Source organism: Symphalangus syndactylus, chromosome 13, assembly GCF_028878055.3.
Source record: "Symphalangus syndactylus isolate Jambi chromosome 13, NHGRI_mSymSyn1-v2.1_pri, whole genome shotgun sequence".
NCBI classification, from domain to species: Eukaryota; Metazoa; Chordata; class Mammalia; order Primates; family Hylobatidae; genus Symphalangus; species Symphalangus syndactylus.
In genome coordinates this window covers 70,545,247-70,821,348 of record NC_072435.2, presented here as the reverse complement: position 1 = coordinate 70,821,348, position 276,102 = coordinate 70,545,247, and the positions used below count along the sequence as shown (strand labels likewise).

Sequence of the window (276,102 nt, the reverse complement as noted above, 5' to 3'; positions counted from 1 at the left end):
ATCCAGGTCTCATAGGCAACTTTTTGATCAATGTAGTGACAATAAACAAAGAGACCTTTCTCCAGTTTGAAGTGGTAACCATGTCTAAGGCCTGCTTCTCATCTTCTTCTGGGTCTCTGTGATCTAGACTGAGTTTTGAATGCAACAACAAGAAAAATGAAACCCCACGAGCAAGCAAAATCAGTGGTGTTTTGTGGTTGCTTGCGTAATCCCTGTTATACACGTACAACTCCCAAGAATGAGCAATGTTATCTTGGTCTTGAAACGATTTAATATTTTTTCTCTAATTTCCTGAAAATAATCAGCAAAAGGGAAAGTCTGCTGTCACAGAGATAATTTTTGTGTTATTGTGCAGACCAGGTTAGCTCCTTACAGCTACAACTCTAAAACTTTTCAATTCACACTACATGTTTGCACCAAAAGTCCAGAGAAGTGGTTTGCCACAGAACAGGAACATTTACGTGGAAGCAAATGTAAGCCTGCACTTCTTAGAAGGCTTTGAACTTTGCTATGACTTTTTCTGCTTCTTAACCCAAGTCTTCATCATGATCTCTTTGATAATTATGCATGTGTGTTAAGACAGAGAGATTGGTTTTTAGTGCTCATCACTCGTGGTAGCATTTTAAAAGATTTTTAACTTTCTTTTTAATTCTTCTCTGTATCATTTAATTTTTTTACAGCAAGAACATGCTGTCTTTCACAGTAATAAAATAAACTGCAATTATTTTGGAGAGTGATGGGATCTTTAAAATCATGCACAAATTCACACATATACATTGCCTGATAAACCCATGCATAGATAAAAGACTAAAGGAATATCCACAATTTCAGTATTGTGGGTAATACTGCATAATGGACTATGTCTCTCTATCCCAGCAAGTTTTACTCAAGTGTCTTATAAAAAGCAACAGTTTGTGTAGCTAGAGATAATCATTTATATTATGTGGAAAAATCTCAACCTTGCTATACTGTTCTAAATATATCCATTTATATACATGATGAGCTTTTTTATTTCTTGGGGAGAAATGATACAGAATTTTCTATAATCCCACACTTTCTGATTAGATTCCATAAACATTTAGGATCCAAAACCTCTAGCCACCTATTCTACTGGGGCTATGTGTTGGGTGTGGGGATGGACAAAGAGAAAGGATTCAGAAAGAGGGAGGAGCTATATTTATTAAGCAAACACAACACTGTCATATTGTTGTGTGATGATACTTTAATTTGGTATAAATTAGTTTTACATATGTGACAATGTACAAGTTAACTATAGTCCATATTCTAGAAGCAGTTAATTAGTGCTGAAGTACTCTAATCAGGTATCCACACTCCAAAGGTGATGGTAACACTTCAGATATGGTTATGGAAATTGATAACTGAGAGTTTGTTAATTAGAACAGGGCATGTTAGAGAATCATGTTCTCTGGCAAAATGAGTAATTTTCATGGTGAATGGCTTGTAGGGAGATTGAACACAGCCTCCTGCTATTGCATGAATGAAGTATAAAGAAGCAGACATCCTCAGATCTCTATTACTGCTGGTGTAGTGTTCAAGGGAATTGCCACCTCACCTCACAAGAGGTTCCCATTTCCTGCCTTGACTTCAAGGCTGCTAGTCTTAACTTTAGAATGTCTGTTTAGTGAGCTTACCATTGGAGCGTCGAAGAGTAGAGAGCAGGAATGTAGCTGGGCGCGGTGGCTCACGCTTGTAATCCCAGCACTTTGGGAGGCCGAGGCAGGCGGATCACGAGGTCAGGAGATCGAGACCACGGTGAAACCCCATCTCTACTAAAAACACAAAAAATTAGCCGGGCGTGGTGGCGGGCGCCTGTAGTCCCAGCTACTTGGGAGGCTGAGGCAGGAGAATGGCGTGAACCCGGGAGGCGGAGCTTGCAGTGAGACGAGATCGCGCCACTGCACTCCAGCCTGGGTGGCAGAGCGAGACGCTGTCTCAAAAAAAAAAAAAAAAAAAAAAAAAGAGAGCAGGAATGTTTTTGTAATTGTTTGCTAATGAATGTTAAGACATTTAGCAAAATTTGTCCAAGACTTACTTTCATAATAGCATACTATCAGGTATTGGGTTTGTAAGGGAGGGGAACATAGCCTTTGCATAACTCAGCTCTAACCGCAAAAGGCTTCAATATTTATCAAAAGAACCTGACATTTGAGGCCATGTTAGCTTAGGTCAGTTGGCAGCAGTGATGACAAGCACCAAGCCTTTTCAAATTCATTATCTCACTATGCTCTCATAATAATCTTGTGACATATATATGTGGGTGTATATATGTATGTGTATACACATAATTATTCCTATTTACAGATGAAAATATTGGGACATAAAGAGGATAAATAACTAGACCAGAGGAATGACACTAGTAAGATGTTAACTTAAGGTCTCATTACAAATCTTGTCTGTAGTTGTTAAAAGCACAAGTTCAGTAGACTGTCTGGGTTCAAATCAAATACTCTGTACTAGGTGTATGAATGGGCATTTTGTCTTTCTGTCCTTTAGTTTCCTTATCTGTAAAATAGTAATGATAATATTATCTCCTTCGTTGGATTGATAAATTTAAATAAGTTATTTCTAAAAACAGATTAGGTAGTACCTGACACAGGGTAAGTACTATATATACCAGCTATTATTATTATTTCTTTTCCTTTATTACTCTAGGTATGCATAAGTGCATTCCATACTGACAGGGTTTGGCTGTGTCACCACCCAAATCTCATCTTGGATTGTAGCTCCCATAATTTCTGCATGCTGTGGGAAGGACCCTGTGGGAGAGAACTGAATCGTGGGGGGCGGTTTCCCCCATACTTTTGTCATGGTAGTGAATAAGTCTCATGAGATCTGATGGTGTTATAAGGGGTTTCCCTGTTTGCTTGGCTCTCATTCTCTTGCCTGCTGCTATGTAAGACATGCCTTTCACTTTCTGCCATGTTTGTGAGGCCTCCCCAACCACGTGGAACTGTGAGTCCATTAAACCTCCTTTTCTTTTTTCTTTTTTTTTTTGAGACGGAGTCTCCTTCTGTCACCAGGCTGGCACGATCTCAGCTCACTGCAACCTCCGTCTCCTGGGTTCAAGTGATTCCCCTGCCTCAGCCTCCCAAGTAGCTGGGACTACAGGCACACGCCACCACACCCAGCTAATTTTTTTGTATTTTTAGTGGAGATGGGGTTTCACTATGTTGGCCAGGATGGTCTCCATCTCTTGACCACGTGATCCGCCTGCCTCCCAAAGTGCTGGGATTACAGGTGTGAGCCACCGCGCCCAGCCCTTTTCTTTATAAATTACCTAGTCTTGGGTATGTCTTTATCAGCAGGATGAAAATGGACTAATACACATACATACAGTTGAGGCTATGTTTAACCTAGAACGCTTTCATATTTATAGCATTACATTTTGATAAGAGAATAAAATCAAGTTAGGAAAAAATATATCTTGACACTAAGTATTATTGCTATAGATCAATAATGGATTTTTGATACAAACTATTCAGAATGGTGTTAAATTTGTTTCTTGACAGGTTCTTTACCTTGTGACTTTTTATACACTGCATTTGGTATTCATTTGAATAGTCTAAATAACTTGTTTTCCTAATATTAGAAATAGGTGTATTTAATGACCCATAAATGTTTTATAATTAGTTTTTAAACAGTTTTAGATATTCAGATGAAAAATGTTGGGCAAATGCCACTTCTTAGTCAAAGTTAATTCTTACACAATGACACTGGAGCAGAGCAATGCTCCTACTAAATATACTCATTTCTTCTAAAATAATGTACAAAACAGTAATATTGGCTTTTTTAGTTATTAGATTGCAACAATTTTATGTTGTATGTTTGGACATTTTTAGCTTTATTATGTATTCCCTTTCTCTACCCAACAAAGGATCATTTTAAAAAATAATTGCCTTTTAAAAATATATAGCTTTGTAAAATTAATTTTTTACTTTAACATGTTTTGTCTAGCTTGGATGATTTTGGGTTATATGCAGTTCTCAGGACTAGGTTAATTATATTTGTATATTCAAGCATAACTATAGCTACATTGAATTCTTCTGGTTGCCAAGGATTCTGCTATGTGATATTTCCTTTCAATTTCTCAGATGTAAGAGAAGAAATAATCTATTCTTTTGTACTCTTACTACTTTTCTTTTCTCAATCCCTTTCATTAGTGATAATATATACTACAACAAGATCTTTCTTCCCCAAATGGAACCAACTGTGTCAGATTAGGATAGTAATACATACCTCATTGATTTTGCCTACAACTGCCTAATATAGGACCTCAACGCCTTGTAAAATCATCCACAAAAGGTTGTCTGAGGGTTTCTTTTGCATTAACTGGTGAAGAAGTCCATTTCCACCAAGAGCTTATGCTACTTTTCCAGACATTTGTCTTTTCTCTTGTGTGGCCACGGTTCCATGGGTTTCTATTAGGGGTGCCTCAAGAAGTCAGTCCACAGGGTCAGCCCCAAAGCAGTGCTCCATGCTCAGATGCCCTTTAGTTTTTACTTACATCTTACCTGATTGCCTATCTACAGAATTTGGATTAGGAGATAAATTCGAGTGATGGTATCCATGCTGTTCAGAATCTTCCTTCTCTGTCAAGGGCTAAAGAATTTTCTATTGGGTAAATTTCAGCACAACTTTCTTCCTAGGAGGCTCCTTCATTTACATGAAAATAGGACTTTGATTAGGCAAGCCCAGATATGCCCAAAATTGTACCCAGCAGGAAATCCCTGCCCACTATCCCACTAGTTGCCAGCTATTATGCAAGGCATTTTCCATATTTCTATCTCCAGCCTTGAGCTCACCTCATGCACTCAACTGCTACCTGTCACGTCTGCCCCAAGATCTTCCTTATCTCAGTACATTGTCACCAAAATATCTTCCAAATTCTCAAGTCTAAATCTTAGGATTATTCCTGCATTTTCTTTCTCTCACTCCTCAAAAGTAGGCAATTAGTAAATCCTACTATGTCTATCTTTGAAATGTATCTAGAATTCGACTATTTCTCATCACTCCACCTTCTACCAACCTGGCTTTTACTTCTTGCCTGGATTATTACAATGGCTTCTAAGTACTGTCCTTGCTGCCTTCCTTGCCCATTACATATATTCTCGTCTGGCAGTCAGAATTATCCTCTTAACAATATAAGTCAGCTATGTCACTCCTCTGCTTGGAGCTCTCTAAGAATTTGATCTGGAGATGAGCAACATGAAGAAACAGACTCTGCATGAAGCTTCTATTTTTGACAGATAGCAACAGACACGTACAGCTTTTGGGGGTTGCAGTTTAAGAGGTGGTAGTTTTCTAGAAGAGCAAGGTAGCCAGAAGTTTTAGAAAAGTTCTGTTGCTGGAATTTATTACTCAATAGCATCAACGGTGATGATTTTCTTTACAGCAGACTTGGTGGGCATTGCCCTAGGAAGCTTAGCCTAGAGACTGTTCTCAGCCCCCTTAATCATTCTGTCAGCTACCTAATTTCTTTTAATAAATATCATTTCCACTTTAGTGGCTTCTTTTCTTTGCAACGAAGAATCCTGACTTTTTGAGGATAAAGGAAACAAAAATTATCAATACATTTCAGAAGACTCCCTCTCAACATTTTCATGTGCCTCTATCAATCTTTTATACATATTCTCATATATATATTTAAAATATGTAATACACATATAGAGATTTTGTTTGTTGATCAAGGGCATAATTTCATGCAATTCTGTATCTTGCTTTCTGTATTTATTATTTCATAAGCATGTTTTTGGTTATTACAATTTTTCATAAACATTTTAAGGACTATACGATGTTTTTGCAAATGAATGCATAATTTACATAACACATTGTTGAATATTCAGATCTGTTTCAATTATTCCTTATTATAATAATGCTGTGCATAGCATATCTTTATATATTCTTTATTTAGTAAGATTGATTCTTAGAATTAGAATTAGTGAATAGGATATGAGTGTTTTAAAGATTTCAAATGTAAAGTATCCAGTTACTCTCTTGGAACTTGCACTAATTTATACTTTCATCATCAGCATATGGGCATGGAGACCATATATTAAACATAGGAACTATATGTACACATGTATCTGGCTGTACATATTATTAAAGAGAACCACAGCCAGACACTAAAGTGGTAAAGATACATTTTATTTTAAAAAATTGCAAAAAGGAAAAAAAGGCCTTAGTATAGAATTGGGCTCAATTCTGAGTACAATAAAGACACCTGGAGATTTATAGCCAAGGAGCAGAGTCTGGATGGAAAAATCACTAAGAAGAGACATCAAGGATGAGAGGATTCTTGTTAAACTGATCTAACAGGGTTCTTGCCGCGGTCAGGCCAGGATGATCAGAAAAGAATGGGAAATATTTCCTCTAAATTGACTTAACAGGATTCTTGCTTAAACCAGGCTATGCAGGTCTGGGAATGATGAGGGCCAAGATCAAGCCCCAGTCGAGAAGAGGGCTTAGAGGAGCATGACTGAAGTCTGGTCAAAGAAGGCATGTTGTTAATTCATATATTTAAGTACTCCTATTTTCTCTCCCTTTGCATGCTAGATTTTACTTTATCACTTCCTTACTTTAGCTGCCCTTGAGGCAGTCTCTCAAAAAAGGAAGCTGCGGTGGAACTTCTGCTTTTTTCTTTGACTGATGGTGCTATAAAAAGAGAGTGAGCCACCAGACCTAATTTATAAGCACTGCTGGGATCTATGCTGCTCATACTTAAACAGAGAAGTCACTTCTAAAAATATGGATTTAAAGATAATATGAAGATGAGAATTGAGTAATATGAACTTCTAAACTCTTAAACATTGTTATACTTGTCTTTAAATATTTTTTAAAACTTTCTTTAGCATAGATATATAGCAATGAGCCTTCATCTTCTGCCCTATAGCTTCGACCCTGCCCAAGATTGGGGAAGCCTAATAGTTACATACTGGACTATTCTACTTACAGAGAGTAGCTATCTTCTGCCAGTTCACTGTGTCCCGTGACCATCGGCCTGATACTTTTCATGGCACACTAGAGTCTGGCATGTTCTCAGTTCAAGTTTACTTCGTTATGATCCTGAAATGTATGTATTATATAGCTACATGTTTGATGAGGAAGCTGAGAGTCAGAGTTAAGTAATTTTCTCAAGTTTACACTGTTAGTAAGTGAAAGAAGTGAATTAAACCCAGGAGATATATCTAATGTTAAATGACAATTTAATGGGTGCAGCGCACCAACATGGCGCATGTATACATATGTAACTAACCTGCACGTTGTGCACATGTACCCTAAAACTTAAAGCATAATAAAAAAAATGCATATCCTAGCAAGAAAAAAGAAAAAAAAACCCAGGCAGTCTCTCTTCTTTATAACAATGGCTCTCTTGGCATGCATTTGAATGTCCACACCATAACAACCAATCAGTGCTTTTAATCAGCTCTCCCCAGTGTTTCTGGGACATAGTCAAAATTTGAGAACCACTATTTTGTGCCATGCTGCTTCTCTTTGCCCTTCTGACATCCTATCCCTGGTAAAGTACTTGGCTAAAGGCATTCATTCACTCTCATTCACTGTATCTTGGGATGTTGGGACCAAATAGCTCCCAGTTTTCCAATGCTGACATTGCTATATAGTGTTCCCTCAGTAACATTTGAGATATCTGACATTCATTTACATCAGTTCTACTCATACCATCTTCATCCTCAGACCTCTTCTATAACCCCTGAGGTCTTGAGCCTTGGTCTGTAGTCTTTATCTGCATTTGAATGTCTAACACTCTGCCCACAAACTTCTTTAACCAATTCTATTCCAGCAATGTTAACAAATCTTCCATACAGACATACCCTGGGCCTTACCAAGTAGAATTGCTCTATCCCCCAATTCCTGTCCTTTGGCCACAAGAGTCTCCCTTCTACTTCTTAAGCTCTTCACTGTCCCTGCTGCTAAATCTTTTCTCCATATGTATGGTGACTTTCAGGCTTCTCATTATCTTATTCTCTCAGCCCAGCATCCCCAGTCCCAAGCTGTCTTTATATATTTAGCCTGGAAGCCAATAATCAAAAATCACAAGCATGTTCACACAAGAATCTTCAGTAATCTTAGGATCTTCCTATGAGCTAACTTAGCCAATCCTTGATAAAAAAATTTTGTTTTAGTTTAAGTAAAACTACAGAAAATAGAAAAACTATGCGGTGGTCATCATCAGTTTGTTGTTGCTCAGCAACATTTTAAATCAGATCTTCTTATTTTGAGCAGTGGTTGATACAAACACTTTGCAATCCTCAGGCCACCTGCCCACCCTGGAGACCCTGTCTCTTGTAGTTCAGGTTTATTAAACTTCTCAGCAGACACAAAATGCCAGGTTCTTCGGTTACTCAGTGTTTCTGTTCCTTTTGACTGGAATGCCATTTGATTACTTATTTCTCTATCAAACTCCGGCTTATCCTTCAAGGCCCAACTCAAACGTTACGCTTTCTATGTTGTATTTTCTGACTCCCATAAGAATTACCTTTCCTCTTTGTTCCCTTATTTCTTTCTCACACATGTCTTTCTTTTCCACCAAATTGTGAGGCAGTGGTTGTTGTCATTATATTACGTTTTGGTCTTTCCCTCTGTCTTAGTAGACTGGGTGGTTTAAACAACATAATTTATTTCTGACTATTTTGGAGGCTGGGAAGTTCCATACAACCATCTGGGTGATGGCTAATTCAGTTCCAAATGGGGGCCCTGTTCCTGGCTTGTAGATGGTCAACTTCTCGCTGTGTACTCACATGGCAGAGCAACTGAGCTCTAGTCTCTTCCTCTTCTTATAAGGACACTAATGTCATATAGGGGCTCCACCCTCATGACCTCATCTGAACCTAATTACCTCTCAAAGGTCCAACCTTAGGGATTAAGGTTTCAACGTAGGAATTTTTAGAAAGACACAAACATTGAGTTCATAACACCCGCTAATATAGAATCCCTACCTCAAATCATGTTAAGAAAAGTACTTGAATATTGAATAAGATGTGCTCTAGAGATGAGCCACTTGTAAGAGCTCAATCCTTAAATCTGTGCTATCAGGGCTGGGCACGGTGGCTCATTCCTGTAATCCCAGCACTTTGGGAGGCCAAGGTGAGAGAATCTCTTGAGCCCAGGAGTTCAAGACCAGCCTAGGCAATATAGTGAGAACCCATCTCTACAAAAAAAAAAAAAAAATTTTTTTTAATTAGCTGGGTGTGGTGGCATGTGCCTGTAGTCCCGGCGACTTGGAAGGCTGAGGCGGGAGGATCACTTGAGCCCCAGAGGCAGAGGTTGCAGTGAGCTGAGATCACACCACTGCACTCCAGCCTGGGTGACACAGCAAGACCTTGTCCCTAAATAAATAAATACATACATCTGTGCTATCTCATACTAGAGCTACTAGTCACATGGGGTTACTGAGCAGTTGAAATGTGGCTAGTCTAAATTGAGATGTGCTCTACATGCAAAATATACTTCAGATTTTAAAGACTTAGTATGAAACAAATAATGTAAAATATCTCCTTAATAGTTTTTATATTGATTTTAAGTTGAAATATTTTGGATACATTAGATTAAATAATAAAATTAGAATTAACTTTACTTGCTTCTTTTTACCTTTTTAACGTAGCTAAAAGAAAATGTGAAATAAAATGTGTGGCTTATGTTTCTATTATACAGTGCTGTTTTAAATAAAAAATCCATAATGCTCAGTATAGATATAGTGATTAATACAAAAGTATAGGCTGAAAGAGCTTAGGAATATTTCTAAATGGGAACGTGGTGTATAAATTTATATTAAAAATATTCTGTTTTTATAATGCTCCAAACTATCTGGTAAATTCAAGTTTCTTGTCAATATGAGATTATAATTAAAAAGTAGGTGATACAGGAACAGAAAACCAAATACCGCATGTTCTTACTCATAAATGCGAGTTGAACAATGAGAACACGTGGACACAGGGAGGGGAACATCATACATCAGGGCCTGTCAGAGGGTGGGATGTAAGGGGAGGGAGAGCATTAGGACAAATACCTAATGTATGCAGGGCTTAAAACATAGAATTTGATGGGTTGATAGGTGCAGCAAACCACCATGGCACATGTATACCTATGTAACAAACCTGCACTTTCTGTACATGTATCCCACAACTTAAATAAAAAGAAAAAAAGTAGGTGATAATGCCACCATGCCCCATTATCAGGAGACTCTATAAAATTCTGTACTGACATATACATTTATAACAATTAAAATATGGCATCCTCATTTTCCAAGTATTCACATTCAAGTCACCACCCGTACAAGGTGGCATAGGGCAACAAAAGTAGTCATAACATACACACAAATTTACTAACAAACTTATACAATTACTTTCTATGTAATTACAATTAATGCTAATGGGAAGAGTCAACATCTTTGTAGGTTTCTTATTAATTGTACAGTGCTATTAATGTCCAAAAATACAAGGCAAATGTGATATAATAAATAAATTGCAAAAAGACATCACAATTCTCGCAAGAGATTCAGGATCTTAGAAATTCTAAACCTGTTGACAAATAGCTGACTAGAATTAAACCAATTAACATTTGAAGGAGAGCAAACAAAATAGTAACTCCATTAGCCTTGAAAAGAGAATAATTTAGGCCAGGTGCAGTGGCTCACGCTTGTAATCCCAGCACTTTGGGAGGCCGAGCCAGGGGGATCATGAGGTCAGGAGATCGAGACCATCCTGGCTAACATGGTCAAACCCTGTCTCTACTAAAAATACAAAAAATTAGGCAGGTATGGTGGTGCGCACCTATAGTCCCAGCTACTAGGGAGGCTGAGGCAGGAGAATCACTTGAACCCAGGAAGTGGAGGTCACAGTGAGCCGAGATAGCGCCATTGCACTCCAGCCTGGCAACAGAGCGAGACTCCATCTCAAAAAAAATAATAATAATAATTTAAATGTCAAATGATGGTAAGAGTTCTTTGGAAAATTGATGAAGATCTCCGATACACACTTTTTAATGACTTTCTTTATTTGAAAATCAACTGTGAAGTGAAAAACGCTGTTCTGTGTTACCACATAATTTTGCTAAAAATAATGCTGACCTCCCCAATCAATACTCATTTTATTTTTTCCCTAAAAATTAATCCATAGTTGCAGATGTTAGTTAAGCATTTGTTAAATATGAGAGAAAAATGAACCCAGTTTCTAAATTTTTATTTTATTTCTTGCAGTGATGTCTCACTGTTGCTCACGCTAGTCTTGAACTCCTAGGCTCCAGCAATCCTCCCACCTCAGCCTCCCAAAGTGTTGGGATTATGGGCATGAGCCACTGTGTCCAACCATTTTTATTTTTTAAAAAATTAGGCCAGGCGCGGTGGCTCACGCTTGTAATCCCAGCACTTTGGGAGGCCGAGGCGGGCGGATCACGAGGTCAGGAGATCGAGACCACGGTGAAACCCCGTCTCTACTAAAAATACAAAAAAAAAAAAAAAATTAGCCAGGCGTGGTGGCGGGCGCCTGTAGTCCCAGCTACTCGGAGAGGCTGAGGCAGGAGAATGGCGTGAACCCAGGAGGCGGAGCTTGCAGTGAGCTGAGATCACGCCACTGCACTCCAGCCTGGGTGACAGAGCAAGACTCTGTCTCAAAAAAAATAAAAATAAAAATAATAATAATAATAATAATAATTTCTCCCACATTTTATTTTCAATTTCTTGTCCCCGTTTAAAGTATATTTGCTTTGTTAATCTTGCTAGCAGTCTATCAATCTTTTTATTCTTTCAAAGAGTCAACTTTTGGTTTCATCGATCCTTTGTATGGATTTTGGGGTCTCAATTTCATTACTTCTTCTGCTAGTTTTGGGGTTTTAGCGCTTATTTTTCTAGTTTCTCTAAGTGCAATGTTAAATTGTTCATTTGAGATCTTTCTAGCTGTTTGACATAGGCATTTAGTGATATAAACTTTCCTCTTAACGTGTTTTTGCTACATCCCAGAGATTGTGGTATATTGTGTCTCTGTTTACTTATTTCAAAGAATTTTATTTCTGCCTTAATTTTGTGGTTTACTCAAAAGTCATTTAGGAGCAAGTTGTTTCATTTTCATGTAATTGTGTAGTTTTGAGTGACCTTCTTGGTACTGAGCGATCTTCTTGGTATTGATTTCTAATTTTATTCTACTGTGATTTGAGAGTATGATTAGTATAATTTTGATTTTTTGGAATTTATTGAGACCTTTTTTTATGGCCAAGCATATGGTCAATCTCAGAGTATGTTCTGTGTGCAGATAAAAAGATCGTATGTTTTGTGGCAGATGGGTGGAGGATTTGGTCGGTGTCTATTCAGTCCAGTTGGTTAAATGTTGAATTTAAGTCCAGAATTTGTTAGTTCTCCACCTTCATGATTTGTCTAATGCTGTCAGTGGGATGTTGAAATCCCCCAGTATTATTGTGTAGCTGTTAAAATCTTTTTGTAAGTCCAGAAGCACTTGTTTTATGATTCTGGGTGCTCCAATTAATTTTGGGTTTGAATATATTTAGGATAGTTAAATCTTTTTGTTGAACTGAACCCTTTATCATTATGTAATGCTCTTCTCCTTTTTTACTGTTGTTGATTTAAAGTCTGTTTTAGCTGATATAAAAATAGCAACCCCTCCTCTGTTTTGTTTTCTGTTTGTGTAATAAATCTTTCTCTATCCCTTTACTTTGAGCCTGTGAGTGCTGTTACGTGTGAGATGGATCTCTTGAAGACACCAGTGGATGGGTGAATGAGTCTTGTTTTTTTCATCCAACTTGCCACTCTTTGCCCTTTAAGCGGAGCATTTAGAAGGTTTACATTCAAAGTTAATATTGATATGTAAGGCTTCGAAAGTATTGTGAAGTTGTTAGCTGATTGCTTTGTGGTCTCTTGTGTGGTTGCTTTATAGGGTCTTAGGGCTATGTACTTAAGTGTGTTTTTGTGGTAGCAGATATCATTCTTTTGTTTTCCTGTTTAGAACTCCCTTAAGGATCCCTTGTCAGGGAGGGGCCAACATGGCTGAATAGAAACAGCTCCAGTCTGCAGCTCCCAGCTAGACCAATGCAGAAGGCAGGTGGATTTCTGTATTTCCAACTGAGGTAACCAGTTTATCTCATTGGGACTAGTTAGGCAGTGGGTGCAACCCACGTAGAGCAAGCAGAAGCAGGGTGGGGCATTGCTTCACCTGGGAAGTGCAAGAAGCCAGGGCCCTCCCTCCCCTAGCCAAGGGAAGCCATGAGGGACTGTGCTACCCAGCCCAGTACTATGTTTTTCCCAAGTTTTTTGAAATCTACAGATCAGGCGATTCCCTCCTATGCCTACACCACCAGGGCCCTGGGTTTCAAGCACAAAACTGGGCAGCTGTTTGGGCAGGCACCAAGCTAGCTGCAGAAGTTATTTTTGTACCCTAGTGGTGCCTGGGAACCCCAGCGAGACAGAACCATATGCTCTCCTGGAAATGGGGATGAAGCCAGGAAGCCAAGAGGTCTCGCTCAGCGGGTCCCACTCCCACAGAGCCCAGCAAGCCAAGAATCACTGGCTTGAAATTCTCACTGCCAGCACAGCAGTATGGAGTAGACCTGGGAGGATCGAGCTTGGTGGTAGGAGGGGCATCTACTATTACCAAAGCTTTAGTAGGCAGTTTTCCCCTGACAGTGCTAAGTAGACTGGGAGGTGTGGACTGGGTGGAATTCACCACAGTGCAGCAAAGTGGCTGTGGCCAGACTGCTTCTCTAGATTATTCCTCATTGGGCAGGGCATCTCTGAAGGAAAGGCAGCAGTCCCAGTCATGGGCTTACCGATGAAACTCTCATCTCCCTGAGACAGAGCACCAGTGCAGAGGGGCGGCTGTGGGCACAGCTTCAGTGGACTCAATCTCTGCTGCCTGCTGGCTCTGAAGACAGCAGCTGATTCCAACAAGGAGGATTCTTCCAGCACAGTGCACCAGCTCTGCTAAGGAACAGACTGCCCCCTCAAGTGGGTCCCTGACCCCCGTGCCTCCTGACTGGGAGAGACCTCCCAACAGGGGTTGACAGACATTTCATACAGGAGAGCCCCTGGCTGGCATCAGGCTGCTACCCCACTGGGAAAAGCTTCTAGATGAAAGAGCAGGCAGCAATCTTTGCTGTTTTGCAGCCTCCACTGGTGATACCCACATGAATAGGGTCTGGAGTGGACCTCCAGCAAACTGCAGCAGACATGCAGAAGAGAGGCCTGACTGTTAGAAGAAAAGCTAACAAACAGAAAGCATAACATCAATATCAATAAAAAAGACCCCCACACAGAAACCCCATCCAAAGATCATCATCCTCAAAGATCAAAGGTAGATAAATCCACAAAGATGAGGAAAAAACAGTGAAAAATGCTGAAAATTCCAAAAATCAGAATGCCTCTTCTTATCCAAATGATTGCAACTCCTCTCCAGCAAGGGCACAAAACTAGATGCAGAATGAGACTGATGAATTGAAAGAAGTAGGCTTCAGAAGGTGGGTAATAACAAACTCTTCTGAGCTAAAGAAGCATGTTCTAACCCAATGCAAGGAAGCTAAGAACCTTGATAAAATGTTACAGGAACTGCTAACTAGAATAACCAGTTTAGAAAGGAACATAAATGACCTGACGGAGCTGAAAAACACAGCATGAGAACTTCGTGAAGCATACACAAGTATCAACAGTTGAATTGATCAAGCAGAAGAAAGGCTATTAGAGATTGAAGATCACCTTACTGAAATAAGGCATGAAGACAAGATTAGACAAAAAAAAATGAAAAGAAATGAACAAAGCCTCCAAGAAATATGGGACTATGTGAAAAGACCAAACCTACAATTGATTGGTGTACTGGAAAGTGACAGGGAGCATGGAAGCAAGTTGGAAAACACACTTCAGGATATTATCCAGGAGAACTTCCTGAGCCTAGCAAGACAGACCAACACTCAAATTCAGGAAATACAGAGCACACCACTAAGATACTCCTCAAGAAGAGCAACCCCAACACACATAATCATCAGATTCTCCAAGGTGGAAACGAAGAGAAAAATGTTAAGAGCAGCCAGAGAGAAAGGTGAGGTCACCTACAAAGAGAAGCCCATCAGACTAACAGTGATTTTCTCTGCAGAAGCCCTACAAGCCAGAAAAGAGTGCGGCCAATATTCAACATTCTTAAAGAAAAGAATTTTCAACCCAGAATTTCATATCCAGCCAAACTAAGCTTCATAAGTGAAGGAGAAATAAAATCCTTTCCAGACAGGCAAATGCTGTGAGATTTTGTCACCACCAGGCCTGCCATACAAGAGCTCCTGAAGGAAGCACTAAATATGGGAAAAACCAAGGAAAAACCAGTACCATCCACTGCAAAAATATACCAAAATATAAAGGATCAATGACACTATGAAGAAACTGCATCAACTAATGAGCAAAATAACCAGCTAGCATCATAATGACAGGATCAAATTCACACATAATATTAACCTTAAATGTAAATGGGCTAAATGCCCAACTAAAAGACAAAGATCTGAGAAATTGGATAAAGAGTCAAGACCCATCAGTGTGCTGTATTCAGGAGACCCATCTCACATGCAAAGACACACACAGGCTCAAAATAAAGGGATGGAGGAATATTTACCAAGCAAATGGAAAACAGAACAAAACAGGGTTGCAATCCTTGTCTCTGATAATACAGACTTTAAACCAACAAAGATAAAAAAAGGCAAGGTCATTACACAATGGTAAAGAGATCAATGCAACAAGAAGAGCTAACTATGCTAAATATATATGCACCCAACAAGGAGCACCCAGATTCAAAAAACAAGTTCTTAGAGACATACAAAAAGATATACTCCCACACAATAATAGTGGGAGACTTTAACACCCAGCTGTCAATATTAGACAGATCAACAAGACAGAAAACTAACAAAGATACCCAGAAAGTGAACTCAGCTCTGGATCAAGTGGACCTGATAGATATCTGCAGAACTCTCCACCCTAAAACAACAGAATATATTCTTCTCAGTGCCACATGGCACTTACTCTGAAATTGACCACATAACTGGAAGTAAAACACCCCTCAGCAAATGCAAAAGAACAGAAATCATAGCAGTCTCTCAGACCATAGTGCAATCAAATTAGAACTCAGGATTAATAACCTCACTAAAAACCACACAACTACATGGAAATTGAACAACCTGCTCCTGAATGATTACTTGGTAAATAACGAAATTAAGGCAGAAATAATGAAGTTATTTGAAACCAATGAAAACAAAGAGACAACATACCAGAATCTATGGGACATAGAAAAGCAGCGTTAAGAGGGAAATTTATAGCACTATATGTCCCCATCAGAAAGCTGAAAAGCTCTGAAATCAACACCCTCACATCACAATCAAAAGAACTAAAGAAGCAAGAGCAAACAAATTCAAAAGCTAGCAAAAGACAAGAAGTAACTAAGATCAGAGCAGAACTGAAGGAGACAGAGACACAAAAACCCATCAAAAACAAAATCAGTACATCCAGGAGCTGTTTTTATGAAAAGATTAACAAAATAGACCACTAGCCAGACTAATGAAGGTAAGAGAGAATCAAATAGACACAATAAAAAATGATAAAGGGAATATCACCACTGATCCCACAGAAATACAAACTACCATTGGAGTGTACTATAAAGACCTCTACACAAATAAACTAGAAAATCTAGAAGAAGCTGATAAATTCCTGGACACACACACCCTCCCAAGACTAAACCAGGAAGAAGTCAAATCCCTGAATAGACTAATAACAAGTTCTGAAATTGAGGCAGTAATTAATAGCCTACTAACCAAAAAAAAAAGAAGAAGAAAGAAAAAAAGCCCAGGACTAGACAGATCCACAGCTGAATTCTATGAGAGGTACAAAGAGTAGCTGGTACCATTGCTTCTGAAACTATTCCAAACAATACAAAAAGAGGGAATCCTCCCTAACTCATTTGATGAGGCCAGCATCATCCTGATTCCAAAACCTGGCAGGGACACAACAAAAAAAAGAAACTTTCAGACAAATATCCTTGATGAACATTGATGTGAAAATCCTCAATAAGATACTGGAAAATTGAATCCAGCAGCACATCAATAAGCTTATCCACCATGATCAAGTGGGCTTCATCCTTGGGATGCAAGGCTGGTTTAACATATGCAAATCAATAAATGTAATCCATCACATAAACAGAACCAATGACAAAAACCACATGATTATCTCAAAACATGCAGAAAAGGCCTTTGATAAAATTCAACACCCCTTCATGCTAAAAACTCTCAGTAAGCTAGGTATTGACGGAACATATCTCAAAATAATAAGAGCTATTTATGACAAACCCAAAGCCAATATCATACTGAATGGACAAAAACTGGAAGCATTCCCTTTGAAAACTGACACAAGACAAGGATGCCCTCTCTCACCACTCCTATTCAACATAGTATTGGAATTTCTGGCCAGGGCAGTCAGGCAAGAGAAAGAAATAAAGCATATTCAAATAGGAAGAGAAGAAGTCAAATTGTCTCTGTTTGCAGATGACATGATTGTATATTAAGAAAACTCCATTGTCTCAGCCCCAAAACTTCTTAAGCTTATAAGCAACTTCAGCAAAGTCTCAGGATACAAAATCAATGTGCAAAAATCACAAGCATTCCTATACATCAATAATAGACAAGCAGAGAGCCAAATCATGAGTGATCTCCCATTGACAATTGCTACAAAGAGAATAAAACACCTAGGAATACAACTTACAAGAGATGAGAAGGACCTCTTCAAGGAGAACCACAAACAGCTGCTCAAGGAAATAAGAGAAGACACAAATGGAAAACAATTCCATGATCACAGATAGCAAGAATCAATATTATGAAAATGGCCATATTGCCCAGAGCAATTTGTAGATTCAATGCTATTCTCATCAAGCTACAACTGACTTTCCTTGCAGAATTAGAAAAACACTACTTTAAATTTCATACGGAACCAAAAAGTGCCCATATAGCCAAGGCAACCCTAAGCAAAAAGAACAAAGCTGGAGGCATCATTCTACCTGACCTCAAACTATACTGCAGGGCTACAGTAACCAAAACAGCATGGTACTGGTACAAAAACAGATATATAGACAAATGGAACAGAAAAGAAACCTTGGAAATAACACCACACATCTACACCATCTAATCTTCAACAAACCTGACAGAAACAAGCAATGGGGAAAGGATTCCCTATTTAATAAATGGTGCTGGGAAAACTGGCTATCCATATGGAGAAAACAGGAACTGGAGCCCTTCCTTACACTTCATGAAAAAATTAACCTAACATAGATTAAAAACTTAAATGTAAAACCTAAAATCATAAACACCCTAGAAAAAAATCTAGGCAATACCATTCAGGATATAGGCATGGGCAAAGACTTCATGACTAAAACACCAAAAGCAATGGCAGCAAAAGCCAAAATTGACAAATGGGATCTAATTAAATTTAAGAGCTTCTGCACAGTAAAATAAACTATCAGAGTGAACAGGCAACCTACAGAATGGGAGAAAATGTTTGCAATCTATCCATCTGACAAAGGTCTAACAAGGAACTTAAACAAATTTACAAGAAAAAGACACCCCTGGGGGTGGAGCCAAGATGGCCGAGTAGGAACAGCTCCAGTCTGCAGCTCCCAGTATGAGCGACACAGAAGACGGGTAATTTCTGCATTTCCAACTGAGGTACCAAATTCATCTCACTGGGGAGTGCCGGACAGTGGGTGCAGGACAGTGGGTGCAGTGCATCGTATGTGAGCTGAACCAGGGAGAGGCATCACCTCACCCAGGAAGTGCAAGGGGTCAGGGAATTCCCTTTCCTAGTTAAAGAAAGGGGAGACAGATGGCACCTGGAAAATTGGGTCACTCCCACCCTAATATTGCACTTTTCCAGCTGGCTTAACAAACAGCACACCAAGAGATTATATCCTGCACCTGGCTAAGAGGGTCGTACGCCCACGGAGTCTCGCTCATTGCTAGCACAGCAGTCTGAGATCAAACTGCAAGGCAGCAGCGAGGCTTGGGGAGGGGCACCCGCCATTGCTCAGGCTTGAGTAGGTAAACAAAGCAGCCGGGAAGCTCGAACTGGGTGGAGCCCACCACAGCTCAAGGAGGCCTGCCTGCCTCTGTAGGCTCCACCTCTGGAGGCAGGGCACAGACAAACAAAAGACAGCAATAACCTCTGCAGACTTAAATGTCCCTGTCTAACAGCTTTGAAGAGAGTAGTGGTTCTCCTAGCACACAGCTTGAGATCTGAGAACAGGCAGACTGCCTCCTCAAGTGGGTCTCTGACCCCCGAGTAGCCTAACTGGGAGGCACCCCCCAGTAGGGGCGGACTGACACCTCACACAGCTGGGTACCCCTCTGAGACAAAACTTCCAGAGGAACGATCAGGCAGCAGCATTTGCAGTTCACCAATATCTGCTGTTCTGCAGCCACCACTGCTGATACCCAGGTAAACAGGGTCTGGAGTGGACCTCCAGTAAACTCCAACAGACCTGCAGCGGAGGGTCCCAACTGTTAGAAGGAAAACTGACAAATAGAAGGGACATCCACACCAAAAACCCATCTGTACGTCCCCATCATCAAAGAACCAAAGTAGATAAAACCACAAAGATGGGGGAAAAACAGAGCAGAAAAATTAGAAACTCTAAAAACCAGAGCACCTCTCCTCCTCCAAAGGAACGCAGCTCCTCACCAGCAATGGAACAAAGCTGGACAGAGAATGACTTTGACGAGTTGAGAGAGGAAGGCTTCAGAAGATCAAACTACTCTGAGCTAAAGGAAGAAGTTTGAACCCATGGCAAAGAAGTTAAAAACTTTGAAAAAAAAATTCAACGAATGGATAACTAGAATAACCAATGCAGAGAAGTCCTTAAAAGCCCTGATGGAGCTGAAAACCATGGCATGAGAACTACGTGACGAATGCACAAGCCTCAGTAACCGATGCGATCAACTGAAAGAAAGGGTATCAGCGATGGAAGACGAAATGAATGAAATGAAGCGTGAAGAGAAGTTTAGAGAAAAAAGAATAAAAAGAAATGAGCAAATCCTCCAAGAAATATGGGAATATGTGAAAAGACCAAATCTACGTTTGATTGGTGTACCTGAAAGTGACACGGAGAATGGAACCAAGTTGGAAAACACTCTGCAGTATAGTATCCAGGAGAACTTCCCCAATCTACCAAGGCAGGCCAACATTCAAATTCAGGAAATACAGAGAACGCCACAAAGATACTCCTCGAGAAGAGCAACTCCAAGACACATAATTGTCAGATTCACCAAAGTTGAAATGAAGGAAAAAATGTTAAGGGCAGCCAGAGAGCAAGGTCGGGTTACACACAAAGGGAAGCCTATCAAACTAACAGCTGATCTCTTCACAGAAACTCTACAAGCCAGAAAAGAGTGGGATCAATATTCAATATTCTTAAAAGAATTTTCAACCCAGAATTTCATATCCAGCCAAACTAAGCTTCATAAGTGAAGGAGAAATAAAATCCTTTACAGACAAGCAAATGCTGAGAGATTTTGTCACCACAGGCCTGCCCTAAAAGAGCTCCTGAAGGAAGCACTAAACATGGAAAGGAACAACCAGAACCAGTCACTGCAAAAACATGCCAAATCGTAAAGACCATCAAGGCTAGGAAGAAACTGCATCAACTAATGAGCAAAATAACCAGCTAACATCATAATGACAGGATCAAGTTCACACATAACAATACTAACCTTAAATGTAAATGGGCTAAATGCTCCAATTAAAAGGCACAGACTGGCAAATTGGATAAAGAGTCAAGACCCATCAGTGTGCTGTATTTAGGAAACCCATCTCATGGGCAGAGACACACATAGGCTCAAAATAAAGGGATGGAGGAAGATCTACCAAACAAATGGAAAACAAAAAAAGGCAGGGGTTGCAATCCTAGTCTCAGATAAAACAGACTTTAAGCCAACAAAGATCAAAAGAGACAAAGAAGGCCATTACATAATGGTAAAGGGATCAATTCGACAAGAAGAACTAACTGTCCTAAATATATGTGCACCCAATACAGGAGCACCCATATTCATAAAACAAATCCTTAGTGACTTAGAAAGAGACTTAGACTCCCACACAATAATAATGGGAGATTTAAAAATCTCACAGTAAACATTAGACAGATCAACGAGACAGAAAGTTAACAAGGATAGCCAGGAATTGAACTCAGCTCTGCACAAAGTGGACCTAATAGACATCTACAGAACTCTCCACCCCAAATCAATAGAATATACATTCTTTTCAGCACCACACCACACCTATTCCAAAATTGACCACATAGTTGGAAGTAAAGCACTCCTCAGCAAATGTAAAAGAACAGAAATTCTAACAAACTGTCTCTCAGACCACAGTGCAATCAAACTAGAACTCAGATTAAGAAACTCACTCAAAACCGCTCAACTACATGGAAACTGAACAACCTGCTCCTGAATGACTACTGGGTACATAACGAAATGAAGGCAGAAATAAAGATGTTCTTTGAAACCAACGAGAACAAAGACACAACATACCAGAATCTCTGGGACACATTCAAAGCAGTGTGTACAGGGAAATTTACAGCACTAAATGCCCACAAGAGAAAGCAGGAAAGATCTAAAATTGACACCCTAACATCACAATTAAAAGAACTAGAGAAGCAAGAGCAAACACATTCAAAAGCTAGCAGAAGGCAAGAAATAACTATGATCAGAGCAGAACTGAAGGAAATAGAGACACAAAAAAACCCTTCAAAAAAATCAATGAATCCAGGAGCTGGTTTTTTGAAAAGATCAACAAAATTGATAGACCACTAGCAAGACTAATAAAGAAGAAAAGAGAGAAGAATCAAATAGACACAATAAAAAATGATAAAAGGGATATCACCACCGATCCCACAGAAATACAAAATACCATCAGAGAATACTATGAACACCTCTACACAAACAAACTAGAGAACCTAGAAGAAATGGATGAATTCCTTGACACATACACCCTCCCAAGACTAAACCAGGAAGAAATTGAATATCTGAATAGACCAATAACAGGCTCTGAAATTGAGGCAATAATTAATAGCTTACCAACCAAAAAAAGTCCAGGACCAGATGGATTCACAGCCGAATTCTACCAGAGGTACAAGGAGGAACTGGTACCATTCTTTCTGAAACTATTCCAATCAATAGAAAAAGAGGGAATCCTCCCTAACTCATTTTATGAGGCCAGCATCATCCTGATACCAAAGCCTGGCAAAGACACAACAAAAAAAGAGAAGTTTAGACCAATATCCTCGATGAACATTGATGCAAAAATCCTCAATAAAATACTGGCAAACTGAATCCAGCAACATATGAAAAAGCTAATCCACCATGATCAAGTGGGCTTCATCCCTGGGATGCATGGTTGGTTCAACATACGCAAATCAATAAACATAATCCAGCATATAAACAGAACCAAAGACAAAAACCACATGATTATCTCAATAGATGCAGAAAAGGCCTTTGAAAAAATTCAACAACCTTCATGCTAAAAGCTCTCAATAAATTAGGTATTGATGAGACGTTATCTCAAAATAATAAGAGCTATCTATGACAAACCCACAGCCAATATCATACTGAATGGACAAAAACTGGAAGCATTCCCTTAGAAAACTGGCACAAGACAGGGATGCCCTCTCTCACCATTCCTATTCAACATTGTGTTGGCAGTTCTGGCCAGGGCAGTCAGGCAGGAGAAGGAAATAAAGGGTATTCAATTAGGAAAAGAGGAAGTCAAATTGTCCCTGTTTGTAGATGACATGATTGTATATCTAGAAAACCCCATCATCTCAGCCCAAAATCTCCTTAAGCTGATAAGCAACTTCAGCAAAGTCTTAGGATACAAAATCAATGTGCAAAAATCACAAGCATTCTTATACACCAATAACAGACAAACAGAGAGCCAAATCATGAGTGAACTCCCATTCACAATTGCTTCAAAGAGAATAAAACACCTAGGAATCCAACTTACAAGGGATGTGAAGGACCTCTTCAAGGAGAACTACAAACCACTGCTCAATGAAATAAAAGAGGATACATACAAATGGAAGAATATTCCATGCTCATGGGTAGGAAGAATCAATATCGTGAAAATCGCCATACTCCCCAAGGTAATTTATAGATTCAATGCCATCCCCATCAAGCTACCAATGACTTTCTTCACAGAATTGGAAAAAACTACTTTAAAGTTCATATGGAACCAAAAAAGAGCCTGCATTGCCAAGTCAATCCTAAGCCAAAAGAACAAAGCTGGAGGCATCACGCTACCTGACTTCAAACTATACTACAAGTCTACAGTAACCAAAACAGCATGGTACTGGTACCAAAACAGAGATATAGACCAATGCAACAGAACAGAGCCCTCAGAAATAATGCCACATATCTACAACTATCTGATCTTTGACAAACCTGACAAAAACAAGCAATGGGGAATGGATTCCCTATTTAATACATGGTGCTGGGACAATTGGCTAGCCATATGTAGAAAGCTGCAACTGGATCCCTTCCTTACACCTTATACAAAAATTAATTCAAGATGGATTAAAGACTTACATGTTAGACTTAAAACCATAAAAACCCTAGAAGAAAACCTAGGCAATACCATTCAGGACATAGGCATGGGCAAGGACTTCATGTCTAAAACACCAAAAGCAATGGCAACAAAAGCCAAAATTGACAAATGGGATCTAATTAAACTAAAGAGCTTCTGCACAGCAAAAGAAACCACCATCAGAGTGAACAGGCAACCTACAGAATGGGAGAAAATTTTTACAATCTACCCTTCTGACAAAGGGCTAATATCCAGAATCTACAATGAACTCAAACAAATTTACAAGAAAAAAACAAACAACCCCATCAAAAAGTGGGCAAACGATATGAACAGACACTTCTCAAAAGAAGACATTTATGCATCCAAAAGACACATGAAAAAATGCTCATCATCTCTGGCCATCAGAGAAATGCAAATCAAAACCACAATGAGATGCCATCTCACACCAGCTAGAATGGCGATCATTAAAAAGTCAGGAAACAACAGGTGCTGGAGAGGATGTGCAGAAATAGGAACACTTTTACACTGTTGGTGGGACTGTAAACTAGTTCAACCGTTGTGGAAGTCAGTGTGGTGATTCCTCAGGGATCTAGAACTAGAAATACCATTTGACCTAGCCATCCCATTACTGGGTATATACCCAAAGGATTATAAATCATGCTGCTAAAAAGACACATGCATACATATGTTTACTGTGGCACTGTTCACAATAGCAAAGACTTGGAACCAAGCCAAATGTCCACCAATGATAGACTGGATTAAGAAAATGTGGCACATATACACCATGGAATACTATGCAGCCATAAAGAATGATGAGTTCATGTCCTTTGTAGGTTCATGGATGAAGCTGGAAACCATTCTAAGCAAACTATCACAAGGACAGAAAACCAAACACCGCATGTTCTCACTCATAGGTGGGAATTGAACAATGAGAACACATGGACACAGGAAGGGGAACATCACACACCGGGGACTGTTGTGGGGTGGGGGGAGGGGGGAGGGATAGCATTGGGAGATATACCTAATGCTAAATGATGAGTTAATGGGTGCTGCACACCAACATGGCACATGGATACATATGTAACAAACCTGCACATTGTGCACATGTACCCTAAAACTTAAAGTATAATAAAAATATACCCCATCAAAAAGTGGGCAAAGGATATGAACAGACACTTCTCAAAAGAAGATATTTATGTGGCAAACAAACATATGGAAAAAAAGCTCATCATCACTGGTCATTAGAGAAATGCAAATCAAAACCACAATGAGATACCATCTCATGCCAGTTAGAATGGAGATCATTAAAGAGTCAGGAAACAATAGATACTGGACAGGGTGTGGAGAAAGAAACACTTTTCCACTGTTGGTGGGAGTGTAAATCAGTTCAACTATTGTGGAAGACAGTGCGGTATTCCTCAAGGATCTAGAACCAGAAATACTATTTAACCCAGCAATCCCATTACTGGGTATATACCCAAAGGATTATAAATCATTCTACCATAAAGACACATGCACACATATGTTTACTGCAGCACTATTTACAATAGCAAAGACTTGGAACCAACCCAAATGCCCATCAATGATAGACTGGATAAAGAAAATATGGCACATATACACCATGGAATGCCATGCAGCCATAAAAAAGAATGAGTTCATTTCCTTTTCAGGTACATGGATGAAGCTGGAAGCCATATTCTTCAGCAAACTAACACAGGAACAGAAAACCGAACACCACATGCTCTCATTTATAAGTGGAGTTGAACAATGAGAACATATGGACACGGGGAGGGGAACACCACACACCGGGGCCTGTCCTGGGGTCAGGGGAAGGGGAGGGAGAGCATTAGGACAAATATCTAATGCATGCGGGGCTTAAAACCTAGATGATAGGTTGATAGGTACAGTAAATGACCATGTCACATGTATTGCTATGTAACAAACCTGCATGTTCTACACATGTATCCCAGAACTTAAAGTAAAAAAAAATAAAACGATCTCTTGTGAGGTTGGTTTAGTAACAAATTCCCTTTATGGTTGTTTGTTCGGAAAAGACTTCATTTCTCCTTTATGTATGAAGCTTAGTTTGGTGGAATATGAAATTCTTGATTGGAATTTCTTTTAAGAATGCTGAAAATAGGCTCCCAAATCTCCTCTGGCTTGTAAGTCTGAGAAGTATATTAGCTTGATGGGGTTTGCTTTGTAAATAATCTGACCTTTTCCTCTAGCTGCCTTTGAGATTTTTTTCTTCAACATTGATCTTGGACAATATGGTGACATATGCCTTGGTGATGTTCATTTTGTATAGTATCTCACAGGTGTTCTCTGGATATCTTGTATCTGGATGTCTGCCTCTCTAGCAAGACTAAGAAAGCTTTGTTGAATTATTCTCTGAGACATGTTTTCCAGTTTGTTTACTTTTTCTCCTTTCTCAGGAATGCTAATAATTCATAGGTTTGGCAGCTTTACATAATCCCATATTTCTTGAAGTCTTTGTTCATTTTTAAAAATTCTTTTTTCTGTATTTCTGTCTGACTAGATTAGTTTGAAAGACTGGTCTTCAAGCTCTAAAATTCTTTCATCTGCTTGGTCTAGTCTATTGATAAAGCCTTTCATTTTACTTTGAAATTCCTTAAGTTAGTTTTTCAATTCTGGAAGCTCTGATTGATTTCTGTATAAAGATGTTTATCTCTTCCTTCATTTCCTGTAATGCTTTCAAAGCTCCTCTGTGGTGATTTTTAACCTTGCCTTGAATCTTGTTGAACTTCCTTGCAATCTATGATTTCAATTCTTTATCTGTAATGTCTGAGTTTCCATTTTAATTAGAGACCACTGCAGAAGAGCTAGTGTGATACTTTGGTGGTACCACTCCGTTCAGATTTTTCTTCATGCCAGAATTCTTGCACTGAGTCCTTCACATCTGAAGATGGTGGCACTTCTAATTTTCATAATTCTTTTCATGTGGGTAGGATTTATTTTTGTTTCTTTCCCTATAATTTTTTTCCTTTTCCTTCCCCTCACCCTTGGGGGTGTGACTGTAGAGAATGTTGGATAGGGTGTTTTGGCTTTGCTTCTACAGCTGTATGCACTTTTGCCAGCAGGTTTTATATTAGGCTTTGTGGTTTAAGATTCAAGCCAGTAGATAGCATTCATGGGTAAGAGCTGGCTGCAGCCAATGTAGCTGGGTATATACATGATCATTGTTTACCGGGAGAAACTCTTTGTTGCCTCAGGCAATAGGCTGATCGGCAGAGTATAGAGTGGTCTGAGCTCCCTGCTTAGTGTCTGGAAGTGGGGAAAGATGGGTGGTGCCCGAATGGGAAGGCCTGCCTACAGCTTCCCCAATGGCAGGCGCAAGAACCAGTGCTGAGGGAGAACCCAGGGAGCAGCCACCAAGCACTTAGAGGTATCTCTAGGCGTGGAGCTGGGAAACCTCCTTGGCCCGAAGTTCTCTGTACCAGGAGGGGGTTGCAGCCTAAACTCCTAATCTCAGAGAGTGGGTCCTCCAGAGGCCTGGAGATATGCTTGGATGTGGTGTGTAGAGGGCCCTACTGCACCATAACCTCTTCACAGGAAGAACAGGGTGGCTCACCAGGCAGAATGGCTATTATTAAAAAGTGAAAACATATGCTAGTGAGGCTGTGGAGAAAAGGGAACACTTAATACATTCTTCAGCCACTGTGGAAAGCAGTTTGGTGATTTCTCAAAGAACTTAGAACTATGATTTCACCCAGCAATCCCATTACTGGATATATATCCAAAGGAAAGTAAATCATTCTGCAAGAAAAGATACATGCACTAGTATGTTAATCACAGCACTGTTCACAATAGCAGAAACATAGAATCGACCTAGGTGCCCATCAATGGTAGATTGGGTAAAGAAAATATAGTATGTATACATCACAGAATACTATGCAGCTATAAAAAAAGAATGAAATCACATCCTTTGAAGCAACATGGATGCAGCTGGAAGCTATTATCCTAAGTGAATTAACATAGGAACAGAAAACCAAATACCACATGTTCTCACCTGTCAGTGGGAGCTAAGCATTGGGTACACATGGATATAAAGATGGGAACAATAGACACTGGGGAATACTAGAGTGGGGAAGAAAGAGAGAAGGGTGATGATTGAAAAAACTACCTATTGAGTGCTATTCTCACTACTTGGATGACAGGATCATTCATACCCTAAATCTCAGCATCACACAATACACTCATGAAACAAACCTGCACATATACCCCTTGAATCTAAAAGTTGAAGTTATTTTTAAAAAGTATATTTGCTTTAAACAGTCCTCTTCTGATACTAATTATCCTAAGATAATTATGATGGCTAAATTTTTAAAATTATTATAAATTCCAATAGGATATTCTTTCTTATTGTGGGAAGTCAGGGAACCTGAATGGAGGGACCAGCTGAAACCACAGCAGAATAGCATAAATTGTGAAGATTTCATGGACATTTGTTAGTTCCCCAAATTAATACTTTTATAATTTCTTACATCTGTCTTTACTGCAATCTCTGAACATAAATTGTGAAGATTTCATGGACATTTATCACTTCCCCTATCAATACTCTTATAATTTCCTATGCCTGTCTTTAATCTCTTAATCCCATCATCTTTGCAAGCTGAGGATGTATGTAACCTCAGGACCCTGTGATGATTGTGTTATCTGCACAAATTGTAAAGCATGTGTGTTTGAACAATATGAAATCTGGGCACCTTGAAAAGAACAGGATAACAGCAATTTTCAGGGAACAAGGGAGATAACCATAAAGTCTGACTGCCTGCAGGCCAGGCAGAACAGAGCCATATTTCTCTTCTTCCAGAAAGCGAATAGGAGAAATATCACTGAATTCTTTTCTCAGCAAGTAATAACCCCGGGAAAACGAATGCATTCCCAGGAAGAGGTCTCTAAAATGGCCGCTCTGGGAGTGTCTGTCTTATGCAATTGTAGATAAAGGATGAAATACGCCGTGGTCTCCTGCAGCACCCCCAGGCTTGTTAGGATTGGGAAATTCCAGCCTGGCAAAATTCTAGTCAGACCAGTTGTCTGTTCTGGAACCCTGTTTCCTGTTAAGATGTTTATCAATGATAATGTGTGCCCAGCGGGACATGGACCTTCATCAGTAATTCTAGTTTCACCCTGGCCTTGTGATCTCGCTCTGCCTCTCTGCCCCTGTGATATTTTATTGCCTTTGAAGCCTGTGATCTCTGTGACCTACTCCCTATTCGTACACCACTCCCATTTTGAAATCCATAATAAAAACTTGCTGGTTTTGCAGCTCAGGGGCATCACAGAACCTGCCGACATGTGTTGTCACCCCCGGAGACCCAGCTGTAAAATTTCTTTCTTTTGTACTCTCTTTGTTTCTCAGACCAGCTGACACTTAGGGAAAATAGAAAAGAACCTACCTCAAAATATTGGGGGCTGGTTCCCATGATACTTTCTAAATAAACATGCAGAAATAAATAAAATTAATAGGTTAATGCTGGTATGTATGAAGTACTTACATGATTTTGAATAGTACTGCTAGATTTAATCATTCATGAGTTAAACTTGTTAGGCATCTAAATTTGTCAGGCATCTGAATGTTTATATTACAGGCGGGGAATACATGATGTAAATAGTTGAAGAGATAATATAGGCCATATAGTGTGATAACATTGTATTAATGTTTATATTATCCAGCTAGCTATACATTTTTAGCTTAATTTCACACTTCTGAGAAACAATATTTTGAAGTTGCTCAACTCAAAGGAAATGGTGGTTTCAATAGCAGTTTTGCTGTTTCCTTTGAACATTTTGATTGCCAATTTTTTTCCTGTTTTCTTTTTGCAGTTTCTTTGCTAAAATAGCTTTTAAAAATGTCCTGTCATCAGTGACTCCAATGACAGCTTTTTTTACATACTGAGAAAATTATTCAATTTTTAAAATTATACATACATATATTCAAATAAAAATAAATTGTAAGAAAATAATGTTTTAAAAAGTGTAATCCATTACCATTGCTATGAGTAAAATACTATTGTTTATCTCTGACCTAGAGGTCTTGTATTTTCTTTCCTTGAAAGTGTTACTAACTTGTTAGCTTGCAATTGTGATAAAATCTTAGATCCTTTACAATTCTTAACATGAGGCTATTCAGAATTGTTCTTTATTGTCATGTTTGTTTTCAAAATTCATTCAAGAATTTGTCCATTTCATCTAAATTGTTGAATTTATTAACAAAGTTATTCACCTTCTTATTCTTTAAATTTCTCTTGCACTTCTAGTGGTATCCCTTGTTTTATTCCTGATATTGGTAATTTTTGTTTTTTTCTGTTTTTCTCTTGATCACTCTTACTAGGTGTTACTGCTTTTATTAACGCAATGTAGGTAGACTCAGACAGGATTCCTTGGCACTGCCAGTTGCAAGGAGACTTAAAAATTTAGGTAAAAGTCAATGCTAGGAAAGCTGAACCAGAGAGAGAGGAAGGATTAAGAAACATTCAGCCAGATCAGAAACCAAACATGAAATTTACCAACAGGAAGTGTCTGAGGTCATTTGAGATCTAAAATTAAAGTCAGCAAAGACAAAGTCAAACACAATCACACATGGGAAAAGGTAAGTTGCTACTGATAGTCCTTTTTGTGAGGAAAATATCTGTCACTGATGAAATAATAATTTACAACTTCATTAATAGGTGTGGAGATGTAGTCATATTAGATTTAAAACAAAACAAAAAACAAAAATAGGACTAAAATATATACTACTTATATTAAAAAGATGTTATCTGCTTCTGTTGCACTTCTAAGATATGCCAATATTTAATCATTTATAAACATGATTCACTTTCAAAAGCTTGCATAAGGAGTAGGATTTTTGTTTCTTTCCCTATAATTTTTTTCCTTTTTCCTTTCCCTCACCCTAGGGGGTGTGACTGTAGAGAATGTTGGATAGGATGTTTTGGCTCTGCTTCTACAGCTCTATGCACTTTTGTCAGCAGGTTTTATATTAGGCTTTGTGGTTTAAGCTACAATCCAGTAGATAGCATTTATGGGTAGGAGCTGGCTGCAGCCAACGTAGCCGGGTATATACATGATCATTGTTTACCGGGAGAAACTGTTGCCTCAGGCAATAGGCTGATCGGCAGAGTGCACAGTGGTCTGAGCTCCCTGCTTAGGGTCTGGAAGTGGGGAAAGATGGGCGGGGCCAGAATGGGAAGGCCTGCCTACAGCTTCCCCACTATCAGGCACAAGAACCAGTGTGAAAAGCAACAAGCTGTTTCGAGTTCCACTGTTTTGAGGTTGCTTTCCAAGGGAGAAACCAAACATGAGAGAACATATATTAGTTGCACAAAAACTCATCTACAATAACTTAATTGCTATAGAGTATAACGTCTCTAAAATAAAAAGAAGTCCAAATGGGGACAGGAGCAACCCAGGGAGGGCTCAGTATCAATGTAATGTCAACAGTATTTCAAGCTTTTTCTATACTCCTGCTTCATCATCCTCAGCCTCAGGCCATTCCACTCATACTTTTTATCTCGTAGTCACAAGATAGCTGTTCTGCCTACAGCTTCACCTCTACACGGTAGCATGAAGAAGACAGAGGGAAGGGCTGGTGCCTATATCAGAGTGGTGATACAATGGGGATAGCTAGTTTCTGCTTTGTGTGGGAGGCAAAAAAAATTAAGTTACTTTAAGGGAAGTTATTCAGAGAGATATCAGCATCCCACCCAAGGCACCTATTATAGATTGAGTTGTATCCTTCCAAAAGATATGTTGAAGTCCTAACCCCTTGTACTTCAGAATGATATTTGTAAATAGGGTCCTTGCACGTGTAGTCAAGTTAAGATGAGGTCATTAGGATGGACCCAAATCCAATATGACTAGTGTCCTTATAAGAGAAATACAGACACAGAGGAAAAAATGCCATGTGAAGACACACAAACACGCAGAAGGAAGACAATCATGAGAAGATAGAGGCAGAGATTGGAGTTATGCTGTCACAATCCAAGTAATTCCTGGGGCTAAAAGAAGCTGGAAGAGTCAAGAAAGTGTCTTCTTTTAGAGGCTTTGGAGGGAGCATGGTCCAGTCAACACCTTGATTTCAGACTTCTAGCCTCCAGAAGTGAGGGAGAATACATTTCTGATGTTAGCCACCCAGTTTGTAACCCTAGGAAACTAATACAGCATCTAATCCAGATTTTGCTGGTAATTCCTGAGTACCTTAACTTGAGAGGACAGCAGTATAATGGAATCTGCTTAGAGAAAGATTTTCTTTGGGATCATCTTGGGAGGGTAACAAAACAAGCATTACTATACCTCTGTAAAGGAATCACAGTAGAAATAGTGAATCCAGGTAGTTTGCATCCAGGTATTGAGGTTTTAGTACAAGACAAAGTTTTTAAATCATTATATTTACAAAAATACTACTCTTCTTTCTCTTAAGTTATGTAAACAGTTCAATAGATGTCATACTAGAGCTGTAATTATAATCTACTTTTTAAAGGAAGAATGATTATTTAATAAATGTTATCTGCTTGAGAAAATAGATTTTCATAGCTTTAAAAATTAGAATAAATTTAGAATTAAAGGTAGAGAGTAACATGTACACAGATGCCCCTGACATTGAATGATCTATTAACTGATAGCATTAAGATTTACATCGTATTATATATAAATTATAAAATTGTTAAGGACTCAAATATATACATATTAGTACATTATTTATTTGTAATTCAGGAATGTATCATGAACAAGAGAGAAAAGAGTAAGGAGGATATAGAAGGCGGCCTCAAGAAAGAAAGAAAAAAATAGTGAAAGAAAAGAAGCAGCTGAGCAGCAGAGGAAAAATAGTGTCTTACAGAGGAAAGCAATTAAGAGACAAGCGACAATACATAAATTGAATGAATATGGAGCCAATTTCATGAATTAGAACGTTGCATTGAAAAGTGTCAATTTTCACTAACTTATATTAACCTAAAAGGAAGAAGCTGAGGCAAAATTAATATAAGCAGAGCATTTGAGCCAAGGCTGAGGACTGCAACCTGGGAGCATAGATTCAATGGCTCTGAATACACACTCCAATTAGCAGCAGCTGCAAGTGGATTTTTAAAGGCAAAAAAAGGGGCCGGGGAGTGGGCTAATACAAAGTTATTTGTCAAGAATTCTCATAGGTTTACAGAAATAACATTGATTAGTGATTGGCTATACATTGTTAAGCCATGGGGTGTGGGTTATGGTGTCCAGTGTGGCATTATTAGTTTAATTTATAGGCAATAGCAAGTAGTTTCAATAGATGAATACGTAGCTCAAAATGGGGAAGTAGGACCTGATTGCTGTCTCATTTTAATGTCTCTCTGGGCCCAGTAATTTGAAAGGGCTCACATTCCTCAGATAAAAGTACTTTTCTTTCCTCAAATATAAATTGAATATGATCCCAATTATAAAAACCCTAAGTAAAAGTACTGAATGAAAGACTTCTGGTTTGTGATTCTGCATGTAGGGAGTTTGGACATCACAACTCCATCCTACCAAGTAAAAAGGTCAACACACTGAAAAATTAGCAACTCTGGCTGGGAGCGGTGGCTCATGCCTGTAAACCCAGCACTGTGGGAGGCCGAGGCGGATGGATCGCCTGACGTCAGGAGTTCGAGACCAGCCCGGCCAGTATGGTGAAACCCTGTCTGTACTAAAAATACAAAAATTAGCTGGGCATGATAGCAGGCGCATGTAATCCTAGCTACTCAGGAAGCCGAGGCAGGAGAATCGCCTGAACCTGGGAGGTGGAGGTTGCAGTGAGCCGAGATCGTGCCATTGCACTCCAACCCGGAAAACAGGGAGAGACTCTGTCTCAAAAAAAAAAAAAAAAAAAAAAAAAAAAAGAAAGAAAAATTAACAACTCCTTTTGGATACTTAAGTGAGGTGAGGACACAGGGCAAACTGTTGCCTTCAATATTAGAGAGACAGACAGGCAAATAAAGAGAGTCATGACTTACCAGAGCTGACTCATGAGCAGGGGCTGCTGCAGAAACCAGTGCCAGCATAGGAAAACCTGAACTGTAATTGATGAGTTGCTGGAGGTTCAATGTAGACAAGTCTGAGGGTTAAAAACTCCAAGGGAACCCCAAACTTCTGTGAATTTTACCTCTAGGAACTCGACAAGGTCCTCACAGAAAAAAAATTACCTTGTGCTTCTGGCAGGGGGAAGGAGAAAGCAACCATTTTGAAATACTCCAGAGTACTCTGTTCTTAACAAGGTCTGCTCTCAGCAGAAGCTATTTAAGCAGAGCCTAACCTGCAGGAGTTTTATACAAGCCTAATTGGCTTGGAGGAAAGGAAATACTGAACTCCATATTAGAGAAGGGAAATACTCAACTTCAGCCCACTCTAGCCATCTTGTCTCACCTAAGGAGAGAGGGGAAACTGAGGAGCACTTGTACACTTTACAGTCTAGGGACACTGGCTCACTGAAAGACTGAGGCCTAATGTTTGGATTATAGGACAATTTTCCTCCCTTCACACCTTAGCACCACATTACTAAATAATAACTATTTACAGCGTTTCCTTTTTACCTAGTACATCATGTATGTCTGTCAATAAAAAATTACAAGACATACTAAAAAGCCAACAAATAATAATAATAATTTGAAGAAATAGAGCACTCATCAGAACCAGGCATAGCAGGGATGTAGGAATTATAAGCTCAGGAATTTAAAACAGCAATAATTAATATGGTAAGTGTTCTAATGGGAAAAGTAGACAGCATGCAAGACTGATGGCAATGGATCCAGAGAGATGAAAATCCTAAGAAAGAATTAAAAAGATACTAGAGATAAAAGATGCCAGAATAGAAATGAAGAATGCCTTTGATAGGCTCTTTTTTTTTTTTTTTTTTTTTTTTTTTTTTTTTTTGAGACGGAGTCTCGCTCTGTCGCCCAGGCTGGAGTGCAGTGGCGCAATCTCGGCTCACTGCAAGCTCCGCCTCCTGGGTTCATGCCATTCTCCTGCCTCAGCCTCTCCAAGTAGCTGGGACTACAGGCGCCCGCCACCACGCCCGGCTAATTTTTTGTATTTTTAGTAGAGACGGGGTTTCACCGTGGTCTCGATCCCCTGACCTCGTGATCCGCCCGCCTCGGCCTCCCAAAGTGCTGGGATTACAAGCGTGAGCCACCGCGCCCGGCGATAGGCTCTTTAGGAGACTAGACACAGCTGAGGAAAGAATCACTTGCCTTGATTTTTACAGATTTATCAACAGAAATTTCCAAAACTGAAAAGCAAAGAGAACAAAGATTGTAAAAAATAGGAAACAATATCCAAAAACTGATCACAAATGGTGCAAATATGTATAAGGGGGATACCAAAAAGAAAATAAAAAGAAGTAGAAAAAACATTTGAAACAATAATGACTGAGAATTTCCCCAAATTATTATCAGATACCAGATCACAGATCCAGGAAACTCAGAGAACACCAAGGAGGATAAATGTCAAACAAAACAAAAAGCAAAACCCTACACTGGCATATTATTTCAAACTATAGAAAATCATAGGTAAAGAAAAAACCCTGAAATAAGCCAGAATTCAAAAACACTTTGCCTATAGAGGAACAAAGAATTACATCTGATTTCTCCTCAGAAATCATGCAAGCAAGAAGAGAGTAGAGTGGAATATTGAAGGTGCTGGGAGGAAAAATGACAAACTAGAATTCTGTACCCCATGAAATATTCCTTCAAAAGGGAAGGAGAAATAAAACCTTTCTGAAACAAAGGTTGAGAAAATTTGTTGCCAGTATACTTGCCTCGCAAGAAATGTTAAAAGGAGATCTTCAGAGAGAAGGACAATAATATAATTTAGGCCAGAAACTCAGATCTTCACAAAGAAAGGAAGATCATCAAAGAAGGAAAAAGTGAAGATAAAACAAAAACTTGTATGTTTCTTATTATTAATTGATCTAACAGATAACGGTTCGTTCAAATAATAATAGCAGCAATGTACTTGATTATGTATGTTTATGTACATGTCTTATGTGTGTATACTATATATGCTTATATATAAGTGAAATGGATGACAATAATGATACAAGGGATAAGAAACAGAAATTAGGATTATTTTGTTATCAGAAAGCACTCACATTACCTGTGAAGTGGCAAACTATTTTAAAGTGGACTTGGATTAGTTGCAAATGTATACTGCAAACTCCAGGGTAACCATGTAAAAAAGTAAAAAGAAAATTATATATTTTCTTTTTAAATATATAATTTTAATATATTCATTTTAAATATATAATTTAAAATGAAATTAGAATTTAAAAATGAAATTAGAATTTAAAATATGATTTTTCTAAGCAGAATGGGAAAATACACTAATCATAATAATTTTACTGGTAGAAGAATGAATAAATTGGCTTCTTTTAGGAGCTCAGGCACTCATTCGTTCTAGCTCTCTTACTCTACCTCTAGCAAGAATACTGATCTTGATTTATCATTTTTCATTGCATTGAGTGGGCCATGTTGTTTGGGTACGGCACTCAAAGAGACTAAAAAGTCTTAACAAACATAGATGTGCTCTTTTCTCTATTTTCTTCCATGCCTGGAGGCAGCTCCTTCTGCATTTTATAACACTTCCCCTGTTACCCACATAGGATAGGCCTGTGATTGATATATATCTGCTGAATTCCTTTGCTTCTGTTTTCTCTGGTGCTGGCAGGTATGGGTTTCATTTCTACTCAGTGGTAGGCTCTGAGAGCCAGGTTGAGGTAGTAGGGTGAGAGAATGCACAGGCCATAGATGGACATGGCTTAAGCAAGCTCATTGTGGTTCTTTAGTGGGATTTGGGGATAAAGCCCTTGCTAACAGTAAACAATTACTTTGTCTTCCATAATTCTCATGCAGCCAGGGAGTGGGTGTTGAGGGGAGGGAGGAGATATGATATTTCTTGGTTAACGGCATCTCAGTATAATCCATTTCTTATGACAAACTTAACTAAGTAGATCAATGGAATAAAATTAAAGGTCTAGAAAAAATGCAAGTGTTTATAATAATTTAATATATGGAACATTTTACCAAACTGTATTCTTTTGAAAAAAATAGATACGTGAGAAAGTCCTCAATGATAAAAAAGCACAAAAACTTCTGCATATTCCACACAGTTTAACTGTACCCAATTCTTATTTGGCATCTCAAAGGCTCTGAGAATTCCTGTAGTACATAGGAAAGATCACTTTAACTTTGTTTAATTCAGCATTTTCCAGTGCTGAAATTTCAAATTCAAAATTATATTTGACCACAATTGTGAGTTTTTTTTGGCTCTGGTATGTGCCCAAACATATTTGAGTGATTAATTGGTTATTCACAAAGTGAGGTCGGGACTGTTGTCTATTAACCTTGGAAAAATTACAGTGGCACACTGCTGCAGTTAACTGTGGTGAAGTATAGTGTTCCTGTGTCTGGAATGTTTTGCTATCCATCTGCTCTCTGTAGCCATGGTTTGGCTTCAATTATGGTGCCCTAGTCCTCCATCTCCAGGTGTTAAAATGGGCACAGATTCCAGATTGGGCCAATCAAAGTATTTTTTGATCTTTCTCTGCATTCTTTGAGGATAGTGATTGATTCAGGAATTAGAACATGGTCTAAGATAAGTCAATTTGAGACGTTCCTAGGAATTTTGGGCTGAAGCTAATAAGACACACCACAGTCTCTCCTTTGTGAGATGTAAGGGATAGGCCTAGGATACTGACAGCTATCTTTCCTGCTATATAGAGAGATTCTAAACAGCATCATAGGCAAATATTAAGGCAAATGGCAAACTAGGGAGAGATATTGCAACCCATGTAACATAGCATGATTAGCATCCCTAAATATATGTAGTCTTACATGTCAATAATAAATTGACAAAAATACCAACTGAAGAATGGCCAAAGAATTTGTATAGGCAAACAATAAAAGAAATTCAAAGCGTTAAAAAATGTCCTACCTCACTAGCATTAAAAATGTAAATTAAAATATGCAGATGGCATTTGTAGTCGGTCAGATTGACAGAATAAAATTAATGATTGCAGTTTCATTCATAGATGTTAGGAGCTATTAACATTTCCAAAAGATTACTGTGGCAAAACAAATCAAATGCCTTCAATATTTTTATACCCCACCATCCCAATTTCAATAATTTATCCTAAAGAAATAACCGGACAAGAGCTCAGATATGTGTTTATATGGCAGGGCTTAATCTCAAAGTTTTAATCTAATTATTTCTCCCCTTTCTCTTTCATGTATACTCCAAGAGATATTTTTGTGCCCCTAACTCATACCAAAGACTGAAAGAAATCACTAACCTAGCTGTCAGATGTGAGCAGGACTGGTCCCTAGGTACTTTTACTTTTGTAGGCCATTTCTGCCATAAAAAGTATTAAAAATTATATTTTATAATTGTGTTAGTATAAAGACAAATACAGTCCAGGCTGGATTCATCCTTATGTTCATTATTATTCCATTCATTTTCTTTTCTTATTTTAAAGAAATGAAAATTAGAACATTGTTGTGTGTCCCTCAAAGTATCATTGGTCCTAGGCCCTTGCCTACTGTACCTACCAGACAAATGAGCCCTGGATATAAGCCCTGGGCTTTGGGAGAGAACAGCCAGAGTGGCAACCAAAAACAAAAGGAGATGGAGTCAGGGTTCTCCAGAAAGGCAGAACCAGTAGAATATATACACAGAGAGATGTGTGAGAGGGGATTTATTAGAGGAATTGGCTCATGCAATTATGGAGGCTGAGAAGTCCCCAGATAGACCATCTGCAAAGATGGAGACGCAGGGAAGCTGATGGTGTAACTCTCAGTCTGAGGTCAAAGGCTGGAGAAATCTGGAGAGCTGCTCCAGGAGCTGGAAAACATGAAATTCTGATTTCCAAGGGCAGGAGAAGAAGGATGTCTCAGCTCCAGGACACACACACACACACACACACACACACACACAGAGACAGATAATTTACCTTTCTTCTGCCTTGAGAGGGGATCTTCCCCACTCAGTACCCCAATTCACACCCCAGTTTCCTCTGGAAACACCCTCACAGACACAACCAGAAACAATGCTTTACCAGCTCCCTTAATACAGTCAAGTTGATACATAAAATTAACCATGACTTGGAGGAAGTTCTCGAGAAGACCAGTGAGCATAGTAGAAGGGCCTCAGAGAACCCGCTTTCTCTGTGTTTTTCTCATCCTATCAACTGGTAACTTATAGAAAACTTACAAATCAACAGTGCTGGACTTTATTATCTTGTCTTTATGAAACTTATGTGGAGACAGTGGCATAAAAAGAGAACAACCTCGCACATGTCCATTGAGTTAGAACTGAATGGAAGTAGTGGAAAATCTCCTTTTGAGCAGAAAGGTTGACAAGCACACTATTTATGTAGTGTGGCAGAAAGAACATGAACTTCAAATAAAATGAGGCAAATTATTTATAGAGCACTCATATAGTAGAAAGTTTCTGCAATCATTAAAAAAGGATTTAGATACATCTTATTAATATGAAACAAGGATACATAATATAACGAGACAGGTCACAACTAAAGTGTTGTGTTGGCAAGCCTATTCACACCAGTGGGAAGACAAGATAGGCCTGAGAACAATTCCTCTGGCGTATATCCCACTCTAGAGGTCATTAGCGGCTTGTCATGTCACCGTTTTTGCCAAACTGGGTTCAGATTTGTGCTCCCTTAAATTGTGATCCCAGTGTCTTTAGCCATTGTCTAACAATGGGCATCCGATTATGTAATGCCTAGTATTAGTAATGGTTCTTCTGTTTAGCTAAAAGGATTAGTTGTCTATAATGGACTCAAACATTTCTCAGTTTAGCTTGTCCATATTCACAAAGCCTCTGTGTCTTCTCATTCTTGGTCAGGATCCAGAAACAGAAACTCTTCATAGGCTCTCATTTTACTGCTTTTTCTTTATTATATCTCTGATCCATAAAAACCAGTTATCTTTTTAATTCTGGTTCATGGTTTCCAAATCAATTATCTTTGCACTATGTTATGATAAGACTATAATTTTCATATAGGATTTAGAGGCCACCTGCAAAAGCAATGTCATTTTGCTTATGCACAAAATACAGTCATTAACGTAGAATGAGCCACTTTTTAGATCCTTTCCATTGTATTTAGGAACTTGGTGTATATTTCCATACCTCAAAATAATAGATTCTGAAACATGGCAACTGTTTTGCATTATGGCTGGCTGTTCTGTCAAGTAAATTTTCCCTTGGGTTCTTAGGGAGAAATACACAATAATGATTAAATAGCCTACTCTTCCCACTTCTATTTCCAAATTGCAACCGTCTCATTAGGAATTGGCCACATCCACGATGCTCATTCTATTATTGCTCATACACTGTATGAGCATACAGGATAGCCTTTGTCCAAGTCCATGGTAACAGACTCAAAATGGCTGGATCACTGCTAGCACCTTCTCTTCAGATCCTTTTTTAAGAGTACGGACATATGAAGTAAGAATGCTAAGAGCACATTCACTTGTTCTCTACTATTCTTTAAAGTGCTGGAATAAGGTTGCCTGATTCTCCTACCACTTATCTTTTTCTCTATCTGCATCTTTCCTTATGTATGTTTGCCCTATCAGAGGAGCCAGCCTGGAACAATACTCCAAATACTGAGAAGCAAATATGGCATGACCAAGCTCTCTCCTCAATTTATTCCAAACCTACATTTAAAGCATTTACTAAGTATGTCATCTGTGAAGATTTCCTTCTGCTGGCATCTCCCTTAGCCTTTTTTTTTCTTTTCTTTAATTTTATTATTATTATACTTTAAGTTTTAGGGTACATGTGCACAATGTGCAGGTTTGTTACATATGTATCCATGTGCCATGTTGGTGTGCTGCACCCATTAACTCGTCATTTAGCATTAGGTATATCTCCTAATGCTGTCCCTCCCCCCTCCCCCCACCCCACAACAGTCCCCGAAGTGTGATGTTCCCCTTCCTGTGTCCATGAGTTCTCATTGTTCAATTCCCACCTATGAGTGAGAACATGTGGTGTTTGGTTTTTTGTCCTTGTGATAGTTTACTGAGAATGATGATTTCCAGTTTCATCCATGTCCCTACAAAGGACATGAACTCATCATTTTTTATGGCTGCACAGTATTCCATGGTGTATATGTGCCACATTTTCTTAATCCAGTCTATCATTGTTGGACATTTGGGTAGGTTCCAAGTCTTTGCTATTGTGAATAGTGCTGCAATAAACATACGTGTGCATGTGTCTTTATAGCAGCATGATTTATAATCCTTTGGGTATATACCCAGGAATGGGATGGCTGTGTCAAATGGTATTTCTAGTTCTAGATCCCTGAGGAATTGCCACACTGACTTCCACAATGGTTGAACTAGTTTACAGTCCCACCAACAGTGTAAAAGTGTTCCTATTTCTCCACATCCTCTCCAGCACCTGTTGTTTCCTGACTTTTTAATGATCGCCATTCTAACTGGTGTGAGATGGCATCTCATTGTGGTTTTGATTTGCATTTCTCTGATGACCAGAGATGATGAGCATTTTTTCATGTGTTTTTTGGCTGCATAAATATCTTCTTTTGAGAAGTGTCTGTTCATGTCCTTCACCCACTTTTTGATGGGGTTGTTTGCTTTTTCTTGTAAATTTGTTTGAGTTCATTGTAGATTCTGGATATTAGCCCTTTGTCAGATGAGTAGGTTGTGAAAATTTTCTCCTATTTTGTAGGTTGCCTGTTCACTCTGATGGTAGTTTCTTTTGCTGTGCAGAAGCTCTTTAGTTTAGATCCCATTTGTCAATTTTGGCTTTTGTTACCATTGCTTTTGGTGTTTTAGACATGAAGTCCTTGCTCATGCCTATGTCCTGAGTGGTATTGCCTAGGTTTTCTTCTAGGGTTTTTCTGGTTTTAGGTCTAACATGTAAGTCTTTAATCCATCTTGAATTGATTTTTGTATAAAGTGTAAGGAAGGGATCCAGTTTCAGCTTTCTACATATGGCTAGCCAATTTTCCCAGCACCATGTATTAAATAGGGAATCCTTCCCCCATTGCTTGTTTTTGTCAGGTTTGTCAAAGATCAGATAGTTGTAGATATGCGGCATTATTTCTGAGGGCTCTGTTCTGTTCCATTGATCTATATCTCTGTTTTGGTACCAGTACCATGCTGTTTTGGTTACTGTAGACTTGTAGTGTAGTTTGAAGTCAGGTAGCGTGATGCCTCCAGCTTTGTTTTTTTTGGCTTCGGATTGACTTGGCAATGCAGGCTCTTTTTTGGTTCCATATGAACTTTAAAGTAGTTTTTTCCAATTCTGTGAAGAAAGTCATTGGTAGCTTGATGGGGATGGCATTGAATCTATAAATTACATTGGGCAGTATGGCCATTTTCACGATATTGATTCTTTCTACCCATGAGCATGGAATGTTCTTCCATTTGTTTGTATCCTCTTTTATTTCATTGAGCAGTGGTTTGTAGTTCTCCGTGAAGAGGTCCTTCATGTTCCTTGTAAGTTGGATTCCTAGGTACTTTATTCTCTTTGAAGCAATTGTGAATGGGAGTTCATTCATGATTTGGCTCTCTGTTTGTCTGTTATTGCTGTATAAGAATGCTTGTGATTTTTGTACATTGATTTTGTATACTGAGACTTTGCTGAAGTTGCTTATCAGCTTAAGGAGATTTTGGGCTGAGACAATGGGGTTTTCTAGATATACAATCATGTCATCTGCAAACAGGGACAATTTGACTTCCTCTTTTCCTATTTGAATACCCTTTATTTCCTTCTTCCTAATTGCCCTGGCCAGAACTTCCAACACTATGTTGAATAGGAGTGGTGAGAGAGGGCATCCCTTTCTTGTGCCCGTTTTCAAAGGGAATGCTTCCAGGTGTTGCCCATTCAGTATGATATTGGCTGTGGGTTTGTCATAGATAGCTCTTATTATTTTGAGATATGTCCCATCAATACCTAATTTATTGAGAGTTTTTAGCATGAAGCCTTGTTGAATTTCGTCAAAGGCCTTTTCTGCATCTATTGAGATAATCATGTGGTTTTTGTCTTTGGTTCTGTTTATATGCTGGATTACATTTTTTGATTTTGTATGTTGAACCAGCCTTGCATCCCAGGGATGAAGCCCACTTGATCATGGTGGATAAGCTTTTTGATGTGCTGCTAGATTCAGTTGGCCAGTATTTTATTGAGGATATTTGCATCAATGTTCATCAAGGATATTGGTCTAAAATTCTCTTTTTTGGTTGTGTCTCTGCCCGGCTTTGGTATCAGGATGATGCTGGCCTCATAAAATGAGTTAGGGAGGATTCCCTCTTTTTCTATTGATTGGCACAGTTTCAGAAGGAGTAGTACCAGCTCCTCCTTGTACCTCTGGTAGAATTCGGCTGTGAATCCATCTGGTCCTGGACTCTTTTTGGTTGGTAAGCTATTGATTATTGCCACAATTTCAGAGCCTGTTATTGGTCTATTCAGGGATTCAACTTCTTCATGGTTTAGTCTTGGGAGGGTGTATGTGTCGAGGAATTCATCCATTTCTTCTAGATTTTCTAGTTTATTTGCGTAGAGGTGTTTGTAGTATTCTCTGATGGTAGTTTGTATTTCTGTGGGATCAGTGGTGGTATCCTGTTTATCATTTTTTATTGCGTCTATTTGATTCTTCTCTCTTTTCTTCTGTATTAGTCTTGCTAGCGGTCTATTGATTTTGTTGATCTTTTCAAAAAACCAGCTCCTGGATTCACTAATATTTTGAAGGGTTTTTTGTGTCTCTATTTCCTTCAGTTCTGCTCTGGTTTTAGTTATTTCTTGCCTTCTGCTCACTTTTGAATGTGTTTGCTCTTGCTTTTCTAGTTCTTTTAATTGTGATGTTAGTGTGTCATTTTTGGATCTTTCCTGCTTTCTTTTGTGGTCATTTAGTGCTATAAATTTCCCTCTACACACTGCTTTGAATGTGTCCCAGAGATTCTGGTATGTTGTGTCTTTGTTCTCGTTGGTTTCAAAGAACATCTTTATTTCTGCCTTCATTTTGTTGTGTACTCAGTAGTCATTCAGGAGCAGGTTGTTCAGTTTCCATGTAGTTGAGCAGTTTTGAGTGAGTTTCTTAATCCTGAGTTCTAGTTTGATCGCACTGTGGTCTGAGAGACAGTTTGTTAGAATTTCTGTTCTTTTACATTTGCTGAGGAGAGCTTTACTTCCAACTATGTGGTCAATTTTTGAATAGGTGTGGTGTGGTGCTGAAAAAAATGTATATTCTATTGATTTGGGGTGGAGAGTTCTGTAGATGTCTATTAGGTCCACTTTGTGCAGAGCTGAGTTCAATTCCTGGATATCCTTGTTAACTTTCTGTCTCGTTGATCTGTCTAATGTTGACAGTGGGGTGTTTAAGTCTCCCGTTATTATTGTGTGGGAGTCTAAGTTTCATTGTAGGTCACTAAGGACTTGCTTTATGAATCTGGGTGCTCCTGTATTGGGTGCATATATATTTAGGATAGTTAGCTCTTCTTGTTGAATTGATCCCTTTACCATTATGTAATGGCCTTCTTTGTCTCTTTTGATCTTTGTTGGTTTAAAGTCTGTTTTATCAGAGAGTAGGATTGCAACCCCTGCCTTTTTTTCGTTTTCCATTTGCTTGATAGATCTTCCTCCATCCCTTTATTTTGAGCCTATATGTGTCTCTGCTCGTGAGATGGGTTTCCTGAATACAGCACACTGATGGGTCTTGACTCTTTATCCAATTTGCCAGTCTGATCACTGATACCCTTTCTTCCAGTTGATCGCATTGGCTCCTGAGGCTTCTGCATTCTTCACGTAGTTCTCACACCTTGGCTTTCAGCTCCATCAGCTCCTTTACAGACTTCTCTTCATTGGTTATTCTAGTTATCCATTCATCTAATTTTTTTCACAGTTTTTAACTTCTTTGCCATTGGTTTGAATTTCTTCCTGTAGCTCGGAGTAGTTTGATCATCGAAGCCTTCTTCTCTCAACTCGTCAAAGTCATTCTCCTTCCAGCTTTGTTCCATTGCTGGTGAGGAGCTGCATTCCTTTGGAGGAGGAGAGGTGCTCTGCTTTTCAGAGTTTCCAGTTTTTCTGCTCTGTTTTCTCCCTATCTTTGTGGTTTTATCTACTTTTGATCTTTGATGATGGTGTCATACAGAAGGGTTTTTGGTGTGGATGTCCTTTCTGTTTGTTAGTTTTCCTTCTAACAGACAGGACCCTCAGCTGCAGGTCTGTTGGAGTTTGCTAGAGGTCCACTCCAGGCCCTGTTTGCCTGGGTATCAGCAGCGGTGGCTGCAGAACAGCAGTGGCTGTAGAACATCGGATCTTGGTGAACCACAAATGCCGTTGTCTGATCGTTCCTCTGGAAGTTTTGTCTCAGAGGAGTACCCGGCCATGTGAGGTGTCAGTCTGCCCCTACTGGGGAGTGCCTCCCAGTTAGGCTGCTCGGGGGTCAGGGACCCACTTGAGGAGGCAGTCTGTCTGTTCTCAGATCTCCAGCTGCATGCTGGGAGAACCACTACTCTCTTTAAAGCTGTTAGACAGGGACATTTAAGTCTGCAGAGGTTACTGTTGTCTTTTTGTTTGTCTGTACCCTGCCCCCAGAGGTGGAGCCTACAGAGGCAGGCAGGCCTCCTTGAGCTGAGGTAGGCTCCACCCAGTTCGAGCTTCCTGGCTGCTTTGTTTACCTAAGCAAGCCTCAGCAGTCGTGGCACCCCTCCCCCAGCCTCGCTGCCACCTTGCAGTTTGATCTCAGACTGCTGTGCTAGCAATCAGTGAGACTCTGTTGGCGTAGGACCCTCTGAGCCAGGTGCGGGATATAATCTCCTGGTGTGCCATTTTTTTAAGCCCATTGGAAAAGTGCAGTATTAGGGTGGGAGTGACCCAATTTTGCAGGTGCTGTCTATCACCCCTTTCTTTGACTAGGAAAGGGAACTCCCTGACCCCTTGCACTTCCCAAGTGAGGCAATGCCTTGCCCTGCTTCAGTTTGTGCATGGTGTGCTGCACCCACTGTTCTGCGCCTCCTGTCTGGCACTCCCTAATGTGATGAACCCGGTACCTCAGATGGAAATGCAGAAATCACCTGCTTTCTGTGTTGCTCACGCTGGGAGCTGTAGACCAGAGCTCTTCCTATTTGGCCATCTTGGCTCCACCCCCCATCTCCCTTAGTCTTAAGAGGCAATTTATTGATGAAATTGTAGCAATAACATTTGTATAGCAAGTCACATATTATAAGAATTTTAATGTTTCTAACTAGGAGACATATAACAAACTCTGCTTTTAAAATAATAAGGACCAGAGCAGAAATTATTTTAAATATTACTTGGCTAATCATGATATAAGTTACACTTTTCATCTCTACCACCTCATTGCCAAGTCTATCTATTAGACAGTTCAACTGGTGAGCCAACTATATTGCCCTTCAATGTGAATTTTGTAGCACATAGTTTTAATATGGAATATTACTCCTTAATGCTCTGCCACCCCAAATATTATCTAGTAATAGCTTAAATTACTCATTTTAATATTCATTTATTCCACTACTTTGTGGTGAGTATGAATTATTGAGAAAATCACTTCAGATTAATTTCCTGGTCCTTTCTCTCCTATTCTGTTTGTAATATAAAATTTTATTCCCTGATCTGTTGATATCTAAGTCTGGGTCTGTATTTGTGGACACTCTGGTTTTCTAGCATTTTGTGTCCTTGTTAAGGCCTCAGCATTAAAGTCAAAACTAGAAAAAAATGTCAATATTAGAGGAAACCTAGTTAAAACTTGTTGGTCTTATGGGTGTTGGGCCATTTAACCTTTTGATCTGTTTATTGACTAATACATAAATATCTTTGGCTATTTACAAGCTGGACAATTCCAAGAAACAAGAGCCTTCCTGGAAATGCATCCATTGATACTTAGCTTACTGCCCTATGCACAATCATTTCAGACACTTAACATTGCCAAAGCTTTCATAAATAAATGTATCTTGTAGTCTCCATCACTCTTTTTTTTTTTTTTTTTTTTTTTTGAGACAGAGTCTCACTCTGTCGCCCAGGCTGGAGTGCAGTGGTGCAATCTCGGCTCACTCCAAGTTCCACCTCCCAAGTTCATACCATTCTCCTGCCTCAGCCTCCCAAGTAGCTGGGACTACAGGTGCCCACCACCATGCCCAGCTAATTTTTGTATTTTTAGTAGAGATGGTGTTTCACCATGTTAGCCAGGATGGTCTCAATCTCCTGACCTCATGATCCACCTGCTTCGGCCTCCCAAAGTGCTGGGATTACAGGCGTGAGCCACCGTGCCTGGCGTCTCTGTCACTCTTACTTTCTACCTCTGAATGTGACAGAAGGGCATTGATATGATCACTATTTATTTTAAATTAAAGACTCATGGCTTTTTTTTTTAATCCAGCATCCTAATGATTGGTATTTTTATGTCTGATTCACTGTGCCTCACTTGCCAAAACAAATAGTTAGAACATTAGTCATTGACTGAGTTATTATATAAATAGATACCCGTAATATTAGATATCAATGTATGTATGTATCTATCTCATCCATTTATCTCAATGGGAGTTTATGCCAGCCACACTGGATATAATTCTGTCAATTTTGCTGATATACTCCATTTTTTACTAGAAATTTTCTGTTAGTTGGCATTCTTTCAAATACAAATCTCTATTAATCAAGCATTGTCATCCATAAGCCAAGCTCCATGTTTTTTTTTTTCCTTTTATGAATTAAGTGTCTCATACAGTGCTGTACAAGCTTTCAATGTTAGAGGTAAGTCATTTCATGGGGACAGTCTTGTCCGTAGGGAGGTGACTTCCATTGTTCATAGATCCCATGGTTTCCTTCCATGCTACTCAGCTTTGCAGGTTTATGAATATATTCTTTGCATTTAGTCAGTTCAGTTTGCTGAGCTGCCTGTTTCTTATTTAAATGGTTTTCATACAATGCTCAAGTTCTTATTAGAATCTTTGATCTTAAAATTATTGAAGTCACTCATTAGTAGGTATAGTCTCAACCAGCACCCTCTAGAATGCTTATAGTTATATTTAAAAGACAAAGAGGTGAGTAACTGAATCAAGGATCATTAGGTCTAAAAGCCCAATGTTCTTCCCTACAGCACTCTGCCAGCCTTCCGCCAGAAGTAGTTTCCTGTTGTACCCCATGGGGCCATTCTATTAAAATGGTTCCATGTCTTTCAGCTTTGACTACTCCACGGTTCCCACTTAAAGAATCATTCCTGGCTGGGCACGGTGGCTCATGCCTGTAATCCCAGCACTTTGGGAGGCCGAGGCAGGTGGATCACGAGGTCAGGAGATCAAGACCATCTTGGCTAACACAGTGAAACCCCGTCTCTACCAAAAATACAAAAAATTAGCCTGGCGCCTTGGCGGGCACCTGTAGTCCCAGCTACTTGGGAGGCTGAGGCAGGAGAACGGTGTGAACCTGGGAGGTGGAGCTTGCAGTGAGCTGAGATGGCGCCACCGCAGTCCGGCCTGGGCTAAAGAGCGAGACTCCGTCGCAAAAAAAAAAGAATCCTTCCTTACTTAACTCTCAGTGGCACCAGCTGAGTTTCCTGCTCACGCATAACATTTGTACCAACAACGGGGTCAGGTGTTCCTCATAACAATTTGTCAGATTTGCCAGTCCAACACTTTTCACACTTTCACCACTGCATTTCTGTGTCCTTTTAATATTTGGATATGGTTCTTGCCCTGTGATTTGGGTTATATTGTTCATTGAGCTCAGTACCCAAGAGTTCAGGAAAGCACAGTTACTTATCCTCAGGCCATTACGCCATGACCTAACCATATAGCTTCAGATCTTCCCGACCTGCTTATCAATTGGAATTTTCATCTCAACCTCCAGGAATTATTTTTCTTATGGAGGAGAGTTTAATCTCAGACTCTTTAGTCAGAATCCTTCTTAAAAACCCCCACAGTTATTTCCCCCTCAACTTCTCCTTGAAACCTTAAAAGCTATAAGATAGGCCATACAAATACTTTGTGAAGGGGGCCTGCCCCTCTACACCTGTGGGTATTTCTCGTCAGGTGGGAGGAGAGACTGAGAAAAGAAATAAGACACAGAGACAAAGTATAGAGAAAGAACAGTGGGCCCAGGGAACCGGCGCTCAGCATACAGAGGACCCGCACTGGCACCGGTCTCTGAGTTCCCTCAGTATTTATTGATTACTATTTTTACTATTTTAGCAAGAGGAATATGGCAGGAGAGCAGGGTGACAGTGGGGAGAAGGTCAGTAAGAAAACATTTGAGCAAAGGAATCTGTGTCACAAACAAGTTCAAGGGAACGAACTATGCCCGGATGTGCACGTAGGCCAGATTTATGCTTCTCCCCAACCAAATATCTCAGTAGAGTAAAGAATAACAGGGCAGCATTTCTGCAAACATGTCTTGCCTCCTGACACAGGGCAGTTTTTCTCCTATCTCAGAGTAGAACAAATGTACAATTGGGTTTTTCACTGAGACATTCCGTTCCCAGGGGCAGGCAGGAGACAGAGGCCTTCCTCTTATTTCAGCTGTAAGAGGCCTTCCTCTTACTAATCCTCCTCAGTACAGACCCTTCACGGATGTCAGGCTGGGGGACAGTCAGGTCTTTCCCATCCCACGAAGCCATATCTCAGGCTATCACATAGGGAGAAATCTTGGACAATACCCAGCTTTTCAGGGCACAGGTCCCTGCGGCTTTCCGCAGTGTTTATGCCCATGGTTTATTGAGAATGGAGAATGGCGATGACTTTTACCAAGCATACTGCCTGTAAATATTTTGTTAACAAGGCACATCATGTACAGCCCTAGATCCCTTAAACCTTGATTCCATACAACATATGTTTTTGTGAGTTCAAGGTTGGGGCAAAGTTACAGATTAACAGCATCTCAGGGCAAAGCAATTGCTCAGGGAACAGCTCAAAATGGAGTTTCTTATGTCTTCCTTTTCTACATAGACACAGTAACAGTCTGATCTCTCTTTTCCCTACAGCTTTGATCTATGTGAAATGTCACTCTCAGTTACTCAGGTGAATCTGCTTTACCCATGTGGCAATATGGAGGCACATCCCTGAGATTTCCCTTCAAGAGAACGTATCAAAAGGAGTGCAGTGAGCTGACAGTCTCCAGCTGCAGCACCTTCGAAATCTGCCACAGCATTTCAGCCAAGGCCACACTTTTCCTGGCCAACCCCACTCAATGACTAAGCATGACACTGTACTAAGACATTTTTGCCCAAGACATACTTCTCCCGACACAAAAGATCTCCACTGAGGATTTTTGTGCCACAAGTTTCCCTTGTGTGGGCTCAGATTTTCTCAGAGGTGCAATCGGAGCCTCTTCCTACTGAATCTCTGTCCTTCCCCTGCCCCACTCCCCTTCATAACTATCAGATATACATTGTGGTAGAAAGCATTTTCTGTCTACTCCTGTTTCCTCTGCCATTTATTGTGTGTTTGTGTGTGTGCGTGTGTGTGTGTGTTATAATAAAACTTTTTTCATGGCCACTGTAATTTAAATTTTATGTAATTTTCATGTGCCATAAAATACACTTTTTACAAAATGTTCTTAAGAAACTTCTATATTTTAGGACACATTTAGATTTGCAGAAAATTTTATAGTACAGCGTTCCCATTTACCTCATACCCACTTTCTCCTATTGTTAACATCTTACATTGAATATTTTTCATGATTAATGAACCAATGTTGATACATTATCATTAACCGAAAGTCCATACTTTATTTATTTATTTATTTTAGTTTTTACTTAATACTCTTTTATTTTCCCTTCCAAAATCCCATTCAGGATATCATATTACGTTGATAGACATACTTCTAATCTTAGTCTCTTTGTGTTTGTGATGGTTTCTCAGACTTTCTTTGTTTTTGATGACTTTGACAGTTTTAAAGAGTACTTGTCAGTATTTTAGAGAATGTTCCTCATTTGAGATTCATCTGATGCTTTTCTCACAGTTAGGCTGGGATTATGTATTCTTGGGAAGAAGACCACGGAGGAAAAGTGGTATTCTCATCATATCAAAAATACATACTATTAACGTGACTATTAACATGACTTGATGTTGACTTGATGGTGACCTGGATCACCTGGCTGAGGTAGTGTTTGTCAGTTTTCTCTACTGTAAAGTTACTCTTTTTCTTTTTCCTTCCCATATTATACTAGTTAATGTCTTAGCTTTTACACGCATCAACAAATAAATCTCTTGCACTTCTCATGGCTGGTTTTAGTAGTGGAGCATCTGATCTAGTGGCCCAAGGAAGTAAGTCTTAGTAAGTTTAGTAGTGGCCCAAGGAAGTAAGTCTTATTAAGTTTAGTAGTGGTCCAAGGAGGTAAGTCTCTTGGACCACTATCTCTTGCGCTTCTAACATTATCTTGACATTGCCTTCTGAACTAGCACAGCTATTTTTAGTAGTGGAGAATCTGAACTAGCACAGCTGGTTTTAATAGTGGTCCAAGGAAATAAGTCATAAAAAATCATGATCCCTTGCTTAATTACTGGATTTCAGACAGTTTTCAGACCTGGAACCTACTGACTAAAGAGGTGGCTGAATTCCTTGGAAAAACGCCACTGGTACGTACTTTAAAGATTTCCTTGGTACCCCCCTTCTGTATGTACTTTAAAGATTTGTCTAGTCTTTCCCAAAGGGATCCATGGACATTTATGTGGTGAATATGTACTTGAAAAAGAGAATATACACACAGTTAGGAGATTATTGGACTTAGGATCTGGGTTGACATTGATATGCAGAGAGCCAAAGTATCACCATGGGCCCTGTTACATGGAGATGAATGGGGAAAGGTAAAATATTACTAGCTAAAGTTTATCTTGCAGTGGGTCCATTTGGTTTGCAGATCTACTGCATGGTCATTTCTCTGGCTCTCAAATGCACTATTGGACAGACTTCGACATTGGGTCCTTGGCTGTGGAGGAAGACACAGCCACTGATATTACCAAGCTTAAAGATACAAAATAAAAAACAATATTGGTTCCTGAAGATATGACAGAGATTGGTTCCCCTTTAAAGATATAAAATTGGAGGAGTGGTAGTCCCTATCATATATATTTTGGAGACAGAGAGTATTAGTCTGTTTTCACACTGCTGATAAAGATGTATTCTCCAAATCTCATGTCCTCACATTTCAAAACCATTCATGCCTTCCCAACAGTCCCCCAAAGTCTTAACTCATTTAAGCATTAACTCAAAAGTCCACAGTCCAAAATCTCATCTGAGACAAGGCAAGTCTCTTCCTCCTGTGAGGAGGAAGGATCCTGCTCCACCCACCCAGGGAAATCAACTCCTCAAGTTCTGTTCGACCCAACACCAGAAGATCCATTGCAGGAGATGGCACCAGTGATTCCAGTGGTGCCCTCCCCTTACCAAGGAAAGAGGCTCCCCACTCTTGAGCCCACAGTGCTTGCGCCTACGCAAGACAAGCATATCCCTAGGCCACCCAGGGTAGACAAGAGAGGGGGTGAAGCCTCGGGAGAAACCCCTCCCTTGGCAGCTCATTGACAACCCAAAACAGGGATACAGATGCCCCTGACAGAGCAGCAGTATACTGGGGTAGGTGAGGATGGTCACGTGGTGGAGAGGCATGTTTTTCTGTACCAGCCCTTCACCTGTGCCGACCTTCTCAACTGGAAATACAATACCCCATCCTATACCGAAAAGCCACAAGCTCGAACTGATTTGCTCCAAACTATTATCCAGATCCACAACCCCACCTGGGCTGATTGCCACCTGTTGCTCATGTTCCCCTTTCACAGAGATTAAGGGCGGAGAGTGCTCCAAGCAGCAACTAAGTGGCTAGAGGAACATGCACCAGCTGATTATCAAAATCCCCAAGAGTATGGAGGGACCCAGTTACCAGGAACCGGCCCCAGTGGGACCCAAACGGAAGAGAGGATATGCAAAGGCTAAACCGAGACAGGGAAGCTCTCTTGGAAGCATTCAAGAGGGGAGCTCAGGCCACAAACGTTCACAAGGTCTCTGAGGTCATTCGGGAAAAAGAAGAAAGTCCAGCACAATTCTATGAGAGACTGTGTGAGGCCCGGCCAAACGCCAACCTGTCTGTTAGCTGCAGCAATCAGAGGGGTCCCCCCAAAGAGGCAAGGGAAGGGGGGCCCTGGGAAAGAAATTCAGCTTGGCTGTCAGAGTTGGCAGCGTAACCAGTGTGCTTATTGTAAAGAAATAGGACATTGGAAGAACAAATGCCCTCAGCTTAAAAGAAAACAAGGTGACTCAGAGCAGGAGGCCCCGGACAAGGAGGAAGGGGCCCTGCTCAATCTGGCAGAAGGGTTCTTGGACTGAGGGAGAGCGGGCTCAAGTGTCCCCAAAGAGCCTATGGTCAGAATGCCAGTCGGGGGTAGAGACGGTGATTTTCTCATAGATACTGGTGTGAACATTCGCTAGTAACCGCCCCGGTCGCCCCCTTCTCCAAAAAGACTATTGACATCATCGGAGCCACGGGGATTTCAGCAAAGCAAGCTTTCTGCTTGCCTGGGACTTGCACTGTAGGAGGACATCCAGTGATTCATCAGTTTTTGTCCATGCCTGACTGTCCCTTGCCCTTGTTGGGGAGGGACTTGCTTAACAAGCTGAGAGCCACTATCTCTTTGACAGAGCATGGCTCTTTGCTGCTAAAATTACCCAGAACAGGAGTCATTATGATACTTACGATCCCCCGAGAGGAGGAATGGAGACTTTCCTTCACTGAGCCGGGCCAAGAGAGAAGACCAGCTCCGGCTAAGCCGTGGCCAAGAGTAGGGGCGGAAGACACCCCTCCAGGGTTGATATAGGGAGTAATATCATCCTCTCCCCGTTGGGATATTCGGAACAATATCCCAGGGGGGTGTCCACCCTCTGCGATATTGGGAGTAACGTCATCCTCTGTCTCTTTGGATATTAGACACAATATCACAGAAAGGTGTACACCCCCTGCGATATTGGGAGTAATATCATACTCTCCTTCCCTGGATATTAGAAAACAATATCATCAGGGCTGAACACCCCCTGTGATAATGGGAGTAATATTTTCTTTTTTTTTCTTCTTTTCTTTTTCTTTTTCTTTCTTTTTTTGAGACAGAGTTTCACTCTCGTTGCCCAGGCTGGAGTGCGATGGCACGACCTCGGCTCACTGCAACCTCTGCCTCCCGTATTCAAGCGATTCTCCTGTCTCAGCCTTCCAAGTAGGGATTGCAGGCATGTGCTACCACGCCCCGTTCTTTTTTTTTTTTTTTTTTTTTTGGATTTTTGGTAGAGACATTGTTGCTCCCTACTGGTCGAGCTGGTCTTGAACTCCCGACCTCAGGTGATCCGTCTTCTTCGGCCTCCTAAAGTGCTGGGATTACAGGCGTGAGCAATGGCGCCCAGCCACCACTTAGCATTTTCATTTTACATTTGTTGAAGTTATAGATTTCTACACACATTGATTGCTGCTTTATTATACACTTACATATACGTAAAATGGGAAATAGAAAAGAATAAAATGGGCACAGTGTCCCTAAAGTTTCACATTCTGAGACATTTTAAAAATATTTGCTTTTTAGAAATTTGTTTCAATGAAGAAACTGTGGTATACACACACTATGCAGTATTATTCAGCCTAAAAAGGAATAAAATCCTCTGCACTGCGGAAAAAATGGATGAAACTGCAGGGTCTGTATGTTAAGTGAAGTAAGGCGGGCACAGAATGACAAATATTACATGTCCTCACTTAGATGTGGGAACAAAAAAGAAAATCTTGGCCAGATATGGTGGCTCAGGCCTGTAATCCCAGCACTTTGGGAGGCCGAGTCGCGCAGATCACTTGAGGCCAGGAGTTGGAGACCGGCCTGGCCAACATGGCGAAACCCCGTCTCTACTAATAACACAAATATTTAGGCGGGCGTGGTGACGCGTGCCTGTAGTCTCAGCTACTCGGAAGGCTGAGGCCCAAGAAGCGCTTGAACTCAGGAGGCAGAGGATGCAGTGAGCCCGGATTGTGCCTGTTCACTCCAACCTGGGCAACAGAAAGAGACTCCATCACACACCTACACACAAAGGGAATCTCAGGAAGGTGGAGAGTATAAAGGGGGTTAGCAGACGCTAGGAAGAAAAGGGGTGGGATGGGAAATGAAGGGAAGTGGATAATTGGGTCCCAAAATACAGAAAGATGGAATCAGTGAGTTCTAGTGTTTGACAGTACAGTATGAAAATTTGAGTTCACAGGAATTTCTTGTCTCTTTCCAGAGGCTTTGGTAAGAAGCTTCCTAACTTTCTCATTATGCTGGTTTTGAAGCTCTTCTCCTTCTGCTCTTGAAATCATGCTGGTTTTTTGGTTTTTGTTTTTCGTTTTGAGATGGAGTTTCGCTCTTGTTGCCCAGGCTGGAGTGTAATTGTGCAATCTTGGCTCACCGCAACCTCTGCCTCCTGGGTTCAAGCGATTCTCCTGCCTCCACCTCCCAAGTAGTTGGGATTACAGGCATGCACCAGCACGCCCTGCTAATGTTGTATTTGTAGTAGAGACGGGAGTTTCTCCCTGTCGGTCAGGCTGGTCTTGAATTCCTGACCTCAGGTGATCCGCCCACCTCGGCCTCAAAGAGTGCTGGGATTACAGGCGTGAGCGACTGCACCCGGCCCATGCTGTATCCTTATCTGTTGTCGCTTGTTGTTTGTTTGTTTTTGAGCCCAGAAATAACTTCTCACCTCTATGTTCAAATGATTTTTCACATGAGTGCTAAGAAAGCTCATTGGCGGAAAAGCAGCCTTTTCAAGAAATGGTGTTGGAGGAACTTGATTTCCACATGCAGAAGAATGAAGGTGGACCCTATGTCACACCAGGTGCAAAAATTAACACAAACTGGATCAAAGACCTAACCCCAAGTGCTAAAAGTATCACATGCCTAAAAGAAAACATTGGCCACACTTTCATGACATCAGATTGGGCAATGCTTTCTGGGATATGACACCAAAAGCATAGGCAACAAAAGAAAACTAGATTCCTTGGATTACATCTAAATGACAGACACTTTTGAGCAGCAAAAAACACTGTGAACTGAGTAAAAAGATAACCCATGGATTAGGAAAAATATTAGCAAATCATATCTCTGAAAAGAGGCTGATATCCATCGTACATCAAGAACAGCTAGAAGTAAACAAGGAGAAACCCAAAGCATCCCTTTAACAATGGTCAGAAGACTCAAGTAGACGTGTTCCTAAAGAAGATATAGCAATGGCCAATAAGCATCTAAAATGATGTTCAAAATCACTAATCGTAGGGAAGCGCAAATCAAACCAAGAATGTGACACCACACATTGGGACGGATATGATAAACAAACAAGCATCGGTGAGACTAGAGGGAAGTAGGAAAGCTCGAATATGATTGGAGGGAATGTAAAACCGTGAAGGAACAGGGAAAATAGGATGGCGTCTACTGGAAACATTAGAAACAGAATGATCAGATGTTCCCGCAGTTGCATTTGTGGGTACCTACCAAAAAGAATTAGAAGCCAGGAATGGAAGAGAGATTTGTGCACCCATATTCATACCAGCATTATTCACAACAGCCAAAATGTGGAAGCAACCCAAGGGTTCGTGGACAGATGAATGAAAAAGCACACTGCACTTCATTCATACAACAGAAGACTATTCAGCCTTCAAAAGGCAGGCACTTCTGGCCAGTGCGGTGGCTCACGCCTGTAATCCCAGCATCTTGGATGACTGAGGTGGGCGGATCACCTGAGGTCAGTAGTTCAAGACCAGCCTGGCCATCTTGGTGAAACCCTGTCTCTACTGAAAATGCAAAAAATTAGCCGGGCGTGGTGGCGCAACAAGCCTGTAATCCCAGCACTTTGGGAGGCCGAGGCTGGCGGATCACGAGGTCAGGAGATGGAGACCATCCTGGCTAACACAGTGAAACCCCGTCTCTACGAAAAATACAAAAAATTAGCTGGGCGTGGTGGCGGGTGCCTGTAGTCCCAGCTACTTGGGAGGCTGAGGCAGGAGAATGGCATGAACCCGGGAGGCGGAGCTCGCAGTGAGCCAAGATCATGCCACTGCACTCCAGCCTGGGCAAGAGAGCAAGACTCTGTCTCAAAAAAAAAAAAAGAAAGACAATGCAAAAAATTAGCCGATCGTGGTGGTGTGTGCCTATAGTCCCAGCCAGCTACTCGGGAGGCTGAGGCACAAGAATCGCTTGAACCTGGGAGGCGGAGGTTGCAGTGAGCCCAGATTGTGCCACTGCACTCCAGCCTGTGCGACAGTGAGACTCCATGTAAACACAAAACAAAACAAAGCGAAACAAAACCAAAAAACAAAACCAGACAGGCACTTCTGACACAGGCTGCAACATGGATGAACCTTGAAGAAATTGTCGTCAGTGAAATAAAGAAATCCCAAAAGGATAAACACGACCAGGCTCAGTGGCTCACACCTGTAACCCAGCACTTTGGGAGACTGAGGCAGGCGCATCCCTTAAGGTCAGGAGTTCGAGAGCAGCCTGGCCGATATGCTGAAAGCTCATCTCTATTCAAAACACAAAAATTAGCTGGGCGTGGGTGCGCACGCTTGTAATCCCAGCTACTCGGGAGACTGAGACACAAGAATCGCTCGAACCCACGATGTGGAGGTTGCAGTGAGCCGAGATCACGCCACTGCACTCCAGCCTGGGCGACAGAAAAAGACTCTGTCTCCAAAAAAAAAAAGAAAAAAAACTCAACACGGTATGATTCCACTTCTATCAAGTGTCTAGAGTAGTTAAACTCATAGAGTTGCAAATTAGAATGTGGACCCGGGGTGGGCGAGAGAGGAATGGAGAGTTTGGTGAATGGGTGTCATTCCCATTTTGAAAGATAAAACTGTTCTGGAGATGACGGCGGTGATGGTTGCTAAACAATGTGAATGTACTTAATGTCATTCAACTGTCAACCGAAAGATAGTGGAAATTGTCAATGTTTATGCTGGCCATTCTAGATGAAATCATATATATTTACAATTTTCAGTACTGATACGTGGTATAATTTCCCATAATAAAAGATGAAAACGAAAGCACTTGGATCTTTCGAAAGAAAAGGAAGAAGCAAAGAATACATACAAGCTTCCTCCTGATTACAGGAAGAGCCCCAAAGCTTCTATGGACACTCCCTTTTCTCTTCTTCTGCCTGCATTCTTATGAGGAAATCTTTAGAGACTAGGGAGCTTGGGCGACTTTGGCTAATGAGGAGCTCTGTGCCTTGAGCCCCCCAGGCCATAAAATAGTCAATACTCAGTCTGTGCCCCCAGCCCTGCATTGTGAGGTTCCAGTCCTGTGGGCTCCACACCCGTCACCTGTATCAGGAGGCTCATGTCTCACCCTGTCTTCTTGCCAGCCTTGAGGACGGAGTTTGAGCCTCCATCGTGCACCACGCAGGGAGGACAGTGGACCTGTTCTCCGCGGTCATGGCCCGGCAGAGGAGAAGGGCAGTTCAGTGAGTGCTGAGGGATGGTCGGGAGCCTTGCTTTGTTTCCTCATCCTCAGGACAAACAGGACAGTGCGGTGGGCAGATGGGAGGAGACCAAGGTGCAACCTGTCAGCTCAGCAGACTGTGGAGTTTCTGTTCTTGCTTGTGGTGGGGGGGGGTCTCAGAAATCTTATTCAAAATTTCGCCTTCCTCCCCCACTGGTTGTCCTTTTCATAGAACCTCACCCATGATAGCAGGGAACGAGTCCCTCTAAACTATTCTCTAAGAACAAGAAAGATGATGAAGGTGATGATGAGGATAAAGAGGATGAAGACAGACACCAGGGCATCATGAACCCCTACCGAGGGCTTCCTAAAGGCCAGGCTCTGAGCTCTGTGCTCTATGCAGCTTGTTTCATTGCATCTGCGTAGTCTCCCAGTTATGAGTGCACATTTCATGATGATTTTACAGACTAGAGAAGGAGCAACATATTTTCACAGGACGTGTATCAGATCATGAAGTCAAAAAGGGTGAAGTCCAATTTGAACCAGGCAGTCTAAGTCCGGACACATGGCATTTGGCCAGTCCTCTCCCTGCATCCAACCTGCCCTCTCGAACCCTTGTCACTCAGGCCGATGCCCCTGCTTACTGTACCCTTCCCTTTGGGGGCTCCTTGTAGACCACAGCTAGACCAGTGGGTGCCACAATCACTGTGTCAAGTAGAGAAAGGGCAGCTGAGATCACATCAAAGATTCCAGAAAGAATGGGCACAGGATCACGCGGGACGTCTCTCTCCCTTGCCCCTGTTCCTGGCTTTCCTTACAGCTCTCGACTTCCTCAAAGGAGTCATCAATTCGGAGTTTGGCTTCCGTTTATATTGAGGAAACTGGAAACCATTTCGAAAAATGCTCCTCAGATGTGCCTGTGGTTAAGACCTCTGAGCTCTGCTTACAACTTTTGGAAGCTGGGCGCGGTGGCTCACGCCTGTAATCCCAGCACTTTGGGAGGCTGAGGCAGGCGAATCACAAGGTCAGGTGTTCAAGACCAGCCCGGACAACATGGGGAAACCCCGTCTCTACTAAAAATAGAAAAAAATGAGCCGGGCGTAGTGGCGGGCGCCTGTCATCTCAGCTACTCAGCAGGCTGAGGCAGGAGAATAGCTTGAACCTGGGATGCGGAGGTTGCAGTGAGCCGAGATCACTCCACTGCACTCCAGCCTGGGCAACAGAATGAGACTCCGTCTCAAAAAAGCAAAAACAAAAACAAAACCTAAACCACAACTTTTTGAGAGTTGGAAGACCATGAAGTAGAGTACCTGGGACTTAGAGTCTGGCCATGAATTTGGAATACCACCCTTTCTACTTCTCTGTATGGCAGGGGGTGAGATGTCAGCACTCTCACGTGAGCTGATTTCTAGTTGATCCAATGGAAGCGAGCGATGATGAAACCGATCGTGGGTGCCTGCTGCGTGATCTCTCTGTGATGGATGCAGAAAGTCAAGGCAAAGTGAATCCTCGATACATTCGTCAATATTTTAAGCTTCAACTCCATACAATTCAACGGAAATATCCCCTGACCTGAAGTTCTGGTTTCCCTGCATTCCAGACAGGACATTTTCTTTTGTCCTTATCTCAGTAAGTACTGAGTATTGTGAGAGGAACCAGTGAGTCTCTTTTGTTTCTGATTCCCCAGAGCCCATATCTTGCTTGGCACAGAAGAGATAGCAAAAGTCGAAATCTATGTTAATTCTTGAATTGATACTTCCTTGGTTCACAAAAATTGGCTGTCATCAGTGTGACTTGGATTTACTTGATACTTTTTGTTTTTTGAGACGGAGTTTTGCTCCTTTTGCCCAGCAACAAATCTCTAGGAAGTTCCAAACTTTCCCACATTTTCCTGTCTTCTTCTGAGCCCTCCAAAATGTTCCACCCTCTGCCTCTTACCCAGTTCCAAAGTAGCTTCCACATTTTTGGGTATCTTTTCAGCAATGCCTCACTCTACTGGTACCAATTTACTGAATTAGTCTTTTTCATGCTGCTGATAAAGACACTCCTGAGACTTGGAAGAAAAAGAGTTTTAATTGGACTTATACTTCCACATGGCTGGGGAGACCTCAGAATCATGGCAGGAGGCAAATGCACTTCTTACATGGTGGTGGCAAGAGAAAATGAAAAAGAAGCAAAAGCAGAAACTCCTGAAAAACTCATCAGATCTCGTGAGGCTTATTCTCTATCACTAGAATAGCATGGGAAAGAACAGCCTCCATTATTCAATTACCTCCCCCTGGGTCCCTCCCAGAACACATGGGGATTCTGGGAGATACAATTCAAATTGAGATTTGAGTGGGGACACAGCCAAGCCATATCACAGAGTCTCACTCTGTTGCTCAGGCTGGAGTGAAGTGGCGCAATCTCAGCTCACTGCACCCTCCGCCTCCCAGATTCAAGTGATTCTCATGCCTCAGTCTCCTGAGTACCTGGTATTACAGGCATGCACCACCATACCTGGCTAATTTTTTGTATTTTTAGTAGAGGTGGGGTCTCACCGTGTTCCCAAGGTCGATCCCAAACTCCTGTGCTCAGGCAATCCACTTACCTCAGCCTCCCAAAGTGCTAAGATTACAAGCATGAACCACAATACCTGGCCTATCCTATGTATTTTTAATGGACTAGTCTGGTCCCTGCTGAAAATAGATGGATCTTGGAGGAAGCCTGTGGACTACCACAAGGCCAACAAAGTAATAGAACCAGTCATAGCTGCCATGCTGAATGTTGTATTATTGCTTGAGCAGATTAATAAGGTCTCAGATATATAGTATGCAGCATTAGTTTGGCAAATGTGTTTGTTTAATCCTAATCAATCAAGAGAATCAGAAAGAGTTTGCATTCACATGGAAAGAATAAAATTTTGCCTTAGAGCTACGTTAACAGTTCTACCCATTGACAGAAAATATTTAGAAGAGATCTGGACTGTCTGGAATCCTGTACAATTTCAAATTGATGTATCATATTAATGGCATCATGCTGATCTGGCAGGATGAGCAAGAAGTGACTAGAATACTAGAGGTCTTGGTAAGGCATATGCACTCCAGAGGAATCTGTCACTTCAATAAGAACTTTAGAGATTCAGGGGTCAGGAAGATGCTGATGCACAAATTGCTGCATTTGTATTCTCTGTTACAAAGACAGAAGCATAGAAACTGATAGGATACCAACTGACCGTGTGTCCAGAACCATCCCTCATGATTTGTGTTTTGTCAGATTAAATCATGAAGTTAGGCAGTTCCAGTTACAACATATCTATAAGATGTAAATGGTACATTTAAGATTGTATCTAAGTAGAAACAGAGGGCATAAGTAAACTACGTAAGCAGACAACCTAGAGCTCCATATCACCCACCACAGTTGTACCAGTAGTCTTCTCTCAGCTCACACTTAGCACCATAGGAGAGAGGGGTTCCTGTCCCACTAGATGAAGGAAATGAAAAAAAGCTCATTCTTGGTTTATCAGTTGGTTAGCTTGACAGGTGGGTACAAGCTGAAAATGGACAATGGCTACATTACAGCCATACTCAGGGGTGGCCTTGAAAGACAGTGGTGAGAGAAAATTTTCAAGGTGGAACTTCGGGTATACCTGGCCATTCACTTTGTATGAACGCAGAAGTGGCCTGAGGTGAAAATAAGTGTGAACTGTGGTAAATGCCTGGCCAGAGGTCAGGGGTTTAGAAATAAAAGAATTGGAAGATCAGAAATAAGAGGGTCTGGGCCAATGGCATATGAGTGGAGATATGGGAGTGGGAGTGGTGTGTGAAAAGTTTTTATAGATTAATGTCTACCAGAGTCACTGAATAATCAATAGACAAAATGACTAAACCAGTTGACATTAGTCAGCCTTGGTCCTTTTTCTACCCAGAATAAGTATTACAGGCAAATGGAATGTATGAATGCAACACATACGTCTGTTTGTATGAACTCCCACTTACTGAGGCTGATCCAAACATCTCTGTATGTACGACCTATCAACAATGTAGATGAGTCCCCACCATGCTACTATTCTTTGAAAAGACCAACTGGCATTTTGTAATAAATTGACTATATTAGTCCCCTTCCATCATGGAAAAGTCAATAGTTCTTTCTCGTTGGAACAGACACCTGTTCTAACACCCATTCTGAATATGAATTTGACTTTCCAGCCCTCAGAGCCTTAGCTAACACCACAATTGTGGATTTACTGAGTTCCTGATTCACAGGCATAGAATCCCACAGAAGTGAGCATCCAATCAGAGGTGTCACTACACAGTAAAGGAGTTTCAGGAGGGGTGTCCTGACTATGGAACACACTGGTTGTATTATACATCACACTATGTAGAAATTGGTGGCTGATAAACCATTAGGATAGTCTTTTGAAGGTGCAGCTAAAGTTCCAGAATAGAGGCAGTACAGTTGGCCCTCCATATCTGCAGGTGCTGTGTCTGTGGATACTGCCAACTGCAGATCAAAAATCCCACCCTCACCCACACCAAAGGGAGAGAGTGCCAAAGCACCCTTTGGGACAAAGGAAACCAGACCGTGCACTCTCTTCTGCCTGAGAGCTCCCTGCTTGTGAGAAGACAATGACTGTGTCCCTCCCATCAGAGAAATGGGTGTGGTGTTGGACTCTGTAGGGGAGGAGGGTGGTTCCACCACAGCAGCCAGGCAGTACCAGTGCCTGGAATGGATGTGGAAATAAGGTCTCCTCCCACCCCTCATCTACTGCTGTGCATGTTCCTACTGGGAATTGGCACAGTAGCAGCTGTCCCTGCTGGGAATTGGCACAATAGCACCTGGGGAGAACATTTCTAGGGCTATTGAGGGTGAATTCACCCCCACAGATGGTGTGCCTACTGGCCTAAGCTTGCACAAAGGGTGGGGCCCATCCCAAAATGGAGCATTCCTATGGCAGAGTGCAAGAGAGTTGCAGAGCTATCTGTTAAGGTTTGAGGGAAGAGGTTCTGCCCCAAGCCCATTTGAGGAGTAGCCATGGAATGGGAATGTTTCTTGACCTCAGCTGAATTGTGGGCTGAAGATAAGGATAATATCTATTTGAACCAAATAACAAAAGCCCCGGGACAGGTGTGTGATAGGGAAGCCGACTGTCTTCTTGTTTAGTGCAGCCTCCTTTATCCCCCCATAGTGGAGACTTCAGCACCCTGTGCTCCTCTCTGCCCCCCTGCCCCATCAGGGTGGGTGCTTCCTCTAGTAACTGGGGTATTCAAGGGTGAGTTTGGAAGTCCAGCTCTGCCCAAATTTGTCCCTTGCTCTCGGCTGAGTGAGGAACTCAGGGCATTGAGTTGTCCACAGACCAGCCAACTGCCTGTGACAACAGAAATCCCCTCCCAGTGAACAAAGAAAAAGAACATAGGCATCAGCCTCTGTGGTAGCCAGCTTTTACCCATAAGTACCACCTACTGGACTGGAAATTGAAGTGCCCAACCAAAGATAAAACGTCCTGACTGAAGAGCACAGTGCTAGGGAATGAGATAAGCTTCCTGAGGCCTCTGCACTCTCAGCCCTGCAGAAGGTAGTGAGCCTGCTTATATACACAATACGTTGCTACTACAATCAGCATTTAAGAAAGCCACCACACAAAAGCTATCTATAACTAAGGAACTCATACAGAACCTCGGCTCACTGAAGCACCCAGAATCAAAGCCAAATGATTATACAAAATATACATTACAGTCACACCCTCGAGGGAAAAAAAGTCTCATTCAAAAGAAAGTAAATTCAAAAATAAAAAATGATAGCTTTCTCAGATGAGAAGGAATCAGCATGAGAATTCCAACAGTATAAAAAACCAGTGTTTCAACACTCCCAAAGGATCACACTAGCTCTCTAGTAATGGAACTTAAAATGAAAAATGACAGATAAAGAATTTAAAATATGTATTGTAAGGAAGCTCAATGAGGTCTAAGATAAAGTTGAAAACCAACAAAAAGAAAAAGAGCTTGAAGGCCAACTCTTTGATTTAACCTAGGCAGACAAAAATTTTAAAAATAAAATAAGTCAACAAAGCCTTCAAGAAATATGGGATTATGTAAAGTGACCAAACCTATGAGTTATAGGCATTCTTAAGCAAGAAGAAGTAAAAAGCTTGGAAAACCTATCTGAGGGAAAAATTTGGGAAACCATCCCTATTCTTGCTAGAGAATTAGGCATCCAGATACAAGAAGCAAAGCGAACCCCTAGAAGATACTCTACAAGATATACCTCATCAAGGTCTATAGTCTTCAGACTATTCAAGTCAATGTGAAGGAAAAAATCCTGAAAACAGCAAGAGAGAAACATATAATAACTTATAAAGGAAATCCCATCAGACTAACAGCAGACTTCGCAGCATAAATCTTACAAGTCAGAGGACATTGGGGTTCCATTTTTAATCTTCTTAAAGAAAGGAACTGACAGCCAAGAATTCTGTATCCTCCTAAGCCAAGTTTCATAAATGAAGGATAAATGAAGTAGTTCTCAGACATACAAATGCTAAGGGAATTTGTTAACACTAGTCTGGCCCTAAAAGAAATTCTCACAGAAATTCTAAACATAGGAACAAAAGGATAATATTTGCCATTATAAAAGAACACAAAAGAAAACTCCTGGGTCTTATAAAGCAATTATAAGACTAGAAAGCAACTAGGTAACAATTAACATTATGACAAGAACAAAACCTCACATATCAATATTAATCTTGAATGTCAATGAACTAAATGCTCCACTTTAAAAATTTAGACTGGTGAATTGAATAAAAAGACAAATTCAACCATATGCTGCTTACAAGAATGCCACCTAACGGGTAAAGACTCAAAGTACAGGGGTGAGAAAAATATCCCACGCAAATGGAAACCAAAAGTGAGCAGGAGTAGCTATACTTATATCAGGTAAAATAGACTTTAAATCAACAACAGTTAAAAAAAAAAAAAGATCATTATATAATGATAAAGGGATCAATTCAATAAGGAGATATAACAACCTTAAGTATATATGTACCCCAAACTGGAGCACGCAGATTCATAAAACAAATATTCCTAGATGTAAGAAAAGAGATCAATAGCAATAAAATAATAGTGGTGGGCTTCAATACTGACTGACAATACTAGACAGATTATGGAGGCAGAAAATCAACAAAGAAAGTCTAGACTGAAATGACTCTAAACCAAATAGACCTAATAGACATTTACAGAACAGTTTGCACAATAACTGCAGAATATATATTTCTCTCATCAGTACATAGAACATTCTCTAAAATAGACCATATACTGGGCCATAAAGCAAGTTTTAATACATTTAAAGAAATCAAAATCATATCAAGTATCTTCTTGGACCAGGGTAGAACAAAATTAGAAATGAATACCAAGAGGAAATCTCGAAACTATACAAATACATGGAAATTAAACAACTTGCTCCTGAATGATCTTTGGGTAAACAATGAAATTAAGGCAGAAATCAATAAAAAAATTTGAAATTAGAGACACAACATACCAAAACCTCTGGATACAGCAAAAGCAGTTCTAAGAGGAAAGTTTATTGTGTTAAATGCCTACATTAAAGAGATAGGAAGATCTGAAATTAACAACCTAACATTATATCTAAAAAAAAAAACCTAGAAAAACAAAAACAAACAAAACCTAAAGCTAGCAGAGAAAAGAAATAACAAAGATCAAAGCAGAACTAAATGAGATGGAGACCAAAAAATGATACAAAGGAGCAAAAAATGAAAAATTGGCTCTTTGAAAAGATAAAAAATATTGATATACTGCTGGTTAGAATAACCATGAATAAAAGAGACAATTCAAATAAACACAATCAGAAATAACAGGGACGTTACATACCTGTCACTTATGTTGATTTCATGACTTAATCTTTGGAATAGTGCTGTGATAAACATATGGATGCAGGTGTCTTTTCAATATAATGATTTCTTTTCGTTTGGGTAGTGATATGATTTGGGTCTGTATCCGTACCCAAATCTCATCAGTAGCTCCCATAATTCCCATGTGTTGTGGGAGGGACCCAGTAGGAGATGATTGAATCATGGGGGTGGGTCTTTCTCATGCTGTTCTTGTGATAGTGAATGGGTCTCACGAGACCTGATGGTTTTAAAATGGGAGTTTCTCTACATAAGCTCTCTCTCTGCCTGCTGTCATCCACACAAGATGTGACTCACTCCTCCTTGCCTTCTGCCATGATTGTGAGGCCCCTCCAGCCAGGTGGAACTGTAAGTCCAATAAATCTCTTTCTCTTGTAAAATGCCCAGTCTTGGGTAGGTCTTTATCAGCGGTGTCAAAAGGGATTAATACAGTAAATTAGTACCAATTAGAATGAGTCATTGCCAAAAAGATACCTGAAAATGTGGAAGTGACTTTGGAACTGGGTAACAGGCAGAGGTTGGAACCATTTGGAAGGCTTAGAAGAAGACAGGAAGATGTGGGAAAGTTTGGAACTTCCTAGAGACCTGTTGAATGGCTTTGACTAAAATGCTGATAGTGATACCAATGATAAGGTCCAGGCTGAGGTGGTCTCAGATGGGGATGAAGAACTTGTTGGGAACTGGAGTAGAGGTGACTCTTGCTATGTTTTATCTAAGAGACTGGTGGCATTTCGCCCCTGCCTTAGAGATTTGTGGAACTTTGAACTTGAGAGAGATCATTTAGGACATCTGGATTTTGGGAATGAAGTTTTTGGTGTCAAAAAAAAAAAAAAAGAACACAGGAACAAATGATCTCTCAGCCAGGTAAGCTTTACTTTCTGCAGAAAGGGTGCTACTCAGTAGCTTTCCAGCCACGAGAGCAAACTAAACAAAGGAGACAGAGTAATTTATAACCTGACATGTCTACCCTACTGCTGTGTCCAGTTTTCATTGGCTGGAATAGGACCTCACATTTTACACTTTACCTGATTGGTTATTAGTTTAAAACTTTCTTAATTAGGTAAGGGGAATAGAACAAAGAAAGAAATGGAAGTTGCCCAGGGATAGGTAAGGAAGTATCTCCAAATAAGGAGTGGTGTGCACTATGGGCTGGGGCTTGTCTTCTTCTGTCCAGGCATGCCGGAGCAAGCTAGGACAGCTGATTTGGAATATATATATATATACACATAATCCACTATATATATATATATATATATATATAAAATCCACTATATATATATATAGCGCTATATATATATATAGCGCTATATATATATATATATAGCAATCTTATAGTAAGAAATTGTGACTTTTTATAATCTTTGAAGAAGAACTTTCCCATTTCTCACATGGAGGAAGAAATTTCTAAGCAGTAAAGCATTCAATAGGTGACTTGGGTTGTTTTATAAAAGAAGCAGAGCAAAAGTTTGGAAAATTTGCAGCCTGACAATGTGATAGAAAGAAAAACCTATTTTCTGAGGAGATATTGAAGCTGGCTGCAGAAACTTGCATAAGTAACGAGGAGATGAATGTTAATCTCCAAGACAATGGGGAAAATGTCTGTAGGCGGTGTCAAGAGTTTTTCACTGGAGCCCCTCCCATCACAGGCCTGGAGGCCTAGGAGAAAATGGTTTCCTGGGCCAGGACCACCTTCTGTTAGGCATACAGATACATAAAAAGATAGTCATGTGTGGGAATTAATAAATGAAGAAATTGTAAATGCATCAAATGTTCACAAATTCAAGGTCAGTTTTCTTATTTAAAAAATAGAAGCAATGCCAGCTCCACAAGAATGGTTTTGAATATTAAATACTTACATGAAAGGATTTTGGAAGCTATGAAGTACAATGCAAATGTACAGTAATAATAATAAATAATTCCACTGTAGAGAACTAGCCCTTTTCTCTACCTAAGGCTTTTTCTCAGGGGACTGGCAGAACAGAGGCTGACTTCATAGATAGAAAAATATCTAATTTCTACAAAGAGGAGCTCTTTGAAAAAAAACAAAGCAAAGGAAACAAACCAAACAGAAACACTCAAATCCAAGAGGATAGCTTAGGGCTTTTTAATATAATTCTCATCTTGCCCTACTTAGGAATGGTTTTTAACAGAATATTGATACAACTAAAGAACAACAGAGTTAATACACATAGCACTTATAACATTTGAGGTATTTGGCTATGTTAGGTTTTTTTTTTTTTTCTTTCCCTCAGTGGAACCACACATTGAGAAATACAGCTCTAGAACACAACATTCTTTTTTTTTTTTTTTGAGATGGAGTCTCGCTCTGTCACCCAGGCTGGAGTGCAGTGGCGCAATCTTGGCTCACTGCAAGCTCCCTCTCCCGGGTTCACGCCATTCTTCTGCCTCAGCCTCTCTGAGTAGCTGTGACTACAGGCGCCCACCACCACGCCCAGCTAATTTTTTGTATTTTTAGTAGAGACAGGGTTTCACCGTGGTCTCGATCTCCTGACCTTGTGATCCACCCGCCTCGGCCTCCCAAAGTGCTGGGATTACAAGCGTGAGCCAGCACGCCCGGCCTAGAACACAATATTCTATCAATATTGGAAAACAGAGATTGTTTTATTTGAAAACATCAGATATGCAGTTATTCTTTCTTTCAATGTCATTTCTTTCACTTAAACCTTCAGGTTTATTGAGACTCTGATTCTCAATTAGAGTAAGTTCCCTAAGTCCCTGTCATAAATAGAATTATATTAACCTTTCACATCTCAGTCACACTGAGTTCTAATAAGTGTGCGACAATAAGACAGCTGAGCATGGAATGGCAATTGGAAAAATATTATACATTGCTTTTTGCCTATTTTAAAATTGAGTAATAAAAGGTATTTATAATTTTGCCATATAAGGTGCTGAGCTCAGGGATATTTTCATGGGAATCAGGTTTTTCCCTCAGATGTTTTCTTAGTATACTTCGCAACTACTATTGATTCCTTTACAAAGTTGATCCATGAATATTCATTGATGGAAGAGGTCTTAGTGGTCATCTAGTACTATCCATTTATTTTATAGCTAAAGAAATCTCCTATGCTAGGTATTATTATTTAGTTCATTTATTAGTATTACTAGTGGTAAGTAGTTATCTTATTAATCTGTGAACTTTTACTACACATATTGAATAACAAGTTAATAATTTTTTAAAAATTTATTTATTTTATCATATAAATTTGGAAGCACCCAGATTCCTCTACTACAACTAACTAAAATTCTGGCATTTCTTAGCCCTTGGTGGCAGAAAATTACAGCAAATCTTTAATGAAATATTGAACATGAATTATAAATAATGTTTGCATCCTAGCAGGATGTACAGGTACCACTTAAACTATTCCAAAAAGCACAAAGACAGATAATAATATTAGATACCTTAATATCACATGAAAATACCACTAATACCAATAAAAACTATGACAGTAACAGTAAAAATGAAAAAATAGAAATTCTATTCAATGGTTGTTCTGAACTTGGAATGATCTTAAGCACCTTACTATTTAAAGCACAGAGATGGAAACATGTTTAGAAAATGAAAATTCCCTACTTTATTAGAAAAACACAGTGAAATCTTAAGATTAATTAGACTGGTCAAATGTTTTTCAGTGTTTTTCTTGTCACGTCTTTATCTGTTCTTAGTGTCAAAGAGCCCACCTTATATGTCTTTTGTTTCTTTGTTTTACAAATTTAAATTTATTGAATAAGTATAGGAGAGAAGGGAATAAAAAACATTCCAATGGTGGTTTGCATATTTTCTTTCTTGTTAAAACTCAGTGTTTTACTTTTTTTTTTTGTCTGTCTTTTTTTGTATGACACTTTTGGTTCATATTGGTGATACATCTTTTTCTTCCTCTTTCTACTCTTATTTTTCCTCTTCCTCCATCTTTTCTTTTTGTGTTTCCTCCTCCTCCTCTCTCTCTTCATTTTCCTCCTCCTCCTCCTCTCTCTCTTCTTTTTCCTCCTCCATTTCCATTATTTCCATTTCCATTTCCTCTTTCTCTTTCTCCTCTTCCTCTTTTTCCTCCTCTTCATTCTCTGCTTCAGATTCCTCAGGGGTAAATATCATTTGTTGTTCCAACAAGATATTTGGAAACCGAGACTGTACAATGAAAACAGTTATGACACACAGCATAAAACATAATATTCTCAATAATAAAATGAATGTGCACAGTGGATCACACACAATTGGCCGAGGCATTTCCCATTTTGGATACCAAAATCGGTAATCTGTAAACAAAGAAGCAATTGAAAGCTGGATTTCACATAAAGTAGTTAAATTGTTCAAGAAATAAAGGACAACAATACATACATGTGGCTTGGTCACGATCTGCATTACCTAGAAAGAAAAAGAAAGTCCACAAAAATTAGATAAAATTTCTTCCTTCTCTAAAAAATAAGAATCTCCCAATAATAGTGTCACTTTCTCCTGGTTCTCAGGCATTATCTTTGATGTCCTCCCTCCAATCAGTAGCCAATTTTAAAGTACAATATCTTCTCTTTTAGTGAAATCAGCCTGGTCTGCTACAGAAAGTATGGAAATGTATGAGTAAAGAGATATGCATTCTAGTGCTAATTCTGTCTTTACGTCATTGACCTTGCATACATTTCTCCACTTCTGCCCTTAAAATATTGTTCCAGCTCCAACATTCTAGGATTCCACACTATCTCTTATTTTCATTTCTCTTTTCCCCCACAGATAACTCCTAATTAATCTTAGAAATCTATTCACTTTCCTCATTTAATTCTTATTTTCAGAAGCTTTCAATTGCTCTTAATTTCCCAGATGGCAAAGTTAGCTCTATACCCTGGCATTCAATATTTTTAGTTAACTAGTCCAATGAGATAATAATAGTTTTTAAGAAATAAATTCCCTTTCTTCTGCTCATTTGGGTTGAGAAATGTATTAGTCAATTTTCACAGTGCTATAAAGAACTACCTGAGCAACTGGGTAATTTACAAAGAAAAGAGGTTTTGCCTTTAGTCCCAGCTACTTGGGAGGCTGAGGCAGGATAATCACTTGAACCGGGGTGGTGGAGGTTGCAGTGAGCCAAGATTGCACCACTACACTCCAGCCTGGTGACAGAGCAAGACTCTGTCTCAAAAAAAAAAGAAAAGAAAAGGAAAGGTTTAATTGACTCCTAGTTCTGCATGGCTGAGCAGGCCTCAGGAAATTTAAAATCATGGTGGAAGGTGAAGGGGAAACAAGGCACGTCTTAGATGGTGGCAGGAGGGAGAGTGAGCACTGCCAAACACTTTTTTTTTTTTTTTTGAGACGGAGTCTCGCTCTGTCACCCAGGCTGGAGTGCAGTGGTGCGATCTGGGCTCACTGCAAGCTCTGCCTCCCGGGTTCATGCCATTCTCCTGCCTCAGCCTCTCTGAGTAGCTGGGACTACAGGTGCCCGCCACCACACCCGGCTAATTTTTTGTGTTTTTTTTTTAGTAGAGACGGGGTTTCACCGTGGTCTCGATCTCCTGACCTCGTGATCTGCCCACCTCAGCCTCCCAAAATGCTGGGATTACAAGTGTGAGCCACCGCGCCCGGCTGCCAAACACTTTTAAACCACCAGATCTTATGAGAATTCACTCACTATCATGAGTACAGCATGGGGGAAACTGTCCCCATGATCCAGTCACCTCCCACCAGGTCTCTCCCTCAGCACTTGGAGATCACCATTTGAGATGAGTTTGAGTGGGAACACAGAGCCAAACCATATTATTCTGCCACAGCACCTTCCAAATCTCATGTCCTTCTCACATTTCAAAACACAATCAGGCCTTCCCAAGGGTCCCCTAAAGTCTAAACTCATTCCAGCATTCACCCAAAAGTCCAAATTCAAAGTCTCATCTGAGACAAGACAAGTCCCTTCCATCTATAAGCTTGTAAAATCAAAAGCAAGTTAGTTACTTCTAAGATACAATGAAGGTACAGGCATTGGGTAAATGCTCCCATTCCAAGTGGAAGAAATTGGCCAAAACACAGGGGCTACAGGCCCCATGAAAGTTCAAAACCCAACAGGACAGTCATTACATCTTAAAGCTCAAAAATAATCTCCTTTGGCTCCATGTCTTACATCCAAGGCTGATGCAAGGGGTAGGCTCCCAAGGACTTGGGAAGCTCTGCCCTTGTGGCTCTGAAGGGTTCAGGCCCTGTGGCTGCTTTCACAGGCTGGCATTGAGTACCTGTGGCTTTTCCAGGCACATGGTGCAAGTTGTCATTCTGGGATCTGGAGGATGGTGGCCCACTTCTCACAGCTCTATTATGCAGTGCCCCAGTAAGGACTCTGTGTGGGGGCCCCAACTCCACATTTCCCCTCTGCATTGCCCTAGTAGAGATTCTCCATGAGGGCTCCACTCCTGCAGCAAACTTCTGCCTGGACATCCAGGTGTTTCCATACATCCTCTGAAATCTACGCGAAGGCTCCCAAAGCTCAACTCTTGTCATCTATGCACCTGCAAGCCTAACACCACATGGATGCTGCCAAGGTGCTACCAAGGCTTGGGGCTTGCACCCTTTAAAGCAATGGCCTGAACTGTACCTTGGCTCCTTTGAGCCACAGCTTAAGCTGGAATGGTTGGGAGGCAGGGCACCGTGTCCCAAGGCTACACAGAGCAGCGGGGACCCGGGCCTGGCCCATGAAACAATTTTTCCCTCCTAGGCCTCTGGGCCTGTGATGGGAGTGGCTGCCATGAAGATCTCTGAAATATCCTGGAGACGTTTTCCCCATTCTATTAAGGGTTCTTAATAGAACCCTGTTCTATTAAGGGTATATAGGCATCATTCCACCATCGCTTAGCATTTACTGTTATGGTAGAGAAGTTTGAAGCCAGTCTGAATTTTCCCGCTTTACGTGAGAACATCAATTGCCAAAGCAGCATTACTACCACATGAGTGTGAAGTCAATTTTGTATTGTAGAGCTGAAACCAGGAAGTACAGTTCTGTGAATTATTTTCTCCGTATAGCTTCAGGTAAGAGTTTGCCAATGACGGGAATGCAAATGAAATAGGAAAGATATAAGAAAAGCAACCACCGGGGGTGATGGTAGGCCAGGTAAGATGGATCAATGTGAGTTTCACAGTGGCTTCTTGGTATAATACAATGGAGAACTATCTGCTTTGTTGCCACTTCTCTGCCTTACTGTGGCCACTTCCCTGACCTTCACTCCCTTAGTGTTTACAGTATTCAGCTAAACTGTATTTCCTATGTTAAATACTTTATTGCTAAAATGCTTAGAGTGACTATTTTTCTGATTCAACCCAGACTGTTAAACTTCTTAATAACTGATCTTACATTTTTGCTTGGATGTTTTAAGATTCTTTCTTTTCCACTGAAGTCCAGTAACTTACTAGGCTATGTCTACTGTGTTGACTATTTTGTGTCACTTTTTCCCGGCACATAGTGTGCACTTTCAATGTTTAGATTCAAGTATTTTTATTTCTGTAAAATTTGTTTTATTACTTAAGTATCTGTATATCTCTCTCTAGTTGCATTTTCTGTTCTATTGTTTTGGTTCTGTTCTTGAGGCCCTACAATTATTCACATGTTGAAACTGAGTCCATAGTTACAGTTCTATCTGTGTATATATACACATTTGTATATATGTTTATTAAAATTCTTAATTTCCAACACTTATAATTCCAATTCACCACCATAAGATTCATGCTTACTTTTTTCCTTTACATATTTGTATTCCATTTCTGACAGTGAGAAAACTAGCCCCCATTATACTTAATTAATTTATTTTTTTGATCAATCACCCAGTATGCTTCTGATCTCCCATCATTGTCTCTAGCCCCTAGCACACATAGGTGCCTTCCTCACTCTGCTTAGACACTCAGATTTAGCAAATAAAAATAAATGATGTCAGGTTATATTTGAATCTCAGAAATCAATAAATATTGTTTTAGTATAAGTCTGTCCAATGTAATATTTGGAATATGTTTATGCTGAAAAATTGTCTTGTATTAATTGGCCAACTTAGGGGCTGGCCCTATGCTGGGACACCCTCCCACCCTGCTCAGACTTTGAAACCCAGCTCTGGGCTTCTGCATGTGTGGATTCCTTCCTTACCCCACTTGGGCCCTGACTTCACCCATGTCAAGTCATCTTCCCCACATTAAAACTTTCCTCACCTAATTTGCACTCAGACACCTCATGTGTGATTGCCCCTAAGTATGGATGCCCCCTTTACTGGCTTAGGTTCTGAAATCTCTTCTCAGCCCACTCCAACATGGACTCTTCTTATTATTCTTGGCCTCCAACAACCACTGCCAGACCATCCCCCCAGGGATGCCTTCCTCACTGGCTCAGACTCTCCCTTCCATCCCAAGTTGATGCTCTCCTCACCTTGCCTGGGCACAGATGCCACATACTCAGTCATCCCAGCACAGACATCTTTTTATTCTGCTCTGGCTCTGATACCCCAAACCTCATGTATGGACAGTTACTTCATTCCATGAGGGCTGTGACTTCCCACACATGGCCACATCTCTATGTGGACAGCATCCTCACCTTGCTTAGGTTTCCTTTCCATGCCCACTGCATCTCATGTGGATCCTTTGTTATGCTGCTTAGGCTCTAACATATCACTTCTGGATGCCCCTCTGTGTAGATGACTACATTCCCCTGACCTGCCCAGTGACTTTAGGGTTGAATTTCTCAGAAAAAGAAAGACAAGGAAAAGAGGAAGAGCAAGAGTTTGCATCTTGATTCAAGTGAAGCAAGAGCAGAAATGTTAGGGTGGATGCATCCCTGCAATGGTGTTATAGTAAAACTGTCCACTAGTTTTTGTTTCTGTTTTTTCTTCAGCACAAAACCATAATATATTTGGGAGGCTGAGGTAGGAGGATCACTTGAGGCCAGGAGTTCGAGACCAGCCTGGGCAACATAAGATCCTGTCTCTGAAAAAAATAAAAAAAAAAAAATTAGCTGGGCATGGTGGCACATGCCTGTAGTCTTAGCTACTTGGGAGGCTGAGGCAGGAGGATTACCTGAGCCCAGGAATTCAAGGTTACAGTGAGCTATGATCATGCCACTGCATTCCAGCCTGTGTGACAGAGCAAGACCCTGTCTCTTTTCCACAATCGACAAAGAACTTAAACAAATTTACAAGAAAAAAACAAACAACTCCATCAAAAAGTGGGCGAAGGACATGAACAGACACTTCTCAAAAGAAGACATTTATACATCCAACAAACATACGAAAAAAGCTCATCATCACTGGTCATTAGAGAAATGCAAATCAAAACCACAATGAGATACTATCTCATGCCAGTTAGAACAGTGATCATTAAAAAGTCAAGAAACAACAGATGCTGGAGAGGATGTGGAGAAATAGGAACACTTTTACACTGTTGGTGGGAGTGTAAACTAGTTCAACCATTGTGGAAGATAGTGTGGTGATTCCTCAAGGATCTTGAACCAAAAATACCATTTGACCCAGTAATCCCATTACTGGGTACATACCCAAAGAATTATAAATCATTCTGCCATAAAGACACCTGCACACGTATGTTTACTGCAGCACTGTTCACAATAGCAAATACTTCGAACCAACCCAAATGCCCATCAATGATAGACTGGATAAAGAAAATGTGGCACATATACACCATGTAATACTATGCAGCCATAAAAATGGATAAGTTCATTTCCTTTTCAGGGACATGGTTGAAGCTGGAAACTATCATTCTCAGCAAACTACCACAAGAACATAAAACCAAACACCGCATGTTCTCACTCATAAGTGGGAGTTGAACAATGAGAACACATGGACACAGGGAGAAGAACATCACACACTGGGGTCTATCAGGGGGTGGGGGCTAGGGGAGGAATAGCATTAGGAGAAATATCTAATGTAGATGATGGGTTGATGGGTGCAACAAACCACCATGGCGTGTATATACCTATGTAACAAACCTGCACGTTCTGTACATGTACCCCAGAACTTAAAGTATAATAATTAAAAAACAACATAATATGCTATTTACTTATTATCCAAATTTATCTCCTACCATATTCCTCTAAGCATTACGTATTTTAGCTATAGTTATACTTTTGGGGTATATTCCCTCATGTTTGGAAAAACTAAAAGAAAAATGTAATCAAACATATTTTCTACTTTTTACTTTAGAAATATTTGGAGATTTCAGCTTTTTGGAGGAAAAACTAAAAGAAAAGGGCATTAAATATGTGCTACTTCATAAATATTTTGGAATATACTATCCTTTAAAGCAGTTATTATCAAACAGGCTGCTGTTTGGGCATAAACTGTGAAGCTTTTTCAGGGTATAACTGTTAGTTCTCATTCCTTCTTTCTGACACTCTGGTATGTCCTCAGGGGAAGAAATAGGGTTAAGATAGAACAGAAAAGGCTCTGCAGTTTAGAAAAATCTAAAGATGATACTGTGTCAAGCATCCTTTGATAACATAATAGTAACATTCTGATCAAAGGAATAATATTAACATGACAATAAAAAACTAGTGTTCAATCACTTATTTTTCTTGTTGTCCAATCCATTATGCATTTTTTTCATGTTTAAGTTATTTTCTTTATCTTACTGCATAGAAAATCTGTGCATTTGTCACGTCTGCCACATCGAGTACAAAATATTCCTGGTTCATAAGGTCTTCTCGTCAGCATTCCTCTACAAACAAAAAAGCAGAAAACATTTAGTTAGAATAAGCTTCCATTTTTACATGTAATTTAAATAATATAGTTACTAATTTTTAATCAGGTTAAAAAGGCGAGTTAAGGAACTGGACTTTAGGAAATACTTTAATTAGAGATTCAATGTTTCCCTTTTGTTCTCCCCCAGGAAGCAGTCTTTTCTGAAACGAATTCCCCTGCCCTAGAAACAAAGTATTATAATTAAATATAAGAATGGGTTTTAAAGCTTCTTTCGTTTTAGTTTATAGCAAAATGTATCCTTTAAAAATGAATGATGTACGCTGGGTGCGGTGGCTCATGCCTGTAATCCCAGCAATCCCAGCACTTTGGGAGGTTGAGGCAGGCAGATCACGAGGTTAGGAGATCGAGACCATACTGGCTAACACGGTGAAACCCTGTCTCTACCAAAAATACAAAAAATTAGCCGGGCGCGGTGGCGGGCGCCTGTAGTCCCAGCTACTTGGGAGGCTGAGGCAGGAGAATGGTGTGAGCCCAGGAGGCGGAGCTTGCAGGTGAGCTGAGATGGGCCACTGCACTCCAGCCTAGGTGACACAGCAAGACTCTGTCTCAAAAAAAAAAAAAAAAAAAAAAAAAAGAATGATGTAGGCTGGGTGGGGTAGCTTTCCCACCTGTAATGCTGGTGCTTTGGGAGGCCAAGGTGGGATAATCTCTTGAGACCAGGAGTTTGAGACCAGCCTGGGTAACAAAGCAGGACCTCGTCTCTTCAAAAATATGTATTTTTTTAATTAGTTGGGCATGGTGCGTGCCTGTAGTCCCAGCTACTCGGGATACTGAGGAGGGAGGATCAGTTGAGTCCAGGAGTTTGTGGCCACAGTGAGCTATGACTGTGCCACTGCACTCTAGCCTGGGCAACAGAGCAAGGCTCTGTCTCTAAAATAAATAAATAAATAAACAAATAAATAAATAAATAAAACTTAAAAATAAATGATATAGAATGTTTTATAATTAATTGCTTTCTGGTTGGCCCAAATATATAAAAAGTTTCATAGAAATGATATATTAAGTATCTGTAGAGTTTACAAAATTCTGAAATGCTTGTGTCCCAAAGACTCATCTGCATGAATTATTTTGGGGGTGTATACAAAAACACATAAATTTATAAAGAAGCAAATAAATATAAATGGGAGTTTACAAAGTTGATTTAACCCATTGTACAGAGCTAAAGAGAGAAGTAAGAAATAATTACATCAACTGCCTACAGCTAAATGAGAAAAAAGGCCCTAAAGTACTTTTAAATTGGGACATTTAAATAAATGATCTAGGATAAGAAAGGTAGAGAAAACAAGTAGGGAAAAGATACATTTGAGTGGGGGCAGCATCATTAATCCTGGTAATTTAATCAGTATTGCCTATTTACCTGGTATATAATTGGGAGCTATAAAAACAAACACTCGTTATTCAAGTCCTTGGTTAGGCCTTATTAGGCCTTCTAGAAGAATGGCCAAGCCTAATAAATATATATTCAAAAACCTGAGTATCACATTTCTCAGATATATCTTATTTAATCAGAGAGTTTGGGTGATACCCAATAAGGCATCTGATACCCTTGAATTGTAAGCATTCAAGTCCATCAGGAACATCCAGAGGTTTGTGGTTATTTGTAGATCATATATCACTTCTTCAATTACACTGTTCTATTATCCAACTATTTCAAGAAAGAAATGCATTTTGTTTAGAACCCAGCCAGAGCAGAAACTCAAGAGTTGACCTAATCACCTTTAGCTACACCTTGATCTATTTTTCCTGTCCCAACCCTTTTTCACCAAAACAGATGCCTCCAACACAAAAGCAGATGTATTGTCTCCTAAGGTCCCAAGGATGGGGGACCTCTGTCCTTATACCTAAGTAAAAAGCTACTCACTATAAAAACTGCCTTTGAAAACTAGAGCATATGTCCATCACCCCAAGATCATAATGTCTGATATCTGTAGCCTGGAAAAACTGTGGGAAGGCAAATAAACAAATATAATAATGCATACATACATACATAAAACTGAAAATAAATAAATCCACATTGTGGTAGACTACAATGAGTCCCCTCTTTCAAAGGTTTGAGTTCTATAATCATTATTTCTATTAGACAGCCAGAAACGTCAGGCTAATACTCTCCCCTATGTTAATCTTCCTCTAGTTCTGAGTTTCTAAGAAAGTGAACCTAAATCTACTTGAGTCTAAATCCACAGCACAACTCCCAACTTTAATTGGAATTATTGGGCCAGATTAGAAGGAAATAATAGGTAACTATCTATAAGCAGCAAAGTCCACTGAAATTTCACAGCTGCCCTGGCAGTGCCTTAGAAAATTTGCGTTTTCTAAGAAGCAGACCAGTGGTTCATCAAGACCAAGTCAAGACTCTTGAACATAGTCTTCTAGAACTTTTGTTAGCCTCTATCTGGCCATAGCCTCATTACAGTGCTACCTATAGAGCATGCGTCCAGATCCTAGATAAGGACATGTTACCTGGGCGGCCTAACAGACAAGTGTACCCATTTCCAACCCCAAGTTCATTAGAAGACCATTATTCAAACTTTATAATAGAAACACAGTCTTTCAAAATGAGAGCACAATTCTGGCGGTGGTAGAAACTTTCTTTGCCTACACTAGACTCATATCTGCCAACGCCTTGTTCATCAAGGAGGTAATCCAGCCCATAGCTTGACAATCTAGCAATTACAATTTGTAGGCAGATTCTTCAAAGTTCTCCATCCAGACTCACATAGTCTGTACATTATTCACAGAACAAGAGCCAAAGAGCATGAAACAGATGTCGATTTTTCCATCTCATACAGCCAGAAAAACTAGACTACTTACAACAGCTTGTTTTATTTTTCACTACTTCTTATATATCACCACAACACTGGCTTCTAGTTTGTTTCTGGAAGATCTATAGGTTTTCCAAGAAGACTAATTTTTTTCCAAGAAGAATCGGTTCCAATAAGTTTGAGAGAAATACAGTGTAGGCAGCAGCAAGGAAGATAAACTATAACAGAGATCCCATCTGGCTGTCTTTCTGCAACATCTAATATATTTGTCTTTGCCAAAAATTCCATGACTACTTCCTGGGCCTATTCAAGGTCAACGAAAGTATGAACTCTGTTGTTTTTTTTCTCTCAAATTATCCCTGTATGTGCAAAGCTATTTTATTTATATCACTTTCTGTAAAATTTTGTTGGCTAGGTCTCCTCCCTTCACTTAACATATCCTGCACCTAAAGGACTGTGGATCACAGTTAAACAGTTAAAACAGTTAAAACAGTTAAATAGTTAAAGCTCCTTTAAGGTTGATATTATTTAGCTGTGCCATCCTCTAATCCTCCTTGAGAGAGATATTTACCTTCAGATCATGCCTCTTTATTCACTGAAGACTTTGGCACCTGACACATCATTCTTAGTCAATCATTTTTCATTTTCTCAGAAGTTGGTACCTATTTGATCACAACATTCATATGGATAATTCATCTAATAACTTGGTTTTTCCATTACTAGATATCTTTACCACCAAAATGCTTCCCAATTCTCCACAGTTGTCACTTTTATAGCTACATTCTGGATCCTGTTACCTCTTAAAACAGCTCCACCTCTGAACTCACAAAATCAGACATTTCACTCACTGGCTATAATCTCCTATCTTCCTTCCAGTGTGTTCATTTATTTACTCCTGCCACACTGCTTCATTAATTTCACTGAGATGTCATGTCTATTTTCTCTCCTATTTTCTCCCTATCCATTCTATTGTCTCTTCTTTTTTTCATTTAATTTTTAAAATTATACTTTAGGCCAGGCTCGGTGGCTCATGCTTGTAATCCCAGCACTTTGGGAGGCCGAGGTGGGCGGATCACGAGGTCAGGAGATCAAGACCACTGTGAAACCCCGTCTCTACTAAAAATACAAAAAAATTAGCCGGGCGTGGTGGCGGACGCCTGTAGTCCCAGCTACTCGGAGAGGCTGAGGCAGGAGAATGGCGTGAACCTGGGAGGCGGAGCTTGCAGTGAGCCGAGATCACGCCACTGCACTCCAGCCTGGGTGACAGAGTGAGACTCCATCTCAAAAAATAAATAAATAAATAAATAAAAAATAAAATTATACTTTAAATTCTCCGGTACATGTGCAGAATGTGCAGGTTTGTTACATATGTATACATGTGCCATGGTGGTTGGCTGCACCCATCAACCCATCATCTACATTAAGTATTTCTCCTAATGCTATCCCTCCCCTCACACCCCACCCCTTGACAGGCCCTGGTGTGTGATGTTCCCCTCCCTGTGTCCATGTGTTCTCATTGTTAAACTCCCACTTATGAGTGAGAACATGTGGTGTTTGGTTTTCTGTTCTTGTGATAGTTTGCTGAGAATGATGGTTTCTAGCATCATCCATGTCCCTGCAAAGGACATGAATAAGAGAGGACACAAACAAATGGAAAAACATTCCATATTCATGGATAGGGAGAAACAATATCGTGAAAATGGCCATACTGCCCAAAGGAATTTATAGATTCAATGCTATCCCCATCAAGCTACTATTGACTTTCTTCACAGAATTGGAAAAAGCTACTTTAAATTTCATATGGAACTAAAAAGAGCCCGAATAGCCAAGACAATCCTAAGCAAAAAGAACAAAGCTGGAGGCATCATGTTACGTGACTTCAAACTATACTACAATGGAACAGAACAGAGGAGTCAGGAATAACGCCACACATCTACAACCATCTGATCTTTGAAAAACCTGACAAAAACAAGCAATGGGGAAAGGATACCCTATTTAATAAATAATTTTTTCTATACTCAGATTCATACATGTGTTCCTTTATAGTCTCTGGACTTTAATGTTCTGATAGGTAAGTCCTTATACCTTCCAAATTGTAAGTAAAGTCACTAATATAGCCTTCATGACTTCACTTTGTAATGTTTAAGTCTTTTATGTATTAGAAATTTATTTCTCTAAGATGAGTGAAAAACTCAGTTTTACTTTTATCCAGCCAGTAGGCTTTCCTAATTCCATTACTTAAATACTTTAACCAGTGATTTTAAATGCCAACTTTATCACAGTCATTACATATGGATTTGGATCTACTTATTGACCCTCACCTGTATAACACAATAACTCTATCTATTCATATGCCCATATTTTAGCCTTTTAACTATTGCAGCTTCATAACATATTTTGAAATCTGGTAGCTATAACTTCCCTTGTTATTCATTACCTTCTTTGCCTAATTATATATCAGTGTTCTTTTTTCATATAAATTGTAATGCTATTCAGTTATATCAACTTATAAAAATATTGATTAAAAATTTTAATCTGAATTGAATTAAGTGTATGGAATGATAAAGACTGAAGTGACTTTAAAACACTGAATATTTCATCTATAAACATGGTATGTCTTTCCATTTTAAAAATTCTATTAAATATTTTAGTAAACTTTAAACATTTTCTTCATATTAAGTCTGTAAAATTTTAAGATATATCTTATGTTTTTATACATATTGTCTTATAGTATTTTCCAACTCATAATTTCATAGATAGGAAAGCTCTTAAGCTTTGAAGATTAATTTTATAAATTGCTGATTTGCTGAATTATATTATTTTTATTAGTTTTAAAAATGAGGAATCTTGGGTTTCTTCAGTATTGAATAATAAGTATCTGCTTTCATCTTTCATTTAGGCCCTTTATTTCTTTCTTGGGTCTAATTGCATTGATTTGCTTTTCTTCACTAACACTGGTATGTTGATTGGTTCTTATAGAATGAATATATATATATATATATATATATATTTTTTTTTTTTTTTTGAGACGGAGTCTTGCTCTGTCCTCCAGGCTGGAGTGCAGTAGCGCGATCTCAGCTCACTGCAAGCTCCGCCTCCCAGGTTCACACCATTCTCCTGCCTCAGCCTCCCGAGTAGCTGGGACTACAGGCGCCCGCCTACACGCCCGGCTAATTTTTTGTATTTTTAGTAGAGACGGGGTTTCACCGTGTTAGCCAGTATGGTCTCGATCTCCTCACCTTGTGATCCGCCTGCCTCGGCCTCCCAAAGTGCTGGGATTACAGGCTTGAGCCACTGCGCCCGGCCAGAATGAATATTTCTTATCTTTTTAAAACCTTAATGGCAATTCTTGTAGATATCGCCACTAAATATGATACCTTTTAGTTTGAGGGTTCTTTAAAAACACCATTTTAATGAAAAGAAGAATTTTTCCCTAATTTTACTAAGTTTCACTTGTTAGCTTCTTTTTAAATTGGGAAGGGAAGCTGAACTTGGTTGAATTTTATGGGAGATACTTGTTGGTTTTTATCATTGTGTATTAGTTTTCTCGGGCTGCTGTAACAAAGTACCACAAACTAGATGGCTTAAAAACAACAGAAATTTATTGTCTTACAGTTCTGAAGGCAAAAAGTCCAAAATTATGGTGTCAGCACAGTTGGTTCCTTCTGAGGGTTCCAATGGAGACTCACTCCATGCCTCTCTCTTAGCATCTGGTGATGGTCAGCAATCTTTGGTGTTCCTTGGCTTGTAGACACATCACTCCTTCTTTGCATGACATTAGCCCTATGTCTCTGTATCTCCACATTTCCATCTTCTTATAAAGTCACTAATCACATTGGATTAGGGACCCAAACTACTCCACTATGACCTCATCTTAACTAATTACACCCCAAATCACCCTATTTCCAAATAAGGTCAAATTTTGAAGTCTTAGGTGTTAGGACTTGGGTGACTATACGACTGTGATGCTGTTTACCTTGTTTTTCTGTATTCCCTGTATTTCTGGTAGTTAGGTTTTGAGGCTTGATCAAATTCAGGTTCAATATCTGACACAAATCCAGGGGTCTTTTACCTCAGTGAAGTTTCTAGGGTACAGTGGTATGCTGCATGTTGAGATGTCCCTTCTAAGGTGAAAGATATGTTGTTGCATTTATCTCCTTCTGTAATCAAACAAGGGGCAAAAAAAACTTAGCAGGCCTTTTTGGATTTGGAGGCAACATATTCCTCATTTGGGTGTGCTGTTGCAGCGCATTTACTGAGTGACTTGAAAGCTTCTACTTTTGAGTGAGGCCTAGAACAAGAGAAGGCACCAACAGGTGCAGGATGTCACACAAGTTGATCAGCCATTTGGGCCATAGATCCAGCAGATCTAATTGAATATGTCCTTTGTGGCCTCAAACTCTACTGCTGGTACCAAAATCTGTATTAAAGTTCTCCAGAGAAATATAACCAATATGATGTATATGCATGTGTATAAACATACACACACACACACATCAGAGAGACAGAAAGGGAAAGAGAGAGAGAGAGAGCAAGAGAGAGAGAGAGAGACTCTATTTTAAGGAATTGGCTCATGGGAGCTGGTTTAAGTCCAAAATCTGCAGGGCAGGCTGGCAGGCTGGAGATCCAGGGAACTGCTGATGTTACAGTCTTGAGTTTGAAGGAGGGAGTCTGGAGGAAAATTCCTTTCTCTTCTGGAGACCTCAGATTTTTCTCTTAAAAGTTGAAAGGACCTCAGACCTTCAACTGATTGGGTGAAGCTCAATGAAATTATGGAAGATAATCTGCTTTATTCAAAGCCTACTGGTTTAAACGTTAATCACATCTGAAATATACCTTCACAGTAACATCTAGACTGGTTTGATCAAACAACTGGGCACCACAGCCTAGCCAAGCTGACACATAAAATTAACCATTACATCAGCTTCCTTTAAAAAAATGGTGAGTTTTGCTTTGTCTGACAGTGAAATTACTGGCAGATAACTGCCATCCTGTTGAGGGTTGGTTTTAGGATTAGATGGGTCTATATTACTGTTTCCCTTATTCCTATGGTGGGCTTAGTCTTTGGGTATGGTTCTTACTCTTAGGGCATGGCCTTTCTGAGTCCACAAGCTAGTGCCCAGGGTGTTAACCAACAACTCTCCATTTTGGCTGGGCCCAAACTGTAACTCTATCTATCTTCTCAGCACTGTAGAGCTTCTGAAATATCTGTGCAGATCTTCAGCTTCTGAATAACTGGTCCCCGCTAATCCATTGAGCATCTTGCTTTGTGAGGCGCAGCTAAAGAGTTGGCCAAGGACCTGCAGAAAGTTTTTACATAGACTCGGGGGGCTTCTTCTTTGAAGCCTCCTCCTCTTTGAGATTCTGGTCCCAAATACCAAACACCTCAGCACTGACAGACACTGATATCTCCTTTACCCAGCAAAATACACATTCTTTGCTTGGATTCTGTTTCTCTGGCTACGGTTTGGGAAACACTTTCAGGGAGAAAACTGGGACAAATATGTGACTCCCACTGAGTTCTTTCTTATTTGAAGAGATCAAAGACCCACACTGGTTGTTTCCTAATGCCTAAAAACAGTTGTTGTATATGTTTTGTCCAGTCTTTATAGTTATTTTAAGCAAGATATTCTTATACCAGCTTACAGAATGTACAGAAGCAAAATGGATAACATAAGAATTGCTAGAAGAAAATATAAGATAATTAAAAATAGCAGTAATATTTTGAGAAAGCTTATCTATGCATGACACAAACCTCAAAACCCATGAAAAAAAAACTGCTACTTTTGTTTCTACAGTAAAACAAAACAATACGATTTGACAAAAATGAATTGCATCTTAAGTCAACAGTTAAACATCAAACTGGGGAAATATTTATAAATTACATTACATAAAATATAATGTGCAATGTCTTTGGCACACTTACAACAAAATTATGTTTAACTAAATGAAAGGTCCTGTAGTCAACTGCAGATCCAACATGCCTAAAAATAAAACAGTTATTTTCCCTCCACTCTATATCTTTTCCTAGCTCAGTTAATAACATTACCTATCAATGAAGTATAAATTCTTATGGTCATCCTTGTGTCTTTTCTAATATTTAAGTTTTAGAGTAATCAAATTAATATTGTTTTATTTTACTTTTTAAAATTGTACTTAAAATGTGTGAGTTTTTATCTTTGAAAATGAAAAATAAGGACTAGTAAATAATTATATGTAAATATTGTTTCAGTTTTTTTCTGTTACATTATAAAGTATTCTAATCTTTATACAGATACCTTTGTAGATTAGGAACATTTTCTTTCTTTATTATTTCTCTTTCCTTGGCTCTTCTCTATTCTTTAGAAACACCAGTTTGTAGATTTATATGCCATACGTATTTCCTTTATTTTTTCATATATATTTTGACCTCTATTCTTCACCTTTGTGTTTCTGAGAAAAATTTTCAAGGTTGCTTTGACTTGTTGTTTTCTGTATGCATGGCCAGGTCTGTTTTATTTTTCCATTCTGCATTAATTTTCTGTAACTATATTAACAAATTACCACAAATTGGGTGGCTAAAACAACATTAATTTATTCTCTCACTGTTCTGGAGGCCCAAAGTCCAATATCAAGGTGTTGGCAGGGCTGTGCTGCCTCCAAAGGCTCTTAAGAATCTGTTCCTTGATTTTTCCAGCTTCTGGTGGCCTTAGCTCCTTGGCTTATGGATGCATCACTGTAGCTGCTTCCGCTGTGGTCACACTGCCTCCTCCTTTTCTGTGTGTCTAATGCTGAATCCTCCTCTCCATCTCTTACAAGTATACATGTGATTGCATTTAGCCCTCACCCAAATAATCCAGAATAAACACCTTCTCTCAAGATCCTTATCTTAACCACATCTTTGCCATATTAGGTAATATCCTCACTTTTGCCATTTAAGTAATATTGACAGGTTCTAGAAATTAGGACCTAAACATAACGTTGGTGGGGTGGGGGGGCACAGTTCATCCCACTATACCTTCTAATTTTCAATTTGGTTTTTTACATTCATTTCTACCCAGTATTTTATAATATTGTAATGGATTGATTTTTCTACCAACTATCCTTAAGAGAGATAATGTGATTGTCTATTTTAGGTACATAATCAAATAAGAATTGGACTGAGTTGACTGATAACTGTTCCAATCTAGATTCTTCAAGGTAGACTTGCCAATATTTGTATCAAAGGAAAAATGTTTAACAGAAATTTCAAGACAAAGAAGCCTATGCAATAGGAGAGTAGCAAGAAAAAAAGGGTAATTTCAACAACTAGTAGCTTCATCTTATCACTGTAGTCATCTGAGACCCCTGTACTCACTATTCTTATTAAGGTCACCAAATAACTTCATCTCATCTAATGGAACTGTCAGTTCTCCTTCCTCAATTTCTCATTCTCTCAGCAGCATCTCATAGAGTTAACCAGTTTGGCCTTCTTAGCTCATGTTCTTCACTTGACTTCCAAGTACTTTACCAGCAGGTTTTTGGTTTCCCTCATACCTCATTAGCCTCTCTTCATTCTCCTTTACTAGCCCTTTTGCCTTAGTTTGATATAGCGTAGCGCCCCAGGACTTAGTTCTTAAATTGTCTCCATATTCACTCTCCCACATGCTGATCTAATTCACTGTGACTTCCACTTCAGGGCCTTTATACCAGAAGTTTCCTCTACTTAGAAAACAACCACATACTTTCATATGGCTATCTGCTTCTTATGATTCATTCACACTTCTACATTGATTTTTCTATCTGATATACTCAAATAGAAAACATATCTTTTGATCTTCTCTAAGTTAATGAAATCATCATCCACCCAGTTTTTTAGACTAAAGACATAGGCACAGTGTTGCTTGATTATTTTATTCAATTTATCCCTAAAGTCAAACCAATTGGCTTGAATTATTAGCTCCACCTTCATAATATACCCAGAAACAGACCTTTCCTCACCATTTCCATTCTATGGTAGGCAGAATTCTAAGATGAATCACAAGATCCTCCACTCCTCATGTACACGCCATGCATAATTCTCAGGAGAGTGAATATGATGAATTTTACTTCCATAATTATAAGGCACAACTGACCTTAAAATATTGCCATTATCTAGGTTGACCTTGACTCATCCTATGGGTGTTTTAAAAGCAGAGAGTTTTCTGTAGCTGGTCACAGAAGAGGAGTCAGAGATTTGAAACATGAGAAGGCTCTGACATACCTTTGCTTACTTGAAGATGGTGGGGCCACGTGTCAAAGAAACATGGGCAGCTCCAGAAGAAGAGACAACACATGGCTAAGAGCCAGCAAGGAAACAAAGACAAGAGTCCCATCACCATACAGAGCTAAATTCTGCTCACAGCCTGAATAAGCTTGGAAGCAGGTACTTCTCCAATCCTCCAGGTGAATACTTAGTCAACATCTGGATTTTGGCCTTTGAGACCCTGGGAAGACAATCCTGCCACAATATGCCTGGGTTCATGACCTATAGAACTGTTTGATAATAAATGGGTGCTGCTTTAAATCACTACATTTGTGGTAATTCATTATCCAACTCGATAAACAATCCACATGCTAAAACCCTAATCCAAAATATCAGTCTGTAGCCTGTACTGCAGGAAACAGCCTCCTAATTGTACTTCCTCTTTACACTCTTGTTTCCTTATATTTCATTCTCTACCAACAGCCACAGTAATCTTTTTGTTAAGGTGTTCTTTTCAAAACAAAAATGAGATCATGTCACTCTGTGCTTAAGACCTTCCAATGGCTTTGTCATTACTTAGGATAAATTCCAAAATCTTTAACATAACATATGTTATTATATTTGGTCTAGCTGTCATCTAACTCTCCACCTCAACTCCTACCTCTAACCACAGTTATTCCTTTCTCAAACATGTTAAACTCATTCCAATCTCTGAGATTTTTATACATGTTCCAATCTGGAACATACTTCTACCTGGAACATCTGGTTTTCAGCTCAAATGACACCCTTCTTCTGTGACTACCCTATCTATCTTCTAGACCAGTCATTCTCTATTTGCTAATCTTGCTTTTTACAGTATATTTTATTGTCTAATTAAAATGTTATTTATCTATGTGTTCACTTATTAAAAAGTGTTTGTCTCCCTGCCAAGACTATAAACTAAATGTGGTGTCTTTTTGCGTCTTGTTAGTAGAAAGGACAGAGCCTGTACATACTTGCTGAGTGAATAAATGAGGATTTGTGCCCCAGAAAAACCTCTACCAACCCTCTCCTCCCCGGTGTACAATTCTGTTTGAATTTGCAAGACCAATCAGTAGTAATTTTTAAAGTTTCTGCATGTAATAGGTATCCCAATGCTTCCAGTCTGTAGGAGTGAAAGGACACCTAAAATGTTTTGCAACTCTATATTCCAAACTTATTTTGCATGTCTATATTCAAAGTTAGCAAGAGCTAATGAGAACATCAGGAAAGAGCTGAGTTTAATTTGACGCACAGCATAGTTCTGTTGTTTTTCTTAGCCAGGGGGATACAATCAGTAATCACTGCTTTTTAAATTTTTCTTTCTGGTTTAGTCCCAAAGCATTTTATTTGGCAGAAATTCGTTCTCAATCTTGGTAGGCAGTCAATTCTTACTGTTTATTTAAGATGTTAATTCAAACATTTTCTAACTTATTTGGAAGTTACAATAATATTATTTATAGTATTATATTGACCTGTAAGAAAGCTTGGAACTTTCCAAAAGAGCTCTCAAGAAATGGAAGCTATTTTGAGATGCAGTTATTTTCCATCATTTGAAGGTACTCAGGTATACGGTATAGTCATATATGAATAGCTTAACTAAAAGATGTTTGAAGTGCTTTTCAATCTCTGAGACGTTACAATTCCTTATACGTATAAGACAGGTCCCAGTTAATAATGTAATCTCCAAGGGGTGGTCAATTAAAAGTGTTCTTCGTGTTACAAAACTGACATATTCCTGAAACAATTCTTACTAAATAAATTTCAACACATCTAATTTTATTTCTACTTTTACTATAAATTTTAGAATAAACTATTTTGGAAAATAATTTGCCTTATGCTAATTAAGTGAAGTATTGTGAAATAATACTAAAGTTAAGGTTACTCTAGGAAGTAATATTTGACTAGTGTATAGGTAAAATCAATATGTCCAATTTATGACTTATTTCATTATAAAATTAATTGAAAATATTTCAATGTAAAGTATTATATTTAATTATTTTATAGTTCAAAAAACACTTATAAAAATATATTAAAAGTTAGGAAAACTTACCTTGAAATATTCTGAATTTATTTTATATTCTTTTATTAATTTTAAGTAACTTACCCTGGAGCATAGTTGCATATGAAAATTGCTGCATGTATAATATGTCCAATTTTTGAACATGGAGTAACAGCACAACCAACTTTGTAAGAGTGGTCCCAAACAAGCTAAAATAAAATTTTCAAGAAAGACACAAAATTTAATTTTAAACATTTACTTTCATATTATAAACAATAATATATTCCATTCACATGGAACTTTTCACCAAGCAATTCAAGAAATATAAACTATTTTCATTTAGAGACATGTAGAGAGTTACCACGGAGTTTGGGCAGCCTTTTCAACACTGTATTTAGAGAAATACTTCAATAGGTTCTACCAATACCATATTCTTAGGAAGAACTGTTTGAGAACACTGTTGATCCAGAATAATGCTTCAGAGCCAAAGGAAGTCACACCTGATGAACCAATTTTCAACCTCTGGTTGAATTGGAAAGTTCTAGGTTATTGGAAGAGAGGAAGATGAGAAAGAGGAGAAAAAGTTTTTAAAAAATCGAAGTTGTGGAAGAAAGGGAGAAGAAGAGAGACAATCCGATTATAGGAAAGTAAAAGAGATACAAGAGTAGAGAAGTATTGAATGCTATTGGCATTTCTCCTTCTCTTTGTTAAGAAAATTCTATTGTAGGATAAAACAGAATCTGGCCTTTTCATTAAAAAATGAAATAAAAGAGCTGGTTCCTACAAAAGAGAAACAGATCTTGAATTGGAGTGAAAAAGATGGGAATAATCAAAGGCATTCCAGAAATTATCTGTATAACTTTAATATTTCTAATACTTCCAAGTGAACCAAAAAGTACTGTTTTGTTTTGTTAACCTCTGTGCAAGAAAGAGGAACCATTCTTGTTTCATTCTTTTATCTCAAGCCTTAGTGGTTTTAAAAGTGTGATTCTTAAAGAAATAAAGAGACATTAAAAAGGTGATACATTAAAAGAATAAAGAATAGAATATCTGCAAGAGTTAAAGAAGTTAAGCATGTCATATGTAGGAAACGAGAAGGTCTAGGAGAATAGAATTAAGGAGTAAAAACACAGAGTACTATGTTAGGGAGTAGATTTGGTTAGTTTATTGAGTATTAAAGTCATATTAAAGAGGCTAGGTTTGATAGGAGCAAGTCAATGGAGAATCACTATAACTTTCTAGAAGAAAGAAATGATCAGAAAAAGAAACTGATGCAAAAATTTTTGAAGCATGACTGGATGAAAGAGAAAGACATGAGTTCAACACGAACAAATTCCAAAGTGTTAAGTTCTACATAAAACGTGACATCAGAGTCTATTGATTGAAAAACTACCTTTTAAATAAATGTGGGAGTTCATGCAATAATTTCTTGATCCCTGAAACAAATATTTATTGCAGACCTAAATAATGTCATGTTGTTATGTTGAGAATATATGGATGAAAAGGCAAGGTCCCTGCCCTCCATGTAGAATCAGACATATAAATAAATTATTGTTAAACAATGTGATGTATAAAATAACAAAGGTTATGTACCTGAAATGAAAAGTGCTTCAATATTCCTGGAGTATAAAGTGTGAGGGTGGATTATTGAACCAGGGGCAGTGAAATAATACTATTAATTTGCATTTCAAATGTTTTAATCAATCAGCTGTATAGTAGTATGTGTACTGATATGCGCAAAAGCATCTTCTACGTATGTTTATAGTCAATAATTCATAAAGTATTTTTATTTACTGGTTTCTTTCCTCCTTTTCCAGTGTACATTATTTTTAGGAAAGTGACTTTCATCTTTGAACATGGAGATTAGGTTTACTATATTTAAAATAATGTTTTAATTGTATGGTTCATATAAAAGATGGGATGGTAGGAATTTTGAAGACTAGGAAGATTGATTAAAATTGTGATCTTATTACATGTAATAGTTTTATTATTTGAGTTTATGTACAAATTTGAAACATAATAAAACTAGGCATAAAGCAATTAAGAAGTGTTTGAATTAATAACAAAAATAAAAATTAGATACCTGAATATAATTAGAACAGTCTCCAGAGCAACTGCCATTTTCAAAATTGTACATTTTCTTCTCTGCATGCCAACTTCTGATAGCAATACTTGCAGTAAATTCATTTTCGGGGCCGACCCACATATTTTCACCAATACCATAAAATTTAGGATGGACCATATGTACATCTTGTAAATAAATATTATGCTCAAACAAACATTTTTTTCCCCATGCTCTAGCAGTCCGTGATAAAGCTACATCCCAAGTCTGAAAAATATTCAAAAAGCAAAGAGAACAAAAGAAGAAGTTTTTTCTGTAGTCTAAAATATTTTTTCTTATCATTATATTTAAAGGAAACAATTCTAACTTTGTACTTGTGCATCTTGGTTGAGAAATTTCTACTGGGAAAAACTTCTATAGGATAATCAGAAATGAGATGACCATTTCCTGAGACAAAGGACTATGTATATATTTGTAATGAAAATATTAGAATGCTAGATGATGGAAATGATAATACTCTTACATGTAGTCTATTCAGAAGTATGTAATACAATTACCTATAGTCTGCTCAGAGTATATATTTTTAAACTCATGCCTTTTTGTACACAGAAATATAACAATCTAAAATATTATTTAAGAGGTATTAAGTAATGATTATATGCAAAATATCATATTGTCAAGAATAAAATGCTAAGTCAGCATAAATTTTGTCCTCAAATTGCTTTATTAGAATTATGTATATTTTTTATATATCTGATTAGATATACATCTTATATATATATATCTTATACACATCTGATTAGATATACATCTTATATATTGGATTAGATATACATCTTATATATATATTGGATTAGATATACATCTTATATATATATCGGATTAGATATATATCTCATATATATCAGATTAGATATATATTATATATATAAAATCAGATATATATAAGATTAAAGAATGAGAGAAAGAGAAGATGGAGAATATATATATGTGTCTGTGTAAAAAAAAAAAAAAACTTTCAACACATGGTATTAGTTGGTGAATGTTACAAATAAGGCACATATAAAGTTTGTTGCAGAAATATGAGAAAATAGCATAAGATGCTGTTCCCTGGCTAGCTATCTGGAAATAACCAGAAATGTGTGCTTTTATCATCATTTAGAGACTCATTAAATTAATTGTTAGTGAAGGACAAGAACACAAACCACACACTAGAAAAATCAACAAAATAGTGGTGAAACCAAAAATACTAAGTACATATGTTACAGTGTATCAGAAAGTAAACATCTGAAAATCAATACTCATACTTCCTTAGAGCAGGAGTGTCCAACATTTTGGCTTCCCTGGTCCACATTGGAAGAAGAATTGTCTTAGGCCATACATAAAATATACTAACACTAAGAATAGCTGATGACCTAGTAAAAAATATCACAAAAGAATTCATAATGTTTTAAGAAAGTTTACAAATGTGTGTTGGGCTGCATTCAAAGTTGTCCTGGGCCTCATGCAGCCTGCAGGCCACAGATTGAACAAGGTTGCCTTAGAGTTTTCTTAGTGAATCCCATAGATTATACATAAATACAATATAGAAAATAAACATATCAGACCTTTAGAATATCTCCCTACTACTTCCCTTCCCCTGAGGTAACCACTATTAAAAAAATTGCCTGTGTATACATCTCTCTATCTCTGTATATACAAACATACACACACATTTAACTATAAGTTTGGCTGTTTTAAATGGGTATTTTGTGATTTTTTCCCTTGCATTATTGTGATCATATCATATGTAATATTATTGGCCTTCAACTTTCAGTTTTCATGTAGAGAAAGAGTTCCATATTAACATAACTAGATGTGCTTAATTTTTACAAGGTCTACATAGTATTCCACAGCATGGATAGCCTATAATAAATGTAACCATTTCACCATTAATAGACCTTTAGATTGTTTCCCATTTGCAAACAATGTCCCATGGACTATACTTCAACCTGATTTATTATGCATATAGTTCACATACCTCATCCTTACTACATGGCAGGCACTATTTTAAGTGTATTTTATGTATTATCTCACTGAATGTTCCAATAACCCTATTATTATTATTTCTGTTTGCCCAGAGGAAGTAACTAAAACACAAAGAGGTTAAGTAGTTTAAGTGTATTAAATGTCTCATAGACAGTAAATTGTGGAGCCTGGATTTAAATCCATAAAATTTAATTCCCAACTCCAAGTTTATAAGCATTTTACTTCTCATGACTATGTGCAAATAAATTGTAATAGCTCCAAATTCTTTTATTCAACTATGAATAAAAATCATAATTGAAAAGAGAGGTCAAAGTTTCAAGAAGCAGTTAATGAGATATTTAATGAAATATGTCAAGATAAGGTTGATAAATGTGCTTTGAGAAGGCAAAAAATTTTTGTTAGCCATTAGTCTTTGTTTAGCTAGAAAAGCTGAATCCATACTCTAATCTGTACTCTCTTATAGGTAACAGGAAGATTTTAAGATTTTATTTCAATATATTTCCCTAGAATATGTCTAGGTATGGGCCTTTTCTCATTAATTGGGCTTAGCATTTGGTGGACTCCATTAAAAAATAATTTTAAAAGGAAGGTATAATCATAACTTTCATACATGTGTCAAAGATTTTAAGTGATTAATTAATGAGGGAACCACTAAGATATTATAGCTTGTTCAAGAAAAATCCAAAGAATTCTCAAGATTATATGTTGTAAAGAAGTGCTGAAATCCATTCACGAATAAATGTAAAAACTGGGTCTTATCCACAGGGAAATAGTCAATTACATTTCATCAGACACAATGAATTTGCATTTCTATGAGCAAAATTAGTTACATTACAATCACTTTTCTACAATTTAAAAACTGTAAATTGCCTAGCTCAAAGACAATTACAGAAAAGATAATTGCTATGTGTAAGATAAACAGTGCACAAAATATTGTATTTCACAATTTTCCCTGACATTTATCTTAATCTAAAAACTTATGTCTCTCCTCAGCTCTAGAAAATTTGCTTCTATTATTTCTTAATTTTCTCCCCTTTATTTTGTTTTTTAGTTCCACACCATTTGTAAGATTTAGGAACTTTGCATTCTATTCTCCCTGTCTCTTAATTTTCCTTTTGTGCTTTTACGCATTCATTTATTTATTCATCCATTCAAAACATGGGAATATCTCAATGAATAAGCTGAAGGATACAAAGTTGCAGATGAAAAATTTCATTATTGAAGAAAAAAATATTCATGACACTTGTTAACACAGCAATGAAAGCTTTAGAAGACTTGCAACAGGGGAGACACCTGAGGCTCAACTCCAAACAGAGCAAGGATAAGTGGGGATTTATAGCCATGGAGTAGGATGAGGGGGTCAACGAATAAAAAATTATTATGAGGAGACATCAAGTTTGAGGGGGTTCTTGCTACATTGATCTAACAGGATTCTTGCTGAAGACAGGCCACTGTAGTCAGGTCAGGCCAGGTAGAGCTCAAGGGTAGGGGATGAAGATTTTGATCAGACGATATTCAGAGTAATCAGATATCGAGGGTGGGAGACTCTCCTTAAACCGGGCTAGGTGGGACTTTTGTGAAAACTGGGTGATGCAGGCCATAGGACAGGGCCTAAATCCCAGGCCTAGCCAGAGAGGGCTCAGGAAAGTCTGACTAAAGTTTGGTTAAGTAGAGAGTCTTTGTCAGGCCCCTCTTGTATTTCTCTCTCTCTCTTTCTCTTTGTTTTGTTTTTTGAGATACGGACTTGCTCTGTTGCCCAGGCTAGAATGCAGTGGTGTGATTGTGGCTCAATGTAGCCTCAAACTCCTAGGCTCAACTGATCCTCCTTTGTTAGCCTCCCTAGTAGCTGGGATTACAGGTGTGCACCACCACACCCAGCTAATTCTTTTATTTTTTTGTAGAGACAGGGTCTCACCATATTGCCAAAGCTGGTCACAAACTCCTGGGCTCAAGTGATCCTCCCACCTCAGCCTCCCAAAGTGTTGGGATTACAGGTGTGAGCCACCATGCCCAACACCTCTCTTCTTATTTGATAATGCATTTCATGCAATTTAACCTATTAAATAAATCTAATTAGTTTTAACTTTTTCAAAAAAACAAAGTAAAGGAACAAATTCTTTGAGATAGTCTAGGGTTCTAGGAAATTTCAAGTTCAGTTCAAAATTAAGGTTTCATTTAGAATTTGATCTTGGAAAAGCAATGTCATAAAAAATTTCAAAAGGTTTGAACACTTGACTAAGATCTTAGCTATGAAACAATACTTAAGCAATCTATTTAACCAATATGACAAAAGATTTCAAAAGTAACTATGGGGGTAACATAATTTTTTTTTTTTAAAGACCTTAGCTCTTTTAAAAGTGAGAATACTTGGTTTTCTTAAATAATCAGGAAAATAATAAAGTTGATATAAAGCACAGGAAATTATTTTAATATACACAATCTTTTTATTCTAAGTCAATTACTTTAAAAGCAAAAAAAAAAAAACTTTTGACAATTTCCTATTAAGAGCAGACCAGTAACCCAAGTAAATGTTGTCATTTTTACAGAGAAAAAATCAAATTCTAGTTTTGCATCAGTGTACTTTTAATTTTAAATGTCATTTAAGGTTTTCTAAAAAACCATTATAAATAAAACTATCTGGTCTTAGCCAGCTTTGACCATGCAACATAAATTTTTCTTTTCACAAGACTTTTCAAACTTTCTATATCCATATTTCTATATTTGTTGAAGGCCAAAAGAGTGAGGGTCATGATCAACTCAGTATACCACTGGAGGCTATATGAGTAAACTGCAAACTGTTCTCATAAAAGTGGGTTGTTGGCAAACTGACAAACTGCGTCTGCTGCCCAGAAAGAATGCTGAGGGCAGTCACGACCCAGGTACAAGTGTTTTTTGTGATTAGGTACATCTGAAGCCTATTAGTAATAATATGAATCTGTGATCAATTATGCAGCTGACCAATTGTTACCTCCTCCTCCCTGCTCATTCTAGCCAATAAATATGAAGGGCTGTGGAAGCTCAGGGTGGCTGCCCTTGCTCACTAGAGGCAGGGAGCCTTCTTCTTCCCCGTGTTACCCTTCCTTTAAAACAGTTTCTTTTAAGTTTTCATTTCTGCATTTGTCCTCTGTTCAGTCTTGTAATGACGGTCTCAAGCAGTAACAGTCGTAACTGTTGTAGTGATGGTCTCAATTAGTAATCGTGGCAGTCTGCCACATATATTGTCCTAAATTTTCTTCTTTCTCATCCTGACAAGTCATTTTAAGACAAAATTACTTTCTCCTTCTCTTGACAAAAACACATCCTACATTCCTCGTAAACTTTTCATACAAAGTGTTTGTATGCATTAGTATCCTTGATTTCACAGAGAAAAACTAGGAAGTAAGTAACTGTGAATTATTTGTCATATACCAGCATTCTATAGTAGACTAGCAAATTTTATGAATATACCATCTCACTAGCTTTTATAGGTATTTTCTGCTTCATAGTATTAAAAACTAAAAGTGTGTAAACTTAATGTTTAAAAATGAATGTTTCAGCAGTTTATCTTACTTAGAAATTATCAGTGAATATTAATTTAATCTAACATAACTTTAAGACTATAAGTTATTAAAAAGATTTTGGAAACTATTTTTAGTAAGACATAACACTAAACAAAGCTACCTAGCATCTCAAGTTACTTCCTTGTTAACTATTCTTATGGCACATGCATGTTAGGTAAATATAAAAGAATAACAACAGCAAAAAAACTAAAAAGGGTTAAATACACATTTTTGTTTTATTGTTTCACTTGATACATATGAAGTAATATATATCAAGAAATTCATTTTTACTGCATCTTTATTTGTATATGTGTTCTTAGGCTGAATTTATAATTTTTATAATCTTAAATATCTAGTAGCTATCACAAGTTTATTTGACTTAGTAAACCCAAGTAGAATAAAAATATATGCTTGTATGATAATTAATTCTGATAACTCAGAGGACACAGCTGTGTTGTATTAAACCAACATTACTAAACTAGTCTTATTTGGCAAAGATTCACCCAAGTCAAGTGAATCTGAAAAGAATGTGGATTAGTTTGTATTTTTCTGAGAGTTTGAGGAATGTTTAATTTATGTAAGCCTTGTTTAGCTCTAAGGCAATTTTAGTAGACCTCCTTTAAGAGATTTTATAAGTTAAATTTGTAATATGATCTCAAGGTAAGAAAATATCACGTGTACATAACATACATACGTATACACACACAGAGGGAGACATATATAGAGATCTTACAGGTCCATTCTAAAATTTTAGCCACGAGTCAAGTGAAACACAATAATAGAAAACTCACTGATTTATATAAAATACTTGGAATTATGTTTTTGACAGAAGTAACAAGTTAAGGTGATCTGCTCAATATGAGGGATAATGCTTTTTACCATTATTTGTGGAAAAGCCTTTAAGGCTTTCTTTGTCTTGATATGTAATCTCATGGACAATGGGAACTACTTTTTAGGTGAAAGACTGTGGGAACATCAAATAGTTGTTTAGATATTTCCAAAGCCTATCTGGGTAGATCAAATATCTAGTCGTTTCCAATTTGTTATTTTTCCTTTTTAGTCTCAGGTAGTTGCTTCTGAGGGTTCCTGAGTTTCTTGGAAGCCTCTAATGGGGGCAGGGGATCTAAAGTTCTAGTAACTGTAGAGGCTGGTGTGAACAGAAGGATGAAGGAGGTAGGGGGTTGAAGGCGGACATATCAAGGGAACTGAAGGGAAGATCAAAAGTAGTACAAGGAGGAAGGAGGAGCAGAAATGTTGGGAAGGGAGGGGTCTTAGAGGAGCCAGTTTGTAGAGATTTGAAGTTTCCCAAAGAGGCCATTGAAGTTCCAAATTATCCTTAGTTAAATTCACACCAACAAAAAAGGAAGCCGACAGAGTTGGTGGAGTATAGAGTTACCAGGGGCTCAAAAACGAGACGGGGGTTAGTAAACTGAAAAGCTCCCAGGAGAGAAGCAGAATCAAATGGAGACCACAAGGAGACCTCATAAGAAGCCAAGACAAATGTCCAGCCTAGAACTCAGGAAGTGAATCTCCCCACAAAACAAAGAGCCAGGAAGAAAGACTTTCAGTCCAGCATTGAGAAGTGAATCCCCACTTGAAAGAAAGAACAGGAAATAAATTTCAAGCCTAGAAGGGACCTTTCAGACAAAGAAGCCTAAAACTCTAATCCAGCTTCAGAGACTTTACAGAAGCTTAAAAATCAAAAATCTATCCTCAGTGTCCTTCAACAGACTGTCATCTGGAGCACTGGCTCAGGAGTCAGACTCACCAATGGATCCCCAATCAATCATTCAGGAGTGAAGACAAAGTCTTCAAAGGGGTGCACTTGGGGTCCTGGGTGAGAGGTTTGGAGATCCAATGTTGAATCTGCTACCATTGGAGTCACAGCAGTACTATAACTGTTAAAGGAAAAATTGTTCATGACACTTGTTAACACAGTGGAGGACTTTAGGACTATTGTGGTAGGTGGCAAGACTATCATGTTAGAGGAGAGAGAATGGGCTCAATTCCAAATACAGCAAGGATAAGTGGGGATTTATACCCATGGAGCAGAGTGAGGAAGTCAGTGCATGGAAAATTACTAAAAGGAGACATCAAGGGTAGGGGGATTCTTGCTAAACTGACTACAAAGATTCTTACTGCAGGCAGGCCAGAGTGATTAGATGTCAAGGGCAACAGATGCTGTCTAAACTGGGGTAGGTGTGATTTGCGATAAAACTGGGCAATGTAGGCTTTAGGACAGGGCCCAAGGTCAAGGTCTATTCAAGAAGGCTCAGAGTCTTTGTCAAAATATACATAATACTGATTTTGGAAACTGAACAAATTTAAGTAATGAGTTGTACACAGTGTGACTGAGGAAGAGTAAAGGAAAACATTATTAAGAGACTAGAGAATATTATTATTCTATTTACTGTCCAATGTATATTGATAAATGAAATAGGCCTACATTTTTTCCCTTTTTCTCCTTGTTATGTTTATCACATTTGGAGATTTAAGTTATTCTAGATTTCTAAAATGAATTGAATCTTCCATTTTTTAAACACACAGAAACACTTTAATATCATTGGAAATTATCTGTTCTTTGAAGATTATTCAGAATTTATTGTTACCTAAGATTGAGGCCTGTTTAAAGAACAGATATTCAACATCTTGCTACTGTCTTCTAAAGCATTGCTGTTAGGGTTTTCTCTTTCTGGATTTACTTTGTAACTTACATTTTGCTAGAAAAACACTTGATTTCATCTAGATAACTAATATTATTAACATGGGTGGACATAATATTGTCTTACACTTCTTGTAATCTCATCTCCATCTGTGGTTATAACTCTTTTTCTCACTTCTAAAACAATTTGTTTTCTCTTTTTATCCTCTGAGGCTTATCAGGAATGTGTCTATTTTTTTTCCAGTTCTTGCAAATAAGAATGCTGTTTTATTAGAAAAAATTATTTTTCATTAATTTTACCTATACAGCTATTCTCATTCTTTGTTTCTTCTCTTTGAATTTTTTAGTTATTGTCAGTCAGTTTATGTAAAATGACATTTACAGTTAATTGCCTTTTCCTTTATGTCATGTGATTTGATATTGTGCCAATATTTTGGGGAAATTTTGTTTTTTGTTCTTGATCCGAAGATAATTTGAAGAATGTTGCTTAATTCCTAAGTAGTTAAGATTCTATCAACCAACATTTTTTGTTCTTACTTTATAGTTTTATTACATTCTAGTCAGAAATTTAGCCTGTAAAATTTCTACTTAAGCTTTTCTTTATGAGCATAAAACAGATGTTTTTCATGGATATTAGAATCCCTTATTGACAGGATATACAATCATTGATTTTGTCCAATTTTATTCATTGTTATATATAATTTACTTTTCAAATCTATTTTATAAGATTTTAAAAGACGTATAGAATCCCACAATTATCTTGTTTTAAAAAATATTTCTTTGTATTTTTAGGAAATTTTACTTGATATATTTTCTATTTTGGCCAGTGCGAAGCCCTTTATTTTATCTTCATGGATTATACCTTTTTTTTCCCAATACATAGTATTTCTTTTTATCTTTAGTCTTCATTTCTATATTATTTTATAATATTGTTTCTCTTTTTTAAATTGGGAGTTTCATAATATATTTTTATTCATATTTTTATTTTCAATCATTTCAGATATGCAAATTATTGATAAGGAAATTAAATTCACTCATATTTATGATAACATATATTTAGTTTATTTTAAAATATTATTTTATGTTTACAGCTTTTGAAAAATCATTTCCTATTTTTCCCTCCTTATATTGCAGGCTTGATGAAGTTTCTTTTTATTGCTCACTTCTCTTTTGAAAATCTGGAAGTTCAACTAACTTTTCCCATCTGCTAGCCACCAACATCAAATCATTATGATAATCTTTATGATTATCTTAACTATCTTTAACTTCAATTATCATGTTTAAAATTACATATGATTAAGTAACAAAAATACAAATACATATATATAAAAAATTATGCTCACTTCCATTTTGATGTTTTGTTTGCCTATTTCATGCCATCATACACAAAGATCAGACTTCAGGAATGCCAGCCCTAATACACTAAATACTGTATTTTACTGAGGATATTGTTTTAAATTGTTGCCATTACATTTTTTTGCTGTATATATATTTTGTTTCATGAATACTTTATCACTTACTTATAATCTCCAGTGAAATTATCAACATGCATTAAAGAACAGTTTTAAAAATAATTTTTTTGAACAGATATCTAATACTTTATAAAAACAAAATCACATAAAATCATTGAGAAGTCATGTTGTCTTGCTCTCCACCATCCTATTTCCCCTAAGACTTCTATATGTAACTAATTAATTCCTGTGGCTCTGTCCACTATTTTCTATTCAAATGTACATTATTTTAAATTTTCTTATACAAAACGTATCATAATGTACCTTGCTTTTCCAAGATCCATGAGATATTGTGTTGTTAGTATAAAGAACGTTCAGGCTGGGTACGGTGGCTCACGCCTGTAATCCCAGCACTTTGGGAGGCCGAGGCGGGAGGATCACGAGGTCAGGAGATTGAGACCATCCTATAACATGGTGAAAACCTATCTCTACTAAAAAAAAAATACAAAAAAAAATTAGCCGGGCGTGGTGGCGGGCACCTGTAGTCCCAGCTACTCAGGAGGCTGAGGCAAGAGAGTGGCATGAACCCGGGAGGCGGAGGTTGCAGCAAGCCAACATCGCACCACTGCACTCCAGTCTGGGCAACAGAGCGAGACTCTGTCTCAAAAAAAAAAAAAAAAAAAAAAAAACCAAAAAACTTTCTCATTCTTCTTTTTCCCCACAGGTGTACGGTATTCTTTTATGTGGATGAACCACACTTACTTTAGTTAACCCTCAGTGCTGGAGATTAGAGTATTTTTCCAATAATTTGTTAATATTAAATGATGGTACAATGAATAACCGTTTGGGGATACCATTTCCTTCTTGTGCGGTATGTCCTTCGGATAGATACCAGAAATGGGACCAGAGAGCCAAAGAGTAAATACATCTGTAATGTAGTAGGTATTGACAGATTCTTCTCTACAAGGACTATATCATTTTGCTTTCACACCAGTAGTACATGGAGTAGGCATGGTCTTTGACTTTGACACAAAATCCAGAAGCAATTTTAAAAAACTGATTAGTCAGCTACACAAAAATGTTAAAAAGTCTGAATAGCAAAAAATACATACGTAGATTTAAAAAACTGACAAACCGGGAAAATAATTACAACTCATACCAAAGATGAAAGGCTCATTTCCCAAATAAATAATGGGAGAAAAAAAGGCAAAAAAGCTAATAGAAAAATAATCATTAAAGGATATTAACAGATCTTTATTCACACGAAAGGATGCACAGCTTTGCTTATAATAAGAGAAATAAAAATCAGAGATCATATTTTACCTATCAGGCTAGTAAAACTCCAAAGTTCAACAATACTTTTTTTGTCTGTGCGGAATTGTTGACTTAGCTGGAATTTATATTGATGTATGGATGAAGCAATATTACCGTTTTCAAATGACTACCCAGATCGATCAACACCAATTTATTAAACAGTCTATCTATAGCTCACAGATTTGAGATGCTACTTTTATCATATACTAAACTCTCTTATATATTTGGGTTATTTCTGAACTCTGTATCTTTCCAATGGTATATCTTTTAACATACTAGTACTGTATTATTTTACTTATTGAGGCTTTATTATATGCTATAAAATCTAATATGTTTAATAACCCTCATTTTTCAAAATATCCTGGCTATGCTTATTTATTTTTAAAACAACCTAAATGTCCACCAATAAAGGAATAGGTAAAAAAGGTAGTACATTTAAGGGATAAATATTATAGCAAATAAAACTGAATTAACTAGATTTATATCAACAGATACATAGTTGTGAACGAAAAACCAAGTAACATGATAAATTCCACATAATGTCACTTATAGAAATATAAGACAGAAACCTCCAAACATTATGTTTTTGGTCTAGATAATCACATATATATTCAAAACCTTTAAAAAATGTATTAGAATGATTCATATCAAACTCATAAAGGTTATTATCTCTGAGGATGGAGAAAGGGAACAAGACTGAAGTGGCAGTTCGAAAATGTTAACATTGACTGCACTGTTTTTTCTTTCTTTAAAAAAGGAGGAAGATTTATTTGTAATATTAAATTAAAAATTGATATTAGATACAAAACTACAGCCCATTATCTGGTACATGAGAGGAGTCTAAGTCTTGAGCCTTCTCCTAGTACTACCGTGTCAGGTTAGAATTAGGAATCACTCAGCCCCAGAACAGCTCAGAAAAAGAAGGGAGGGATTCTGTGCTCCTAGCATCCAAGAATGTAAGAAAGTTCAAGCAACAAAGAGGACGAAGCTAAGACACAATCTTCTAATATTACAAACCCATAAAAATGGTGAATAAAATGTTCAGTTTGAAACCTATGAAACTGCTTGCGTTTTCTAGGTAAAAAATGGTTGAAGAGCAATTCATATAGTTCAATCTTTATACGATAAAAGTTGTTTTTTTTTTTGAGACAGAGTCTCACTCTATCGCCCAGGCTGGAGGACAGTGGTGCAATCTCAGCTCACTGCAACCTCCGCCTCCCGGGTTCAAGCGATTCTCCTGCCTCAGCCTTTGGAGTAGCTAGGATTACAGGAGCCTGCCACAACGCTCGGCAATTTTTGTATTTTTAGTAGGGACAGGGTTTCACCATGTTGGCCAGGCTGGTTAGAACTCCTGACCTCAAGTGATCTGCCCGCCTCGGCCCCACGAAGTGTTTGGATTACAGGCGTGAGCCACCGCTCCCGGCCTTTTTTTTTTTTTTTTTTTTTAAATCCACAGCTGAGCTCAAAGGAAAGAAAGGTAATACTCAGGTGCCAGAAATGAAGAGAAAAGTTAAAAGTCAGAGTGGTAAACTCATATGCCTAATCTGAGGAGAGGAAATATCAGATTAGATATAAATGCCACCAATATAGGAAGAGAAGATGTAGCCATAGAACCACCTAAGACAAGTTCTGGGACTGAAATATTTGTGGAAAAATCAGGATGCTGACTTCTTCCTAAATGAAGCAGACCAGCAAATCCTTCCCAGAAGTCTGAGGAAGTGACAGAAAGTCAGATGGAAAAAAGTCATGTCATGTGAGAAATCAGTTCTAGATCTATACTATGCATACAAGTGGACACTATACTTACATTGCCTATATATGCTGAGAATACCCCAACACATTTTAAATATCAAAACTTAACACATTATAAATATAAAAAAATTATCAATGTAAAACTGACTGTAACAAGGGAGTAAGGCAAAAGCTAATAAAAATAGTCTGTAGCAATATTCATTTTTCCACTATTTGGACAACATGGGACTCTTTCACACACACACACACACACAATCTCTGCTGAAAATGAGCATAGGGTAGAAAATTATAAACATGACAGAGGCTCAGTAGCTAAAATAAGAGAACTGGCACCCAAAGAAACTAAAATAATAAAACACTAAAAATATTTTATGAAAATGTAAAATAATTATGTTTAAAATGATTAAATGAGTGTAAAAATAGAAATCATAAGAGAAAACAGGACACTGGGGGAATATGAATAAATTAAAAAAAGTCTAGAAATTTTAAAAAATCAATTGGCCAGTTAAATATATCATAAAAATCTGAAGAGAAAACTAGTGACTGAACAGCAGTTCTAAAGCAATGGCTCAGAAGGAAAACAGAAAAAGAGATGGACTATAGGGAGAAAACGGAGAGCTGTGGAAAAAAGGAATGAAAAAGTCAAACATACATCTAATAGGAGTTCAAGAGAGGGAGACTAGAGAGCATGGGGAAGGGGCAACATTCTATGAAATAATGCTGAAGAATTTTAGTCTTAACAATGCACATGGATACAGAGATTAAAAAGAAAAGTCCTGAACAAAATTAATAAAAATAAATGCATGCTTAGTACTAGTATGGGGTAAAACTACAGAACAGCAAATATAAAATATTTAAAGTAGCTGGAGAGAAAAGATAAATCATCTTTAAAAGAACAACCAAAAGACTAGTGGATCTCAAACTTTACTACACTTCAGAATCATCTGGAGGACTTTAATTAAAATACAGATTACTGGGTTTCAAAACCAGGATTTCTAATTCAGTAAGTCTGGGATAGGTCCTGAGAACTTTAATTTCTAACAAGTTCACAGGTGATTCTGTTGTTGCTGGTATAGGAACCATACTGTGGGAACCTCTAAGTTCTGCTAACAAAAGAAACCTCAAAAGCAACAGTGGGAGACAGAAGATAGTGCTGAGAGAGAACAATGTCATTCAAGAGTGTGAAGTAAAGATTATTTTACATATAGAAATATTAAGTTTACTATTCACACTCCCTTGCTGAATGAGCTATTAAAAGACGTATTTTAGGCACAAGGAAACTGATTCCAGAAAGTGGTAGTGCAATACAAGAAGTAATAGCTAGCATAAATAATTATAATGGGCCAGGTGGGAGCCTGGGCAACATGGCAAAACCCTGCCTCTACAAAAAATACAAAAATCAGCTGGGCGTGGTGGTGAGTACCTGTAGTCCCAGCTACTTAGGAGGTTGAGATGGGAGGATCACATGAGCCCCAGGGGTAAAGGTTGCAGTGAGCTGAGATCACACCACTGCACTCCAGCCTGGGCAACAGAGTGAGATCCTGTCTCAAAAAATAATAAAAAAAAATGAAATAATAATGCTAAGCAACACACTCTTAAGCAATGAATCAAAAACGAAATCACAAAAGAAAATACCTTGGGAGAAAATGAAAATGAAAACACAACTATGTAAACTTATGGAATTTAGCAAAAAACAGCGCTAAGAGGAAAATGTATGAGTGTAAGAGCTTACACTTTTTAAAAAAAGATGAAAGACTCCAAATCAACAACCTAACTGTACACCATAGGTAAATAGAAAAGGAAAATCGAACAAAACCCAAAGTTACCAGAGGAAGGAAATAATAAAGATTGAAGTAGAGATAAATAAAATAGAGAACAGAAAAACAATAGAGAAAATCAACAGAACTATGAGCTGGTTCTTCAAAAAGATCAGCAAAAATGATAAACATTTAGCAAGACTGAGTAAGAAATAAAGACAGAAGACTTATTCCTGGAAACATACAACCTACCAAAAGGTAGTAACGAAGAAACAGAAAATCTAAACAGACCTATAACTAATAAGAAGATTGAATAAAAATAATAAAATAATAATAATAAAAATCAGTAATACAAATCTCCCAACAAAAAAAAGCCCAGAACCAGATGGAGTCATTGGTGAATTCTAAAAGGAGTTCAAGACATAGATTTAAAGAAGAATTAACATCAATTCTGAAACTCTTCCCCAAAAATGAAGACAGGGGAACATTTATTAACTCATTCTATGAAGCCAGTATCATCCTGATACCAAAGCCAGAAAAAGACACTATAAGAAAACTATAGGCCAATATCTTTTATGAATATTAATATAAAAATCTTCAACAAAAACCTGAATTTAACAGCACATTAAAAAGATCTGAATTTAACAGCACATTCAAAGAATTATACATGATAACCCAGTGGAATTTACTCCTTGGTGCAGGAATGGTTCGATATACAAAAATTAATCAATGTGATAGAATACATTAACAAAATGAAGAAAAGTAGCCACATAGTCATCTTATATGTAGACAACCCTAAAGATTCCACACACAAAAAACTGTTAGAACCAATAAATAAATTCAGAAAAGTAGAGAAAAGTAGCAGGTTACAAAATCAACACACAAAAATTAGTTGCTTTTCAATATGTTAATAATAAACAATCTGAAAGGGAATTAGGTAAACTATTCCACCACAATAGCATAAAAAGAATAAAATATTTAGGAATAAACTTAGCCAAAGGGGGAAAAACATATATACTGAAAACAAAATATTACTGAAAGAAATTAAGGTGGATACTAGAAAGTGAAAAGACATACTGTGTTAATGTATTGGAATACTTTATATTGTTAAGATGCCCATTCTATCCAAAATGTTACAAATCAATGAAACCCATATCAAAATCCCAATAGTTTTTTTTTTTTGCAGAAATACAAAAATACATCTCAAAATTCATAAAAAATCTGAAAGGACCCTGTATGGCCAAAATAATCTTGAAGAAGATGAAAAAAGTTGAAGAATGCATATTTCCTAATTTCAAAACTTACCAGTATTCTACAGTAATCGTTGTGGAACTATTAATAGCATACAGACATATTAGACTAGTAGAATGGAATAGAGGGCCCCAAAATAAATGCTGGCATATATGGTCAAACGATTTTTAACAAGGGTGGCAAGACCATTTTATGGGGAAAATAACAATCTTTCTAGCAAATGAAGTTAGGAAAACTGGATGCAAAAGAATAAGCTGGACCCTTACCTTACACAATATGCAAAACTTAAAGACCTAAAACTATAAAACCTTTAAAACGCACAGGGGAAAAGCTTCATGATAATGAATTTGGCAATGACTTCTTGGATACGACACAAAAAATATATACAATAACAAAAAATGGTAAATTATACTTCATTGACGTTAAAAACTTTTGTTTACCAAAGGATATATTATTGATAGAGTGCAAAGGCAACTTACAAAATGGGAGAAAATACTTTCAAATCATATATCTGAAAAAGATTAATATCCAGAATCTATAAAAATTCCTATAATTCAGCAACAAAAAATCTAACAAGTTGGCCAAAAAGTGTGCAAAGGACTTGAATAGATAGTTCTTCAAAGAAGAGAAAATCTTGGTCAAGAAGCAAATAAAAAGATGCTCAATATCAGTAATCATTAGGGAAATGCAGATAAAAAATACAGTGAGGTATCACTTCATAACTGCTAGATGGTTATCATTAAGAAAAAAGAGGAATAAGGAAAATAAAACAGAAAATAACAAGTGTTATCAAGGATGTGGAGAAATTGAACCCTTGAACATTCTTGGTGGGAATGTAAAATGGTGCAGCCACTATGGAAAACAGAATGGGGGTTCTTTGAAAAATTAAACATAGAATTATTATATGATACAGCAATTCCAGTTCTGGGTATATACCCAGAAACAGCAAAATCAGGAACTGGAGCAGATAAATGTACACCCATGTCTATAGCAGTATTATTCACAACAGCTAAATAATGGAAGCAATCTAAATATCCACTGACCAATGAATGGATAAACAAAATGTGGTATATACATACAGTAGAATATTATTCAGCTGTAGAAAGGTAATTCTGACACATGCTACAACATGGGTGAACTTTATAGACATTATACCAAATGAAATAAGCTAGTAACAAAGACAAATATTGTATGATTCCACTTATATTTGGTACCTTAAGAAGTCAAATTAATAGGGATAGAAAGTAGAATGGTGATAGAGGCCTGGGAAGGGGGGAGATGGAGAGTAAAGTAATTATTTGATGGGTATGGAGTCTCAGTTCAGGAAGATGAAAAAATTTTGGAGATGGGTGGTGGTAATGGGTGCACAACAATATGAATGTACTTAATGCCACTGAACTATACACTTAAAAATGGTTAAAATGGTAAATGTTATGTCCTGTATACTGTAATACAATTTTTTAAAAACAACAATCTTTTTGGTATTTAAAAGCAAGGTAGAACAAAAGTACTACACAACAATAGAATGAATAAGGATGGAAAGTATTCAGAATTTGTGTTCTAAGGTCTTATTAATATTTGGGTGGAGTTTACAGATATTAACTTTTGGAATTTATAAAGTACATATATTAAAATACTAAAAATAACCAATAAAAGAGTTAAAATAAAATGAGTGATGTCCAAATCTGCCAAAGAAACGTTTTAAATAGGCCATACTACTATGATAGACTATACTGTTTACAGTTAATATTTATGTCCTAATAAAATATATGGGAAAAATACACATTAACTTTAAGAAGAAAAGGGTAAAAATTTAGGGTGGGACTTTAACCTATATATCAAATACTATTCCTTTAAAAATGTCTATATTTTAAAACATCGATTGTGGGTATACAGGTATATTATTTTATATACCTTATGTTTGAAATATTATATAATTTTTAGAGATGAGATAGAAAACCTATGAAAAGTTGTATTAGAAAGTATTATGTGTTTATTAATTTTCAGGAGTAAGGATAATCTTCAAATGGGGAAGAAACAGAATTAGTCACAAAAAATGGGAAATTAGCTGAAACTCCCAAATATCCTCAAACTCTATAATTGAATTCAAAAGATAAAGAATTGGCTTAGAAAAAAGTATCTTCAGCAGATAGAACCAAATGCTAGCATATTTCTATAAGAAAGCATATAATCTGACATGGAAATGCTGACAATATAAAAGGTAAAGGAAATGAACAAGAAAGAACTAAAGCATCTCCTATCAAAATAGTATTTTAAAATCAACATTAAAACAAATTACCATTTTTATAATTTATTCATTTAGCAAGTAATTGAACATGTCCAAATCAGTGAGGATGTGGTGAAAACAGAACATTTATACACAGCTGATATTTGCTAAATTTGGCACTACCCTTTAGCATAGCAATTGCTTATCGTACCCTTAATTTATTTATCCCATTTCTGAAATTTGTGCTAAGAACTAATGCTGAAGGAAGAAAAGACATGTCTAGGAAAGTAGTCCTTGCAATATAATTTATAAGTTTGAAGCTTCTAATTCCCTAAGAGGACAGTTATTTACTTGCCGGATTTTCAGTCATTTTAATGACAGTCATGAAAACTCCATAGCAACCAGGGAGTAGTTGATGAGTTGTTAAATGACTACAGGGTGTAAAAGAGGGGGAAAGCAAGTACAGCATTGTAAGGTAAGGCAAAATCAGGGTCAAGACTAGGGTGAGGAAACTGAGACACTTTCTTAGGGGCCAAATTTGGAATGGGCACCAAAAAAAAAAAAAAACCAATAATCAAGATAAAAAACATTTTTAAAAGGCAAAGCTAATGTGACATCTGTGATGGAAAAAGCTAAAAATTTCAAATACAAACTGGATCTCATCTTGATTTGCACCACCCTGAGAGTGTCGCACTTATTTTCCCTAATCCAGACCCAAGGAACCTGTCTTTGTTAAAATTTTTAACATTTTCTTTATCATTGATATTGATATTTTTGCACTGATTTTTAATTTTAAAAAACCCGTTGCATTAAAATATCATTTTCTTGAATTGGCGCCCCCTTAAAATCTGCACTTCAGGCCAGTGCCTCCATCACCCTAGTCCCGGCCCTGTGAAATATCATGATAATAAGTATGTGTTAGAGTGTCCGCAGTTTTTCTCTGTATAAACTTCACGTGTACTTTAAAATCCAAGCTAAAAGTGCGGTTCTCCGCGATCCTTCAGCCTCAAGAGCGGTGGCCTCAACTTCCTGAGGCCGAGGGAGGCGTTGTGGCAACGGTCGTGGAAGGTTCGGCAAACCGCCTTCCGGCCTCACCATAAAGCGCAAGTTAGACCCTCGGGGAATGACGTCGCCCCGCAGCTCATTGTGGAGGTTCACGTACTCGTTGATAAAGTCTACGTCCTCTTCGTGTGGCAAAAATCTCGCGTTCAAACTAGAACCCAGTAGCAGTAGCCACAGCTTACAGAGCCGCAGCTTCAAAACGCCCCCTACTACCAGGGGTAGGGATTGGGCGCTCCACTCCCGGGCGAAAGGCCTTGGGGCCTCCATGGTCCACCAGCCGCAGACAGGCCAGTGCGCACGCGCTGGCCGTCCCAGTGACCTGCCAATCTACGAGGGACGCAGGCAAGCCTTGTCCCGCCTTCCGGAAGGAGAAAGGGAGGAGGGAGGAGGGAAAAACAAAGAAGGGAGGAGGAAAAAACAAAGGAGGGAGGAGGGGAAAAGGAGGAGGGAGGAGAGAGGAGGGAGGGGAGAGTGGGTAGGGGAGGGGGAGAGGAGGGGAAAGCTAGACCTGCAGAGTGAAGAAAGTTGGTAATAGATGTCTGACAAACTAAAGAAAGACTTGCGCTGTGTAAGTAAGTCCTTTTCACTAAACTAATGTAATGAAATGTTATCCCTAATTGATTTCTGACACTGAATGATATGTCGTTATTAATGAGTCATCAGTTTGTATGGTAAATGCCAATTGCTGAGTAATAGATCTGAGGAACCTTCTAATTGTGCCAGGTGAAATGATTTTTCTGCGATACAGGTACAAATTCAATTAAATTTTTTTCCCCATTACCTGTTGAGTTGGAAATTTGGTGCAGGGCCTGCCCTTTATTTTCCTCAGGGCCAGAATGGAATAAAGAAATGTTGCTAGTTCTTAAGGCCACAGAAGTTCTTAAGGCCAACTTAATTGATGAGATTTTTTTCAGTTTTTAAATGAACACTTGTGGGAAACCACAAAATAAATGGGAGTGAAGGGAGAGTAGGGATCACCAAACTCTTCAAAGGTTAAAACATTTCTGCTTCTTCTCTCAACAGCACAATTCAGACAGCCTGGAATATCAAGATTCATCTTTTTCACTAATCGTGGCATTCACAGTAAGAACGAACTCTTTTGTTTTCTTTTTTTGTTCCAGACAAAATTGGCTAATATCTAGCTGATTTTGGCCTGATCTGTTTACCTCCAAACATTTTCCTCAAAAACAAAACAAAACAAAACCAACTTGCTTTGAAGACTTTAAATTCTAAGCGTGGAAAAAAAGCAAGCATTTGTTTTGGAATACACGTTTGCATATTACATATTGTGCTTAACAGCATTAAGCAGATATGGAAAATTGACATTGGAAGAGAATTTTACTACAAAACATTGTAACAGGTTGGCCAAACATTTATAAAAAGAAAAGTGCTTTTAAAATTTGTCTGTGATACACACAATTGAAAAACAATAGAGCTGTGTAAGATGGTTTCATTCATGCCCTTAAATACTTACTACCATGGCAGTGTATTAAGTGATTGAGAAAGATCAGTAGACAAGACACAGATCCAGCTTTCAAGCAGCTTACAGTTTAGTGAATTAGCAATTAGGTAGTATTTATAACGTGATAAATACAAAGCCAAAACTCTATTGCATCACGTGACTGACTATTAGTACTCTTGTGGAGGACCAGGGAAGACTTTCTGGAAATTGTATACAGAAAGTGAAATGGACAAGTATAAGATAGCATTCTAAACAAAGGGAAAAGCATGTAATGTGCCTAAGGAGAGGAAGATCCTAAAGGCTAGAAGTATTTTAGTATGGCTAGAACCTATTTAAGGGTGAAGGGGACAAGTGCTGAAAGATGCAATTCCTTTATTATGGTGGTACTGTTGTTAGACTGCAAAAAATGCTAAATAAAAAGTATAAATAGAATAATGCAATCTTAGATTTGGAAGAAATTTTAGCCACTATTGCTAGCCTCATGTGTTAGGCATACTCTTCAGAACATCACTGACAGGTGATCCTCACATCCTTTTCTTAAATAATTAGACCAACAGGGAAGTCACCATCTCCTGGGAAGCCCATTCCACTGCTAGACATCTCATTTAATAAAATTTCCTCGGTACCTCCTGTGTGTCACAGCCCAGCTGAAGGTTCAAATGCTCAATAAGCTAGACATGGAGTCTACCCACAGGAAGCTTTTAGTTAAAGGTGATACAGATGAATCATCAAACAGTTACAATACAGAGTGGTGAATACTATTTTTAATCTATTTCAGAAATATTTAATGTGTCAGGCACTATTTAAAATGCTTGGACAATATCAACTCACTCAAGTCATACAAATCTTAAGAAATAGTTATTATCCCTTTAACAGATGGAAAAACAACTGAAAGAAAATCAAATTGCCTGAGGCCACCCAGCCAGGGAGTGGTAGAGCTACTTTTTTTTTTACCCATTCCTTTTCTAAAAATAGACTCTTTTTAAATAGCAGTTTTAGGTTCACAACAAAACTGAGAGGAAGGTACAGAGATTTCTCATGTACCTCCTGTCCCCACACATGCATAACCTCCCTCATTATCAACATCCCACAACAGAGTAGTACATTTACAATTGATGAACCTACATTTATACATTATTCCCACCCAGAGTTCATAGTGTATATTAGGGCTCATTCTTGGTGTTGCACATTTCATGGGTCTGTATAAATGTATAATGACCTGTTTCCAGCATTTAGTATCATATAGAGTCGTTTTACTGCCTAAAAATCCCCGGTGCTCAGACTATTCATCTCTCCCTCCCTCCTTACCCAGGCAACTACGTATTTTTTTTTTTTTTTACTGTCTTCATAGTTTTGCTTTTTCCAGAATGTTATATAATTGGAATCATACAGTATGTAGTCTTTTCAGATTGGCTTCTTTCACTTAGTAATATGTGTGTAAATTTCTTCCATGTCTTTTCGTGGCTTGATACCTAATTTCTTTTTAGCACTGAATAATTTTTCATTTTCTGGATGTACCAACATTTCTTTATTCCAGTAGCTACTGAAGGACATGTTGGTTGATTCTAGGTATTGGTGTATTATTCTATTCTCATGCCACTAATAAAGACAGACCCAAGACTGGGTAATTTATAAAGGAAAGAGGTTTGACGGACTCACAGTTCCACATGGATGGGAGCCCTCACAATCATGGTGGAAGACGAAGGAGGAGCAAAAGGACATCTTACATGGTGGCAGGCAAGAGACCATGTGCAGGGGGACTACCCTTTATAAAACCATCAGATCTCATGAGACGTAATCATTACCATGAGAACAGCACGGGAAAAACCTGCCTCCATGATTCAGTTACCTCTCACCTAGTCCCTCCCATGACACGTGGGGATTATCACAATTCAGGGTAAGATTTGGGTGGGGACACACAGCCAAACCATATCAATTTGCAAATGTGAATACAGTTGCTATAAACATCTTTGTGCAGGTTTCTGTGTAGACATAAGTTTTCAACTCCTTTGGATAAATACCATGAGCTTGATTGCTGGATCATAACTATATGTTATAGTAAGTGCTGTTGTTTGGATATTTGTCCCTTTCAAAATTCATGTTGAAACGTAATCCCCAATGTAACAGTATTGAAAGGTGGAGCCTTTAGGAAGTGATTGGGTCTGTCCTCATGAATGTATTGATCCATTCATAGATTAATGGGTTAATGGATTAGTTTAGCCCCTTTACCATGTGATACTCTGTGCTGCCTTGGGATTCTGCAAGTGGGCCCAGCAGCAAGAAGGGCCTCACCAGATATGGCCCCTTGACTTTGAAATTCTCAGCTCCATAATTCTAAGAAGTCAATTCCTTTTCTTTATAACTTACCCGGTTTCAGGTATTTTCTTATGAGCAACATTAATCAGACTATGACAGTAAGTGTAATGTTCAGCTTTTTAAGAAACCACTAAACTGTATTCCAAAGTGGCTATGCCGTTTTGCATTCCCACCAGCAATGAATGAGAGCTCATGTTCCTCCAAATCCTTGTCAGCATTTGGTGTTGGCAGTGTTCTGGATTTTGGCCATTCTAATAGGTGTATAGTGGTATTTCATTGGTATTTTAATATGCATTTTCCTGATGACATATGATGCACCTTTTCATATGCTTATTTGAGTACTGGATATCTTCTTTGGTGAGGTGTCCATTAAGGTTTTTGACCCATTTTTAAATTAAGCTGTTTGTTTTTTGATTGTTGAGTTTAAAGAGACTTTGCATATTTTGGGTAATAGTTTTTATTGCATATATCTTATGTTAAGTATTTTTCTCCCGGGCTGTGGCTTGTCTTTTCATTCTCTTGAGAATGTCTTTTGCTCAGTAGAACTTTTTAGTTTTAATGGCACCTAGCTTATCAATTTGTTCTTTCATAAATCATACCTTTTGTGTCATATCTAAAAGGTTATTGCCAAATTAAAGATCATCCAGATTTTCTTTTATATAACCTTCTATGAGTTTATACTTTTGTATTTACATTTAGGTCTGTGATCCATTTTGATTAATTTTTGTGAAGGGTATAAAGTTTGTGCCTAGACTGATTTTTTTTTCTTGTATATGGATGGACATTCAGTTGTTCCAGAACCATTTGTTGAAAAGACTACATTTGCTCCATTATATTGCCGTTGCTCCTTTGTCAAAGATCAGTTGACTTTATTTATGTTGTTCTATTTCTGAGCTCTCTATTCTGTTCCATGGATTTATTTATTTCTATTTTCACCCATACTATACTGTTTTAATTACTGTATTTTTGCTATTGTTTGAATGTGTCCCCCTAAATTCATGTGTTAGAAAATTAATCCCCAATACAACAGCACTGAAAGGTGGGATCTTTAAGAGGTGATTGGGTCATGAGAGCTCTGTCCTCATGAATTGTATTAATGCCATTATCACAGGATTGGTAAAATAATTGAGGGAGTGAGTTCCTGACAAAAGAGTGAGTTCAGCTCCCTTCTTTTGCACATGTGCATGTACTCTCTTGCTCTGTGAACTCCTGCCATCAGATGACACAGCCAGCAGGTCCTCATCAGATTCAAGGTCCTCAACCTTGGACTTTCCAGCATCCAGAACTGTAAGAAATTGATCTTTTTTTTTTTTTTTTTTTATAAATTACCAAATATCAGATACTCTGTGATAGCAGCACAAAATATACTGAGACATGTACCCTTATAGTAAGTCTTAATGTCACATAGTGTTAGTCCTGCAACCTTGTTCTTCTCATCCAATGTATTGTCTGTTCAGGATTTTTTTGCCTCTTCATATAAACTTTAGAATAATTTTGTCAATATCCACAAATTAACTTGCTGAAATTTTGATTGGAGTTACATTAAATCTATAGATCACGTTGGGAATTACTGATATCCTAACAATATTTAGTCTTTCTATTTATGAACAAGGAATATTTCTTCATTTATTTAGTTCTTTGATTTATTTTATCATACTTTTATAGTGTTCCTCATATAGATCTTGTAAATATTTTGTTAGATTTATGACTAAGTATTTGTGTGTGCTAAATGCTATTATGTTTTCAGTTTTAAATTCTACTTGTTCATGGCGGGTATATAGGAAAGTAATTAAAAGTAACTGACTTTTCTATATTAACCTTGTATCCTGCAACCTTGCTAAAATCATTGATTAGTTTCAGGAGTTTGTTGATTCTTTGGATTTTGTTCATAAATAATTATGTCATTGGCAAACAAAGACATTTTTATTTCTTTCTTCTCAATCTATAAATCTTTTATTTTCTTGTCTTATTGTATTAGCAAGGACTTCCAGCATGACGTTGAGGAGCAGTGATGAGAGGGGCATCTTTGCCTTGTTCCTGATCTTAGTGAGAAAGCTTCCTGTTTCCCATCATTAAGTATGTAGTTAGCTATAGCTTTTTTTTTGTAAATATTGATATCTTTATCAATATCTCAAGGAAATTTCCTACTATTTCTAGTTTATTGAGAATTTTTATCATGAGTTCATGTTGGATTTTGTCCAGTGTTCTTCCTGCATCTATGGATATAATCATATGATTTTTCTTCTTTAGCCTATTGACGGGATTTATTACATTAATTGATTTGCAAATTGAACCAGGCTTGTATACCTATGTCTTAGTTCATTTTCTGATGCTTAGAATACTTGAAACTGGGTAATTTATAAATAAAAATAATTTATTTCTTACAGCTATGGAGGCTGAGACTATAAGGTTGAGGGGCTGCATTTGGTGAAATACCTTCTTGCTGTTGAGAACTCTCTGCAAAGTCCTGAGGCAGTGCAGGGCATCATATGGCAAGAAGGTTGGGCATGCCAGCTCTGTTCTCTCTTCCCCTTTTTACTAAGCCCTCTAGTCTCACTCCTGTGATAACCCATTAATCCATTAACTTATTAACCTATTAATCCATTAATCTATGAATGTATTGGTTCATTCATGAGGGCAGAGCCCTTATAACCCAATAATCTTTTTAAAGCCCCACCTTTCAATACTGCATCAATGGAAATTAAATTTTAACATGAATTTGGAGGGGATAAATATTCAGACCAGAGCAATCTGGAATAAATTCCACTCCATCGTGGTGTATAATTATTTTTATACATTGTTGAATTCAATTTGCTTAGTATCTTGTTGGGGAATTTTGCATCTATGTTCATGAGAGACACTGGTCTGTAGTATTTTTTTTCTTGTAATGTTTTTGCAGGATTTTGTTATTAGGATAATGCTGGCCTTATAGAATGAGTTAAGAAGTACTCTGTTTGCTTTTATCTTCTGAAAGACATTATAGAGAATCGATCACTTTTTTCTTTAAAATTTTGGTAGAATTCACCAGTGAATTTATCTGGGCCTGGTGCTTTCTGTTTTGGAAGGTTATTAGTTATCAATTAAATTTCTTAAATAGGTATAGGCCTCTTCAGATTGTCTATTTCTTCTTGCATGAGTTGTGGGAGATGTGTCTTTCAAGGAATTGGCCCATTCATCTAGATTATTAAGTTGTGGGTGTGGAGTTGTTCATAGTATTGCTCAGTTATCCTTTTAATGTTCATCAGATCTGTAGTGATGTTCCTTCTTTCATCTCTGATATTGATAATTTATGTCTTTTTCCTTTTTCTGTTAGCTTGGCTAGAAGCTTATCAATCTTATTTATGCCTTAAAAAAACCAGCTTTTGGTTTTATTAATTTTCTCTATCAATTTTGTTTTCAATTTTATTGATTTTTGCTCAGATTTTTATTGTTTCTTCTGCTTAATTTGGGTTTAATTTGCTCTTTTTTTTCTAGTTTCTTACAGTGAAAGCATATGCGATTTTAAATCATTCTTCTTTTCTAATATATTTATTCAATGCTGCAAATTTACCTCTAAGCAATGCTTTGCTGCATCCCACAAGTTTTGCTAGGTTGTTTTCGTTTTCATTTATTTAAAAATATTTTCAAATTTCTTTTGAGATTTCTTCTTTGGACCATGTGTTATTTAGAAGTGTGCCACTTAATCTCTTATTTTGGAATTTTATGGTTATCATTCTGTTATTGATTTCTAGTTCAATTACTAGTGGTCTGAGAGCAGGCATTACATGATTTCTATTCTAAATCTATTAAGGTGTGTTTTATGGTGCAGAATATAGTTTATTTTGGTAAATGTTTCACATGAGCTTGAGAATATATATTCAGCTATTGTCGAATAATGTATAGACATCTTATTACATCCAGGGGATTGATGTTGTTGTTGACTGTAACTATGTCCTTACTGATTTTCTGCCTGCTGAATCTATACATTTCAGATAGAGGTGTTTTGAAGTCTCCAACTATAATAGTAGATTCATCTATTTCTTCTTGTCATTCTATCAGTTTTGTCTCATGTATGTCTACACTATCTTGTTAGGTGCATATGCATTAAGGTTTGTAATGTCTTCTTGGAGAATTAACCCCTTTATTATTATGTAATGTCCCTGTTTATTCCTGATAACTTTCCTTGTTTTGAAGTTGGCTGCAGCCAAAATTAATATAGCTATCTTGGTTTCTTTTGATTAGTGTTGTAAAGCTAGATTTTAAGCCCAGGTGACTAAGATAGGAGTATGGAAGAAGGACACACAAAAGCATCTCATTTGGTTTCTGTAGAAAGAAGTGGGGTTTGCTGACAGTGTTCTGCAAATATTCAATTTTTCATATCTGTCAGTGAATCAGCTCCCGTTATATACTTTATATAAAAAAATTTTAATGCATTATATTCCATGATATATATTTTCAAAAAATTTAAAGAGGCATGTAATACATGAGAATTATTTAATCATAGTTTCATGAAATATGTATTAAATCACAGGTTGTGTACATTTTCTAATAAGGTTTGAATGGTTGTAGATTTTTGAACTTTGAAATTTGGGGCAAAACAGTTTTAAGTTATTTTATATTGAAAGTGATGGAAATAATTTATCACATTCGGTTTCTTGAGGGCATTGGAATTGTTAGAGGGTATTGACAGAATCATTTATTTCTTTACAAGGAATGTGGAAAATAAGGTTGCATTAAATTATTTTATTTAAATTCTGCTACTTATATACTTTTTGCATACCCATTTAATATTTCTGTTGTCATATATAACAGATATAGCTTTAATTTTAAAGATGAGCAAATTTGGGATAAACTTTAAGCCTCTTGCTTATCTCAGATGATTTGTGACTTTCCTTAAGTTCTCAGTTTCTGTAAACTTGTACACTGCACTTGAAATTATTTTTTAAAATTCTTCTTTTTTTTTTGAGATGGAGTCTCACTTTATCACCCAGGCTGGAGTGCAGTGGCATGATCTTGGCTCACAGCAACCTCCGCTTCTTGGGTTCAAGTGATTCTGATGACTCAGCCTCCCGAGTAGCTGGGACTACAGGCACGCACCACCACACCCAGCTAATTTTTGTATTTTTAGTAGAGATGGGGTTTCACCATGTTGGCCAGGCTGGTCTTGAACTCCTGACCTCGTGTGATCTACCCTCCTTGGCCTCCAAAGTGCTGGAATTACAGGCATGAGCCACCATGCCTGGTCTACACTTGAAATTTTAAGGAAATAATACTCTAATTCCATATGCTTATTGATTTGGATAAAAGCTAGCAAATTTAAAAATGTATTTTTAATCTACATTTACTGAAAATGATCATGGAACAAGACTGAAGATACTGAAATGTATTATTTTGTTCTCTGCATAGATGTTATTAGAAACATTGTTTTTATTTTATTGACTCGTTTCTTTTCTATACATACTCCATTGATCTTTTCTATAATTCAAATTTCAGATTCAGATAATTGTTCATGAGAAGCATTAAAAGAGAAAACCAAAATGACCCACACATAAAAGCCAACTTTAAAAGGTAGAAAGATAGACTTTACTTTGTTAAAATGTAAAATAGGGCAACTGAGAAGTTTGCTAGATAAATGTCCAAGGATTAAAATCCCAGATGCACAGGGAGCCATTCAAATTTCCTAAGAGGCCAGGTGCGGTGGCTCACGCCTGTAATCCCAGCACTTTGGGCGGCCGAGGCGGGCAGATCATGAGGTCAGGAGATCGAGACCATCCTGGCCAACATGGTGAAACCCTGTCTTTACTAAAAATACAAAAATTAGCTGGGCATGGTGGCACATGCCTGTAGTCCCAGCTACTCGGGAGGCTGATGCAGGAGAATCGCTTGAACCCGGGAGGCGGAGGTTGCAGTGGGCCGAGATTGTGCCACTGCACTCCAGCCTGGCGTCAGAGTGAGACTCTGTGTCAAAAAAAAAAAAAAAAGCTTAAGAAAATGAATAAGAGCAGCACCATTAGAAAAATAGAGGAAGAAAATGAACAGGTAATTTACCAAAAAAAAAAAAAAAAAAAAAAAAGGCTAAATAACAGTGTAGTTGAAATATTCATCCTGCATCTACTCTTTTCACATATAGGTATGATGGAGTATATATAACTAGATTTCAGGAGGAATTTGGACCTCTGGAACTAAAGTATCATTTGTCTCTGTATTAGTTTGTTTTCATGCTGCTGATAAAGACATACCTGAGATTTGGCAATTTGCAAAAGAAAGAGGTTTAATTGGACTTTGTACAGTTCCACATGGCTAGGGAAGTTCTCACAATCATGTCAGAGGGCTAAAGGCACTTGTTACATGGCAGCGGCAAGACAGAATGAGGAAGAAGCAAAAGCAGAAACCCTTGATAAACCCATCAGATCTCATGAGACTTATTCACTTTCATGAAAATAGCACAGGAAAGACTGGCCCCTGTGATTCAGTTACCTCCCCACTGGGTCCCTCCTATGTGGGAATTCTGGGAGATACAATTCACATTGAGATTTGGGTGGTGACACAGCCAAACCATATCAGTCTCTAAAAGACCAAGCCATAAAACTGAGTATAAATCTGAGACTATTTATATTAAAATTTGACTCCTGAATGCACATTACTTCTGTATTCATTAGGTCAATATGAAGTATGGTCGTATGTTTGAAACAACTTCCTGTAATCTTTTCATCAAAGGTGAAAATAACATTCCTAGCCTTTCTTAATAACTCTCAAACAATATATTGGTAAATTTGAATGTAGTTTATGAAAATATGTTTAGCTTTACTGGTAGTTTGAGGAATAAAAATTAATAGCATCTACCTCATTATTGAGGGAATTATATAAGTTATTAGATGTAAGGCACTTAGTGCTTGGCATAGTGCAAACATTACTGTTAGGTATTACTATTATTAAATTTAAATTCTCTTATTTTCACTCATTGAATTCACAAGAACTAAAAATAATTATTAACACTTAGCATGGTGCCAGATATTATGCATGCTTACTAAATTTTTTTAATATTAGTTTTCATGAGAGCATGCTTAATAAATATTTATTGAGTTATTCTTATAATAATCAATGTAGTTTCCCTAGCTGCAAGAAGCAAACCAAGTTAATATAACTACAGGTGAGTTGCTGGCAGTTTTGGTCTGGAGGACATTGGCAAGTGATATGTTGTTTTTCTGAGAGAAAATGGGAGTTCCACTCGAAGTGATGATAACGGAATTTATTTATTTCCCCGGTACAGTTAGTGATCACAGGCAAATTTAATTACAGTTTAAATTACCTAGTTTTAACTAAGCCAACCATCTCAAAATGATCACATATCCTGGAAAAATTGCTAAGAGGAAATTGCCGATTCAATATAGTTGTCAAGATACAAATGCAAGCAAATAATATAAAACTGTCACAAGTGTTTCTTCTTATATTCCTGGTATAAACATCTCTTTAACATTTATTTTTAAATTTATTTCTACTTCATCCTTTTTAGGTTCAATCGTTATGTATTTTGTAATATATTACTTTATTATAAAAATATACATAATACATTTAGTTAAATGTACATATAGTACCTTTTGATTTAATGTAAGGGTTACCACTTCCACATTTGTTAGAGAATGTCCTAGTCTGGGCGTGTTTTCTTATGTTCTAGGAAACCTCTCAGTCTTAGGCAAACTAGGATTTTTGGTCACTCTACAATTTTTTTTTTTTTTTTTTAACTGATAGGGATGCATAATAGTAATAATAATAAACTACAGAGAATACTGTTTAAACTATCTCTTCACCATTTCTCCCAAGAGGTAGAAAACTGGCCCAACTATTATTGACAAGTCTGATTTCTTTGTTTCATATTTTGAAGTGATTCAGCAATTTCTGGGAACACACACTTATTTGAGTTTGACAACCCAAACTTGTCCTAGCAGGACAAGAGAATCTCCTGAAAAATGCACTACTTAAATCTTGAGTTAACTATGCTCAGTAGTTTGAAAAAGCTAAGCCTAGAGCAGTTTGTCTAGCAATTCCAAACTAAGTGAAATAGGAGGGTTACTTAAAGTCACTTTTAACAGTCTACTCAGAGTAAAGGAACCTCAAGCAATGACAGGCTTCCCAAGATGTCCTGTCAAGAGGCTGTTGTTAAGATCACAAGAAATAAAAAAGACATATCCTTGGCCCAGAATTTTCCTTTCTTGACAGTGAGAGGAAAGCCCACTAATAGGATGGAGATGCTCTGCCTTTCTAGCCTCTGCTCATAGCTTTAGCATGGACCCAAATTCCTGTGAATAAACTCCATTTTCTGAGAACTGTTACGACTTGAAAGTTCCTATAGCAGTGCTAATTTAACACTCTTTGACAAGTACCTCTTCATCAGGGAATATAATTCTGTAAAAAAATTTTAAATTTTAATCTGACTTAAAGAAAATCATGTGCTCTTGAATGAATAAGTATAAAGGGGGTAAAGGAGTAATTATATTAAAAATCAGAGGATGGTTTAATTATTAATGAAAATGTTTAATTAAAAATCCATGAAGATAACAAAATGATAAAGCAATAGGTAGAAAAATATACTCTACATACATGTGAATTTACCTTTAGGTTATTTCATACCACAAGTTAAAAAACAAGTAATTATGAATGAGAATTTTAACAATGCAATAGTTAAACAAATAGCGAAAGCTTACATTACTAAAAATATAAGACTCTATTACGTGATGTCAAATAGCAATGTGATGGCTAATTTTGTGTGTCAATGTGGATAGTCTACAGTGACCAGTTGTTTGGTTGTACTGGTCTAGATGTTGCTGTAAAGATATTTTTTTAGATGTGATTAAAATTTATAATCAGATTATCCTTTTTGATGCGAGTGGGCCTCATTCAACCAGTTGAAGGCCTTAAGTACAAAGACTGAGTTTTTCTTAAAAAGAAATCCTGCCTGCAGACTGCAACATAAACATTTTGCCTGAGTTTTCAACATTTGGACTAGAGATTGCAACAGCAACTCTCACTTAAATCTCCATCCTGACAGCTTGCCCTAAAAATTTCCACTTGTTAGCCCACAGGATCCTGTGAGCCAATTACTAAAAATCTCTTTCTGCCTCTCCCCCTCCCACTCCACCTCTTCCTCTTTCTCTCCTTCTCCCTCTCCCCCTCTCTCTCTGCTATTGGTTGTGTTTCTCTGGAGAACGCTGACAGATGTAAGCAGACTTAAATATAAAACTACTTGGCTTATTTATAAAAATTAGCACCAATCGGCCAGGCGCAGTGGCTCATGCCTATAATCCCAGCACTTGGGGAGGCTGAGGCAGGTGGATTGCTTTGAGCTTAGGAGTTCAAGACCAGCCTGGGCAACATGGCAAAACCCCATCTCTACAAAAAAAATGCAAAAATTAGCCAGGCGTGGTGGCACGCGCCAGTGGTCCCAGCTACTTGGGAGGCTGAGGTGGGAGAATTGCTTGAGCCTGGTAGGTGGAGGTTGCAGTGAGCCAAAATTACACCACTGCACTCCAGCCTGGGTGACAGAGTGAGACCCTGTCTCAAAAAGAAAAAAAAGTATCAATCACCCAGCTATGTGGAAATTCCTAGATATCTGACAATATATACAAAACAATGTTCAGTTCTATTAAAAATACATTTAAAATGATTATATATATTACAGATTTTATATATATATACACACACACACGCACACATATATATATATATCTATGATGGTTAATATTAAGTGTCAGCTTGATTGGATTGGAGGATGCAAAGTATTGTTCCTGAGTGTGTTTGTGAGAGTGTTGCCAAAGGAGGTTAACATTTGAGTCAGTGGACTGGGAGAGGCAGACCCACTCTCAATGTGGGTAGGCACCATCCAGTCAGCTGCCACTGTGGCTGGAATAAGGCAGGCAGGAGAAGGTGGAATGAGCTGACTTCTGAGTCTTTCAGCCTTCATCTTTCTCCTGTGCTGGACGCTTCCTGCCCTCAAACATCAGACTCCTGGCTCTTCGGCTTTTGAACTCTTGGATTTACACCAGTGGTTTACCAGGGGCTCTTGGGCCTCTGGCCACAGACTGATGGCTGCATTGTGGGCTTCCTGACTTCTGAGGTTTTGGGACTTGGGCTGAGCCACTGCTGGCTTCCTTGCTTCTCAACTTACAGATGGCCTATTGTGGGATTTCACCTTGTGATTGTGTGAGTAAATTCTCCTTAATAAACCCCTTTCATATATGCACATATCCTAGTAGTTCTGTCCCTTTAGGAAACCCTGCCAAATACAGATTTTGGTACCAGGAGTGGTTTTAGAGGAACAGAATTTTAAGGATGGATTTCTTTAGTTGGTTTTGGGGTTTCTGGAGTTGGCTGCTTAATCTGATTAGACTCAAAAATGCTAAGGACTCTACTTCTGATAGGATGGAGAACACTGATAGTTCTTGGCATGAACTGTTTAAAGAGTTATGCAAAATAAATGCATTGATACTCCTGATTCAACGCTCTTGAGAAACAAGGAGTTTAGTGACTATACATAATACCTTCAACTATATGTAGAGCATCAAGGAATATAATAAAGTTGGTTGGTTGCTTCTAAATTCCCTGGACAAAATGATGAAAGAAAATGATGAGCTCAGGGATTCTAATTCCCAGCTCCAGAAGCCCATACTGAGCCTCAAATCTTCTAAGATTGCCCTGAGTGAGAGTCTTACCTCCTGAAGACAAAGGGCTGAAATTGTGGAAAATCAGACAAAAGCTCTTATCATGCGAGTGGCTGACCTGCAATGAAAGGTGCACGCTCAGCCTCACCAGGTATCTACTGTTAAAATGAGGACATTGATTGGAAAAGAATGAGACCTTACAACTTTGAATGGGGATGTGTGGGAGGACCCTGATGAGGGATGAGGCTGGGGGCACTGAGCTCCTAAATTCTGATGAGCCTTTTTTGCCAGAGGTGGTGGCAATATCCCCTCTCTCACCCATACTGCCATCAGCCTTTCCACCTTTCAGGAGATTAACCCTGTACTGCCTGAGGCAGTTGCCAGGCAAGACAATGCTGATTCTCCTCAGGACACATCCTCAACACCCCTGTTTGCTTCTAGACCTATAATTAGGCTCAAGTCCCAGCAGGCCCCTAGAGGTAAGGTTCAGGGTGTGAACCCATGAAGAAGTGCACTACACTCCAAAAGAATGGCTTGAGTTTTCTAATTTATATAAGCAGAAATCTGGAGAACAGGTATGGGAATGGATATTAAGGGTGTGGGATAATGGTGGAAGAAACATAAAGTTGGATCAGGCTGAATTTATTGACATGGGCCCACTAAACAGATTCTTCATTTAATGTTGCAGCTTGGGGAGTTAAAAAACGTTCTAATAGTTTATTTGCTTGGTTAGCTGAAACATGGATCAAAAGATGGCCCACTGTGAGTGAGCTGGAAATGCCCGACGTCCCTTGGTTTAATATAGACAAAGGGATCCAAAGGCTTAGAGAGATTGAAATGCTAGAGTGAATTGATCACTTTAGACCTACTCATTCCAACTGGGTGGATCCAGAAGACATACCCTTAACCAATATCTTGCAAAACAGATTTGTGAGGGGAGTACCTGCATCCTTGAAGTCTGCAATTGCTCTTCTCTGTATGCCAGATCTTACAGTGGGAACCACACTCACTCAATTGGAAAACTTACATTCAATGGGAGTAATTGGATCCAGAGGTGGCAGGGGCCAAGTAGTGGCACTCAACCGTCAAAGACAAGGTGGGCATAATTACCATAATGGACAGCACAGGCAAAGCAGCAATCAGAATAGTATGACTCATGTAGACTTCTAGCACTGGCTAATTAATTACGGTGTTTCTAGAAGTAAAATTGATAGGAAGCCTACAGCATTGTTACTTAATTTGTATAGGCAGAAAACTTTCAGGTCGAGTGGACAAAAGACTAATTTGTATTATAAAAATAGCAAATCACACACCCTCAATCAATTTCCAGACTTGAACCACTTTTGGACCCAGAACCCCTTGAATAAAGAGGAGGCTGGATCCCCTTGAGGAAGGACCCCACTACGCTACCAAAAATTTGTACTGTTCATCATCTTCCCATCCTTCTCCAAGGAGAACTCTGGCTTTTTACCATGGTAACTATGTATTGGGGAAAGGGCAATGATGAGACCTTGCGGCAACTACTGGATATTGGCTCTGAACTGACATTGATTCCTGGGGACCCAAAACATCATTGTGGTCCTCCAGTTGAAGTAGGGACTTATGGAGGTCAGGTAATTAATGGAATTTTTAGCTCAGGTCTGACTTACAGTGGGGCCAATGGGTCCCTGGATGAATCCTGTGGTCGTTTTCCCAGTGCCAGAATGCGTAATAGGCATAGACATACTTAGCAGCTGGCAGAATCCCCACATTGGCTCCCTGACCGATAGGGTGAGGGTTATTGTGGTGGGAAAGGCCAAAAAGAAGCCATTAGAAATGCCTCTACCTAGAAAAATAGTAAATCAAAAACAATATTGCAGCCCTGGGGGGATTGCAGACATTAGTGCCACCATCAAGGACTTAAAAGAAACAGGGATGGTGATTCCCACCACATCCCCATTCAGCTCTCTCATTTGGCCTGTGCAGAAGATAGATGGATCTTGGACAATGACAGTGAATTATCCTAGGCTTAACCAAATGGTGACTCTAATTGTAGCTGCTGTACCATGTGTGTTTTCATAGCTCAAGCAAATTAACACATATCCTGGTACCTGGTATGCAGCCATTAATTTGGCAAATGCCTTTTTCTTGATTCCTGTCCATAAGGCCCACCAGAAACAATTTGCCTTCAGTTGGCAAAGCAAGCAGTATACCTTCACTGTCCTACCTTAGGGGTATATCAACTCTCCAGCTTTGTGTCATAATCTTGTTTACAGAAATATTGATCACTTTTCCCTTTCAGAAGATATCACACTTGTCCATTACATTGATAACATAATGCTGACTGGACCCAGTGAGTGAGAAAAAGCAAACACACTGGACTCATTGGTGAGACATTTGCATTTCCCTATGATCAGTTGACAGGGGAAAGAAAACTAGGGCCTGGTTTATGGATGGTTCTGCATGATATGCAGACACCACCTCAAAATGGACAGCTGCAGCACCATAGCCCCTTTCCTGGTATCCCTGAAGGATGCTTGTGAAGGGAAATCTCCCCAGTGTGCAGAACTTCAACGCTTCCTGCCCTCAAACATCAGACTCCAGGCTCTTCGTCTTTTGGACTCTTGGATTTACATCAGTGGTTTACCAGGGGCTCTCAGGCTTTCAGCCACACACTGAAGGCTGAATTGTCATCTTCCTGACTTCTGAGATTTTGAAACTTGGACTGAGCTACTGCTGGCTTCCTTGCTCCTCAACTTACAGATGGGACTTAACCTTTCGATCGTGTGAGTCAATTCTCCTTAATAAATTCTCTTTTATACATGCATATAACCTAGTAGTTCTGTCCCTTTAGAGAGCCCTAATACAATAGCTGAAGGAAGCTGGAGCTTGCCTTAGTTGAGAAGAAAAACATCCAGATAATTTACTCCACAGGAGTCAACAATTCAGCATTGATGATTTTGAAGAGTGAATTTATTAAATATTATGTTTTTTTTTCCTTCAGAAAAAAGAAATGCCAGAATTGAATAATTCTCTGGTTTGTAGAGATGTTGTTACCTATACTAATTTTGTATGGCTTTTAAAAGATACGCTGTTAGCATCCTGTTATTTTCTATGGGGCATATTTAAAAATAAATCACCTAGAAGAGTGTGACTTTAATTTGCAGAACATATATTTACTTTGTAAAGGTTGAAAATTTAGTTAATTTTCCTTTTTGAGTTTAATTCATTGATTTACTCCCCAACCATTGATTATGGCCATAATGTATAACATTACATGCTATCCAAAAAAACTTTCCTCAGTAACATTTTGTTTCTGAATGATGTTGATGGTATTCACAAAGGAAACTACTGGTATATAAGGAAACTAGCTAATATCTGAAATGTCTTTAGTTCTCTAAATGTACTATAACTAAAATGACAATCCATTCTCATTAGAAAATTAAAGAGTGGAACACTTTTGATATACATATGGATTTGTCATTAAAAAATAATCTTAAGACTTTGTTCTACTGCTATCCATTTTCCATACTACGATACATTTTTTGAGTTAAAAACAAAAACAATTAGGTATCAGGCAAGAGTATAGAAGATTCAATAAAGAATCAAACTGATGATCTTATATTAAGCAATAAACTGTTCCTTTATTTTAACATTTGAGAATTTCTTTTGTATTTAAATGACATTAAAAGATTCTCAGAAGAAGAAAACCTAAGCTGAATGGATTAAAGGCTGTCTGCTGAAGTGCTCTCCCCATTGGCTTCAGAAATGGATTTTCTGTCAAAAACAAAAACAAAACCAGAATAGTTAAGAGTTCAATTCATTTTCAATGGGAGGAAATAATTTAATTAATACTAAAATATTTTGATACATACGGTTAGGTATAATAAGTTGTGGAGTCCCTAAAGTAAAAATAAAAGTTAATATTGTAAAATATTATAAAACAAGACAAGATATTTCTTTGCTTTTATGGCTTTTAGAATAAGACAATCAACTAACAAAAATTAGTTTGACTTTTTAACAAGAAAATGAAACTTTCCTAATCAATCCTACAGTACTTAAAACTCTTTACAATGCTTCCTTCCAACAGTGTTATGTCAACAAATATTTCTAAAATACCTCTTGTGTTGAAGGCACAAAAGTCAAAAGCAGACAAAGCTATAAAGTAGTTAACTTTATTTTTCCCACTCTTTCATTCCCAATTCAAGTCCCTGAAGAAACGTAATTTCTTCATGTTGAATTTTTTGTATGCAGAACTATTCATTAACAATCTCATTCATTTCTGTAGTGGTCTTTACTCCAAATATTTCTCGATGTCTTTCCCACATCAAATTTTCCTCCCCAGTTTACCATTCTAATAGCATCCAGCACTTCATTAGGAAATAATCTACTTAAAAAAAATTAATTTTTTTTGACTTTCTACTACATACTCAGCATGATTCTAGCTTTGGATATAATGGTTACCAGGAAAAAATAAAATCCCTTTTATTGTGGAAAAATGAGAGAAAAATCTGTACTCAATTTAAAAATTAAATAAATAGGATGAGTAAAAATGATAATGTCAGAGAGCGATGAATGATACAAAATATAAACTGGGTTAAATGATAGAAAACGTGGAACTTAATTATAATAATAGCTAAAATGTATTGAAAAATTACTTTGTGGGAGGCTCAAATAATTTCTTGTATTTAGTCATATTTAATACTCTTAATCACCTCGAGTTAAACCATCTGACTCTGAGGTCTATATATATAACTGTTATGCTATATTTCCTATCTCTCAAATAAGAAGCCAACCAAGCTATGTTTTCTGATAAAGACTGATCAACAAAAAAGAGAAAAAGTACAAGTCAAAAGTCATAGGACATAAATGAAACATAGCTACACATGAAGTACGTATAAAAATATAAGAGAATTTCATTGAAATGTGGATAAAACAGAAAATTTGCTAAAGTCTTCCACAAACCCAAATATCCTATAATGATTAAAAAAATTAATCAGTAATTAAAATTTACACATAACACACTCACACTAGAACAAAATAGCTTTACAGAGAATGTCTACTAAACATTAAAAAATTAAATTATCAGAATCTTATACAAACTGTAACCAAAGTACTAAAGGAAAAATTTTTTCCAAATGCCAACTTTTTAAAATGAGTCTAATACAACCCTGAAGTCAACAATCAAGGAAAAATACAGGAGGAAAATTATATGGCCAAGCACAATTCTAAAAATAAATGCAAAAATTTGTAAATAAAAAGTTAAAAAGAATCTAAGCATCTCTTAAGGAAACCTCATGACCAAATTGGATTTATTACGAGAATGAAAGAATAGTGTAATATTGTATTACTGGGGCATCACTTAACTCCCGGTACCTTTTGAAATTTTACAGTGTAGCTGTGTATATTAGAAACCCTTTGATACAGTTTACAACATTAAGACATTAAAAGGAAAGAAATAGCATTATTTCAAGGGATGCAGGAAAAAATTGTTAAAGTTACCATTTATTCAAATTAAAAACTCAGCAAAATAAGGAAAAGAGAAAACTTTTATAACCTGGCAATGAGGACCAATGAAAATAATCTAAAACAAACATACACAATGGTGAAACATTGTCTTTAAATTTGAGAATAATAGAAGAGTGTGTCTACTGTTACAGCTTATGCTCAACATTGCTCTGGAGAAATGAATGAACTATTTGTGAAATAAATAATGAATATAAAGATTAGAAGAAAGAACAAAACTTGCATTATTTTTAACAGAAGACATGATTTGTCATCATATAAAATCCAAGAAAATAAATAAGCTGTCAGAAATAATAAGAGAGTTTGGTAAAACTGTTAATAGACTAATATACAAAAGCATTTAAATTTTTTAAGCCAATAAAATCAATTATTAAATTCTAAAATATTTATAATAACAACAAATACATTACATAAAGGAATGTAATTTGATGTGCAAGACCTTCCTGTGGTACACGATGTGGAGATGGAAGATGGTTATATTGATGACTCTGACCCTGTGTAGACCTAGGCTAATGTGTATATTTGTATTTCAGTTTTTAACAAAAACTTTAAACAGTAAAATAAAAATCGTAAGTGGAAAAAAGCTTATAGAATAAGGACGTAAAGAAATAAAATACTTTGGTATGGTTATACAATATGTTTGTGTTTTAACCTAAGTGTTACTACAAAAGAGTCAAAAAGTTCTTTTTTTTTTTCCTAGGAAGTTGTTGTTTAGGATCCAAATTCTAGTTTAGAGGTGCATTCTAACGGATCTTCTCCATTGCCTTTTTCTAAAGCCAAGGAGAACCCCCGCCTTTTGGGTACCCTATTTGGTTTCCACTTTGGAGATGTATTCTAAAGTATCTTCTCCATTACTTTTTCTCCCAAAATTAATCTCAATTGGCTTTGTGCATTTTTGTGAGAAACTTAAACTGTCATTTTTATAGATAAATGAGAGACCTCCTCAGCTCTGAAGAGAAAGGACATTTTGTTACTTCCAACTACAAGCTGCCCCTTGGGTGACTGGGGACTGAGTGGGAATGTCTGGGTGGTTAACCCGTTTTGACATGCAGTGGCCCTACAGGGAACCCTCAACAAAATTAGTTTTAAAAGACTCATTCAAGAAATGCATATAGAGCTGTTCAGTTGGCATTTTTAGCCTTCTCAGAGGTGATAGACCTCTGGAGAGAGAAACTGAGACACATAAGAGGGTGGAAATGACTCATTTGTAGAACACTGCAGTCTCACCGAAAATCAGCACACATTGATCTACAACACAAAAAATGCCTAGGCCACAGCTCCATTCCTCCTTTTAAGAAAAAAAGTGGGCAACAATCTGAAAATGAGGAAAGACAAGGAGAATGATCCACTTTGGGGCGCCCTGTTGGTTTTAGGGTGCCTCTCTTTGCAAGTGTTTGTGCAAAATGAAAAAGGTTGAGGGCATGCCAGGTTTACTAGCACCCAAACTAGTTACATATTATGGTCTGTTTTGCACATTTTAAGCTGATGGACAAATTATGTCAAAGAAAAATTCATAGCCCAAAGGTCAATCTGCAACTCAAGAGTTCCTAAATTCTCTACTTCTCTATTTTCTTTTCTGCCTGCTTTAAATCTGCTGTTACTTTTCTACTGAGACAAAAACCACTGTTTAGATCCAATCTTCTTCCTTTTTGTAAACCAGTGAGTTTGTATTAATATCTTATGGCTAGAGTTCTGAAATAAAAATAGGATCTTTCTATGCGTGTGTGTGTATATGTTTATGTATTTTGTTGTGGATCGTGGCCACAAAGTACCAAATTGGCTTAAAGTTAAGAGTAGTCATAAATTAAGTAAAATAATAAGCCCACATGCTTTTCAAGTTCACATGACTTAAGTAAAATCTTTAATAAATAAACTGGCTTTAAAATTCTTCATAAAGTAACATTAGAATTAGAATTGTAGCATTTTTCTTTCTGTTTATTGATCAAGTGGGTTCATACTTATCCCTGGCAAATATAAGGTGTCAAAATTTTGCATAAGGGTTATAAAACTATAAAGCCAGCCCAAAACAGAATAATCTTTGCTTGTGTAATTTTTGCTAAATAAGACATTTAGTATTGTTGGTTTAATGAAAACAGCTACATACTGAATTATTGGTAAAATACTCATATAGTTAGCCTTAAGTTTATTTCTTGAGTAAACACCCACAATTCATAGGGTATAAAAATGGTTAACAGGGAAATAATTTTAAATGATGACTATCACAGTTTTTATAAATACCGTGGGTGAACTATTAAATAAATTAATGAGGTAAATGTAATGGAATAAATGTTTGTAAACAAACTTGTCTAAAGTTTGTTTGAATCTAAAGTTATATTTAACAATGGATATTCATTAATTCTCTGGGCAACATCCAACTTGAAAAATGATAGGAAAACATTTTTTTAAAAATGTATTCTTATTGAAAGGTAAATGTTTAATTCAAAGGTTATTTAAAAGTTATATGCAAAAGAAGGTAAAAGGAATTATGCATTATCTCTTGGCTACAGTAATCCTCTAAAGAGTACCAGGCTATAAATTTTTATGTTTTTAGTTAGTGACCTAGTGGAATAGTTTCCTTTTTCTGTTCTAACACACACATTCTTTTTTAATTGTCAAATTATTAATGTGATTTATCGCTCATGGTTTTACTTCTTCCAGGAAAACCAGAATCATGGCATTCTGAAGACGACAGATAATTTGACAAAACCTACAAATCTTCCTCATTTGGAATCCCATTGAGCCTGATCTGCTTTTCATTGCATATGCTCTGTTACTAAAAGTATACAAGCACCCTCCCTCTAGGCCCAGGGACTACTGTGCAAGAGGTGGTTGCATGAGATGACAAGGGCTGGTTTTGAGGGATATAATTAGTTCAGATCCTCTCAATGAAGGATGGGTACACAGATGCCTAAACAGCTGGTAAAACAGGGACTTTGCCTTCTGAGCTATTATGTGGCACCTTTTAATCCATTCTAACCGTAAATAATTTGCTGATTCCTGTAGAATTAACAACAAATTATTACTGAAAGAATATAAAGATACCCATGACAAAGCCTCCTGGGTACTCCCAGTAATGAGATTTATGCAGATAATTATCTATTAAAAATTTTTATCAGAAACCTTAGGACACATTACTAAAGACAAAAAAAGAAATGTGGTACAATAGAAAGCTCTAAATTCTTTAGCTTAAAAGGTCTTAATAATGCTTATGTTTTGTGTAGCTAATTGCTATAAGTCTGTAACTAAAACCAAGATTACAGCAGCTCAATGTATAGAAGTTAAAGATAAGTCAATTTTGTATCTTCACTTTTGTGTTTTTGTTAGTTGGCTTTTACATTACTTAAAAAAACTTAACAGTTAATGAATGCCTGTCCATGTCCATTCTCATCTGGGCTGGAACATTTAAATTGGCTGTAAGTTTTTGGATCTAGGTCCCTTGGCAATAGGGGTTCCACTGAGGGACAGGATGAACCTGGGGCAGGCAGCCATGCCACCCTGACAACACTATGGGATAAAGTAAATGTTTACTGGCCATTGATCTTGCCTATGGCAAATGTTGGGCAGAAGGGGGAGAATGTAAACCAAAACTAAAATTCTAAGCCCCCCAACCATCTGAATGGACCTCTACTTTTGGCAAAGTGCATTCCAAAGCTAACCTGAAAAACTGGTTCAGGCCATGATGGGAAAGGGGAGTTCAGAAGCTGACCAGCATTAACACCAATACAGATCTTAAGTCTAATAGAAGAGACTTTTCCAATCTGATCAGAAACATTTACAATCTAGTCTCTCAGAAGCCTGATATCTTGAGGTTTCATCTACTTAATAAACCCTTGGTCTCCACAACCCCTTGTCTTAACCGCGGTATTCCTTTCTATTGATTGTAAGCCTTTAGACAATTACTTAATCAATTGCCAATCAGAACATCTTTGAATCTGCCTTTGACTTTTGACTTGCAAGCTCCACTTCCAGTTGTCTTGCCTTTCTGGACAGAACTAATGTACATCTTGCATGTATTGATTGATGTCTTATGTCTCCTTAAAATGTAAAAAACAAGTTGTAGCCTGACCACCTTGGACACATGTTCTCAGGGTCTCCTGAAGGCTGTCTCACAGCCCATTGGTCTCACAGGCCATTGGTCACTCATATTTACTCAGAATAAATCTCTTCAAATGTTTTACAGAGTTTGATATTTTGTTGACACATGGCTCCATTTTTTTTTCCTCTGGCCTCACTGCCCAACATTTATACTTTTAGTCTTAAAAGGCATATTTGTTTTGAGAACCAAAAAGCTGATCATGAAAGAGAAACATGTTAGTTTTAAATCATAGTTACTTTGGACATTGACTAACAAATTACTTCTGAATGGGTCACTATTCTAACAACTAATAACAGGAGATCAATGAAAGCAAGTAAAAATAAGAAGCATTTCAACCCATAGTTATTTTCAGTGCAGCAGCAAATTGAATCATGGTTGTACCTTATTCCTTTCTGCTCTTTAGCTTCAGAGGGGGAGTAATCAGTGAAGAAATCAGAAATCATCCGAGTTTAAGTATTAAAATTTATGACAAATGATTTATATCATCAGATAGCAACAATCAAATCTTGTCCATAATTTGTAAACTTGAGAAGCCAAATTTTTAAAATATAATATATATATGGAAACTTTACTCTCTAAATATAATAATATTATTATTATTATTTTTGCTTACTGCAGAGGTTCTTTACACACTTCTCTTCTTTTGAGCAGAGAGAGCAAGATTCTCCTCTTATGTAAGGAGGCATATTTGCAAAATTTCCTCTGTAAAAAAGAGAAACATTGAATAGCCAAATGGCTGTTAATTTCTCTGATTTTGTTCATGCATGTATGCAAGTTGTTTTAGTCATTCATTAAGTCATAAATGTTGAAAATGAAAAATAATATGTCTCAGTTTTATTTTCATTTCTTTTGTTAAAATAAACTATTAAAACAATTCTTTACAGGATGAATCACGTGGAAGTTCTATTCTTGAATATTCTATAGAAGAATAATGAGATGTGAACCCAGGGTAATTATGCATGTGATAGCTGCAAAGTTTTTGTCATAGATATTATGATTATTTCTTGATTTTGTATATGAAATAAGTAATATTTAAATTACGAACATAAACATGTTTTATGTTTTAATTTTAAAGTATAATATCATTGTCTTTATCTAGTTCTATTTGATGATGTAAGACTTGACAGCTATTATGCCTGATTTTCAATAGTATAAGTCTTAAATTTTTCAAAGGCTCTTTATCTTCTATTTGTGAAAGATTTAAAAATGGGTTACTTACTTAGAGTACACAAATAAAAACATAACAACATGAGTAGTTTTCCATTAAAGAATATGCCACAATTTAGTTATATATTCTTCCATTGATGGGCATTTGGGTTGGTCAAGTTTTTGGTCACTACCAATAATGTTGCTATGAATGTTCAAAGCATTCATACATATATCATTATAGGGACATAGATCTAACAGTGCATGAGAATACCATGGCCTTCACATTGTCCCCAGCATTTGGCATGGCCACTCTCTAGCCATTCTAATAGTGGTGTAGTGGTATTTATTGTGACCTTAATTTGCATTTTTTAAATGACTAATAATGTTGAGCATTTTTATATGTGTATTTGTTACCTACATATCTTCTTTGTATTTAAAAAAAATTAAAATTTAGTTTTAAGTTTTCTTTATATTGAGTTGTGAGAGTTCTTCCTATATTCCAGGGTACATCCTTTATTTGATATATGTTGCTGTTATTATTGTTGTTTACAGACTTTCCTCCAGGTGGCTTGACTTTTCATTCTCTTAACAGTGTCTTCGAATTGTAGTTATTTTTAATTTTAATGACATCAAATATGTATATCATTGTTTTAGTGTGGTAGTTTAAAAATCTTTGGCTATCTAAAGGTCATAGAGGTTTTTGTTCATCTTTTCTTCTAAAATTTTTATAGTTTTAGATTTTATATTTAGGTCTATTGATATGGTTTGGCTCTGTGTCCCCACCCAAATCTCCTATGTGTTGAGGGAGGAACCTGTAATCCCCACGTTTAGGGAGGGAGGTGATTGGATTATTGGGGTGGTTTCCCTCATGCTCTTCTTTTGATAGTGAGTTCTACTGAGATCCGATGGTTTTAAAAGTGTTTAGAAGTTCCTCCTTTACTCTTATCTCTCCTGCTGCACTGTAAGGAAGGTTCTGGCTTCCCCTTCACCTTCTGTCATGATTGTAAGTTTCCTGAGACCTCCCCAGTCACGTGGAACTGTGAGTCAATTATATCTATTTCCTCAGCTAAAACGGGCTGAGGTACAGCTTGGGCTGTTGCTTCAGAGGGTGCAAGCCCCAAGCCTTGGTGACTCCCATATGGTGTTGAGAGTGGCAGCAGGCAGCCAAATGCCTAGGCAGATAGGATTGGGTTCCTGGTGAAACCCCACCTTCAAGCCAAAGACAGTTTAAAACCTGAAAGCCAAGCTACATGTTAAATCTTTGGACTGGATTGAGAACTTGTTTTCTTGTTTGGTACACTTTCCTCTGATTGATACCCACCCTTCACCTATTTTACATATACCTACCCTTTCCTAATTAGTTTTCTACACTGTTGTGGCCAGCTTTGAGTGGTGTCTTCAGTTTAACTTTTTTTTTTTTTTGGCATTCTCACAGACCAATCAGCACACACTCTTAGCATTCTGAGTCCATAAAGGGCCCCAGTCCCAGCCACAAGGCCAATTTCTGTCATTTGGAATGGGAGTATTTACCCAATGCCTGTATTCCCATTGTCTCTAGGAAGGAACTAACTTGTTTTTGATTTTACAGGCTTATAGGCAGAAGGGACTTGCCTTTTCTCAGATGAGACTTTGGATTATGGACTTTGAGTTAATGCTGAAATCATTTAAGATTTTGGGGGACTGTTGGGTAGGCATGATTGGTTTGGAAATGTAAAAAGACATGAGATTAGGCCGGGCGCGGTGGCTCACACTTGTAATCCCAGCACTTTAGGAGGCCGAGGTGGGCGGATCACGAGGTCAGGAGATCGAGACCACGGTGAAACCCCGTCTCTACTGAAAAAAAATACAAAAAATTAGCTGGGCGTGCTGGCGGGCGCCTGTAGTCCCAGCTACTCAGAGAGGCTGAGGCAGGAGAATGCCGTGAACCCAGGAGGCGGAGCTTGCAGTGAGCCCAGATCGCGCCACTGCACTCCAGCCTGGGTGACAGTGCGAGACTCCGTCTCAAAAAAAAAAAAAAAAAGATGAGATTTGGGTAGGGCTGGGGCAGAATGATAGAGTTTGGCTCTGTGTCCCCACCCAAACCTTATCTCTAATTGTAATTCTCATGTGTTGAGGGAGGGTACTATAATCTCCACGTGTTGAGAGAGGGAGGTGATTGGATCATGGGGGCAGTTTCCCCCATGCTGTTCTGATGATAGTGAGTGAGTTCTCATGAGATCTGATGGTTTTAAAAATGTTTTGAAGTTCCTCCTTTTCTCTTCTCTCTCTTGCTGCACTGTGAAGAAGGTGCTTGTTTCCCCTTTGCCTTATGCCATCATTTTAAGTTCCCTGAGGCCTCCTTAGCTATGTGGAACTGTAGTCGATTAAACCTATTTCTTTTATAAATGACCCAGTCTTGGGTATTTCTTTATAGCAGTGTGAAAATGAACAAATACATCTACGACCCATTTTGAGTTAATTTTTGTAGTTGTATAGGTCCAAGTTACTTTATGGATAACTAATTGTTCCAGTACGATTTATTATTTTTTTCCACTGAAATACCTTTGTGCATTTCTGAAAAATTAGTTGAAAATAATGTGGTCAGCCATGTGTGGGTCTATTTCTGATCTCTGTATTCTATTCCACTAATCTATTTGTCTAACTTTATGCAAATAACACAATGTTGGGAATATTTTACAGTTGTAATAACTTTTGAAAACCATATTATTAGCACTTGAAAACAATAGTATTAGTCCTTTAAATTTATTCTATTTAAAGTTGTTTTGGTTATTCAAAATTTTTACACTTCCACATGAATTTTCTGATCAACTTCTCAATTTATACAATAAAAGCCTTGTAGAATTTTTACTGGGATTGTCTGGAATTCATTGATCAATGCAGCAAAAAAAAAAAAAAAAAAAAAAAAAAAAGACATCTTAACAATACTGAGTTATATCTCACTATTTGTGTCTTTGTTAGTTTCTCTCAAGATATTATGTAGTTTTCAGTACATGTCTCTTTCTTTTGCCCGATCTATTCCTAGATAATTTATATTTTTTGATGCTATTATAAATGATGTTATTTTCATTCAATTTCTGATTCTTTTTTTTTTTTACATAGTAATTTATTTTATTTTCCACAATACTGGAATGCACAACAGATGATATTTCCAGAGTTTTTTTTTAACATACTTAAAATAAAAATATAGTATTTTGAAGCAGCACATCAAAAAGCTTATCCACCATGATCAAGTGGGCTTCATCCCTGGGATGCAAGGCTGGTTCAACATACGCAAATCAATAAATGTAATCCAGCATATAAACAGAACCAAAGACAAAAACCACATGATTATCTCAATAGATGCAGAAAAGGCCTTTGACAAAATTCAACAAACCTTCATGGTAAAAACTCTCAATAAATTAGGTATTGATGGGACGTATCTCAAAATAATAAGAGCTATCTACGACAAACCCACAGCCAATATCATACTGAATGGGCAAAAACTGGAAGCATTCCCTCTGAAAACTGGCACAAGACAGGGATGCCCTCTCTCACCGCTCCTATTCAACATAGTGCTGGAAGTTCTGGCCAGAGCAATCAGGCAGGAGAAGGAAATAAAGGGTATTCAATTAGGAAAAGAGGAAGTCAAATTGTCCCTGTTTGCAGATGACATGATTGTATATCTAGAAAACCCCATTGTCTCAGCCCAAAATCTCCTTAAGCTGATTAGCAACTTCAGCAAAGTCTCAGGATACAAAATTAATATACAAAAATCACAAGCATTCTTGTACACCAATAACAGACAAACAGAGAGCCAAATCATGAGTGAACTCCCATTCACAATTGCTTCAAAGAGAATAAAATACCTAGGAATCCAACTTACAAGGGATGTGAAGGACCTCTTCAAGGAGAACTACAAACCACTGCTCAATGAAATAAAAGAGGATACAAACAAATGGAAGAACATTCCATGCTCATGGGTTGGAAGAATCAATATCGTGAAAATGGCCATACTGCCCAAGGTAATTTATAGATTCAATGCCATCCCCATCAAGCTACCAATGACTTTCTTCACAGAATTGGAAAAAACTACTTTAAAGTTCATATGGAACCAAAAAAGAGCCCGCATCGCCAAGTCAATCCTAAGCCAAAAGAACAAAGCTAGAGGCATCACGCTACCTGACTTTAAACTATACTACAAGGCTACAGTAACCAAAACAGCATGGTACTGGTACCACAACAGAGACATAGATCAATGGAACAGAACAGAGCCCTCAGAAATGATGCCGCATAGCTACAACTATCTGATCTTTGACAAACCTGACAAAAACAAGAAATGGGGAAAGGATTCCCTATTTAATAAATGGTGCTGGGAAAACTGGCTAGCCATATGTAGAAAGCTGCAACTGGATCCCTTCCTTACACCTTATACAAAAATTAATTCAAGATGGATTAAAGACTTATATGTTAGACCTAAAACCATTAAAATCCTACAAGAAAACCTAGGCAATACCATTCAGGTCATAGGCGTGGGCAAGGACTTCATGTCTAAAACACCAAAAGCAATGGCAACAAAAGCCAAAATCGACAAATGGGATCTAATTAAACTAAAGAGCTTCTGCACAGCAAAAGAAACTATCATCAGAGTGAACAGGCAACCTATACAATGGGAGAAAATTTTTGCAACCTACTCATCTGACAAAGGGCTAATATCCAGAATCTACAATGAACTCAAACAAATTTACAAGAAAAAAACAAACAACCCCATCAAAAAGTGGGCAGAGGACATGAACAGACACTTCTCAAAAGAAGACATTTATGCAGCCAAAAAACACATGAAGAAATGCTCCTCATCACTGGCCATCAGAGAAATGCAAATCAAAACCACAGTGAGATACCATCTCACACCAGTTAGAATGGCCATCATTAAAAAATCAGGAAACAACAGGTGCTGGAGGGGATGTGGAGAAATAGGAACACTTTTACACTGTTGGTGGGACTGTAAACTAGTTCAACCATTGTGGAAGTCAGTGTGGCGATTCCTCAGTGATCTCGAACTAGAAATACCATTTGACCCAGCCATCCCATTACTGGGTATATACCCAAAGGACTATAAATCATGCTGCTATAAAGACACATGCACACGTATGTTTATTGCGGCACTATTCACAATAGCAAAGAGTTGGAACCAACCCAAATGTCCAACAACGATAGACTGGATTAAGAAAATGTGGCACATATACACCATGGAATACTATGCAGCCATAAAAAATGATGAGTTCGTGTCCTTTGTAGGGACATGGATGAAACTGGAAAACATCATTCTCAGTAAACTATCGCAAGGACAAAAAACCAAACACCGCATGTTCTCACTCATAGGTGGGAATTGAACAATGAGAACTCATGGACACAGGAAGGGGAACATCACACTCCGGGGACTGTTGTGGGGTGGGGGGAGGGGGGAGGGACAGCATTAGGAGATACACCTAATGCTAAATGACAAGTTAATGGGTGCAGGAAATCAACATGGCACATGGATACATATGTAACAAACCTGCACATTGTGCACATGTACCCTAAAACCCTAAAGTATAATAAAAAAATAAATAAATAAATTTGAATTTCTTCCATCAAAAAAAAAAAATATAGTATTTTGATTATCTAGTAATTATGTGTCATTTAACTCATTCTCTAAATCCTTGGCATATTTAGGTACGTAGGTGAAAAGGAGCAGGACACATGCCACTTCCCTGCATACTCTTCTGACCTCTATTTTTACCTTGATTTTGCTTTCTCTGCTCATAGATGAAAGAAAGTTACACTAATGAAAAAGTACTTTCACTTTATTGTACATTATAACTCACAGTTTATATAACAGCTGAAAGTAGTAATCAAAACAGATTTTCTATTCTGACACATTGTTTTATCAAAATTGTTTATTTTTTTCTGATTTAAATATGTGGAAATTTATATATATATATATTTTTTATTTTATTTTATTTTTTTATTATACTTTAAGTTTTAGGGTACATGTGCACAATGTGCAGGTTTGTTACATATGTATACATGTGCCATGTTGGTGTGCTGCACCCATTAACTCGTCATTTAGCATTAGGTATATCTCCTAATGCTATCCCTCCCCCTTCCCCCCACCCCACAACAGTCCCCAGAGTGTGATGTTCCCCTTCCTGTGTCCATGTGTTCTAATTGTTCAGTTCCCACCTATGAGTGAGAACATGCAGTGTTTGTTTTTTTGTCCTTGCAATAGTTTACTGAGAATGATGATTTCCAGTTTCATCCATGTCCCTACAAAGGACATGAACTCATCATTTTTTATGGCTGCATAGTATTCCATGGTGTATATGTGCCACATTTTCTTAATCCAGTGTACTGTTGTTAGACATTTGGGTTGGTTCCAAGTCTTTGCTATTGTGAATAGTGCCACAATAAACATACGTGTGCATGTGTCTTTATAGCAGCATGATTTATAGTCCTTTGGGTATATACCCAGTAATGGGATGGCTGGGTCAAATGGTATTTCTAATTCTAGATCCCTGAGGAATCGCCACACTGACTTCCACAATGGTTGAACTAGTTTACAGTCCCACCAACAGTGTAAAAGTGTTCCTATTTCTCCACATCCTCTCCAGCACCTGTTGTTTCCTGACTTTTGAATGATTGCCATTCTAACTGGTGTGAGATGGTATCTCATTGTGGTTTTGATTTGCATTTCTCTGATGGCCAGAGATGATGAGCATTTTTTCATATGTTTTTTGGCTGCATAAATGTCTTCTTTTGAGAAGTGTCTGTTCATGTCCTTCACCCACATTTTGATGGGGTTGTTTGTTTTTTTCTTGTAAATTTGTTTGAGTTCATTGTAGATTCTGGATATTAGCCCTTTGTCAGATGAGTAGGTTGCAAAAATTTTCTCCCATTCTGTAGGTTTCCTGTTCACTCTGATGGTAATTTCTTTTGCTGTGCAGAAGCTCTTTGGTTTAATTAGATCTCGTTTGTCAATTTTGGCTTTTGTCGCCATTGCTTTTGGTGTTTTAGACATGAAGTCCTTGCCCATGCCTATATCCTGAATGGTAATGCCTAGGTTTTCTTCTAGGGTTTTTATGGTTTGAGGTCTAACATGTAAGTCTTTAATCCATCTTGAATTAATTTTTGTATAAGGTGTAAGGAAGGGATCCAGTTTCAGCTTTCTACATATGGCTAGCCAGTTTTCCCAGCACCATTTATTAAATAGGGAATCCTTTCCCCATTACTTGTTTTTGTCAGGTTTGTCAAAGATCAGATAGCTGTAGATATGCGGTGTTATTTCTGAGGGCTCTGTTCTGTTCCATTGATCTATGTCTCTGTTTTGGTACCAGTACCATGCTATTTTGGTTACTGTAGCCTTGTAGTATAGTTTGAAGTCAGGTAGTGTGATGCCTCTAGCTTTGTTCTTTTGGCTTAGGATTGACTTGGTGATGTGGGCTCTTTTTTGGTTCCATATGAACTTTAAAGTAGTTTTTTCCAATTCTGTGAAGAAAGTCATTGGTAGCTTGATGGGGATGGCATTGAATCTATAAATTACCTTGGGCAGTATGGCCATTTTCACGATATTGATTCTTCCAACCCATGAGCATGGAATGTTCTTCCATTTGTTTGTATCCTCTTTTATTTCATTGAGCAGTGATTTGTAGTTCTCCTTGAAGAGGTCCTTCACGTCCCTTGTAAGTTGGATTCCTAGGTATTTTATTCTCTTTGAAGTAATTGTGAATGGGAGTTCACTCATGATTTGGCTCTCTGTTTGTCTGTGATTGGTGTACAAGAATGCTTGTGATTTTTGTACATTGATTTTGTATCCTGAGACTTTGCTGAAGTTGCTAATCAGCTTAAGGAGATTTTGGGCTGAGATGATGGGGTTTTCTAGATATACAATCATGTCATCTGCAAACAGGGACAATTTGACTTCCTCTTTTCCTAATTGAGTACCCTTTATTTCCTTCTCCCGCCTGATTGCCCTGGCCGGAACTTCCAGCACTATGTTGAATGGGAGTGGTGAGAGAGGGCATCCCTGTCTTGTGCCAGTTTTCAAAGGGAATGCTTCCAGTTTTTGCCCATTCAGTATGATATTGGCTGTGGGTTTGTCATAGATAGCCTTATTATTTTGAGATACATCCCATCAATACCTAATTTATTGAGAGTTTTTAGCATGAAGGATTGTTGAATTTTGTCAAAGGTCTTTTCTGCATCTATTGAGAAAATCATGTCGTTTTTGTCTTTGGTTCTGTTTATATGCTAGATTACATTTATTAATTTGTGTATGTTGAACCAGCCTTGCATCCCAGGGATGAAGCCCGCTTGATCATGGTGGATAAGCTTTTTGATGTGCTGCTGGATTCTGTTTGCCAGTATTTTATTGAGGATTTTTGCATCAATGTTCGTCAAGGATATTGGTCTGAAATTCTCTTTTTTGGTTATGTCTCTGCCAGGCTTTGGTATCAGAACGATGTTGGCCTCATAAAATGTGTTAGGGAGGATTCCCTCTTTTTCTATCGATTGGAATAGTTTCAGAAGGAATGGTACCAGTTCCTCCTTGTACCTCTGGCAGAATTCGGCTGTGAATCCATCATGTCCTGGACCCTTTTAGTTGGTAAGCTATTGATTATTGCCACAATTTCAGAACCTGTTATTGGTCTATTCAGAGATTCAACTTCTTCCTGGTTTAGTCTTGGGAGGGTGTATTTGTTGAGGAATTTATCCATTTCTTCTAGATTTTCTAGTTCTAGTTTATTTGCATAGAGGTGTTTGTAGTATTCTCTGGTGGTAGTTTGTATTTCTTTGGGATTGGTGGTGATATCCCCTTTATCATTTTTTGTTGCGTCTATTTGATTCTTCTCTCTTTTCTTCTTTATTAGTCTTGCTAGTGGTCTATCAATTTTGTTGATCTTTTCAAAAAACCAGCTCCTGGATTCATTAATTTTTTGAAGGGTTTTTTGTGTCTCTATTTCCTTCAGTTCTGCTGTGATTTTGGTTATTTCTTGCCTTCTGCTAGCTTTTGCATGTGTTTGCTCTTGCTTCTCTAGTTCTTTTAATTGTGATGTTAGGGTGTCAATTTTGGATCTTTCCTGCTTTCTCTTGTGGACATTTAGTGCTGTAAATTTCCCTGTACACACTGCTTTGAATGTGTCCCAGAGATTCTGGTATGTTGTGTCTTTGTTCTCATTGGTTTCAAAGAACATGTTTATTTCTGCCTTCATTTCCTTATGTACCCAGTAGTCATTCAGGATCAGGTTGTTCAGTTTCCATGTAGTTGAGCGGTTTTGAGTGAGTTTCTTAATCCTCAGTTCTAGTTTGATTGCATTGTGGTCTGAGAGACAGTTTGTTATAATTTCTGTTCTTTTACATTTGCTGAGGAGAGCTTTACTTCCAACTATGTGGTCAATTTTGGAGTAGGTATGGTGTGGTGCTGAAAAAAATGTAGATTCTGTTGATTTGGGGTGGAGAGTTCTGTAGATGTCTATTAGGTCTGCTTGGTGCAGAGCTGAGTTCAATTCGTGGCTATCCTTGTTAACTTTCTGTCTCGTTGATCTGACTAATATTAACAGTGTGGTGCTAAAGTCTCCCATTATTATTGTGTGGGAGTCTAAGTCTCTTTGTATGTCACTCAGGACTTGCTTTATGAATCTGGGTGCTCCTGTATTTGGTGCATATATATTTAGGATAGTTAGCTCTTCTTGTTGAATTGATCCCTTTACCATTATGTAATGGCCTTCTTTGTCTCTTTTGATCTTTGTTGGTTTAAAGTCTGTTTTATCAGAGACTAGGGTTGCAACCCCTCCCTTTTTTCGTTTTCCATTTGCTTGGTAGGTCTTCCTCCATCCTTTTATTCTGAGCCTATGTGTGTCTCTGCACGTGAGATGGGTTTCCTGAATACAGCACACTGATGGGTCTTGACTCCTTATCCAATTTGCCAGTCTGTGTCTTTTAATTGGAGCGTTTAGTCCATTTACATTTAAAGTTAATGTTGTTATGTGTGAATTTGATCCTGTCATTATGATGTTATTTGGTTATTTTGCTCATTAGTTGATGCAGTTTCTTCCTAGCCTCAGTCTTTACAATTTGGCATGATTTTGCAGTGGCTGGTACTGTTGTTCCTTTCCATGTTTAGTGCTTCCTTCAGGAGCTCTTTTAGGGCAGGCCTGGTGGTGACAAAATCTCTCAGCATTTGCTTGTCTGTAAAGTATTTTATTTCTTCTTCACTTATGAAGCTTAGCTTGGCTGGTTATGAAATTCTGGGTTGAAAATTCTTTTCTTTAAGAATGTTTAATATTGGTCCCCACTCTCTTCTGGCTTGTAGCGTTTCTGCCAAGAGATCAGCTGTTAGTCTGATAGGCTTCCCTTTGTGGATAGCCCGACCTTTCTCTCTGACTGCTCTTAACATTTTTTCCTTCATTTCAACTTTGGTGAATCTGACAATTATGTTTCTTGGAGTTGCTCTTCTCGAGGAGTATCTTTGTGGTGTTCTCTGTATTTCCTGAATCTGAATGTTGGCCTGCCTTGCTAGATTGGGGAAGTTCTCCTGGATAATATCCTGCAAAGTGTTTTCCAACTTGGTTCCATTCTCCCCGTCACTTTCAAGTACACCAATCAGACGTAGATTTGGTCTTTTCACACAGTCCCATATTTTTTGGAGGCTTTGTTCATTTCTTTTTATTCTTTTTTCTCTAAACTTCCCTTGTTGCTTCATTTCATTAATTTCATCTTCCATCACTGATACCCTTTCTTCAAGTTGATTGCATTGGCTCCTGAGGCTTCTGAGTTCTTCATGTAGTTCTCGAGCCTTGGCTTTCAGCTCCATCAGCTCCTTTAAGCACTTCTCTGTATTGGTTATTCTAGTTATACATTCGTCTAAATTTTTTTCAGTGTTTTTAACTTCTTTGCCTTTGGTTTGAATTTCCTCCTGTAGCTGAGTAGTTTGATCATCTGAAGCCTTCTTCTCTCAACTTGTCAAAGTCATTCTCCGTCCAGCTTTGTTCTGTTGCTGGTGAGGAACTGCATTCCTTTGGAGGAGGAGAGGCACTCTGCTTTTTAGAATTTCCAGTTTTTCTGCTCTGTTTTTTCCCCATCTTTGTGGTTTTATCTACTTTGGGTCTTTGATGATGGTGATGTACAGATGGGTTTTTGGTGTGGATGTCCTTTCTGTTTGTTAGTTTTCCTTCTAACAGATGGGACCCTCAGCTGCAGGTCAGTTAGAGTTTTCTAGAGGTCCACTCCAGACCCTGTTTGCCTGGGTATCAGCACCAGAGGGTGCAGAACAGGGGATTTTCATGAACCGCAAATGCTGTTGCCTGATTGTTCCTCTGGAAGTTTTGTCTCAGAGGAGTACCCAGCCGTGTGAGGTGTCAGTCTGCCCCTACTTTGGGGTGCCTCCCAGTTAGGCTGCTCGGGGTTCAGGGGTCAGGGACCCACTTGAGGAGGCAGTCTGCCCGTTCTCAGATCTCCAACTGCATGTTGGGAGAACCACTACTCTCTTCAAAGCTGTCAGACGGACATTTAAGTCTGCAGAGGTTACTGCTGTCTTTTTGTTTGTCTGTACCCTGCCCCCAGAGGTGAAGCCTACAGAGGCAGGCAGGCCTCTTTGTTTTGTGGTGGGCTCCACCCAGTTCGAGCTTCCAGGCTGCTTTATTTACCTAAGCAAGCCTGGGCAATGGCGGGCGCCCCTCCCCCAGACTCACTGCTGCCTTGCAGTTTGATCTCAGACTGCTGTGCTAGCAATCAGTGAGACTCCATGGGCATAGGACCCTCTGAGGCAGGTGTGGGATATAATCTCCTGGTGTGCTGTTTTTTAAGCTCGTTGGAGAAGTGCAGTATTAGGGTGGGAGTGACCTGATTTTCCAGATGCCATCTGTCACCCCTTTCTTTGACTAGGAAAGGGAACTCCCTGACCCCTTGGGCTTCCTGAGTGAGGCAATGCCTCGCCCTACTTCGGCTTGCGTACGGTGCGCCTTCTGTCTGGCACTCCCTAGTGAGATGAACCCGGTACCTCAGATGGAAATGCAGAAATCACCTGTCTTCTGCATCCCTCACACTGGGAGCTGTAGTCTGGAGCTGTTCCTATTTGGCCATCTTGGCTCCCTCCTCCAATTTCTGATTTTTAAGTGTTAGTATACAGACATGTAATTAATTTTTGTATACTTATTTTGTATCCTAAAAGATTGCTAAACTTATTTGTTTTAGTTGAGTTTTGGTAGATTCCAGTGGATTTTCTATAGAGTAGCAGTCAGCACAGTATGGCCCAGAGGTCAAATCTGTCCTGTGGTCTGTTTTTCTATATTTTTATGTTTTATCTATTTTATGCAGTCTGTAAGCTAATATATATATACTTACACACACACACACACACACACACAATATATATATTACGAACCATATTTTTTAAACCATATATAATATATTACACACAATATATTATCTATATTATATATATTTAAACCATATATATGTTATATATGTAATATATATTTAAAGTATACAGACATGTAATTAATTTTTGTATATTTTTATCCTGAAAGATTGCTAAACTTGTTTTAGTAACTGAACTATAGGCATGTGCCACCATGCCAAAGTAATTTTTAAAAAAATTTTTCTATAGATGCAGTCTCACTCTGCTGCTAGGGCTGGTCTTGAATTTCTTGGCTCAAATGATTCTCCCACATCAGCCTCTTGAGTAGTTGGGATTACGTGTCTGCCGCCATGCCCAGCACTGTAGCCTTCTTTGACTGATGTTAGCATTGTAAACCTTTTTCCATTCTTTTGCTTCTAGTCTATTTGTGTCTTTATATTCAAAGTAAAAAAAAGAATCCTAAAGTTTGTCATAGGCAGCATAAAGCTGATTTTCAATTTCTTAGCCAATTGTGCAATCTCTGTTTTTTAATTTGGGGCATTTATACCATTTAAATTTACCATAATTATTGATAGGTTTGAGGCTATCATCTTATTCATTTTATCTGCTTCGTCTGTTTTCTGTTTCCCTTTTCCTTTCTTTTTGCCTTTCTTTGGGTTAATTAAATATCTTTTAAAAATTCCATTTTACCTGCTTTGTTGGCTTATTTGCAATTACTCTTTGTTTTGCTTAATTTTAGTGGCTACTTTAGAATTTATAGTGTGCATCTTTTACTTATCACGGTCAAGTTAGATTATGGCACTTCACATAGATTAAAAGAACTTCAAGGTGGTTGAATTTTACATATACAATATCACAATACATTTATTTTGATTAAATAATTATCTTTGAAAGAGAATTAAATAAGAAAACATCTTATGTATTTATCCACAAACTTATCATCTCAATCATCTATAAACATATTTAACCTTTATTTTTAAAAGACTTTCTGTGTATAGAATTTTCAGTTGACAGTTTTATTTTGCTTTTGTTTTTAAAGATATTGCTGTCTTTTCTCTTGCATTATGTCTAGTGAAAAATCTGCTGTCATCTCTCTTCTTTTTCTTTTTTTAAATTATATTTTTGTTTTTATTTTAAGTTCCAGGGTACAAATGCAGGATGGGCAGCTTTATTACATAGGTAAATGTGTGCCATTGTGGTTTGCTGCACAGATCAACCCGTCATCCAGGTATTAAGCCCAGCATGCGTTAGCTATTTTTGCTGTTGCTCTCCCTCTCCCCACCCTACCCCCAACAGGCCCCAGTGTGTGTTGTTACCCTTTGTGTGGCCATATATTCCCACTGTTCAGCTCCCATTTGTAAGTGAGAACATGTGGTGTTTGGTTTTTCTGTTCCTGCATTAGTTTGCTGAGAATAATAGCTTCTAGCTCCATCCATGTCCCTGCAAATGACATGATCTCATTCCTTTTTATGGCTGCATACTATTCCATGGTGTATATGTACCACATTTTCTTTATCCAGTCTATAATTGATGGGCATTTAGGTTGATTCCATGTCTTTGCTATTGTAAATAGTGCTGCGCTGAACATACATGTGCATGCATCTTTGTAATAGAATAATTTATATTTTTGGGGTATATACCTAGCAATGGGATTGCTGGGTCAAATGGGATTTCTGGTTCTAGATCTTTGAGGAATTACCACACTGTCTTCCACAATGGTTTGACTATTGTGCAGTGTACATTCCCACCAACAGTGTAAAAACGTTCCTATTTCTCCACAACCTCACCAGCATTTGTTGTTTCTGGATTTTTTAATAATTGCCATTCTGACTGGCATGAGATGTTATCTAATTGTGATTTTTATTTGCATTTCTCTAATGACCAATGATGTTGAGCTGTGTTTTGTAGTTTATTGGCTGCATAAATGTTTTATTTTGAGAAGTGTCTGTTCTTGTCTTTTCTCATTTTTGAATAATTTTTTGTTTTATAAATTTACTTAAGTTCCTTGTAGATTCTGGATATTAGACCTTTGTCAGATGGATAGATTGCTAAAATTTTCTCCCACTCTGTAGGCTGCTTGTTTACTCTGATGATAGTTTCTTTTGCTGTGTAGAAGTTCTTTAGTTTAATTGATCCCATTTATCCATTTTTGCTTTTGTTGCAATTGCTTTTGATGTTTTTGTCGTGAAATGTTTGCCCATGCCTATGTCCTGAATAGTATCACCTAGATTTTCTTCTAGGGTTTTTATAGTTTTGGGTTTTACATTTAAGCCTTTAATCCATCTTGAGCTAATTCTTGTATAATGTGTAAGGAAGTTGTGCAGTTTCAATTCTCTGCATATGGCTAGCCTGTTCTCCCCGCACCATGTATTAAATAGGGAGTCCTTTCCTCATTGCTTCTTTTTGTCAGGTTTGTCAAAGACTAGATGATTATAGATGTGTAGTCTTATTTCTGAGTTCTCTATTCTGTTCCATTGGTCTGTGTGTCTGTTTTTGTACCAGTACCGTGCTGTTTTGGTTACTGTAGCCTTGTAGTATAGTTTTAAGTCAGGTACTGTGATTCCTCCAGCTTTGTTCTTTTCTGCTTTGGATGTCTTGGCTACACAAACTCTTTTTTGGTTCCATATGAATTTCGAAATAGTTTTTTCTAATTCTGTGAAGAATGTCAATGAGTTTAATGTGAATAGCATTGAATCTATAAATTACTTTGGGCAGTATGGCCATTTTCACGATATTGATTCTTACTATCCATGAACATGGAATGTTTTTTCATTTGTTTGTGTCTTCTCTAATTTCCTTGAGCAGTGGTTTGTAGTTCTCCTTGAAGAAGTCCTTCACTTTTTTTGTTAGCTGTATTTCTAGGTATCTTATTCTCTTTCTAGCAATTGTGAATGGGAATTTATTCATGATTTGACTTTCTGCTTGTCTGTTGTTGGTGTACAGGAATGCTTGTGACTTTTGTATATTGATTTTGTATCCTGAGACTGCCAAAGTTGCTTATCAGCTTAAAAAGCTTTTGGGATGAGATAATGGGGTTTTCTAGATATAGGATCATATCATCTGCAAACAAAGACAAAGACAATTTGACTTCCTCTTTTCCTATTTGAATACTCCCCCCTTTTTTTCTCTTCCCTGATTGTTCTGGGAACTTCCAATACTATGTTGAATAGAAGTGGTGAGAGAGGACATTTTTGTCTTATACTGGTTTTCAAGCGGAGTGCATCCAGCTTTTGCCCATTCAGTATGATATTGGCCATGGGTTTCTCATAAATGGCTGTTTTTTTTTGATGTATGCTCCTTCAATTCCTAGTTTATTGAGAGGAGTTTTTAACGTAAAGGAATGTTGAATTTTATTGAAGGCCTTTTGGCATCTATTGAGATAATCATGTGGTTTTTGTCTTTAGTTCTGATGATATAATGAATTACATTTATTGATTTGCATATGTTGAACCAGACTTGCATCCTGGGGATGAAGCCAACTTGATTGTGATGGATAAGCTTTTTGATATGCTGCTGGATTTGGTTTGCCAGTATTTTATTGAGAATTTTTGCATTAATGTTTATCAGGGATATGGACCTGAAGTTTTTTGTTGTTGTTTCTTTGCCAGGTTTTGGTATCAGGATGATGCTGGTTTCATAAAATGAGTTAGGGAGGAGTCACTCCTTTTCGGTTGTTTGGAATATTTTCAGAAGAAAGGGTATCAGCTACTCTTTGTTTTTCTGGTAGAATTCAGCTGTAAATCTGTCTGGTCCTGTGCTGTTTTTGGTTGATAGGCTGTTCATTACTGCATCCATTTCAGAACTTGTTATTGGTCTATTCAGGGATTCAACTTCTTCCTGGTTCAGTCTTGGGAGGGCATATGTTTACAGGAATTTATCCATTTCTTCTAGATTTTCCAAGTGATTTGCACAGAGGTGTTTATAGTATTCTCTGACGGTTGTTTGTATTTCTGTGGGGTCAGTGGTGATACCCCTTTTTCATTTTTTATTGTGTCTATTTGATTCTTCTCTCTTCTTTATTATTCTATTTAGTTAGCAGTCTATCTGTTTATTAATCTTTTCAAAAAGCCAGCTCCTGGATTCATTGGTTTTTTTGAAGGGTTTTTCATGTTTGTATCACCTTTAGTTTCACTCTAATCTTGGCTTTTTCTTGTCTTCTGCTAGCTTTGGGGTTTGTTTGCTGTTGGTTCTCTAGTTCCTTTAGTTATGATGTTAGGATGTCAATTTGGGATCTTTCTAGCTTTTTGATGTGAGCGTTTAGCACTATAAATTTCCCTCTTAACACTGCTTTAGCTGCGTCCCACAGATTCTAGTGTGTTATTTCATTGTTCTCATTAGTTTCTAAGAACTTCTTGATTTCTGCCTTAATTTCATTATTTACCCAGGAGTCATTCAACAGCAGGTTGTTCAATTTCCATGTAGTTTGTGGTTTTGAGTGTTTCTTAATCTTGAGTTCTAATTTGATTGTATTTTGTTCTGAGAGACTTATGATTTCAGTTATTTTGCATTTGCTGAGGAGTGATTTACTTCCAATTATGCGCAGTTTTAGAGTAAGTGCCTTGTGGCACTGAGAAGAATGTATATTCTGTTGTTTTGGGGTGCAGAGTTCTGCAGATATCTGTCAGGTCCACTTGATCCAGAGCTAAGTTCAACTTCAGGATATCTTTGTTAATATTCTGTCTCTATCATCTGGCTAATATTGACAGTGGGGTGTTAAAATCTCCCACAATTATTGGGTGGGAGTCTAAGTCTCTTTGTAGGTCTCTAAGAACTTGTTTTATGAATCTGGGTGCTCCTGTATTGGGTGCATATATATTTAGGATAGCTAGCTCTTCTTGTTGAATTGATTCCTTTGCCAATATGTAATGCCCTTCTTTGTCTTTTTTGATCTTTGTTGGTTTAAAGTTTGTTTTATCAGAAACCAGGATTTCAACCTCTGCTTTTTTCTGTTTTCCATTTGCTTGATAAATTTTCCTCTGTCCCTTTGAGTCTGTATGTATCTTTGCATGTGAGATGGGTCTCTTGAATGCAGCTCACTGATGGATGTTGGCTCTTTATCCAGCTTACCATTCTGTGTCTTTTATATGGGGCCTTTAGGCCATTTACATTTAACTTTAGTATAGTTATATGTGAATTTGATCCTGTCATCATGATGCTAGCTGGTTATTTTGCAGACTTATTTATATAGTTGTTCATAGTGTTGTTGGTTTGTGTACTTCAGCGTGTTTTTTGTAGTGACTGGTAACCATTTTCCCTTTCCATATTTAGTGCTTCCTTCAGGAGCTCTTGCAAGGCAGGCCTGGTGGTGATGAATTCCCTCAGCATTTGCTTGTCTGAAAAAAATCTAATTTCTCCTTCGCTTATGAAGTTTAGTTTGGCTGGATATGAAATTCTAGATTGAAAATTTTTTTCTTTAAGAATGTTAAATATTGGGCCAGCACGATGGCTCATGCCTGTAATCCCAGCACTTTGGGAGGCCAAGGAGGGTGGATCACCTGAGGTCAGGAGTTTGAGACCAGGCTGGCCAACATGGCAAAACCCCATCTCTACTTAGCCAGGTGTGGTGGGGAGCACCTCTAATCCCAGCTACTCAGGAGGCTGAGGCAGGAGAATCACTTGAACCTGGGAGGCAGAGGTGGTAGTAAGTCAAGATCACACCAGTACACTCCACCTTGGGTGACAGAGCGGGACTCCATCTCAAAAAAAAAAAAAAACAGAATATTAAATATTGTTCCCAATCTCTTCTGGTTTTTAGGGTTTCTGCTGAGAGGTCTGCTGTCAGTCTGATGGGCTTCCCTTTGTAGGTGGCCTGGCCTTTCTCTCTGGCTGTCCTTAACATTGTCTCTTTCAGTTTGACCTTGGAGAATCTGAGGATTATGTGTCTTGCGGTTGATCTTCTCATGGAGTATCTTACGGGGGTTCTCTGGATTTCCTGAATTTGAATGTTGACCTTTCTTGCTAGGTTGAGGAAGTTCTCCTGGATGATATCCTGAAGTGTGTTTTCCAACTCGGTTCATTCTCCCCATTTATTTCAGGTACCCCAATCAGTCATAGGTTCAATCTTACATAATCTCATAGTTCTCACAGGTTTTGTTTGTTCCTTTTTTCTCTAATCTTGTCTGCCTGCCTTGTTTCAGCAAGATAGTCTTCAAGCTCTGATATCCTTTCTGCCACTTGGTCTGTTTGGATATGGATACTTGTGATTGCTTTGTGAAGTTCTTGTGTTGTGTTTTACAGCTCCATCAGTTCATTTATGTTCCTCTCTAAACTGGTTATTCTGGTTAACAGCTCCTGTAATATTTTATCATGGTTCTTAGCTTCTTTGCAATGTGTTAGAACATACTCCTTTAGCTCAGTGAAGTTCATTATTATGCATCTTCTGAACCCTATTTCTGTCAATTTATCCATCTCAGCCTCATCCCAGTTCTGTGCCCTTGCTGGAGATGTGTTGTGATCATTTGCAGCTGAAGATGCACTCTGGCTTTTTGAGTTTTCAGCGTTTTTGCGTTGATTCTTTCTCATCTTCAAGGGTTTATTTGCCTTTGATCTTTGAATCTGCTGACCTTTGGGTGGGGTTTTTGTGGTCTTTTTTTATTGATGCTGTTGTTGCTTTCTGTTTGTTCTTTTAGCAGTAAGGCCCCTCTTCCCTAGGGCTGCTGTGGTTTGCTGGGGGCCTACTCCTGTTCACCTGGGTCCCTCTGATACCTGGAAGTATCACCAGTGGAGGTGACAGAACAGCAAAGATGGCAGCCTGATCCTTCCACTGGGCTCTCTGTCCCAGAGGGCCATTGACCTGATGCCCTCCAGAATGTTCCTGTTTGCAGTGCCTGGAGACCCCTGTTGGGAGATCTCACCCAGTCAGGGGAAATAGGATAAGGGACCCACTTAAATAAGCAGGAATTTCCCTTGTCCAGACTACCCAGACTCCTCAGAGCTTGCCAGCAGAAAAGGATAAGATTGCAGCCCATGATACTGTGGCTGCCCCTCCTCCTTGGGGCTCCTCTCAGGGAAATCAGAGATCTGTCCATAAACCCCTGGCTGGAGGTGCTGAAAATCCCTCAGGGAGGCCCTGCCTGGCAAGAAGGAATGTGTCAGGGTCTTGCTTAAAGAAGCAGTCTGGCCACAAGCTGTCACAGTGGCTGTGCTGTGCTGTGGGGAATTTCTCCTGGTCCAAACCACTCAGTCTTGCTGGCACCAGCAGCAGGGGAAAATGGCCAACTGGAGCCACAGTGGTGGTGGGCACCCCTCCCTGCCGGGACCTGGTCTTCTTAGGCAGTCTTCAGCCTGCCCCGCTGGCCAGCAGGGAGTCCAATGTAAGGAAATCAATTTCCACTAAAAGCTGTATTGCAGCTGATACACATTTTATCTTTTTGGATATTTTTTCCTCTATGGATTCTATCTTGGATAATTTTTTTCTTTTCTTTTTTTAAAGAGGTAGGGTCTTGCTCTGTTTCTCAAGGCAGTCATGGCTCACTGCAGCCTTGAACTCCTGAATCACTGTCTTGGATAATTTCTAATGTTATGATTTTGAATTCATTAATCTTTTTTTCTGGAATGTCTAATATTTCATTAATTTTAACTTCTAAAAAATCTCAGACATTGTAGTCCTCTGTTTTTAATATTTTTCATATCTTTGCTTAACATTTACAAATATAGAATACAGTTATAATAACCATTTTAATGTCTTTCTTTTTTAATTATAACATCTGTGTAAGTTCTGCATTCGTTTCAACTTATTGATTCAGCTTCTTCTTATGTCTTATTTTTTTCCTTTTTTATATGGCTGATTAGATGCCAGACATTGTAAGTGTTAGGTGCTGGATATTGTGTATTTCTGTAAACCTCGTTGAGTTTTTTTGTTGTTGTTGTTAAAGTTATGTTGTTCTTTTCTTAAAATTATGTGCTTTTATAATCATTCTCAATCATTCCTTATGTGGGATACAGTCAAATTACATGGGAACATTTTGATCCTTTCAGATTTTACATTATGAATTGTTAGGTGGGTCTGGAGCAGTTTAGTTCTGCTCCCTGTGTGAGTGCCAAGAACTGTGTCCTCTTATTCTTTCAGATGCTTCTTAACCTGGCCTGAAGTTGTTTCCTCATGTGCATGTGCTAATCAATACTCTGCTAATCAATACTCAAGGAATATCTTTTGCAGATTTCTAGCGTTCTCTCTGTGTGTAGTTCTCTTTTCTCTGGTACTCTTTTCTGTGAACTCTAGCTGTATTGGTATTCCTATACTTTTAGCTCCATTTCTTCAACCCAGGGAGCCAGCCAACCTCTGTCTTAGTAATTTCGTATGCCATGACCTGAACGCTCTCACTGAAACAGAAAGCTGGGGGAATTATAGGGCTAACTTTTTTTTGTTGTTATTTTTCAGAGATCACAGCCCTTTGTTGTATTATAGCCAGTGTCTTTAAGACCATTGCTTCATGTGCTTCATCTGTTTTGCTTTTTATGGCTTTTGTTTCAAGTGACAGGGTATATTGGTCCCTACCACTTGGCCAGGGGTGACATAACAATATTCTCGTATGCTTTCACAAGACCCATAATAAATCTGTTACGTACATAATTTGGACCCCAAAACCTGACTTATTCAAAGCAGTATGATGCTTAACTGCTTTTTCATCAAATCTTGAGCCTTCATCCCCTATTATTATTCTCTTTCCGTTTCAAATCTTGTGATTAGTCTCCTTAAGAGAAAAGATGTTAATAAATGTGTCAGTAGTTTTATAATTTCTCTGAATCTATAAAAACTCTACTTTTCCCAAGTTATAAAAATTTTTATTTATCATTCTTGTTTTTGCTTCCAAGTGAAAGGTCATGGAAGAAAATACAGAGAGATATATATGCATTTCTGCCTCTCTCTAGTAGTTTTGGCATATCTCAGCTCCTTTTCATCAGTTTTGCATATTTATTATTTGTCTTTGTTTTTATCTTTTCTACTGCTTATTTTTAAATTGATGTTTGTTGAAGAGCTGGGTTATTAACTGTTTTTATATTCTTCCTAGTATAGATTCACTGGGATTAGAGGACTAGAATCTCATTTTTGGAGTTTCCCTTTAAGCTTATGCTATATTTTCATTTAGATATGCAATTATCAGCAAGACAATTAAAGTTATGTTGTTCTTTTCTTAAAAGTATGTGCTTTTACAATCATTCTCAATCATTCTCTTATTCCACTTATATTGTATTAGAGAAGCATCTGCCAGCCTTTTTGTGTTTCAGTATTTATGTATTACTGTGGCAATGTATTTTATATTATCTCTTTTTTTAAACCTATCAGTCTCCATCATTTTCTTTCTCAGGTTTAAGTATCTTATGACAGGTATAGTTTTTCTTTAAGTAAGTCAATATTGTCACCATCTTCTATTTTCACCTATCTCATTTGATTAGCATTGTAGAGGGAGTCATTACTTATCAAAAATGCACTTGTCTCTAGTATAAGATCCTCTTATTTGGCAACCATCATCAACATTAATTTCAATTAAAATATTTTTAAGAGAAAATAACTCACGCAGGTCCGTAGTTGCATACAAATATTGCAGTTGAAGCTTCCCCAAGGTTAGGACACATTGCAACTGCACAACCGACGTAAAATGAATTGGCCCAAACTAACTATAAAGAAAAGGAATGTCAAAATAAAATATGGAAAACAATTCTATGCAAACAATGCATTTAGAGAATTGGTATAATCTTTGTCATGCTACAAAAAATAATGTACATAAATATTTATTAGTTACATATTTTTTCTAATGTTTATATTTATATTAAAATTCTTATGTTGTTATGTCTGATTTTATGAGAGCTACCAAGCTAGTTTTTCCTTACTGGTAATTCTCATAAATCAAAAGGATAATATAATATATAACCAAATTCATAATATAATATACAGCCAAAATAATTTCTTCTAGATTATTTATGAAATACATTTTAATTCTATCCCTGGGAATATCATACAAACAATATGAAAATCAGACTATAAATGAAAACAATAACTTACATTTATTTGTTTTTCTCAGAAAAATTTTACAAATTACATTTTAAATTTTGCAATCTTAACCATATTCTTACCTTTGTCAAGTCACAAGACATAGCTAGGAATTAAAAACATATTGAGTTGATTTTCAAAGATGCCTGCTGTAAGGATGGTGAATCTTTATTTTTATCTAGTTGCAAAGAATAGCAAAGTTATTCAAAAGGAAGAAGACTTCTATGGAAAACTAGTTATGGGAGATAGGTAAAGAGGTGAGGAACATTATTAGTTTTTTGTGACAACGATAGAATAAAATTTTTCCATTTTCCAAATAAACAAAAAAGGGAAAAAAATACTGGTTTACTCCATTTGAAAAATAATCCAAGGAATTTAGACACAGAATAAATTTTAACAACACAGATTTCTGATCTCACTTATTTTACAACTTTATTAGCAAAACGTATTAACCTATTTCATAAATTGAATTATCAATTTTTTTCCATAGGCCTGTTCTAGCCAGAATCAATAGTTTTGCAAAATATATTTTACCAGCTTTTTGTTTGCCTGAGAGGCAGCAAAAGTGCAAGAAAAATGGAAGTGAACTGATAACTTAAAAATGAATTTTGGGAGGCCGAGGCGGGTGGATTGCGAGGTCAGGAGTTCGAGGTCAGCCTGGCCAACATGGCGAAACCCCGTTTCTACTAAAAATACAAGAACTAGCTGAGTGTGGTGTCATGTGCCTGTAATCCTAGCTACTCAGGAGGCTGAAGCAGGAGAATTGCTTGAACTCAGGAAGGTTGCAGTGAGCCGAGATCACGCCACTGTACTCCAGTCTGGGTTACAGGGTGAGACTCCGTCTCAAAAAAAAAAAAAAGAAAGAAAAAGAAAAAAGAGTTTTGCTTTCAGCCATCTTTGTAGTTTTGGTGAGTAAGTGACAGATCAATTCTGAGGTAGTTTCCCACTTAATGAAATGAGATAAAGTGAGATGATTAAAAGAGCATTTTTCCTTTTGAATGTTTTAAACAATTAACAAAAAATACAACTAAAATATATATATTTCCAAAAAATCATGTTTAACAATTTGGCTTATGAATAACTAACTACATCATTAAATTTTATCTAAATTGTGAATTTTTGGGGCTTTTGGAGTCATGAGAATAAATATTCACTATGTAGGTTTACGATGTATTGCTTTCATTAAAGAAACTAGATGTAATAGTAATATGAACATTGGATGTAACTCTAATATGAATATCAGTAGGTGATAAATGCAAGAAAATTTTCTCTTATTTTGTTTAGAACATTAAGCAAGATATAGTTGTTGATTTTATAAGAATATAACCATTCCTAATTATTTAACCTTGTGTATAAACTAGCCAATAAAGAGTAAGCTCCCCTTTCTGATTTAGCAATACGAAGGGAGAAGGGGCATTTGAGAACTGGCTTTTTTTGTTTTGTTTTTTTGTTTGTTTGTTTTTTTACTTTACAGCAAAAGAGAAGACAAAGGATATATAAAAGCTATGACTCAGCCTTGATATCATCTTAGGGATATTGCATCTTTTTGTTAATCAGGACATCTGACACCTGATTCATTCTCTCAATTTTCCCATAGTATCCAAACCATATTATTTACCAACATCTTCCCTGATGTCCTGGAGAGTGTCTGGACTTAGAACAACCTGTTGTTGAACGAAGAGTGAACATAAAGGGAACATGGAAGTTGCTATTATTTGTTCACTGCACCTCTGATAAGAACGAGTTGCTTTAAGACCCTATATATTAATTCAACTTATACAAATGGGTAAGTCCAGAGAAGAAGGTTAGCTCTTTATATTGCTTAAACAGGCTTTCCTAGGGGCTCAGTACCATGTCTAGGATTAAAGTATGGCCAAAAAGGTGAATTTTAGACACACTTACATTTCTATCTCAAATAATTTTAAAAATTAGGAAAATGATAGGAAGTAATGTTTTTCAAGACATTAGGCAACACAACATAATACCCCTGAGATTTGGAGAAAAAAGATAGAAACTGTGTAATTGTCCTGGTTTATTGCCTGGAGACAGTTTCTAGATTATGGCTCAGGAGAAGTTTGATACACTGTCATAGTTATGAGGGTCTGATTGAGAGTCTTGGGGAGACCAAGGACACAGAAGTTTAGATGGCATAGTACTGAAGAGGTGAGAATTGTACAGTGACACACTAGGACAATGTGCAGAGGGTCCTCATCATCTATTCAGCAAAGTACTAATTAAAACATGCATGTGAAGAAACTAGTCTAACCCATTTACAAGAACTAGAGGAAATAATAGCAAGGTTTACACAAAGCCAGAAATTGGACCTATTCCCACTTTCCGAATTGGACAACTTCATAATTCTCAGGGTGTTAGGTAGAGCGTGCAGAATAATCTTGCCTCTGTAGTGAGAGATCATTATCAGCTCTGGACTAAATGCTACTTTTATTCTACCTAACATATTTTAAAAGCAGGAACAAAGAGGATCAAATAAATTGCAGATAACTTAGCTGTACCCAGAAAGACAGCTCAAGAATATTTATAGTATACAGATGAACCCAGCACTCAACAAGGCAAAATGTACAAATTGCGAATATAATAAAATTTACCCAACGTGATATGAGGGAAGAAAATTTGATTCATAATGAAGAGAAAAATCAATTTATTGAAACTAACACAGAGCTAACATAGATACTAGAGCTAGCAGGGAAAATATTAATTATTACAACTCTATCTCATATGCTTAAAAAGCTAGATGAAAGAGCAAACATATTAGGTATATTCATTGAAGAAGTAAAAATATTAAACTTGTGGAGATACAAACTTTAAGGTGCAAGATTGAAAACAAACTGAATGGGATTAACAGGAGACTAAATATTACAGAAGAATAGATTAGCAAACTTAAAGACGTAGCAATAAAATTACTTGAAATTAATCACAGAGAGAAGAAAACCAAGAAAAAAGACAAGAGCATCAATTTACGTGGGGAAAACTTCAAGTGGCTTTCTACATGAGTAACTTGAAGAGAACTTCCCACTTCCAGGGAAGGGAAGAGAGAAAGAGAAAGAAGTATTTCCAGAAACAATGGCCAACATTCTTCTAAATTTGATTTAAGTTATAGACTTACAACTTCAAAAAGGCCAGTGAACTGCAGCACAAGAAACATATAGAAAACTTTGGTATATTATTATTAAATTGCTCAAGACCTATGATAAAGGAAAAAATGTAAAGGCAGCCAGAAAAATAAAGGCACTTTACATACAGAGAAATAAATTCTGGCAGTTAAAATATGCACAAATAAGAACTAATCAATAAAGATGTCAAATATTTACCTGTGTATAATGGCCACAGACTCTGGAACATGATAGACTATCAAAATCATAAAATTGGGTTTCATTATACCAAGCTGTAATGGCAAGTCTTGGTGTGAATGACTTTATTCCACCTAACCAGATATTTTCTCCAACATATTCAAAAGCTGCATAACATTTATATGATTTATCCAAACAGTCATTATGTTCAAATTTGCACTGGTTTGCCCATGCTTTAGCCATCTTTGCTAAACCTTTATCCCAAATCTGAAAGATAAAAATAATTTAAATTGAATTGTGCATAAGTATTTGCATTAAATTATTCTAATGATTGTAATCAATTAAGTTTTGCTTAAATTTATTATTTTAATAAGATGTAGTTTTTCTTTGGTATTTATTATGTTCATAGTTAGTCATTTCTTTTTAGGTCTACTTCAGAAATATTTATACTCACTCTATGACAGTTCATTGTTATATTACCAGTACTTAGCAGATGGCCTGGTACATTAGAGTCACTAAACAAATAAATCGGAATGTGATTAAAATAAGCCAGAATTCAAAGTCTAGTAATTCAGAAGGTCATGTTAATTTATTACAATTAAAGGATGAATACTCATTGACAATTAAAAAGGGCAAAAAACTAGGAATAGAAAGAAAAAATGCCCTTAATTTGATAAAGATAATCTACAAACAGACAAAAATCTTATCAAATGGTGAAATATTAAAACTTTCCCTCAATATTAGGAATGAAACAAGATATCTGCCCTAGTTATTTCTATTCATTATTGTACAAGAAGTTAGGTAGTATAATAAAATACGTGAGTTGTAAATACATAAGACAAAATATATAAAATATGTAAGGATTGGGATCTATCATTATTCACAGATTACATGGCTGGATACATAAAAATTTAAATTAATACATAATACTATAAAAATAAATGAAGTTATCAAAGTTGAAAGATACAAGGAAAATATGCAAAAATCTATTATATATCTATGTATATTCTACAAATGAATAGCTGCAAAACATCCAATATGTATAAATAAATTTAATAAGTGATATACAAGATCTCTATGCTGAAAACTGCAAAAACATAACTGAAATAAATTGTAAAAGACTTAAATAAATGGAGAGATATAAAATGTTCATGGACCAGAATATTCTGTATTGCAAAAGAATATTGATTATGACATATAATTTTATTTCTAATCAAACTCGAAGTAGCTTTTTTGGGGTGGAAATTGATTACAAAATTTATGTGGAAATGCGATGTTCCAAGTAAAGCTCAGGCAATCTTTTAAATGTAGAATAAAACTGGAGATTTTCTCTACCAGATATCAATATTTATCATAAAGCTACATTAAGATATTGTCATATTGACACAAGGGTAGACAAATAGCTCAATGGAACAGAACAGAGTCCGGAAACAACTCATGACAAAAGCAACAGTCTTAATGTAGGTATAATTGCCAAGGTTATTTTTAAACATCTTTTTATTTTTAACTAATTATAAATTCACAAGAAGTTACAAAAATAATACACAGGGGTCCTGTGTAGGCTTCACCTACTTTTCCCAATGGTAATGTTTTTTGTAACAATAGTATGATATCAAAGTAAGAAATTGACATTGGTATTATCTACAGACCTTTTAAAGATTTCAAGAGTTTTACATGCATTTATTTTTGTATATGTGTAGGTTTATGTGATTTTATCACATGTATAAATTGAAGTAATCACTCCCACAATATCTAGATACAGCACTGTTTCAACACCACAAGGATCCTTCATGCTAACCCATTACGTCACAACCACTCACTACCCACACTATCTTTAACCCCTGGCAATCACCAATCTGTTCTTCAGTTCTGTAATTTTGTTATTTCAAGAATGTTGTATAAATAGATGGCCAGGCGTGGTGGCTCATGCCTGTAATCCCAGCACTTTGGGAGGCCAAGGTGGGTGGATCACCTGAGGTCAGGAGATCCAGCCTGGCCAACAGGGTGAAACCCCATCGCTACTAAAAATACAAAAATCAGCCAGGTGTGGTGGCAGGTGCTTGTAATCCCAACTATTCAGGAGGATGAGGAGGAGAATTGCTTGAACCCAGGAGGCAGAGGTTGCAGTGTGCCAAGACCGTGCCATTGCACTCCAGCCGGGGTGACAGAGACTCCGTCTCAAAAAAAAAAAAAAAAAAGAGGCCGGGCACGGTGGCTCACGCCTGTAATCCCAGCACTTTGGGAGGCCGAGGCAGGCGGATCACGAGATCAGGAGATGGAGACCATCCTGGCTAACACGGTGAAACTGCGTCTCCACTAAAAATACAAAAAATTCTCTGGGCGTAGTGGCGGGCGCCTGTAGCCCCAGCTACTTGGGAGGCTGAGGCAGGAGAATGGCGTGAACCGGGGAGGCGGAGCTTACTGTTGAGTTTTGAGACTTCTTTCTCTAGATATGAGTTCTTTCTTAAATATATGGTTTGAATATATTTTCCCCTAGCTTATAGTTTGTCCTCTCGTCTTCCTAACAGGGTACTTTAGAAAGTAGAAGTTTCTTATTTTGATGAGGTCAAATTTGTTGACTTTTTAAAAATAGTTTTTGGTTTTGATAAAAATCAAAATAATTCATTATATTAGGAAGTTTCATCTAGCCCTGTCCTGAGGATTTTCTCCTGTTTTTCTTCTAATAGTTTTATTTAAATTTATGATTCATTTTGGGTTAATTTTTGCTCTTTAGGTCAAAGTTTTTTCTTTTCTTATAGGCATTAAATGGTGTTTCAACACCATTTCTTGAATAGACTATCCTTGCTCCACTGAATTACTTTTGCATCTTTGTCAAAAATCTACGCAGAGGAAAATAAGTCATTTTTTGAAAAAGACACTAGCACACACATCTTTATAGCAGCACAATTTGCAATTCTAAAAATATGGAAACAGTCTAAATGCCCATCAACCAATAAGTGAATAAAGAAAATGTGGTATTATATATATATTTATACATATATATTTCATATATGTGTGTGTATAAAATATATACATATAATGGAATACGACTCAGCCATAAAAAGGAACAAAATAATGGCATTTGCAGCAACCTGGATGGAGTTGGAGACCATTATTCTAATTGAAGTAACTCAGGAATGGAAAATGAAACATTGTATGTTCTCACTTTTAAGTGGGAGCTAAGCTATGAGTACATAAGAATGATGGACTTTGGGGACTCATGGGGAAGAGTGGGAGTGGAGTGAGGGATAAAAGACTACACATTGGGCACTGCTCAGGCGATGGGTGCACCAAAATCTCAGAAATCACCAGTAAATAACTTTTCTGCTGGGAGTACTGGCTAGCCATACGCAGAAAATTGAAACTGGACCCCTTCCTTACACCTTATCCAAAAATTAGCTCAAGATGGATTAAAGACTTAAATGTAAAACCCAAAATCATAAAAACCCTAGAAGAAAAATCTAGGCAATACCATTCAGGACATAGGCACGGGCAAATATTTCATGTTGAAAACATCAAAAGCATTTGCAACAAAAACAAAAATGGACAAACGGTATCTAATTAAAGAGCTTCTGTACGGCAAAAGAAAGTATCATCAGAGTGAACAGACAACCTACAGAATGGTAGAAAATTTTAGCAATCTATCCATCTGACCAAGGTCTAATATCCAGAGTCTATAAGGAGATTAAATAAATTTAAATAACAACCCCATTAAAAAGTGGCCAAAGGACATGAACAGACACTTCTCAAAAGCAGACATACATGTGGCCAAAAAACAAATGAAAAAAAAGCTCAACATCACTTAGCATTAGAAAAATGCAATCAAAACCACGATTGGATACCATCTTAGGCCAATCAGAATGGCGATTATTAAAAAGTCCAGAAACAGGTGCTGGCAGTGTTGCAGGAAAAAAAGGAATATTTTTATATTGTTGGTGGGAGTGTAAATTAGTTTACCCATCGTGGAGGACAGTGTGGCAATTCCTCAAAGATCTAGAGTCAGAAATACCATTTGACCCAGCAATCCCATTACTGAGTATGTACCCAAAGGAATATAGATCATTCTATTATAAACATACATGCACATGTATATTCACTGCATACTATTCACAATAGAAAAGACATGGAATCAACCCAAATGCCCATCAATGATAGAATGGATAAAGAAAATACGTGCTACATATACACCATGGAATACTATGCAGCCATAAAAAGGAATGAGATCAAGTCCTTTGCAGGGACATGGATGGAGCTGGAAGCTGTTATCCTCAGCAAACTAATGCAGGAACAGAAAACCAAACACCACATGTTCTCACTTATAAGTGGGAGCTGAACGATGAGAACACATGGACACATGGGGGGATCAACACACATTGGGGCCTGTAGGCAGAAGGGGGTGGGAGGAGAGAAAGCTTCAGAAAGAATAGCTAATAGATGCTGGGCTTAATACGTGGGTAATTGGTTGATCTGTGCAGCAAACCACCATGGCATATGTTCACCTGTGTAACAAACCTGCACATCCTGCACATGTACCCCAGAACTTAAAAATTGAAAAAAAATAACTTTTCCATGCAACCAAACACCACCTGTTTCCCCTAAACTATTATAAAAAAAACCTACAGGAAGAAATGGAAAAAAAATGAAATAAAATGAATTGATGCATAGTTTTACCAAATGGTTTTCATGACTCTATTGAGATGATCATATAATTTTTCTCATTAAATCTATTGAGTGGCAGATTGTAAACAGCAATTAAATTCCCCCAATCCAAGTCAGATTTCTCACAGATTTTTCATTTTCTGGGGAGTTTTCTGTTAATGGTGTTTCCAGTTTTGATCCTGATTATGTTGATTAATTTTCAAGTCCTAATCCAACATTTTATTGCTGAGATAAATCCCATGATATAATATTCTTTATATGTGTTGCTGGATTCAATTGATTATAATTTTGTTGAAGATTTTTTGCATCTACATTGAGCTATAATTTTCTAACCTGTAATGTTTTGTTTGGTTTGGTGTCAGGGTAAAAGTTGGCTCATAAAGTTCCAAAAGGTTTTCTCTTTCAGTTTCACGAAGAGATTTGTATAAGATTGGTGTTGCTTTTTTCTTAGAATTCACCTGAATTTTCTGTTAAGAGTATTTTAAATTACATATTTAATTTATGTAATGGCATAAGACTATGTAGATTGATGAAGATGCAGATGAGTGATCTCATTCATAAATTGGTTAAATATCCCTGTTAAAAGATTTATATTTGGTTCAAAATCAATCTCTAACCCAGGATTCTTTCATTTGTATAAGACAAAGAATACAACAGTCGAAAAATAATAATAGAAATTAAAGAAATAAAAATAATAAGCAATACTTTTATTAGGCAAAGTTCAAGGATTTAATGTTACTTTATAAAACACATAGTACAGAATGTAATATTTATGAGACTTTATGTGATAAGTAACATGGCACCCATATATGAATAAAAATTCCAATCTTGAGGTAGGTAGTTTCACTGACGTATACATATGTAAAAAAAACTGTACATTAAAACTAGTGCATTTTATGCACTTATTCACTAGTAATTCTTCAATAAACAACATATCAAAATATTATGTCAATTTTATAAAATGCTGATTTTCAAGACATTTGTCCATTTATTTTCTTTATGTTGTCAAATTTATTAGTATAAAGTTGTTCAAAATATTCTCTATCCATTTAATGTGTGGAGTTTTTTAAAAGTGATTTTCCATTCTTAAAATTGATTTTTGAATTGTGTCTTTCTTCATTAATCTTTTTTTTGCTACTGGTTTATCAATTTTATTGATATATAGTTTTAAACCAACTTTTGATATTATTGATTTTAGTCCATCGTACTTTTACTTTCAGTTTCATCAAATTATGATCATCTTTAGTTTTTTAAAATTTTCTTGTGCTTAATTTACACTTGTTTCCTACCTTCTTGAGTTGAAAGAATAGGTCTTGGTTTTTAACTATTCTTCTTTCCTAAAATACTCATTTAAATCTATGTGTATGATTCCAAACACTTCTTTTGCTATATCCCACAACTTTTGATATGCTGTGTTTCCATTAACATTCAAATCTAAATTATAGTAATCTCTATTATTATTTCTTCTTTAACTTATGGACCATTTAGATATGTGCTGCTTGATTTCACATTTTGGGAGATTTTGCACACTTTATTTCTAGTTTAAGTCTATTTTTTTCAGAAAATATAGAACAAAATTTCAAATACTTTTAATTTATTGAGACTTGTTTCATGGTTCGGCATATTGTTTATATTGGTGAATGTAATGAATACTTTATAAGAATTTGTATTTTGCAGTGTGGTATAAATTGTTTAATGTCAATTAGGTAAAATTGTTTGATGTTCAAATCTGTTTTATTTTTACTGATTTTTACCTACTTGTTCTCTTATTCACTAAGATTAAAATCTCTATGACTGTTTTGTCTCTTTCTCCCTTTACTTTTGCCAATTTTTGTGCACTGAAATATATTATTGCATTTATTTGTATTGAAGATTGCTGTGTCTTTTGTTGAATTGGCCCTTTTATTTTCCTAAATGTCCCCTTTTATTTCTGGTAGTTCTCCTTGTCTTAAAATCTACTTTGGTAGCTATAAATATAGCTACTCTATCTTAATTTTAGAGTTTGCATAATGTATTTTTTCCATTTTTTACTTTAATCTATTTGTGATATGTTTCTGTTACAAAAGCATTAATCCAATCTGATAATCTTTATTTTTAATTAAAGTATGTAGTAGTCATTTGCATTTAATATAATAATTTTAACATGGTTAAGTTTTAGTCTACCATTTACTATTTTTAATGGATTCCCTCTTTGTTCTTTTGTTCCTTGTTCCTGTTTTCCAAAAATTAATCAAGGACTTTAGTATTCTATTTACTGGATTTTTAGCTCTACCTCTTTGTGTATTTTTAATGGTTATTCTAGATATCAAAATATGCATTCTTAACTTCTCACGGTCCATCCGGAAATATTATTGTGATTCTTAACAATATAAGGAACCTTCAGCAGAATAATTCTATTGACACTTCACTTCATTTTTTATGCACTGGTTATAATGTGTTTTGTTTCTACATTACTATAAACTCCACAATTCATTGTTATCACATTTTGCTTTAAATAGTCAATGAGTACAAAAGAAATATAAAGAACATTTATTATATTTAACCCCACATTTACTCTTTTTTATCATACAATTTACAATAAAACTCTAAAGGCATCACCCTTATTAATACTAATATTAGTATTTCTGAATTCAGTTGAAGATTTATTTCTAGTTAATTTATGCCTTGGACAACCCGAAGCTGGTAAACATTATATATTAAAATATCTTAACAATTCTGCATTAAAGAGATTAGTTTATTCTTGTTTCATTTCCGATATCTATTTGAATCTTTCTCCCCCATCAAAATATAATTTTCTTTTACAGTAGACTAGTACATTTTTGAACTTATTTTAATGCCTGAGTTGTGATTTTATAATTACTTTTGTTTTCCACTGGATAGAAAAGAAGAAAGCTGGAATAGATATGAGTTATACTGTATCTACATCTGCATAGTACATAAAATAGACTAATACTATCAACGTTTATGTTCATAATGATGCATTTATAAACAAGAAAAAGTTATGATGCAAGGGAAATTTCCAATCATACAATTCATAGTCAAGTATTTAACATTTTGTAAATTCTATGGATTATTTTAATAATCCAATGCTTTTTATGCTTATTCTTCAATAGAGTACTGTATTTTTTTCAAATATAATACTACACATGAAGTGTTGTTTTGATCTTGGATTCATATGATATAAAAATAAGTAAGAGAGCAAGAGAATCTCCATTCCTGGGCTATTTCTTTGGTATCTTGTATCTTGGTTGTGGGGGGTGGAAAGTGCTAGCTAAAAAATGGAAGAAAGGAAACAAAATAATCCTGTGTTCAGTACTTATAACTTTAGTGGTGCAACAAAGCAACTTCCAAACACTGCTCCAGCATCCCCACCTTCCCCGCAAGAGACAAGGAACAACTTCAAGTCTTGCTTTCTTGTTCACTCCTATGACTCTGGAGGAGACAGCCCAGCCATGGTGTGATTTTTTTTTTCTTTTTAACTGCATATATATAAAGTCCGGACTGAATTAGTACAAGTTAAGTCCGTGAAATTTACCACCCAGATACCTCAGGACGAGTCAGGGATTTAAGAACCCAGCCCTAGTTCTTTCTCACCATGTATTTCATGTCGGCCGCGGAAGGGTTGACTTTGCCACGCCATTCGTTGTGGGCTTCGATGCAGTTGTCTATAAAGTGTGGGTCAGTGATGGATGGGATTTTGGAAGATGTACTGGCTACCAAACACAGACCCAAGATCCATAAACAACTGAATTTATTCTTCAGAGCCATGGAAGGATGTGGAGGATGCCCTGACTGCGCGGACCAATAACGGCTGAGACAACCCGATTTCCCCACGCTCCTGCACCACCCTCTCCCTTGGCTCCATCCTCCTGCACAGGCTCGAGCCCAGCGCGGGGATGCCCAGCAGGCTGGGTTAGCTTGTCAGTGTCGCTGTGGGGAAGAACAGGCAAAGCAGGGTTCCCCTTCCACAAAGCTCTGAGCTACAAGGGAAAGCTCCGAGTCGCCCTCTGGTGGAAGGAGTTTCAACCATCCAAACTGCTTTCTGTGTATCCAATCTGTAATCTGCAGAGTGAGCCTGGATTGTAATACGGATTGCAATATGCAAGCCACACAAGTTAGGTAAAGAACAGGTGCGGGATGCTGACAATGGGCCAGTTGAGTGCAAAGCACTATATATTCGTTTCTTAGACGCAGCTTCCGTGTATAGATTTTTATTCTTCTAAATAATCTAGAATCATATTGCCACTTCCCTCAGAGACTGGGAATAGAGTAAGAATAGGCAATTCTTATACAGTGACATACTGTGATCCTAAATTATTAACTTGTCAAACATTTAATAATTTCCTTCTATTTTTTCGTCTGAAGAGACCGACTGCTTAGATAGATAAAAATAGATGCCTGGAAAATGTAGCCAAGTAGTTCCTCTTGACAAAATCTTCCCTTTTTGAGAGTTTGGAACAGAGCCACTGTATGGTGACTGGTAGACTCCAAGAGTTGCTTTAGTTGATACGCTGAGACTGGGATGGACAGAGTACATTTGATTGTCTATTTTACCTGCAATGCAATATAAATCAACTTCATTTGGCTTAATGTTTTAAATTCATTACATCAGTTATATTGATATTCAGTAATAAATCAGCATTTTTCCCCATGACATTAAATTTTTTTTAGTATTTCTATGTTTCAAATAAATACCTTTACTTAGTAATTTGAGGTTGTTTACAATGCCATTGAATTCAAGTGAACACATACTTATATCTGCTGAATGTTCCGCCATAGTCAACCTTGACACAAAAACAAAAAACAAAACAAACTACTTTGATGCAGCTACTATCTTTTAAAAAATAAAATGCAGAAAATTAGATTATAAAAAAACAAAAAATGCAAGGATCCTAATGGAAATTCTACTGGGCAATACATAATATATTTCTAGACTACTACCAGCTAATGGAGAATTGCTGTATATACTACTTTCATATCACATATGTAGTCCAAACTGAGCTTCTGATATCCCACACCCAAAGACATGAACATATATACGGTGTGTGTATATGTGTGCGTGTAGGTATACAGATAGATAAATCGATACAGATATGTACATCTACATGTGTCTATATATATATGTCTCTTCCTGGATATACAGATATCTATAGGCATATACACATATACATATACACACATGTATGTGTATATACACACATACCTTTATATACGTAAAGTTCTCTCCATGTATAAATCTGTGTGTGTATACACATATATGTATATGTGTGTATGCCTATAGACATAGATACATCTGCACAGAGAGAGATACAGATGTCTATAGACATATATACATATACATATGTGTATGTACAGAGAGAGAAAGAGAGAGAACTTTTAGGGAATTGGCTCACATTACTGTTGGGGGCCACAATAAAAAATCTAAAGTCCTAGGTATGGCCCAAAAGACACTACATAATCTGATCATGGCTAGTTCTCCGGCCTCTTTCCTGCATTCTCTCCTGGCTTATTCTGCATCAGCCACATCCATCAGCTTGATGAGGATGCCCTCTCCTCAGCTCCTTTGCACTTGCTGTTACTTTTGCCTGTAGTGCTCTTTATGGAGTTCCCTTCAGTGAAGTCTTCCCTGATCATTCTACATCTCCTGTCTGTCAGTGCCTATCCACTTAACCTGTTTTATTTTTCTTCATTGCATTAAATTACCTCCTGAATTTATGTTATTTTTTTAACATCTGCCTTCTCTATCAGATTGTAACCGTCACTGCAACAGTAGCTTTGTTTTCTTCATTGCTATATCTCTAGCACCTTGAACAGGAACTGAATCTTTAGGCTCCCAATAAAAATTGGTTGAATAAATAAATGAGTTCTCTTTAACTTTCTAATAATGTTGTATACAACTGTAAGCTTCTTAAGTTATATATATGTATATATACATATGAGGGGCTCAATAAATTTTTTGACTTAATCATATAAAAGGAAATGCTGGGTCAGCTTATATATTTCACTTTTTCTAACATTGGGTATATTTGAAGATAGAAAGTGTTCAGTGGATGTTTGTCAAATACATAAGTGGCTAAATGAACAAATAAAAACAAAGATAAAGTAAAATATTTTCAAGTAGTAGGTACTCAGTGAATGTTGAATGCATTAATGAATGATCAAGTAGATGAAAATTTAAAGTTGAGCTTCAAATGCAAACTATTTTGGAACTACAAAACAGTAAAGGTTGATAGGGATAAGGTTAGTAGGGATAAAGGTTAACAGATAGCTAGTTTAGTTTCATTTAGTGTATAGAGAAATTAACTGCCTATAATAACAACAGAAATTTCACGGAGTAATAGATTTAAAGATTGGCAAAAGTAGAGCATATATAGTCAAACATAATCCAAGATTATTGCTCTTCTAATAGATGTTTTTAACAAAATGTCTGAATTGTATCATTATGTTTTTTAGACCATGGTCCCAATGGCTTAGACAGCTATATTCAGAAATACTAAAACAATTTAGGTGTAAAAAGTCTAATTGCCAGGAATCAACAAGTGCATGTCCTAATGTTATTTTCTTGAACATCTATTTCTGGAACGGCCAAGGTTAGTACGGGCACCAGAATTTTTAAAGTCTTTTATAACTTTTTAAAAGTTAAATTTAGTTTTCTGTTTTATTTCTATGTGTTTTCTGCTATTTATTTTTGCTTTTCTTTCTATGTGGGGGTAATGGGAGGATGAATTTTATGGAGTGCAGCAGAAAAATACAGTGATTACATTATACCTCATTTCCTTCACTATTTTTATACTTTAAAAATTTATTTGTATTTTTACTCCCAAACTTGCTCCAGGAAATACTGGAAATATTCACGTTTTGATACATACATTTTGAGGGGAGCTAATTTTGAAAAGTTACTGCTGATTAGAAAAACATGATTATGAAAGAACTGGATTAACCTTCATAGACTCTTCTAATTTGAATAAATGACTCTTGGCTGTGTAATTTAGGAATGTTAGTGCATATTAGAGTGGAGTGGAACCTTGGAATTATCTCAAACCAGCTTTTTCCCTTTATAGATGAGGAGTTGATGCCAAGACATTGTGTACAGAGCATACATAAAAATATTTAGGCCGGGCGTGGTGGCTCACGCCTGTAATCACAGCACTTTGGGAGGCTGAGGCAGGGTATCACCTGAGGTCAGGAGTTTGAGACCAGCCTGGCCAACATGGTGAAACCCCCTCTATACTAAAGATACAAAAAATTAACCGGGCGTGGTGGTGGGCGCATGTAATCCCAACTACTCGGGAGGCTGAGGCAGGAGAATCGCTTGAACCCGGGAGGCAGAGGTTGCAGTGAGTTGAGATTGTGCCATTGCACTCCAGCCTCGGCAACAAGAGGGAAAGTCCGTCCCCTCCCCCCCCCCACACAAAAAGGCAAAGAATAAAATGCAGGTTTCTTGATTTCTAGGCCTTTACCCTTTCCATACATCATTTTAAATTTTAATTATATATACACACACAAATACACATATATATGCAATTATTCATGTAATCATCTATATGTACATGTTCACACAAATTTAAAGTAATATCCATGTCTAATATCTATATCTCTAGATATATATTGCAGTCTTTAAAAAAAATAAGTGCAAGCTCCTTGAGAGCAGATATTGCAGCATATGCTTAAATTTCTTCTCCTCAAAACGTCATTCTGGGCTCTGCGCACAGACAGGTGCCTTATGAAATATGTTAAACAGAATTCAATTAGACAGAGAATTACACAACAACCGCCGTGGATCCGGGCCGGACTTTGGTTGTTTCCCTGCTCAGGAGAAGCGCAGGTGAGTGAGTCCGCTCCGGCTCCTCGCCGGGGTTTAGGGACGCCGCGGAGCCAGTTCCCTGGGAGGCTCTGGCGGCTGTAGCTGAGATTTCGCCCCTTTGGGTTTTCCAGCCAGCAAGTACTTCTCAGAGCGTGGCGGGGTCTCCGGCCACAAGCTCAGTTCGGGTCAGCCAGGCAGCGGAACTGAGGAGGCAGATTGGTGGGGGCGGGAGGTGGTGTAGAACAAACCAGGGACTTAGGCCGACGACCTTTTCGTCCCTGGAGGTGAGAGTGTAATCAGAAGCCCTGCGCTGCGGTGCCTGTTGCCGGGCAACCTGCAGACGCGGGCCTGGACTGTCTAGACTCTCCTGTCTGAAGCTTTCTGAATGCGGTTTTTGGAGGAATCGCGCTAGTTTATACCTTTTCCAGCTCTTCTAACTCTGGACCTCTTCTTACCGAGCTTGTTAGGTGAAATCAGGCTGGCTGTCTCTTGTGCCCCTCGCCTGTCCTGTCCAGGAATCCCAGTTAGGTAGGGGATGGGGAATTCCTTCTGCTACACTGCAGGTGCTCTGAAGTATAATATAATTTGGGAGCAGGGAGAGTGATGTGGGTGAAAGGAGATATTACTCTGTTTTGCTTGAAATTAGGAATGACCTAAGTTTCAATTCAGATATCTGGGTCTGTAGTCGTCTGGGATCCAACACAGACTTGGTCCCTACCTTCATGTAGCTTAAATACTAAATTGTATTTACATCGCTTTCTTTTTTTCTTATTTATGCGCTGAATTAAATCAGTTTAGTTTTTGCTTTTCATTTTTTTCTGATTTGATATAAGTAACATAATAGCCAGTAATATTACTACCAAGAGAGAATTGATAATAATTGGTAGTGGAAATAGTCATCCTTTAAAAAAAATGAGGGAAATGGGAAGTGTGTTCAGTTATTTTTGGTAGCCCTAAAGACATTAGCCAACAGTATTTATTATATGCTAGCAATATCATCTCATGACGTGCAGCTATTTGAGTGGGGACAGAAGCCATTTAGAAGTGCTATCCCTTCCTTTTGCTACTCCCTATCTCCAACATAGCCCAGCTGGATATTCAGTGCTTGACAAAGACAACCCTTGGCATAGGTTTCAAAGATTCTTTCACAGCCAGTTGTTTGCTGATTCTTGTGCCACCAAGTTTAGATTTCTAATTCTTTAGTCCCTACGGCTAATTCCCCTCAGATTCTTCTATTACCTTTACCAGTGAGGATGAGTACTGAAAAGAGATCTGAAACCCACGTGTGAATTCAGGTCTGCAATAACTGGAAAACATTTAGCGAAGTACAGTTCACTTTTCTGGGTCTCAGCTGGCTCGGTTTGAAGATCAGAAGGTTGAGCTGTTTTTGTCTTTGAAGCCCTGTCAAAATCTTAAAATTATCTACATAGGGTGTCAGTTGCCTGACTGCTCTAATTCGATAGATCCGAAAGTGTTCCATATACGACGGCATTGCCCTTTGAATACTCTTACTGTATCTAAGTTAATCACTTTTGTGTTATGTCATTCTGAATTAACTAACTTCACTTATTTAACAAACATTCGTTAAGTTCCTACTACATTGTGGGCTTTCTAAATCCTGAGACATAGGGTGAGCAAATATGAGGCTTACAGTCTAGCATTAAAGACTAATAGCTATAATGTAATGCTGTAAACATCTTATCCAATTGAAGACAGAATTTATATGTTGTCATTGTGATTATGTTACAATTAGATGCAGAGAAATGAAAGGAATCTAAGAATATGTATAAAATGTATACATGTATTTTGCGATACATTAATTTACTTATTAACTAAATATTTACTACCCATGCTTTATTAAGGGCGAGAAGCGCCAACCTTCATGGTCTTGACTGTTTATTAAGGAAATGAAAATCTAATGACAGTGAAGAGTGAAAATTGTCATGACTGGGGAAGTACAGGAACTGGGAGGACCTGGACATTTGAGGATTTACATGTTTCTGCTTTTTAAATTTGCAAATAAATTATACTGATTTTAAATGACCGATAGCGATTTGAAATAGCTAAAACTGTTACTAGGATATAAATAATTGAGAGACTGATGTGTGGAGAAAATCACTTTGCTGATTGTTCAGGGTCCTTATCTCAACTTGGGTTGGTTAGCCAGAAATCATCATCGCAAATACAATAATTTGTGTGATTAAACAACCAACCCAACCCTGGCCTCCAAAACGAAACAATAGCAACTTTTAAAAGTTGCTTCTTTGTGAAAAATAGCTCTGGAAAGAAAGCCATCTGTAGTGCTATAGGAGAATTTTTCAATCTAATGATTTGTATTTTTTTTCAGAATATGTTTACTATTGGTTGATAAGTCTCCTTGACTTTACTTAGAGTGGAATTCCAGGCTTATGGCAAGGGATTTTTAGAGGAAGAAGCTCTAGGGATGGGGTGAAGAGAACCATGTAGATAAGTTAGTAAGGAATTGGGATATCTTTCACTGGGCATGAAATGAAAGTATATTTTAATAATATATTTTATTAATTTCATAAATAAAGTATATTTTAATAATTTTAATAAGGTATATTGTAATAATAATGATGGCTACCATTTATTGAATGTTACATTATTTCAACAGGAAAAGTACTAACATTAAATTCATTTTACATATTACATAGAAACATTGGTTCATAGAGATAAAGTTTTCAAACTTAAATTATGGGAAAATGGCAAAAATCAGGATTACAATGTATGTCTGTCTAATTCCAAGCTGGCAGGATACCATGCTATCTTTCCTTTAAAAAACAAAACAGAAATAATTTACTATTAAATAAATCTAAGACTATAGAAAAAGAAAGTATGGATAAATATTTAAATGTAAAATTATCCTTGGTAATAAATATAAATGTGAAGTATAAAATATTCAAAATTTCAATGAAATATATTCATTTGATTTTTATTTTGCACATATTTGCAAGTTGATTACTTTCAATATCCTTTTGTTAGCATTTTTACCAATCACCACATTATTACTAATTGGACCATTTACTCCATTTTCTTCTTTTTCTAGATGAAGAATACTGCTTGTTAAAAATATTTTCGGGCGCGGTGGCTCACGCTTGTAATCCCAGCACTTTGGGAGGCCGAGGCGGGCGGATCACAAGGTCAGGAGATCGAGACCACGGTGAAACCCCGTCTCTACTAAAAATACAAAAAATTAGCCAGGCGTGGTGGCGGGCGCCTGTAGTCCCAGCTACTCGGAGAGGCTGAGGCAGGAGAATGGCGTGAACCCGGGAGGTGGAGCTTGCAGTGAGCAGAGATTGCGCCACTGCACTCCAGCCTGGGCGACAGAGCGAGACTCCGTCTCAAAAAAAAAAAAAAAAAAAATATTTTCATCAGCCTACTCTGGCAAAACCAAAACTCATAAAGGTTTGGGAAATGAGTAAAGGAAATAAATGTATATCTCGTGGTAGTAGAGAAGAGGGAGATGCATTAGTTTTCTATTGTTGCTCTAAAAATTTTTTTAAACTTAGTGGTTTAAAACAACATAAATTTATTATTTTATAGTTCTGGAGGTCAGAAGTACAACATTAGTCTTAAGGGGCTAAAATCGAGCTGTCAACAGGGCAGGTTCTTTCTGGAAGCGACAGAGGAAAATCCATTCCTTGCCTCTTCTGCCTTCGGGAGGCTGCTCATGACCTCTTCCTCCATCTTCAGAACCAGAATGCCTAGCATCTTCACCCCTCTCTGACCTATGCTTCCAACCTTACATCTTCTCTGTCTCACTCTGTTCTTCCTGCTTCCCTCTTACAAGGATTCTGGTGGTTACACTGAGCCCACCAGAGAATCCAGGATAATTTTCCCATCTTAAAATTCTTAATTCATCTGAAGTCCTTTTTGCCATGTAAGGTGGCATATTTACAGGGTCTGAGGATTAAGACATGGCCTTCTTTGGGGGCCCATTATTCATACTAACACAGGGCATAATGTAATTGCCCTATAAAAAGTTGATATTGGTAAAAGCACTAAAAGTGATTAACCTTATGATTTCTTTCCAGGTAAACTTGTTAGGTAATGTGTATGACTTATTTAAAATTAGAGTAATAATTATCATTTAACATTTACTCTACCTTTTTCAAAGTATACTGCATGATAAATACAGGAACTTGAATGGATTTAGAGGTTAAAGGAGTTGCTGCCACTTCTAGGAGCCAAATTCAGCCATTCTTTGGAAGAAAGAAGCCTCTACAAGTATGTGAGCTCTATATAATCTTCTTTCAGGATGACTTATAAATAATTTTTTTACCTTTTCTTCGTGTTTTATGACTACTTATATTCTCAGATATTTAGGATCAACATTTCCTAGATTTGAAGAATGGAACCACCAAAATTGAAGATAATAATTACTTAAAAAATTGCCACTGCTTGAATTAGTTTTATTTTTTAAAATTAAGCTTATTGTATTATTATTGTTATTTAAGAATATTTGTTTAAGGAAAATATAAAAAAAGGAAAATGGTAGAATGTAATTTTTGTGGTTGGTACTAATATCACAAAAAAAGCACAAGTCAGATAACATTTCAGAAATAGGGTATAAGTGCTGATGGGTGAATTATTTTCTATTTTCATTAACTTGAAGTTTTCCTAAGACTCATATATATCTTCTATTTCATGGTGGCTAAGCTTGCTGTAATTTTCATGCCTTGCAGTTTTTTTTGGCAATAAGATTGAATGTTTACAAACACATGCATATATTTGTTACTTTCTTTCTCAAACCCTTCACTGTCTTCCCATTACCTTAAAAACAAGGTCCAAGTTCCCTAACTTGTACTATAATGTAACAGCTTGGCCCTACCCCCCTCGCACTCTGGATTTTACCCCTTTCCAAATGCTGGCTCTTATCTGGAGGCCTGTGCAGTACAAGTTGTTTCCTAGCTGAACCAATTTTCTTTCTTCTCTTTTCATCTAGCTAACTCCTCCTTATCTGTCAGAACTCCTGTTAAAGGTTGCCTTAAGAAAAAAACAAAACAAACAAAAAAAAAACAAGCTTCCTAAATTCCCTAGAGTAGGTTGGGCATACTGCTATGTAATCGCTCTGTTACAGACCTGTTTTTTCCTTTATTGTTTATTTGAGAGAAAGTCTTCTCCAGCAGAGTGGTATGTGGGTAGGAATTATCTGTCTTGCTTGCCATTTTATCTGTGTCTCAAGCACAGTAGGAAGGGGCTTAATAAGTATTTATTATATAGAGTCTACTGAGAAAAATTATAATTAGCTTTATTGCACTGACTTATTGTGTATCTGTTAAAGTATAAAGGGTATATTCATATTCATACTAATTCAAAAAAATTTTTTTAAATTAAAGCAAAGGTGGACTTCTGAATCATGGACAAACCAGAATTCTTGCCCACCAGTGTAAGTTATGTTTCTTCACGTTTGGACTGTTTAATGGGCACATATATATCATACATTGACTAGTTAAAAAAGAAAGCAAAATTATATATGTAGCTATGATTGTGAACCACAGAAAAATCTATATGCATATGGATAGGCTAAAAATTACTATACCAAAATTAAAATAGCTTTTGTGATAAGATGGTAGAATTATAGGTAATACTTCTTTGGTTTTTTATTTTCCTTAATATATTTTACATTTTCCTGAAAAAGTGAAAATATTCGTTTATTTGGAAAATTCAGCTATGTGCATTTATTAAAGAGATGTATAAATTTTTATCCTTGTATAATTCATATAGTTGGCATGAATTTAAGGATAATTATGTCTGTGCTTTAATTTTGAGGAGTATGACAATTTTATGAATCTTAAAATTATTTTATTTTTGGTTTAGAGTATATTAATTTATGTTTTATGTTACATGTTATTTTGACTTTTAAAATTTGGAATAATACGATTTTTATATTCTTTCAAGTATTTTAGATTACAGAGCTTCTTTAAAAATAGAAATTAAAAACTTAGTAATTTACTAGGCTGAACCACACAATATTGACATTTCTGAAGATCAAAATGAATAAACATCAACATTTATGTGGTTCTGTGTGATAGATTACCTGTGTGCTCATCTTGACATAAAGAATAGAGTTGGGTGCAAGCACTAGATCCAATATATTGAGTGAGTAACAATGGCTTTGTCAGTTGTGTGCAGAGAAAAGTTTAAGGACTGGTTTTCTGAAAGTGTATTATAAGTTTATTGTAAATTTTACTTGTTTATTATAAAGAAATTTAAGCATATATTAAGTTGATTATAGCTTTTACTGATATAAAGGATGTGTAGCAATCAATTTACAAATATTAATCAAATATATAGTCTCTCTTGTAGATTCCATGTAGCCAATCGATTTTCACAGAATTGTCTCTTTGTTTTGTTGCTGAACTCTGTATCTCTAGCTAACCTGTGGTTGTAACTGATGAACTAGTGTAGTTCCAACATGAATATTGGTTAATATTTTTATTTACTTTAAAAAGTGACATGAGTGATTTCTTGGCTGAGTCAAATAATAGTTTTCAATATAAAACCATGTTTCTTCAGTGTATTTTGGGGCTATTCACTGTGTGACAGGTATAGACATGATATAATTTTAGGTTGAATCTGCATTATTAACATTTTCTCCACCACTTGTTAAAGTTTCAGAAATCAACCAAATATTAAACCAAGTCCTATTCATAACATTTGCCAATTTCAGTGTAAATAATCCCACCAAGTCTGTTTCAGTGTACTTATACGACATCACTGAGCACAGCCTTGGAAAGAGATGCACACTATTACACTACCATAGAGACAGGATAAACATAGATACATAGATAATCTCTAGAGCACAGATAATAGTGAAGTACAGTGAAATCATCAGGAAGTGATGAATTTTGAGTATTTATTTATTTATTTTGAGACGGAGTTTCACTCTTGTTGCCCAGACTGGAGTGCAATGGCACAATCTCGGCTCACCACAACCTCCGCCTCCCAGGTTCAAGTGATTCTCCTGCCTCAGCCTCCCCAGTAGCTGGGATTATAGGCATGTGTCACCACGCTTGGCTTATTTTGTATTTTTAGTAGAGACGGGGTTTCTCCATGTTGGTCAGGCTGGTCTCAATCTCCCGACCTCAGATGATCTGCCTGCCTCGGCCTCCCAAAGTGCTGGGATTACAGGCATGAGCCACAGTGCCCGGCCAAATATTTATTTAATATAATTTAGTTTAATTATAAATTTATATGTATTTTTAATGATGGATGTGTTTAATGACCAGTTTGAAAAATTACTGAACATTTAACAAAAGCCTATCACAAGCCAGTAGAAGCCATGGCACTATTGGTTTCAGTGTACCTATTTATAAAAGATGTAACATATAAGATTTGCAGTTATTAAAGTTTCATGTTAAAAAGTTACGGGATACATAGGTTATTTCTTTCAGGGTCCCACGACTTGATTTGGGAAGCCTTGTTGACTCTGATGATGAGGTAATTTTTATTTAGTATTTAATATAATAAACGTTAAAATGCAATATTACACATAGCATATAAGAAATATCATTAATTTTATTTTTTAGGATAATTTTTCATATATTCCACTTAGTACAGCAAACCTGCCAAATTCATCTTCTACTCTTGGCTGGGTCACACCATGTCAAACTCCATATACTCAGTACCATCTAAATAAATTGGTTAGTATTTATTTGTTTATCAATTTTCAGAATTTTAGTGTGCATTATTAGCACTGGATTTAATCTCTTAATAAAATTTAAAAATTTTATTATGTTCAGTCTATGTTTTGCCAAGTTTAAATATTTTATGTATTTAAATACCAAACCATAAGGTTGGTGAAATAATTTTTACTTGTTTTACATTTTGTCACACATGGAAATTGGTATTTTAAAATTTTTAAATGAAATCGGTAAAGTACACATATATCCTAATATGGAATTGAAGAATTTTTAAAATATGGCAAACTCTTAGATCAGATCTTGCTGGTTAAGCAATGTAAGACTGGTCTCTTGGAAACTGATTCATACTTTAGGCTGCTGGGATGCTATGGAGTAAGTAGCTATGCTCATTCCAGGTTGTCTCCTTGAGACATGTTTATGCTTAAAACATATCTAGTGTTTTGTTCACAATTTGAATATAGATTCTGACTAGTATAGGAGTAGGGCTTTTCTGTTTTTGTTTTTTGTTTTTTTTTTTTTTTTTTTGAGACGGAGTCTTGCTCTGTCTCCCAGGCGGGAATGCAATGGCGCGATCTCGGCTCACTGCAAGCTCCGCCTCCCGGGTTCATGCCATTCTCCTGCCTCAGCCTCCCGAGTAGCTGGGACTACAGGCGCCTGCCAACACGTCCGGCTAATTTTTTGTATTTTTAGTAGAGATGGGGTTTCACTGTGTTAGCCAGGATGGTCTCGATCTCCTGACCTCGTGATCCGCCCGCCTCGGCCTCCCAAAGTGCTGGGATTACAGGCTTGAGCCACCGCGCCCGGCCTTTCTGTTTTTGTTTGTCTTTTCACATAGCTGACTCTATTCATGTTCTTAGTTTCATTTTGGAAAATTGCGTGAATAATACCCTGAAGCTTTGCTTCATCCTTCTCCTCTGGGTTAGACATGAATATCCTCAACACTTTTCAAGGGTTGGACTGACTTTATAAAAAGCTCATTTTGGAATGCCTGTCCCTTCCTAGGTCAATACAATATGCCCTTGTATTTGTATAGCACTTCTTTTAGGTTTCTCTTATCCACTGACTCTATTATCTCTCACTCGCATGGAAATGTGGTAGGGAACCGAATAATATTTCGGTCACTGTAAAGCTAGTGGGAAAACAGAATGAAGGTTTCTGTAAGCACATACTTTACTGAGTGGCAGCAAAATGGTTCAAAATATTTTTTAAGTAAAACTTTTGTTTCCTTGAATGCAAATGCAAATGAGGGCAATTGTTTATTTTTGGTTTAAGAGAAAAACAAATTTTATTTGCAAATATTTCCATGCTTGCAAATAGATAGAATATCTTGATATTCTAGAGATGACAACCAATGCTTCTCAGTATTAGTGATCTTCAATTGCTCTATCTATTATGAAAAAATGGTTAACAGTGAAGTTCTTCTGGGGCAGAAGAAAAGCTTATCTAAAACTCCCAAGAAGAAAGATAAGTCAATTTTTCTCCTCTTAAATTCTATTGGAACCAGAATGGATCTTCAGCTAGGAAACAAGGTATAAGATTACTGGTATTTAAGGTAAGTGCCCATTCCGAGCAGTTCTGTCTGCTCTGATTGGTCAGTGATGCTGTCGGTACCAGTTGAATGTCTTAAATACCATCTCTGCTTATAACATTGACTATAATGGTCATTTTTAAGGAATGGATGCTAAGGTAAAAGGTAAACCTGTTAATGCCAATAAGGAAAATTAATACTTTTTATTTCTGATAGCATGCATTTTTCTTTTTACCTATAGGATCAGAACATAATACCTGAAAATTTGCCAGCACCAACAGACAAATATAAACTAAAATATAAGCAATGTAAAACTGAAATGAAAGAGGGCTATAAGCAGTATAGTCAGAGAAATGCAGAAAATACAAAATCAAATGTTACTCATAAACAGTCTCCAAGAAACAAGATAGATGAAAAGGTAATGTATGAGGCTTTAAAAAATTCTAATGACATTTAAAGAAAACTGCACATATTACAGAAATCTCTTTTTGTTTGACATGTCTTGCTATTAGTCATAATAAGTATAATAGCTAACATTTATTTCTGCATAGCAAGGACTGTTGTAAACATTTTACTTACATTGACTAGTTTGTTTTTCACAAAAATTTAAAGGGTTATTGTCATCATTTTCTGACAAAAAAATTATAGCCGTATAGTTTTGTCACCTTTTCTCTGTTAGCAGTTTTTCACGTACCTTGGGATTAGAAATAAGACAGTGTAATGTATTTTGTTGACATAGCTGTCTTGAACTCAGTTGGTCTGACAGTCTAAATTTTAAAATTGATAAGTGATTTGAGACTTTATAGTGATCCTGTTTTGTGCAAAAACTACCATTACTCCATTACTGTCTTTTGTCTCATTATGGGAAATGGTTTTTTAACATCATGTGTTGCTGAAATTGTTGTTTTTATGTAATATTAGGTATAAATTCACTATTAATGAATATAATAATAAATTAAACATAATTGTAATGGCTTTCATAATCATACAGAAAAAGTCTATCTTGATTTTTAGAAGGAATAATTTGAAAAACATGATACTAGCGGCCATAAAGAAGAGAATTTTTAATTTTAATAGATATAATTTTTAATTCAGTTAACTTTCTGTAAGAGTAATTTGTTTCCAGGAAAGTTTTAATGTTGTATTTGCTTAGCATTTTCCTGTAGGTAAATAATAATAAATTTATAAGTAGGTATGACATTTCAGCTATTTTTTAATCCATGTAGGAACTATCTAGAATGAAATAAATCACACAGTATTTAGCTGAAAGAGTAACAAAATTAATGGGATTATTTGATCTTTCTCATTTTGAAAACATTTTTCCAGACCCAGACATAAACACAGAAATATGATAATCTGGTGTCTATAATACTAGGCAAGATAATTTCATAACCTTTTAGCATCTTGCCGTGTATTGTTTGCAGGATATACCAAATGATATTTAGATCACTGTACAGATGTTGGGAAAACAGAATGAAGGTTTCTGTAAGCACATGCCTTACTGAGTGGCAGCAAAATGGTTCAAAATATTTTTTAAGTAAAACTTTTATTTCCTTGAATGCAAATTCAAATGAGGACTTTTTTTACTTTTGGTTTAAGAGAAAAACAAATTTTATTTGCAAATACTTCCATAAAATTGGTAAGTATTTATACAGTAAGAATAAAGAGTTTTATAGAAGCCAATATGCACATAAATTCTTCTGGAAAATATGCTATTTTGCCACTTTGATTTTTAGAATCTATATTAAAGGTGTGAAATTATTAAGTTTAATATGTTTTTAGTGGTCTTACAGAAGAACTTCTAGATAAAAAGCATTTCTGTAGATTCTCTGTATAATATTTTTGTACTTAAGAGGTTTGAGGAATTTATTTGATGTCTTTTTAAATGTATACCATTATGAGAATCAAAACTGCCATATAAATGGCCTAGTGGTAAATTCTATTACAATTACATGAATTAACACTAGTAATCTCTGGAAATAGAAGACATCCCTGATATCAGAAATATAAGCCCCTCTTTAAAGCAGAGATCAACATGTAAATTGATTCTCTTTACTGGTAAAGCAAAGCTAAAATTAGAAACATTTAGGATCCAGGGCAAGAACTAAAGGCTATCATTGCTAACTAGTCAGTATGATACATGAGTCAACTGATAATCAGTTGAACTGTAAAATAGAAGTTTGACTCTGCTTGATTCTTGTCTTCCTTCGTTTTGTGTTGCTATAAAGAAATACCCGAGGCTGGGTAATGTATAAAGAAGGGTTTATTTGGCTTCATGAGTCTGCTGGCTAGAAAGTTGAAGATTAGGCACTTGCTAAGGGCTTCAGGTTGCTTTTACTTATGATGGAAGGTCAAAGGAAGCCAGCATGTGCAGAGATCACATAGCAACATAGGAGGCAAGAGAGCATGTGGAGGTGCCAGGCTCTTTTGAACAACCAGCACTCTTGGGAAATAATAGAATGAAAACTCACTCACCTCTGAGGGACAACACTGATCTATTCACGAGAGATCGACCTCCATGACCCAAACACCACTCTAACATTGGGGATTAAATTTCAACATGAGGCTTAGAGGGGACAAACATCCAAACCATGGCAATTCTAATGGTAAATTTCATTTGCTGAGTTTTCCTTCCACTTACTATAAAAGGTGATGAATCTGTTGTTGTCAGATTGTTTTGTTACCTAAAATGCAAACTTATGTGTACATATATATATTTAAAATAATGAAACATCTTGAAATTAAACATGAAAATCATTAAACTTCAATTTTGTAGAAAATAATCTTTATTTCCTAATTGTACGTATCATTATTCATTTCAAATACCTCTTTTTTCACTCTAAAAAAACTTTTAGTTTTAGAAATTATCAATATAATTTATTCATTTATTATTTATTCTTTCAACACATAGTTACTGAATGCTTAACTTTATGCAATACCCCTGTCCAGGCACTGGGGGTAAGTCAGTGAATAAAACAGACAAAAATTTCTGCCTCTAAAGAGCTTATATCCTCATGGAAGGAAATGGCAAGGAGAAAAAAAAATCAATCAATGGAATGATTAATCAGTCAACCCAGCTTGTATACACATGGTGAAAAGTGTGGTATATAGAAGGGATCTAGGAAAGTCAGGGCTTTGGGTATGGGATAGCAACTTGTATAGGATTACGGAGGAGACCTTTAGATAAGATAGCATTTTAGCATACACCTGAGGAGCAGGCTAGTCAGGAGAAACTCTGTGTCGTGAAGTAGGAGTGTTTAAGAAATATTGAGGAGGACAGTGTGGTCAAAGGAGGGAGAGCAAGGGAGAGATGGAAGGAGGTTGGTCAGAGAGTTAAAGGGAGTTTGGGAGGCAGATCAGGGAGGCCACACAAGCCAAGGAAGGACTTTGCCTTTTTTTGTGGGTCAGAAAGCTACTTTGTTCTTTTCAGGATGGGCTTTATTGAGAATAGGACAAAGATAAAAGCAGGAAGACCTTTGAGGAGACTGTCACAATAATCCAGGCAAAATTTGACGATGATGGCTTGGACCTAGGTGATGGTAGCTTCAGACTTGGAACGTCATGGTGCCTCACAAAGTCATATTGTTGCCAGATTCTGAAGGTAGGGCTAAGAAGATTTTTGAGTGGATTGGTTATGGACCTGAGAGAAAGGGAAGACCGAGAATGACTCTACAAGGATGAATGTGCAGGACATTAAACCAGGCACAGAAAGACAAATACTCTGTTTTCACTTATATGTGGACTCTAAAAAACTTGAACCCACAGAAGCAGAGAGTAGAATATTGGTTGCCAGGGACTCGGGAGGAGGGGTTGGGAAAACGGGGACTTGGTGAACAGATATGAACTTTCAGATATAAGATAAATAAGTTCTGAGGAACTACTGTATTTGTGGTGATTACAGTTAATCATGCTGTATTTTTTTCTAGAAATTTGATAAGGAAGCAGATTTTAAATGTCTTAACGACACACACACATATATGCAGACAAATACAAATGGTAACTATGTGTGGTGATGGATGTATTAATTAATTTGATTGTGATAATGATTACATAATCTATATGTATATCAAACCGTCATACTGTACACATTGCATATTTACAATTTTTAATGTCAATTAAATATTTTAAAATAAAAAAATGGATCTAAGGCTTTTGGCCTAAAAGGGTTGCCATTAACTGGAGGTAGGGGAAGACTGTAAGGAAGTCTGGTTTTGGGAGGTTGAATTTGAAATATTAAGTGGAAATATCAGTTTTCCTTTTGTAAAAGGTTGAAAACAAGCTGACACAAAATAAAATTATTTTGAAAGTGTTTTCAACCTGAACAAAATACAGTGCTTTGCTTATATTTGAATATATGCATTAAATTAATCTGCTTAATTTACCTATGAATACTAAGCATCTTTTTGGTGCCTGTTTAAATAAATCACTATTTAGAAAGAAGTATATTAGTGGGTAAATAAATAAAATGATAAAGTATCTTCATAAATTGATTTTTAAATACCTAAGCGAGATTCATTATTCATTTATTGAATAAATATTTGTTGAGTGCTCACTTTGTGTTATCCTGTTCTGCCACCAGGGATACAGCAATAAAAATGACAGACAAGGTTCCTGCTTTCATGGAACTTACATTAGGAGAGTCAAGCAATAAATCCTAAACAAATATATAACAAAATTTTACATAGCAATCAAAGGTCATAAAGACAGAGAGGAGTATTAAGATAGAGTGTGACCTTTCAAAGAAGATCTAAAATAAGAATAAGCCCTGGGGGGAAGAAATCTTATAATCTATTAGATTTGACAAGTTGCTATTTAATGGAAACTTTTTTTTTGTTTTGCTAGGGTAGCGTAAACACATCTCATAGTCAAAGAACAATTTGGTATTTATCTCTTTAGCATCCCAAAGAATCTTTGACCTCGAAGGTTACACTCATCTTTTAGTATTTTATTTCTGAATTTAATTTTATAATAGAGTAGACATGCCCACATTTATTAATTTTTCAAAGATTCAAATTGGACAATAATAATTATAATAGCTGCTAACTTTTATTTAATGCTTACTATGTCAAGTAGTTTTTATAAAGTGTTGGACATGTATTATCTCTTAATCCTTTTTGTTTCTGGTGAAGTAGTTCCTATTATTAATTCGCATTTTATCTATGAGTAACCTGAGGCAGAGAGAGGTCATCTAGCGGGCAAGTGGAAGAGCTGGATTCAAATATAAGCAATCTGATTTCCAGAGCCTGTACTTTTAACTGTTGTACAAATAGTCACTGAGATATTCCATGGTTATCTACTCCCATATTTTGTTAAAAACAAACATTCTAAATATGTGTATGATGCTTCATTTATTTCTTTCATGCATAGTGTGTGCAAGATGAAGAAGCCAACACAGATGACCTTACAACTCTGGATAGGAAAGCCCTCTTACAGCAAGGTTATGCAGACAACCCTTGCGATAAACAACAGAGGGCAAGAAAATTGGATGCAGTAAGTTGTCAGCATTTTTACTTATTTGGTGAGCCATTAATCTTATTTGCTTTCTAAGATTTTAAAGACTGAATGGAATAAATAATTGCAACAATTGAATTTGGACTGGGGTGAATATTCATTAGTGGAAAATTGAATCCTCATTTTTATAAATGATTGAATTGTATTTGGTATATATTCTGTAAAAAATTGTCTTGAATCTTTAGGTGTTTGAGGAATTTAGTTTATACTGTTCAAAATGTGAGTTGGCTGCTATTTATGTTAGTGAGTTTATTTGGTGTCACCCCCTCCCCCAAAAAAGCAGCCTGGTTATTTTTTTGAAGTAATGAGCTCCTAACATTAGATAAATTCAGGCCAGTTAAGGAAATTCCAGAAATAAGTTATTTTTCTTTTTTAGGAAAAGTGAAGCAAAACTCCAGATGCTCAATATTAACTTTAAATTATGTCTTTTACAGAATCAATTAGGTTGGCAAGTATGGTTTAGACCAGTTCTGGCACAAACAGATAATTAAAACATTTCTGTAATGTTCTGGGGTAAGGAGACCAAGCTGCTTGGAGTTGGAGGTCACTGACCACCCCAGAAACCCAAGTAGTGATTAATGTCTTAGGCATACTTATAACAGATTGTTGGAATGCCAGTGTGGGTGGCTCACAAGTTGGGAAAACTCTGGTTTCGATAGCATAAATAGCATAAATAGTAACAAAGCAATATGGATTTAGTTAGTTACATTATTATTATCATTGAGTGGCAATTCAATATATATTTTATTTGGGTCACAATCATCCAGAATCAATTATATTCTGAATTAATAGCTATGTATAATCAATCTCTGGACTACGTGAACTGATTTTCTGTGGATGTCCCAAATTGCAAATTTGTGAGTTCTTTTACTTAAACCACATGCACATTATTTTTTTGGTGCCTATTATTACTTGGATATTTATGTTTAATAGAATGAATATTATCAGGATTATCCTAAAAATTAAAAAAAGCTACTTTATAAGGAAAATAGTGTTTCAAATCAGGCTTATTTTGATATATTCCTGAAGTTATATTTGAAATGGGTATTGCAATAATTAAGGCTCATTGGGTATTGATCTTGATGTAATTCAAAGCAATCTGGATGTTAATAGACTTATTTTCCTTACAACTACATTATTAGGAGCAATGTATCTGAATTCATTATCAAGTTTTATTTTATTTTGGTAGTACTCATTTAACTGTCTCCTTCTTCCCCTAAGGAAACATTTACATGAGTAAGCTTTCAGGGCATCTGAAATTAGCACCAATTTGTTTTAAAAATGTAGGTGAAAACTTCTTTATTTAATTGTAAACTACTTAAGTGACAATAGAAGCAGTGAAACTACGGTTTTTGTGTCCATCTCATCTAGCTCCTTTGTCATTTTCTAGTGTTGATAGATCCTTCCATCAGTGTCGCTTCTGCTTCTAATCTGCTTTATGTTTACACATATCTCTAAATCAGTGTGCCTCCTACAAAGCATAAACCACCATAAGCTTCAACACTGAAGGTGGGCTTTCTGCACGGGCTCTATGGTGTTAATTAATCTCCCCTCTTTGGTTTCTGTCTGGGTTTTACGTCTGTGTTCAGCCGATGTGGATCTTTTCTGTGTATAATTTTAATGTTTTAGTCAGTGTCCACTTTATGAATCACTCTTAGATATTAAAAAATATATGTTGCTTTACTTTTAGGTTGTGCTAATTTTTAAACATTTTAATTGCTGTTTTAAATTTATTACTAAATAAAAATCTTCTAAAGCATCATGAGCTTAGAGAGTGACACAAGATGTATTAAATAACATAAGCTTTATATAGGACATATTAAATGTGTAAACTACACATTTTGAATTTCTACCAAACCAAAAACTAAATTTAGTGTAGGCTAAATAATATTTAAATAATGTTAAATAATAATGTTTAATAATAATTTAGTGTAGGCTAAATAAAAGTGTTATTTAACCTACATTAAATTTAGTTTTAACATTCTTATTAAATTTTGTTTTAACATTATTATTAAAACTAAATTTAGGCTGGCCATGGTGGCTCATTCCTATAATCCAAGCACTTTGGGAGGCAGAGGCTGGTGGATCACTTGAGACCAGGAGTTCGAGACCAGCCTGGTCAACATGGTGAAACCCCGTCTCTACTAAAAATACAAAAGTTAGCCAGCCATGGTGGCATACACCTGTAGTCCCAGTTACTCGGGAAGCTGAGGCATGAGAATCACTTGAATCTGGGAGGTGGAGGTTGCAGTGAGCTGTGGTAGTGCCACTGCACTCCAGCCTGGGCAACATAGCAAGAGCCTGTCTCAAAAAAAGCCAAAAAAACTAAATTTAGTGTAGGCTAAATAGCATTTAAATAATTGTGCCCAATTTTTCCAATTTTCTTACAAGGTTTTACTTTTTGTTTTTATGATATGTCTTTAGACATTCTTATTTGATATTTTGTCTCGATTTTAAATAAAGCCTTTTTTCTAAGGTTACAAAGCCTCTATCTTAATTTCATTTATCGGAGTGATCAATGGGGATGACAGTAATTTACATTCTAAAAATAGAGCAAGCTTTATTTTGACCTCTTAATTTTTTAACCTCTTTTTTTTTTTTTTTTTCTTACTAATACTTTACTTTATTTCTGGACCAAACATTCATAGATAACTTTTTTAAATTTGGCATCAGCCCGGGAAGCAGAGGTTGCAGTGAGCCATGATTGCACCACTGCACTCTAGCCTGGGTGATAGAGGGAGACCTTGTCAAAAAAAAAAAAAAAAAAAAGTTAATGATTTTCAAGTACTTATGGATATTTACTTAAATAGTTTCTTAAGTTGACATTTCACCACTTTGTGAACTCCAAAGGAGGCGTTATCTGAAAGTACACTAAGCTATCTATCATTCCTCAGGAAATGGCCCTCATTTGATTCCTAACTGGTCTACTATTTATATGTTTTGCTGACTCATGGTTCTACCTGAGGCTGAGGTCTTCCAAACTGGCTACTGGGCACTTCAGTCTAAAATCTCCGAAATTTTTTAACCTCTTTTATTTGCCTTTCTAAAGATACATTTTAGTCATTATAGCTGCATGATAATATAATTGGAATTGAATGATTACCAGTATTTCAATTAGATATGACCTAAAAAAATAGTAAAAATAGTTTCAGATGAATTGGAAAAGTGAAAAATAGTATTAAGAGAGTTTAATCAAGCTAGTAATTGAGAAAAGTTTATTAAATATTATTGATGCATTATATGCAGAGAAAATATTATACTTTTGATGAGGAGAGTTTTTGTTTTGTTTTTCCTTGTTTTAGATATTTTATGAAAGGTCGAACAATTCAAACTCAGTTTTGCCTTCTTTTGCTGTGAATAGTGTTAGACTAAGCTTATTTTGTGTCAGTGTCGGTAGCCTTTTTGGAGTAGGTTAAGATGCCTTTTGCAGGACATCTCTTGAGGGGAGGAATAGAGTGGAAGGATGCCATAGTCTCTTTCTCCTTTAGTCTGCTCCATAAAATGCAAAGACAGCTCATGAAAATTCTGATGATTTTTACTGAAATTTAAGTGTATTATTTCTTAGAAAATAAATGATATTTGTAGATTAAATGATTGAAATTTAAATTTAGTAATGATGGAAAGTAATCTATAATCTATAATAGTAATCTATTTCCATCTACATCTAAGATGGAAATCAGAGATATTTAATTTATGTTTTAGAACTTTTGTGTTAAGTATTGTATGGTTCTGCTTTATGGATGGTGAAATTATCTTTATTTAATCCTCCCAGGAAATCATGGCTGCAGAGAAGAAGAAACAGATTGTTGCAGAGCAAGTGATGATAGACCACTTGTCTAGGTGAGAATTAGCAACTGGTAACATAAATCAATTCAGAAAGTTTTCATTAAATTTCTTTTATGCATGACACTCATATCCTTGGTCAATTAAAGGGTGGCTAACTCAGAGGTTCCCAAACTTTCTCTGTTCACCGCACCGTTAGTGTTTTAGTCATTTTTTTTCACAGCACTCTTAGACCAGTAGAAATACCTAACGGTTCTATTTGTTAAGTATTTTTCTCTAAACAACTTAATGAATATTTATTTCCTAACAACTAATGACCATTTAAAAAATAATACACATAAATTGAAAGAAGATATCCGTACTTGACTCTTACTAAGGATCTGTATGCATCTTATGGGCACTGCACAGTGTCTCAAATCCTAGAATCATTTACAATGCTGCCACTTTCACTTTATGTTCCATATTGACTTTCACCTGATATTTGCTTTTTATCATAGCAACTATAGAAAACTCAGCTCTGCAAAGATGTAACATCATTGAAGGAGTATAGTGTACTGTCTTCTTGAAACTGTGAACTACCCTGAGGCTGAACTAGTAGTTTACTTGGTGTGCAAGTGATGTCAAGTATCACTGAGTTTCCCTCAAAAATTAAAAATATCCCATAGTGCCCCTGTGAGTTCACTGTGGTACCTCAGGGTTCCTTGGTGCAGTTCGAGAACTGTGAGACTGTTAAGAATTTTAAAACCCCTTAGAAAACTAAAGTTTTAACATACGCAGTGCTGAATTGCTTGATAATATGGAACTATGCTAGAATTTCTGAAGAGGTTGGAATAATCTACTTCAAGGAAAAAGTAAGACTTAGCTTTGAAAAAACTGTTTAGTTATGTGGCAGAAAGAATGCATGACAGAAAGAATGATGGGTGTTTCTACATGCATGTTTTTCAGTAAATTCTTTGAAATAATTATACCTAGAGTATCCCATGTCCCTCCTTCCATTGTCTCATGAACGTAGTGTTTTCACCTCCACCATCCATGCCTCCAACAACTTTTTTCCATAAGTAGTGACATCCATATTGCTAGACTAATGATTTCTCAGTTCTCATTTACTTGACCCATCTGCAGCAGCTGTCTCATTGGAAACTTTATTTTCTTTAAGGCAGGTTTTTTGGTTTTTTTTTTCTGTATGGCTTCCTGCACGTGACACTTGACTTCTCCTACCTTTCTCCCCTTCTCAGAATCTCTCCTGGTTCTTCTTCATCTTCCCTACGTGGGTGTGCCCAAGAGCTCAGTCCTTGGACCTCTTTTGTGTTTGCTTTTTAAGTGATCTCATCCAGTATCATGCCTTTAAAAACCACCTATATTCTGATGCTTCTCTAAGATTTCAATTTAACTTTCTCCAATCTGAGTGTCTGAAATTTTATTGCCCTCTCTTCCTCCATGACCACATCTTTAATTTTCCTCCATGGTAACTCAATTCTTCATGTTACTAAGACCTAAAATCCTGGTGATGCCTTTGATCCCTTTCTTTCTCTCAAATACTATATCCAGCTTGTCAACAAACATGCTCAGTCCTACCGTCAACATAGATTTACTCCCTCTGCTGCCACCATCCTGTTCAAACTTATTTTGTGTGTCTCCTGGATTATTTCAGGGACTACTTAACTGGCCTCATTGTTTCTGCATTTGCCTCTTACTGGTTTATTTTCAACCCGGCACCCCATAGTTAATCCATTAAAAGGCAAGCCAGATAAAACCTTCCAGGAATTTCTCATTTCAATCATAGTGAAACCTACAAGACTCACGTATTAATTATGTGTCACCACAAAATTCAGTAGCTTAAAAGAAGAGTAATTTTTGCTCATGTGTCTTTAGGTTAGCTATCAAGGCTTGCCATGGCTGGAAGGGCCTTACTTTTTATTTTGGCCAGTTGTATATGAGCAAAAGCAATGGTCTTAGGTTTGATCTTAGGCTTTAAATGATCTCATGTGTTTCCATTTGCCCTTTAGTGCTTCTGCCACCTTTGAGAGAAGAACACTGCTTGTCTAGCCTGGTAGTCTCAAGAAAAAGGTCCTTCTACAAATGCCACTGAGCTACTTAGCTGAGACCATCCTAGATAAACAGATTTCCAACCAACCCGCATTTGCATGACTTAGTTCAGTTGAGGTTAGCAGAGTCATATATAGCTGTGTGTAACTGACCAAAGCAAGTCAAAAGCTTAAGGTCAAGGGGTGAGAAAGTACACACCACCTATAATGAGGCCATAGCAAGGATATGGATCAGGATTACTAAAAAACTTGGGCCGATAACACAGTCTATCCAAGCCCACCATTGGACCTTGGACCTTGGACTTCTCTGCCTCTTATCTATTCTCCTCTAGCCATTTGACTTATCCCTGTTCTGGAACATACCAGGTTCCATTCCTGTCTTAGGTACTTTGCATTTATTTTCCCCTCTTCTTGGAATGCCTTTTCCCCAGAAATTTATATGTCTGCTTACTCATTTTAGCTCATATCTTTACTTAGAAGTCACCTTGGTGAGGCCTACCTTGGCCTCACCATAAATAAACCATAAATAAACTTAAATACATAAATTTATGATCTCTTGCTCAAAACTTCGTATCTTCTTACCGTTTCTTTTTTTCCTCCATAGGGACATGTAATTCATGTTATATTTTCTCTGTTTATCATGTTAATTGTCTTTCAGCCTCTTCAGAATGTGAGCTTCATGAGGGCAGAACACTTTGGAAGTTTTGCTCACTATTACACTCCCATTGCCTAGTCTAGTAGCTGTATAGTAAAACTTGTTGAATAGGCAAATGAATGAATGAACTGGAAAAGAGAACTTAAATACAGTCAGCAGAATTTGATTTTAGGTTTAGCTATGTGACTAATTCGCTGTTTGAGCTTTCATATTTTCCTTCTCTATGTCTTGATTTTTGCTTCTGCCAAATTAACATTAAGATTTCTTATAACTGTAACATTCTATGTATGTATATTTAACACAGAACTGATAAATAAAGTGTGAGATTAGAATAGGTGCCACTTTTTTATAAATGCCAGCCTTTTTCATTTGGGAATTTAAAAAATATCTTAATGCTCAATTTAAAAAGAAGATTTAGTTCCTAACTTGGCACACAAATGAACAGAATCTACAGTATATGGTAGAGATGACTAAAGCTTTTCCTGAATGTTCCAGCAATTGAAATAACTCAATAAATTCATAAGTTCTTCTATCTTTGAATTGCTGTTTCATTTTCATAGTTTTGAAGGTTCATGATACCCTTTAAAAAATGTCTACTCATTTATTCTTTTATCCAGTTAATCATCAAATTTATTCAGACGTAGGGTTTTGCTAGGCAAGTAGAAAAAGCCAGAGAGGGCAAGATTGTTAAAAGGTGTATACAGGATTATATGTTGATGAATCATGGAACCCAACCTGGTTAAGGAGGAAAGTAAGTGTTACTGGATGGTGCTGTGTAGTTCCAGGTTCTTGGTGTCCTGAACAAAGAACTGGACGAGACGAATGCAGATAGCGAAGCAAAGCAGCAGAAGTGTATTAAGCTCAGTATTACACTCTTGGAGTGGGGGAGCGGACTGAGCTCTGTGAGATGAAATCCACCTTAGTTTGGTACTTTGGGTCCTTTTATGTGTTTTTTTTGTTTGTTTTCTTCTGTTCCCAAGGATGCCTAATCTCTAGCCCGTGTCTGCCTTTTGATTGATAGATGTTGCTTAGTTAATTTGGCCCTTATGTGCTTGTGTGTCATCTCCATCCCATAATTCTAAGTACATGCATGATATGCAGTCCATATGCATGAACCTTAAGTAGCTAATTACCATATTGGGTCATTTTAAGCATACTTCTTTTTAATGAGCATGCCCATCTCTGAGGAGCTGCCCCTGACAGGTTTGGTCCAAACCTAGCTGGCCATGGGGACTCCTTACCCACTTTATTTTTTTATTTTTATTTTTTTTTTGAGACCGAGTCTTGCTCTGTCGCCCAGGCTGGAGTGCAGTGGTGTGATCTTGGCTCACTGCAAGCACCTTACTCACTTTTTTGTCTCACTTTTGTTTTGGCTGCTGAACCTCTGCTTCTTATCTCGCTTCTTTCTCAGTCACCCCTTCACCTTGTTTCTGCTCTCATGCTTTTACTTATTCTGTTCTTTATCCAACTTTTAATTCTTTTTGCTATTTTCCTGCATCATTTCCCCTATTTTCCTGCCTCATAAGGATATGAGAACAACCTATCATTCTTACCCTTAAAATAATATTAATAACAACAATAACAAATCAAAACTATTACCAGTGGAGGGTGTCCAGGTTCTTTGCACTTTGAACAAAGAATTGGACAAAACACAAAAGTAAAGCAAGAAAAGGATGACACAACAAAAGCAGAGATTTATTGAAAATGAAAGTATACTCCACAGGGTGGGAGCAGCACAAGCAAGTGGCTCAAGGTCCTGCTTGCAGAATTTTCTGGGGCTTAAATACCCTCTAGATGTTTCCCATTGGTTACTTGGTATACATGTAAATGTATGTGATGACAAATACATACATACATTTCTTTCTACTTTGTCTATTTACATACTTTGTCTACTTTGTCTATGTAAATGAAGAAGTGGCCTGCAATCAGTCTAATTGGTTGTGGAAAGTGACCAATCAGAAGCTGAAGTGAAGTTACAAAGTTACACCCTATGTGAACATCTGATTGGTCATGGAAAGTGACCAATCAGAGGCTGAAGTGAGTTACAAAGTTATCCTCCTATGCAAATTTAGACTTGGCCCACAACCATTGTGATTGGTTTTGGGAGGGGACCGATCAGAGGTATTTTCAATTTTTCATCTGCCACACAGGAAATGGGGGTGGTTGCAAAGGGAGTAGCCTCTGGTCCTTTTGTTCCTTGGGTGTGGAAAGTTGGGATTTTCCTTTTGATTTAGTTCTAGGAAGTCAGCGTGAATGGACCTTAGGTTTCCTGCCTCCAGACCCTATTCTTCTGCCTTAAAAACACAATGACACCTATGTTCCTTATATTATTAATTGAATCTCATTTCACATTGTTCAGTTACTATAGATCTTTCTACTTGATGACCTCAAATCCAATTAGTTTTCTAGTTCTGTTGGTGTTTCTTGAATTTGTTCTTTCTACTTTATTTATTATTATTTTTGTTTGTTTGTGTTCTCTTGTATTTATGTATTTTATAGCTTTGGGGTACATGAGATAATTTAACAATATAATTTGTAAAGATCAAGTCAGTGTACTTGGGATATCCATAACCTTAAATATTTGTCTTTTCTGTATGTTAGAAACATTTGAATTATTATCTTCTAGCTACTTTAAAATGTACTATATATTATTGTAACTATAGTCACCCTACTGATCTATGGAACACTGGATGTTTTTTCCTTGATCAAACTGTGTGTTTACTGCCACCTTAGTGCAAACCCTTACTATCACTTTTCTAGCCCATTGCAATGCCACCTGATGGGCTATCATGCCTCTATATTTATTCATATTCAGTAAAATATGCAGTAAAAGGGGAATTAGGAGGCAAAGCCTCAACTATTGAGTGCTTCTGTAATACTTAGTAGATTATAGGTACTCTCCTAAACAATATGTATATGTTAACTAATTTATTTAATCTTCACAGCATTTCTGTGTGGGAGATACCATTATTCTTTCTTTTATTAGAGAAAACTTTGGCCCAGGGCAAAATGACCAGATAAGGCTACATGGCTAATTATCGCAGCAGGCAAGGATTGAATCCAGGCAATCTAGTTGCAGAGTCTGTACTCTCATCCATTACAATGTGTGCAGTCCTCAGGTGTGTCCTCACTGTGCTGTCTACTCCTGTGGCCGTACATATATTGTTCCTCTGCTTGTAGTACCCTTACACCTTCTCCTCTGAGTGCTAACTTGTACTCAATTTTTTTTTGGATTATATCATAAGAATCTTTAATGTTTAACATTGACTCATGGTGGGGTTGAAAATATGTTTAGTAAAGTATGCCAAGTGCCCACATTGAGACCAGTTCCATTCAAATCAGTTCATTCTGTGAGGATGTTTCCTGTGCCCAGCAAGGTCATGAAGAGAGGGGCCTTGACTTTTCTCTTGGTTAGGCCAGCTTTGCTGGTGAGTTCTTCCAGACTTTCCAGGAGCAGCCTACCCCAATACACATCATCAGTCCCATACGAAAGAATAAGATGGAAACTTTCTCAATATATTTCATCAGTTTAGCACGTCTCTGGCACAAAAATTCAAGAAAGGTAGCACGAAAGTGAAAGTGCCAACCAAACTTACTTATAAACAAACATGCGTATGTCCTAAACACTACACAATAGTACCCAAATGACAACATTGCATTAAAAGTTATAAAAGCACTGTACTGTAAAGTTACACGTGAATACTGCACTGTAAATCCTGAATACTCTAGTGACCCACCCCCACCCTTCCACAGGCCTGGTGAGGGTCAGAAACCATTCATCGGCCTCCAGACCTTGCTAGTCCTCAGAGACAGTTACAGGAGCAGTAGGCAGTGGAATTAGCCTCCCGCAGAGCTCTGGCCTCCTCTATAGCTTCCCAGTATCCGGAAGGCCTGCCTGGTCAGGAACTCCATGATTTGCATGTTCGTAATTTCGCGGCCGGCCCGGGAACCCCAGAAGAACCCATACACCAGCTGCTCCACGTACAGGCCGGGCCAGTACTTCAGGTAATTCTGCTGGACGAACTCCTCGGTGATGAGCTTCCGCACGTTCCCGAAGGTGGAAGGTGGAGTGCTTCTTCCAGGGCCGCTGCCCCAGGACGCGCAGCACGTTCCAGACGGCGCTCTCTCTGGCGCCGCGGCCCTTCAAGTAGAATGAGGCTCAGGATCATAAGCAGGAGGCCTGTCAGGACCCTGCTGTTGCTCAGAGCCACCCTGTCCAGCTCCTCGGGCTCCGGCGCTTTGACCAGCGCAGGCTCCATGGTGTGGAGGTTGGACAGCCTCAGGTGCAGCCTGGTCAGCCTCTGCGGTGCATCCCGAACACCTGGGCGAGGATGAGGCTGGTGAGCCTGAAGATGCCCCTCCATCACTAATTGTAGCTACCGACGACATCCTTCACCATGTCTGGAAACCAGATGATCATCTTCTTCTGGTCCTTGACTCGCACGTACCACACGAGCTCGTCGTGCACCTTCTGCAGCAGCTGTGCCGAGCCAGACTGGGCCGTGCTAGGGGCCTGTTGGGCACCGCCCTTCTCCGTGGCCTGCTGCTGAGCCTTCGGGTCTCTCGGGGCCTGGGGCAGTGGTCAGGTCTCGAGGAGGGCTCTGCGGCTCTGCCAGGGTTGCGCACGGAGGAACGCCTACCGGAACCCTAGGGTTGCTATGCACCTCGGAGCTGGAGGCCTCGGCTGCAAAGTTGGGGTCGCTCAGATCCTTACTTTGTTCCAACCGATCTGCGCCCTCTGACAAGAGCCTCTGCGTCCAGGAGCACTTTGAGTCTGCCCGCCCTCCGCGGACTCCTGGAGAGGAAGTCTTGTACTCTCACCTTTTAAGAATCAGTGCAAATATCTCCTCTTTAGGATGCCTTTCGTAAACTCTTCTCTATGTCTTCTAGGAATTAAGTTATTCTCTTCTATGTTTGTTCATTGAATTTCTGTTGTGGCGTTTATGACTTCTTATTTTAGTTTACCTGTGTTCTCTCCTACACACCTCCCACATGATCAGAAATCAGCACTGGGTCTGCTTGTTTAAAGAATAGTAAAACAAAAACATGGAGCTCTTAGCTCCCTCCGAAATTTCAATTCAGTTTTAGATAATACTTCTGGAAAAAGAGATAGGAATATTTACTTTCTTATGGAAAATATTTTTTTAATAAATTTATTTAATAAAAATATTATTCTGACAGTGTTGTAAATTTGCATTTAGTATATGAGCTTTTAGAACTGCTTATAAATATGTGAATTTTAAAGTAATGCATGATCATATTTAATTGTTGGACTTTTTATTTTCCTGTATAGGGCTGTAATCAGTGATCCAGAACAAAATTTAGCCATTGAGCAAAAAGAAAGTGATCATATCCTTCCAGATTCAAAGATGACACCTCTTCGATTTAGAAAAAGAACACTACATGAAACAAAGTAAGAAGATTTTAATTACATAAAATGAGGATGCACTATGTTCTAAAGTATTTTTAAAATGTACTTCTGTGTCTAGCTGGAGCTTTTATGTTTGTTTCACTTTTTTCTATATAAAGAAAAGTGGAATTTTTTGAGTTCAGCTCCCAGTTCTGCTGCTTTATGATATTAGGGGCAATACCTTATTTTACTCTCTTTGCCCTCCAGATTTTTTATTTGTAATTTAGGGGAAAAAAAGCCACAACCTTTGGAGATAATGGATGTGAAAATGTATCATATAGTTACCGAGACATTTTACGTGTGTTATATATAGTGTTATATATTTATATATATATAAATCTCATTGGCATATTAAAACTTGGTATTGATTATAAGATTTTTTTTGCATTTTACGTTGTAGCTTTTTCAACCTTAGAATTGGTATGAGCTTTTACAATCCTCTGATGCTGTCCACTTAAATTCTTCAACAGTTTCACTGACATCTAACCTCAGCTTTAGTAGACATAAAAAAATCTACCAGTACCCACAGTAGCTTTTTTATATTTTCAGACTACTGTAATTCTTAGTACTTTCTTATCTTTTTTTAATTGTTTCGTCTCATTCTTATTTTCTGAAAGCCGTTGCTTTCATCCATTTAAATATTTGCAAGCATTATGTGTTAGTTTCCTATTGCTGCTGTAACAATTACCATGAGCTTAGTATTCTAAAACACAGATTTATTCTTTAATTGTTCTGGAGTTCGGATGCCTAAAATCAAAGGATTGATAGGGCTACATTCCTTGTAGAGGTTTTAGGGGTGAAGCTATTTTCTTGCCTTTTGCAGCTTCTAGAAGCTGCCTTCATTCCTTTGCTCAGGGCCCCTTCTTCCATCTTCAAAGTCTTCAATATCTGGTCTCATGCTGCATCACTCTGGCACTCTTTTTCTATAGATACATTTCTCTCTACGTTCCTCCAATAAGGACATGTGTGAGTGCATTGAATCTACCTGGATAATCCCAATAATCTCTCCATTTTAATGTTCTTAATTTATCACATATGCCACATCCCTTCTATCATATAATGTATTCCCATGTTCCAAGGATTAGGATGTAGACATGTTGGGCCAGAGGAGGTCATCATTTATGTACCACACATCTAAACTTTCCTTTTTAAAAGTAAACTTTCATTGAAATAAAACGTACATTCACAGTCTATAAATTTTAGGTGCACAACATAGGAATTATCAAAAACAGAACAACACTCATGTACCAAATGCTCAGATCAAGAAACAGACAGTTGCCAATACCCCAGAACCTCCCCTTATGCTTCCTCCCAGTTACTATTCATTTCCCCTGCTATACCAGGTTAACCTCTCTATCTTAATATCATAGATTAGAACTGCCTGGTTATGAAATTTATGTAAATGAAATTACAAGAAATCTAGACTCTGTGTCCAGCTTGTTTTTTTCTCTCTAATGGCACTTATTTGTTAATTTAGTTGTATATAAGATGTACAACATGATATTTTGATATACATAGTGAAATGTGTTTGTCTTCTTTTACCCAACATTAGGTTTGTGAGTTTTATCCATGGTGTTATTTGTAGCTGTCTTTTTTTAATCTCATCGTTGTATAGTATTTCATTATACCACATGCCACAACCTATCTATTCAGAGGTTGATAGATATTTGGCTGTTTGTGAATAGTGCTGCTATGAACTTCCTTGTTCATGCCTTTTGGTAAACATATGTACTCATTTCTGCTGAGTATATACTTAGAAGTAGAATTGTTGGACCACTTAGTATCCATATGTTCAACTTTGAAAGATGCAGCCAAATAGCTTTCCCAACTGGTTGCTGAAATTTACACTCCCACCAGTAGCAGTATGAGTGTTCTTGTTGCACCATGTCTTTGCCAGAGCTTGGTATTGTCTGCCTTTTTTTATTTGAGTTCTTCTTATGGATGTGTATTAGTGATTTTAATTTGCATTTCACTGGAGACTGATGTAGTTGAGTACTTTTCCATATGTATATAGGCCATCTTGTTACCTTCATACAAAATTTCCATTCAAGCCTGTTGAGTTGTCTGTCTTCTTAATATTTATTTGTGGATCTTATTTACATATTTTAGAAATGAATCCTTTTTCAACTATATTTGTCGCACATATCTTTTCCTATTCTGTAGTTAGTTTTTCATTCTCTTGATTATATCTGTCTCAAAAACTAAAATTAGAAGTAGGAGCTTTAACATAGGCCAGTTTTCCTCTTTCTCTATATTGTTAATGTCCTTTGTATATTCCTTAAAAATAATCTCTGCCTACCACTAAATCATTTTCCCTCGACTTGTAGTGCCACATATGTCATATGTCAAGTTGTTATATGCATGGTTATGACATGACATATTATATGCATGTCAAATGCATGGTTGGTTTCTAGGCTTTGTCTTCAGTATTATCTGTTCCCTGAGTCAATATTATCCTATCTTAATTAGTATTGCGTTGTATTAAATACCTGCAGCTTGTTTAAAGCTAATGTAGGTCCATGAAAAATCCTGTGGGGGTATCAATTAGAATTATTGAATTTTTAGCTTTCATTCCTCTTATCCCCCATTTATTCTTCCCAGAGGAGGAGAGAGTTCTGCTTCATAAATTTAGAAGCAGGAATTGGCGTGAATAGTGCAGCCCTTCCTCTCCCCTTTGTTTGGGAGGCAGCAGCACATTCTACCCTGTGCATTGTTTTAGAGGGTCCCTCCCCAGTGGAAATGAGTGGGTTAGTCTAATTATAGTGGTAAGGACTAGCTTGTGGTTGCTGCATACCTAAACCGTGGTTTCTAGTAGCTTTATCCATACTAAAATTCATACTTTAATCTTCAATCTTTCTGATTCTTCTTTATGTATTGGTAAAGAACTTGGGTTCCTAAAAGGAATTGGGCATCTAAAACCCAACATGGCACTTTGAATTTTATAATGTAAATACATATTTACTTTTATCTTTTCAAGAAGACGATAGGGCCCTTGAAGCTATTACTTCCATTTGTCACTGTTAAAGTGAGTTCTGTTTACTATTGAAAAGCAATATAATGTAATGGTTAAGAGCAAAGTTTTTTCTAGCTCTGCCATTTACTAACCATATGGCCCTGGACAATTTACTCATCTGTCTCTGTTTCTGTAAAATTTATTTGAAAAATGGGAATAATAACACTTACCTCAGAGTTATTATAAGTATTAAATAAACCAGTACACATTAAAGTGATTTTAGCAATGACTAGTGTCTGGGAAATTCTCAATAAATGGTAGCCGTACTGTTGCTGTTATTGTCTCAGCATTTAGAATTGTTTCAGGCACATAGTGGGCATTCAATAAACACATTAATCCCAGCAGATTAAATCGAATTGAGGTAGTTAAGCTCCCATGGCTCTACTCTGTGCTTACAAACTCTCATTTGGTTTGCAGGCTCATGTTTCCTGTCCCCTGCTTCCTTTTTGTAGATACCTAGATTTTATAGAGGTGTAGCTTTCAAGATCCCAGTGACCCACACACTTACTTACTAATTACATTACTGCCATTTCATTATACCTGCAGTTTTATGGAAGGAATATTATTAAATTATTTGTGAAACAAAGAAGAAATATATCATTTAGTCTTCAGATCTCTTAATATAAAGGAGATTATTGGCAGTAGGGTGCTTTGGTTTTGCTTTATATTGTTAAATAGAATTTTAGGGCTGGCAGCCTTTATGAGATCATTCAGTACTGTCTGAAGGCCATAATGATTAAATAACCTATTGATCTATGACAAAGTTCGAACTTCATTCAGCACTCTTCCCCACTCTTTAGTTATTCTGGTAAGGAATGTTTTCAGCTACACGTCACTGAAAACTGATTGATAGTGGCTTAAACAAGTCAGGATTTATTTTTCTTATATAGTTAGCTGCTTGGAGGTAGGCATTTACTGGTTTTGGTTCAGTAGCTTAGTGATGTTACCGCTCTAGGCTGTCTTTCCTATATCTTTTTCATCATTCTGATGTGGTGGCTTGATCTCATGGTGGCTATAGTGGCTCCTAGCATCGTATCCCTGCCACGTTCACAGGCAGGAACTCTTCTCATGCCACTCTCTTACCAGGACAAAATTAAGTCTTTCCTGGAAGCTTGCTGGCAGAACTAGGTCCCTTACTCATCCTTAATTGCAAGATGCTAAGAGCAAATTCTTTTTTTTTTTTTTTTAAACGGAGTCTGGTTCTGTCGCCCAGGCTGGAGTGCAGTGGCGTGATCTCGGCTCACTGCAAGCTCTGCCTCCGGAGTTCACGCCATTCTCCTGCCTCAGCCTCCTGAGTAGCTGGGACTACGGGCGCCCGCCACCACACCTGGCTAATTTTTTGTATTTTTTAGTAGAGACGGGGTTTTGCCGTGTTAGCCAGGATGGTCTCGATCTCCTGACCTCGTGATCCGCCCGCCTCAGCCTCCCAAAGTGCTGGGATTACAGGCGTGAGCCACCACGCCCGGCCGCTAAGAGCAAATTCTATGGTGTGAGGGAAGCAAAGAAGAAGAGGGTTAGAAATGGCATTCACATAGCCCTGCAACAGTGCCAGTCGCAAATGTTGTATCTCTGTTCAATATTTACTTTTATAGCACTTTGATGCTATAGATTCTAATATAAAAGTCATTCACGTATTATATACTATATCTCAGAGTTATTTCTTTTGCTTCTGCTACAATTAGCAATCTGAAAAAAAGAGGGTTTTCTACCTTTATCTTTATCCAATCTGTGTGGTTTCAAAATATTAACATAACTTTTTTTGTACATTTATAATTTCCATCAAGTTATAGGTATGTTGAAAAATTACTGACAAAATGTATTTCTTAACAGGATAAGAACTCATTCTACATTAACTGAAAATGTGCTTTCTCATAAATTACAATTTGATGGTAGGATCATATCACGGTAATTGTGATTTTATTAAAATTTTTAATCCTATGATTATAAAAACGTATTCTCTTTTTGAATAGAAATAACAGTAATGAGATTAGATAGGTTTGTATCATTTAAATAAAAATACTTGAATTTAGAACAAACATTTTAATGTAATAGCTATTAATCTGTTATAAAAATATAGGAAATATGAATCTGTAGGAAAAACATTCTAATTAAGTTATCTTTAAAGCGAATTAAATATTTTTTAAAAAGTAACTTAGCAGTGAATTTTTAAAAGAGTTATATTACTACTAGAGTTTTGTAAACTGAAAACTAATGTTTTATAAGCTGCTTTATTTAATTTTATCTTAATGATTTAACAGATTATTGATAGGTACAGTAAGTGACAAGGAAAATAATTCTTAAATCTATTATTTCAGTCTTATAGTCTTCCAGTAATAAATAATTCTACTTGATGTTCTTTGTATATTACTGATAAAATGTGTATTTTAAATTATCTTATTTGTTTAGTGAATTTAAAGCTTTCTATGACAATAAAAGATAATAAATTTGTATCTATGGGTGCCTTCTTGCAATCTCAACACTTTTAAAGATAATTCACTTTGTCTTAAAAGTCTATGTTGAATTAATAATTTACATTGTAAATATATCAACTTTTCAGTCAGTGTAAGATTTTTTTTTCTGCATTCAAATCTCACTTTTAGTGGACATTTCAACAAGCTATGTTTTTGTGTTTTCCCTACAGTTTCCCATAACCTTCACTCATTGCCACATACATGAGAGAGTTAGCTATCCTTCTTGAGATGAACATGTTTTTTAGTTAATTAATTTAAAAATTATTCTATTTGAAGATGTTTGATTTCATTCTATTTTTCCAGTAATGGACGTGATGCTTGCAGAGAGCTGATTGGGTTCTTTTTCACTCATGACCAATCCCTTTCAATTTATGAATATCGACAATTTGGGAAAAATAGGTATGCCATAAAACATTGTTAGAACTCTGGAGATGATCACTTCTGAGAGAAGCTAAATAACTTTCCATTTTTTTCTAGAACAAATGTGCTTCCTCTTATTCAAAAAAGCATTTATAGTCATCAGTGTGGACGAAGAAAAGGAAAACAATACCAACTTGGTGATTTTTATGTTGTAAGTTGTGTGTGTGTGTGTGTGTGTGCACACATTTAATACCAGATGGTGGATTTTGTGGAGTCCCATGGAGGTGGAGGGGCAGGGCTTCTAGTCTTCAGTTTATTTGCTCTCCTGCATCCTGAACAGGGTCATTTGTGTGGGCTAATGGTTGTTTTCCCAGGAGCTTCTGCTTCCCAGCCCCAAATCTCAAGTCTGAATCCAAGCATAGCATTTATTTTCTGTAACACCCCCCTTCCCATTCCACAACGTGGGTTGCCTCCAGATGAAGTTGTATCTTTGTACTTTGAAAGGTTCTTCAAAGCTATGTCATTGGGTAAGTGGCTATCTCAATATTACCTAAAGTAGGTTTATCCTCTGAGGATGGACACTTTCCTCCATGTAAAGGGGTATGGGCCTCTGGAGCTGTCATTTTTCTGATGGATAGCCTATCTTCCTTGTGATTTTCCCACTTTGGGAAATTCCTGGCATGTGGTGTGTCACAAGGATTCCCTAGAATGGGTGGAGCATAAATAATGTTACAGTTTGTGTAGTGCTCTTAAATTTTAAATCATATTTTTACTTTATATCATGAGTAAAATACAGCACTATCCACAGTGATCATTCAGGTAATATATGTTTCTATCCTAAGATCTGTAGATGGAACAGTAAGTTAGACTCATTCCCTGCTTTTGTGGAGCTGACAGTCTAATAGGAGACACAGATAGATAAGAGGGCCAGATAGGAAGGGCAATGTGGGTCAGATAGGAGAGGTGATGGCCCAGTTTTTTGGAATCAAAGGAGGCTTCCTAGAGAAAATGCCATCTACCCTTGACTAGGAGTTAGCAAGGCTGGGATAAGGGAATAGGTTCGGGTGGGGAAAAGCTTCCAGGTGGAGAAGACAGTTTGTTCTAAGAACAAAAAGGAAGAGAGCACATGACTTATTTGGAGAACTGGAAGTAGTTCAGTCTGGTTGGAGGAGAGTTCAAGGTGGAGGTTGGCAAGAGATGAGTCAGAGCTTATTAAAAGCAGCCTATGTTAAAGAGTTATCTAACATGTATTGGGGAGTCACTGGAAGAGAAGATGTGGCTGGAATGGGGGAAGGTGGCATGATCAGATTTGTGATTTTGAAAGATCTGTCTGGTTACAGTGTGGGGAAGGAATTGAAGACTAGATACACAGGGGCAGGATAGGATTGAATTATATTAATCTAGGAAAGAGATTATGGCAACCTGAATAAGCAAGTGACTCTGGCTATGAAGCTAATTAGAAAAATAAAAATTCTTTGATAGGTAGAGTCAGTACAATTTGGTGGCCAGTTAAGGGAGAAGTATGGGTTGAGGAAAAATTTTACATCTTATACTTAAATACACTATACACTATACCTATGGCACTAAGCCTGCCTCTTGAGATCTAGAGAAAATCAGCTCGACTCCCATTTCACAACCTGCAGAAGAATGTTTAATGCATATTCCAAGTTTAAAGTTTGAGCTGATGTCTCCAAAAATTTAGTGTAGTTTATGATTTATTCTCACTATCCTCATTCCATATTTCTTTGAAGTAGATGTGGAACTCTGTTCTTTTTTATGATTTCCAAGAAAGAAAGAAAGAAGAAAGAAAGAAAGAAAGAAAGAAAGAAAGAAAGAAAGAAAGAAAGAAAGAAAGAAAGAAAGAGAAAGAAAGAAAAAGAAATAAAGAAAGAGAGAGAGAGAAAGGAAAGAAATTCAGCCAGCTACGTATAAATCACATATGTCATGCTTTGTGTGTGTAGCAGACATTTTGAAGGGGATATCAAAAGAGGTTCACATTGTAGCATTGTAAGCATTTTACACTTTATTAGATATCCCTACTCTTAAAAATACATCCCTTGACTATTTCCCATGGTAAAAGCACTCTTCTCCATTTTTCTAACTCTTCCACCTCTTGTTCCTCCCCCCAATCTTCTATTGTTTTATGCAGAAATATTCAACTCTATCCCTCTTTTTTTTTGGTTGGGGTGTTCTGTTTTGTTTTCCAGATGTGGCTGTGGCACTTGCCTTTTCATATCTATATGCCCCATTAAGTCTTTCTAAACACTCCTTAAAAGAAATTTTGGTGCCAGTTTTTAAGATAATACATGAATGTGCACATGTGCCCATAGATGCACCTGCATAAAAGTGAAACCATGCCAGGCGTGGTGGCTCACGCCTGTAATCCCAGCACTTTGGGAGGCCGAGGCGGGCAGATCACGAGGTCAGGAGATCGAGACCATCCTGGCTAACACAGTGAAACCCCGTTTCTACTAAAAATACAAAAAAATTAGCCGGGCATGGTGGCAGGTGCCTGTAGTCCCAGCTACTCTGGAGACTGAGGCAGGAGAATGGCGTGAACCCGGGAGGCGGAGCTTGCAGTGAGCCGAGATTGCGCCACTGCACTCCAACCTGGGTGACAGAGCGAGACTCTGCCAAAAAAAAAAAAAAAAAAGTGTACCCACATATGTATTCACTCATATGCACGCATATATGCACTGACACAGACTGTACCCTTAGGCACACATGTAAGTATACACACATATGCTTCTATGCATAACACTGTTACACAGATCACATATTCTTAATTGCTTAACATAATAATTATTTACAGGAGACTCTGAATCTTGTCATCCTCAATCTTACCCTCCCTCAACTAAAAAGTCAATCTAAACTGCTATGTTCTACTAAGTGTTCTGCCCAGATTATTATAATCTAAATCCAGGATAATATTTCAGTTTATCACTCATAGTTCTCCATTTTCCAGTCTGAATTGCAGATTCTTTGGCTCTTCCTTTATATATCTTCTTTTCTATCTCTGGTAGTTTTTCCTTTATTTCTTTTAGGTTTTTGTTTTGTTTTTCACGCTATCAGAAGATCACTCATTTCTCCAAAGCCTTCCTAATTTCTGGGTGTTATTCTATTATGAAGATCTAAAAGATTAAAGACTGAAAGAGTCCAAATCTGAACATACCTTCTCTGTTCTTTTAGTGGGCTTAGTTTTTCTTCATAGTCCTGACCTTATAGTATATATGTGTATTTTTATCCATTCATTATTTTCTCTGACATGACGCTATAACCCCTTGAAGGTAAGGACTTACCTATCATGACGACTACCATGTTCCTAGCAACCTGAAGAGTGACAAGTACTTAGAAGACACTGAATACATATGTATTTAATGAATGGATTTAAATGTGCTAAGTTGCAACTTGTACAAGTGCCTAAACCACTCTTATTCCTGAAGCAATATTTTTAATATCTCTATTTTTATATTAAAAACATGAAGACAAAGCAAACATCATATGTGTCCAGAATTTTAGTCAGCGAAGACTGGATGAAAGACTAAATATGTGCAAAAGGGCCATGTTGGATATACACTAATTTCCATCATGCTGACAGTTATGGTGGTGCAGCATCTTGCTAGCTGGTTTCCCAAAAGGCTTTATTTGCCAAATGCTGGGGAGGTGAAATATTTGCCCACCAGGAAAAAACACAAAGCTTTAAATTTGAAGTATAGGTAAATTTTGCCAAGTTTTCTGGTCAAATATGTTTAAATCTTGAACTAAAAAAATTGAGAATTCTTTTTTCAGTTTTCATCTTACCTTTGTTTGTTGTTATTGTTTTTCTTTTTAAATTGAGACATGGTCTCACTATGTTACACAGGCTGGTCTTCACCTCTCATAACTTGTCCACAAGCTATTGTTTGTCCTTTGGTCCCATTCAGCAACCAAAGAGAATCATTTACAAAACACTATCTGGTCTTCCAGGCCCATTCATTTACAACCTCCCCCATTTCTCTCTCCCCAATGAGGAGGATAGTTAAGTATCAGCCATTTGGCTCTTTGAGTTTTCTTTCTTTTTTCTCTTTTTTTGGTATGACTCCCATGCTTATGCACGTTAATAAATTTGTTATGCTTTTCTCTTGTAAACTTGCCTTTTGTTACAGAGATGTGGGCAATGAGCATTATGATGGGGAGGAAACGGATCACCTCCTTCCTACCCCTACACATACATGTTTTTGGTGTAAACAATAACTAGTCCTCAAGTATGAAGACTCCATGGTGCCATTTGTCACACATAGTTTATCCTAGATTGACCTGGTAATTAGAGTGACTATCTGTATTAGCTAACTGGCTTTATGGTGGGGGAACTTTTCATATCTTTGTGACAGGAGGTGGTTTTGCACTTAGAGCAAGGTGCCTAAGGAAGTTAGGCTCCCACCCTCTCATGGAAACTGGGAGATAGCAGTGCTCTCTCCCTTGATGTTGACACTCAAAGAGTGGCTCACAGGTCCTTGAAAAAGCCTTATCTAGGTCATAAAACTGACAACAGGCTTATCTAATTTTCAGAAGTATTTGTATTCATTTCAAAGAGAGGAGAAAGTACTTACATTGTAACTACAAATTCTGTAAAGTAAATGTGCTGACAAAATGGAGGGGAGGGACATCTTTCCCTTATATTCAACAGGCAGAATTAAGCCTCTATTTAAAATTTGTATTTGTTGCCAGGCGCAATGGCTCACACCTGTAATCCCAGCACTTTGGGAGGCCCAGGCGAGCGGATCACGAGGTCAGGAGTTTGAAACCAGCCTGACCAACATGGTGAAACCCTGTCTCTAGTAAAAATACAAAAATTAAAAATAAAAACCAGCCAGGCATGGTGGTGGGCACCTGTAATCTCAGTTACTTGGGAGGCTGAGGCAGGAGAATTGCTTGAACCCCTGACTCGGAGGCTGCAGTGAGCAGAGATCGTGCCACTGCACTCCAGCCTAGGCAACAGTGCGAGACTCCATCTCGAAAAAAAAAAAAAAATTGTATTTGGTATTTGTCCTTACACTGGCTTTGTTTTTTTGAGCAGTTCAGAAATTAAAATAATCATTTTATAAGTTTAGATTGAGATTTTTTTGATAGGAATTTTGTGGCTGAAGTTTTGATGTTCTAATTAGATTGAAATTAGGTTTTATAATTAGGCAACATCTGTCATCAAAAGTCCAGCTGAAAGAGTATGAGAAATCTTCACAGTTCTTCAATTTGTGTTATGTCATTCTGTGGGCTAATAGCTCTATTTAGGGAGGTCATAATTTAAATTAACTTATTTGTTCTTTTTTCCTCTCATTCTCATTAAACAAACTGAGTTTATTATATTGCTGGCTTTTTTGTTCACATGGATTGTTAAAGAGAAGACTTCTGAGATTGACAGAGATATTAGTTTCTTTATCTGTATAGTTTCCCCAAATACATATAAGCATTCTCCAAATATACTTTTTACCCTTATTAAAGTATATCATGTCACATTAATCAAAATATATTATTTTAAATTGATGTTAGTTATATTTTATTATATACGTTCTAGCTTCATTCATCTGTTCATTTGTTTAGGGTGCAACCCTGACATTTTTGAGTTCTGATCATCTCAGCCTTCCAGAAAGCATCAAAGAAAACACATTGCTTAAACTCCGAATCACAAATATTGATCAAATAGCTTTGGATTCTCTCAAGTAAGTTAAATATGCATTTGGCAATTTGAAAGTAGGTGAAAACACTATTTTTAAGTTATCTTAAAATGACATTCTACTACAAGGTATTTATAACTTCGTTAAGGTTTATATTTTGAAAAAAGCATAGCTATGTGTGTCTATTTTATGTACTATCTTGTACTCAAATACACTTCATATGTGGGAACAGTTATAATCAAATATTTTAAAATATTCAGTTTTATGTTAAAGATACCTTATTAATTTGCCTTTGCTGTAACACTTTTATTTTACCAAATATTACCAAAAGGAATACATTTAAAAAAATAGGATATCAATACAATATTATAACAATTTTTTCACATTGCTGTTATGATTTTTTTTAGTATCTAAAAAAGTCTTAGGGTCTCATATGCTTACAGTATTCATTGATTGATAAAGTGCATAGTGGAAAATTAGTTCTATACATCAAACATTGCTTTTAAAATGAATTTTTTTAATAACAGGAATATATATTTTGATTTTAAAAACATATTCCTGTGATATTATATATAATATATATTATATATACATATTATGTATGTATTATTATACCTTATATTACATTATATATAGATCTATTATGTATAGATCTATACATACATGATACGTATAGATACATATATAATATGTATACATAATATATATTTTATATATATATACACGTTAGAGGCTATATCCTACAAACTGGCTGTAAGGAAGTCTGTGTTTCTTCATCATTTACCGTATTGCTAAAAATGAATGCATTTGAGGGGGCTTTTAAAAATAACATTTGTTCATTTTATGCTTTGCAAGGTAAAATTGCTTTTAAATTTAATAGTTTTAATTAAATATTTAAAACATTAAAATTGTTACAAAATGAATGTTGGCCAGGCACGGTGGCTCACTCCTGTAATCCCAGCACTTTGGGAGGCCGAGGTGGGTGGATCACAAGGTCAAGAGTTTGAGACCAGCCTGGCCAACATGGTGAAACCCCATCTCTACTAAAAAATACAAAAATCAGCTGGGCTTGGTGGCAGGCACCTGTAGTCCCAGCTACTCACAAGGCTAAGGTGGGAGAATCCCTTGAACCTGGGAGGCAGAGGTTGCAGTGAGCCAAGATTGCGCCACTGCACTCCAGCCTGGGTGACAGAGTGAGACTCCGTCTCAAAAACAAACAAACAAACAAAAACAAGCAGTTTTACAAGTAGTCCTTGTAAGATTTTAAGGATTTTAACTCTCAGTTTAATCTTCTTAGGCATCAAAGCAGCAGACAGAGTTGGGACTTGATTAAATTCTAAGCATTCTTCCAAGTTTCAGAGTTTCTTTGAGTCTGGAGCAGGGAAGAGCTTAGAGTTTTTATACTCAAGATTGTAAAATAGAATATATATATATGTATAATATATATATATATAAAATATATATATATTTCATCTCTGTGACCATATCAATTGCAGAACTGCTTCTATGGAACAGGAGGATGATATAATCATTCAAGAAACAAATGATAGGCTGGTCTTCAAGGCAATTCAAGGTATGTGTTATTACTATACTCTCAAGTACTTTGAATTTTCAATCCTCTTTTATAATCAGTAAAACAGCATTTTTCCAGACGTTTCTCAGTGGCACTTGATTTATATTTACCCTTTGCTTATTTAAAAAAGTATATATATATATACTTTTATTGGTTGGGATTTCTAAACGTTTTAAGATTTTTCTTACTTTAATGGTCCTAACTAACTAGTATTATATGAATTATAAAATTAAGTGTTTTAGAAATTACTAGATAATATGGGTTTTACTCATAAACTGAATGAAATGTAAAAGTAATTTTTGTAATATAATACTTGTCTTATCTACTAGATAATATCCTGAAGAGGTTTGTGGTGTCCTAGTGTAAAAGAAAAAAATGCTAGACGGGGAGCCAGATTCACGTTTGGACTCTGTTGTTCAAGACACAAATGACTTTAGAGAAATCTCTTGCATCTCTTTCTTCATCTCTAAAACAGGGATGATAATACTTCTCATATTAAATTTCCAGGGTTGTTGTGGGTAATAAAATTAGATATATGTCAGTTTTGGATACTAAAACATTTTCCAAATTTGGGAAAATGCAGTATAGTAGACTCGATTAGAGAGTTACTCTGTTGGATCTCATAGTATAAAATGGAGAAAGATATTGAACAAGCAATCACAGAAATTAACATGTAATTTATGGGTTTTTTTTTCTTTTTTTTTTTTTTTTTTTGAGAGAGAGCCTTGCTCCGTTGCCTGGGCTGGAGTGCAATGGCACAATCACAGCTCACTGCAGCCTCAGATTCCTAGTTTCAAGCGAGCCTCCTTGCCTCAGCCTCCTGAGTAGCCAGGACTACAGGTGCATGCCACCACACCCGGCTAAATTTTTTTTTTTTCTGTTTTTATAGAGACAGGGTCTTGCTATGTTCTCCAGGCTGGTCTGGAACTTCTGGGCTCAAGTGATCCTGCCACCTCGGCCTCACAAAGTGCTGGGATTATAGTCATGAGCCATCACACTTGGCCTAATTTGTGAATGTTCATGAATCCTGATTTATCTTTTAAAGATAAGGGGCTCACAGTAAGAAGGCAAGAAACAGATTTGAAAAGTTTTGTTTGGACTCTCAAATGTTCTTGATGCCAAAGTGTGTAAACAGTTTTCTCTATTATATCATTATCAATACAGTATTTGTCACAATTGAACTTGGTGACTTTTTTTTTCTCTCATGTATTATATCTAATAACTGCTTTAGTAAAGTTACCAATCTATTCTTAAGTAAATATGGTACAAAGTGCATTAAGTGAAATAACAGCTACCAAGAGAATGCTAGGGATCTAAGCAAATAACCTCTTATGAAATATATAAGTATAGGATAGAATTCAAAAGCCTTGATGCTATTTTGTATACAAGTTACAATTTGAAGATTTCAAACTATTTTTAAAACGTTGAACTGATAATTTTTGGGTGACTTGCCTGTCATTAGTTTTGTAATTCAGTTGATAAAAACTCAGAAAAGGAAAACAGATTAAAGATATGGAGTGGTTAAAGAGGTTGTCTATGCAACAAAATCTAAGATTTTATTTGTAATATTTAGGTTATTCTCTTGGTGATAAAGTGAAACTGTATTTTTCTGTTTTAAAAATATAACACTTCCACCACACAGTGGTGCTATAGTTCTGGCATATTTACATGTGATTTTATGTTTAATGCTCTTGATTAAAAACATCCTATTTTCCAAAGTCTTTTGTCTTACATTTGATTTGTTTGAATATTCACATTCCTTATTTGAGTTACATCAACTTTAATTTTCCTATGAAAGATAACTGTGGCTTTATACAATTATGCATAGGAACAATTTGTTTTCATCTCTCTTCTTGTTGAACAGATGTGCTAAAAGAAAAACTACATAAAAGAGGTGTTCGTATTTTGACTGGATTGGGAAAATACTTTCAACAGTTGGACAAGGAAGGAAATGGACTTTTAGATAAGGCAGATTTTAAGCAAGCTCTAAAAGTGTTTCACTTAGAAGTGTCTGAAAAGGTATGTGCCACAGAAAATTCTCTGAAGCAGATAATATGTTATTCTTAGGTGGCATTATTCACTGTTCTACTGAAATTTTAGTTTTTATTTATTTTCTCCTTCTCTATGCCCTTTATCAGTGTTAAGCTATCAGGTTACAAGCCCTGTTGGCTTTTAAAGTTTAAACATTGCTCCATCCTATATTTATAAAGAGCTTAATAACCAGGCATTGTGCTAAGCTCTGAGATAATACTCTGTACTCTCAAGATCACCATAATTGAAGGAAAATTAACATAAAACAAAATATGTATTCAATGGAGAATGTTGTTGGAACACCATGGGGTAGGTACCTGATTCCAAGACAGGTTCTGGGGAAGGAGAATAAAGATCATGGAAGGATGCCTGGAGGAGAATACATCTAAGCTGAGTTTTGAAGGTTGAGGAGGAATTAATCAGACAAGGGAGAAAGAAGAGTGTGAATCAGACAATGTGTATTTTATGAAAAGGAGACACATATGTGAAAGCTTGGAGGGGAAGGGAGTGTGGCCTGTTTCTGACACTGCAAATGATTAATAATCTTCACACATACTGTTCCCTCCACTGTGAATAATCTACTAGATCTTTGCATGCTGGGTTTTCTTAGCATTCAGGCCACAGCTTTCTCTGTTACGAGCATTACCCTGACACTTCTGTCTAAAGGAGCACTCCCATCTGATCCTTGGTCCTTTCTATACCAATTTCTCATTTTATTTTTTTTTCATGCCACTTTGTAAGTATTTTCTGGCTCTGCCTGCAAGTAGATCATTAAGTCTCATCACGGTGGGGACCGGAGTGTTTTTGTGTTCCTGCTCTTTTTCTAACATCTGAAATAGAACCCAGCATATGGAAAGTTAAGTAGATAATGCATTAGTTTGAATTGATAAATTTATGGAAGGAAGGAAAAGAGAAGAATGGAGAGAAATGTCTGGCACATTAAAGTCTTGCATGTCATGCTAAGAAGGTTGGATTTTATTCTAAAAGCATATGAATCACGTTTGTCTCAAGGATTTCAGATAAAGATCTCTTGCATTGTTCTCTTTTGCTTCAAATGGTCTTGTCACAAGATGTGTATTTTGTAGAAAGAACACTGTAAATTGAACTTAAGACATTTAGGTTCAAGTTCTAGCTTTACTATTTGAACTGTATGATCTTGGATCAGTCTAACTTCTTTGATTGGGGGGCTCTGCCTGAGCAATCCAGAAGTAATTATTACAGTTAGAGTTGCTTGGAAGCTCAAATAAGAAAATTACATGGGAACCTGCCATATCAGCTGTACAATTCTGTGCCATTATCTTGTTGCCTAACATTGTTCTGACATACCCTTCTTTTTGGTTTTTATAATGTTTAATCTTTTGCCCACCTAGTGATACATACTAGGGATCATCTAACTTCCCCTCTTCCTTTTGTAGATTAAAACAACAACAACAACAATAACAAAACAGCAATAGGAAATTAGAAAGCCTTGATGTCTTTGCTTACAATCACATGAGTGTGAATAGAAAAATAGCACAAACTGTGTTTCCTCCGCTTTCACACATTAATAATCAGCACAGAATACTTCTGCAACCAAATGCATGTGGGGGTTCCACCTACACCAAGCAGTAGAAATCCAGTGGATAGCCTCTAATTCAATTCAATTCTGACATTATCTACCTGGAGATAGCCTCAGATCCCACAGGGTGAGATCTCAGTTCTACAAGACAACCCCTGCCCCCAACACACTCTGCATAGAACACCAGTCACAAGTTTGGGTCCCTGGAACTTGTGATCAACTAATTTCAAGTTGGGGGTTCCCACCACCCCCTATTTGGGTTCAATTAATTTGCTGGAGCAGCTCACAAAACTCAGGAAAACTTATATTTACTGGTTTACTCTAATGGATATTACAAAGGATACAGATGAAGAGATGAATAGGGCAAGGTATCGGGGAAGGAGTGCAGAGCTTTCATGCTCTCCCTGGGTGCCACCCTCCAGGAATCTCCACAAGCTTAGCTACCCAGAAGCTCCCTGAACCCTGACCTCTTGGCTTTTCTATGGAGACTACATTGGATAGACATGACTGACACATGCACAACTGTAGAAATGTGATTGGACAAAAGTGTATGACCTAATACTGATAGACTGAAGGAGGAAACCCAGCAAGGAATGCCTGTTCTGACTCTTCTTGGCCTCTGTGCAGCATTCCTTCCTCCATGGTGGGGGCAGGACCCCTTCTGAAATGGGGGTCTTATAGCCTACAATTAGACAAGGTAAGTCAGAGAATTTTTTATGGCTAGCTCCAACACAGAAAGGCAGGAGACGATTCCTGCCTTGAAGAGGGAAAGGAGCAGGTGAAAGAAGGGCAGGAGAAGGTCAGAGAGAGAGAGAGAGAGAGATTCCATTTTCTGAGGCCTAAAGTGCCCTAACATTGTAATAAAAGTGTAACAAGAACAAGGAAAAGCAATGGGAATTATGAACTGGGCCTATGGATGAAAACATATATATATAATATATATATGTATATATATATGTGTGTTTGTGTGTGAGTGCTTGCGTGTGTGTGTATGTGTTTATAAAATCACACACAAGTAATAGCTGATATAGGACTAGAACCCAGATAATATGTTCCCATCTAGTACTTTTTCTGTATCATAACAATACTTCCCTTATTGATTAATTTGCTAAATTGTTATGATTAGATCTAGGAACAAAAACTACAGTAATTATATAAGACTTCTAACATAGAGAGAACATATTATGAAAACATGAGCATGCTTCCTCCTTTTCTCATATATTTTAATATTTTATATTTTTTCTGTAATATCACTGTAAACTGCTCATGCAATGATAAGCATATGCAAACAGCTCGAGAAGAAGAACTTAAGAATCACTAATCTAGGTCTAACTTTGAAACAAGAATGTTTGTGGGAAGGCATAGTCAGCCATTCTCCTTGATTTGAGATTAAAAAATTGATATGTACCCTAAAAAGCCTAATTTATATAGAGATACTATCAGTGATTTCCTTCAGCTTTTTTAAATGTAATTATTTTCCATTGTGTACCATATCTTTGAAAGAGTATATATATGTATATCTCTTCAGTATATATAAATATAAATATGTATTTCTTGTTGTTGACAATTATGTTAAATTACTCAATTCTTGAAAATTATTTCTTTTAAGCTTTAAGAAGTATCTTTTAATTCTAGCAATCCATGAATTGGATGAGCAAATCGGTCTTCTCCTGTACATATTACTCATGATTTTAAAGGTCAAGCTCATCTTCAGTTTAACTGCACAGACACTTAAAGTCTGCATAATGTGCAGTAATTATGATAGACAAAGATGTATGGGGTTGTTGAGAATTGAGGGAAGGCAGGCATCTTTAGCTTTTGTTTTTCTAGTTAAAGTTTTATTTGAAAAAAATAGGAGGTAGTGGAAGATGATATTTTTTGAGTACCTATTATTTGCCAAGAACCTTGTTAGGTATTTTATCTACATTCACATTTAAAGCTAACAACTTGATTAAAACATTGAAAAAATATATTTACTTGAGTTTGAGAAAATGATGCTGTAATTTCTTTGTTGTCAAGGAAAACTGTTAGAACTTTCTATTAAATGGTGCATTTGCTGAAGAAGAAAATGGTAATGGTAAAGTGAATAAACTGGCATAAGGGATTTATTCAAAATTATACCTTTCAGTGTAAATTACAGAATAACATTAGAGTCATTCAAATCTACATTTGCAAGCATGAAGACTAGCAGAAATATAATTAGTGCTTATAATGCCATTGGAAGCACTCCAGGGCCGGATGTGACTTTTGAATTAACACAGATAAAATACATTAAAAGTATTTAAATGTTCAAAACTGAGTAAATGGTAACCACACATACACAGACACACACACATATCTATATATCTATAGGTAGGTAGATGTATAGATATAGAAATAAATTAAAGTTGAAAAGATAAATTTGTTACCAGAGCATGGGGAGAGGGGTGGTATACAAGGAAAATGGAAAATTGGTTAAAAGGTACAAGTTTTCATTACACGGTGGATTAAGTTCTGGGTGATCTATTGCATAGCATGATAACTATAGTTTATAATAATGTATATTTCAAAATACCTAAAAGGGAGGATTTTAAGTGTTCTCATCACAAAGAAATGATAAATATTTAAGATGATAGATATGATTGTATTATTCTATAATGTACACATGTATTGAAATATCATATTGTGCCCTATAACTATATACAATTATTATTTGTCCATCAAAAATAAAACTTAAAAAAGATAAATTTGTGAGCTATTGTCTCTCCCAAATGGCTCCTAACTTTACAGAACTGCTCACCACAGGTTCCTCTAAATCACTTTTTTAGTGGCTTTGATTGGATTTTTATGTAGCTTCTTCAATTTTCTTATTAAATGAGTTATCATATCTAGGACTACAGAAGATGTAACAAAATACAACTAAGATGATTTTGTTGTGACGATTTATAACTTAAAAATGCAACAGTTATCTCTGATTATTTCCAGGATTTTGAGTCTGCTTGGCTAATTCTGAATGACAACAGCAATGGCAAGGTTGATTATGGAGAATTCAAACGTGGTATTATTGGTGAAATGAATGACTATAGGAAATCATATGTTCGAAAGGTAACTTTGTTAAGTAATCTTTCAAATTGTTATTTTTAATAGATTGTTAGGTTCAGTATTTTAAAACTTTAATTAATTACCGTTTAAAATGTTTTAAATCTATTTACTTATAACATATGTTGGGTTTAGTAAAACAGAAAACAGGTCCATATGCATACAAATCGACTCAGAATGAAGCAAAATAACTTGTATTTATATTTTAGAAAAATACTATGAGAGGAAAATAAAATTTGAAATCAAATTTTGGTTAACAAATTACTAGCTCCATAAGTTGTTACCTCCATAAATGACTAGCTACATGAATATATGTATTATAAAATATTCCTAAGCCTCAGTTTCCTATCTCATAGAGTTGGTGTAAAGATTGAATAAGATAATGCATATACAATTCTTAGCATTGTGGCTGTTCCAGTGTTAATACTCCAGACATTTTGTTTTAGGATGATGACTAAAAAATGTTTCTCTGGTCTTTAGAATATGCATGATAAATATTAACTTCTAAATTAAAATAATCATGTTAAATTGGAATTAAAAACAGGAGTACTGACTTTAATAGGAAGCTATGTATTACTTGGGTTTTGGTAGCCATTTTTTAGAGCATACTTTTGAGCAATGTAGTTATCTTTTTTCTTTTGCATATGTACTTAATATTGAAATAAAGCTATTCTATATAATGTAAATAACTATATAAATCCCAAATAGAGAAATTTACTGGGCAAGAGACATAGTAAAAACCTTAAATTAGACAAATTCACCACATAATATTTATAAATGTGTACTTATTTGTACTTTCCATGTCCTTCCTGGTGATAGGTTTGAGAATCTGGTATAGAAATTGGAGGCTTGTCTCTTTCATAAATCTTGGTAAAGGGAATAGAGGGCAAGAGAAATGTTATGCAGTTCTGTATGAGTTTGCTTGGGCTTCCATAACAAAATACCACAGAGTAGGTGACTGAAATAATAGAAATTTATTGTCTCATAGCTCTGGAGGTTAGAAGTTCACAAACAAGGTATCAGCAGGTTTGGTTTCTTCTGAGGCCTCTCTCCTTGGCTTGCAGATGGCTGCGTGTTCTCTGTGTCCTCACATGGTCTTCCCTTTGTCTGTGTTGTGTCCTGCTGTCTTTTATTTATTTATTTTTTCGAGGTGGAGTCTTGCTCTGTTGCCCAGACTGGAGGGCAGTGGTGTGATCTTGGTTCACTGCAACCTCCACCTTCTGGGTTCAAGCGATTCTTCTGTCTCAGCCTCCCAAGTAGCTGGGATTACAGGCACGCACCACCATGCCTGGCTAATCTTTGTATTTTTAGTAGAGACAGGGTTTCACCATGTTGGCCAAGCTGGTCTTGAACTCCTGACCTCAGGTGATCCACCCACCTCAGCTTCCCAAAGTGCTGGGATTACAGGCGTGAGCCACCATGCCTGGCCCTACTGCCTTCTTATAAGGAGACACCAGTCATATTGGATAAGGGGCCACTCTAATGATTTCATTTTAACTTAACTATCCCTTTAAAGGCCCTACCTTCAAATACAGTCATATTCTGAGCTACTGGGGATTAGGTTCAACATATGAATTTTGGAGGAACACAAGTCAGTCTACAACAGCTTCCATATTTCTGTGAATGCAATATTGTGAATAACCAGACTTGATTCTAGTTTTTACCCGACTACAAATGCAGAATGTTGCTTTGGGTAGCTTGTGTCTTTCTAAGTAGTGAATACTCTTCCCAATGAAATATTTCATGATATCTTATGATAGAGCCACACTGAATTAGAGGAATAATAACACAACTACATTTTAAAAAGTGTATTAAATTTCAAGAAATAGAGTAACATAACTCATTTAAAAGGTATTTCACTTTTTCATTGATTTTAGGGAGGAAATATTTGCTAATTCACTTCTTGAGTTAAAATATTCATCTTGGCAATCTCTTTGGCCATTTGTACGTTTCATATGAATCCTAGAGCTGGAAGTTACCTGAGAGGTCTTTTACCCATCTCTTCAGTTTTCAGGGGAGACAGGCCATGGAAGTAGAGGTCAGGTTACTTTCTCAAGGTCAAGATGCTAGAAAGTGGTAGAACTTTAATTGAGTACAGATTTCCTAATATCTTGCTTCACTGTCTTTCCTCCTGTATTTATAATTGTTCTTTCGTATATCAGTATAGTACTTTTAAAATGTCTTGTTTATAGCTCAGAAATAACCTACTGTAAAATAGAAAATTAGATTCCTATGTCTAATAATTTTACTTAAAAAATAACATTTGTCAGGTCAGGCATGGTGGCTCATGCCTGTAATCCCAGTACTTTGGGAGGCCGAGGCGGGTGGATCACCTGAGGTTAGGAATTTGAGATCAGCCTGACCAACATGGCAAAACCCCATCTCTACTAAAAATACAAAAAATAGCTGGGCGTGGTGGCAGGCGCCTGTAGTCCCAGCTACTCAGTAGGCTGAGGCAGGAGAATCGCTTGAACCTGGGAGGCGGAGATTGCAGTGAGCTGAGATCACGCCATTGCACTCCAGCCTGGGTGACAGAGCAAGACTCTGTCTCAAAACAAAACAAAACAACCAACCAACAAACTAATGATAATAATATTTGTCTGTTTAGGCCTTTATGAAACTGGATTTCAACAAAACTGGCAGTGTGCCTATTACAAACATAAGAAAATGTTATTGTGCAAAGAAGCATTCTCAAGTAATTTCAGGTAATTAATTCGGAGTTAAAATGCATTGAACTTTGAAAATGTTACTTAATAAAGATAATATCTTTATATTAATTTAAACCTTAGACTGAGGCCATTAGGGAGGAAATAAACTATGTTTTGAACCAGAAACTTAGGAACTATTTGCCTTTCTTCATTTAAAAATTCTTAGGTCTATTGCCCATAGTCATTTGATTATTTGATATTTATTATCAATATAGAGCTCATTTCCTACTTAGGAGATAGTAAGGGATTTAAGTTAAAAATAATGAAATAGGTTTAGAAAATAGATAAATACATCTGCAGGTTCTCAGAGTTATTTTTACTATATCTGCTTATATAGTTATCCATACTTAAGGATTTAAGCAGAAATGAGGGAGTGTCTTTCTCTAGGGATGGAGCTATATATAGAATGAACATACATATATCTATCAAAATTTGAGGATATTGTAAATTCCCTAAAGTAACTCTAGAGATTTGTATCTTACTATATTTTTTCTAACTGTTTTAAATAATTGTTTTATAAGTGCATGCTTTTTATAAAGAAAGCATTTGACCACCACAACTCTCCTCTTTACATTTCCTTCCATGGAAGTCAAAATTATCATTTAGCATATATATTTCAGTTAATGTATTATGAATTTTACTTACTCTACGAATTTTCATGGCTATGTGCATACTATAAATATTTAACGCTTTTTGAAGTTTTTTTTGACATGAAAGGTGCACTGAAGATAGTATTATATAATTTGCTTTTTACATTCGTGAGTATGTTTTGGAGTTCTTTATATGTTAATCCACATTGAGCCACCTTATTTTTTATCTTGCATATATTATTCTTTTTATGAATCAATATACTATCATTTACCTAGCCATTCTTTTATTGTTAGATTTTAAGTTCTAATTATTGATCAACAACTAATGAAGCAATAAATGCGCTTATTTGTGACTCTTCAGGCCTGTTTTCTACTGCTTCCTTGGAGTGATATTAATACCTAGAATTACTGGGATGTCTGCATTTAAAATTTTAAGTGATACTTCCAAATTACATTGTAAAATGACTACATTAGATTATATGGCCATTTGTTGAAGAGTTAGTTTCCTCCACAACTTTGCTAAAAAATCTCACTTTGCCGATCTGATAGGTTAAAAGAAACCCATTTTACTTGGAGTTCCTTCATTACTAGGGAGGTTACACATATATTTGTATATTTAATGATCGTCCATCTTTAAGGAATATTTATTGACAATATTTTATGAATAATTTCTTTTCAACTTATAACTTTAATTCTGTACTGCTAAATACTATAGAATACTATTATTTTTAGAATTTTATTCCTTACTATTAAAAGAGATACACTGCAATTACTTTGGTTTCTTGTCATCATTAACCCTCATATATGGTTAATTTATTACTTTTAATTGTGAAATGAAAAACATGAGATTTGGTTATGAAGATTAAAGTTAATCATCACTGGATTCCAAATTTCTAATTATCTATTTCTTGTTGAAATAGTTTAATTTGCTTATTCATAACATTAAATAAACTACAGCCACTCTAAGAGAATTTTTAGTGTATGTTTAATTGTTGCTAGTGTATTTTTTCCTTTAAACACGTCATTATCTGTTTCTTTCTCTTAATTAGTCATACTAAATATAAGAACGAAATAGTTTAACACCATGTATTTTTTCTCTTTCTCTTTTCTCATCTAATAATATTAATTAGGTTGCTAAAATAGCTTCAGCTTTATTATGTGTCATGGAATTTTTGATGAGGGTTTTATTTTTGTTGTTGTTGGGAAAGCCTCTTTTGGTTTCAAAAATTCCGTAATTTTTCTTTGTGTTCATATTAAGAATGACAACAGGTAAGCTAAATATTCCTAAATAGAAGAAAATTTGTCACTGTATTTCAAAGAAGAAAAAAAGTACCCCTATTATTATTTATTATTGCAAATTATAATCTATTCACATGCCCAGCTCTCGGATATAGTTTGTTCACAATTTACAATTAATTTTAAGGTAAGGCTCTTATAACACGTACAATTTAATTTTAACTATAGAAAATATTCCTTCTTAAATTTGCTTAAGTAATATATTAGAAAATAGTATTTTAAGGTTTAATAGAAATGGGATATCCCAAATGTGTTTCTGTATAATTGTTTTAGAAATATAACATTTTTTGCTGTAAATATTTTCTGGTCTTCGAGAGGACTGAAAAAAATTTAGTTATAGGTGATAGGAGGTAGATATTTCCTGGATGAGGGATATAAAGGAGGTATGAAATTGTTTGCTATTTGAAATATAAATTTGAGTGACAAATGTTTCCTCAGAAAAAAACTGTGTTAAAACTCCTCTGTTCAAAAGTATGGCTGCTAAACAAAGAGGGAAATTTCTACCAAAATTTATGTTTTTATATAGTTTGGATCTTGATTAATTTTTAGCCTTGACTAACATTCAATTAAAACTTCATTTTATTATTTTATATTACCATCTCTACGTAGCATCATTATTCAGTCTTTTTACGTTCAACTTGTGTTTTATAAAATAATCACTTTTTCTCTATTTCTTGTGTATGTTTTTAAAAGAAAGCAAACTTCTTAATATTCAAAGTAGATTTCATTCCTTTAGTTTGAAAGACCCTTTGCAATGCATTATTGTCTAAGTGCATTAGAGAACCTCTGGTTTGAGGGAAAAAAAATTAACTCTCACCTTAATTTTGTCCACCCCGTTAGACAAACAGTTTGAGTGGTATTCCCATCTAAGCCTGTTATTTAAAACATAACCTGACTTTAAAACGTTTTAGAGGGTCACATAGAAATTTTTGACCCTTTTTCTACTATTGTATATGGGCCTCTGTTTATTCTCTTTTCAGTGTTATCTGATCAGTCACTATAGCTTCCTTTCATCTGTCAATTCCTCTGTTCTTTTTAAAAATTTATGATAAAAAAAATTGTGTTCTATGCTGGGATCCTAGAGATAGATCAGTGCAGGAGCGCAGGGGGCAGGGAAGGAGTGGCAAATCGAATGAGATGAAATAATTCCAGTTCATGTGTAAATAAATTGGCTGGTAGTTTGACAAAAGATTTCAAATTGCTGAAAGTATTTCATAAGATGATTAAGTATTCCTTTAACATCATCAGTCATTTCACTGAACTTTTCAGGAAACTGTTTCATACTCAGTACTATTTTACAGGCCATTCAACAGAGGAAGAAATCAAATCATCCTTTCTAGAAACATTAAAAGTTGCCTGCAGCAAGTCTGATGAAGTGTCGTATGGTGAATTTGAAGATTACTATGAAGGTTTAAGTATAGGAATAGTAGATGATGAAGATTTTGTTAACATCTTACGTACTCCATGGGGGATTTAGTCTTTAATAATACATATGTCATCAGCACTAAGCATTTTATTGGAGAGATGATTTCAATTTAAAGGATGATCAAACACTGGAATATATTTTCCTAGGACTTCCTTTATTCTGGTTTTTTTGTTTGTTTGTTTTTTTCTCAAAAATGTTGAATCTGGAAAGAGAGCTATCCAGAAATATAGACGTAGGAGTGTGTGAGTGTTTGTGCATGTGTTTGCCTGCTCACATGTCCATACATTTGTAAAGATGTCTTTTTGGTTTATTACTTATCTTGCGTATATTTTAGAGGTCATTTTTTATTAACTTCAATAGGAAAGTTACATCTGCATCAAACAATATGGTAGCATCTATTTATTAACCAAGTTTCCTGTCTTTTCACATTGTTTTTTGCTATCTCTTCCTCAGAATATATTTGCCACCATTGTCAATTTGATAAATTAGAATTGGGCCCAAAGCCAGTGAAATAATTCAACGTGTGTTTAACACATGAAAATGTTAAAGGATATGCAAAGAGAAATTTTTCAAGCAGTGTGATTATAGATGTTTTCTGTATATAGAATATTTCAAATGATGGAGGTTTACCCCATGATGCTCATTTAAATACTGACTTGTCTTATAAACCTGTCTTCTAAATTATGTACCGTTGTTGGTTAAATAGAGCACAATGTAGTTATTCTAATGACCAGTTGTATTTGTTCTTTATTCTGTTTTTTAACTGCAATCCTTTTTACCAGCATACAATTGCTATTGAGCAATATGAAACGGAAATGTTCTCTATTAAGATGAATACATTATCTTATTAAAGAAAGATCCTAAAAGTATATTGTTGCATATATGAATCTAAGGAATAGTTCAGTAATTATTGCCTAAAATGTGAAAGCATATTTTATATCCTAAAATGAATGTATGATATTCTAAACATCTCTTTTAGTATAACAAACAATTGTAACATTTCCTTCTAAATATATGTTATTTAATAGTTACATGTATTATAATCATTCTTTCTAAATTCTTTGCTAGTCATTTCTTCCTGGGAATACAGAGAAAAGAGACAACTTTATGAGTTGTTCTCAACTTCATAATTTTAAATTTTCTATGTTAATATAACATAAATTAGAAAAAATAAGTGATTCAAAATGAAAATATTTACTTTGTAGAATATGACTTTAGACATACCACTGTATCCATCTATACTTGGCAGCAATATGAGAAGCCTGATACATGTGAACCCAACAAATTCAAAGTTGCACTTTTCAAGATTTGAGAAGGTACTAAAACTTAGTACTAAAATATGAGAGGGAAAATGTGTAAACCTCTTAGTGCTATTTTCACTGGCTAAATTCTTTATTTCTTGATTTTTTTAAAAATTAGGTTATTAAAACAATATGCTAGAAGACATTTGGGCAGAAATAAGTCTATAACACTATTTTTGTCACGTATCTTTTTCTTGGAAAAATTTATCCAACTATAGACATCTTAAGCCCTACAAGTTGTTCTTGTTAAAAATGACTAATACTGGGGGTGCTCAATATGCATAGAGTGTTTTTCATTGATAATTTTTATTTAGTTCTTAAGTAACGTATTCTTAATGTTGGCATGTCATATTTTTCTGTTACTATAATCAGAAAATGTATAGTCTGTTATACTTTAAAAAAAAAAGGGAAACTACTTTTGGAATGCAATGTGTTAACATGACAGCATACTCTTAGTATTAATCTTCCTAATATAAGCATTCACATGTGGTTATTTGTAGGAAATAGCTCTATCTATGAGATGTTTTTTGGTGTATTTTGTTAGAATTGGTGACACAGTAAATCATTCTGCTTTTGGATTTGCCTCACTGCCTGCATTCTTCTTAGATTTTGGTATAGTAAAATCTGTTATTTAGTATTAAACTTAATAAAAGAGCATTTAGGAGAAGTGACATTTCAAACATCCCCAACACAACTGGCTTTTGAAATCCTATGCTTAATAGTCTTTGTAATTCTAAAAGACCTCTTGAAAACGTTAAAATATTAAATTATATGTTGTAATGCTGTTACATGAATTTTATAGTTATGTATATTTTATAGATCTCTATATCTTTGTAAGTTACTTGCTTGTATGCTATATAATTGCTTTGTCAGTTAACCATACTGTTTATGGAATTGTATATACTGATTTTTCTGTTTTTATATTTTAAAAATAAAAGTTTAGAGAATTTTAAGGAAAAACTCACATTTTATTAAAAAGACAAGGTATATTATATAGGAATTTTAAGCTAACTTTTAATGGAAAGGACATACATATTTGCATGATGGAGCAATTGCATTACAGTTAAAAATGTATGTCCCTGTTTTAAATTTTATAGTATATAAATATATGTGCTAATGAACCAGTGACTGCATAGAGGCAGTCACTTAGAGTAATTCATAATCTTGATACAGCTGTAGATCATATTTTATTTTACATATTACTTTTGACTTCCAGTTTAAGTTGTTTGTTATCAAGTATTTCAGGAGAGAATTGTGTACATTAGGCTATGTTTACTGCAGATTATGTAACATGCTTTTATGAAAGTATAGTTTGTAGTGCTTGCAGATATAAAACATGTACCCTGATAAACTATAATCACTACTAGGTTGACCAGCAAGGACAAACATGAAAGTGCTTAAAAAAAAGAAATAGAAGGTAATGAGCATATATAAAACAAGCCAAGCAAGAGAAGAGCAAAGAGAATCTGCAGGGTGGACATGGATGTATTAGTTTCTGATCATGAGAAGAAGCTCTTGTCATATCCTTCCATTTTTATTTTAAAGTTCTATAAACTTCTGAGGTAAACTGATTTCTTGGATGTACTTAATAAAGAATAAATGCTTCATATTGGAGCCACTGTGCACTTAATCATTATTTATTCTGCCAGTCAGTCGTTTGTACAGGGTGAGTGGCACTACCCTTGCAGTAGGCCAAGGCTCTGAGATATTCTAGATTTTTCTCACACTCTCTATTACCCACTCAGTCTCAGGTGCTATTGGTTCTTGAATTTATCCATTGGTTCTTTAAATCTCTCTCGTTCACTGTTTTCAATGCTTATGCCTTAGTTCAAATTCTTACCGCTTCTGTGTGTACTCCCTCTCATCAACTCTGCCTCCTTCCCAGTCCTGTTTCAACCCATTGATGTTGGAATGCCCTTTTACAATATACATTACTTCCTGAATAAAATTCTTCCCTGGTACCTCATATCTCTCATAAAAGTTCAAGCTCTGACCTTAACACATAAAACCTAAAAGATCTGGTTTTCCTAAGCTCATCTCCCTATACTCAGCTCACTCCCCACATTCTTCCAGTCATTCTGAACTATGTAACAGCTTTTAAAATGGATTGTGAGATTTCCAACTTCTGCGCTGCTATTCTGCTACTTTTATCCAAAATTATTTTCTGCACTTAGTGCATTAAATTATTCATACTGATCTTCAAATACTACCTTAAGAATAATGTCTTCTGAAAAGTTAAATCAGACAAACTCTTGAATCTGATATATTGGGATCCCATTGACACCCTGGGTGTACCTTTACTCTAGCATTCATCACTTTCTGCTGTTCTCATAACTCTGCTTGTGTTTCTCTCACTAGACTGTAAACTCCTTGAAGATAAGAACAATATCTTATTCAGCTTTGTGATCCTGGTGGGTGTCTAGCAGTGTCTGACATGGGGTAAGCATTAAATCAATTATTAGTCGGCTGGGTAAATGTGTGATTTATTGAGCAGAAATTGTCAGGGTTCTTGTTTTGGAGCACTTTTGCATCAAAACACTTTAGTAGACTCCACATAAATAGTATGAACATGCAATTTTGTGCAAAATTCACCTATGGAAGCTGTAAGTTACCCTAATAATGCACAGAATGCATGTTCTAGCTGGCCATTTTTCCACAAAGCCTTACTGCTTAAGAGCTACTATATTCACTTCCACTTTTTGGAACTCGATCAACATCTGATACTTAGCTAATTAGGCTTCTAAGCATAATTAATTCCATCCATGAAAATAGTGTGCTGTTAGAGCCTTAAAGGAATCTTGGTCCACTCATGGATTAGAAAGACTTCTGGTTGTTCGACTGATAATAAAGTAAGCAGATCCTGTCCTGTAATGTTGCTGCTACTTCCTTGGTGAACCTTTCATGCAGAGTGATGGTTGAAGTCTCTAAAGGACAAACTGCTGGGATTGCACTGATTTTACAGAACAGGTTTTGTAAACTTTTTTGGCCTCTTCGCTAAGAAATATTTGTTTAACAAATGTTTATGTGGCAGAACTTATTCTCAAATGTATGTTATTACAACCTAGAAGTAAGGGATGGGGTAGCTAATTTCCACCTACCTCAAAGACTTTTTTGCAGAGAGGGCCATTGGTTACCTACCAAAAGGAACCTATTACTTGTGCATGGCTTAATTGGTTTAAGTCAGTTCATAGCTGCAGTTCTCTGTTAGACACTGTAGTATGCATCACAGACCCAAAAATGGCATGGCATTTAGGCATATACAGTGCCTAAAGTAGTAAAGTTAAAGATTCAAATAACAGAAGTCCATAATTGATACAACATGGGCATAAACTAGGTGCAGTAGAGCATTTAAGACCTGCATATGTCATCCTAGGGGAGTAATAATAATTCACTATTCTGAAAACATATGATTTATTAGGGTATTATTGAAATGAAATGAATGTATTTTAATATAAAATACTGAAATGGTAAAGGATTTTGAGATTTGATTGTATAAATTGTGAAAACGTACTAATGGATATACATTTTCAGATTTCTCTCTTTAATCTTATATAAGCTGATTTGTATAATTTTTGGATATCCAAGCAAAATAAAGTCATTTGGAAGGATTTGAATAAGCAATTACCTATCCAGTGGACAAATTTTATTCCAGGAGAGAAAAAAATCAAGTCCCTTGTTGCTTTTAACTTACGCTTTTATCAAGTTAGGATGGGACTTCCAAGCCATGTCTAAATGAATTTAATTATAAAGTGTAAAGATTCTCACCTTCACAAATACATGTTGAATTTCCTGGGAATTTTGAATGATGATAAAGCTGATAGGAAACAAATGACAGTGTTTCAAGGAAATCGTGTTTCACTTATGAAAGTTGCATATTTATCTAGTAGCTGAAGAGTTTTATCGAGGAACATTTTAGAAAGCATGTTATAAATGAAAAGTTATTTTGAGGAAGCATTCAGATGACCATCTTATTAAGAAAAAGTATGTACTTATATTAGTATTTTAATATAAATGATGTGGAATGGGCACAGGCTTTGAAATCACTGAATACTGACTTCAGACTTGAGCTCTTCTACAAATTAGTTGCATGACTTTGGGAAGCTATTGAGTCTCTACTTCAACTGCAGGTTGATGTGAGTATGGAATAGATAGGGATATAACAGAGACGTAGATATAGATATAGTACTTACCACAGTCTAGCACGTGCGCATGCACACACACATGTATATATTCTGAATACTCTATTTCCTCTGTTTTCGTCAATTAATTAAAAGCTTTTCTTTTTTTTCCCTGATTATCCTGAACGGCAGTTATAAGAGCTGTTCTTTTAAAAACATATTTTTCTAGGTAGGAATAATTTGTATGCCACCACTTCCTCCTGAATTTAATAAGCCTCTCATTATTATTAATTCTCTTTCTTCAGCAGCGTCCACGAAAGAAAATCAAAACCTTGCATTAGGTCTATTAACTCTTTTCCTTCAAAGCATGTAACAAGGTGGCAGCTTAAAAAAGGAGTTAGTAACAAAATTTGTGTTATTCAGATTAACTGGAAAATGATACATACATGAGGCTAATTTTGTCTTTAAAGACCTTAGGCAGCATTGCTATTTTCTCTGGTGTACACACTAAGACCACTGATGATCCTGAATTCTGTAACATATGTTTTCCAAACACAGCTGCAATAGTATCTCTCATCCCACATACTCTTACATAGTGAACTTGACTTTGCATCAAGAGATGGGCTCTGTGTCCCCTCTGCTTGAATCTGGGTGACTTGTTAGTAGTCTCTTGCAGCCACTAGGTTGTGTCTAAAGTGATGCTGTGTTACTTTCCAGACTAGGCAAAAAAAAATGCAATGTAGTTTCTGCCTTGTTTGCTGGGACACTTGAGCCACCAGGTAAGAAGTCGGACTACCTGAGACCGCCAAACTAAAGGGGCCACATATAGGTGCTCTGGTTAACAGCTAGAGCTGACCTCTCAGCTGAGAGCTAACCTCAATTGTCTACATGTAAATAAAATGTCTTAGGTTGATTGCACCTCTAATCAACACCTTACTACATTCATCTAAAAGATCCCAAGTGAGAACTATGCAGCCAAGCTCTTCTATATTCTTGTGAACAAAGTAAAATGCTTGGTTTCAGTTGCTAAATTGTGCGTGTGTGTGTGTGTTTTCAATAGTAAGTAGAGCAAATCCTTACATAGAATTTGTGTGTGTGTGTGTGTATTTATAATAGTAAGTAGAGCAAATGCTTACATGGAGTTTGAATGAGAGCAAGAATATTAAAAACATTTTGTCAAATATACTTAGGAGTTAATTAATATGACCCACAGTTGACAAATTCTTCTGTAATATTAAAAGAAAAATAATATAGTAAGTCTATATGATCTAAGTTGTGTGGAATAAAGTGATCTGATAGAATAAAAGAGAACCCTCCAGCTCAATTCCAATAAGTCAGGCAAGCTTTTTTCTTTGTTGTCTCACAGTCTGAGGCAGAAATTGTGAAGAACTACATTCAGAATCTGAACCTTACTGTGATGGTTAATATTGAGTGTCAACTTGATTGGATTAAAGGATGCAAAGTATTGTCCCTGGTTGTGTCTGTGAGGGTGTTGCCAAAGGAAATTAACATTTGAGCCAGTGGACTCGGAGAGGCAGACCCACCCTCAGTGTGGGTGGGCATCATCTAATCAGCTGCCAGCACAGCTAGGATCAAAGCAGACAGAGGAATGTGGAAGAACTAGACTGGTGTCTTCTGGCCTCCATCTTTCTCCCATGCTGGGTTCTTCCTGCTTTCAAAGATCAGACTCCAAGTTCTTCAGCTTTTGGACTCTTGGACTTATATCAGTGATTTGCCAGGGCCTCTCAGGCCTTTGTCCACAGACCGAAGGCTGCACTATTGGCTTCCCTACGTTTGAGGTTTTGGGACTTGGACTGGCTTCCTGGCTCCTTAGCTTGCAGACAGCCTTCACCTTGTGATCACATCAGTCAACTCTCCTAATAAAGTCCCTTTCATATATACATCTATTCTATTAGTTCTGTCCCTCTAGAGAACCCTGACTAATTCACTTACCTATCCGTGTGTGTGTGTGTGCATGTGTATGTGAGTTTGCTTGAGTAGGTTCTAATAGATATAGGCCCACCTAGAGTGGAAAAAGAAACTTTTGAGAGTTTCTTCTGAGACAGAGAAGGGAAGAGTGTTTCTGGTTCTGAGGGCATAGAGCCATGTTCCCTGTTTTCTGGCAGCAATTGCCTGGGGAGATCCTGGGCCCTCAGACGAGAGTGTCTGTGTGGCAAACACCAGGCACCCAGGCTGTTAATCCCAGATATAACTCCCAGGTTTCAGAGATATCACCTTCAAGGGACCATAAGGGCTTAAATAATTAATTTGTTAATTCATACAGTTATCAATTTAACCATTTGTTCATTCAACACATATTTATTGTATAGTTTTATGAGACACTGTTCGAGGTTCAAGAGATATGTCCAAGAACAATATGCACAAATTGCCTGCCCCACACAGTTCAATTTATAGTAGTAGGAGATAGTAAGCAAGTAAACAAATAAGATAATTTAGTTAAATCATTTTAAAAAGAAGAAAAAATAAACAGTATGAGCAGAGAGTGAACAGGAAAGTTCTTAAAGGTGGTGACATTCTATTTGAGACCTAAATGAGGCAAAGTGGAAGAGAAAGAGCATTCCAGATAGAAGAAACAGTTAGTAAATAAGGCCCTGAAGTGTCGATGAGTTTGGTGTGTTCAAGGAAAAAAAAAGGTTCCCTAGGATGAAGAGAATGTTAGGAGATGAGATTGGGGAGGTAGTCAAGTGTTGGATCATATAAAGCCTAATAGTCCATAAGAAGGAGTTTGGATTTATAGTCAAAGCCCAAGGAAAAGCAGATAAGTGCTGTGATCTGATTTTGTACTTTAGAAACATCACTCTGAAAGCTAGCAGAGATATGGATTTGGGCTGGAGGCAAGGAGACCTGCTAAGGGGCTACTTTCATAGTCCTAGTGTGAGATTATGGTAATTTGGACTAGCTAGGGTTTTAGCTTTGGAGACGGTGAGATGTAGTTAGAATTGTGATTTTAGAGGTAGTGTCAACAGTACATGTAGGTGGACTGTGTACTGTAAGAGTAAAAGAGGAAGCAAGCATGACAGCTAGAATGAGCAACTGGGTGGGGGTGGTGATGCCATTTACTAAGAATGGGGAAAATTAGTGGTAAAACAGGTTTGAGAGGAAAAAGCAAACACTTGCTTTGTCCATAGGTTATGAGTCTTTATCCATAGGTTAAGACATTTCTAAATAGAAATGTCAAATGAGTAATTGGATTTATAAGTAAAGAGCTCAGGAAAGAGGCCAGGGTTGGTGGCATCAGTATGTAAGTGGCATCTGAATTCTTGAGACTTTGTGACACTCTTTGGGGCATGATATAGACAGAAAAGATGGCAAAGGATTGAGCCCTAGAATACATTTAGAAGTATAATTAGAGTAAAGTGGCCAAGAAAAAAGGCTGAAACAGGTTGGCCAGGAATGTGGGTGGGAAGTCAGAAGAACATAGTGACATGGAAGCCAAGAAATCAAACTGTAATCAAGTATGGGAAATGATAAACTACGTTGAATAAAATGAGGGCAAACATGCAGCCACTGGATTTGACAACATGAAATGGTGGAGAAGAACCAAATTGGAGTGGTTTGAAGAGAAAATGAAAAATGAGGGCCAGGCATGGTGGCTCATGCCTGTAATCCCAGTGCTTTGGGAGGCTAAGTCGGGCAGATTGCTTGAGTCCAGGAGTCTGAGAGCAGCCTGGGCAACACAGTGAGACCCTGATTTTATAAAAAAAAGAAGATAAAAAAAATTAGTCAGGCATGGTGGCACAGGCCTATAGTCCCAGCTTCTCAGGAGGCTGAGGTGGGATGATCACTTGAACCCAGGAGATCCAGGGTACAGTTAGCCGTGACCATACCACTGCACTCCAGCCTGGACAACAGAAAGACCTTGTCTCAAAAAAAAAGAAAAAAAAAAGAAAACGAAATTGAGAATGTGGTTTTAGTAAGTGTGAGATGGCCCTTTTGAGGATTTTTACCTCAAAGTGAAACAGAGTTATGCGGCAGTAACTAGTGGTGAGTGTAGGGTTGAGAAAGATTTTTGTCCCTTTTTTTTTTTAACATAGCAAATAATAGAGAATGTTTTCATAATAATGGCACTTCATTACAGTAACCTTTGTGAATTGAAGACCAGAGGCCATACTCCAAATATTCTGACTTGTGTGAGATCTCCAGGCCCCTGTGGGATCAATCATTGGCAGAGGAAAGCCCAGTCCCCGAACAATTAATATTGAATGTCCTGCCAGCTGGGTTATGGTCACAATGAGGCAAGTAAGCCACCCACCCATGCGTGACATTTAAAGAAGCACCAAAAAAACCCCACCGTTAGTAATCAAATGAATAATATATAAATATTAATATTAATTTTAAAAGATCCAAAATGAACAAAATATTCTAGATGAAGACAGAATCAGGAAGAGTGATGGACAGAGCTATATTGGAGAGTGAAGCAAAAGAAAAATCTGTCATGCTGATCTTGTCTATATTTAAATGTTTTACATTTTGTTCAACATAAAGTTTTTGGATCAATTTTTATTTTTGTAAATATAACATTAAAATAAAATTTATCTTGACTATTGAGTTTTTTGGTGTCTCTTGAATTTTTCATCAAAGGGTAAGTGCCTCTATTAACTCACACCAGCCCCAGCCCTGCCTGTCAGCCTACAGGATGGGGACTCCAAACAGACAGCACTTTATTCAGAGAAACAACAAAACGTGAATATTTTACAAGTATAAGAAGAATGTACCATGGGCTTCAGGATTTGATTTCTTAAAAAAATCCTTGAATTTAGTGACTCAAGTTACAATATCAATTTTTATTTTCCATTGAAAGTTTTGTGGTGAGAAAGTTGTAAATGTATGGTTCCAATACTTCATTAAGAATGTGTTCTATTCCTACTTTAGTGACTTGTCTACTACAGACACTCAAGGGAGGTCAAGTGTATTATTGTGCAGAATAAAACGCTTGGCCAGGCACAATAATAAGCCTTAGATCCCTGTTATCAAAAAGTGATTCTCCTTAAAAACTAAGGGGAAGAAATGAGACAAAATATAAAGTTCTTGGAACATAGGTGTGCGAAAAGGCTTTAGTTACTGTTATTAGTTGAATTGTGACACCTCCTGCCCCAATTTTGTATTTTGACATCCTAAGTCTCAGTGCCTCAGAATGCAACTTTATTTGAAGACAGAGTCTTCACTGAGGTAAGCAAATTAAACTGAAGTTGTGGGGGTGGATCCTAATTCAATATGATTGGGGTCTTAAGAGGGGAAATTTGGACACAGATATATACAGGGAGGAGACTATGTAAAGGTACAGGGAAAACACCGCAGGACTGTGAGGATGGCCATCTGTAAGCCAGGGTGAAAGTCCTGGGCCAGATCTTTCGCTCACAGCGTTCAGAAAGAACCAACCCTGCCCACGTATTGATTTTAGGCTTCTAGCCTCCAGAACTGTAAGACAATAAACTTATGTTTAAGGTGACTAGTTTGTGGTAGTTTGTTAAGGCAGCCCTAGCAAACTAATACAGTCACCTCTGCCTTTCTGCTGTTTCTATCCTGCCTCCTGATTTCACACAATGCCATAGTACCTATTACTAATTGCAGAGAACTTACTGCTTGGGAAAAGTAGTCTTTTTTTTTTAGTGTAAACCTGACTATCCAAAGGCTGAGGAATCCTTATCTCCAAGCCTACTTACTTACTTATTCCCCAAATCCATTTCCAACTCCCTGTCATTCACCTTCTGCTTGAGACTTACCTGACCTAGGAATAAATTCTAATCTTAAAAGTAAGAGACATAATTTGTTAGTAAACATGTCTTCCTTTGTAGCTATTTTCTTGAGAAATTTTAGCAGAGCGCTTTACCGTATACTCTACTCTACTCTACTCTACTCTACTCTACTCTACTCTACTCTACTCTACTCTACTTGTAGTCAGTGTTTTAAGAAGAGGAGAAATGGGGTTCCCAGGTCATTGTAAAATTGATGTAGGCGGGAAGGGAAACTTAAACTTGAAAAGTCTTGGAAGAATTGAAATCCAGGCTTAAGATTTTTTGAAAAATTTGTACCTTTACAATTTTAAGTTTCTAAATTCTGCATGGAGTTTATATTTTTAGGTAAAAAATGTTGAAACATTGGCATTCTGTTATAATTTTAAATTGTTTTAAGTTGACAGATAAAATTGTGTGTATTTACCATGTATTAATACAACATGATGTTTTGAAGAATATACACATTGTGAAACGACTATCTCTAGCTAATTCACATATGCATTACATCACATAGCTATTATTTTTGTGGTAAGAGCATTTTACATCTACTCTCAGGATTTTTCAAAAATACAATATATTATTAACCATAGTCAACATATTGTACAATAGATCTCTTGAATTTCTTTCACGCTTTTAACTGAAATTTTGTATCCTTTGATCAACATCTTCCCAACATCCCACTCACCCTCCAACCACTCCAGGCCCTGGTAGCCACCATGCTATGCTATATTAGTAGGAGATCAACTTTTTAATATTTTATGTATGAATGAGACCACGCAGTATTTGTATTTCTGTGCCTGGTTTATTTCACTTAACATAAGGTCCTCCAGGTTCATCCAAGCCATTGCAAAGTACAGGATTTTCTTCTTTTTTATGGCTGAATAGTATTCCACTGTGTATATGTACCACATTTGTTTATTCATTTATCTGTTGATGGACACTTAGGTTGATTTTGTATCTTGGCTATTGTTACTAGTGTTGCAACAAACATGAAAGTACAAGTGTCTCTTCAACTTACTGATTTTATTTCCTTTGCAAATATGCCCAGTAGTGGGATCACTGGATCATATGGTAATTCTATTTTTAATTTTTAAAGAAATTTTCTCTCTGTTTTTCATGATGTCTGTACTAATTTTCATTCCCACCAACAGTGTGCAAGGGTTTCCTTTTCTGCACAATCTTGCCAACACTTATCTTTTGTCTTTTTGATAATAGTCATTGCAACAGGTGAGAGGTTTTAATATGCATTTTATCTGATGATTAATCATGTTAAGCATTTTTTTCATATACATGTTGGCCATTTGGATGTTTATTTTTTAGAAAGTCTATCGAGGTCTTTTGCCCATTTTTTAATCAGGTAATTTGTTTTCTTGCTATTGAGTTTTTTTAATTCGTTACATACCTTGGCTGTTAACCTCAATATAAGATAATTAGTTTGCAAATATTTTCTCCCATTTGGTGGGTTCTCTCTTCACTCTGTTGATATTTTCCTTTACTAGGCAGAAGCTTTAACATGATATAATTTGATTTGTCTATTTTATGCTTTTGTTGCCTGTGCTTTAGGGGTTATATTAAAAAAATCATCACCCAGACCCATGTCATGGAGCTTTTCCCGTATGTTTTCTTCTAGTAGTTTCATAGTTTTGGGTGTTACATTTAAGTGTGCAATTCATTTTGAGTTAATTTTTTATATGGTGTGAGATAAGGGCATAATGTCATTCTCTACACATGTATATCCATTTGTCACAACACCAGTTATTGAGGAGACTGTCCTTTCCCCACTTTGTGTTCTGGAAAACTTTGTCAAAAATTAATTGGCTGTAAGTGGATGGATTTATTTCTTGGTTCTCTATTTTGTTCCATTGGTCTATGTGTCTGTTTTTCATGCCAGTACCATGCTGTTTTCATTACTTTAGCTTTGTAGTATATTTTGAAGTCAGATAGTGTGATGTTTACAGCTTTGTTCTTTTTGCTCAAGATCACTTTGGCTATTCAGGGTCTTCTATGGCTCCATATGAATTTTAGGAATGTTTTTTCTATTTCTGTGAAGAATGTCATTGGTATGTTGATAGAGATTGTATTCAATTTATAGAGCACTTTGAGCTGTAAGGACATTTTGACAATATTAATTCTTCCAATCCATGAACACAGGATGTCTTTCCATTAATTTGTGTCTTCTTCAATTTATCTCATCAGTGTTCATAGTTTTCAGTGTAGAGATCTTTCACCTGCTTGGTTAAATTTATTTAATTTTATTAAATAAAATAAGTATTTTATTTTCAATGTTATAATTTTAATGCTACATCTATGGCTTGTAAACACATCTTGTTTTAATTGTGTTGTGCCTTCTTATTGAATTCACTCATGAAAAAATATTTACTGAGAATCTATACTGTGCCAGTCATTGTTATAAGCACACCTGTGAAAAAATATAAGTCTCTTGGAGCTTACATTCTAATGGGGGTGTGTGAAGATATGTGTAAATAATAAACAACACATAAATAAATAACATAGTATGCTAGAAGGTGACTGAATATAAAATTTTAAAAAATTGAGCAGGATATGAGAAATCTGTAGGAGGATGGGCATATCTGAAGTAGAATGTTCAAGCTGGGCGTTGAGAAAGTGAATTGAAAATGAGAAAATGCACTCTACAAAAACCTGGAAGATAATGGAAAGCTAGTGCAGATGACGTAAGGGAGGAGTGTGCCATGTGTGTTTGACAAGCAGTGAGGTGGCCAGTGTGGCTAGAACTAAGAAAGTTGGCAGAGTAAGAAAATGTAGTCAGTGGGTTCGGATGAGGTATATCAGGTTGAGCTATACTGGCCATTACTCTTTGGATACTACTCTAAATCTCTTCTTTAAGAGCTACTCATTCATTCAAACATCCATTTATTTAACAAGCATTTATGATTGTCTGGAATACGCTAGAGGCTGTGCAGACACTGGTGGTGAGAAGTAGAATAACACATACTTTTTTTCTTCAAGAAGCCTCATGGATCCTGGAGACTACAGATAAAGATTAGTGACTATTGCCGGGCACGGTGGCTCACGCTTGTAATCCCAGCACTTTGGGAGGCCGAGGCGGGCGGATCACGAAGTCAGGAGATCGAGACCACGGTGAAACCCCGTCTCTACTAAAAATACAAAAAAAAAAAAAATTAGCCAGGCGTGGTGGCGGGCGCCTGTAGTCCCAGCTACTCGGAGAGGCTGAGGCAGGAGAATGGCGTGAACCCAGGAGGCGGAGCTTGCAGTGAGCCGAGATCGCGCCACTGCACTCCAGCCTGGGCGACAGAGCGAGACTCCGTCCCAAAAAAAAAAAAAGATTAGTGACTATAAATGTGATAGGTGATTGGCAGCATGGCTATGTAGAAATTACTCTAGGGCGTGTGTATTTGTAGATGGGTTGTGAAATTGAGAGAAAAGACAGGTAAGATGATGCCTGAGGTAAGTTTTAAAGGAGTTTCTTAAGACAATGAAGGTTAGAAGACAGAGGGTAAGATTTTGATGCTTTTCCTAATTATGTTTTCCTTTCTTTCACATTTTAGTATCACTCGAGGTAACTATTCTATTTCTGAAATTTCATATAAAAATAAGAATGTCTTCACGTCTAACCTGTAATGCTAGAAATATTGAGTCTCTTTCTTTCATGCTCCATTGCGTTCTGGGTATGTTTTGCTTTGCTTTGCTGCTTGTGTTTGTTTCTATCAATTTTTATCTTTCTTGAGAGGGCACTTGGGATTTTCTTCCTTGTTCATCACTATATTACCATTGGCTAGTGTTGTTCCTGGCCTTAGGTCTGGCATGTAAATACACAAAAGATATTTGTTGAATGACATTAATACAAAAAAATTGCATCTGCCTAAACAATCCTAATACTTTGGGACCATTTTTACATCAGATGTCTTATGCTTTTTATCTTTTCTGTCTCTATTCTTTCTCATTTTTTATGACTTATATGTGAAGAGCTGACATTTTTCAAAGCATGCTTTGATCCAAAAATTATTGTAATTATTGAAAATCCACAGCAACCACTGCTCCTTCTTGGTGTTTGTATTTTGACCTTTTTAAATGACAATTCTTTTATCTTCTCCTTCTTGCTATTATTTTTGTATCACTAAAGTGAGTAATTAGTTTACAGGACATCCAAAGATTTTATTCAGAGTTTTCCTGTAATCCTTCAGTCATTGGTATTCTAGATACCATTCCCTATTGTTCTCTGAAGAAAGATATTTGAATGGAAAAGATGTTGGATGTTGGTATATGGTAGAAAGGCCCCTGCATCCACCATGCAGTAGGGACAACTTGAGAATATACTCTAGCATTCCTGGGTCACGTGCTTTTTTTTTTTTTTTTTTTACTTATAAGTTCAGAAGGCCAACAAGCATATGCAAAAAAAGCTCAACATCACTGATCATTAGAGAAATGCAAATCAAAATCATAATGACATACCATCTCACACCAGTCAGAATAGCTATTATTAAAAGGTCAAAAAATAACAGGTGCTGGTGAGGTTGCAAAGAAAAAGGAATGCTTATACACTATTGGTGGGAGTGTAAATTAGTTCTACCATTGTGAAAGACAGTGTGGCAATTCCTCAAAGACTTAAAAACAGAACTACCATTGGACCCAGTAATTTCATTACTGGGTATATGTCCAAAGGAATGGAAATCGTTCTTTCATAAAGACACATGCATGTGTATGTTTGTTGTGGCACTATTCACAATAGCACATGCTTTCGTTTTAAAAGTTCTGAAAATGTCACTCCACTATCGTTGGCAGTTTGAAGCTTTCTAAAATTTGGTTTGCTGATAGTTATCTGTTTGCTTTTGAAGTTTGGGAAATTTTTTTTTTTTCCAAAAAAATCTTTTACTTTATTGGAGCAAGATTCCTGATCAGTATACAGTGATGTATTTACTAAACAGAGACCTGTGCAGAAATTACATACTATCTAGATAGGTTGCTACATTTTTGCCTATTGATAGAATAGTTCCCTTTATCAAGCTTTATATATCAAAAAGCTTTTGAATTTCACCAGGCTGTTCATTGATTCACCTCTGAAAAAGTGGCATTCAATTTCAGCTACTATATTTTACAGCATTAAAAAGCTTAGGCATTAGGGTGCTTCTCTGCAAAATGGCATTGAGCAGACAGAGTATTATTGAAATTTAAGGCTTGTAGTAGAATGTATCACAAATTGGCTTCAGCTTGTTCTTTTGACACCAAATGTAATTTTTTTCATTTTTCATTTTTGTTACTTTTAGTTTTACATAACATAAAGATATCTTAATATTATAATGTTGACTATCAATTTTCTCCATTATTCAGATGTTTTCTGCAGCTATTTTAAGGTTAGATTTCAATGGTCATGGTCTAATATTCATAGCTATGTTCTCTTTCTTTAAATTTTTGCTGTTTTTCATATTTTTCTTGACTCTATCTTTTGTTTTACAAATGTGTATGTGTCATTATCTCTTTTTAAAAATGAAAGATATTTCTCAGTGAAGTCCCATTAATGTTTTCTTATTTATCTGTGTTACCTTGCAAGCTCCCCTCTTCCATCCTTGATTTAGGCCCTGTCAATTGCATCTCCAGAACCCGCTTTGCCTCACAACCTGGTGAGAAGTTATCTTTTAAAAAAATTGAACAAAATAAAACGCATATGTCTATGTGTGTCTGTACACACACACCCACACAAATGTTCTATTTTGTACTTTCTCTGTTTCAGTATTATTTTCTGATTAAAGTCTTAAATCCTGGTTTATTTATTAAAGTCTCGCTTGTGTTCCTTATGGTTGGCTAATTCTGAGGCTGTAGGTAACCACTAATCTTAATTGAAAGTATTTGGGCCTAATTACTTTTTACCCTTAAGCAAGCCCATGGTTCTTTTCATTTATTCTTTCCTTCAACAAGCACATATTGAGAAATTACTATATGTCAGCACTGTGCCAGGCCCTGAGAGTATATAACACAAATTACACAGTCACTACCCACATGTGACTGTTTGTCCAGTGTATGAAATCACTATTTGATGTAATTATTGAATATAAAGAACCATGGAAGCCCCAGCAATGTGCTAGTGGCATCTGATCAGAGAAAACTGCTTATAAAAGTTGAAGCTAGAAATGCTTCTTAAGGGATGGTGAGGAGTTCATTAGTGAATAACAAGAATGGAGATGGGAGAAGCGGGGAAGAGAAAGAAAAGCATTCCAGATGGGCCCAGCACGGACAAATCCACAGAAGTGAAGAACAGCATAGTATGTGCTATGTATGTTTGTTTGTATAATGTGCACGTACAGTAAATGTACAGTGTGTATAGTGTGCACTTGTACAGTGCAGTTTTTGTTGGAATTTGACTAGCAAATTGAAAAAATTAAAGTCCATAAAGTGTGTTTAAAATAAAAGATAAAACGAAAACTCTAAACAATACTATGGTGCAGAAAGGGATTGTGAAAAGTGGTATGATTGGTTGGGAAGGGAGGTGGAAATACTGTTAAATTTTGTTAAAAATTATAGTGAAGTATTCATGTGAAAATTTTAGTGGAAACCACCAAAAAAAGTATAAAAATATAGTTTGTCATCATGAATGAAAAAAGGATGCATAAAACTGTTTATCAAGTGGATAACAAAGATGGACTCTAAGGAAAACTTTAATTAAATGGAAACCACAAAATAAGATTGTTGTAAGGTTCTAAAATGTTAGTACTGTGATAAATACAACCGGACTAATTTCACCTGGCAGATTTTACCAGATTAGATAAAATATAAAATTTTATCAAAATGGATAAAAAGAATAAAATTTTAGCCACATGCTGCTTACATGCAATACCCAAGTTAAATTACCTACTTACCTAAATTAAAGCCACACAAAAATATATGATGATATGTATACCATTTTTTGAAATGACCAAAAGAAAGCTGATATAACTAAGTTAATATCAGACAAAACAGAACACAAGGCAAAAAGCATTTATAAGGATAAAGTGGAGGCACTATTTAATAATAAGAATAAGAAAGTAAAAGGGAAAGGCATAAAAAAATAGGATGCACTGATGGAGTAGTAGGTAGCTTGGGACAAGATGGCATGGAGCTTACACATGAATGAACTTTTAGACTATGTAGAAAAAAGAGTGGGATGGGAGAATGGGTATAACCTAATTGTTGGGAGACCTCTCCTGTCTGTGGTTAGAGAAATAGGGTTAGAAATAAGGGAAGGGGACATTTTTATCTATGCACAGGGGCTATTAACCACTCACCTATGAAAAAAGCATTAGTCTCACTTCTGAGAGTCTTGAAGTGGTATTTCACATGTTCCCAGAACATATTCTACCAGCTGCATTAACTGTGCTTGTGGTCTGTGAAGGGCTTAGGTCTTAATCTTGGTATTTGGATCAGTTACCTGTTCTCAGGATCTTGTGGTTCACATTTTAGAACTATAGATACACAATAAGCTACAGGAGGCTGATTACTCAACAAAAGGTTACTGCACTAATGTTTAGACAAGCCAAGATGGTTCTATACATCAGCCAAGATAGTTCCTGCCAGCAGACGTTGAGGAAGCTTTCTTCTCCTGCATTCTATACCCCCTTTTTCTTATTATATATGCAATGTTGTCAATGGTCTAGACTCCAACCATAGAAGGCAGACCTGGATGGGGATTAAAAGGCTGGTGAGCACATATTAAAGTGGCAAATGAATTGTTAGGTCAGATTTAAATTTGGGGGGAAACTGAAAGTCTATTACTTAAAATGTCTCCTAGGCATTTACTCATTGAACAGAACAGCATTAGGCAGGATCTCTCTTCCAAATGCCCACAAGTATAGTATAGAACTGAAGTCAGTTATTGGCTAGACTTCAGGTATCAAGGTAAATTCAGATTGGCTTCTGTCATTTGCAGCATTGTTTCAATCTACATAATAGATAGTGGTGCTTTGTCTCAAATGATGTCACTGGATTAGGATGCTGGCTGCTAGCTGGTTCAAATTCTGATTATATTTTGAATGTGGAACCAAAAGTATATTCTAATACTATATATAATATATGGCATTATACACTGTCTCAAACCATATATCCCAACTTATAACGTTGTCCAATGCTTCAAAAATATCGACAGTTAACTATTGGGCCCATACACTTAAATTTGGCAGATTGATTTTTCTTGTCCATCAGCTCTTCTCTGTAAAAGCTTCATAAAAGTATCAATAAGAATAAAAGACAACCCATAAGGACAAAGAGAACATAGACAATAGTGGATGGATTTCAAAAAAAAGTTGAAAAAGAGCAAACTAATGAAGAAGATATTATGGACTTAGCAGCCTAGAAGTAATAGGAATCCAAACAAATGCCTGCTGGAGATGGGATACCTGTAAGAATTGATCTAATTTGCCTTGCTGAATGCTTGGAACATGGGGTGAGGTCTGTGATTACAATATGATTGGTTGAAAATCTATATACAAAGTGGTTGAACTTTCCTAGTCCTTACCACCCTACTGAGCAGTCAGAAAGCTACCCCACCCACATCTATCAGAGGAAATAGCAGGCTTAGCCTAGTGAAACTAAGACAAAGAGCCTCTGGATTCAGAGACTACAGGCATTGCATAAAGTAGGGCAGAGTTCAAGGACTAAGAATAGTAGGACTATGCAAAAATCTACATATTTAAATACAAGACCAATAGGCTGTTTCTCCTGCTTCCTCCTAGAATCCTGGACAGCAAAGTTTATACCCTCCCCTTACCAACACACATCAACGCTCATCTTCCAGTCAACTTCTCATTTTCACATAGGAACAAATTTTTGACAATTAGTAGACATTTGAGGAAAGACACTTAGGTGACAGACAAAAATAAACATAAAAAAAAACCTGGGCCAAAACAAAGACAGTCAATGGAACAAAAGAAGCAAACTAAAAAGCCATAGTTAAGATCTTCAAGGAGATAAGAGAAGAAAATCTTTCTTTAAAATAGAAATGGGGTCTTATGTAAAAAGGACAATCAGAGAACTAGAGCTTTTAGAAACTAAAAATACGGTGAACAAGAAGAAGTTTGCTTCAGCCCCTGTTGGCAATGGCATGGCCTACAGCTGCCAGGAGACCAGTAGTATGGAAGAGAAGGTACTGCAAGTTTGAGTGTGGGTATAGGCAATTGCATGAAGTTGGAGCTATGAACCTGAGGAGGAGATGGCAATGGCAGTGGAGGGTTGGATGCCTGAGCTGGCAGGTCCCTGACACAGGAAAGAGTCTATCATATTCCATTGCACCCAGTCCTCTCTTTGTCAGACATTACATCTCCCACCTGGTGAAGAATTTGGGGTCGTAGGTCTTGGCAGTCTGGAATGGGTCCAGTTATCTGAACTGTTGAGACTCTACCTAAAACAGGAATAGAAAATGCAACTATGAGAACAAAGAGCTGTGCTTGATAGAGCGACTCTTGTGAATGATAACATTTTGTATTGAATATAAAAAATATTAAGATCTAAGAGGTTTGACTAACTAACTTTTTGAATCTTCTCCAGAAACTTTTATTGTGGCTGCCAATATTTTGGACAGATCCTTGGATTTTCTGAAGATGAAACCTAAAATTAATCTTTCACTGGGATCTGTTGTTTATGCTGGTGGCCAGAATATTTGAAAAAGAATGCAATGTTTTATCTACTCATGAAGTAATCTTGATTCGTCAATGTAAACGTACTGCTTCTTCTGACAGAAAACTGATGGAAAAATAGTTTCAGAAAAAAATTCGGAACTATGAATTGGAACGTACTGTACCTTAAACTTCTTTTGCTTCTATGAGACTATCATATTTCTTTATATTTGAGAAAGGAAAGAAATATTGGGCCTTATAAACTGGAAGCTCAGCTGAAAACTTGCAATTTTTTGCTAATGTTTTCCAAAGCAAAACCATCTGTATTAGTTTTGTGTCTTCTTAATCTGGAAGTAGAACTGTTGTAATTTACTGAATTATTGAAAAATTTCCTGCTTCTTAGAAGGCATTCAAAGTTTAATGACAGCAAATTCTTTTAATGGAGGGAAGTAGTTTCTAAATGCCTAGCTGAATATTTTCTCTAAGTGTTGGAAGAAATTGCTTTGCATTGTTTCTAGATGCAGAGCCCAGACCCTCCAAGACAGCTACTATGGTGTTCCTAAATTGTCAACAATATTGGAGGATAACTGTCCTGATGAAAGTGAAAGTGAGGACTCTGAAGATGTGAGTTGTGGGGAATGAAGTCTCAGCAGCTCTCATCGCTGTGATCAAAGACGTACATCTTTTTCAACTTGAAAGTGACACAGTCTCTGTGCTTTCCATTTTAGAAATCTAATTGTATTATGTCAAAATTTAAAGGATGTGTATGGTTTATAAGCAATCAGTGGGGAAGTAGTTAGTTTTCTAATCCAGTTCTCATGAAGGCAGAAAGATCATAGACTAGAACACCAATCATCTATTATTATTCAGACCAAATCTGGTCTATTTTTATATTCTAAGCCATCAAATAGGATAGAGACTCTCAAACAACTGCAAATAATTTAAATATTAGCACTTTGTTTTTCTCTTTGAATAAAAATGATCTTTAGCTACTTGTGGGAATAGGAAAGGGGATGATACATTTAATTTATTACTTATCAAGAGAATTTATCAAATGAATACTGTAGCTTATCTTAAACATTTGGTATAACATCTTCAGGCATCTTTATTTAAACAGACTGAGAGTGTGCAAATGCCTTGGTACCAGAGAAAGCAGTAATCCTTTTAATGATTTATCTTTGATCCCCTTAGCTGACCTCCTACATCTCATTTCTCAGAACAGAGAATACACTATTGAATGTCAAGAATTCCCCCTCCTTTAATTTAATGCTCTGTGTTCTTTCTGGTTCAGGGCCTATAAACTTAGGAGTTATAGTATTGACATTTCTGTGAATTTTATTCTGTAATGTTTTAATGGAGGTTTCAGCTAGGGCACAATCAAACGACAGGCTAATGCTGTTAGAGTGTTGTGTTCCCAATGGCTGTGTCTTGCCTGACAATCCACTAGTTTTCCATGCACGTGTATACAGCTGTGTGAGAAGTTGAACAGAAATAGATAACTCTCTGTAAATGATAAATACTGTTCAAGTGATTAATTTTATTTAATTTTCTCACATTAAATACCATGTTTGCATTATGGCATATTCTTTGCTTTGAAATTAATATTTCAAAATTAATTATATTAGTATACGGATGCTAAGATGAAATACAATTTTTAAAAAGGTTTGCTATAATATAGTTTAAGCATATTTCTTAAATATGATGGTAGAGTCATAAGAATGGTGACATTTAAACTGTATACATGAAGTTTTATGTAGAGAAATGTGTGCTTTTTACAAAACTTTAGAAAATGTTTATAAAATATGAATCTTACCAATGAACTTAAAATACAGATTTTTAACATCATGTATGCAATAGTCTAGTCATTAAACATAGACATTATTCATTATATTTCTGTATCACAAATTATACATTGATGGCTTTTTTACTGGTAAGTCAACATTCATTGGTTATTTTCCATTTTTAAGTCAATATAGTTTGAGAGTTTCTATGCTTTTAAAAAAATCAAAACATAATAAAATAAAATTTACCATTGTAATGTGTACAATTGAGTGGGTTTTAGTGTTTTTTTATGTAGTGCAACCCTCACCACTAATTCCAGAACATTTCCAATATCATTCCAAGAAGAAACCCTGTATCCACTAGCAGTCAGCCCCAATCCCTCACCCCAATTTTGGGGCAACCATGAATCTATTTTTTGTCTTAATGGATTTGCCTATTCTGGACATTTTATATAAATGGAATATAATACTTGTCTAGCTTTAAAAATATGTCCTTTTGTGTCTGGCTTCTTTCACGAAGCATAATATTTCCAAGGTTCACATTGGATATTTCTCTTTTTGAAGTGGCAACAGATTATAACTTAAACATATTAACAAAGCATAAAATAGATGATTAAATAAAATAACGTAATGGAATTTTTGGAAGATTATAAATAAAAACAAAAAAGATAAAGTTTAATATAGGAGATCCAACCTGGGATTAATTCCAATCCTGTTATAGTAAAAGACAATAGAAGAAATGGGGTGGGAGAGATGCAGAATTATAAAAGAAATAATAAAATAAAATTTCTCATAATTGATGGATATGACCCCAGTTTGAAGAGCCACTGCCTACACACAGCGGAATGAATAAAAAGCATGCAATAAATCTATTCTAGTTTCTTGAAAAAATTACCAATGAAAATATAGAACGATAACAGAAGGAAGACACAGATTATTATATTAAGAAAATGCTAAGAGTGATATGCTAAAAGAAATACACTTCTAATAGACTAGTTGGCTTAGTGTAAACCAATTTTACATGAAATTATAGTGTAAACACTTTTAATTTAACTAAAGATTCTTTTATAACTATATTAAGAGGATGTGCAGCTGAGGAAAAGTTGGGGAAGGTGGTGATTTAGATGATAAGCCCTCAACAACCAGAAGTATTCAGTAGGTGATGGGTTGATAGTTGAGACATTGGAGTATAAACACATTATCTAGAAACACTGAGCTAAATGCTAGAAAAATAGTGAAAGTCGTTGAAAGCAGCTGCCTCTGAGGATTGAGACTAGTGTTACAAACAGGTGGTACAGAAAATCGTGGCTTTTTGATATAGCTTTTTGGTTCTATATGATTTTCACCTATAATAAAAATTAATAGGATGGGCGTGGTGGTTCATGTGTGTAATCCTAGCACTTTGGAAGCCCAAGGTGGGAGCACGTCTTGAGCTCAGGAGTTCAAGCCTGGGCAATATAGTGAGACCCTATCTCTACAAAAAATAAATACAATTAGCCAAGCATGGTGGTGTACACCTGTAGTCCCAGTTACTTAGGAAGCTGAGTTAGGAGAACTGCTTGAGCCCCAGAGGTTGAAGCTGCAGTGAGCTGTAATTCACTCTAGCCAGGTTACAGAGCGAGATCCTGTTTCAAAAAAAAGCTAATAAAAATGTAAATGTCAAATATTTTAAGGTTTCTTAAACTACGTGTATGTAACTTTTGTATTTTACTCATTTTATTAGTATAATATCACTTTGTTAGTCTGATATTTATTAGTATTTACTTCCTTTTGTTTTTCTTTGATAGAAATTTACCTTCTTCATATGTTCCTTAAAGGACTACTTATTATGTATCCATGTCTATAAGAGAAAAATTACACATTTGAATAAATATGTGGAATCATTTAACACAAAATATATTTTAACCAAATGACATTCTTACATGGTACTGGGTAATTATAACAAGATGTTGAAATTGGAGGAGCCAGCAGTCAATAGAATGTAGTAAAGTTTTGCTAGTAGCACTTTGGACATGCTGCATGCTTTGGTTTAAGACCACTTGTGGGTACTATAATTTGGGCACTGAAGGATAATTCAGTGAGTAGACCAAACATGTTCCATGCCAAGGTTCTTAATAAAATATCAAATTTTAAAAATTAAAAAAAGTCAAAATATCAAAAATTTAAAAATTTATGTATTTTTTAAAGTGGCTCTGTAAGAAAAATTAAAATCTCATTGAAATTTTCTTAAATTTATTTCACCATTTAATTATATACCTATTTTGAAATCCATATTGGGTAAGAGAAGTAACACCATAACAATTTCAGTGTTTATCAACTCCAAATATGGGCAGTTTTCCTGGTTTATATCTCTTCTAATTAACGGCAGAGAGTAGTTGTGCCATTCCTCTATCATGACCTGATGATCATGGTCCAAACCGCTAAATGGTGGTTTGTAAGTAACAGTGGTTTGTAAGTAGTGGTGGTTTTTATTTAGTAATATGGTTTGGATGATTGTCCCCTCCAAATCTCACACTGAGATGTGATTCCCAATGTTATAGGTAGGGCCTGGTGGGAGGTGATCAATCATGGAAATGGATCCTTCATGAATGATTTAGCACCATGCCCTTGGTGATAAGTGAGTTCTTGCTCAGTTGGTTCACAGATCTGGTTGTTTAAAAGTCTGGGACCTTTTGCCCTGCTCCCTTTCTCTCTCACCATGTGACATGCTGACTCCCCCTCACCTTCCACCATGATTGTAAGCTTCCTGAGGCCTCACCTGATGCAGATGCCAACATCATTCTTCCTGTACAGCCTGCACAATCATATGCCAAAATAAACCTCTTTTCTTTACAAATTACCCAGTCTCAGGCATTTCTTTATATTAACAGTAATGCAAACGGATTAATATAGTCAGTCTCCATATTAATGGAGCAAAGTTTAGTAATGTTAGAAATGATGATACAGAAAAAAGCTTTAGAATGAAGCCTATTGTATTTCAGGACTTCTATGGAGGATGGAAACTGCAGTTGTGATCTCTTTATTGCACAAAGAATAATCCAAAGAAAGCAAGAGGATTCAATTTTGGTGCCCAGTTCAATTCTGGTTTTGCAGATTCCAAACTAGTCTGGATCCGGTCAATCATGGCCATAGAAAATATTTTAGAGTGTTGTATATTTACAAACCATAAATTCTCAACTGGGAGTTTTTATGGGAATGCCTTCTGGTCCTCTGGACTTTCAGAGTAGAGATAATAAGGCAAAGAGATGAAGAAGTCCTGAGAGAAAGGTTAGTACTTAAGACAGTTTATAATGAACAGAAAAGGGTCTTGCATGGCAGTGGACATGGCAGGGGGTTTGTGTTGTTGATAGAGAGACGGGCCGGCATGAGAAGTTTAAAACAGTAGTGGTACAGGGGCCCAGAAAAAGAAAAGAGAGTGTGGGGTGTTGAAAATTTTCGGTGACTAAGAAAAGTAGAAACGTGAGTTGTTCACAGGTGACTGCCCTCAGATATATTCTATTTTAAATTTTGCACAAGTAATTTTTGTGCAGGAAGTGCTATACCTTGTCTGTAACAGGGAGGTGATGAGGACTATATGTGAAGAATTGTCAGCGGGTATCAAGAGTTCTGATATATACAGGGCTTTTGTAATAGGGTTAGATGTCATGATGAGTCATTGGTTTTTTTTTGTTTGTTTGTTTGTTTTGTTTTTTTTTTTGAGATGGAGTCTCACACTGTCACCCTGGCTGGAGTGCAGTGGCATGATCTTGGCTCACTGCAACCTCCGCCTCCCAGGTTCAAACAATTCTCCTTGCCTCAGCCTCCCAAGTAGCTGGGATTACAGGGGCACATCACCATGCCTGGCTAATTTTTTTGTATTTTTAGTAGACATGGGGTTTCGCTATGTTGGCCAGCCTGGTCTCGAACTCCTGACCTCGTGATACGCCTGCCTCGGCCTCCCAAAGTGCTGGGATTACAGGCGTGAGCCACCACGCCCGGCCGAGTCATTAGTTTAAGTCCCTTCCTTATAACTCTCCATGTCTTATAATTAATTTAAATGGTGATAAGATGACTTCTTTCAGCTCAGTAACTATCTTGCCAGATCAGATATGGAGACCCGCAAACAGGATATTTGGTTTGTATGATGCCTACCTCTTCAGCCTCATTAGGACAGTTAAATGCACGTGAACTGCTGAATAACACCAAGTGAATTGGCAAACTTAACTTTAGGTCTCCAAATATCGCATGTTTTGATCTTCTCACCGTGTCTTAAATCCTGGTTCTTTTGTTGGAATTATTTACTTTTATCAACAATTACAGCAACACTCTGTTCCCTCCCTCCGCATATAAGTGCTGTTTCTTTCTCAAGAGAGAGCTCTAAAATGTTGTGTCAGAGTAGACAGCTCAGAACCCTTAAAGCTCTTTTTCTTTGTTGCCAAAGTAATTCTGTAATTTTTAAATTATATCTCATTTTTCATCTGGAAAGCTTTGAGAAGAAATGCTTCTTTCTCCAAGGAAGTTATTAGATATTGAATTACAGTCCCTGTTCTTCCTGTTGATGAAAAAGTGTTCACGTTATCTTTAGATAAACTTATTTCATGATTTATTAATGAACATACAGCAGTAATTTGACTCAGCAAGGCAATAAGGATGAAATAAAGGAAAACTTTTGTGAGAAATTCTGAAAATTAAAGAACTGTATTTTTGATCTAGCTTGAAGGAGTTGCAGTCATATGTAGAAGGATGAAGGCAACCATTGAACAAGAGATTGGAAGTGTGAGGCCATCAACAAAAGGAAATTTTTCTAAAAAGGCAGGCAGTTACCTTAGGAAAGGAGACTTGCTAAAAGTACTGAGTAAGGGCAGGGTATAATTGAATTGCCAAATTGGGTTTTTGATGATATCAGGATGAGACTTAATCTGGAATTATTGAGTTTAAGTCTAACAAGAAAGGACAGAGTAACACCTGGGTTTGTTATCAGTGGTTTGCTAACCTAAGGGGATAATAAAAATTGTAATGCTAACCTTAGGATGAATTGTTTGATTTTTACCTTTAAGCCATATTGTTTATTACCTACCTACCGTAAAGCACAGCTGACATTTATTAAACACAACCTGAACTTATTCAATTATTTAAGCATCAAATGATTTACCAAATTTTCAAAAATACAACTTAAAATTTCACAACTGTTCTGAGAGAAGGTAGAGATTGTTTTGGATACTTAAAAATAATGTGACCATTTGAAAAGGAAGAATATTCGTGATACAGGGCTGAGATGAAAGGTAAGAGCTAAAATTAGAGAACAATGGAAACCATATTATAGTAAATATTAGGAAGATGATGTGAGTGGTAGATTGATTGAGGGTCTTTATCTGAAGGGTCACAGAAAAATACTATACATTCTTAAGTGAAAAATAGCATTGATTTAGGAATTTTAATCGATGATGTCATGTTGGATAGGCAGGGGCTGGATCATAGAGTACTGGTGGTGACAATTGCACTTAGCAAATTATCAAGTGAACTCCCCCACCCCGGGCTAATTTTGTGGTTGTTCAAAAGTAAAAATGGAATAGGTATGAGAGGCTGTGAGTACACTTGATTTCATTTAAACCAAACTTGATTAGATTCAGATAGAACTGGCCCACGGAATATTGGTTAGGTCTACCAAAAGTGTATTTGAATAAGGAACTAAGGAGCTCTCTGGTTGAAAATTCAATAGAAGAAAAGATGGAGTCAACTGAGAGATATTATAGCAGAAAACATACATTTGTCACCCTTGGGGAATAGTAATGCTGAATACACATTAATTTTGTCACTTAGATTTGTCTTCTCTGTGGACCTATGTTTAAAAGTAATACCTAAATTTTATTTAAAAGTCTCTAAGATGGGAGTAAACGACTCTGCTTTGCTATCCTTTAGTAGGACATAATACAAAATATGGAAAGAAGCACTGTCCTCCAATTCAAGATTTGATGCTTCAGGGATTCCAGTGTCACTGCTGCAGTAGCAGCAGAAAAGGTAGAACAAGGCTGAGAAAGAGCTCTGTAGAGGCTTCACCAGTACCTGAAGGACACACTTGTACAGCACTCAAGTGAAAAGCCTGAAGAAGAAAAGAAGGATATTAGCACAGGTTAAAAAACATGACTTGTTCTGAGTACATGTAAGATATCTGGTGGGGACCCTAGATGTGCTTGGGGGGCAAAGGATTTTGCAGAGAATTTGTTTTAAATTGTGAAGAAAGAAAAACAGTAAATAAGACATGGGGGATATTTGAATTGAAATCAACTGGATATTGTGGTAGGTAGAATAGTGGCTCCCCAAAGATATGCAAACCCTAATATCATATGAATATGTTATGTTACATAGCAAGGGAGAATTAAGGCTGAAGATGGAATTAATGTTGCTCGTCAATTAGTCCAGGAACTGTTTTTGGATTATCCAGGTGAGATCAATATAACCACAAGGGTTCTTAAATAGAAAAATAATAGCCAGAGAGATGGCAGCATAAACAGACTCAACCAGTCATTGCAGGTTTTGAAGATGGGAGGGGGGCCGGGGGCCAACAAATGTGGGCAGCATCTATAATCTGGAAAAGGCAAGAAAATGAATTTTTCCCTAGAACCTTCAGAAGGGAATGTGGCCCTGTTGACATCTTGCTTTTAGCCTGGTAAGACCTATTTCATACTTCTGTTCTCCAGAACTGCAGGATAATAAACTTGTGTAGTTTAAGCCACTAAATTTGTGTTAATTTGTTAACAACAGCAATAGGAAACTAATACAGTTGTGAATTAATGGGAATTAATGTGATTGATAAAGGAAAGAAAAGAGTAAAACAAATATGTAATTTTAAAAAAATCTTAAGTGGTCAGTTGGGATGACAATGTATCCACAGAAGCAAATGGGAATTAGCAATGGGAGCTATTTGGAGGGAGAAGGGAATGAGATTCAACTGATTTATGTTGAGTTTGAGGTAGTAGAATAATATGAAAGCATAGCTATCCAGATGAAAAAAACACAAATTTGGATACGGAAGTTGAAAATATAGAACATCTATAAGAATGGGGAATTAATCTGAAGAGTATTTTACAACAGAAAAGATTGAGTTTGGAGATTTTCAAATTTAGGGGTAAATTTTGAAAAATAAAATGGAGCAATCAGAGATATTGAAAGGAAATAAGTAAAGGATAGGGATACATTCTCAGAGAGTTTGTGATATGCAACTGAAGTTCAGTGGACATCTGTTGAATGAAGAGCTTAGGAACTCGGTAAAGGGTAAGGCCAACATTTTTTAAAGTCTCCTCGATAGTCCAAGTGATGAGGTCTGCTCCTATACATTATTATAGGCTTGGGAATTGACTAGTTTGTGTTACGTTTCAAAAAACGGAAGTAAAATGTTAAAGTTTGGAGTTTATGTCCTGGTAAAGTGTTATCTAACACCAGTATATATAAGTGCTTATTATACTCATGCCTTTGCCCACACCAAAAGTGATCATTTGAAAAGCAGGATTTCAGGGGCACCCAACTAAATTGAGGTATATTCCTAAGTATATTATCAAACAATGTATGACACGTTTTATTTGCTTTTATGCCTTTCAGCTCCCAGCATGATCCCATTCCCTTATACTTCCCTTCTCTTTTGTGCTTACATTCTGCCAATCCACCTTTCATAAGTTTCTTTATTTATGTGTTTGTTCATGTAAAATATATGGCATTGTTTCTTATAATATATGTATATTCTTATAAATGTAAATATGAATAGCATGAACTTCATATATAATTACCTAAGTTGTATTATATTTCTTACTTTTCTTACTCTTTCCATATAAAATCAGAATTTTTTTTGATAAATATATTGGACTTATCCTTTTAGTGCCCACTTTCTAGTCTTCTATTGGCTTCTATCTACATTGTTTCCAATTTTTTACTCCTACTGGACTTCAGTGAATATTTTTATACATGTCTGTTTGTGTACCTGAGCAAAGCCTTCTCCAGAATTTTTTGGATTGTGGGTATATACATATCCTTACTTCATTAAATAATAGATTTTACTTCCAAAACAAATGCCATTGATTCCATCCAACAGTGCCTGAGGATTTCCATTTCTTGGCATGTGCGCCAACACTTGATACTATTAAGAGTCTTTGCAAACATGAAGTACGTGCAATGTATCTCATTGTGATTTTTATTTGCACTTCTTTGATTACTACTGTGGTTGACCTTTTTATTTACAATTTCTAGTGTTTGCTTCTACAGATAGCCCATTCATATCCTTTCCCTATTTCTCTTTCTGGTTATTTTTGTGACATTTGATTATAATTTTATTGTGTATTCCATATAGCAAACCAATTATTGATATTATTTACAAAAGAATTCACCCTTTATCTACTAGATACTATATTAGTCTTTTGTTTTTTTTACATCTAATGTTGCTAAACAGCAACCTCAGGCCAATGATTTAAATTTAAGGCTTTACTTTTTCATTCTAGAAACTTTGAGAACTTCTCATGGCATTCCATGTTTTCAGATATTTAGATTTACAAATATAAATATGCATTGTTTTGTCTTTTCTCCTCTGATGTGTACTTCATGAGGCTTCTCAACTGAGAGCATGTATCTTTCTTTAGTTATAAAAAATGATGACTGTGATATCTTCATTTGTTTCCTCCCCTCATTTTCTTATTTATTTTTCGCTTTCTAGGATTTCTATCAGCTAGAAATGGATACTTCTACCTTTAGTCTCTGCATCTCTTTTTTTTTTGTTTTATTTTAACTAATCTTCTTATTCAAAGAACATGGAATTTTGCCAAATGCAGCTGAGATTTTTCCAAAAACAAAATTCCAGATACATGCCAAGGCTTAAGTGAATGTTTGTTGCTGCCCTTTTCTTAAAGGAACAATTTACAATTATCCAAAAAGTCAGCCTTTCATCCCTTAATAAATTCAAAACACTATTTTTTTTATGTCCAAAGAATGGATACAACAATCTCGGGTCTTCATGCCATCCTCTACCCCATTCGTTGGTGTGGATTATCATGCTTAGTAGTGTAAGGACATCGCATGTGCATATCAGCTAGAAAATCTTTTTAAAAGGTCTCTGCATCTCTTAATTTCCATTTATAGAGTTAGGGTTAAGATTTGTATAAGCACATAAAAGCTTATCTCATTTAAAAAAATAGCTGTGTAACACAATATAAAAATAATTTATTGATAGGCATTTAGGTTTCCAATTTTTACCTCCACAAAAAAGAAATCATTTTACAATGTACAATTTGGTGCTCAGCTGGGAATATTTCTTTATAATTGTTTCTTAGAAGTACAACTGCTGAGTCATTGGAGATGCGCAGTTTTATTTTGATAGACTGTCAACTTGTATTTCAGAATGGTTTCTCCAATTTATACTCCCACTAGGAGCACATGAAAGTAGTATTCTTTGTAAACTTGTCAAGGCTTGATATTATTACTGTTTATAATTCTTGCCAATGTTATAAAAAGTAATTCTTTTTAATTTGTATTTTTATTATTAATAGTCGGGTTGAGCACCTTTATATATATTTATTAGGCATTTGTGATTTTTCTTTGTGAATTGCCTGTTTATATCTTGTTCCTTATTTTTATTGAGTTGTTTTTTATATTGACTTTTAAGAACTCTGTAAATATATTCTGGATAGTCATCTTTGTCTGTTATATATGTTGCAAATTGTTCCCCAGAACTTTGCTGAATATTTTAACTTTAATTATATTGTATTTTGTTTTAGGAAGGCTTTTAGTTTGTATGAAATAAAATTTGTCAGTTTTTTCTTTTGGCTTTTGTGTTTTAATTAGAAAATCCCATCATTAATATTAACTTATGTTTTACTACTTTTGTAATATTAATTAGCGTGGAATTTACATACTAATATTCTATTTTCTTCAATGTGTAAATCCAATTGCTCAAATATTACTTATTTCATTTCACTTTGCAATGCTGTCTTCATCACAAACCAAGTTAAAATATATACATGGATCTGTTTATGAATTTTTTATGAATTCTCTTTGTAATATATTTTAACTTCTGTTAATGAATCTTTTCTGATTACTTTTATTTTTAAAAATTTTATAGCTCTGTTTTCCTTAACATCCTTAGTTTATACTTTTAATTAACTTCAGAAATAGTTTTTGTTATCTTGTCATTGATTAAGACAGTATTTAAACATAGATTTATTTAATTGTTTTGTGATTGCTCATGATATAGCTTTCCCTTTTCTAGCTCTTTTTTAGGTCTCTTTGTAAACCTTAATAGTGCATTTTTGCTTCTCACTTTTTTTCTTAGTTTTTCCTTATATCTTTATTATTTTTGCATTTTAAAGTTTCCTAATTCTTCTTCGGAAAAGAAAATCCTTTTTCTTTTCAAATTTGTTAGCATGAAATTCTGTATGCTATACTCCTTATGATTTATAATTTCCTTGATATATTATTTATTATTATGCTTGTTTCACTTATTCTTGATAATATTGATCATTGCTTTTAATTTTATTGTTGCCTCCAAGAATTAGCTCTTGTCTATTTTTTCCTTAATCAACTTATTCCTAAATTTTGTGTTTAATTTTATTTTTCTTTTTTAAAATTTATTTTATCATAATTTTAGAACTGAATATAAATATGTTAACTTATTTTAATTCTGTAATTATGTAATTTTAAGTAATGGAAGCTATAAAATTTACTATTACATCTTTAATTTCCTCCCACATAATTAGATACATGTTTTATTGTTATTATCTTTAAGATCCACTCCGTTTAAGTTGTAAATATATAATTTACAATTTTAATAATATTTACTTTAAAACATATTAATTCATTCTTGCACTGCTATAAAGAAATATCTGAGATTGAGTAATTTGTAAAGAGAAAAGGTTTAATTGGCTCAAAGTTCCATAGGCTGTACAGGAAGCATGATTCTGGCATCGACTCTGCTTCTAGGGGGTACTCAGGAAACTTACCATCATGGTGGAAAGCTAAGGGGAAGCAAAGCACAACTTACATGACCAGAGCAGGAGCAAGAGGGAGAGGAGGAACGGAGAACGTGCTACATACTTTTAAACAATCAGATCTGGTGAGAATTCTGTCATGAGAACAGCACCAAAGCGGGAAATCTGCCCCCATGATCCAATCACCTCCCACCAGGCCCCAACTTCAGCATTGGGGATTACAACTCAACATGAGATTAGGAGCCGGCCCCGTGGCTCACGCATGTAATCTCAGCATTTTGGGAGGCCGAGGAGGGTGGATCACTTGAGTTCAGGAGTTTAAGACCAGCCTGGCCAATATGGTGAAACCCCAACTCTACTAAAAATACAAAAATTAGCCACGCGTGGTAGCGTGCGCCTGTAATCCCAGCTACTCGGGAGGCTGAGGCAGGAGAATTGTTTGAACCCAGGAGGCAGAGGTTGCCGTGAGCTGAGATGACGCAACTGCACTCCAGCCTGGGCCACAGAGTGAGACTCCATCTCAAAAACAAAAACAAACAAACAAACCCCCCAACAGGCTCCATGAGATTAGGGTGGGGTCACAGCTCCAAGCCATATCAAATGCTATTTAAATTAGTAAGAATTAGTTTATTCACCCATTGACTATTTGAAGGTCTACTATATAAAAATGTTAAAATATAAAATTATATGGCATTTATAATAAATGAACATGTGGAAGGCAAAAACATATATAAATCATTATGATTTAAAATTATGTTTCTCTAATTACTAAAGGAGTTTAAAATTTTTCATGTATTTTAATGTCATTTTAATTAATTTTTGTAAAATATTTGTATTTATGGTTTTCTACTAATTTTCTACTAGGGTGGAGTATTGATTACTAAAATTTTGCTAGATATTTAAGATTTTAATTTCCCAGGTTTATACATTGCATTTTTTTAAAAAAACACTTTTTCTTTTTAGTGCAGCTATGTTATCATAGCATTTTAAATTAAACTATAATTTATATACTGTGAAATGCACAGATCTTAAGAATACTATATAATAAATTTTGAAGAATGTATAAACCCATGTGACCCACATCCCAATCATTGCATAGTTCAACTGCAGCACAAAAAAAAATCCTTTTCTATTACCTCCCAGGTGATCACCTTCTCCTGCTTCCTGCCCTTCTCCATTGCTCTGATTTCTATCACCAAAGATTAGTTTTCCATGTTCTAAAAATGTATGTAAATAGAATCATACCAACTCTACTCTTTGGCATATGACTCCATTCACGCAACATGTTATCTGTGAAATTCACGCATGTTCTTGAGTATATCAGTAGTTTGTGCCTTTTTATTACTGTATAGTATTGTATTTAATACATTTACCAAAATTGTTGAAAACCAGTGGTTAAAAAAAAAGAAAAACTCAAAAGCCCTCCTGGGAAGTAAGATGATCTGGTAGAATTTAGATTAATGTATTATTTGTGATTAGTAAGATTTCACTGACTGTGTACTTTAAATATAATTATAATAAAAGTATAAAATGTTAATCTTTCTCACTTTTTCATTCCTCTATCATTCATCTCTCATAAAACATCATTAAATTACCAAGAGAATATAATAACAGCGAAAAATATGTACCAATAATAAAAATTAGAAACGAGTGTGAATTCTGCTTTAAAGACTTGAGTCTAAAGGCTGTAACAGAGGGAGAAAGTATATTGGGAAACCATATCATACCACAACTCACTGTGTATAAAATATAGCCAAACTCAGAGAACATTGAAAGAACTACTACAACTACCTAATTTTGAAAGGCAAGAGCTAGATAAAAATATGTTTTACAGAGAAGCAACCTTTTATCCTAATTAAGCCATCAAAATTTTCTAGATACTAGCAGTTATGTAGGGCAGGGAACCTGCTGTAGATATTATTCTCATATTACATTTTTAACTAAATTACAGAGATAGCTGAAGGTAGTTCCCAGAGCTGTCAAACCAGTGAGAATAGTTACATGGAAATAACTGGGACTACTCCACAATTACAAAGGAGAAAATTTTCAGCAACAAAGAGAAAAATCCATGCTATGATTGCACCCATGTATAATGTCCCTTTTCACTAATACTGCAAAGTAAAATGATAATAAATGTAAGTTTTTATGTTCTTGTGTTCTTGCTTTTATGATTTGAACTGGGACTCAATCACCCAATTTCTCAAAATTTATCTCAGCCCAATATTATTCAAGTATTTGAGCTCTCTCTCAAAAGTTAAGTAAACCAAAAAGTTGACCAATATATTGAAAACTGCACAATTTTAAATGAGATTAGTTTGAGGCAGTAAAATTCCCCCCTATAAAACAGACTTACTATAAGAAGTTAGAGAAGCCTTTTAAAAATCCATAATCTGTTAATGTATTATGATTTGAGGAAAACTAGAGTAGAGGTAATGAAATATCCAAGAAAAATATCTGGAGATTAAAAACATGATAGCTGGATTTTGAAAATGCAAAAAGCTGTATATTGGGTTATAACAAATACTAGATAAATGAATTGGTATTTTTATTCTGTCAAATAAAACAGAAAAGAGTGAAATGATAAATAGAACAAAAAGATTTCACGAAAACAGAGTTGACTGTTTACACTGTTGATTCTCTGCTAAGCATGTGCTGCACTAAACATATGTTAAAATAATGTCTCAGTTTTTCATAATGTTAGCGACGAGAGGTACATAGAAACTTTCCAAAATGAAATGCACAAGACAAAGAATGAATAAAAGGAGACTAGAACATTCAAGACTGTGAGACAACTTAAAAAGATATAACACGCCTATAATTGGAATACCAGAAGAACAAGAAAGAGAGAACATAGCAGAAGAAATATTTAAAGTAGCAATGTTTGGGACCTTTCCAAAATTAATGACAGATACCAAAGCAGAAATTCAAGAAGCTCATAGAACGTAAATATAATAACCCAAGCATACACCTATCTCTATTATAGCTAAACTGCAGAAAACCAAGACTAAGAGTTAGTCTTGAAAATAGCCTGAGGAGATAAGGTGAGGAAATCCTACTACAGAGTGTAATAAGTATAAGAATTACAGCTGACTTCTTGTCAGAAACCATGCAGGCAAGAAGAGAGTGGAATAAAATATTTAAGATGTTGAAAGACAAAACCCATCATCTAAAATTTTATATCCAGCAAATGTATCCTTTAATGTGAAGGGAAAAATTAAGATTTTTTTTCTGAATAAACAGTAAATCAGGGATTCATTGCTAGGAGACCTGCTCTGCAAGAAAAAAAAATCTTTACCTTTTTTAAGTTCTTAATGGATCTAAAATTTATCTATTTAAAGTAATAATAGTAACAATGTATTGAATAATAACAGCATATGGTTAAGTTAAATAAATGACACCAATGTCACAGAAACAGAAAAGGGGAACTGAGAATACTCTTGCTAAAGTAACTGCATTACATATGAAGTGGTATAGTATTACAAAAAGGTGGACTTAGATTAGTTAAAAATACCTACATTAGTTCAAAGCACATGTTGTAAACTCTAAGGTAACCACTGAGAACTTTAAAAATAGCTATAATTCTAAGGAAAGAGAATGGCATTCTATAAAAAGCTCAATTAAACCAGAGAAACCTGAGAAATGAGGAGGAAACAAAGAATAAATTTTCCAAATAAAAAATAGTTACAAATATGAATCCAATTATATATGTAATCATTTTAAATATGAGTAGTCTAAATAAACCACTTGAAAGATATGGATTTTCAGAGTGAATTACAAAACAAGACCCAAATATATAGTGTGCAAGAAAGCTACTTTAAAAATAGAGTGAGACAGGTTAAATGCAAAGAGATGAAGATAGGCATACCACACTAATACTAATCACAAGAAAATAGATATAACTTATATTAATTTGAGACAAAGCAGCCTTCAGAGTAATGAAGATTATGAGGTTTGAAAAGGGTGTTCCCTAATAATAATAGGGATAATTCTCCTAGGATATATAGCGATCCTAAGTGTGTTTACACCTAATAAATTGTGCTGGAACAATAGAAAGTCCAAAAATTGAACACAGACACAGAACTTAACCTTTTCACAAAAATTAACTCAAGCTGGATCATAGATCTACATGTAAAATGCAAAACTATAAAGCTCCAAGAAGAAAACACAGGAGAAAATCTACATGACCTTGGGTTTGGTGATTAGTTTTTTGATACAACACTCAAAGCACAATCCAAGAAGGAAAACACTAATAAATTTTAGTAAATTAAAACTTTCTTCTCTTTAAAGGACACTGTTAAGTGAATGAAAAGGTAAGCCAAAGACTAAAAGAAAATATTCGCACAATACAAGTCTAATAAAAGACTTGTAGCTGGTCATGGTGGCCCATGACTGTAATCCCAGCTACTCAGGAGACTGAGGCAGGAGAATTGCTTGAACTCTGGAGGTGGAGGCTGCAATTGTGCCACCGCACTCCAGCCTGGGCAACAGAATGAGACTTCTTCTCAAAAAAAGGAATAAATAAATAAAATAAAATGAAACAAATTACTTGTTAGAATTCAATAATAACAAAACAAACAACCAATTAAAAACGGGCAAAAAATATGAACAGACATATCGTCAAAGGAAATGGCAACAAACGTATGAAAAATTTGCTCAACATCATTTGTCATTAAAGAAACACAAAATAACAATGAGATACTACTTAAAACCTATTAGGAAGATAAAAAAATCCAGGAAACTGACTACACCTAATTCTGGCAAAGGTGCTGAGCAACTTATTTATTGCTAGTGAATATACAAAATGGTACAGCTATTTTGTAAGACTGGCAGCTCTTTAGAAAGCTAAACATGGCCATACTATATGATCTAGCAATTGTGCTCCTAGATATTGACCCATCTTAGTTGAAAAAATTATGGACACAAAAAAACTTGCACATGAATGGTTGTAGCAGCCTTATTCATAAACCACCAAAATTGGAAGTAATCAAGAGATCCTTCAACAAATGAATAGATAAACAAATCTTGGTACATTCATACAATGGAATACTGTTTGTTGATTAAAAAGAATGAGATATATAGCCATGTGAAGACATAGATGAATCCTGAGGGCATATGGCTAAGTGAAAGAAGCCAGTCTGAAAATCCTCCATACTTTATGATTCAAATTATATGACATTCTGAAAAAGACACAGCTAGAGGGATGGCAAACAGATCAATGGTTTCCAAAGGTTTCTGGGGAAGGGAAAAGGTTAAATAAAAAAAGGAGATTATTTTAGGACAATGAAATTATTATGTGTGATGCTGCAATGGTAAATACATAACACTATGTATCTGTCAAACCCAAAACCTAAGATAAAGATTAAAGATTAAAGATTATTGTATGCAAAAACCTTAGGAGAATAAAGGATCCCAGAATGGAATGCAGAATGCGACCCTCCTCCAAAATCTATCTATATTACCAATTTATGAGGCAATCTCACTGAAGAGCATGGGAGAAAAACCTGTTGACCTCAGTAACTTTGGAAGAGTGGAGTCTATACAACAGAAGACAACATGGACTTTACATAAACATTATGCTGTGATGTAAGGATAATATTGCTTCCCAGGTGTATTGATGAACAATTCTGAAACCCTCATACATGTATACTGGAATTGAACAAATCACTTAAGTAAATTGAATGGTGAATAGTGGGAGCCAGGTTTCTCTCAGATGGATTTTGAGGTAATCAAGGAAAGGGGGCTAGAATGATCCATATAAATTAGAGTTGGAGACCTCAGTATGAACTCATGTTTGGCTTAATATAGATACAGATGGTTACATATAGGAATGATTATACTATGTGTATATATATATGGGTTAGTGTACATACATCTATGTCCTCGTTCTGTCAGTCGAGGGAGCCTAAAAACAATGACACTAAAGTCGCAATGAGCATACCCAGATCTTGGTTTTGAATACCATTCTTGAATGAAGGAAGCCAGGCCTCCCTGGGAGGGAATGACTGATTCCAGCACAAGGCAGGAAATATTCAAGATGAGCCTGGAGCATGATGTAGTACCAGAAAGTAAAGAAGTACTTAAAAAAATCCAAAAAACGAACAAACAACCCATAATGATGCATGTAGCTCATAATTGCCAAAGCTGGAGCAATTTGAGCAACAAAATAAAAAGACAGTATTAGATTATAACCCAAACTATGAAATAAATACCCATGAGTAAATAGGGACATAAATAAATATTTGAATAAATAAATAAATAAATGGAGATCATAGACAAATCTTCCAAGCAGAATAATTTCAAGTAATTTATGTAGGTATTCTGCCTTCAAGAAATTGGAGAATAATTCCCCACTTTTTGAGCGTGAGCGGTGCAGAGTGACTTCCAAAGAGCATAGTATAAGGCAGTGGGGAATAAGTTTACACTGATAAAACTCCGAAAAACTCTACCTCAGCTGTGTGACCAAAGTTAATAGAGACATGTTGATTGTATGTACCATTGTTATCATGGAATGGGAATAGCAAATTATCTCTGTGTTCTTCTTTCTCAAATTATATAATTCAAACCTAATCATGAGGAAAAAATTAGAAAAATTTGAATTGAGGGACATTTTACAAAATACCTAACCAATACTCCTCAAAGCCATGAAAGTCATCAAAAATAAGGAAAGCCTGCAGAAAGTCACAGTCAAGAGGAACCTAAGTGGACATGACAACTAAATATTATTTATTATGGTTTCCTGGATAAGATCCTGGAATAGAAGAAGGATATTAAGTAAAAACTAAGGAATATAAATAAAATATGGACTTCCATGAATGATAGTAATATCAGTTCATTAATAGTGACAAATGCACCATAACAATGCATGATGTTACTAATAGTGGAAACTGGGTATGGGTGTATGAAAACTGTACTACCTTCTCAATTTTTCTGTATATTTAAAGCTATTCAAAACTAAAAAAAGCTTATTTAGAACACATTTGTGGAAGTAAATTTTTTCCCCCAAAGCAAAATGTTTTATTTGATCTGTAAATCTATCTTGTATGTCATTTATATAGTAGCCTAAAATAGGAAGACTACCAAGATGGACTCTTATTAATTTAGATGGTAACTGAATATGCCTAAGGGGAAAAGATCAATGGGAGAGAGAATGTCCTTGTGATATTACAGTGAGAAATCCTGCAGAAAACCACAAAATTCTTGGAAAGTTTCTCTGTGGAAAGAGTACAGAGAGGCACCTGAACCCAAACAACTGAGAATGAGGCCTTGACGTTTACCTTTTTTGGCAAATATAAAAGTCATACTTGCCGAGAGCATCTTGTAGTACCAGAAAGTCAGGAGGTGCTTAAAACTACTCATATGAATACTCTCTTATTTATTTTGTTGTCCAAATTGTACCAGCTTTGGCCAAAGAAAATAAATCACTGCTTTATCACGTGAAGTGACAGTTAGCATATAACATACACTGTCTCTAGACTCTATTTGATCTCTATTTCTTGGATATAGTCATTTAATCCAAAGTTGCTATTCAACTTAACTGAACCACCACCAAATTATATTTCTCTAGCTTTTCTTAGAGTATCTGTAAAAGAGATTGCCTACACTCAAAAACTGCCCTACAAAGAGTTTATGACCAAAATTTCCCTGACCTGGAGTCAGAGAAATTTTGGTTTAAGAGAGTGTCAATCAAGAGTGTGAGAGCATTACAGGCATAGGGAAGAGTATGTGCAGAGGTCCTGTGTGGAAAACGACATTGGAGGATGTCATATTAGAGAAAATTGAATAATCTTTTCAACAAAATTTACTGCATTTCTATTACAGGTTGAGAATTCCTAATCTGAAAATTCTAAATTTGAAATGCTCCAAAATCTGAAACTTTCTGAAGGCCAACATGATGCCACAAATAGAAAATACCACACCTAACCTCATGTGATGGATCACCATCAAAATGCAGTAAAAAATTTGTTTCATGCGCAAAATTATTAAAAAATATTGTATTAAATTACCTTCAAGCTACGTGGACAAGGCGTATATGAAATATAAATGAATTCTTGTGCTTAGACTTGGGTCTGATCCCATGATATCTCATTATATATATATGCAAATATTCCAAAATCTGAAAATTTTCTGGCTCCACATATCTTGGATAAGGGTTACCCAACCTGTATGCCAGGTTTTTGGATGGAAGGGAGATCTCCGTGGTTGGAGCACAGAAAGCAAAGGAGAGACGGAAAAATGCATTAGAATATATAACTTGCCATTCGTAAACTTACTATTTCCTAATAAAAATAGCTTCATTTTGTAAAGTTCATAAAATATACCATTATAATCAGTTCTGGAAGTGTTATTTAGATAAGAATGGTCTTCAGGATTTTTCACTTTGTTCTCTGCCCTTTGGAATATTAGAAAGATATTAGATTCTCTCTAGGCTTTCACCAGCTCATCTCTACTCACTAGGATTTCTGAAAGATGAATGCCCGTCACATATTCTTCAGCAAATTCACTTGCAAGTTATTTTAACACTCCAGGGGTAATTCACCCGATCTAAGAAAATTGGCCTCATTTTGAGAGCTTACTGTGTCTCTTCAAATATCTTATGATCTGGCTTTAAACTCCTGGCTGGTCAGTCTATTCTACTCTATAAACATTCATCTTGTAGGGTAACGCAAAATAGTTCAGTTTCATTTTCTTCTCATAATCCATTAATATTCCCTCAAGATCCTCCTTCTTTGGTAGTTTTTTTGCTCCAAAAATGAGCAAAATTTGTTTTTTTTATTTGTCTTTAATTTTTTTTAAGTTTGAATGCATTATGAACCAGACTTCTTGAAAACATTCTTAGGTGTCATTATTTTATAATTGCCACTGGCTTGTATTTTTAAGTCAAGTGTATTACTTGATTTAAAAGCATTCTTTATGGCTATATTAGCCTTTTTTTCTTTTCCGTCTACGACCTGTCTCATCAAAATTCTTTCCATAATGATGTAAGCAGAATTTTTTTTTGTGGAACATTCTGAAATGCTTGCGGTCTTCCTTCTTAGGTTCCACCGTCCTGAGTCCATTTTCACTTTGTTTTTAAACTAATAAAAACATTTTCTTCAAAGATTTAATGACTGTCTAAATGTGCTCAGGATTTTCTTTTGTTGTTATTTTAAATTCTAAAGAAGTATTATTTCCTGTACCCATGGTTCTTATCACTTTTACTTTTCCAACCAATTTTTCCCTTTTGTTTGTTATTAAGTTCAGAGTAGCAATTTCCCCAGTTGCTTCCACTACCCTCTAAGAGGTAAAATGTCAATAGAAACAATGTAGTTATGAAGTGTTTTGACAGTATAGGGCACTCCTACCAGTTTAGTGGGCTGACAGCATTTTTTTGTAAGAATATGGGAAGAAATATTATGGCAGCTAACTCAGCTATAATACAGCACCATAACTCATATGATCTTCTATTTTAAAAAGTTATGGAACAAAGCTGAGTTGTTCTTATACAAGGTTCTACATGATCCAGACTCTGTGCTCCTCTCGAATTTCAAATTACACTGATCGCTTGCTCACACATCATAGTTTAGCCATGATCTGCTAATATAGCAAGCTTTTTTTTTCTTTCTCAGGGTATTTGTTTATTTAGTTACCTATGCCTGGACACCATTTTCCCACCACTCTGCACAAGGGATTCTTTTTAATGTTTAAGTTTTATCTTGCAATTTACTTTTCTATAACAATTCATGGTTTATACTGTTCATACCATTTATGATAATTTGAAGTTATATAGTTTCTTATTCACTTGTTTTTATATTACACCAGTGACAAAGTAAGTTCTAAGAGGTAAGAAACTTGGGTGTCTTTTCATTATTGTATGCTCATGATTTGAAGCAGTACTTCATGCATATAAGCCCTGAATAAATAATTGTTAAGTAGATAATACAAAGTATCCTAAAATAAGTTCTTTGCAAAAATGAGTTAAATAAAATTGTTCAGCCACTGTTTCTGTTTGTCTTATGTCATTACTAAATTAATACAGGCAAATCATACTTTTTTTGGGTAACCTTTAGCAAATGGTAATAGAGAAATGCTTTTAGAAGTGGCAGCCAAAAAATGCAGATGATCTAGAATGTCTAGAAAAATGGACCAAATATAAACACAAAATGTCTTGAAATCACATAGAGTCAACAGGTAGTCAGGAATTATGAAGTCAGATTCAGGGATAGATAAAATCTCTGAGAAGTGAGCCTGACACTTGGGGTAGTATTTCAAGAAGAGATACGTGTCAATTCTAGAAAAAAAGGCTTAGAGGGAAATAACTGAGCAAAACCTAGATAGACTTTCAGGATCATGGGAAAATATTGGTACCCAGAATTTATCAAGAAGGGATAGCACTAGTAAATTTCCCACCTTTGGATTGGAATTTGAAAGGTTACACCATAGAAATAAGATTGAACAGTAAGTAGAAAAACTCTTCAAAAAACGTTAGCCCAGATCAAGTCACCCTTATCTCTGTAAAAGGATCTAAGTGATCTATGATTAGTAGCTTAGTAGCTCTCCTAGCTGCATAGATTTTAAAATATTTAACAATATATAGTTATAAAGAGTACCCTTAAATGTCAAATTTTAATTTGCAAGATTAATTAAATTAGTCAAGCACTTATTTGTCCTGGCTAATTGCTAAACTAGAATAGCCAATTCCTAATTTTTTTGAGTAACCCTTAATAAAAAAGATTATACAGCAGTAAAAGAAATGCCTGCAGAAGGTTCATCCTTTCTAGAGGGAGTTAATGTCATCACATTTTCATAACATTTCATTATAATTTCAATAAAAAATGAAGTAATTCATGGAGGCAGTCAACATGATTAACAACCAAGAGAAGAGAATATAGAAGTAACCAGTAAGAAATAGAGATAATGAAGTAAACAGACAAAGACTTTAAAATAACCATGGTGTGCCTGTTTAAGGAATTAAAGGAAAAAAATGGAAAAATTTTACAGAAAAAGTGAAACTATAAATAATAACAAAATGAAAGAGTGATACCAGGAAAACAGTGAAATAGGAAGTGCCTCACTCATATCCCACCACAGCAACAGTATTTATCCATGGACAAAATTGCCTTTGTGGGAGTTTTGGCTCCAGGTAGGAGGTTGTGAAATCCTGATGGAGCCCAAGACTGAGTAGCGCCATTTTGAAAAGACAGGTAGTCACCCATCTGGCAGGATTACTGATCATGGTTCTGGCTATAAACCTAAAAACAGCTATGTACTCCTTTGGATTCAGCTACAACTTCATTTGGCCTTAGTTCTAACATAAGAACCATCTGCCAAGAAACACAGGAAAAGCCAAAAGCACCTGGGACTTCAGTTCAGGCTATGGACCCTGAAGTAGTGCATGATCCAACTCCAGCCCCATTAAGTATGGTCCAGGAGCAGTCTTGCTGTGGAATTATTTGGGAGACATGATGGTCTGTGACCTCAGAGGTATAACTGCTGACACTGGTCTGACCATGGATTATGAAGCAGCTTTGTGTCTTGCCTCTGATCCCTCCCAGCTGCTATCTGGGAGCAGTCCTGTTCACCCAGGGACCCAGCCAGAGGCATCTGGTAACAGTCCCACTGTCTAGAGATCCAATGGCAGACCATGAAATAGACTTTTGTCCCAACATCAGCCCTACAGACTAAGGTCCTGGAGGAAATTTTATCCACCCAGGTATCAGACAGGATTCATGTATGTCTACCTGAACTACCAATAACAGGCCTGGTAATTATGGATTCCACTGTGGATCCAGCAGCAACCATATGACCTGGCTCCAACACCAATCAACTGTGATCCTGGAGGCAGTCTCATAAGTCTGAGGGACCTAACAACAGAAGATCTTTACCTGCCAAAACCAGTTGTAAAGACTGAAGAGCTGTTTGTTTTTTCCTTCAGATACACAGATATCTATGCAAAGCTATGCAGATCATGAAGAATCAGGCAACATAACATCACCAAAGGAAACCAATACAGCCCTAGTAACCATCCCCCAAAGAAATGGAGACCTATGAATTACCTGCCAAAGAATTCAAAATAATCATCTTAAAGATGCTCAATGAGATGCAAGAGAACACAGAAAACTAAACACTATTAGGAAAAAAATGAAAGAACAAAATAGGAAGTTTAATAAAGAAATAGAAACCATAATAACTAGAATCCTAAAGATAAAATATACAATAATAGAACTGAAAACATTCAATTAAGAACTTCAACTGCACGCTCAATCATGCAGAAGGAAGATTCAGTTAACTAAAAGAGAGGTCACTTGAAGTTAACCAGTTAGAGGAAAAAAAAAAAAAATGAAAAAGAGTGAAGAAAGCATACAGGAAACATGAAAAGCCTATAACAAACAAACATATATATTAAGTCCTAGAAGGAGGAGAGAGAGAAAATGCCAGAAAACTTATTTAAAGAAACAATGACTGAAAAGTTTCTATATTTTAAAAGGAATATGGACATCCAGATTTATGAATCTGAAACATACCTAAGGAAGATCAATCCAAAAGAGAGTACTTTGCCGTATATTATAATAAAATTGTCAGGAGTCAAATACCAAAATACTTTTGAAAGCAGTAAGAGAAAGGTGACTTATCACATACAAAGGTACCTGAAAAAGTTATGAGTAGATTTTTTTCGGCATAAACCTTGTAGACCAACAGGAAGTAGGATAATATACTCAAAGTGTTGAAAGAAAAAAAAAACCCTTACAGCTGGTAATTCTATACCTGGCAAAACAATCCTTCAGAAATAGAGATATAAAGACATTCCCAGACAAACAAAAGCCAAGGGAGCTCATCACGACTAGACATGCCTTATAAAAAATGCTAGAGGGTATTATACAAGTTAAAACAAAAGAATATTAAGTAACCACACAAAAACCTGCTGTTTAACAACATCTACAAGTATAAAGCTTATATATAAAGCTAAATATGTATTCAAGCTCAGAATACTGCAATAGTGTAATGGTGATGCAGAAATCACATTTAACTCTAGTCTAAGAGCAAAAATAAAAAAGGATTAAAAATAACTATAGCTACATTAATTTGTTAATAGATACACAATATGAAAAGGTATAAAGTGTGACACCAATAGCGTAAAATTTGTGAGAAGAGAAACAAAAGTATGAAGTTTTGTATGTGATTGAACTTAAGTTGTTATCAGCTAAAATAGACTGCTATTACAGTAAATATTTTATACAGTCCTCCTGGTAATCACAAAGAAAAAACCACTGGTAGATACTCAAAACAGAGAAATGAATCGAAGCGTACCACTAAAAGCATAAAGAAGTCACAAAATAAGACCACACAAGAGAAATATTGGAACAAAGAAACCGCAAAATGGTCAGAAAACAAAATGTCAGCAGTAAGTGCTTTAAATAATGACTTTAAATGTAAATAGATTAAAGTATCCAATCAAAAGGAACAGGATAGCTGAATATATTTTTTAAAATTTTAACAATATTCCTCCTACAAGATATTCAATTTAGCTTTCAGGACATTTATAGGCTGAAAGTTAAAAGACAGAAAAAACACTTCCTGCAAGAGGTAACTAAAAAAGAGCAACGTGGCTATACTTACATTAGAAAAAATGGAATTTAGTAAAAATCTCTCACAAAAACCAAAAATGTTATTACATAATGACAAAGTGGTGATTCAGCCAAGAAGATAAACATTCATATATATAGATATGCACCCAACATTGTAGCACCTAAATACGTAAAGTAAATATTAACAGGCTTAAAGGGAAAAATAGGTAGCAATGTAAAAATAGTGGAGGACTTCAACACCTCACTTTCAACATCCAAACAGAAAATCCATAAAGAAACAGTATACTTGAAAAACAATATTGATCAAAATGTCCTGGCAGACATATACAGAACAGTCCATCCCAAAGTAGCAGAATATAGGTTCTTCTCAGGCACACACAGAATATTGTCAAGGATAGATCATACGTTATGCTATAAAAAAACTCAAATTTAAGAAGACTGAAATCATGTTAAGCATCTATTCTCACCACAAGGGTGTGAAACTAGAAATTGATAATAGGAGAAAAATTGGAGAATACACAAATATGTGGAAATTAAACAACACACTCTTGAACACCAAATGGATAAAAGAAAAAATCTACTGGGAAAATTAAAAAATCTTGATATAAAGGAAAGCAAAAGCACAACATACCAGAACTTATGAGATGCAGCAAAAGCAATTCTAAGAGGGAAGTTTATAGCAATAAAAGCCTACATTAAGAAAAAAGAAAGACTTCAAACAACCCAAATTTACACCTCAAGGAACTTTAAAAAGAAGAACAAATTGAGCCCAAAGTTAGCAGAATTAAGGAAATAATAATGAGTAGAACCAAAAGAGATGAAATAGAGACTAGAAAGACAATCGAAAAGATTAACAAAACTAAGGCTCGGATTTTTGAAAAGAAATAAAATGGATAAAACTTTAGCTAGACACACTACATTTAGAGCATGAAGAATAAAAAACATATGTTTATTAAAATGGATGCAGAAAAAGGATTTGACAAAATTCAACCTTCTTTCATGATAAAAATTGCCAACAAATTAGGTATAGGAGGTATGTACCTCAACTTCATGAATGTCATATATGACAAGCCCACAGCTAACATCACACTCAATGGTGAAAAGCTTTTTCCAAGATCAGGAACAAGACAAGGGTGACCAGTTTGCAGATGAAATAATCTTATATAGAAAACACTAAAGCTGAGCCAAAAAGCTATTAGAACTTATGAGTGAATTTATTAAGGTTATAGGATACACAGTCAATATACAAAAATCAGTTGCATTTCTGTAAATGAACAACTATCTGAAAAACAAATCAGCCACCTGATTTTTGACAAAGGCACCAAGTACACACAATGGGGGAAACAATAGTCTTTTAGAAAAGGCTTTTCAACTCAGAGAAGAATGAATAATGAATAAAAAAGACTCACCTAGGCCAACAAGGTAAAACTGCTAAAATACATCAATAGAAAGTTTTTAAGCAGCAGGAAAATAGAACTAGAATTACCCCAAGTTTCTCATTAGAAATTAGAAGTGAAATGATATTTTCAAAGTAATGAAAGGATACGTATCAACTAGAATTCTATGTTCAATAAAACAGTCTTCTAAAATAATAATAATTAAATAATGATCATAATTAATTAAACAAAAACATTTGGCCAGTTGCAGTGGCTTATGCCTGTAATCTCAGCACTTTAGGAGGCCGAGATGGGTGGATCACGAGGTCAGGAGATCGAGACCATCCTGGCTAACATGGTGAAACCCCGTCTCTACTAAACACACACACACACACACACACACACACACACACACACACACACAAATTAGCCGGGCGTAGTGGTGGACGCCTGTAGTCCCAGCTACTCAGGAGGCTGAGGCAGGAGAATGGCGTGAACCCAGGAAGCGGAGCTTGCAGTCAGCAGAGATCGCGCCACTGCACTCCAGCCTGGGAGACAGAGCAAGATTCCGTCTCAAAAAAAAAAAAAAAAAAAAAAACAAACGTACAGAAAAATTATGAAATTTGTCTTCAGCAGCTTGTTCTGAAGAAAACAGTAAAGATCATTCCTTAAGAAGACGGAAAATGTCCTAAAAGGGCAGCTTTAAAGTTCAGGAATGAATTAAAAGTAATGGACAGGAGAAATATGTAGACAAGTATAAATGAGTGGTGACTGGATAGGATAATAATAATCTTTTGTAGAGTTTATATATTTATTATACATATATGCTATATATCTATATCTATATATGTAATACTTGACAACATTATTTACATTTAGATGAAGAGATTTAAAATATTCCAAAATGCTTGCGTGTTCTAAGAAGAGGTTACATGTGTTAAATTTTTGCCAGCATAGTAAATAAAAAGGTAAATGAAATGTATAAAAATTGGATGTTACAAACCTAAAAAATTTTTTCTTAAGAAAAAGATGAAAGGTATTTTTGATCCCTAACAATTAAAAGAAAATACTCTTAACAAATAAAATTGATGTTTTTGAACCATGAATTACTTTTGACACTTCAAAGTTATACACGTTACTGGAAAACCAAATATATGTATAACAATTTTCTTTATTTCCTTCTTTCCTCTCTCTCTCCCTTCCCCCTCCCTCCCTCCCTCCCTCCTTCC

The 276,102-nt window shown here is 36.6% G+C and overlaps 3 protein-coding genes and 1 pseudogene across 6 annotated transcripts; 1 reads left to right on the top strand and 3 right to left on the bottom strand.

Moving 5' to 3' along the window:
• Positions 1 to 68,063: 68,063 nt before the first annotated feature.
• On the bottom strand, positions 68,064 to 111,074 carry LOC129459345 (GLIPR1-like protein 2). The gene is made up of 6 exons (XM_055235975.2): positions 110,841 to 111,074; positions 91,786 to 92,031; positions 89,808 to 89,911; positions 76,588 to 76,673; positions 70,341 to 70,367; positions 68,064 to 70,258 (listed from the first exon to the last, which is right to left on the bottom strand). The coding sequence occupies exons 1-6, from the start codon at positions 111,072 to 111,074 to the stop codon at positions 69,894 to 69,896; spliced, it is 1,062 nt and encodes a 353-aa protein (XP_055091950.1). The 3' UTR covers positions 68,064 to 69,893.
• Positions 111,075 to 111,301: 227 nt separating this feature from the next.
• On the top strand, positions 111,302 to 229,373 carry CAPS2 (calcyphosine 2). 3 transcript variants are annotated; one of them, XM_063615083.1, is made up of 20 exons: positions 111,302 to 111,379; positions 111,831 to 111,890; positions 177,172 to 177,265; positions 178,243 to 178,352; positions 179,465 to 179,514; positions 181,523 to 181,568; positions 181,658 to 181,771; positions 183,541 to 183,717; positions 188,667 to 188,789; positions 192,583 to 192,650; positions 200,587 to 200,706; positions 205,547 to 205,621; positions 206,491 to 206,586; positions 206,665 to 206,758; positions 212,125 to 212,243; positions 213,695 to 213,771; positions 215,636 to 215,790; positions 220,325 to 220,444; positions 223,047 to 223,143; positions 226,334 to 229,373. In XM_063615083.1, the coding sequence occupies exons 4-20, from the start codon at positions 178,272 to 178,274 to the stop codon at positions 226,507 to 226,509; spliced, it is 1,788 nt and encodes a 595-aa protein (XP_063471153.1). In that variant the 5' UTR covers positions 111,302 to 111,379; positions 111,831 to 111,890; positions 177,172 to 177,265; positions 178,243 to 178,271; the 3' UTR covers positions 226,510 to 229,373. The 3 variants fall into 3 exon arrangements, with proteins under 3 accessions (XP_063471153.1, XP_055091948.1, XP_063471152.1); XM_063615082.1 differs by lacking the exons at positions 111,302 to 111,379; positions 111,831 to 111,890; positions 177,172 to 177,265 and adding an exon at positions 174,100 to 174,125 and having other exon boundaries at positions 226,334 to 226,441; positions 227,664 to 229,373; XM_055235973.2 differs by lacking the exons at positions 177,172 to 177,265; positions 206,491 to 206,586 and having other exon boundaries at positions 111,311 to 111,375.
• GLIPR1L1 (GLIPR1 like 1) lies at positions 128,818 to 170,258 on the bottom strand. Of its 2 annotated transcripts, XM_055235978.2 has the most exons (6): positions 169,895 to 170,247; positions 161,663 to 161,908; positions 157,860 to 157,960; positions 135,434 to 135,522; positions 129,074 to 129,100; positions 128,818 to 128,975 (listed from the first exon to the last, which is right to left on the bottom strand). In XM_055235978.2, the coding sequence occupies exons 1-6, from the start codon at positions 170,066 to 170,068 to the stop codon at positions 128,884 to 128,886; spliced, it is 729 nt and encodes a 242-aa protein (XP_055091953.1). In that variant the 5' UTR covers positions 170,069 to 170,247; the 3' UTR covers positions 128,818 to 128,883. The 2 variants fall into 2 exon arrangements, with proteins under 2 accessions (XP_055091953.1, XP_055091954.1); XM_055235979.2 differs by lacking the exon at positions 129,074 to 129,100 and having other exon boundaries at positions 169,895 to 170,258.
• LOC134732086 (necdin-like) lies at positions 199,097 to 200,546 on the bottom strand (annotated as a pseudogene).
• Positions 229,374 to 276,102: the final 46,729 nt, after the last annotated feature.

Coding starts and splice junctions, on each gene's coding strand:
- CAPS2 (XM_063615082.1), top strand. CDS start 178,272: ATGGATTTAGAGGTTAAAGGAGTTGCTGCCACTTCTAGGAGCCAAATT. Junction 192,651..200,586: donor ATGATAGACCACTTGTCTAG/GTGAGAATTAGC, acceptor TTTCCTGTATAG/GGCTGTAATCAGTGATCCAG. Junction 206,587..206,664: donor CGACAATTTGGGAAAAATAG/GTATGCCATAAA, acceptor ATTTTTTTCTAG/AACAAATGTGCTTCCTCTTA.
- LOC129459345 (XM_055235975.2), bottom strand. CDS start 111,074: ATGGAGGCCCCAAGGCCTTTCGCCCGGGAGTGGAGCGCCCAATCCCTA. Junction 76,674..89,807: donor ATATGCAACTATGCTCCAGG/GTAAGTTACTTA, acceptor TTTTGTTTGTAG/AGGAATGCTGACGAGAAGAC. Junction 70,368..76,587: donor ATGCACAGATTTTCTATGCA/GTAAGATAAAGA, acceptor TTTTCTTTCTAG/GTAATGCAGATCGTGACCAA.
- GLIPR1L1 (XM_055235978.2), bottom strand. CDS start 170,068: ATGGCTCTGAAGAATAAATTCAGTTGTTTATGGATCTTGGGTCTGTGT. Junction 157,961..161,662: donor TCTGTGGCCATTATACACAG/GTAAATATTTGA, acceptor TTTTCTTTATAG/TTAGTTTGGGCCAATTCATT. Junction 128,976..129,073: donor ACAACTTATTATACCTAACC/GTATGTATCAAA, acceptor TGTTTTTGACAG/AAAATCCATTTCTGAAGCCA.